Here is a 288,358-nt window from a genome sequence, read left to right as displayed (position 1 = left end):
CTGCTTAATCCATTCACTTTTGTGCCTCTGTTAGGTATAAGGAGACACTTCTCCAGAATGCTGAGAAAAGAAAATCATTAATGTACCATGTTCTATGAATATTCAAGACTGCCCTGTGTCTACTTTTGGACTTAAAGTTGTGGTCTGGATTGGACTTTTAAGTTGCTCAAGTAAAGATTTGTCTCCTTTAGATAAACCACGTTGATTATGTTTTCACTAACATGTTGCAAAATTTTATCAGCATCCTTCTTAAAAAGACGTTAATTTTCTGAAATTTTCAACAGATTCTTCATATGAGCTCCAGCCTATAAGCCAAGAATGCTTCATACCCATTCATAACTTGGTTTTGGTGGGCTCTTTTCCCTGTTAATGAGAAACTAAAAGATTATTTTTACATGGTATATATGAATCAGACTCAACATAAAAAAAGGAAATCCTGTCTTTTGTTCATGCCCTCAAATACCCAGGAGACCACAGATAAATTCATTGCTGCCACATACACATCACACCCTGTAACAGCTAAAGCTGCAAGTGTTCCTTTTAGCTGAACATAGGCTCATCACCATGGTGTGCTTGGTTCCTATCTTCCTGATCTCTCTTGGGAGGTGGAAGTAAGGCTTTAGTAATCATGGGAGAGGTGGGGTGGCTTTTGCCCCACTCTTTGTCACATCCTCCAATAAATCCCAAAAACACCTCCTTTATATGAATTGGTTGTGTTTTAGAGTTAGGGCTAGATCAGGGTTTACCAGAACAAATCAGATAGCAGCTGAATTTGAACTGAAAAAGGAGAAAAACCCCCTCACTCTTGTTAGTATCCAGTAAAATAAAATTTGTTTAAAGGCTGCTTCCACAATAAAGGACTTGGCAATATTTCTACTAATAGAAGCTCCTAAGCTCCATCCTGTGCTCATTTGTCCCAGATTGTCTGGATTTTCTTTGCTCCCTGTGCTGTTACTTGAGAGGACTAGTCTGTAATTTGAGATTTAAATGCCTCTCAGCAAATTGCTTTTTTCCCACTTAAAGAAGCAAAAAATGTTAGCATCTCCAGACAACAAATTGACTGTATTGTTGATAACTTTGAAAGTGCCACTTAATACAATAATTAAGGACAGGACCTGGTACTGAAGAAAAAAAATGTAGCATGTAAAGAGCTGAGTTACATTTGCAGGTATCATGTGCTGTCACTTCATCTGAGTGCTTTGAGTTCAGAAAGGACAGGAATGTAACATTGCTGGTTTTTCTAATTCTGAATTTGACATGTGCTACCTTGACTTAAATTTGTATTTTTGTATTCTTAGTACAGGTGCTTATTGCTTCACTTACCTCTGAGGCTAATAATAGTAGGCTGAGTTCTGGGCTTAAAATGGAGAGAGAGAGACACTTTGTTTTGGAGTATTCACTTGATTATTGACATGTTGTAGGGAATCAAAACAAGCTTAGAACTAGAGGAAAAGTGTTGAAGATGAAGGACTAAGGAGATACTCCATGTTTACTGAAGATGAGTGGCAGTAGGACAGCATAATGATATATATAGAGATAATATTTGAAAATGTTATCATTTATCTACTTTCCTTATGTAAGATGAAGCTGTTGATGGAGTGCAACTTCAAGTCTTGATAAGATGGCAATTATATGAATGTTTTTCGGAACAATAACATGCTTTAAATAGTCTTTTCCTAATTTTTAATGTTGTGTATGCTTACACTAGTATATGTATAATGTGTATCTGTAGTGCATAAGCATAATGTGTACATGATATCTATCTGATATGTATAAATATCAAAATTAACAAACTACTCTAAAACTTGTGCTATTTGACATTAATTACAAGATATTTGAGCCTTGCAGCTTTTCTGATAGGAAAAAAATCCCCAACTAAGGCGAACCAGAGGAAAAGAACATAAACACTGTCTTAAATCTTCTTTTCAGTTTAAACACTAAGAATTTTATACATGAAAAACATATCTCAGTTGTTCTTACTAGAAGAGCTGTGACACCTTTGCAATATACTGAATGTCACTGTACTTGTAAATTACTGGCCCTTCCCTAGTTCCTGTATTTCTGTAGGAACTGTGGAGTTTTGATACATGTGTGTTGTGTTTTGGTGACTTTAAGTAATTTGGATACACTAAAAATAAACTCTGAAATTTTCTTAGGGGCAAGCAAAGGAAGTGGCAAGCATTTGGGTGTTGTGTTTTTTGGTTGGTTGGGTTTTTGTTTGGTTTTGGTATTTCATTTGGGGTTTTTTGTTGTGGGTTTTTTTTTTGTTTGTTTGTTTGTTTGTTTTGGGGGGTTTTGGGGTTTTTATTATTATTATTATTTATTTTATGCTATTCACGTGTTTTTAGGGATGCTCTTTCAGGGCATGGCTAAATAAACTGAGACTAGGCGAGTATTTGCAACACTCTGACAGATATAGACAAATCATTACCTCCATAACAGCAAAGTACTCTGTCTGCACAGCTCATGTTGTCAAAAGAGCCAGCTAATTAGAATAGCTGCACAAAGACTGAAATTGGACTGTGCTTTTTTTGTCAGAGTAGCAATACATAAATTTATGCTGCTTCAAGGATCAGTCAGTGTATAGGACATAAATAGCTGAGACACTTCAGTCTCACTTCCTCTTCCTTAGAGATACTACAAGTCAATTCAGCAATCAAACTACTCAGTCATTTTTGAACGAGTGAAGTCTTGACTATTTGTGTTCAGAGGTCCATATTCTCTTTCTCTATTTTTTAGTGGCACCTCTCAGTGTTATTCCCAACCCATTCTTTGTATGTTTCAGTGTCTCTCTAACATACTGTTTTTGAGAGTCATCTCTCTTCATGATTCAGGGATTAGATGATACTGAATTTTACGGAACGTGAATAATTCTCTGCCCTCACCATATCAGGGTAGGAGTGTCTGCATTGTCCTCTGGGTGAATGGAGCTTAAGGTCTCCTCTAATTTGCTTGAAAGATTGTCTCTCTCTCCTTACCTTGTTCATCCCTGTTAAACAACTTGTTTGGCTTCATCACTCACAAAACGAGCAGAAGTAAATAAATGGCTGGTTGAACTAGCAGGCATAGAAAGAGTAAATAAAGGAGGATAAGAAAGGATAACTTCTGGCCTTTCCTAGGGAAGGTGCTTGGAAGTGATTTATCCTGTTTCAGCTCCTAAGACCTAGGTGATATTTTAATGAAGGGAAGTCATAGTTTAACAAAGCTCCAGCTGCTTTTGTGTCAAACAAGGAATATTTCTGGATCTTCTCTAATTTCCTTTTCAATATGCCTGCTGCTTTTAAGGAGTAGGAGGAGAAAGTGTGTAGCAAAGAACTGAAGTTTATATTTCTTTAGCCCACAGAACATTTTGGTGCTGGTTCTATTCTCGGGCCTCTTGCCCTAAATATAAAGTGGGGGGTGATGCTAATTTTCCTTGAGCCTTATTTGGAACATAAATAAGACTGAAGATAGTTGCTCACTGTGGAGCTATTTTGTTGTGTTAGAGTTTGTAAATATTTTTGGTTTCTTAGTTACAGGGGAATAGTTAGCCTTCCCATAAGCTTTCATTTTCTTCTAAAAATACAATCATCCTAGTGAGTTTTCATAAGACTGCAAGTCATTTGTCTTTTCTACCTGATAGAGATTGACAATGCCTACAAACACTGATTTCCTAAAAGGTGATGCAGTGCCTAAAAAATCCTGTAGAAATTATGGGGTATGACAATGTCAGATTCCCACAGACTTTCTTGATCCAGATTGGTTAATAAATCCTAAGGTTTGTTTCCCTGTTGTCAAACTGTAGGTCTGATAGGGCTGCCATGTTCTATATTGGTAGATCTTTGGTTAATCCTCTTGTTTATGTGCTTCTACTTGAATAACACAATGGAAACACCCAGGCTGTGCTAGTAATGGACAGTAGGAGAGGTTTCCCTCCCACAGATTAGGTCAGTCAATCTTTCTTAATTTCAGTGAGGGGGAGTGTGGAGTGACTACTTGACACTCTTGCCACTGTTCTGTCACAGCTTCTGGGAATGATGAGACATTCATTTAGTGGAACAGTACCATGGTCATTATCCATTTGCCAAGATGTTTGAGACCCATTTCGGGGCCAGGGGTGAAGGGATGGAGGATCTCAGGAGAGCTGTTCCAAGGCACCCTCAGGATGTGGCTGCATTTATCCAGGCACTCAGAAGGAAAAGTTGCACCTTGAACTACAGTTGAAGTGTTCATTTGATGTACATTTTCTGGATGTTTTCCTTGCTGCTCTCTTAAAAGAGCCTTTTGGCTATCATGATTTAGAGGAGTTGATTATCCTTGAGGAGACATAGTGTTGCCGTTTATGCCTGTGTGAAAGGGGAAGGGTTGAGCTACTCCCAAAGTACTGCTGAATAAAAAAAAAAGCTTAAACTCTGTATCTGTGCTATCTATATACATATCCTACTGAAGGTGGACTCCCAGGGCTGTGGTTATTGTATAGCAACATTTTTTTCTCTCCATCTTTTCACAGTATGTTTTGTGCTGCTCAGTATTTTTTAAGGTAGCTGATAGGGTTGTATTTTTTTCTCAGAATAGTTGATATGAGTCAAGCTACATTAATACAGGCTTGCCTCATAAGGAGTAAGTATCTTGCTTTTGTAAGGAGGCTGGACTTTTTTGTTTTGTTCTATTTTTGAGGGGGAACTGCAGCAAAAACTGAATTAATGACAGTGTCATGGGATTATGGAATATGTACCCTAATTTGCTAAATTCTATGATACTTACTTACTGTAGTTGAATTTAAACATTTTTTTAAAATTTTATTTACTCACCGTTTTGATTTATAGAATGCTTTTAGAAAGTGAGAAAGGTTCTTGAGTTATTGTGCAACTCAACTCTATTGACGGTTCCAGCTCTTTTCTTTGAAGAGAAGAATGCTATCATGTCTGCCATTCTTCAAAGAAATGTTTGTGCTCCCAACATTCTCATGATCTGATGCCCTTTTTAGTAATTTTAATAATAGTCACTACCTCTCTCTGAAGTTCTGTATTAAGCTGTTAGAAGCAAGGAGTTAGATGCGTTAAAATTATAGTGTTTTTATTTGCACCTTTGAAGCTAATTTGATGGAACACTCTGTTACAGCTCCTGGGTGTAAATAAACTGAAGTCTTTAATCTCAGTTTTCCTATCTGATGTTACCTGATGCTGTCTGTTATTTGTGTGGATGGGGAGGTTGGGAAACAACAAATGTTCCACACCCACTCCAAAATAAAAACTCACAACCCAAACAAACCCCAAACCAGTTCTTGACTTTTTCCTCCTTCAGTCTTTGTGTCAGAGAATATTTCATTCTGCAGAAGCAGTTACAATGCCTACTAAGAAATTGCAATCAACACAATTTAAAGAAGGCATTAAAGGAATTATGGCTACTTGTAAAAATACTTCTGAATTAAGATTTTTTGCCAGAATCCTTTTATAATTTTTAACATAATACAATTTATGAGAGACTGCTGAAATGGAGAAAGAGTCTTGAGCATGTGCTGATGTTGTCACATGTATTGCTTCTAAGATGGAAATCAATTTTGCTTTTCTCTTACTGTTGATTGTTTGCAATGCTTTAAAGTTTCTTACTTATAAAGTTCTTGTCTAAAAAACATTAACCCTTTATTTGACTGCTTTCTTTCAGAGATGTGGTACTGGGTTTTCCTCTGGGCACTCTTCTCCTCTCTCTTTGTCCATGGTGCTGTGGGAGTATTAATGTTTGTGATGCTGCAGAGGCATAGGCAGGGGAGGCTGATCTCTGTCATTGTGGTCAGCATTGGATTTCTGGGTTCTATAACTGGAGCAATGATAACCAGTAAGTCTGCCTTTTATTCTTGTTTGGGGTGGTTTTTTTGTTGTTGTTGTTGTTGTTTTGGGTTTTTTTCCTTACATATTTTACATCTAACTTCTAAAAAAACAAAACTAAACAAAACTGCTTTTCTTAGTTAATTGTGAATTTTTTATTAAGGATTTTGCAACGGTTATAAAGTGACTTCCCCTGCCCTTCCTCCCCGCCCGCCCCCCCCCCAAAATAAATAAAATTAGGCTTTGCTGATGTTCTAGGTGAAATACTGTTTGGCAAGGGCATCTGCTACAGTGTTTCTTATGGTGTTAGATGAATGGCTACCACTCAGGATACATTTTATATTTCTTGACATTGTATCTCAGATAGATGTGACCATTTTTCCTCTTAAAGCCGAAAGGTTCACAGAGCTGTCGTTAAAAACCACACTTGTGTTTAAAACATTGCAGAAATTAGGAGTGTGTTATGTAGTAAAGTGTGGAAGGGTTACACCTGATCAAATATGACACTAGTGGTGTTTTGAGGAGATGCTGCTCATCTCTCTCCATCTAGAGTTACTGGTATCAGATGCTGCTTGTCCATCTTTCCTGAGAAATTCCGTTGTCTATGTCAGCACTGAAATATGGGCCATAAAACCTGTAGGACATTTTATTCATTCTTTGGTTTTATCATATCCAGCTCTGTTTATCAAACCTATAAATAGACTACAGTAGCTTTCCCAAGCAAGTAGGAGCATGCTGAGTTTTCTGTTGTGGGGGGAAAAATAGTGAATGTTATTTTTTCAGGAAATTTTTTCAATGTTATTTTTTTGCTTGTCTAGAACAGTGCTGGTAAGGAGTTCTCAGCATTAAAATCCATGTGTTAAACAGTGCCTACGTTAACTGAGCAGTAGTTTCTGGCCCAAAATCTTCAGTGTTGCATAAAAAATTGCCTAACTTGAAAGATCTCTGAGGGTAAGGAACCACAAATCTAGCAACCACCATATAATCAGAAGGCAAAACTTCCCACCTTTTGTTTTGGTTTTCCTGTGTTCTGCCCAGGTTATCAGAATAGTGGTATCACTTTCAGCTTTGGACACATTCATAGAGGATTTGTGACAGATTATTTCTTACTGCTGCTGAAAGACCTTCCTGACTATTCTTTTACAAGGTTAAATAAAAATGCAGATGTCATGAGAAGTTTCACTAAGACTTTCCTCAAAACATTGTTTTAATTGCTACAGATTTCTCAGCTTAGAATTTCCACCATTTAATGCAGTATAGATCGCTATAACTATTTTTTGTTGGGTTTTTGAAGGAGAAGGTCAGGTTTTTTGGGGTTTTTTTTTGCTAAGATAAGTTAAAACTAATTGAGTGCCTTATGTTAAATGTTACACTGAATTTTGTCTTAGGATTAAAATGGCAGTGGCCTGTTACAAGGTCAGCCATGCATCAGCATTTCTGAAGAACTGAAGTTAAGAAATGTAGTGTTGAAAGATCCAAGCAGAGAACTTTCACAGCTTTCTGTGGGTGGGGAGGTTTCAGGATCAGTGTCTCTCAAATGAAATTACTTTGTGTCTTTTATCTTTGCATAAGAAGAGGAGCAACACAGTTGTATTTTTGGCACCCAGTTTTGCAGGTCAAATCATTTAGCACATAAGCAGTCCTGTTTGTGTGCATATTCATCTGAGAACTTCTCTAGAAGCTTAGACTGTAGACTTGTTATGCTGCTCCCAAAGGTTTTGCACAGAGTATTGCAACTTGCTTAGGCAAGTACTTTTACCTTGAAATATTTTTTGTTTCTGGCCAGAACTCAGTTGTTTCATCCTGAAAGAAATTCTATGGGGAGCTTTTGAAGGCAAATTATGGTGATCAAATATTAAAGAGGATTTTTAATAGCTATTGTGTTGCAAACTGAGAGATGCAAATTGAAATATCAGCTATTTGAGTATGCCTGGTCCAGTGCTTAAGAAATTGAAATAGCAAACTGACTTCAGTTTCCACTCTGTATTTCCAGTCTTCTGCACTGTTTGTGTAGGAGAATGAAGGCAGTATAGACTCTGGCACAATGTAAGTTTAATTTTGCTCAGGGAGATTTTTCAAACTTTCTGATGATCTGGACCTTTTTACCAAGCAGGAGACTCTTCCATTTCTAAGCTTTGACAAAATCATGGAAATTAGAGATTATTTAAAAAGGTATTGAAAAATACTAAAAATTACTAAAAATTATCAGGAGGGGATACAGAAAAAGAAAAACCAACAACCAAAAAATCTAAAACCAAAACCCAACAAAACCACAAAAAATAAACAAACACGCACAAAATAACAACCGAAAAGAAATCCCACCAAGACAAACAAGAATATATAAATACCAGGCAGCTTAAGGCAAGGACTTCAGCTGTATTTGATCCAGTAGGGTCTGTCCTTCCTCCTCTTCCCCAGCACACTCCTTTTTGGTGACATATTCTCATTTCCCTCGTTGGCAGCCTGTTGTACATACTTTTGGCTCTATACTAGCTGTTCTGGGTTATGCATTACAGGTTGTACTGCACACTGTTATTTGTATAATAATACATAATTAGCAAACTACAAAATTTTTATTGTTTTATTCTGGATACTTCCCAGAGTATCTCAGTGTTTTCTCAAAGCCCAAAATTTCTGTTATTGATCTACTAGTGACAATTCTGGTACACATTTTTGGCCAATCTGAATTTGCTTTGAGAGTTCAATCTGAAAAGTAATTTTAATGTCAGTAGTGGGCTCAGTCTAAAGGATCTCTTTCAGTTTTTGACAGCAGCTAGCCAAGGAACAAATGGAAAAGCTTATGAAAGGTAGCTGAGTGAAATACCGTAAGGCTAGCCTTCTGCTGTGATATTTTGCCTTGAATATTTCAGACAAAATATACTTACAGAATATGTGGGGGGTTTTTTGTTTGGGTTTTTTTGTTTGATTGTTTTTTAAACAATAAAAATAAATTAACCCTGAAATTGCCTAACAGTATGATTAATAGTGTTTTTAAGTACTGTTATGGCCAAAATCATTAGTGAATTCTACTCTTCCTAAAGCTATTGTAAAACTGAGGTGTTACTTTTTGAAGACATCAGGTGATTCAGATGCTGATTGTACTTTCAGAAAATCTGTTGGGACTCAGTGTATTTCTGTGTCACTAATGGATTTTTGATCACTCCAGCAGACTATTCCTGTTAGTTACTGTGCAAAACAAAACAAAAAAAAATCCCTTTTTTTAACTCTTGCATATTTAAAAAAATTGTGATGACTTTTCAGTTCTCCTTGAGCCTGAAAAAGCCTCTGTGATCTCTGAAGGCATTTAATTATGACTCCATTGCATCTGAGACAATGCATACTGAGGATGTACAATTAAGTGTTGGGTTTGGTTTTGGTTGATCCTGGCCTCTTGATATTATATTTCAAATGTGAATATGCACACAACTGTACAAGAAAAATGATCTGTTGAGTTTGTTGGTTTTTTTAATGTGCTATAGCTCAAAATCTAATTGTATTGGTTAGAAATTTCCTCTCATACACATTTATAGAAAAGACTGCAATACTTTGACCTTTTTCATGTTTTGCTGGATTTGCTAAACAATTGTTAACAATTCAGTAGTTTAAGTCAAAATAAACTCATGTCGTGTGACAAGTTTATTCAGCTGAAATATTAAATGAAGCTGGCAAATGTGTGTTTATAATTGTTTTGTTGACACTAGCTTTATTGTTCTTGTCTTCTCCCTTCCTATACAAAACCACTCTTCAGATTTGATAATTTTTTAGAGGACTGTCTTGCTACCTTTTCAAACTGGCACAAGGCAAAAAATGTTTTAAAAAAAATAAATTTGAAGGTGCATACAGGGAAACAAGAAGATTCAATTTTCTTAAGTCAAACTGATAATGGAAAAGTTGATCTAGTTCAATTGGGAAATCATTCCTGAAGGTTATATATAGCTATAAAAATAAAAGCAAGGCTGGTAATTGTGTAATGCCATGAAGTAATAGAATGTTTGGTAATGTTCTATAAATAGCTGACACGTAGACAGAGAAGATAATTTGTCACATATTTCAACCTTGGCTTTTTCTGTGGTTGATCTTTGTTTTCCTTTTGATTCTTAGGTGCTGCAGTAGCTGGAATTTACAGAGTAGCAGGAAAGAACATGGCTCCCCTAGAAGCTCTTGTCTTTGGCGTTGGACAGACAGTACTGACATTAATTATCTCCTTTTCAAGAATTCTTGCAACACTTTGAAACTAATGTAGAAAGGGGGGAGATAAACGTCTTTAATCTGGAGAGAGGCTTCCTGAGAGTGGATTCGTCAGCTTATGAACTCGAATTCTAGTGCAAGAGGAAGAAGCTATGTGGAAATTGCACTACAAATCTCGAGGCTCAGTCAAATGAGCAGGCTGTCCTCTAGCGTTGGAACTGCTGCACTCCTGCACTGCGCCTTAATGTGCCTCCGACACGGGCCAGGGGGGATCCCTGTGTGCCCAGCAGACACGGAGCACCTCCAGCAGCTGCCAGGCAGGGCCATACTTGGTGATGGGATCACTGTCCTTGACACCTTGGAATGAAATAGAGAGGGGCTGTCCTGAAAAGTTGCTCCATGTGCCAAAGTTGGGGTTTAGTTCTGAGCGGGTGGCTGGGTAAGCTCTGGAATGTAGAAGAATTCTGTGAATGTGCACAATTCTCCTTGAATTCAGGTGAAATAGCAAGATAACTGAATTTGTGTATTAGAAGAATCTCTTTGAATGCTGAATATTCTTGTTCAGCATTCAAAACAACTGTTGGATCTGTTTCAAAATGTAGATTAATTTTAATGGGGTTTAAAAACCACAGCTTTAACAACCCTGATATAATTAGCACGGTGTGAAGAATGGTCCATGGCAGTTTTCTTCTTTGGCACATTTATTTGTGATTTTAACCTGTCAGAAATCAGGAGTTTAAGGAGACTGTATGAAGGTTACTAAGTACAAGCTGTTGTGTATGCACAAACAAATCTTAAACTGATGTTTTCCTCAGAATTACTTTGTCTTAAGCATACAGATGGTTACCAGCCCTTCTGCAAACCTCAGAAAAAGGGTACTCTTTGCAAATAAACTCCCTATATTTAATTAAGCACTGGTAGGACCCTTACCCCTACATGGATTCTGTAAGGAGCACACAAATATAAAAAAAAACTCTCAGAGAATACACCTATGAGGAAAATGGAGTGGGGTAACAATACGATATGTTGGTTTTCTAAGGAACAAAAATATCAAGTGTAATAAAATAGTTACCATACTCCAAAAATTTAAGTGGGGCAGCACTAATGTATTTACTACCTTGTTTCTGAACACTTTATATCTTTGGAAAGGTTAAGATACCTGGAACTTTCAAATACTTAGCTTTCAGTAGGTTGTGCTTTTCTAGTTTAAAAGGGACTGAGTGGTGTTGTGCATGTGAAATGTCATAAATGTGAATGTTTGGAGTAAAGAGAAATTTTAAGTATAATGACTAATTATTTATGAAATACAAAATTTAAAGGGCATAAAGTTCTGTGAAGAATAAGGAGTCTTTTACACCTTTTCTCAACTAAATGCTTTTCAGCAGTAGTCTCTTAATGATGACGAGGAGTAAATGACTCAAAGGTTTTGCTGTTATGATGTCAAAAAGAACTTTCAGGACTGTCACAAACACTGGCACCTACTGCACACCTAAAAGAATATGTTTAAAATACAACTTGCAATCCAGTCATTGCTTAGTACTTCAAAATAAAATGAATTAACTTGTCTGCCTTTATCTTACTCCACATACATTTCTGTAAAGTTCTAGGAATGCTAGTGTTATTTGTTTTCTTTAAAAGCATCAAAGTCTTGTTTGGAAAGCATCCCAAGTTATGGGCCTTACAGGGAACAAGTTAAAATATAGGTTTATAAACATTTTCAGTGTTATTTTTACTTTTAATCACTTTAAAAATGTGGCTGAGTACATATGCTCTCACTGTGTTTGAATGTCTTCAAAATTTTTTTTTTTATTATTTTTTATTTTTTTATTTTTTTGTCTTTTTTACTTTCTGCGTATACTTTTTGGCACACAACCATTGCACTTTAGTAGACAATGAAATTACGACATCTGTAACAAGCAATTGAAACTTCTCCCCATTGTCTTAAATTGTGAGTATTAAGGTATTTAAGTCAAATTGAATAATAAAGTAATTGAAGATATTTCTCCTAATGTGCCTTGTTACATATATGTTTAAGGGAGAGGATTTTAAAAATTGTCACATCTTAATTCTTGTTCTATTTTGATTATTTTTAATCAATTTGGTTACTTGATACGGTGTCTTGTTCAACAGACTTTAAGACATTTTATTTGACAATGTAGAAATGCTTGTCTGGATCAAAACCAATTGTATCATGAAGCACTGTGTTCAGTAATTTAGATTATATCACACTGAAACTTATTCACAAGTTCCAAATTTCCTTGAACATCTCAATTCTTATTTCTTGTAGGAGGCTGTTGTGCTGCCACTGGTCAATGGCTTGCTGTCTTTCACTAAGTTACACTACAGCAGACTGCTGCTAACTGATGAGATACATATGCTTGTATTGATGAACTTCATTCTTCATTTTAATTACTGTGCCAATGAAATTGTTGCTATTGTAACTTTCCCCCTTGGACAAGGAGGCATCTTTGCAGGTTTTAAGCCACCTTTCTCTAAATAATTTTTGTTGCATAGGTTGTTGTACTCACTTTTAAAATGTTGTCATGTGCTTAGTTGTTTTTTGCATTATATGGCATTATTGCCTGGCAACAAGGGACAAGCAGATAATATAATGCTTAAGTGGCCTAACAGGGACAAGGCTTTATTTGACAAAAGTTTGTTTTCAACTGTTTCTTGTGAGGAGTTTATAATGAAAAAAAATTGTCTGTGAAGTATTCTTTGATCACAGCATGAACGTACTGCTTAATAATTCCAGCAGTGAAAGAAAGTGTAAGTGGCCTTATGTCTGCAAAACTTGGAACTTTCATTCCATTTCCCTAGACACAGCATTGTTAAGCATAAGGTGCTTTAGTCAGTATGTGTGTATATATATATTTATATATATATATGAATGAATAGTGGCTTTGTGGGGTATCTCTTAGCTGACACAGACTAACAACTGAAATAGCTTTTCCAAGAAAAATAAAATTACTTCAGATAGCCTCCCCTCCCCCTGCCCCTCTTAATTAAGCTACAAAGATATCTTGTGTGTGAATGGCACTGATGGTACCCTTGCTCCTCTTGGACAATACAGTGTTGTCCACACAGGATATTTTAGCACTATCTTCAATCAGCTCTGCCTGTCTCTGCATTGTATCACTGGGCACATTCTGCATTGTGCAGAACAAATAACGCATCAGCACAGTTTAATATTTGGAAGAAGGGGAAGTATTGAATATATTGTTTAATATAGAAAAGCTACTGTTTTTTAAGAAGCTGCTGCTATCAAAGATTTAAACATTCCACACACTTTCAGTTTCTCAGTATGAACATAGAAGTATAGAATACTAGGTTGGAGGGGACCTCAATGATGGTGTGGTCCAACCTTTTCTGTCAATAGCATGGTCTAGACAAGGTAGCCCAGCACCCTGACCAGCCAAGTCTTTATAGTGTTCAATGCTGGGGAGTCCAACACTTCCCTGTGGATTTTGTTCTAATGGTATTATTTTAGTGTCCAGTTGGAATGTCACAATGTGATTTGTACACATGACCCCTCATCTTTTCCATGTGATTGCTTGTAAAAAGGGAGTCTCTTCTTTGTAACCACACTTGGAAAATTGGAATATAGTGATAAAGGCTCCCTTAAGCCTTCTTTCTTCAAAGCTGAATGAACCCAGTTCTCTGCCTTTACTCATACATCAGGCTTCTCAGACCTTTGATTATCACTGTGGCCTTTCCCTGGACCCTTTCTAGACTGTCCATGATATTTTGGGTTTTTTGAATATCAGGGACCAAAGCTGAACCCAGAGGACCCAGTATTGCAGGTGTGGCCTGACAAGTGCTGAGTGAGATAATGGTGATTTTATCTCTGCTAGTGATGCCCCTGTTGAGGTAGTTCCATCATGTCAATGGTCCCATTGGCTTTCTTTGCCATAACAGCACACTGCTCACTCGCAGGGAGCTGCTTGTTCACCAGGGCCTCCAGATCCCTTTCCACAGAGCTGCTCCTCACACAGGTCCATCCCAGCCTGTGCTTCACTCCTGGATTATGTTTTGCCAAGTGCAAGATCATTCCCTTGTCCTTGTTGAACTTCTTAAGGTTCTCCATACATCCTATCAATGTCCTTTTAGTTCTCAATGTGTATTTTTCTGCTTTTCCATCTCTAGTACACTTCTGGCTCTGAGTAGATTCAGAGGTTCGCAGTTAAGCCAAGGAGGTCTCTTGCTCTGCCTCTTTCCTGACCTTAAAGGTGATGAACTGGTTTAGTGTTTGCAGGAGACTGTTGGTGAAAAACTCCCAGCATTAACTAACTTCTTTATCAACCATGGCATCCCTTCCCATGGGCTCTGAGCATAGTGAAGTTTGCTTTTCTAAATCTAAAATGTTTGTTTTAACATTGACCTTCAGCATGCTCAGCAGGATCCCACTACTGTGATCATGGCAGCCAAGGCTATCACTGACTGGAATTTTACAAAGCGGGTTTCCTTGGCTTCTGAGTAGCAAGTCCAGCAGGGCCTCACCCTTGATTGGCATATCTAACCATCTGTACTCCAAATATGTCCTCTATATGCTCCAGGAACTTGATGGATAACATGTGGGCTGCTGTATTGTTCTTCCGACAAGTTTCAAGGCAGCCAAAATCACCCATAGAACCAGTTCTGTTGACCCAAAGCTGTCTTGAGTGACCCAAATACTGATAAATTGATATTATTTCCTTGGTTTGGAGGTCAGTAGCAGATGCCTACTTGGAGATTCCCCTTGGAGATGACCTCTCTGGCCTTGACTTGGACATATAATAGAGCATCCACACAATTTCTGTGCATTGGTATGCATATACTGGAGGTGGTTGCTCTTTTGGTTCTCATCTTGGGAGGCAGCTAAAGAACATTTGGCACTGATCTGGTTGGCTTGACTTATTCCCCAAATCAAAAAAAAAAAAATGTTTTGATTAAAAACCTGCAGCTATGTTTCAGGAAAAAAAATCTTCCAAATAATTATTGTCTTTATTTTTTCTGAGTAAATTTGAGTTTATGAAATTAAGCTATGTGCTGTGGCTAGCCATGATTTGCTGTCGCCTTTTTTTTTTTTTTTTTAAAGAAACCAATAATTTAATCAGCCATCCATTATCATGATCATCCATCAAAAATTATCTAAGGAAGTATTTTCTTTCAGGAACACACTTTCTGTCACTTCTAATTGTTCATCTTGTAGTTGCTGAAGATGTTAGGAAGCTACTGCATGAATCCTAGCAGGATTTGACAGCTGTTGAAAGGAATGGATAGTATGTCTTTTTGTGCTTCTGTGGACTGGAAAACACCAACTGTAAGGCAAAGTAAATACTGAAGAGACTTTTTCAGTAAAATAAACAATAGTTGATTGATACAAATGGCATTCCTTTTAATTTGAGACCTAACACTCTTGGTTTACTTGAGATACCAACACTGTAAAATCCATTCTGGATTATACATCAATATAAAGTATATGGGGGCTAAAACCTTTTAAAATTGCTTGGCTAGAGGTTTTACTTGTTTGAAATGTGCCTAAATTTTATACAGATAATGAACTTCTGAAGGTCCTTAATATTTTGGCTGTTTTAGAGGATAATCAAGTATCTGTAGAACTTAACTTTTGACTGTGACAATATATAGAATAGCACACAACTCTTCAGAAGTGCTTACAGAAACCACTAAGAATAAATACCTATTTTGCAGTTAGAAAAAGTATTTAGGATCTGTACTGATAGCATTAACAGTTGTAGTATAAGCTTTACAAATACAAATATTATAACCATTTGGATATGGCTGAACAAATAGGAGGAGAGGAAAATAGGAATTTGAAAATTTTTTAAAATAACAAAGATAAAAAATATCCATTAGTCCTCTGACAGACTTGTGCTGCTTAAAACAGCTTTTCATCAAGCATGACTTAAACAGTAGAACATTGTTGGTATCTCACCATAAACTGTCTTGTTGAGAGAATGCATTCATCAAACTTGTATTAGAAATAGGTGTTCATATCTTCACTTTATGGAGTTACCTAAGCTAAAGTGTTGTGATCTAGGCATTGTTACAAAGCTCAAAGATAGCAACAACTGTGATGGAGAAGAGTGATTTAACATTTAGTTGATTTATACTTTGTACAGGACTCTATTAGAGTGTGCAAAAGGTACTTGTTTTGAGTTGTAGATGTACTGCATGCTCATGTAATAGTTTAGCTCCAGGTAAAAAATGATGGCATTTAAGCTGTAAATACTGTATACTACTATATTTTGGGTTTTTTAAGCAACTTTTTTATTTCCCTGTTTGTGTACAGTTCTCTATGTACATATTTAAAAGACCTAAAACAAACAAACCACAATATTTTGAGAAACTTTTGTAGTTATCTTTTGCATTTTAATTGTGTTAACAACCTAAATATGTGCATTCAGCTGTCTGTTTAGTTTGAAGTTTTCATTGCATGCTTTCAGGTTCTTTGAAAAACAGCAATAACAGTTGGACAATTACTTAAAGTAAAACATTCTTCTGCACAATTTCCACTTCCATTCTTTAGAATGTAGACACAGTGGAACAGTTGTCCAATTGTAAGATTTAAAGAATCCTTAAATAGTTATTTATTTTTCTTTTATTTTCTTTTTGGTGGTAGGGAATATCTCATAGTAGCTTGTAAACAGAATTTGCAAGTTAAATATGATTTCTCATGCTCATTTATTTAACTAAAATTTTCTATTAAAATATTTTCATAAACTTTCTGCAGCTTACTGCATGTTCTTCTAAGTAATCATAAACTGTGTGTCAACCTCTGTATGAAATACTCTGATAACACAAGTTTTACATTTTGTGAATCTGGTTGAAATGTACAGGTGTACACATAAAATAAAGCTAAAATTAATAATTAAATGATGTACCTTCTTGTAGACCACAGTGGTCTGTTCCTGCAATTGTCTTAATTGTGATTTATAGATAGAAAAACCCCTCACTGGTACCTGTGTTAGCACAAGACTGAAGTGGGTTGTGGGCAATACCTTCATTTCTCCATTTCCACACACAGCTTTGTAACTTGTGGCCTCTGTTTCTTATAGTTAAACTTTGCATTTGGAGGAAAAAGTGCCTGAGCAAATGAAACATCTGTAAATGGCTAGTTACAGCAGAAACTGAGGCAGCTGCTTCTGTGGTTATAGTAAGGATTTGTTTATGCAACTGGGTGTATGTAGTTTAGAAAACAAATTGCTTGCAGAAATGAGAACCAGATTGATATAGTTCATCAAGTTAAACCAGCTCACAATGGAAAGCTATTTAGGAAAAAAATGCTTAGTCAACATGATGTAAATGTTTTTTATAGTTTTCTTTTGTTTTTCTTTTCTGTTTTGTTTTGATTTTTGGGTTTGTTTTTTTTTTTTAGTCCTGCTGAGGTATATAGCTGCTAGTTATTCCTGCTTTAGTCCCATGTACTTAATTTTTAAGGAAGAGTAATTCACCGTGATTAGTCATTATCTCTTGGAGATGCCATTTTGACAGACTGTCGGGTAAGCTTTGTATTGCTTACTTTAAAGGAAAAAAGAGTTTGATTTGCTTTATATTTTCTTAAATAATCTGTCTGAGAACATTCACTAGTAAATCTGTGTGTCTTCTGTGGAGACTGAAAGTACTGCTTTTAGAGATGGCATCACAGGACCTGACTTAGGAAGTGCTTAAGTGGCTTCAGAAAGTATAAAACCAGATTGCTCTGTATCAAAGTAGTGATGGGTTGTGGGATTTTTTTTTTTTTTTTTTTTTTTTTTTTTTTTTTTTTTTTTTTTTTTTTTTTTTTTTTCTGGTGCATTCGAAGTTTTGGTTTTGGGTTTTTTTAATTTGTAAGTTAAAGTTGCTTTCAAGATGAGCTTTTACTCTGAGTGATGGAGGCACAAAAAGGGAAATCTATCTAGAGGAAAGGATTAAAAATACCTGAATCTTCTGATTATAAAGTCTGGAGGAACTTGTGTAAGGCACAATGAAATGCTGTGTAAAAGTATCAGCTTTCAGTGAGGTACCTGCCTCTGCAGAACAGCTGGGTACCCTCTGGATCTGCCTCTGCGCACAGCAGGGATGTTTCACTGCCACCCTGCTCCTGGCTGCCTGCCCTGGACCTCTGCGGGAACGTGTGAAATCTGAGCTGTGTCCCCAGCGAGAGCCAGGGGACAGCATGAGCTGAGAGCACGAGAGCTGCTCCAAGGTAAGTCATCTTTGTGCCCAAACTGGAGGCCTCACTCTGGGAAGAGCCATGTCCAAATGCTATTTCCAGTACCCCAGAACGGCTCATTCACAACTGATTTTTTTTCCTTCTTAAAAAATAAGATGTGCTTATTTTTAAGACACATATTCTCCCAAAGAACAGATTTTCTTGTTTTCTGAGAAGCCTAGTTTCAGGCAATGTTGTAAAGCATTGCATCTTACATTGCTTCATAGAAAGGTTTTTAAATCAGTTTCACTCTTCGTGACACACAAGAGAAATAATATGTCAACTTTAGAATGCCAAAAGGAAGTAGCCTGGTGGGTTGGCTGCTACCAGAATAAAACTGTGTTAAAGTGTTCTACATTTTCTAACATATATAATATGTCTACAAACATATATGTAAATATAGACATGTAAATACTATCCATATTTACTTGGGCTTCTCTTCCTGGCTGTACTTTTTAAATGGTGGTGGGGTCTATCTTTTCTTTTACAAGTATTTGTTATTTTTTAAGTATTCCTAGTAAGCTTGGGCACAGAAGTACAGTGTAGGTGAAGCTTGTTCAACTGTAAAATAGGATACAAGTTTAAATTATTCAGGGAGCACGAGGACATGATTTTTATTTCAAGTATGTTCCTTTTGTCCAAATAAATTATGGCATGTGTCAGCCCAACTCTGTTGATGGATAATGGAACAACATTGTTTACTGACATTCCAGGCATGATAGATACTGGCACTATCAGGGGGTTTTAAAATCGTTAAAAGCTGACTGAAAATATTATTGTAGAATAACAGCTTGAAATATTATCAGTGGAAGGGGAGCCAGAGTAATCAGTAGTCTGAGCATATAGCTTCCTATTTAACATGGAATTTGTCCCAACAAAACTGTTTCAGAATCAGACAAAGCTGTCCCTTTGCACAGTGCCTGACTATCAGCTGAGCAGCACCTTTGTACTGTGGTTGCATTTTATTTTAGAGCTCCATAAACTGTCCCTGGTGCTATCTAAAAGAATAATTAAATAAAGGTGCCTTAAAAAGGATGTTTCTAATGCCAGCACTATTTGTTCTCTCTTTAGTGTTGGAGCAGTTACAGCTAATAGATGCCTTTTCATATTCAAGCCTTGCCAGGCACAGCTTTTAGGACAATTCCAAGTACCTTCCATCATTAGAGGCTATTTGTTGTTCCCTGACTACCCTGGGAGAGGTGTGCAGCTCTGCTCCTAGCACTGGACAGCCTAGAGCCTTAGTCCCTCTAAGTTCTCCTTTTGTGCTGGCATGCATGCCCAGGACCTACCCTAAAGATGCTGTAACTAAGTGTGAGACTGTAGAAAACAGGCATCCAAAGGCAGGATGGGAAGTACGAGGCAATAGCATTGTTCAGCATGCTAAAATGATAGGGTTTAGAAAATTGGTTTTTAAAAAGTCAAAATTGAGGCTGTTATGACATAGCTAAGTAACTTGAGTGGTTAGGGATAAAGGATAACAGTGCTTGAGAAGCCAGTCACTGCCAGACAGTGACATGACAGGCTCATTGGATGTGGGTGAAAATTCCCTGATAGTGCATTAGGTGGCTTGAGTGGCACACACTTTGGAACACCTTGAAATAAAAGCATGGAACTTAGCTAGGATGGGGAAGCAGAGCAAGAGATGGAGTGGGCAAGACTAAGATGCACTGAATTATGGTGAGAGTCTTTGTAGAGTGTGAAAGGGAGCAAGGAAAGGTGTATTTCTCAGAATGGGGGAAAAGGATGATGCAATAACAAGAAGGGAGGCAGTATGAGTTCATCTGGAAGGCTAGGAGAGCTTTGTTATTCTGAATATAAAAAGGTAGACATACACATCAAAGATCATGCCTCAAGTGTAGTATTTTTTTTTTTTTAATTTTGACAGTTTTGTGCAGGAAGGGAAAGAAAACATTGAGGTATGAAAGAAAAGACTATATTGCGTTGGAAGAATTAAAGACACATTGCAGACAATCTTCATACTTCAGCCAGCTCTCCTTCAGAGTCAGGTACTGCACAAAGGTGCACACCCAAGGCTGTTTCCCTCAAGCAGAAGGAACACTTGCTCTTCCATATAGTACTCATTCTATGTTTTTTTGGGATCCCACCAGTTTAGAAAACAAATGCCTCTATTAACTAATGACAAAATAAATAATTAAAAACCTGTTCAGGTTAAAACAATATTTAAGTTATTTTTACTTAAATTGTTACTTTGGGGAATGTTAGAACAGGTGCTTTACCACAGTGGTTTTCCACAAATACAAGAAAATATTTTTCTTGATAACTTTTTAACAAGCAAACAAAAAGAACCAATGAAGTACTACGTACTTCACTGTGCCAGATCATATGTTATGGATTTTTTCGTAATCCTGAAGCAATATACAATCTTTCCTTCAGAGGACTGTTGTTGTATAAGGGATTAGATGATTTGTTTCTCCGGCACCAAGAGTTTGTCTGATACTTATGCAAATGCCTTGCAAAGCAGAGGTTCTGTCGCTAGGTGGTAATCTTTGCCTGTCCATGATTTCTCTTCCTTCTTTCTCTCCTCTTTCCTCCCACGCTGCACTTGTAGATAATGACCAAAGCAACAATCCTGTTTTAATGCTTCTTCTGAATATTATGTCTACAAAGGTAAATAGTCTTAAAAGCTTAGGACAGAATGAAACTATTCATTTTCACATTTCTCTTCTTGACTTTATCTTTGTTTATGATGTCTGGCACTCAAGGTATTATTTATTCCTGGTCACATGTTTAACATAATGAATATTTCTAAAATTCAGACTAAAAACTACAGGACCCAATGAGAAAATCCAGATCTTGAATACTTAAATATTAAATTACTCTTTACCTGACTCAGAAAAGAAATGTGGTGGTGGTGGTGGTAGTGTGTGTTTTTCCAAATGAAGGAACAGAGCAGTAGTGTGTTGGGTCAGGAATTCAGGGCACAAAATTTTGCTAGAGAGAGGTAGTAAGGAAACAGTAAAAGTGGGAGTGTGCAACAAACTGGGACAGAAGGGAATCTCTTCTTGAGGCTATACTTCTATTTGACTGGCCACAGCAGGTGCTTTCTTTGGAACAACTCCTTTCTTTCCATGCCGTGCAGCTCTAGCTCCACAACTTTTGCAGGCTGACCTATAAAACTGGGAGTTTTTCAGGAACTGAATGTGATGGATTTGCCATCTGTGTTTACTCGTGCAAGCTGGGACTCAGAATCCCATAGGCCAGCTTTAGGCTTGCCTCGCTCAGTCCACAGCCACTGCATTAAGGGGTCTCATTTCACTGCATGTTTTGGAAAGCGAAGTCCTCCTTGGCTTTCTAATTGGTCAGATTGAGACATGAGATACTTCAGGAAGCAGCACTTCAGTGCCAAGGCAATGTCTTGCATTTAAATCTTTGCAAAGCACTTCCCAAGGATTTGGCAGTCAGAGTAATTACTTTGCAGACAGAAAGGATCTTGGTCAACTAATGCTTTGACTGGTATGTCTAAGGAAGATCAGCCTGAAAACAGCCAGATCCTCAAAGTCCCATTAAAATCTCAGTTAACTGCAAGAGAAACTGACCAGTTCCCACTGGAAGTAGAGCTATTTCACAGGATTTTGTGCCCCGTGGGAAAGACTCCAAACAGTTCTATAGTGAACTTCAACTCCAATGGCTTTACAGTAGAGAGAGAAAGTGCCTGAAATTCCTCATATAAAAGCATCAAACTGCCCATACTTCCACTTATCTGGCTAACCAGTCCCATAATGATTGTGATTGCATATGCCCAGAGCTGAGCTCCCCGTTTTCATACTGAAAATTTATGACTTTTTTATTTCTTTTATGCTGGTGTGTTATCCTGGAACAAACCAAGGGGGAAATAAGAACTTTGGCCTATGACAATCCTTTTAATTTCAAATTAACTCCTTTTTGGATCAGTAAGATAGTCAGCTCTTTATATTTAACTTTGGCAGGTTCTGAGTACAGATTTCAAGTTAATAAGACAAAGAAGAATTCAAATCCCCAACTTCAAAAGTTGTGGGGAATTGTTTATTGGGGTTATTTCCCCCCTTTTCCTCTTTCAAATAGGTTAAATGGCCTTTGGATTGCTTCTTCCAACTGAAGTCATCCAACTAATTCTTTCAACATGGTGAAATCTGTTAAATCTAAGCTATAAACATCTTTTAGATATCCCATGGAAACTTCCAGTTGAAAAAATAAATGGTGAGTCCCTGTTGTAAACTTTCAACAATGCCAATAACAGCAATATTCTGCCTTTTACCATAAGTCTGAGGAGTGAGTTTTCTAGTAAGTTTACAATTCAATAGTTGAATGCTCTTGCTTTTGCTGAGGGACCTCTAAGCACAAACAACATAGTGTGTGGATCATGTGCTTGGAAGGTACTTTAAATAAACTGTAAAGGAGAGATTTATTACTCCAGTAATTAAAGAGTAAAGCAAGCAGGTATTTAATGCCAGAGATTGCATGAGGGATCATTGTTCCATGTCAAAACACGAACTTACAAGTGGTAGAAGAGCCTTTGAATAAGTTGACACAGTTCCAGTTTTGAACCTGAAACTTGTAGAGCTATGAGTTTTGAAGACATCACACTTTAATTTAAAAACAAAACAAACAAAAGGCTAAATAGCCTGACCCATTGCAAAACAAGTCCATACTCAAAGGTCAGACTGAGTTCAGGAAGCACAGGAGGAACGAGCATGAATATCCATGTTCTGAGAGCTAAGAGTCCAGCCAAACCCTCTGAACACCCAGTGCTCCTCAGCAGGGCAGTCAGGGTGAACATGTGCAGCTATGGCTGGTCAAGAGCTTGTGTCCCTGATTTTCCTCACCATGTGAGAGAAGGTGACAACCTCCTTTAGTGAAGTCTCAGTGTTAGCTAGACAATGAACCCTATTCACCTGTAAAAATGTGCATCTGAGGCTTTTAAAAGTATATCTGCTCTCTGATAAAATGCCTATTAAAATCTTATACCACAGATCTGCAAGGCACAGCCTAGTCTCAGGCTTCTTAAGTGTTCTCTGCTCTGATCTTCCTTCAAGTGTTTGACGTTGGTCTCCCTTGGTTTGCAAAGGTTCAGCCTACCAATTTCATCCCATATCTAAATCAGGGAGTTAGGACTGAACATCTAATAGCTCCATGCCAGAAAGAGCAGAAGCAGATGGTGCTGCACCTGTGTGAAAGTATTAGTGATTGCAACACTGTCTGCCCAATTGCTTCCTATGAATAACAGATGGGTTGCAAACAGGTTATATCAATTGATCTTTTCAACTTCTCTTCTGTATTTGCCAGGAAATTTCCCTTTCCAGGCTGAGTTTCACAAACATGTAATTTATTGGGGGCATGGTTGAATTGCTTGGCTCTTATGGTTATATAAAAAATAAAGGCTGAGAGCTCAACACAAGAGCATGCACAGTTTGGGGGGACAGGATGGAATGTCACAACATTTATTATTCTGTAGTGAAAAAGAGCCCTACAAAAACCAAATATGCTGTAAGTTTTGGGTGCTCCTTTCTGTGGTAGTGAATATTCTGTGAAATCTCCCCACTGCCTGCACAGTCTCTGCTTTTGTGTAAACAGCACAGGGAGTGGTGTGTAGGTAGTGGTCAGTGGTAGACTGACCTAAGTTCCAAGTGTGAATATCTGTAAGACTAGCTTCTTTCCCAATAGTTCCTACTCACTAACAGCTGCTACTCTGTTGCCTTCTCTTTCACAGGTTCTTGATGTGGTTTTTGCAGCCTTCTAAAAAGGCTGCCAACCTACCTGCACTGGTTCCTGAAAGCTACTGGTCCCCCTGGCCTACAGTAGCTCACCCCTTACAGTGAGCATGAGATTAAATAAAAATATGGGATGCATTTTTTTCATTGCCATAGTCAGCTGTGATGTTTTGATACAAAGCAATAATCCTCTGGGTGTGCCTTGTCTCATATGTACATATATTTATTAGAGTAACACAAGCTGGGGTGAAGGAGTAATTCCAGTATGTATCAGTCCTGCATCACACACAACGATATTCAGTTGCTCTTAACAGAGCACTTAAAGGGTTTTAGGTTTCAGTAGTGTGCCAGGTCATATACATGTTGTATTTTTGCTGACACCCATGCTGACTATATATCTCTTTTTCAGTGAGAATAATTTTCTTTCAAACAGCTTCTAATACTTCCTGGAGGTTTCTCTCAGACTTGATGTTTTTTATTTAAGATGACCCTTTTTTTAATGTTTTCATCGAGGTTCTGATGTGAAATTACAGCTGCTTTTGCATGCCCCTGCATTATTCTCCCCTCCATCCCCAGCTCCAATAAAGCTTGCTGCAAAATATCCGGAATTATTTGTCTTAAACTGCCTGGGATAATTGATATTACAAATATGATGTTATGCATAAGTACTGTCAGATATTCCTTTACTCCTAGGTTTACTTCTGGCTGGATTTCTTAAATGAGCTGTGGAAAAGAGAACTATATGTTCATGCAGCTTGAGGCAGAAATTATGCAGCCCATAACTACTTTTTAAAAATCAATTAAAAAATAATTAAAAGAAAAAAACCCACCATTATATTAGGGGCAAGGAAAAACACTCTTTTCTCCCTATCCCTGGGTATCTTGTTCCAGGAGCTTTAAGGCCATGCAGTACCTGTCTGACTCTACGCATTTATGACTCATTTTAGTTATATAAGAGAAAAGAAATAACTGACTTGTGTCAGACGAAAGGACACCAGTACAGAGAATGTGCCTCTTGGATTTTAGAGTGAGGGGAAACATATGGGTGTACAACAGTAAAATCTCCTCTCCTTCTTGTTCCATGGCACTCTAGGAAAGACAATCTGCCAGGGAGCAGTAAGGAATTTCAAGGTGAAGATGTGCAATATTCTTGCAAATGTGCCTATCTTACAGGATATTGTTGTTCATTTGCTTTCCTGCCATGAGGACTTTGTGTTGCAACTGGAGTGGAGAAAGGGGGAGACATGTACTGGTGTAGTCTCATATTTTATTCTGAGACTTGGGGTTATTTTAGAAAATGGTATCCTACAATAGGATACTAGCTTAAGTTAACAGTATTCCTTAGCTAGATGAGCACTACCACAGCTTTAGTTAGCACATTACAGGGTTTTAAATTTACTTTTGCCAATAGGCATATCTTAAAATCTCTGGTACGTTTTTCCTAAGCCAAAAGACACTTAGAATAAAAAGAAAGCAAACCAAAGAAAAGCAAAAAAAGAAACAAACCCCCCAAGCCCAGACATGGCCATTTCAAAACTTTTCAACTATGCAGGATATATTTAGAGGTATATTGATGACTTCAGGCTTTGCAGATGGCTGTTCATATTGCAAATGCCACCAGAACAAGCTATTAGTACAATCTGAAGGATGGCGTGTATTGAACAGGCTTGGCAGTAGAACAATTTTCTTCCTGTAAATGTTCATCATTTTCCTGGGGCAATGATATCACAAGAAAAGGGGTGAAGGTGTAGGAAAGGAGAATATGAAGAAGCCCTGTTGCTTTTTTCTGTGGCATCTTGATTTACAGATAGAGTGTTCCTTGTCTCAGTACCAAGTAGTATTTGTCAGCCCTTCAGGAGAATTACTGTTATTTTAAGCATGCTCTGATTTATTTTCAGAGAAAAACTTTTGATAGATGTTTCATGCCACTGACCTTTGTAAGTAAGCACTCCATGTTTCACTGAAGCAGCAGTAAAAGCAAACCATACATTAGGAAATGCATTTCACTCATGATTCCTCATTGCAGCACACTTTGCAGGGGCATCGATCCAATGTCAAAAGAAGGGGTCTATTTAATTTTAAATCCTTAGCCTTGTGACAGCAGTTTGGGATCTGAAGAAGGATAAGGTGTACCAGGTGCAATGGCTACAGAAACAATTTGTCTCTGAACAGGCATAATCTCAAACACTTCAAAAACCACAGGGGCTTGCAAGGCAAGATTTGTAGGGCCTGGCTTCCTATGGATGACTTCCATAACATGAAGTGAAGGTGGAAGAGTAATTAATTCTGAAGTAAGAAGGTCTACAGAAAGTTACATGAGAGTGGTTAGCCTAGATCAAGTGTAGACGAGTGTTGTTAAAACAGGCCTCTAAAACTCGTGTCATGTGAAAGACTTAATTGATGGGTCCTATATGGTGCTGAGATATATCTAATGACTCTTACGACTTATAAAAAGTAATCTCACTAATTACTGGCTAAAGCAGCAATGGCAAAGCCCTAAAAGTTTCCCCCTTTTCCTTGTTCCCCCATAATCACAATATTTAAATAATACAGTGAACATGAAGTAGTTCAGCATCCTGCCTACCCATGCCTGCAGTGCAGTGGCCTGTTGCACACCCCTACTCCTCCTCTGCTACATGAAGCAGCAGCCTCTATTCTTGCAGAAGTGTCTTCTGCTGTCAACAGCAGTGTGCTATGTCATATCTAGGAAGAAAAATGCTCAATATGCCTATTAGGATATGTTTTGTTATAGGCAAATGAACAACTGGTGAGAGGAATGTCCTGTGGAAAAAGTTGCTGAGTGATGTAGGACGGTGAAAGGAAGCAAATGAGAGGTTTGTGATTTAGAGAAAGAGCAACAAAGATGTTACAGGTCAGTTCTGGAAGTAGCAAAGTATTTCAAGCTAATTAGCTGAAAAAATATTGGCAGTTTTAATTTCCTGAGCAATTAGGACAAATAGAAATGTCTTCTTCTTGCTCTGAAAAACATCTTTTAAAGAACATTATGTTACAAAAAGAATTAAGGATCTACAATAACAGAAATGGGAAGTGTATTAATCAGCTAATTACACCTGGACAAAAGATCCAGACCTCATAAATAAGATCACTGTATGTCTTCTGGCTGGCACTGAATGAAATCAAACCTTTTACAAAACATGTTTTGAATGAAGGCTAATTCACTTCCATATAGTGTCTGCTTATTTTCTCAGGAAAAAAAGACTATAATAAAACAAAGTACCAGGGAGTTGATCTTGTAAATTGGAAAGAGAAGTGTGAAATTTCAACAGTGAAATTCTACGGAATGCCAGTAATCCTTGGGGGAGCAGGTCTCCAGCTGGTACGAATATTCAGAACTTCATTATTCAGCTTCATTTTGTAGGTAGCTTTGCAGAAGCTGTAGGTTGCCCCTGGGCAGCCCAGACTCTAAGTCAAATTGTTCCACAAATGGTATAAGTGGATAAAATCATTAGCTGTGTGTTGAGACTACGTGGGAGGGAAGCACTGCTTCTCTTCACAACTAAATGGCTCACTCCCCCATTTCATTCTCAAACCCCAGGGCATCCTCATGGCAACCTCATTATTACTTTGCTGGGAAGTTAATCCTAATTGTAACTTTTGGCCTCCTTGAGTGTGATCAGCTTTGTGCCCTTGCAGGGCTATCCCCTCTGTCGCTGTGGAGCAAGTGGAAAGCAGAGCAATCCATGGCTCTCTGTGCTGTACCAGCACTACCAGCCCTGCCCAGAGGCCCCTGCACTGCGCTGTTTCTCTCTTCTTAAATTAATCATTTTGGGTTAAGCTTTGCCAGAGTGAGTTCCTGGGATAGGTCTTGTTTTTCACCTTTGAACAATAACAGAACTGGCACGCTACCAGAAAGGGCAGTGGCTGGGGTGGGTAGGAAGGAAAGACTCATATAGGAAATAATTGTGTAGGAAGTTTTTTTTAAGTATGAGGAAACAGAAAATAAGAGCCAGGACTTCTATAGATCTGTGATGAATACATATGTTCAGCTGTAACTGATATCTGCATAGAAAATTGATCTATTTTTAGTTGGCAGCTTAGAATCACTGTTCTAATTTGCTATTCTTGTTTTGCCCAAATGTATTAATCCCTGCAGGTAAGTCTAAACTGGAAGATTAAATGTGAGCAATTTAGAGTGATGTGGAAAATTCAGGCTGCAAATCCCAACCCAGGATTCATACTCATCTCTGGTATGTGTGAGACTCTGAGAGATAAAATCACCTGGAAATTTGAACTTTGTTGGAAAATTGGATCACTGCCCAGAATAGGGATAGAATGGAGGAAAGGAGACCTGTGATTCCTGCACAACTCAGGTACTCATAAAGACTGCATTTTCTCTAGCTGCAGAAACAACAAAATGTCCTTGCTTCCCAAACCCCTGTAATGCTCTGGCCAGTTGATGGATAACTTTTTCTGTCTATCCAGAGTGGGCAGACTACTGCCAGCAGACATTATTTGGGAAGAAGGGGAAAGTCTGTGAAAGTGAATGACTGACATTGCAACTTTCCTTTATTTCTAAGGTTCTGTGTTTCCTCAGAAGCACAGATGGGGGCAGAGGAGAAAGGGGAAGCTTTTTCACTATGTGGAATACCAGTGAAGCAAAGGGCTGATTGTCTTAAATGCACTTATGAGAAGAGAAAGTAAAATTAATGGCAACATTTGGATTTTTCTTCAGGAGACAGTTATGAAGGCAAACTGCACTTGTTAAAGAGCTTATTAGCACTTTCTGTGATCCAATTGACACTTTCTCTCTTCTTAGTTAGAAGTTGCTGGAGTGCTCGAGGATAATTTTTGGTCATTGCAAGATGAGAATGACTGGTAACTTACAGCCTTCATTTAATATTTTAAAATATGGTGGTCCAAACAGTTCCTTCTGAGGGCTGTGAGGGGTTGTCATGTAATTGTAGTCAGAACTAGAGCACTACATAAACGACAGGACAGGCGGAAATATGCCTTAAGAAACAATGCCAGAAATGGAAGTTATTATACAGGATATCTACCTGTTTTTGAACACTGTTGGTTTCCTGGTTGTATGGTGTCACACTCTAGTACAGCAGATCCTATTCTAGAGGCTCTGTTTGTAGCTGTTTTCTGATGTGGATGTGTGTTTCATATTCACCTACGAATAAATCCTGTGTGCCTTTGAGAATAAGCAGTTACTGCCTTCCTTAGCCTGATTTAACAGCTCTTGGGGATCCACGTGAAAAACAGGCCTTGCTTCAGACAGCTCAGCTGTGATCTTGTCAGTCTTTCCAGCCTTCAGTTTTGCTATTTTTTTTCTCTTTTTTTCTTCCAGCTTTTTTACCTTTTTTTTTTTTTTTTTTTTTTTCTTTGCAATTCAGCTAATCATCTCTGGCTCTAGAGCTTGGCACAAAGGCCTTTATCCCACTGCAGAAGTGATGTGTTGTGAGGTGCACTGTGATACTCTGCTAGGCAGAAGGGATCTTTGATGATATCAAAGAATTTTTATGAAGCAACACCACAAAGATCTGTGTTGTTTGTACTGCTATTGGCAGGAATATCTGGAACAAAGGAGCATATGAGCTCAGATATCCTTCAGATCTGAAAGAGGAGCAGCAAACCTCAAAGTTGAAAGCAGGGTGAGCAATAAGCTTGATCTGATTCACAAAAGAACAGTGTAGTTACTTTCTAAATTCTTGGGAACACTTGATCTTTCCTTCCTTGATTCTCAGGAAGTTATGCTCTAACTGTGGAATCTTGTGCTTCATACACACATCAGGATTTTGTCTGTAACCTTAGCAAGGGTGATTTATTTGGTCTCCCATTCCTTCTCCCCCTCTCCTGCAGACGATGGGACTTGTCCAGTCAGCCAACATCAGTAATTAATAGTAAATAACATCTCAGTGCAGTTATTTCATGATCTGTTTGCACAGACTAGTCCCTTAAACATGGCAAACAGAAGGAGTACATATCTTGAACTGTTTACACTCAATTTATGAGCAGCAATGAAGTGACTACTTATTTATGAAAGTAGTGAAATATGCAAATGAAAAAGGTAAGAAAGCAATTAAAGAAACGGCTTTGTCTAGCTGGTGGGTAACACTACATTAAAAGAGGTAATTATCTGTAATGTACTATGGAAATACATGTTTACCACCTCCTTATTGTGGCATTTACTTTATTTTCAGTACATGACTGCATATGCATATCAATTTTTTAACCTGTTAAAGGTTAGAGATTCTTACAGCTCTTTTCTGCTGTCACTTACATAGAGGCTTCAAGACAGACTGACCCTAAAGTGTTCGGTGTTGTTTTCAGAAAATAGCCAGAAGTGATAGAACATGCCAAATCTTTCCTTTTCCTTGAAAGCACAGTTGTCTTGAGGGAGTGCTGCTTTGCAAGGACTTTTGCAACCTTTGTTTTTGACTCCTCTGGAATGTGACACATTGTTATCGCACTTGCCTAAGAAGGCTTTGGTTGCAGGTTTATCATATTCTCCAGGCTCATGAACTATTTCCCTGGGGACCACGCTGCATTCTTGATTTGCATGGCGTCTAGTGGCCAGCCAGCACCATTCAATTCCTGTCCTCTTGGCATCCTGTCTTAGAAAATGACCTTCTATTCTCCCTCAGTATCTCCAAGTTGCTATTGAAAAAGTGCCTGCTGCTCAGGAAGACCCACAGGCGAGTCTGGCAAGAGAAAACAGCATTTGAGTTTAGGAAGTTTCAGTGATGCATATACACACACATACACACACAGACAGAGTCATCTCAGGAAAAGCTGAGCTGTTTATGTTCCTGTCTTTGAAATGATGAAGAATACAGAAAAATTCCAAATATGTACAGTATGAAACAGGTGCCGAGCAGCCCAGTGACAAACAAAGGGAAACGCAGAAAACCCTTCCAAAACAGGGGCTGAGTCTGTGCTTTACAATGTGCTAATTCATACGTTATTTCCAACATACAGCTGGGCAGATGCCAGGTTTTCTTTGATTCTGCCTTTTTATTTTTTTTATTTTTATTTTTTTAAGAACTCAGTTTTGAGAGGAAAACAATAATCCCTTTTTAGGAATTCATTGCCAAACCATCTTGCAGCTCTCATATGGTAATACCGTAGACATTAAGGTGTTTGTACAGTTGGCAGGATTCCTCTGGAACACCATTTTTAATCCAATAGGCACTTAATCAATTATCTTAGTTGAGGGCACAGTGAAGCTGTCACATTTTTGGAAACAGGTGCCCACTACCTCCTCTCCACCAAGAAATGACCTTCTAAAAATCACATGAAAGGCTCTTCTTTCCTTAACCACCTCAGAAAAAAAATGTAAATTGTAATATATTTATTGTTAATCAATGAGAATTTTCATAACAATATGGAAAAAGACATTTCTTTAATCTTACATACATTAAACTGTCATTCCAAATTTTAATAGCACATTCCTAATTGAGAAAGTGGAGCAATATGTGCCTGATTTATATTGTAGCAGTCCCTTGTAGATCTTACCCTTTCCAATCTAGCAAGATGGTTAAATGCATATTCAGCTGCACACAGGTTATTTGCAATGAGTTAAAGGTGGGGCACACACTCAGCTTCCTTGCTGATATGTATCTGTCATGGGCACTCCAATCAGTTTGAAATTTTTAACAAACACAGCCGAACTACATTCTAGAAGAGCATTGCTATTATGGAAAGCCAGAGTGTAGGGTGGAAAGGAGCAGTTTTTTCCATCTATTGCAGTCCTAGCTGGGCTCCACATCTCGGGTTAGAGGCCCTACTAAATAGTGACCCTAAAAGAGCATGGTTGGGTAAGTTTCTGACTGCAGCCCTTTCACCCACCTGGAGGATAAAAGGGATTTCTGAGCACAGAAACAGGTGCCCCTGGCATGGCTGTGTCTTTCCTGAGTGCCCCAAAGGTGAGCAGCTCCCAGTACTGGAGCAGGGGGTGTCCTGCCTGCCTTCAGCTGCAATCGAGCATCTCCAGGTCTGGTTTAGACTTAGCAAGGAGCATTGTACTGTGTATATGACTTTAAAAAAAGTTTAAAACAATAAACTTTTTGAAGTGTTTTCTACATTGTTTAAAAACCCAGCTAAGGAACAGTGCCCTAGGAAACCTTGGCTCAGTACCCAAGAATTTTTCACCCATGTTTCAGTTTCAAAAATAGCTCTTGTTTTTAAGGCTAATCTCAAGACAATAACAAAGTGATGATGATGATGATGATGATGATGATGATAAAAAGATCTCCATTTCCCTCAGAGATTGGGCTCATGCCTCTTTCAAACCTTTCTTTTAAATGTAGCCTTTTCCCATCATAGCCCTTAAGGCAATTTGAAAGCTATTAGTGACCAAACAAAGTTACATCACTGTGGAGAAAGAAGCAGGAGCTTTCCCCCTTACTATTTTAACAAAGAAAAATAAAAAAATGTAATTTTTTCTCTTCAAATATTTATCTTCAGCACTGCCAAAATTGGTATCAAGAGCCAGAGGCATATATCCACAGGTATGTGCTTTTCCAATCCTCTCAGTCTCAGCAAGTTTTAAGCTAGTGCTACACTACATTGGTTGTGGTAGGCAGGTTTTGAGGTGGGAGAGACCCTAAAACTACATATTTCCCTGATTTCAGACTTAGAGGGCACCCTAATGCTGCTCCATGTGAAGCTGAGGCCTCCCAAACTTTCTCAATAGTTCCATTCTCAATGTTATTCCCAGGTCTTTGCCTCAGACCCTGAAAGCCAGGGATGAAGTGTGCCTAGGTGTGCCATGGTTATATGCTCCTCTACTGATTTTTATGTTAATCTTTTGATCTGGTTTAACCACGTAGGTTCACACTGATTATGCAATGAGCTCTTCTGGGAATGCTGAATCTAATTGCAGTCAACTATCACCACTTTAGTCATTAGTAATATTTGTTCTGACAATTTCTCAGGACTTGCTATCAAAACAGACCAGCTGTGCTTCTTATTAAAATAAAACAATAATAAAATGCCAGTAATTCATTTTCCCTCTCAGGAAATAGATGGATATGATTGAAGAGTGTTGTTGTTTTTTTAAATCTCTTATGACACTTTAATGTACCTATTGAATAGAAAGATGTAAATTAAAAACTTACATATGATGTTGCTGAAAAATTTTGTGACAATTTTAAAGAAAATCTTTGTTATTTAAAACCTAAACAAAAACAGAAATATTTTTTTTCTAAAATCTGGAGGGGGGGGGGTTTAGCTAAAAACTTTCCAGCATAGAAATATTTATAAAGTTTCCTGAAAAGTTTTTTTTTCATTCAAGTAGGGTGAGCAATAACAGTACAATCATTTCTAGTTATTACTACAGTCAGTGATTTTTAGAGGGGAGGCATACTCAATGAAGACACTATCTGAAACATGCTGCAATTTCTTCCAAAACAAAATTTTGCCTGATAATAATACAATAAAAATTATTATAAAATACCACTGAATTAAACTGTTAATCTGAAGTTTAAAAATATTGCCAATCAGGGAGATTCTTTGCTAAGTGGGATAGAAAGCCTAGTTGAAATGGATCACACTGGGAGACTGTTGATGATAAAGAAAAAAAAGAAAAGACAAGAAATTGCTCAACTGCATTAATACTGGCTTAGTGTACAATAACTCTTCATTCCTGACTAGTTAGATGATGTTTCTTTGCTGGAGCAGTTACACATTCACCTCCCCTGGGGCCCATGTCCTCATGGAAGTGTTAACACACATTCCTTTCTAAAAGTTTTTGGGCATGTCCAGCTGAGGTCATTGTAATTAGAGATAGAAAAGACCCTTTGGATCACCACATCTTTCTCCCTGCCAATACAATTCTGTTTCTTTAGGAGGTGTATTTACAATTGACTTGACAAAGCCTTGGAAAAATGAACTCAAGATGAGGCTATGGAGACTGTTACACAACCAAGAGATCATAAGAATACTCTTTTTTTTTTTTCTTTTTTTCTTTTTTTTTTTTTTTTAATATTTTCTTGCATTTTCCTTGTTGCAATTATGTTTTCATCTGATAGGCACCTGGGAATCCCCAGGAACAATCCAGTTTGGAGCTTGTCTCTCATTAGCAGCTTCCTACTTCGTCACATTGCACATTAACTCACTCCTTGAGCAGACATTCAGAACTCAGCACATGATGTGGACTTCCTTACCTTTTTATTACTCTGTTGTTGAGCCACTTTCTTTCCTGGAAACCCTTAAGCTGTCCTGGGCTTAAACTCAAGTTTGCTACATGTCAACACCAGCATCAAAGTCAGACCTGGAAGTAAAAATTTCATTTTGAGGGAGGTTTGTATGGGGGAAGCAGTATTTTTTTTCTGACTTCTTCTGCTATTTCTTGTTCATGATACTGCCTCAGTTATACTTTAGTTACTTGTCAACATTTCCTCTCCCCAACACCTCCTTTGACTAGATTGAAAAGCTTGATTATGAGCTCACTTAGTCTGGGCTTCCATCACTGTGATTCCGTATGGCAAAGCCATAACTATAGATGTTGAAAGCAATTGTATTTTTTACCTCTTTTCTCTGGAGGTAACTGGTACAAGCCAGATGTCCACATTTCCATTGTCTCCACAAATCCTTGCTTGTATGTGCTGATGTATTTATTTACCAAGAGAAGCTTTTCTTTCCCTGCCGTGTTCCCTGCACGATGGCAAAGGCTTCATGTTCTGTCATATTAAAATAAATACCCTTGCACTTAAAGAAGAAAAAGAAATTCATATGTAATTGTTTTCAAAAGCTTGATGAGGACAAGGCTGCCTTCTAGTCCTAAGTGGTGCCTTGGATATAATAAAAAAGAATGGGGTGATTTGTGTTTTAAAAGCCCAATGTTCACAGCTGACTCTGCTTTGTTAGGAGCCTGGACTGCATGATCTCCTTAGGCTCCTTCTAACCTGGCTTTATCATGATCCTATGAACCTGTTTGAGATGACAGCAGGTAATCTAAATGTATAGCTTGAGGAAATTTCAGTAAAAAATTATTTAATAGAAGCTCTTTTTATGCTTTTCCCTTGCACAGCTGTTTTTTCACAAAGAGACACAGTATTTTAGAAGTAGGTCTTTTAAAATTATTTTCAGAATTTATCTCCATGTTTCATTTGTTCTATTCTGATATCAGACACTATATGAGACCAGAGTTTTGTTACTTGAGAGCTAAATTGCCTGCCAAACTCTGCTTTAATGTCAAACTGTTGCTTTTATGGAGAAGATAAAAGCTCAAAACAAACAAAATTTTGTTCAAAAAATCACACAAGTCCACAGCAACTTTTGAATACCATGCAGACAGCAGGGTGCCTTATAAACATCCCTGCTTACAAAGTCACCTTTTGAAATACCAGCAATTATATTGCATGAAGGACAGTTGCCACTCATGTGCCAGTTGTCACTTTTTAAAACATGACTATTAGTTATATTTCCTCCCTATGAGACATTGTGAAGCTGCTTAGCATTTTGAGGGAGTAAGCATGTTTTCCAAAATGTATATATCTCAGAAAACCAAAACCCATACCCACAACCAGAGAACTTGGCATTTATAAATGGCATAGGATATTCATGGCATAAATAGAAGCTCATTTTCTGCTGCAGGTGAGAGCTGCTGTCTGCATTCTCACTGCAACCTCACCACTGGAAGACTGTCATGAATATGTACAACATGTAGAAGACCAAAAAGGAAGAAAGCAGGAGCAAGTTGTGGAATAGAAAGGAAGTCTATAACACCAGCTCTGGTGTTAAAATATTTTTGTATCCATTATACAGAGTTCCAACTCCTGTCTTTGCACCACTGCGGGTTTTTAAGCACTTAAAAATTTTCTAATAAAAATGCTTTTTTTAGATTCATTTAACACTTTCACACAAAAAGAAAGAAAATAATTGAAAACCTGGCTTAAAGCCTGTGAAGTAACATGGGGCTTTTAGATGCCTCTTCAACCCCATGTTGGTCTCAACCAGTACTCACAGAAATTAGAATGAAGAGACAGATTTAGCAAAAGGGCTTGGTTTGTAGTAGCTTCCAAATCTCTCTGTTATGCTTCGTTCTTACTCTGTGTCTGACATTAAAGATGCCATTAGAGATGGAGAACTGGCAGAGACAAAAATAGAAATACTATTCTTGGGGTGAGGCAAGGGGAACAAACCCAACCAAAGACCTTTCCAAAATGCCAACCAAGGGTTTACATTGCTGCTCCTTTCTGCTCTCTACGTATGCAACAGCAGGTCAGCTGAACAGACATGGAGCAGGACTTCAGGTCATTGCCAGAAGGGGCAGAAGATGGGCATGATCTTTCATCACCTTTATTTCAGCAGTAGAGTGCCCTTGCACAAGCTGTCTGGCACAGAGATGGCATCCTACCTCCTGTGTCACCTGTTGTGTCCTGCTCAGCCATCAGTGACTGGATGCCTCACATGAGGACAGCCTGAACTAAGTTAATTAAACAAATGGTGCTTGTGCAAAAACATGTTCTTGCCACTGTTCCTTGAGAAGCAACAGAGGCCTGGGATGGGAGTGTCGACTGTTCTGGCCTTTCTTAGGAGCTCTGTGTTGTGTGAGCCCAATGTTATGTAATTTCTTGTGTCTGCCAGATTTAATTGCAAGCCTTTTCAGACCTTGGGAATGGCTAGCAAAAAGTCTCCAGTGCACAACTAATCTATGCTGCTCATTTTTCATTGCAATATGAATTTCATGCAGGGACAGATGAATTGCATTAGAAATCACTGTATTAGAAAGCTTTCATTTATTTCCATAAGTGGCACTAGTTTTAACAAAATGCAAACTGTTCTTTGTTCCTAAAAACCACAGAAAGTTGCTTGGGAAAGGCAAACTAAGTGTTTCTCTTACATGGAGTCAAATGGAATATAGCTGCTATTTACCACTCTAACCTGGTTCTGAAGGTACTTTATGTTTCCATTAGCTTCCAAGACTTTGTTATAGCTACAGCCTTTATTAATGTGAACATTAGGAAGGGAAATAAAAAAGTAGACATAATAAAGGAAGTATTTAAATTTTGTTTTATTAAGAATGAACAGTATTTTTTATTTTAATTTCTGAACTGTTATATTCCAGGTATAAGCCACGATGGGGTTTGATATTTACTGCTCTGCAATGTTATTGCTTCTTACTTCCATTTAGGGAGGAAAAATCTTCATTGTTATAGGTAAGTAGTCACAGGAGAAGCTGCATTAAATCAAAGCTAATCAATACTGTGCTTAACAATGCATTACCTGGGAAAGTAAAACAGATGCTTAAGAAGAGCAGAATTGCCATTCAGAATTACCATGTTTTGTTTAAGTCAGTTCTTGCACAAATTTTTTGAGGAATCCTGACCAGATGCACCGCCCCCCCCCCCTCCCGCCCCCCCTTATCTTTTGAGAGAGAATAAAATTTTCTGCTTGCTATATCAGATCTGACCTCTAGACTCTTATCAAAGAATTGCCTGCATCTTTTCCCTTAATGTTCATTTTGGGGTATTCCAAGAATAGTTGTCTTCAAGGACTTGGTTTCATTTGCTCTGAGATCTCAAAAAGTTTGTTTTCACCACCATATGTGAAACACCTTTAATTCTTGAGAAAAGGATAAATCTTACCATTTAACTAAACTGAGTGTGATTTTTCTGTGATTGCATTTATGAAAAAGTAGGTAACCACTCCATGACAGGCACAAAGTATTTGGCTAACAACAGACCTGTGTGCCCCACAAATAACCCTTCCTTTAAACAAGTTTTGGTGGAGGGATCACTGCTTGATTCGAGGATAGGTGGCAACCTTTTCTCTCAAGGTAGACAGCTCAAGAAGGGCTATATAAGGCTCCTATACATGGAGAAGCCGTTGAGGAATAAACTAGTGGGAGAAGTTAAAGAACAAAAAGTGTTCTCTGGGAAGAGGCTGCAGTACCAGACTATTTCTATGGAGTGCAATAGCCATGTTGCAAGCCCCTAATTTTTCTTCCCTGAATAGGGTTGGCATCTTGGTTTAGAGTCCACTGTTCTAGTGTCACTTTATTATGAGGAAATCTGATTTTTCAGAAATAGAGCACAAAAGGCAGAAAAAGAGATTCTAGACATCATTTTGCTTCTGAGAACTGCATAGGGCTTAAGGGGTCTCCAGGCAGAATACAAACAAAAAGAACCCCAGGCTGAAGGATTCTTAGTGTCACAGTTTTTCAACATGGCATTTAAAGTCAGTGAAAAGCAGAGTGTGTTGGCAGACCACACTTATCAGTAACCTGAATCTCTAAGAGGCACAATTAAACTGAACCAAGCATGGCTTAAACAGGTAACACTATGCATAGAATAGCTTCCAGGTACTGAACTAATTGGATTAATAAGCTATTTTAAGCTAAGCTTTTGCAAATTTTGAATATCAATATTCACTGCTGTGATCCAAGCATAACTGCCTCATGCTAGCTCTTTAGAACAAAAATATCACAGGCTGAATATAAAAGTAAAATGGTCTCATTCAACAACACAGTCCAAGATGAGTGAAATGTAAATAAGAAAACAGCCATATAGAGAGATCACTTGATGTAACTTATCAGGCATAAACCTTTTGATCAGAAGAAGATGAAAGTTCTTTTGAATTGCAGGGGCCAAAGTTTTGATGTAGTTTACACAACTACTGACAGTGATGCTAAGAACAGAGTATGTTCCACAATTACAATATTCGGTGTGCACTTTTGTTTCAAAATACCTGGCTGTGTGCATGTGTGATGCTTGTTTCTTTGGATTCTGGCTGAGAGTGAAAGGGGAACAATGTCCAAATCCCTTTTTATCTCTCACTATTGCTTTGACACAGGGAGAACTCTCAGTCAATCATTTGCATCCACTTGCTATGAATAGCTGGCTTGAGGTTTAACTCAATGTGCTTTGTCCTTTCCAGTGGTGTGTCTTTGCTGTAGTATCATTTACTGCCATGGGGCTTCCAAGGCACACCCATGTCACCCTTGTCACAATGTCACCTTAGATGGGTACAGCGATAGGATTTAATTCAGCTGCCTACGTGGTGCAGGGTCACTGCTCACAGCAAACCTGCAGCCCTGCTCCAACTGGTATGCTGGCAGTATGGCCAGGGAGAAGGGAAGGCAGGACAAGAAGGTAAGTGTGTGGGAATAAAACAAATAAGGAGCTGTAATTGCAAGTAATGTGCTTAGCTTGATTGCTTGATAACCTCTATTTTCAGCTCAGTATGATCATGTGAACTTTGTGGCCAAAACTTTGCTGAAACAATAGATATAGCTGTGTAACCTTTGGTAATTAGAACCGCAACAACCGCACATGGCTGTACAGGAGTGCATAGTTGGGTGAATGGCCAAAGTTAAAGCCCAGTGGAAATATTTTTTGCATGCATTGATCCAAATCTCAATGAAGAAGAAGGGAATGAAGTCTTGTGCCAGAAGTGAGAAGACCTAGATCCTCTTCTGATTAAGTCTGGAATGTTCTGTCCAGACCTTTTAGTTTCAGGTGTTTTGAAGGCAGTTTTTGCTTTAAGTGCTCTTCTATTTCTGGGAAATCCAGTTTGATTATTTGAACACCTTCATGTACGGGCAGAGCAATATGCTGAATGATAGAGTTGAAGTTGTAGCAGTGGCCTGTCCTTGGATATCAGCAGCCCCTGTCATGGAAGCTATTGTGAAGTTTCTTTTGTAGAAAGGTTGGGGAAATAGAATGGAGAAAAACAAAGTGGGAGAGTTGGAAGCAGATGGTAATACTAATGGGTGATTATTCTGAGTTATATGAAATTTTGAGATCATCTAGTAAGGTACAGGGAGTTTAGCAGGGCATAGACTGGTACAAAAAATGAGGGGGAAAACAGATGGAAAGGCTTGAGAACTACCTGCAAGCATGGCAAAGCATTTGAGAGCTGCACCATGGGAAAGGACAATGCATTTCAGACTTGAATTTGCCATAATAAAAGACTTTTCCTAAAGCTTGGGTCAAAATGACACCAACAAATTTCTTCCACAAGCAAATACAAGCTGGGTGAAGAAACGTATCCTTTGAGTAGTTTTCTCTCCCCTTTAGCAGTCGCTGCTTGTGGGACACACCTGAGGTGCACAGACCTGCTCCCCCACTGGACAATGGACAGGCTGTTTTTCCTCAAAGCCACGTGCCAATCCTGGAGTCCAGCATGCAGCAGGACACTGGTATTGCTTGGGCAGGGGTAGAGAAAGCTGCTCTTCTTCCATTTCCACCCCCTCCTTCTTTTCATCTAACAGGAATACCCTAATCAGGGAAGTATGCACAGGCTGTTTAGCAAGGGGTCAAATCCATTTGGATGAAATTCCAGGGCTTCAAGGATAACAATGGCAGGAAGAGAGGTTTTTAAGCTGGCCCACACAGCGCCTTGTCGACAGATATGGCCCGTTGCCTCATGCTGCCCGCCCTTGGAAAGCCCTGGCTGCTCCCGACACCAAGGGGAACCAAAAGCTCACTGCAACTGGAGTTAAATGAAAGAGCTCCTCCATTAATTATGAAATTATTCTCTGACCATACTTTTTGCCCAAACCTAAATCTCCCCTTCAATAATTTGGACATTTTAGGTGTTTTATGGGATAGTATGTCAACAAAAAGGAAATTCCACTTTACCCCTTGCCTCATTCCCATAGGAAAACCCTCCTATACAAACCCCAGCATAAGCATGGTTTTCATTACAAGCTCAAGTCTCAGATATTTTCAGTCTGCATGAGGGAAATCAGGCTTTACTAATTGCTCCTCAAAGCATATGGGGTAACACACAAGTAAGATGCAGCACATAGATTTTGTGTGCTTGCTGCCAATGTTGGATACAGTGGCTGGTTTTTCATTCCTTCAGCTGCTGTTTTTCCTGCTTCCTTGAAATTCCCCAAGAGTTAACATAGATGGGCAAATGGACCAAACCCAGGGCACAGAACTGCATCTGGCATTTGCTTTAGGAATGTGAGTGCTGTAGACTGGGAGATGTTTCTCTATCTGGCTCTCACCCTGGGATGAGGAAGGGGGAAGAACTGGAGGGCTAGTCTGAGTTAGAGCTCATTTTTTCATTCCTAACAAGCCATGCAGTGCTCTGATTGCCTGATAGTGACTGTATGGGAAAATTCTGTCTTATCAATTTGTTAAAAATGCCTTTCTCATTGGGGAATAGGAGACAGCACTCACATGCACAGACAGAGAGTGTAGGAGTGCTTTGGGAGAGCTCTGATAATCAAGAAACTCCAAACTCCAGCAATTCAGCAAAACAAACCAGAAATTCCAAAAAGGCACCACAACATCTAAAAGGAAAGGCATTTTTTCTGTCAGTGTAACGACCAGATCAACCTAATTTCTGTCACGACTCTTTCGTTTGTTGGTTTGGGTTTTTTTTTTTTCCCCAGCTGACCACAAGAGTGCACTCACGGAATGATGTCCTGCATTGTTTCCTCCGGGTCATTTCCTTTCCCTCAGCTCTGGAAGCAGCTTGCAGCATGTGGAGGTCGGGGAGGTCAGACCTGGGCCCACGTGTTGTTTCTCTGGACATATAGATGACGTGTCCCCCGGGGAGGAAGATGCTGCAGCTGTACATTGAGTGGAGCATACTTCCATGATGAGTACAAGGACACGTCACCAGGGACACACGCCGGGGGTACAGCTGAGTGGCACAGGCTTTGCCTGCAGGCTGCGCTTTACGTTGGTAATTATTTTCTTCCTTATAAGGCACGGCTATACTTAAAGAGCATATCTGAGATTCTCCCACACTCTCGTCTTGCTGTATCGTTGGGGTTTGGGGTTTTTTCCTCCCCTTTTTTCCCCTTCCCAGTGTTGTTCTACTACTCTTCTGTGACCTTGTAACACCGCAGATCATTTGTCAAGTTGCCAGTAATGGCTAAACAGAGACTCATTGTAGCAGGCACTTGCAACAATTTGTTAACAATAAATATGATGTGATTAGTAAATACCTCATAACTAAGTTACATTATGTAGAAACATCAGCTTTGGTATTTGCCAGAATGTTGTTGTTTGGGTTTTTTTTTTAATTAGCTTTCCTCTGAAATAGTTGTGATTACTCTTTTTCACTTGCTCAGTTTTTTCTACACCTCTGATTCAGGACTGCAGACAAAGTTCAGCTCTGAATTTGTATCAGAGTCTAGGACTGAGACTTAGGATGACTAAGATCGATGATTGGAAGCAGAAATGTGAAGGAAAATTTGAAAGTCAATTTTCACACCACACACAGTGTGCATGTGGATTTGACCTGCCTTTCAGGGCCTTCTTTATTGATAAATGTGTTGCTGATGGAGGATAAATTATCTTTATATCCGGAGATGTACAACACAGAGAACAACAGTATGAAGTTCCACTGGCTCATGAAGGAGCCTCTTTCGTGACCTGGACTACCAACAGCAGAAAAGCTAAACTGATCTTTCACTGGTATTTAATGAACTACACATAACAAATAAATTCAATTTTTAGGATGGCAGTTCTAAGTAACTCAAATTTTTAAATTTTTTTTCCCCCCGCCTCAATGTTAAGTTTTGAATTCAATACAGACCAGACTGTCCATAAGCTACAGACTATATATATATATATATATATATATATATATATATAGCTAGGAGTCTGTGACCCCTATGATTTCCAGATATTTCTTCTTCAGATAATGTATTTCTCCAACCAGGAAGGGCAGCCATTTTATATTCCCTCCCAGATCCTCATTCAAAGTGATCATTTCCAAAATCAGAGCTGCATAAAACCATAATTTAAGGCGCAATTGCACAACCACCAAACTCACAAATGATATTCAAGTTGTAGTGATATAAGTACTCAAATATTTGTGGTTTCACTTCTTCAACACCAGGAAAACAGCTGCATAACTAAACACTTCACTATCATTTAATATAAACTCTTTCTCATAAAGCTTTTCTTTCTTCCATCCCCTACAACTTTCTTATTTCTACTCCACCCACTTCCAATGTTTCCTACAAGCTCTTCAAATTGTTCTGCTTCTTTAGGGTTTATTTGTGCTGTACACCATCCGTAAAGGCATCTCTGGAACTTTTAAGTAGTTTTGCAAAGACAACAGTGGGAAGGCGGTTGCACATCATATTATTTTTGGCCAGACCCTTCAGGAACAATGGCCATTGTTTGGCAAGCTAGCAACAAGGAGGCTGCATTAGTGATATAAGGATTTAGAGCCCTGGGGGTTGTTCCACAAATGATCCTGAGGTATTTTGGAATATGTGCGATTCAAAAACATTTGGCAACATGTGTTTTTAAAAAAGATTTTTTTAAAAAGGGGAGGGGAAGGTAGTAAAGGGAGGGAGGGAAGAAGAAAGTGCAGAACATCCAGAAACCTGAACCCATGGATAAAAATAATATGCTCTATCGACTTTTGGGTTTTTCCTCTTGCACAAAACTGTTACATGTGCTGATCAAAATGACTTTCCATTTGTTCTCCCTCTTCTGTGATTTTGACTGAAGCAGGCGGTGCTGGCGGACTGAGGGGCGCCTCAGGGGGACCCCGCGGGATCCGCTTTAGGCTGGGGCTGCTTTGGGCTCACAGAAGTGCGAGTGCAACAACTGTGCCAAAGGACTGCCCCCGCCCCTGAGAGGCAAACGCTGGTGCATCTCTGGGAATCCATCCGGCGTGTCTGCTAATGGATCAGTGATTAGCGCCGTGTGGGACGCTGAGGCGACCCCCGGCTGCTGCACCCCATCGGCACGCCATCGGCAACGCCGAAATCGCCCACCAGTGCCCGTGACGCTGCAAGGAGCTGCTGTGGGGAGGACGAGGCAGCTTTCCGGGGTGGGGAAGGGCCCTTCCCGGCGCCGGGGGCCGGCAGAGCCGGGCCGGGAGTCGCCCCGGGATCTCCCGCCAGTTCCCTGAGGCGCTGAGGGCGGGCGGGCTGTGGCGCGGCGCCGCCGGCAGGTGGCGCTGTGGCGCCTCGGGAGCGGGCCTGCGCTCCCGCCCCGCCGCGCTTCCCCCGGGAATTGCCCCTCACGGGGCGGCCACGGTGCCGGCCCCTTCGCCGGAGCGGGGCTGCCGCGCTCTGCCGCCGTGCTTCTGGAACGGGGAGCATGGGCGGCGGCAGCGGCGGTCCCGTTTCTGTGCTCAGTGCGGCGAGGCCTCGGCACCGGCGCGGCCGCGATCCCGAGCCCCGCGGCACAAGGACACGGGGGGCTGTCGGGCCCTGGAACGGGCCGCCCACACAAGTCGTGCAACCGCCGTCCCTGGAAGTGTTGGAAAGACGCGTGGATATGGCATTTTGGGACATGGTTTAGTGGTGGACTTGGCAGTGCTGCGTTAATGTTTGAATTCAATGATCTTTTCCAACCTGAACAACTCCATGATCGAAAGTGCGGTTCTTCCCTGTTTGAAGCACTCTTCCACAACTGTGCTCTCCGTCCACAGCTGAAGAAAAGAAAAGCCTGATGGAAAGAAATGCTTAACCATGGGGCTCCTTTTATACACGTCCTCATTTCCCACTTGGGCACTGATGCTTGGGCACACTCACTGAGGTTTCTATATCAAAAACTTGAATTAACATCTCAAAAAGCAGTCTTGTGTTGGTATATATTGGTTTCCTTCTCCTCTCCCTAAGGACCATAGTCCATACCAGCAATGAAACCATATTGTCCTGTATACTTGGAGGAGGCAATTCTGCCTTGTCTTGGGTGTAAAATAAAGCATTATTCTCTTATATATGTGCTGTTCTCCAGGTAGTGAGGGGAATTACCCACTCAAGGTGAATGGAACCTGAAGCTTTGGTTAAATGCTTTGAGAACATTTGATAGAAAGTGACAATTGAAGCACCAAGTATTACCATTAAATTTTATAGCTCAGAACTATTATTGGGCTGTATCCTAGAGGTTTAACTCAAGTCCTTGTTTTTACTCACCAGTGTCTGGAATCTATACTGAAAGGTACTGACATCAAACACTAAGGGAATTTGGTTTGCTTTTCAGGAGCATCAAACTCCTTCCAGTGCAGGGTCTCTGGAGACCTTAAAAGGCAAAAATTCTCCTTTGGGGCTTTTGACCACTTGTTCTGAGCTCTGGCCTATTGTAATTGTGTTTGGTTTTTACCTGATGCTTCTTCCCAAGTGGTTAATTCAAGGACAAACAGTTTTTAGCTGTAAGCAGCAGCTTTAGTTCAAGAGTAGTTCTTGATATTTGGGTTATTTATCTGAATCCTCACTGCTTATAACCTCTTCCTCTGAGGTAAGAGGTTACTACAGATAATCAGCAAGATTAAATACTAACAAAAATTGTTATGAACCCATCTATGGCTGCAATGATTTTTTTTTCCCCAATATTTACGGAATAACTTGCCTGGGAAGTGGGTCTTAGTTTGGCTCTCATGGTTGACTGTAAGCCTTCTCTTACCCATACCCCTGAGACGCTGGTTACATTTGTGGCACAAAATATTTAATTATGTACTCTGCCAAGTGAATACAAAGTCTCAAATTGAATTTCAGCGTCCCTGGGCAACTATTTTAGACACTTTGGTGGAATGTAAATGCATATTTTCTGCATGCCAGATCCTGGCTCCATATCCATCAAAGTAAATCCTCAGTAGTTCCACTGAAGGCTTGGAACAATCTTAAATTATGTTGTTGAGGTCACATTGTGACCCTGAAGCTCTGGCAGAGACCCAAACCAAGAAATTTGTGTGGGAAACTGGGGAGGGAATAAATTAGCACTTGCCTATGCTTTTTGTGGAAGTAAACTGTTACAAAGGTGTGAGTTAAGATGAAAGCTCCTCTTGGTGGTGGATATTGCTTTCCAGCTGTTTCTGCTGGAAACAGCTCTGTGTGTGTGTATGGGATGGGTCTTTATTTTCTGATGGTGCTCTGCCTCAAATAGCAACCAATTTTGCATTTCCATCCCCCCACTGTCCCTTCCCCCTTACCTCCTCTAAACAAATATCGTTTAATCTTACAAAATGAAAGTCCAGGGGTAGGTTCTAGTCTGGGTGGGGTTTTTTTTCCTCTGGTGAATTTAATCCTTCATTTTCTCTCTCTGCCAAATGCAAGTGGCAGGTCTAAACAGTATTAGGTAATTGTGGTTGTCATGCTGCAGATTGCACTGTGGAAAAAATTAATTGCTGTTTTTTCGCCCAGGGGTTTGAGCCGTGGTCCCTTCGTCTGCCTGGAACAGCGTCGTTTCCCTCCCCGCTGGGGCTGCGTTCCGTGGAGCAGCATGAAAGGGCTCCTGTGCAGCTGCTCTGGGCGAGTGGGCGGGCACCTCATTCAGTAATAACAGCTAATTTATACAGCCGTGAACATCGACGGCTATAAATAAACAGCTCTGACTGGCTTTGCATGCTTAAAATGAAATGAGAGAGACTGATGGGCTGGAAAGAGAAATCTGGTGTAAATGTCGTCAAGGCCAGATCCTTACACAGGGTGTCTCAGTAAAGCCTTTTGAAAAATCACAGGGAAGAAAATGTTGGTTTGTGAGCAATGACACATTTTCCTTCTTTCAGGGCTTTGTGGACATGAGGGAAAGGAACGAAGGAAATTCAAGATCCCAGCAGTTGTGTTTTGGGGACAGGCATTCCTCATTGCTTTCCCAAAGTGCATGACTGGAATCCAGCTTCCCTCCATACAGGATGTAGCAGAGAGAAGTGCCTCTTCTGAGCCCTTTTCAAAGAAATAAACAGCCTCCCCCATGATTTTCCTCAAAGCCCTGTAGTCCAGAAGCTCAGCCACCACATCAGATCCCAAAGGTACCCCTGGAGCAGGAGCTCCTGGAGCAGGAGCTGAGGGTGAGGTCTGCTCACCCTGCTGCTCTGGTCAGAAGTGGAAAGATCTATCCCTCCGTGCTGAGGCCCAGGCTTCATTTTGAGTTTCTGACAGTTAAACTGTTTGTACTGGAGTATCAGTACAAAATAAAAGAATTTTAAAAGAAGAGAGGTAGAGACAAAAATACCCAACAAACCTGTACAGGGAGTTGCCATAACTTTCTCTTCTTCCTTAATTCCCTCCCTGTTTTTTCTTCTGTCTGTCTCTCCAATATATTTCCTTTGACCAGCATCTTTCAGCTTCAACAATAAAGGAGGGAGAAGCGTGTTTGTGTGTGGGCATGTGTTATTGCTTACATTCCCCTTACAAAGATAGCTGGAGCGAGTTATCTAGATAAACTGGGAATTACTGAATGCATGCACGTCTCTCATTGAGTTCACTTAGTTTACAGTCTAGGCCTAGCATGTTAACTTCCCAGATTAGAATTTTTATCAGGTGCTTAACACATGAGAAGAACAATCTTATGTATACACATTATCTTTTTATTGCTCACAGGCAGCTTACGATGTGCTTCGGTTTTACTAAGCTCCAGCGGCATTTGAAAGGTGAAAATAACACCCCAGTGAACTGCTGCACAGTAGCTCCAAGCCAGGGGTTTTGGCAGTGAGGATGGAGTTAGACATTTAAGTACTGCAACTAGTTTCAAATCCTCTTTGAATGCAGGAATAATAAGAGCGATTTTTCTTTTTCACATTGACCATTAAGGAACACTTACGCTACTCTCAGTCTTGCATGTTTATTGGAGTTTGCAAAGCAGATCTCCAGTGTTTTGGATGTTAACAAAATGTTGAGGCTAATAACAGAAATCAACTATATTGAGGAAAATTAGTAAACATGTGAATGGAGTGTAATTATATGGCAGGCAGCTTTATGTTAAACAGTGCTTTAAATTAACATGCTTTCTGTCAAAGCAATCATACAGTCAGTATAATTAGGTTACTTTTGCTGAGAGATTAACGGAAACCAAGAAAAAGGAAGAAACTGTTGCCTTCAGATTTCCTGTTAAAATGGAAGGGAGATATTAGGCATATTAATATTACAGAAAGTTTCTCGTTAGAAGAACTCAGCTTCGTGGTGAACTTTCTGAGCAGACATTTCTAATTACAGTGCTTGTTAGCCCAATTTGTTATCTAGCTAGCTTGGAAGTCACAGCACTGTTAAAATTATCTCTCCTCTTAATTTTTTCCAGACTTGATGAAGGGCAATCCAAACAAGAGCTGGCTTGCATTCACAGGTCTTTTACAGAGTGGTGTGAGGCTCATGAGGGAGTGCATTTACCAGTGACAGCTTTTGACCGTGGACACATCCTCACGTACGTTGTGCAAGAGATGAAAAATCTGTGTAAACAGATGAACACAATTTTCTTATTCATAGCAGTTGCAGAGTTATCATGAAAGAGGCAAACATTTCATATTTTCCACCAGTTTTCCATATGTCTGATGTCATAATGGCTTCACCAGAAGCTTCAATGCATTGGAGAAAGGATTTATCACAGCTGCATTTATTTTCCTCTACTTCATGGCTTCAGCATTCATGGAGAGGTTGTTTGTCTTCAAGAGGAGGATTCACTTGCCTTTCCATTTGTGGTCCAGTATTACTATTGAATCTCCTGTTTGGAGACAGAGGAGAAGACGTTATTTTGAATGTGAGGGGGAAGGCACAACAGAGAAGTCCTTTCACACATCAGGCGTGAGGAGGATGTGAAACTGGCCCCAGCTTCCCAACATCCCCAGGGAACTCTACCCATCTGGGAGAGGGAGTAAACTGCAAGTGCATGTCTTGGACCAGCTGCTAATGCTAAAGTGCTGCAGAAGTCATATGAGCCTGGGATGTCCCCAGCAAGTAACAGATTACTCAGCAACTGAAGAATGATTTGAAATCTGCCATGGGCCACACCCATCGAGAATAATTGTGCTTTGCCAGTGGGAGAAAGTATCTGCCACCAAACCTAGCTTGTTGTAAGAGTATGTGAAAAGCTTTAGAAATAAAACTTGTCTGGAAGGACAGAAGATGAGTAATCCCTGCACTTGGGATATCTGAAGGATCCACATGGCTGGTCAGGACAGCACAGGATTTACTGAAATCCCACAGCTTTCTTAAACACCAGTTATCGTGCTACTGTGAGGCACCCAGTGTGACAATAATCAACTGTTTATGGATACCTTTCCTAACACACTGTCTCAGCCTCTCTTCTTCCCCTTCAACGATCATTCATTCACAGGAAACTCCTTTAAATGATTTTTTCTTGTCCATAGTCTTCAGAGGCTCTGAAACATTAATTGCTGTATTGTATTGGTGTGTCTTCACCAAATAGATATTTATGGGTGAGGAAAAAAATCCAAACCACAAAGAAAAAAAATAGCCTGGCAGGCCAGGACCAGCACGTTAACCAGCACTTGTTAATGTCTGGCCTCCACTGATGAATTTGTAAGCCCTGGTAAACCCAGTGGATCACCAGATAAACTTATCACCAAAAATAGGACCTGTGATAAATAGTGCAGGTTTCCTTTACACAGTCAGTCATCTCTGCCTGAGGGATAAACTGCAGCTTTGGAGAGTGACAAATATGAAGGACATAAATGTGCTGTCACAGGTTTGTGGTACAACTAGGACAAATGGATGAGTCAAAAGTAAATATTCATATTTAGTTTGCAAACTCTGGGATTTAAATAGTGTAAAATCTGAGTTCCATTCATCATCGGCAATATAGTGAAATTATGGACATAAACATTATTTGGTCACTGGAAGGAATAGATGGACTCTGGACTCATTCTTTGTTTTTAAAGGCATGATACAACAAATCCTCTGGAAAAGAATCTCAGTTAAAAAATCCCTCCTGGATACTGTAATAACAAAGGGTGGAACCTGTGGAGTAATAACTACATGCAGAACATCAGCATTTTAACATTTACACAAAAAGTGCTGTTGATAAGCCTGTACCAGTGCAATGGTAGCACGGCTTCATACCCCACACAGTTGCCCTTCACATCCCTTTATTTGCCATTCGGGTTTCTGCAATCTCAACAGCTGCTCAGAATAATGACAGCATCAAGAATTCAATCTTATTAGAGTATTGCTTTGTATTGCACAGATTTGTGAGCTGCCACAGAGGCCGGATTTCCCAAGGCTACAGGGTATTAAGGGAGTTTGGTTTCAAAAGCCCATAAATACAAAAATAAAACTCAGGGAAAATAATCAGTTGTGAAAATATGTTATATGATTCTGGAAAATGCATTGAATGCTAAAGTACTTCCAAAAAAACTGGAAAAACAGGATAAAGAGAAGATTGTTGTTTAACTTTATTTTAGCCTTAGGTAAATAGGCTTCAGCAATGTCTTCCCAAGATATTTAAGAGCTCATAGAAGACCTGGAAGAGTGCATCCATCTCTGCTCTAAGCATGAGAAAGTTATTCCACCATAAGGTTTCTCTTTTTCCTCAGAGCAATGGCTCTTATTCTTGTTGTGCTGCCTTATCCCTTGCATTATAATATCCTTAATTTTTGTTTTGCCCCGACAGTGTTCTTCAGCCAGCTGCTGGCCAAAGCTTTCCCTTCTGGAGGACAACAAGCATCCAGGTGGGTCTGTTGGAGCTGCTGCCCACTCCAACAATCAGCCTCCTTTCCTCCCTTTTCTCTCCCAAAGGACAGTTCCACCACCTGAGGATAAGCCTTCCTCTGGGAGAGGCCTTGGGCCTGCAAAATCTTACAAGTGGTTTGCCAGGTGTCCCTCAGGAGGCTTTTCAATCACTGGTGGAGCAAAGAGCTGTTGCTAGCTATAGCTCCTCTCCAGCTGCATTTCAGAGTATTGAAATGAAGCGGCTGATTAATGTTATTTTGGGTTTTTTTTCAGAGGTGTTAGATGGAAGACAAATGAATGTGCTACATCTTCAAATGCTGGTTCTAGATAAGAGATCTCACTTGAAAGGTTGCTTTGTCTGATGTGGGGAACTCTGATCCAAATTTCTCCCAAGGATCTGACTGTCCCAACAAGAGCAAACCTCAAGCGAGCACTGCTTTGCTTTATTTTTGAGGATTCTAGTTTGACTGGTCAAAGAAACATGAGGTCAGTTGCCTGTGTGATGTTTTCCACCCATCAGGAACGGGGGAAACTATCACACGGTTCGTCTTTGGTACTCAGACCCTGCAGCCAAGTTCTTGGCTGAGGTAAATTTATGGCAGTAAAAGAATCAGCTCATTGTTTCAAATTATCCTCTTTGGAGTTTCTCTATTGCTCAACATTGTCTTGTACTCTAGAAACTCTGGGATTTAAAACAAAAAGAAGTCATTACTGGTACTATTTTCTGTGCCTTTCAGGCTATGCAGCTGGGTTGCCTTAGTTACCACCAATCCAACTGTGCGAGGGGAGGGAGAGGAGAGGCACATGAGAGATAATACATTTTTAAAACCTCCAAGACTGTATGAAACAGTTTGTCTATAAATAATGAAATGAATTTAGGGTCTGGCATCCTGAAAAGGAAAAAAAGGTTATATTATTCTACAGCCTAGATTTTCCAGCTCTTAGCAATGATACTGCATCTTTTCGGTCAAGCACAGGATGTAGATTTAACACTTACTTGCTTGAAGCTGGAATCTGTCATCTATAGACATTGGAATAAGTTGAAACTAAATATATCTTTAATGTGAAAAAGAGTAAATATTAATGTAGCTGATTTTAGGAAAAAATAATAATGGTCTAGTGTTATAAGGGAGTGTGGAAAAGCCCATGTGAATCATGGTGTGCTGTGGAACAAGCTTCATTAGCAGCCTAGGCTTGCCACAGGATACAAGTCCAGAAGGGAGCCAGGCTTGCCATTCTGGTGGAGCTGTTTGTTAATCGCTTCTTGCACCTTTGAATAAACACATCTGGGCAAGCGTTCTTCATTCAAGTGGGAAAGAAATAAAAAGTAGTAGCAGCCCTGGATTTTTTTCCTTTGGGAAGAATCCTGGTGCCAGCAGCCCAGTCAGAGAGCTCTGCCTTGTCAGATCCCACCAGCATCAGGGCTAGTTGTTTGGTGGCTGCAGGTGTTATTAGTCAAGGTGTTTTCAGATGTGCCTATAGGAACCTAGTAGATAACTGCATTAGCCTGTAACCCAAACTGCCTTTGGGGAATGAGGAGGAAGCAAAAGAGAAATCAAAAGTGCCCTTCCATATATTTTGTCTTTTTGAAGAGGGAGGGTGGAGAGTATGGAAAGATGAAGAAGTCTGTCCTCTACCCCTGATGACTGTTTTGCCTTGTGTGGGGAGTTGGTTTTGGGTTTGTTTTCTTTTGTTTTTTGTTTTCTGCAGGATCATTTTTACTGTATCCTCTGCCTTACTGTGATGGGAAGGAGAGACGGGAAGGGGTAGGATGACAAAAAGTACATGGAGCTGTTTTTGCTGTGGGAACAAAGGTATCTTGGAATTGGGTCTTTGTCCTCTTTATTCAGTTTGCAGCTCTTTTTTCTCTGGCAATGCTGAACCAAAAAATTGTCTCAGTCAGGAATATATTAAAACTCTGGCACACTGTAATTTGGAATAGCTTCCCTGTGGCTATGTTTCAAGGCTGATTGGGCCTTCATTATTGATACCAGCTTAAGGAAGTTCTACTCTTCTCTCGGGTGGACACAGCTGGGAAGGGGATCAAGAAAAACACTTGGCACCAACATGGGGAACTGTAACTCAAGGAGAGTGTCTTGCACGTGGATGAAAACACCATGTAATTGTTAAGGCCAGGATTTTGTGGCTCCTCTGAAAAATACCAACTGTGCATGGAGAGGCAGACCCACCACACAGATGAGGCCTCCAGGGATTGCAAGAGCACACCAGATATCAATGGAGAATATTGTGTATTGTTTATTACATACTCTGAGGTTACATTCATGCTACCACAACTGGGTTGCTTTTCAGCCTCTCTGTGTGCACCATGAAGTTGAGTGCTTGCTCCAGTTTCTTTAGTCAGCTGTTGAATATGCATCTAATTTTTGCAGTTAATTTGATCTCTGCTTGGCACAACACTTTGTCCAATCAGTTAACACTTTGGAAATCAAATTATTTTAGTTCTGATTATCTCCAGCTTATGCAGCAGGCATACTCTAGGCCTAAAATTACTAATATGTACTCAGTGATGAAAAAAATCTGATACATAGATGTATCAGATATCTCATATAGAGACTTATGCCATCATGTAGTGATGGTGCAGTCTTTGATTAGTAACAGTTACTATTTATGTGATGCATCCTAAACCAGAGCTAGTGCAGAAAGGCTACAGATCTGTTTTCATTTACCAGCAATCCTCATCTCATATTAGGTTTATGCAGAATAGAATGTGGCCAAAATCTCCAAACATGGACATGTAGAGCAAGCATCTTGTTTGCAAAGGTAGCAAGTGGTGAAGTTGGTTATTCAGCACATTTGAAAGCCAATCTGCTGCTTTTAGGTAGCTGAGTACGGATGGTGAGAGACTAGCTACAGACACTCTACTTTGGCTTGACAGGCATGTGAGACTTTGCAAAATGGATCAGGCATCAAATGTTCACTGAGAACAGAGGGAGGTTGTCTTATTTATTTTCAGAGGTGTTTTTGCAGTGTTTTTTCTTTCATCAGAAAGCTAGTTTAAGAAATTGCAAATGTTCACACATTTGTCCTAAATAAAATACACACATTTTCCTGACAAACACTTTCATCCTCAAAGATTCAATCTTGAATGAAAAAGGAGAGGAAACCAGAAGGAATAATAAGGACAGAAACAACATCAAATAATAATAGTATCCCATGCCAAACCCCCAAAGGTGCTTCCTCAGTTCTCTCTTTCTCTCTTTCTTCCACTTGTTAAAAATGCTTTCCTAAATGACTTTTTTTTTTTCTCTCCCCTGCAGCTGCCCATTATGTCCAAGGAAGCTTCTTTTCTTTTTTTTTTTTTTTTTTTTTTTTTGGTCACTATTGGTTATACGTAGAAGGGAAAAATCTCAACAGTTTGTAAAACTTTCCAAAGTGCTCTTTTAGTCATGGAGCTGCTGCCGCAGTGCTTTTGCTTGGACACACTCATGCATTCCTGTAAATTTGCAGTAAACACCACTATTCCCTAGTCTGACAAACAACATGTGATGCAGGTGTAAGAGTTTTAACCCAAGACATGTGGCTTCTCTGGACTCTTCTTTGAGCACTAATTCAAAATCCAGTGATTTTGCTGGTAAGAGGTGCTTCTTGAGCCAAATTAGAGGAAGCTGGTCCAACCTTTGTCTGGTAGGGTTGAGATCCTTGCTCAAATTTGTTCTCTATTTGTTAGCACGTGGGTGGGACCCAACAATCACTGTCAGACACCCAAATGCCACCACCCCAGCACCTTCCCCAGTGTACTTATGCCCTCTTCCTCTCCTTGCCTGCCTAGGCAATCACAGCAATTCATTTTAGGGGTATTTTTTTCATATGCATATAAGTAATGAGGATAACTTGGACTGACCCCATATCATGCGATTGAGGAACTCTCCGAAGTTGTAGAAGGAGACGATGATGGCAAGGCTGGCGGCAAAAAAGGCTGCTAGCCCCGGAGGGCTGAACAAAGCAAAGAGAGGATATACCCACTCTCCTGTTACGGAATAAATCCACAGGACCCTAGGCAAGGAAGGAGAGAAATTACCTTTGGTTAGGACTGTTCAGTTAGAAGAACCACTTCAAAATTTCCAGCCCCTGAGGGGCTGAGTTATCAAAACAGGCTCGATACTGAGAAAATTAGTGTGGCTGTCAATACATCTCCTCAGCACTTGGGCTATTTGCTGTGAAGTACACTTGAGCCACTACTAAACTGGATGGGTTTCAGTGCAGGTTGAAATGCACACAATATTCTGCTGTCACCTTGGTGGCATTGGCTATTAACAGCAGTAAAAGCACAGTAAAATAGCAAAATGTTCAGGAACAAGGATGTACACTTGGCTATGCTACATGAAGCTTAATCAAATAAGCTCTGACATGTTTGCTCTTTAGATACAACAGCTTTCCAGCCCCTATCCAGAGCCCTAGAGTCTGTGAAGACACAGAGCTGTTCCTCCCTGTCTCAATCCTTCTGCTGTTGACCACTGTTTTGAGGAGTGGAAAGAAGTTTTCAGGAGGTGAGAGGGCAAGGGGAATTCTCCAGCACCTTTTGTTTTGTAAGAGAAGGAAAAGAAGAGGAATAATTGGGTGGGAAACAGATGTGGCTGCTTCACCCTTTTGTGGCAGAACTGTTTGCAAAGCATGGTTTGGAAAAGAAGAAAAATGAAGAGGATTAATATGCCTGCTTTGTGGGGTTTCTTTTCTTCTAATTGTGCCTCTTTTATTCTCTCAGAAAATATCTTGTGTATGTCAGTTCGCTGGCATTATGTTCATTGTTTATAGCTCACAAGAGTAGTTGGTAGAGAATACCTGAACTTAAGAATATGAAAATTATCTTTATATATTAATATAGGAAAAATACTTTTCTGTGAATATTTTTGTGATTCAATTATTTGTATTGATTATGTAAAGAATTTAAGAAATAGGGTAAGTCCTAATCGATCATTATCAAGATGTGCCATTTTAACAAGGACAGTACTTCCCTAAAACCAACTTTTGGGTTCAAATGGTAATAAAAGGTTTAATTCTTTATTAAAAACCATATCTGAGGATTATGCCATGCTTTCCACCACCAGTGCTAACACTGGAATGCAATCACAATTTTTTCTGATGGCACCAAGCCTGCTATCTTACACTGAACATCATGACTCAAAGAGAAGTGACAAATGAGCTGCCACACTATCCTGAAACTGTGTCATGACACTGAGGAATGGGAGAATGCTAAGGAGGAAAAAAAAGGCTAAAAAGATGCTTCTTCCTTTCTCTAGTAAAAGAAGGAAGGAGTGGAGCATAAAAAGGTGAGGTTTTGTCTTGCCTGTAAATTAAGATTTAGTGTCCTCACCTAAGGGATAGAGTGGAGAAATGGAGGAGATTGATAGTAGATCTATCTGGATCGAGCATGGAAATATTTAGATGTAGGGACTCATTTTCATGATTCAAGATTTTTTCATCTAACAGAGCTGTGAAACACCAAAGTAATAATAATAAAAAAAAAAAAAAAAAAAAAGTAAGCCTGCAGGAAAGGCCCCTGAGAGGCTGAGCAGAAACACTGAAGTCCAGGTGCTAAGTGGAGCCTGTGCAAATGTCAGCACATGTTCTTCACTGCACAGGACTCCTCTTTTCATATTGTGTCTCCAACAGAGAATGACAACCACCTTTCTTCTGTATAACGAGGAACTAGATCTTCATGCAATTTGGCCAGCTGGTGTGTCCCATATGAAGCACTACAACCTGTATTTTCAAACCCAGATAAATGACTGTGCAGGGTGTTCAAAGCCACAGTGCCACCCTGCTCAGAGGCAGGTATCTGGTGTGAGATGTAACTGGCTGCCCAGTTTCTCTGCTGCCTCAGAGGGACCAGTCACATCTCAGCCCATCAGCACTGTAACGATGGCAGTGACAGTCCAAGGAGAGGCTTGGAGGAAGGACTCTGTTGTTTGTGAAACATATGGTGCCCAAATGGGGTTATTAAATCACTAAGTTGTAGCACCAACAGTAAAATATGTTCATGTGTTGAGATTTCGGTGCACAGGCCAGAAAACTCTTCTGTTGGTTGAAAGCTGTTGTCTGTGGTTTGCAGGGAACTACAAAGCGGAAGCAAAAAAAAAGCAGGCAGAGGGTTCCTTGCTGATTTGAAAATGGTATTGATATCCTAAAATCTTTTATCCAGTCATCAGGGCTCTAGCATACATGGGACAAGCACTCTAAAGGACCACCTTCCACTCAGGACCCTGGCAACACAACGTAGCACCAACTCACAGGAGATACTGGGAGGACTCAATGTGTTGATGCTTGTGTTGATCTTTATCCTTTGGTGTGGATTCAGGTCCTGATAGGAGCCATCTCTCCTGAGGGATGAAATTGCTCAACTGATAGGGATTTTAGGGGAAAGCACAGCTCACATGGCTGTAAGAGCAGTTTGGTCTCAAAGACCGTAAAACCCAAATGTTGTCATAAGACAAGTAAAACAAAGCTGGTGTTAAGCAACTGGGTGAATCAGAACATAGAAAAGGAATTTAGGAAGCCATGGTCGTAATCTTATTAGGCTCTGGGCTGGATTAGAATAAATGGCTCCTAATTTGCTTATGCAATGTATCAGTGAAGTCCCCTGTTTCCACAGGCACTCTGACGGGTTTCAAGTCACTCCAGTGTTTCATCTGAGCAATTTATTTTCTATTTCAGATTTTCACTCCCTGGGCTGAAGATGGTCTCTAGCTGAGAGTAAGAACTGGTGAGTAGGAATGGGAAGGCAGGGTTTCCTCATAGTTCCAGTGACTCCTCAGAAGTCTGCATTAAGGCAAGTCACTTCCCTGCTGACCAGTATAGTATCCTCTTGTTGTTATACAGGTGTTCTATATCTTCCACCCTAGCGATGTTGCCTCAGCTCTGGAAAGTTGTATCACAGCATCCCCTGAAATTATTCAGCCCCCTTCCTGAGCTGGCATCCTCCAAGTGAGAGCTTTGAAGTGTTGGCAGGTGCCCATGGTTACATGGGGTGGTGGTGCCTCCATATCACGGCACTGCAGCAAGGATTTAATGAGCAAACCCTCTCCAGGGGTACATGACACACACAGCAGGTGGACAGATGGCTATGAGCTGTGGGATGTGCTGGTCAGATATAGTTTATTCTCTCAGGATCATTCTCCAACAGGTTGGGGATCAACTGGTGCATTGCTGGAAATGTGGGCAGTGCCCACTGGTGGAGTGGGAGGTGGTGGTGGGGCAGATGCCTCCTCACTACCCACCAGTTTGCTCCAAGTATCCTTTTCTGTCTCAAGTTTCTAAAACAAGCCATGTGTCCCTGCCAAACACTAACCTGAGTTTTACTCCTCTCCTGCTCCCATGAACTCCAGACCTTTGGGGATTTGGTGGTTTTGCAGTGAGCAGGACAGCAAGTGGAGGTAAATTTTATGGCACTGGTAGAAATAAAAACTCTAGCCCAGAAGAAATTACTCAAATTATCCCTGAGTGGGGCAATTTATTACTTTCCTATAAGAGGCCTTACAAGAGCAGGAGACACTATGTAAGGTCTCAGGACCTGTATTGTGTTTGAAGAAACCTGCCTTGCTTACATTGGAAAATAGTTTTCATGGGTCTCAGCTGAAGTCTAAACAATTTCTCCACAGAAAAGACTGCTGTCCTCCATGTGTCTGGGTGGGAACTTTAGACCTAAAATACAGCATTTGACCTTATTTTAAGAAGTAGATTATTTGAAGAAAAAATACTTAAATTCTTACCAACTGATATACAGAAAAGCAACAAATCCCAGTAGGATCAATCCCTTCTTCTTTGCTGGGTAACGATGCGGCAAGGCAAAGATTTCCAGGAGAGCAAATGGCAATACAGCCGTGTGCTGAGGGAAGAAGAGAGTCTGTCACTGACAGATCACAGTGCCTTGCCTTCAGTCATTGCTGATCACAAAGTTCAGGCACCTGCTCAGAAGCAAAGAATTATTTAACAATATTGAGTATAATTGTATACAAATGTGCATGCTTTATTTTTTACAATGAAAAGTACCCCTAGAGTAATAAGTACAAAACTTTGCTTGTTAATATGATGTAAAAATTAGGTTTACCTGTAGCATGGTCTATGTTTTTAATAGGTGAGCTCTCCTTTTGCATTTTGTAATGCAATAATTTTTGTATCATTCCCATTAGAGTACAAAAGTTATTGAACTCTAACATTATGTGCAGCTGAGTATGTCAGAAGAGTGCTCCTTGAACTCACTAAGCAATTGCTGAATTGCCTTCATGTTCTCTTCTAGTCATTATTGTATTTTATATAGTGTAATTTATTACTTGCTCCAGTGCAATACCAATGTGTAGTGCTTCCCTTTGTAAATGGAAAAATGGGGTTGTAAACATACAGGAAGCTTCAGTTAGCTGTGATTGAGGGTGATGAAGGAACTTCAAACAAGCTTATCCCAGAATCAGAAAGGAGATAATTTGATGGAGAAATGTGTTTTTCTACTATCTTTTTCTTTTTTTTTTTTTTTTCTTGTTGAAGAGTTTGAATTGTAGCTTCAGTTTCAAGGACTTTAATGATAACTTTAATGTCTGAGCATGGAGGATTTTGAGCTCTGGGCAGATTGTTTGGTGGAACTGACTGTTTTGTGGTGAGGAGCTGCCTCCAAGAGGGATGTTCCTCACCATGGGGATGTTTGGAGCACAGCAGAAAGCCTTCTGGGCTCAGATGTTAAATGGCCAATGCAGGGATTCATGGGATGCTAATGCCTCAAATTTTTGACTGATTTCTAACAATTTCAGAAAATAATTCACCTGGGTGAAATTTCCCCACTGAAAATGTTGTATTCCCTGTGCGAGCAAACAACAACTTTGAATTGCAATACCTAGGACAGATGGCTTAAACAATGTTAGGGAGCAACAAAGCAAAACTAGTCAATGAAATGCAGCAGGAGAAAACTCTGGCTGGAAGAGGGCAACAGAGAAAGATCGATAGACTTTTAAGTAAAAGAAAAAGCCAAACTAAGGAATTTTTTTTGTTTTTCTCCCTAAAGGCATAGATGTAACCTGCTGGGTGTATGGTATGAAGATTAGTCTTGTCCCAAGGAAATGGTTCTACCATTTTTAATGTAAGTGTTTTTCAGAAAGCGTGGTCAGTATCTGATATGGTAATACCGTGTCAAAGTTTTATCACCATATATTTATGCTATATGTTGTGAAAAATATACATTAAATTCTTTAAATGCACACTGATCTCTAAACAGCATGCATGTATTTAATTATTTGTTTAAGAGATGGACATGCACTTTTGTCTGCTGCTTCCAAGTGACCACTCCCTGGAAGCTGAGTGTCCTCCCTCAGCCCTCCTACCGCACTCAGGAGCTGCTATTCATACGTGGCTCTCCTTCTATCAAAATAACCATTCCACCTCAGTTATCCTTTCTCAGGAAAAAGAAATAGAAAATATTTCTTTGATGTTCCAGTTCCTCTCAGTTATTGGCACTGGGATTTTCTTCTGTTCTGTTTCACAAAGATATTCTTCAGCTCTACAACCTGCTTGGTTGATTGCAGAGGTCTTATATCAGTACAAGTGATTCCTGGATTCATTTAACCAGAAAAATATCTTCAGTGCACACAGTTTTCATATATAATCCCTGTAACTTCTTTTAGTCAGAAATCTACGTGTTAAGCTGCTTTCAAAAAGATTTAAGGGTTTATTTTCCATAGTTGAACAATAGTTTGTCCTTGAACAAAACCCAAAATGCCCATGGCAAGGCAGCAGTGATGGAAAACCTGCACCTTGTCCTCATTTTTAGGCTTTAGCCTAAGCCTTTGGCTGGCACGCTGATTTAGAGCACCTCATTTTGACAGGTATTTTGGAGCATGCCCAGGAAAGAGCAGCACAAAAAGCCAGAAAATATGAACAGTGAAGCAGCCCAAAGGCAGGCATAGCAATTGTGAATGCATTGAATGTGTTGTTAGAGAGGAGAGGAGAATGAGGTGTTTCAAAGGCTTAAGAGATTGATGAAGTGATGACTGTGATGGGCAAGGATTCCTGTCCATTGTGTCCATGACCAAGGGTGAGTGGCTCAGTGTTCCACAGGAGAGATATTGCTCCATGCTGGGAAGCACATACGTTCCAGCAGCACACAGACAGCGTGTGGACAGCTGGGTAAGGTCACAGGGAGAGGCTGGGGGTGGTGAGGGGCAGCCTGCTGCTCCAAAACACCATGCATTGGCATTGCTGCTGGGCAGCAGGCTGATAGTGCCTGCAAAAGATTGCTGGGAGATCTGCTTTTTAGTCTGTACTGCTTTAGAAAAGGCTGATAAGCTTTACTACTCATTTTTGCCAGGCTCCTCCACTTACGTAGGAGTTAGAGAAAACACTCAGGGGCCTATAAATCAATAGAAGCTTGAAAGTTACTGGCAAAACTGGAAAATTTGGCTGTTTTTGGGAATAGCCAGGAGTTTAGTGGAAGGGGTAGGTTGAAATTTTTGCTCTTCCTGATTCGATGAGCTTTCTTCTGCTTGTAAGAGTGTTTCCATGTCCAAGGACAGCAAAAGCAACCAGGAGCAGGCCTGTCTGCCTCTTGTTTTGCAGTTTCTTAATGGTCTTGGAGCTATCCTGATTTGGAAAAACAAACTCAAAAAAAAAAAAAAAAAAAAGGAAGAATTTTGTTGTGGCATAGGAAAGCTGCAAGTTGCTCTCTTCCCAAGTCCAGTGATGTCATTGGCCCATGACTGTGTGCTGTTTCCGTTCAAATAATTGCATCTTTTAAAATATATTTTTTGCCATGTATATTAACTAGATGTGTTTTTTTTTGTAGAGTCATTTAAATTTGCTGTGAAAATGCCCTCTTGGGACATTTTCTACAACAGTTCTCAGCTTCTCAAGCACCCCCAGGATGATTTTTTAAAATTGTGTTATTTTTCTTTGTGGATACAAAGGGTTTGAGTTTTTTTTCATTTTTCCTCTTTGGCCCCCAATTCCTTCTCACATACACATACACCCCAGGCTTGTAAACATGTGGGAAAATCTTCCCTTGCACCTCTGCTATCCCAGAGTCTCCTTCTGCCAAGCTGAATTTGTGCATTAACAGTAAAATCACAGAGGAATTTCTTTCGCATACCCCAGCAAGTTTCTGACAGCAGATGCGTATTTGTAGAGCAGACACCAGGGGAATGTGTGGATGGCTACAGGGCGCAGAGCCTGCCCTTTGCCTACGACACACTGTTGGCTTTCCACTTGATTTCCCTCTCACAGCCCAGAGACGTTGACTTTGGCAACATCATTAGTGATAGACCATGTATCATGGTTAATCAGATCTGCTGAAAGGCTATAAAGGCTTCTCATATCCTTCTCTAAAAAAAAACAACCCAAAACCCAAAACAACAAAAAGATGAAAAAAAGAGATGTATTTTCTCATCCACATTATTTTTAACCATAAGTCTCTGGTGCATAGTCATTAAATATATTTTTAATCCTACTTAGCAGCATTTTCACATTCTTAAACTGATGTATGTCTGAGGAGCACAGTATTTGTATGGGGCCAAAATAAAATATACAGTTTTGCCTCTTCCTTTAAAGAAAACTTAATAATTAAGCTCAGATTGACACAGATCAAAACATTGGCAAAACTTGCTGGAAACAGTGACTCATTTTTTATTTCAATTAGCAGTTTCTCAGTTTCATATATAAACAGTGAAACTGTCAAAAATAATTATCACAGAGGGAGGGGGAAAAAAAAAGCCTATTTCACTCCAAGGTAAGGAAAAGAGGCTAAAACAATAGCTGTGTGTACTGATCAGGCTATCAATGAACCAAGCTGAATCAGAGAGCTTTTTCCTACTCTTGGCAGGGATCCTGTTGGTACTTATTTTTATGTTCTTTGAAATATTAATGTATTTCTTTGTCTAACAACCTCTGTTTTTTGAGGAAAGCTTTCAGCTTACAAATTTTGCAAGAGCAAATTTTTTTTATTATTTCTTTCTATAGTGAAGAGGTAAAAATGACAGGACTTTCAAAATTATCAGAGACATTTAGTTAACCAATCATACTTTTAGCCTGAATTCTGCTTCCAAACATTCAATTTTAAAATCCTTTGTGTCTCTTTTTTGGCAGTCATTAAGATTTTCCAGTTGATTTTAGTTTCTTTGCTTCTTTCCTAAAAAACTCAGCTGAATCTAAACTAGTTATAAAATTACAAATTTCTTTTTGTTGCTCATACAAACTCTGGCATATGAATACAGGGGAAAGTTTCTTAAACATATTCTGAACTTTATGTCAAATATTGGAGTGTTAAGTTATCTCCTGCAGACAAGAACATTCCCCTGCTTCTTTACTTTTTGTTTCCTACCCTGTGTTGTATGTTTCCCAGGATACGTTTCAGGTTCATGAGTTTAAGCTGAGATAAATAATCCTCTCTGAATATTATTTCCAGCATTTGCTAACACACTAAGACCATATGGAATTTTTACTTTCCATATTTTGAGTAATTTATATATTTATTTAATGCCATATCCTCATTTTGCCGTTGAGAATTCCAGTAAGAGTGAGTTTCCTGGGGCTGAGAAGACAGGGTTGGGTAGAGTTTGTGCTCAGCTGCAGGCTCCAGCCTAGGCTGAGCTTTGAGCCCATGAATAATCTCCCCAGAGCTGCTGAGATCACTGGTGCTCCTGACGCGTGTGTCGCGGTTGACTCGGTGTGACCTTGTTTGACTCCAGAGCGAAGGAAATGATGCCTCGGTTGACCAGAGCTGTTTGTTTCTAATTCGTCTGCATTTACATACACTCCATGTCTGCTTTCCATTAACGTGTGAGACTTTAGGGAGGGATCTTTTCACAAACAGTTACCACTGGCCAAACTAAACTCCACTGGGCACAGTTGGAGACCATCAAGTGCTTTTGAAAAACTGCCTGCGTTTCTCCTTTCAGACCAATTCCCCGCAGAGCCTGTGTGCTGACAACCAGTCGTGGCCAATACTCATGCCTCTCTCTTCCCTATCAGTGTGTTACTGCAAGAGAAAAGGAAAAACCCACTTTGGTGTTGCCTTGTGAGGCTCAAAAGCCAGTTCATTGATTGTCCCTCAAAGTGGTTACCTCAGATACTTTGTTGGGAAACATCCTCTTGTCTATGGAAATTTCCTTCAGTCAGATGCTTTCATGAACAATTACAGCCTATGTTATCTGAGCATAATAAAACTAAACAGCTTCCTGTCACCATAACTTCTGTTTAGTTTTATACTCATAATTTTCCGAATCTCTGTATGGTCTCTCCTTTCTTGGCCTAATTTTGGAACTAATTCCCTCTTTCGATTTATTTTGCTAATATTTTGCCTGTGCTCAAATGCCTCCTCCAAAATTTTCTTTTGCAATCTCTTCCTATACACTTTTCTTCTTCTCTTAACCTCTCTTTATTTTTCAGGGTGGAAAGGGCTTAAGCATTATTGTTCATTTTATTTCTTTAACTTGCCAAGCTTAGTTGAAGAAATAATTCTCTCTTATGGTTGCTACATGTCTTTTGTGTTTCCAACCATCAGTACATTTTCTGGGAACCACAGATTTATTTTATGGATAGAGCAGGAGGCACAGGGGAGCCCTGTTACTGAGCAAGTGTGTAGCAGATTAGTGAGGAAGCTATTGCTCAATTTAATTCCAGCAGCACTCCTCTCTGAACCATCAGCTACTCTGTATTTCTGCCCTTTCCAGATCTATTCATGCTCACCTTTAAAGCAACATTATTTTTTTTTTTCTTAGATACATTGGTAGTTTGGGAGTGTTACCATGAAAAATGGATGAAACATTAGACCAGTTGTATGATCAAAGGTAAAAGAGCTTCAGAGATAAAGTTTCTTTCCTGCACACATGCATTTTTGGGAATAAGGCCCTGGCTGAATATCCTATTGCTTACTAGCAAATGTTTTGTCTCAATGTCAATGCCAGAATTTTAATTGCCTTTCTCCTTGACACTAGATATGTAGTCTAAGAAATTGATGTTGCACTGCATCTGGAGGCTGACATGAGACTGAAGTGACACATCCTTTGCCATGGAATATTTTTCTCCAGCTGTTCCTTTGTGGGGAGAGTTGTGGAGACTGCACCTGTGCACGCTGGGGTAGTAGCAGCCCAGGAAGATTCCCTGCCATAACATTTGTCTGTGAAACACATACTTTCTCCCTGAGGAAATGGGCTTATGTCAACAAAAATGGAAACTTCAAAAAAATCTGCATAGTGCTGGGAAAAGCTAAGCATCTTTGCTCTTAAATGTGTGGGGTGATTAATTTTGTGTGCCATATTCCTCACACACACATTCTTCTTCTTTTGCCAAAAGCTGAATATAATTGGCAGCCTGTGAATGTCCATAGTTGCCAGACAGCTTAAAATTGAGATACTGTGAAATGCAAACAAATGGAAATGTTTCTCCCTTGTGTAAATATGCAAGAATTATTAAGCATTAAATAACACTTGCAAAGAGAATCATTTGAGATGGTCAAAGATGAACTTGAGGTTGTTCCTGTGTACATACCTGGAGTAGGAGTTGAGTTTGAGTGGCCTGGACATGAGAGTTCTGCTCTACAAACTGAATTTGCACCCTCTTTTTTGGTTAGTGATGCAGCAGCTTCCTAAAATAGCTGTAGTAAGATGTAATCCTTCACACAGATATCCTCACATGAGAGTAACTTATATTCACATAATTTACATTTTTTCCAGATGAAAGTGAATCACACTGATCCAAAATACTATTTCTGTTGATGTAGCTGTGTCTACACTGGGGAAGGTGAGGTTTAGCTAGGTAGGCAGAACACAAGCAGCTTGTATATACCAAGAAGCTCCAAGATGAGAGGGGACATAGTGAGTCCTGCTGGTATTCCTACTGTCAGGACATCAGTGGCCTGCTTCAGTGAAGGAAAATTACTTGTATGTGCCTTGCTTGTTCTCTCACTCCCTTGCATTTTCTCTTTTTATTTTCAGATACAGCTTAGCCACAACAGGGCAAAGTGCAGAGGAGCTTCAGAAGCTCAGGTAATGGGGGATATATTGTCATCTTTGCTGAAAGTCTGCCAGGTAAGAGATGTTTTTTCTTAGCCTACATTTACCTTCCTTCCTTGTCTGTTCTCAGCTTTTTAGATTACAAAATCTTCTGAACATGCACAATTCACAACCATGTGTCAGTAGAGTGCCCGGGGAACTAAATTGCTGGTTTTTGTAAAGGTGAAAGGGTAACATATCTACAGGGTAAATTAGAAAAAGGGGTGGCCAAACTCAACTTATCTGTACTCTGAAAAGAAAAAAAATTGTGCTTTTGAGAAGAACTGTGCCAACAGACTGAAAATATAAATCTTCTTTTACAAAAACACAACTGTATCATTACAGTTTTTGTGAACACATCTGCTCAACATTTAGATGTATCTTTTGTTATAGATCAAAATATTTTTGAGTCATCTCTTCTGACCCACCAATGGCCCACTTTATTTAGCATTCAATTCTGTCAGACCCTTCAAAGTGTAGTGTTCCCCAATACTGTCATTAAGTTGAATAATATATGCATATGGTTTAATCCAAGCTGTCTCCAGCAGTTAGTCTCCTTCTGGACAGTATCCAGATGTTGCTTGAAAAGGGATGACTGGGAAAGAAATAAACAAATTCACTTGACAAATTGGCCAGCGTATCTTTTGTCTCAGCCATCTTCCACTTCAAAAATCTTGTTCAAATAAAATAATAGTGCTTGAGACATAAGTAGAGCAGACTTTTTTCATCCCCAAAGGTCAAGGTTTTGTATAAAGATGGTAAAATTATCCCAGGCAAATGGAAGTGGAAACTGAGGCCTATTCTTTGGGATAAACTCAGTAGAAAAGCAAAGAGAGAAACCTAAATAGTCCAGAATATCTGGACTTCAAATAAGAGCAAAATACCTTTCTACATTAACCATCCTGTCTGCAAAACAAAGTGTTTCTGCTCAGAATGCAAAAATATGGCTAAACTGTAATGCTCACTCTGCAGCTCTGGGCTACCAAGTGGGCAACAACAATTCTTTCCCACTGTAAAAGCAGGCCATGTGAGGAAAAAAATGGTTATTCCTTTCTGCAAGGAAGGTACTGCAGCATCACCACAAAGCCAAAGAGCTCAGTATTCCTGAAGTGGTTTTGCAGGGTTATTTTTTAGGTTCACTCTCCAGTTACATAACAACATATGCTTTCTCTATTTACAACATTAAAATAGACCGAGATTAAAAAAAAAAAAAAAAAGAAGTGCCACTGCAAATGGTATGGTACTGATGGTTACTATTGATACACCCATGTCTTTCTCCTCCAAAGCCAGCTACATGCTGCCTCAATCTGTCATGAAATGCCTGTAATCTCAGAGCCATAATGTAACAGCAATATGCAGGGAAATTAACCCAAAGAAGAAGTGTCTGCTTGGCAATCAGAACTTGGAGATAGTCCCTTAAAGTGTTGGTATGTCCCTGGATCTCCCTAGTGTTTTCAGTGGATATTTTGTGTTGGAAGAAAGAAATGTCTCAGCTAAGCCTGAAGGCACCTGTTGGAAGGTGTTCTAAAACACAAGGATTGTCGATAGCAGGGATCAGGCTATGCTGGTGGCAGATGTTTTATGCTTAATAGTAACTGGAAGGAAAATTTCCTACCAGGAACTGTCAAGCACAAGATGTCTGCAGTGTATTAAGAGCTTTAGAAATAAAATACCAGGTTGTGATAGAGGTTTGCTTTATGTGTGAAGTTTCTCTCTCGTCAAAATAATTTTCAGGAAGAATTGTTTTTCCTTTTCTAACACATGTTTTTGACATTTCTGATACAGAAAAGACTTTTGTCGTAGTCAAAATAACTCTGTTATGAATTGTAGATGTAGGTAGGGTAAGAAGAAGTTATAACAGATATGTTTGAGGGGTTCCTGCAAAGAGTTCTCACACATGAAATAAAAATGTATGCCCTAACACTTCTCAACCTTCCTATGTCGTAAACAAATGTGGAAATGGAAAGGGCAAATTCTCAGCTGTGAGCCTGGATTAAAACAAGCAGCAAAGCCTATCTTCTCTGAGCTTCACTTTGTGCAACCCCCCCTCCCCCCTTGCCCAGCACCTCCACCACTGTGAGGATTTTAAACCAGTTGCCCATACTAAATCCTGGATCTGAGACTAGCATGATGCTGAGGATATGGAGAATCTTTCCTTTTGGTGGATGATGGTTTTCAGAAAGAGCAGTGCCCTTTTACACCTGTGCAGAGGTTTGGACAGCCACAGAAAGGTCTTGGTAGAACTGAATTGTTGGACAGAGAGCAGGTGATGAGGTTAAAAGTGCATGATGGCTGTGGTTCACCACTCGGGTGTCAGCAATGCGGACATGCCTCTGTGTGTTTGGATTCCAGTCACACGACTCTGAATGCACCTGTCTAAATCAAGGGGCTGCTCAAACCTCGAGCTGTCCTCAGCCAGACACCCCAAACCCTCCCAGATTTGCCTTCAAAACTTACTGGGGACTGCTGCAGTGGATGGCAAGGCACTGTGCTTAAGAAATGAAGTCTGAAGAGAAATGAATCTTCTACAAGATTATTTCATACTTTTTGGCTTCTCTGATTCAGCCTAGTGCTGAACCTCTCCCTTCTCTCCCACTTCCCATTCGCCCCACTAGGCCTCCCTGACCTTGCAATCCACCCACAGTTTCCATGTTACTGTCAGCCTCCTTTCACTTGACTGATGAGAAATATGTGATTATTCAACACATCATAAAATCGGCCAGAGCAAATGAAGGAGAAATCTGGAAAGTATTTATAGAAAATCTGTAAACAATCATTGCAATCCAGCTATTCAAAACTGTGCACACATTAGCTTATTAGCTATAGAGCTGTCACATTCTCTTTTGTTATTTCACCTTTTTTAAAAATTAAGGTCTGCTTTGTTACACTCATAGCCATTTTGTATTTCAGAGACTTCTGTTAGCAGACACAATTTCTTTTTTGAGCTCACAATAAGTGAGATTTTCTTTCCTTATGACTACATATCATTTCATTGACTTCAGAGGTTTGACAAGCACTGATTCACTGATGTTCCTTGTGTGCTAAAAGGCTTCTTGAGGCAGCTTCAAGCACATGCATCTGATTGCTGTGTACAGCTCAACATCAGATTCAGATAAGCAGGAAGGAGGAGGTGAGAAAGGAAAAGCTGTGAAGCTCTTCTGGAAAACAGCACAATGCAGTGGTGTGGTGGGGGGCACACGTTGCAAAGTCTCCCTTTTCTCTGCAAGAGAGGCTGAGGTGTTTCTTACTCACCATAGCGTGATTTAACCAGAACGGGATGACTCCATCAAGGCTTTTGGGGTAAACCAGCTCTCGGTTGTAGGTATACAGCGTCCAAAAGGATATACACACAAACTGGAACCAAAGTGCAAAATGAAAGAAATTTGAAAATAGAAGAAAAACATAACTGATAGGATTTGGTTAGTGCTTTCATTTCTGAGAAGGCACAATGTCTCCATGTTTTTTTACATGAAAAATTATGACATTGCTAGATAAACTCATGTTATCTCACATTTACTCAGAGATGCAGTGTTCTGTGTTGATACTGAGAGAAAAAAAACCTGCTTTATAAACTGCCAACACTGACATTTTCTGTGGAATCTGAGATTAGCTGCTGCTTTTTTTTTTCCTCTTTCCCTTTCCCTTTGCAGAAGGGATCTTTTGATGGTCAAGTAGCTCTCCTCAAGGGACTGTCTGTCAAGCCTTTGTTTTGCTCAGTAACAGAGTAAAAACAGATTTTGATAAGGCAGTTCACATAAACTTACCCTTTACCTTCACAATCCACAAGCCTAATTCCTAAACTGCAGGTGAAAGCTCCACACTGCAGACATCCTTTTTTTTTTCCCAATAGAGCAGGAATTACAGTGGGATGACTTAACTGGAAGAAGTGATCCCTGGTATCAGTTACTGATACCTGAAAGCTGATTTGCAATTTTTGGCCCGGCTTTGTATTTGAGCACATTTTGTGCTTGGGGTTAGAAATCAGGAGTGTGAAATGCTGGAAGAGTGAGACTATTGCACAGTCCTGAGGGCATGGTGAGGATGCCTGGGGGGATATGAGAGCAGCATAGTGAGCACTGCTGTGCAGGGAAGATAATTATCCAGTCTCTCTGACTCCATTACTGGCAGGGCTTTTTCACGGAGCCAGCTAGCTGAGCTGCTTGTGGACCATGTTTAAGCAGTGTTTCTCAGCCCTCTGAGATTCAGCAGTGACTGCAGGCATCACTCTCACAGAGCGTACCTGCATGTATAAATAACCCATCAGTTCCTGTCCAACCCACGGCATTTTGATAAACAGCATTGTCTGTGAGGGAGTAGGTGATCCGTGATGAATCTGACGTAGGCTGTGACTATAATTATTTTTCTGTGAATCTGTTTCTCTCCAGTGCTTATTTAAAGCTACTTTGGCATCAAAGAAGGAGATGTGAGGTTTTGCTGCCTCTTAGGTACCCTCTCGTGTCCTCCTGACCTGTGCTGCCCTTTAGAGAAAAGCCCTAAGTTGATAAATCCACAGCTATTTGGACCATGAGATTAACAGAGAGGTTACACCTTATTCACCCTTTGGGGTCAATCTGTGTCCACTTGAGGACAGCAACCCTAATGTTTGTGCAAGAGGCTTTGCTCTCAACCATGACATTGTTTCTTCTTCTAAATGGTCCAAATCCATTCCAAATCCATTCCAAATTCAATGGTAAAAAAAGCCCTTAGTTCTTATCTATTTCATATACATACTTCTGATACTATACACCCCTAACCATTTATGTAAACGTTATTTTCATGTAGAGAGAACAAAGAGTACTTACTGTGGACACTGGGAAAGCCAGGACACTGAAAAGAAGGTCTCTGCTGGAAATTACAGGCTTAGCACATCGCAGTTTCTTAATTAGTCTCAACACATCAGCCAGGAAGGACACCCCATAGAAGACAGCCTGCAAAACCTAAAGTAATTACACCTAATGAGGGAAACTCATCCAGCTTTCATTAGCATGTTCCTCAATGAAATCTGTTCTTGCTCTTCAGGGAGCTGTTTTTGTTTGTGAGTTGCAAGTCTGTGTGAGGAAAATAGCTGTTGGCTAAATCTCTTTTACTAACCCAAACTGATTAAATAAAGTTGATCAGGAGATAACTTTAACAGTATCACAGTTAATAGACTAAACAGAGATGTGTTGTGATGTGATTCAGATGAGTGAAGGAACATGTTGAAAGGCAGCTTTGTCAAGCTTCCTATGTTAATGGTTGACCACTGGATGTATCTGAGCAAGAGAGAACAAATTATGCCAATTTATTTCCTGTAAAGCAACTACTAGATAGCTTTTCCACTATTTAGCCAACACAGGTTCTTCTTTCTAGAGACTCATAGTGCAGTTGTTCTCTGTGCCAAGTAGCTCAAAATGATCTAAGGTGAGAATTAAGTGCGAAAGTTACAAAAACAGAACCTCTTTTGCTGAACTCAAAGGGATTCAAGAAAGGATTTCAAGTGCTTAGAAGCAAAGATGCAGACGTCACCAACTAAAAATGAAGCTTTACTTAAATTTAAATGAAACAATTTATAACTAATGAATTTTAGGATTGGGAGGTTGTGTTTTGGTTTGAAGTTTTATTCCTTCTTTCTTTAAATCATTTATAGGTAGTGAGGGTGAGATTTTTTGGGGAGGATACTTGGAGAATTTGGTAAAGAATTAGATATGTGCACAAATTATATGTAAGGTTGTCATATTATTGTGGTTTCAACCAATATTGTTTTTCTAATTACTTCATTTTCTCTCCTAATACTACACAGCAGATCAAGATGAACCAGATTTGTCAGACACGCAACAGCAGAATAGAACCTTGCAGAAAAATACTTCTCCTACTGTCTTGCATTTAGCACCAAGTCAGTTCAGTTCACTTATTAAGGCTAAGCTGTCCCAGAGTGATGGAATATGGGAAAAGCAGCCTACTGCAAACTCTGGATCAGCTAGTCATGCTTAAATGGAAAGAGGGCTACAGCTTTCAGGATGACATCTCTTTTGCCATGATCTTACTCTGAATCAGATATTTATTTAGAGCAAAGTCTCTGAAATTGTGGCTGGTTACTTCATCAGTTTCTGAAGAAGCTAAAAAGGGTGGTGCTTGGGAGGGGACAGGATTAGTGCAATGTTTTTCCATCAGAAATTCCTTTATTATCAAAATATACGAGGGGAGGAGGAGACTATGATTTCACCATGCCTGTTGTCAAACAAGGGCTTCTGCAAGCTTTAGTTTCCAGAGACTGAGTCTTCCTGGGCAACAAAATGACCATAGTTTGCAGTTTTCTGCAACCACCCCCAAACATTTTGCTTCTTCCCAGCACAAGGAAAAAATACACTCTTCCTTCCCTATCATTTCCACACCCCTGAGAGCCACAACAGTAAGTACCACTGTTGAATTGTCACTCTCCCTGTGCAGACCCACAGCAGTGGAGGTAGGGGGGTGCTGACACAGGCTGGGTAACTGGCCCAGGGTCACCCAGGACCTGGTATCACCCAGTTCAGCTGCAAAGCCCCTTGTTTCCTATCAAGGCCTAGGGTCAACAGATGTATCTTTACATTAAAAACAAAACAAAACAAAACCCCCAAAACAAACACAAACAAAACCCCCAAAACAAACACAAACAAGCAAACAAATACAAACAAACAAACAAAAAAACCACAACCAAGCAGCTTCCTCAGAACCCACATGGGTTTTTGTTCAATTCTGAGGCACTCAAAGCAGTTCTTATAACTGTGATGTTTCCCTCCCTATTATCACAATTAGCAGGCATCATTTCAGTCAGTAGGGATTCAGCCCTCCAAGTCATGGGTCTGGTTCAGTAAAGTCCATGCTGGGGTGCAGTGTACTTAGACACAAACACATACTCAGCCCAAATGTCTGTCCCAATCTTTGGCCTCACCAGGACTCCAATACCAAGTCCTCGAAGAGCTAAGAAAAGCCTGGTAATAAACAGAAGCTCTTGTTACACCCTGTAGAGTCAGCAGTAACTTTCTGTAAAAGGCATGAAAAATGAACATGAGGGTGGTGACAGTCCAGTGACACAGAGTGACTAATTGCCAATAAAGCAATTAGGGAGAAGCCTGGTTCCCAGAGGATGGGGCTATTATTATCTTGTTCATGGTCAGCCTTACATTAATCATGGGACAGGGATAGGCTGCTTCTTTCCCTGCTTCGAAATTAACTAAAATAAACATTACTGAAAAGAAACAGTCCCAAAACAGCCACATTCTCAGCCTGGTAAATATTCTGTTATACACAGGGGAGGACAATGTTATCTTGTGTATGGAAAATTCTTATCTGAATGTGTAACCTGACCCATATCTCTGGCTAAACATGGAGAAGAACAACTCCTGAAGAAGTTTGAACTCAGCCTCAGGAGTTTGGATTTGTGCTGCTGTAGCTCTACCCTTGTTCATCACCATAGTTTGAAAGGTCTTTCAGACACATTAGTAATCACCCTGCAGTGGAAGGTTATACAAGTAGTTTTCAAATCAGAAAACTGAACTGAGCTAGGATCATCCCTAGTACTGTGCAGTCTGGCATTGTACACCTCCAGCAGATTAAAATCCGAGCTCCAAACCCACTGGGGTTATTGTTGTAAGAAAGGCATATCCAAATCTTGTAGTTCTCCACTAAAGGGAAAATGTTGACATTAAAAAAAAAAAAATAAAAAATGAAAACATCAAATTATTCCAGATGTCCTGTGAATTTCCCAGGCAGCAATGCTGGCACTCACAAATCCATTGCAGGCGCTCATGGAATATAAATCCACTGGCTGTAAATAGAAAGGATTCCCTAAATTGTTCCCACATGAACAGAAGGAAGACTGGAAGCATTCAGAAAGCTAATGATTAACCCAAAGAAGACAATATGGATATGATTATCCCTGCTGGAGAGAGGCTGCTTTCCCCTCTAGACCCTACAGAGTTCCATGGTGCTGGGTGCTGTAGAAACATTTAATTTGGCCAGATCAATTTTCCAAACTGAGACTCACAGTGACAAAGACAAAGCTCAATTTTTATCTGGTGCAGTGATCAAAAGGGTGTTTCTGTTTAACTAACCTGACATGATTTACTTTTGTGTATAAGATCTTGCCATATGTGTATATTGAAATCTACAACTAGTACAAATAAATTTGGCTCCAAGCTCTACCCTTTAGGGAAGGATAAATCCAATATTGTGAGCAAGTTATTAGACATGAAAGTCAACATTTAGTGTAGACACACATCCATTCACATGACAGTGTCCTGGAAAATATCTTTACTAAATACTGGGCCTATTCTGAAATAAATATAAAGCAGCTTTCAGGACAATTGAAAAGTATTTCCATTATGAAAGACAAAAGCATAAGGAATAAATCAGGGCAGGAACGCAATTAATAGTTTTTAAAGGTGCAGTGTGCTCATTATGCAGTGATTTACTAATGGATTTACAGCAGTGAGCTGATTTTTATGAGCTCAGATATTTCAGGCAATGGATGATTCCTCTTGCACTGTTCTGTGTCACAGATGAATGAAATGAATACAAAACTGTTTTTTATCTGTCATTTCTGCTTCTTCAATAATGGGTCAATGAACTTCCTTGATACAAAGCCCAGTTATCCTTTTTTTCCCCCGCTACAAAAATATTTCCTCTCTGAATCTTGATGGCTATGATCATTAAGAAAATGAATCTGAACAAATGTCAGAGCTCTAGCTCTCTTGGGAGAGCCACATGACTAGCAAGGAATTGAATGAGGTGCTAAAAGAGGGTCATATCTAGAAGGGATTCTTCCAGCATCTCTCCAGCATAACTAGGAGACAAGCAGCATTTCCATTCCTAGAAAATGTTACTTTTCCCAGTATTTCCATTTCAGATCACAGTGAGGCAGCCAGAGCAGTTTTCCACAGAAAGAAATTTTTAAATGCTATTCCAAAGAGATAAGAGAAATTTTGGAGGGATAATTTCCAAGTGATTCAGACAGCCAGTGCCAGAAGCCAGACAATCCCAGTCTGGCAGGACACAGGCAGAAGAGCTGGACAAAGGCTGTCTCTGTGTTCCTGGCTCTGGGGAAGCCTCCAAGGTACTCTCCAGGCCTGCCCAGCACAGCAGATCCACTGAACCAGGACAGCCCAGTGTGCAGCTTTTGCCTGCTCTTCTTCCCCACGACCAGAACTCCCAACATCCCCAGGTGTTTTCTAGGACTGTGTCCAGACTGAGAGAAGTTCAAGGCATTGGATGTCCACCCATTGGACAAGTGTGGTTGACAAGCACTTCTTGCTCCTCGATGTTCCTCAGCAACCACAAGGAGTGGCTTAATGCCAGACAGTGGGATGAGTCCTTTAGGTCCAGTGGAGCCCCACAGAGAGCGCCACAGCACGTGGGACATGTTGTCTTCTCACCCTCTACCTCTCTTATACAGCAGCTCAAGAACCTTTCGCCACTTTTGCTGCTGCTTTACCAAGAAATGCTACCCAGTTCAGCAGGAGAAAGGGGGTGACAGCATTTCTTTCCCTAATCTCTCTTCATTTTTTTGGCAATCCTTTCTTGAAATAAATAAATCTCTGAAGAAGAAGGACTACTATCCATGAAGGAGTAATTTTGCACACCCTGTTCCATTGCCACATTTTCTACATTGAGAGAGAGGAAATATCTTCAGCCCAAACCATTTCCCTGTTGGCTGGTAGCTCCATTTTAGCATTGGGATCAGATCAATGAGTGGTTAAAAGTTGGGAGTTAAAAGACTGGGAAAGTGGAGCAAGAGCCCTCATTCATGAAGATTGAATAAGACCTGAGCTGATCAGCAGATCTGTAAATGAGCTGGCAAAGGGAGCAAATACTGAGGTGGTACACTTTTGTGAACTTGATGGGTTTTCTCCCTTTCAAAGCAACCTGACTGAGAAATTGCCAAAGAACCACAGGATACTGAGTGTCTGAGCTATCTAATAGTAGTAAAAATCAATGTTGATAAGTGCAATGTAAAGCATTTCAGAAAAAAATTAAAAAGCAGCTTCAATTATATATATTTTTGACAGTGGGTTCTATTTAGCTATCACCATCCAGTAAAGAATTGTTGGACTCAGTGTAGATAGCTCGCCCAACTTGCTGTCTTCTTGCCTACCAGTGATCAAAAAAGACAAATAGAAAGTTAAGAGTAGCCAAGAAGAATTAAACTACAAACAAGGAAACACCTTTAGGCCACTGTATAAACCCATATATGCTCATAACTTGACCACTGCAGCCCACCCCACCTATCGTCTCCTGAAACTTGAAAAACTGCTGCAAAGGGTGACATGGATGCTTTAGTGAAAGAAGCAACCCTTTGTGAAGAGAAATGAAAAAGGCTTGGACTTCCATCTTGCAGAAAAGAGTAACTGAGAGGATAATCTAATGCCACACTAATGAGTGATGAAAAAAACGTGAGCAGGGATGGATGATTAGATCACAACAGAAATAATGAGGCATCCAGTTCAGTTGTCAAGGAAGTAGGTTTACACCAACAAAATGAACTGCTCTTTCACGCAAGGCACACTTGCCTCATGGCACAGCTGATAGGGAAAGTACCAGAAGTACAAACAGGCATGTTTTTCCTTTAGATGGATGAAAGGAAGTTTTTGAATGGGTATTAGCTACCTTAGCCTGGACTTCTTTTTTTTTGGCTGTGTTACTCAGTGTGCTAGTGGGACAGTAAAGCCATGGAAACTTCATCTCATGCTTGTACACGGTCTTGCCTTGTGCAGCCTTTCCCTGACCATCCACTGCTGGTCACTAAAGGAAGTTGGATGATAATTTCAGTGAGTATTTTTTCATCCCAAAATACTGGGAGATTGGTTACTTGCTTTGTCCTTTTGATCTCATGCTTTAGAGCTGGGTGGTAAATCTCATTATAATGGTGCCAGGGGATGGGGGTGGAGATGCTGTTTTGCCTGAAATTATGGATGGTCTTTTAGTGGGGTCAGCTATGCCCCCAAAATGGCTATACTGATAAACAGACAACATTTCAATTAGCAGTACAAATGCCACCCAGCTGCAGTGATATATATGTGTCCTCATCCTACCACAGCTGGCTTGGCCAGAGCACTGAGCACTGGGCTCTCAGAACCCCCGGGGTTGTTGTGGCCACTTCACTTGCCATTCACTGCCTCTTGGTTGTAAATCTCTGGCAGAGTCATGGAATGGTTGAGGATGGAAGAGAACCGAATTCCCCACCTCACTGAAAGTCTCCAAAAGCCCCCACTTGGAGCTGGGGAGCCTTTAGGTTTCCACTGAACTTCAGCATAGGTTGTCTCCTTCTGAAGGGTAAAAGCAGAGACAAACATGCCCCAGACCAGACCTCCCACTGATATTTAACTCTGATGGTCACACAGGATGGATGAAAGAATACATAGGTCCCTGCAGTCATACTTCAAATTAGCAAGTGTGCCTGAAATTTTTCCCTTGTAGGAAACCTCTCCACAAGCCTGGTCTTTCCACCCCACCAGCACTTCTTCCCCAAGCTGCTGATGAACGCCTTGGACTTTGAACAAGCCTTCTCCCCTGGGTATCTCATGCACTTTCACTTTTATTTCTATCCTGTGAAATGTTAGCACATTAGAAGAACCAGAACACATTACAGTCTCTCTTTTTCTGTGTGCTTTTAGGAAATGTACGACCAGTTGATAGCACTGCTGAAACTCATGTAATAATATCACAAGCACCTCTCTCCACAGGCTGGAATTTCTTTCCCTTGTGTTCTCTACTGATTGTCAAATGAAGCATGTACTCTTAATGGCTAAATTAGCACGGTGCTCTGCTTTGTTTCACTTTTCCTGCAATTTAGAGGACATAAAAGCCTTTTAAAAAATTGAAGTAGTGTTGAACTGTTTTGAATCAAAGGTTAGAAAACAGGCACCAAACTTGTATGTATCCCAGCTACACATACACCCACTTTTCTGTCCTTCTCCTCACTGACAATGTCTTTTACAAGGAGGCAGCTAGCTTCAAAGTACTTTCCAAAAACCAAGCATCTCACCAGTCAATATCATTTCTGCATGAAACCTGTGAATACATTTCACAGCACAAGCACACATGCCTCCTTAGTTTCCTTTGGGATAAAAACCACCAAAGGAAGCAGTTTAACAGCAGCAAATACACCAGCTGCATATGTCTTGAGGCACAGATGGCAGACAAACAAATAGACATATTGGTATCACTGTACAACACGATTTGCTTACCAGATTGAGGACTGTCAAATATTTCCACTGCCCACCGTAAAGGAACACTTCAGATGGCCTCTCCTCTGTCTTTATGTGTGTGATGGAATAGGCAACAAAAAAATACCAGACAAAAGCAAGGCAGTGGTACGTGGCGAGAGTAGAGATTTCCATGCTTCAGCCAAGAGCCACTGACAACTGCTCCAAAAGCAGCTTTTCTCTTAAGGTGCTCAGTGCATGGGATAAGGCAAGGCAGGAAGGTTTCCTTCAGAGCACGATGCCACTTTGCTCTTGTCAAAAGGAAAAATCACAAGGCTGTGAACTTTGCTTTTTTTCGTTTCCCTTTTCACTGTACAGATAGGCTGGGGGGTGGGGGGGATGAGAAGAATAGGCTTATTCCCTGGATTTAAATGCCTTGCTCAAGATTAACAAAGATTAGTTGCAGAGTTACATAAGTTTTGGGTTGGGTTATTTTTTTGCAAAAGTGGGGGGGAGTTTTGCTGCTGATTTTGTGTAACAGGCTGTCATGTGTTGGGTAGAGAGTGAAAATAAGCGGCATTTTCCTCACTTGTAGCTCTGTGTGCAGCCATGTCTTCAGCTCAGCTTGGGAAGCCTCTGTGACTGGTTTTGCCTTGTGCCAAAGAAAGAAGTGGGAAATGTAATGGCCTGTGAAAGAAAAACCTAGTTGATTTGTTGATAGGCTACGGAGGTGGCAAGGAAGCTGACAGGATTCATAGGCAGAGGTCCTTGGGGCTGAAAATCTCTGTGGCTGTTAACATCACTTTGTGGGAAAAGGCTCTGCCACCTCTTTGCTGCTCCCAGCAGCTGGGATTCATCATAGCTGTGCATGGCAGGTTGGACAAAGCCTGAGTCACCCTGAAGCTCTGGCGGGGATGGAGACACAGGGCAAAGGCCCTGGGTGACAAACAGGACGTGCTGAGCAGGGTGTGTTGCTTCTCTGCTTCTTTATTTGTGGCCATTCACCTTCAGACAGCCCCCCTTCCCTGGCACAACATCATTGCATCATCAGGGCTGAGAAGAAAAGAACCAATACAAAATGACCCTAGAATGAAGCAAACAAACAAACAAAAAAAAAATCCCATGAGAATAGTTGCTTTTCCTTCTCCTCCTGCCTCACCAAGCAGCCACAACTAGCACTGGAAAACACACACAGCATTTCCTAGAGTCTTCATAATCGCTGAGCTCTCAGCAGTAATTGCCCCCTGAGTGTTTCATGGGGGCCTTGATGGGGGAGCAGGTATCATGCCCCAGCCCACAGCTGGACCTTCCCTATGCAGGATGGGGAGGCAGGATGCTCTTCCTGCCCCTGCAGAGGTTTCCCTGTGAGCAGGGCTCAGCTTTGGCTGAGCAGACTGCATTAAGAGATCTCTTTTTCCTCCCCTTTTAACTGGCCTACAGACAGCATTGAGCAATCTGCTGTGTTTTGGTTTGGTTTGTTTTTATCTGGCTTTTTTTTCTCCCCTCCTACTGGATGCAAGGCTCCATGTGGGATAATTTCCTATGAACTCAGACAGCAATGTGCACACATGTTGGGAAATAGACCTCGTGCTAAGGCACTTGAGTATTCTCCTGAGTTTCATTGACTTCTCTCCTAATTCAGATTGCCCACATCCAGATCCTCCAGGCGTTCCAGCCACCACAATCCCAGTAAATTATTGCTGCCTCACTTATGAAAAGTAAAGATACAGAGCCTTCTGTGGTTGTTTGAGGTTGAAAGAGAAAACTCCCTGCCAGGAAAAAAAAAAAAAAAATGAAAACAAGATGAGATTATGTTTTTTGTACTCTGACAACGTCACCAGTCTTTCCATAGAATCACAGAATCATAGAATTATTTGGGTAGGAAGGGACCTTAAAGGTCATCTAGTTCCAGCCTCTCTGTCATGGGAAGGGACGTCTTCCACTAGATCAGGCTGTTCAAAGCCTTGTCCAATCTGGCCTTAACACTTGAAGAGATGGGGCATCCATAGCTCCTCTGAGCAGCCTGTTCCAGTGCCTCACCACCAGCAGAGTTTCTTCCTAATACCTAAACTAAACCTATCCTCTGTCAGTTTAAAGCCATTCCTCCCTGTCCTGTCACTACATGCCCTTGCAAGAGCCCTCTCCAGCTCTCTTGCAGAACCCCCTTTAGGCACTGTAAGGCTGCTCTAAGGTCTCCCTGGAGCCTTCTCTTCTCCAAGCTAAACAACTCCAGCTCTCTCAGCCTGTCTTCATAGAAAAGGTGCTCCAGCACTTTCAATCTCTTTGTGGCTTTCTCTGGACTTGCTAGAACAGGTCCTTCTTATGAACAGAGCTGAAAGGAATTCCTACAGGTGAAGTATCATGAGGGTGGCATACGGGAGCAGAATCACTTTCTTTGACCTGATGGCCACACTACTTTTTATGCAGCCAAGGATACATTTGGCTTTCTGGGCTGTAAATGAACATTTCCAGGGCATGCAGAGCTTCTTGTTAACAACCCTCAGACCTTCTTTCAGGGCTGCTCTAAATCCATTCTCCTCCAGCCTGTATTTGTACTTGGGATTGCCCTGACCTACATGTAAGACCTTGCACTTGGTCTTGTTGAACTCCATGAAGTTCACACATGAGGTTCCCCCATCTCCAGCCTGTCCAGGTCCCCCTGGATGACATCCCTTCCCTCCAGCATGCTGACTGCAGCACACAGCTCAGTATCACCAGCAAACTTGCTGAGGGTGCCCTCAATCCCACTGTCTATGTCACTGACAAAAGATGCTAGGTAGCACTGGTCTTGATATCAGCCCTTTAGGAATGCCACTTTCACTGCTTTCCACTTGTACATTGAGCTGTTACCACAGCTCTTTCAGGGCAACTATTCAGTCAATTCCCTATCCACTGAGTGGAGCATCTGTCAAATTTGTGTCTCTCCAGTTTAGCGACAAGGATGATGTCATGTGGGACAGTGTCAAAGGCTTTGCTCATGTCCCAGAAAATCTTGCAGAAAAGGGTTTTCATTTGCCTTTACAGAATTTCTGGGTAGGGGTAGTGACATTACAAGCTGCTCTTCCTTGTCTAGACTCATCCCTGTAACAAAAGGTGGGAAGAGAATAGTACTATGGCACGGGAGGGTCCTTTTTATTAATAGTTGGCATACCAAAGTCACCAGCCAGTCAGCTCTTTTAACAAGTCATCTTCACACCAATCTTTCTGAGGTTGAGTGCAGCTTTAAAACTGGGAAGGCTGAGCATTCTGCTCAGTAGGTGCCTGAATGCATGCAAATGAATGTAAATGTATGCAAAATGGCAAGGTGTGTTTTTTCTTTTCTGGAGGATTTTGGCCAGTATGGCTGGGAAGGTGTCAAGTGCGGTGACAGTTTTCTGATGTGGACATCTGTCCCTCAGACTGAGACCATCTGCTTTGTTTTCCCATATACAAGAAGGAAGATACATTCCCTTCAGCCTAGCTAAGGGATAAAATTTGGATGCAGAAACATTGCAAAGAAAGCATGAGCACCAAACAGGATCTGAAATCCAACACTCCACACTTCATGGAGTCTTTCTTATTTCACAGCCAGTGTGATGTAGCAAGCAATTACACAGGAAAGGTCAAATCTTATGTCATCTCTCCATGGGTACGAACATCGACTGAAGGTTCAGTGGAATAGGATATTCAGCCCAAATCTTTTTGCAGTGAATGGAAAAAGGAAGAAGGAGCACACTGGGGTGCAGCAGATGTGCTGCTGTAGATCTAGTGGGACTGTTTAGGGAAACACTATTTTCCATCTGCTTGGTACCACACCCCAGCTTGCATCTGCTTCTCCTCTGGAGCTGAGCCACATTCACACACTCTGACAATGCTCCCAATCCACTTCAGGGGATTATCTGATTTGTGCAGCCATAGCTGACTTGGTGCTGAAGCAAACTGGGAGCTCCCAATTAGTTCATTAACCTGGTTCAGCTGAAGTATGGAACAAGTAACTGGAGCTGTAAATCACCTTGTGTCCACAAAATGTCCTCTGCTCATGCTCAATTCTATGAGAGTGACTCAGGCCAGCTTGCTTGGCTGCACTGAAATGTGTTTGACTCATTCACGCTATTAGTATGGTTCACGTACAAGGTGACAGCAAAAAGTGTGAAGTGGCAATATCTTAGATGATAGTATGTGTTCACTGATGGGCATGGTATTTCCAGGCCATCAAGCAGTCCCTAGTTAAGTCCATCATTACCATATAGTGTTTAATTAACCACCTCAATCTGTCACTAATGAAGCAGCTGATAGAAACAAATATTCTTGCTTCCTCACTTCTGACAATTCATTTAGAGACCAGATAGGTGCCTTTCAAATATTCTTCAATATTTTTCTACAGGCAAGGGTCCCTCCCTGCCAAGGCAGCATCCAGTGATGGCAAAATAAGTGAGAGCAAGGCAGGAAATCACTGGCAGGTGACAGCAGTTAGGATCAGTTGATAGGAACAGATTCAAAGCCATGCAAAAGCCCAGGAAAGGTTTGGGGACTTAAAAACCCCGTCTTTGTACTTAGCTCTCCTTTCTAGGCACCATCTAAGAATAAGAGACTGGTACAGAAGGGGGTCTTGCTTCTTCCAGGGTGATTTTATAAGGTGAAAAAAACCACGATGCATTGGGTAACTACATTTTCCTTCTATTTTTTTGATGCATGTTTCTGTCCTTGATGTCATTCTGCTATTTCACGCATAGATTTCCTACTTTGGTTGGTTTTAATTTACTGCTGTTGTCAGCTGGCTTGCATTAGGGGCAGCATCCCTGTAAAGGGGGGCCTAGGGCTGTTCTCATGCAGCATCCTCTGTGCAGAATGCGAATGTGTCTGGGGTCTCTGCTTCCCTTGCTCTGGCTCAGTGGCAGATGGTGCAGGGGTCTATGTGGAAGATGTGTTTTCTGACAAGCCCTATCTGAGAAAGCTTTTTAGCATGTAGTGTGAGGCTGCCTGAGCTCTATGTCCTCAGGGACATCTACGATAACAATTCATTCTATGACAGCCCCAATGCAGGAAATGAAACATAATTGACAAAATTGCAAGCTCGGCATAGTCTGCTCCAGGCATCCTCAAATCCTGAGGCAAAGTCATGTGGTTGGTGTAATTCGCAGGACTTAATCCTCTCTGGTTTTATTTGTTTTGGGTTTTGGTAGCTTCTGGGGGTTTGAGTTAACTTTTCTTCACAGCTGTGTGAGCAACAAGTGTTAAAACATTTTAACTTCTAATAAAAGCTGAGGGCTTTGCCCAGCAATGCAGCAGTGATAGCAGCAAGTAATGAAGATTGATTAAAAATATCCTGAATGATTTCACTACAAATCTGAGAACAAACAATGCTGCAATGTCTACCTAATGTGTGTGGCAAACAGGAAAATTTTACAGTTCTTAGACAGCTTATCTGCAAGCGCCTCTCCTCTCTCTCTTGTGTAAGATTAATATTTTTAATACATATTTTTAAGGAGAAGGCAGGAAGTGGCTTACCTCATCTCGATATCTTTGTTCTGAATTGAATTAAAAGGTTATTCCAAAAAGCCAAAATTCAGAGGCATTTCTCTGTCCCAAAGGGATGACTTGTGTACAAGCAGAAATTGGATTCAGTAGTTGGAATAATCTGCTTAGATTTCAGAGCTTCTCCTTCTCACTGATTTGGCTTTTAAACTGTGTGTTTATTCAGACTGCTAAATGAAATGTCACTTTGATCCAAGCCCAAAACTTCCTGTGTAACAATGATTTGACATTTCTGACTCTTTTAAATGAATGAAAATTATGACATTGATCAAAACAAAACCTTTTCAGCTAACAACTTGGTTTCTAAAAGTAGATATGTTGAAATTAAGAAACATTTTATCAGAAAAACGCTTGCCTATCTCATTATCTCCTACTCATAGGAGAAATTAGTAATTGTTTACCTTACTACCAAACTCCTAGCGTGTGTTCTCCCTTGGCAAGGTTAATATTGTTTAGAAATAAAAGGCATGTTTTTCACTTATTTTTAACAGCTTCCAAGAACTTATGTACTTTTTAAAGATATATTTAAGTTGCTTCCTAATTATACCATTTCTCTCTTGTGTCAGAGAGGCAAAATTAGTACTTGACTATTTAGAAATATTGTGCACAAACAACATTCAAAGTGAAAGAAAGACACCACACCACAGTGTATTAGGGACAAAATGCCGGGGTATTTATCCTGCATACACAAAGTATAACTGGTTCTCTGACTCTGTTCTTCTAGACAATTGTGTTGAGCAAGCTAAGATATGATTTTTCTTATTACTACTTTTTTTTCCTTTGCCCTTTCTAGGATCAGAGGGGAGATCCAGAACTGGTCTTCTAGATAGATGCGTGTTTGATAACATACTGCATATCAAAATTTTCAAATTTGTATGGGATTTCTTCATCTACTACTGAAACTCAGGAACTTCTAGGGCAACACAATAGAACCCTATGACAGAAGAGTTTCATAAAGACTTGTGATACAGAGAGCACCTTGCTGGACTGAAGGGATAAGAATTGCAGGTGGCAGAGTAAAAAAACCACAGAAGTCACTTTTTTGTGACTAAGGAGACACCACTAACAGCATTTTTTCCACTTCCTTTTCAGAAGATAGCAGATCTAGCACGTTACTCTTAATGTAGTCGATTTATAATCATAAGTAATTATTCCACGTACAGGGCAATAGAGATCCAGCATTGACTCCACTAAGTGCTTAGTGAATTGGTGTTATTTATGTGCAACTCTACCTTAGATAATATTAGATTATGTATTAGATAATAAGATAAAGTCCTATCTATAGTGTGTATGAGTATAGTACCTAAGTCTGTTGTCACAAGCTTTGGTACTTAGATTGCAATAAATGCAGAGCAGAACAAGTAACTGCTTATCCCTGCCATGTGTATGGAGAAGTGCAATCCAGAGCAGTGATCAGTGTTCTGTTTGGAAAGCTTCTGCTGAAATGTAAATTAATGATTTTTCCTATGAAGTCCTAATAACCTCTGAAGCATGTTGGAGGATAGGTCATAATTCTGCAAGAGATGTTGAAGAGGTGCTGGTTTGCTTCTCACCACTGGTATCATCTTGATGGATGTCTCAGTGGGTTATAAAACATGTGTAAATGCCAAGAATTTCCTAAACCCTGCTAGATGCTGGGGACCTTGCAAGTTGGCCAGAGTGGCAAATGCAAGGATCTCCTCTCCCTGGGAACACTAATATCCTTTGTACACCAAATCCGTGGCCAGCTCCTGCTCACTACCAGACACTGAAGAACAAAGTAATTTTTTCAGTCTGTCAAAGACAGGATAAAACAGGTTGCAATGTTTTAATGATGCTAACAACCTGTTAACAGAATAATGAGGTTTGAACCCATGGGTTGGTCTGACTGCTGTTCTAGCAATGGGTACAGAGAGTGGGATTCCTAGATTCCAAGATCCCTAGAGTGGGATTCCAAGAGCCACTGCTGTGGTTTTCACAAAAAATATCAGCAGTATCTGACACAGCCTGTGGCTCTGAACCCTGCTTGTGTCCTGAGCAGTCAGCTGCTAGTAGGCCCTTGCTGGAGCAGGGGTTACTCAGAGAGCTCAGGCACAGCCTAAACCCCCTGCTCAGCTCTCCAGGGAGGCATTGCCATGGCAATCAGACTCTAGCTGGGCACTGTCAGCAGGCAAATGTTGGGTTCACCAAGTCAGTGCTGCTCTTCATCTCCCCCTTCTCAAACAAAAAAAGTAAATCCTGCAGTGGAAGCTGTGTGTGATACCAGTGATATCTCAGTGTCGTGCCTGTTGATTTCACTGGCAATGTATGAGTACGCCTGCAACGTGAAGAGCTGGCAAATTGCCCCCTATTATTGAGACCCTTTACCCTGGGAAGTTTTCTGCATTTTCTTGTCTTTTTGGTGAAGATGAGATGGGGAAGGGGCAAGCCCTGCCCTGCTTCCCCAAGCTGAAGTGGCCCCCTGCCTCCTCTTCATGTCTTCTTATCCCGATCACCAGGACCAACCCCCACATAAAGATGTTTCCAAACCACCAGCACCTTCCTGAGGATGTCAATCCACTCCTTCCAGATTCCTCTTAGTTGTCACATATATCCACACTCACTGTAGTTCCTAAATTTTCACAGGTCTTCCTCTCGGGGTGGCTTTTCCTGCCTCCTCAAAGTGCAGTGGCAATGCGTATTGCCCAAAGAGCTGTGCCAAGTTCTGGCCCGCAGCACTACCTACAGTACGCCTGTGCTCTAGCAGTGCTACATGTGAGGGAAGGTGGCAGTACAAGCACTTTCTCTCTGCTTCTGAGCCTGTCTCCTGCTTTGCAGGCTGTGCTTGGGGCACAGCTTGAGCTTGCCCTCTGCAGGGCAGTGAGAGGTGATGGGGAGCCCTGTGCTTCCTGTACCAGCTGTGGATTACCTTTGCATTTGCAGCCAGGGCCTCTTTACTCGATTTAGCATGTCACAATTTCATGGACTGGGTTGATTAAGTGGTGGCTTCTCACAGAGCATTTTGCCACAGCTGTTCATAAGACTGGCTGTCTCCCATAACAAAATGTTATCCTTCAGGAGTTATCCTGTGTAGAAATGAACTTGAGCAAGGGGAAGAGGAGGGGGAGTGGGGGGAAGACAAAAAATATTTCCCACAAAAATCCACTTTTTCATCCACCTAAAGTTTTCTTCTGCCATTGTCTGTTCCATTACATTATGCACATTGGCATATTTCCTTTCCTTACAGCTATTTTCAGTGCTGAGGAGAAGTGCCTCCAGTTTTTGGAACACTTCATTTGATTACTGGTCAGATAATCAGATGTATTTGTGAGGAATCTGAGGTTGGAATAAGGCCATTTGGTATGAAACTCTCGTGCTGCCTCCTTTTCCCTGTCCTCTGAAATCATGCTGTGCTTCATTAACACTAAATGTTTTTGGAGGATCTGAACCTTCTCAGTCATGTGCTTTAGCTGCTTAGTGAAAACATAGGTAGTTTGTGCACTTTTATGTTTCTGGGATCAGCTGGTGAAGGGAGGCACTGTTTGCTGTTCACTTCCCTTTTCAAAGCCTTGGAGTTTTCAAGCGTTCTTGCTTCCTAAAGTTGGGGGTGGAAAAAAAGCGGGCCCTTGCCAAATTATAGATGCTGGTTATCAGCTAATTCTACTGTTTACTGTTCACACAGCAAGAGAACTGCTTGTGTTTGGCAGTGAGCTTGAGTTCATCTGCAGAGTGCAGGACAGAGCTGCCTGCTTGTTTTCTTCAGGAGCTTTTGGCTGGTGTTTAGTTGTAGCACTCAGTGGCGATGTGCTGTGCTGCTTTCTCTGCATGCATTTTAACACTCTTTAAAGAAGGAGGGTGTCATCTCCCTTGTTTGAAAAAGGAAAGTTGAGTTTCAAGCAGTGCAGGTGTGCTGGTTCCTATACATTAGATGGAAGCTGGTAAGAAGACAAAGAACAGTTAGGAGTTCAGAGAGTTTTGTTTCTTCCCAAATTTTGCCCCATGCTAACATGGACTGATGTGAAGTGGTGCTGCTGCAGGTGTCTGAGAACAAGAGTGAGACTTGTGTTGACTCCTTTCAGTGTTGGTGATCAAGGCAGGAAAATATTTGGGGTGAGGAAGGATAAGAGTATAAAAATAATCAAAGTACCCCAGATCTGCATGAGGTTTCCCTGAGTACCATCAGCACCGGCCTCATGCAAGCTGAACTGACATTTTCCTAGGATACCACCTAGGATATCTGGAGCTTTTCTTGCAGCCAAATGTCTATGCGCCGCCTTCCAGTGATGCTACGCTGACATGGAGAGCAGTACTGGTGTCACCTAAAGAGCTGCCAGAGCCAGCCCTCTCTGCACTCCGGGCTGCCAAGAGGAAATATCGGCCTCTGCGTCATTAGTGACAACTTCATGTTGTGGAACTAGTCTTTGATCCCTTCCTCCTCTGCAAAACTGCACAGTGGGTGGTAAATTAATCCCTGGAGTTTAGCCCAGCACGTATGCAGAAAGCACAGGGGGAAAAATAGGCGATGCTGTGCTGAGAGCCCAGAGCTTGCCTATGCCCTCGGTTTTAGCTCAGTGTTGTGCCACTGACTCGGGTGGCAGAAGGTCCCACACCCCTGTATGGTCAGCACAGCCTGTGCTTCTTTCCTCATGTCTGCTGGTGCACTCATACAATGAGAATGAATCCAGATGCCACTGCTCTCCTCACTAAATGCTGCAGTCACTGTGGGGTAAGAGAACCTGTTTCAGCCTACCCTGGCTGAAAGGAAAGGTGGTGGTGTCAGCTAAGTGAGCTCAGTGCTGGGAAACTGGGCAGTATTGCTTCATGATGAATCCAGGAGCAAAACAGAGGAGAATGGCAACTGAGGAATAACCAAATAGCAAATCTAGTTGGTTAAAGGAAGGGACTTGCAGTTCACACAACAATGGGAGGAACAGAGGCTGCCACATTAAAAGGATGAGCCTTCCCAGTTTCACATATTTTGCTCTTTTACCCTTTTCTTTGTATGTTTCTCCTCTCCATTGGGATGTAAATTTCCAAACTCAAAATCTAATGTGTTTTAGAACACTCAAAGGGGAAGGAGCTTTTGCTCTGTATGTGACTGGAAAATGGAAGAAATACACTCTTAACATGTAATAGGTTATAAGCTTTGTAATCTGCTAGCCAGCTTGGTGTGAGAGCTGAAGTAAACTGATGCTCTTCTAGAAGAAAGGCATTGCTGAGACCCCGGTGACTGGATCAAACTACTGTCTGCTGACAGTGTCTAGTTCAATCCCACTAGCTGTAGCTAGGATGTGGCACATGACTGCAGCACACGCTGAGGATGCTTTGAAGTGTCTTTTTTGCTTTTATTTTTGCTTCTTTTTTAAAAAAATCAAGCTGTAAAGTATGCAGTTCAGGAAGGTCAAGTATCACATGTGAATACTGCTGACTGCACAGCACAGTTGAAGGCCTGTGCTGAATGAAGTTGGGCCTCTGGTTCTTTGCAGATGTTTACTAACAACCTTGAGCAGAGCATCTTTGCTTTCCACAACAGTTCTTGTAATTCAGCAAATGCATATTCCCCTCAAACACAAATCTACATATCCTGGCAATTGCTATTTTTGTGTAAAGCTCTATTTTACTTACTATTGCATAAGAGTTAGCCTGTGTACATTTTCAGGGAGCTTGTCCAAGGCAGAATAGCTACTCTAAAGACAGCACCATGGGATAATGACTTCCAGACTGTCCAAATCTACATTCCTTCAAGCTTCTCCACCAGTGCAGTAATAAAAACTCTGAGCCACCTGGGCTGCATCTGTACTTTGTGGGAGGTAAAAACTCTGCAGCTCTGCTCCCCTGGCTATCCAGATGAGGCCTTCTGCTGAACTTCCCTCCTGCCACATGCCTGAATGTCCTTCCAGTTGAGCCCTGAAACACATCCTGATGGGGGGTGTGTGCACAGACAAAACAGGGCATCATCCATGGAGGTAGTAAAGGCTGGATCTTGCTGGAGGTGGTTTCCATGAGCACAGTGAAAGTCAATTAGGAAAGGTCCTGCAAAGGACCGGAGGGGCTCCTTCCCAGGACAGCTTTTGCAGATTTAGGACGCACAGCTGGCAAAGGGATTTGCTGGTGCAGCTTTGCATTGCTCTGCTGGAAGCCAGTTCCAGAGGAGATCTTGAGCAGAGTGAAATTGAAGTGTAAAATATTGAGCAGATCTGAGCCGCACCAAAGATGGCTTGTGCCTTCATGGAACAGAAACTTGTTTCCTGATAACACAAAAGTCAGGGCATGTGAGGGCTTTGCTACAGATTAGTGAAAATGTCATCTATGGGGAGTAATCTGATAATTTAAAAAAATAATAAATAAAAAGAAAGCTAAGCTGCCCCAAAGCTGCTTTTCCCACAAAACTAGTTTTTGTGACTTCCAAGCGACTCCACAAAATTCATGGCTATGCAGGACTTGCAGAAGCCACTCCAGTAGTGGCTCCAGCTTACAGGAGGGAGAAGATAACAGATTTTGCTAGCAAGCCTTGTACAGTGAGGAGAAGCAGAAAAGATTCACAAACAGAAGCCCTTCTTTCAATCTACAACAGGAGCCTTGCATTTCAACATTGGGACTTTGAATACATACAGTCGACAGCAAATGGATATCTTGTTTACTCTTTGGCATGTTTTCTAAATATATAGAAGAAAATATGAAATAATGCCAGAAATACTTATGGAAACATGTAGGAGAATGTAGATTTTAGTGGGCTCTGAACTGACTCAGTAGTGCAGTGGTCTGGGCATCTTTAAATGATTAGTTTGGGGATTGCTGTCGCAAATCTGAAGTTAGCCATGTAATTCTGTGGGACATGCATGGACTCTTAAAATTTTACTTTTTGCAGTAGAGAAATAAGGTGCCTGTTCTTTGTAATTGGCATCACTGAGTGCACCTTCTCTTTCAATGAGCCTCAATGTTTAGATTTGAATTTAGGCCACTGAGAAGTTTGGCTGGCAAGAAAAGGTGAAGTCAAGGATTCAAAAATATAATTAGAACTACAGGAAGAAAGTAGGAGGGCAAGAGAGAAAGCAGCCTAAAGGGATGGAAAGAGGAAACAGCAAACAATCTCCAGGAAGCTGGATCACAACTTTTTCCAGGGTATTTTGCTTTTCAAATGTAGATCACCTGTGCAAGTAGGTAGTTAGGTCAGGAGCAGCAGTTCAGAATGGCCTTGTTACCTTTGGGTATTGATTCCTTAAAGGAAGATGTATTGCTAAGGTATGGTGAAGCAGAGAGGGGGATTCTGTCTTCTGGAGTCCCTGTATGTATTTTAATATATAATGTCCATGCTTGTGGATGACACTCTAAATGGCCTTGCATGGGTTGCTCCACTTCTACCAGATGCCATGATGGAAAGAAGAGTCTGTCTGCATTGGACTTCTGTATGAGACCCTCGTGATTGATGACCACCCTTCAGTCAGAACTCACATTTCACCTGTAGGTTGCTTTTTCTTTGGCTAAACCCCTACCTAAAACAGAGTGAATTGAAAGCCTGAGTAAATCTGATATATTTCCAGTGTGCTGCTAAGGATCTGGAGTTGTAGCTGGAATTTATTAGACTTTAATGAAAAAGACAACGCATGCACGTATCAGCCTTGTCCCCAAACCCAGGACCTGACCTGCCCCCAAAATTAGGTAATCCTAGCAGCTGCCTGTGTGGATGCTTGCTCTGCACTAAAGAGTTAATTCCTTTTCCGTCACTTGCCTTTTTTTTTTTTTTTTTTCTCCCAAGAATTTCAGGAAAAGCTCCCTTGATCCTACTACCTGGAACCTGCTGAGATCTGTGTGTCCCCAGTGTCAAAACTAACTCATTTCCCTTGTTTCTCATCTGTTGAGAAGAAACAATCTTTTCCTCTTTCTCAGTAGCACCACCCCCCCGCCCCCCAAATGTGGAAGACTCCATGTAAACCCATCTTTCCTCTGTTTCTGGTGGAACCTTCCAGGACAAAACTGTTTTATTTGGGAGGTAGGGATACAGAAAGGAGGTGTCATGTTTCACTTTTGTTTCTGTTTTGGTAAACCTTGTTTGAAAGTCACTTGAAGCTCACTGGCCCAGAGTGTTTATTTTGGAGAGAATACAATTCCTATTAAGCTACAGCGGTAATTGTATGTAATGTGTATTTTTTTTAAGTGGATAAGTTATCCACAAATCCCAGATGATGATATGTCTTTCAGAGAAGATGCTGAGAGGGCCAAGATTCCAAGAGTACTGTACAAAGGAGACAGTGTCATCAGAGGGTGAACAAAATGGAAATGTTTTCTAGGGGAAAAGAACCAACCATCCAACCTTGTGTTTGCAGGCCCCTCTTTTTACTGCTGCTTTGAGCCCTTGTCCAGCGCCTCTCCCAGACTTTCCCCCGAGACTTGAATACATTTGTTTTGCTCACTGTTTGTCGTGGGTACAGTGTGGAAAGATGATGTGACCTGTGTGTGGTAGTGCCAGTGCCTCACCTGCAACCTCAGGCCCCTGTTCTGAGCTTCCCACCACAGGTACCTCTTGGTCCCCTCTGGAATGGTTGAATTTGGGACACTGGAATGATGGTGTAAATTGAAAAGGAGGAGGAGTTGTGCTAGGACACATTACTGGGGTGTGATGTTAAGTGCTTGCTCCACAGGGCTGTGCAGCCCTGAAGGCAACGACTGCTGCTGCCACACTGGGAAAGAGATCTTTAAAACAGAGAGCATTCGGTGGGACTTCTTCTCTTTTCTTTCCTTTTTGTTTTTTTTGTTTGGATTTTTTTGTGTGGGTTTGTTTTTTTTGGGTTTTTTTTGTTGTTTTTTTTTTTTTTTTTTTTTGTTGTTTTTTTTTTTGTTTTTTTTTTTTTTTTTTTGTTTTGTTTTTTGTTGTTGTTGTTTTGTTTGTTTGTGTTTGTTTGTTTGGGTTTTTTTGCTTTTGTTTGGGGTTTTTTTGTTGTTGTTTGTTTGGGGGTTTTTTTTGGTTTTTTTGTGGTTTTTTTGGGGGGTTTTTTTGTTTTTGTTTTTTTGTTTTTTGTTTTTTTTTTTTTTTTTTTGGTTGGTTGGTTGGTTGTTGTTGTTTCTTTATTAAAAAAAAATTACAAAGCTTTGAGACTCTCCATCTCCCTGGAGACTTTCTAAGCCATCTTTTCTCAGGAGTGGCCATTTTCTACCCTGGAAGTGATTGTTGTTGTTTCAATCCTGCTTCTTGTCCCTCACAGCCTCGTTGCTTTTTTGGGCTCTGCTCCATCCCTCCCCACCGCCTTCTCTTTACCCCTTTTGGATAAACTGCAGCAGCGTTTGCCTCGGTTAAGAAAAATGGGGCTAAACAGGGATGGGCAAGGCTCCTGGCTGGTCAGAGAAAGGGCGGTGAGGAGGAAATGTGGCCGCAGCTGAGTTTATTTTGGAGCCCGCCCACGGGTGCCCTGCCCTTTGCCCGGGGCCCTGCACGGCTCCAGCTGTGCCGGGCAGAGCGGCCCGTCCTCCTGGAGGGAGGAACATCCTGGAAATCCCCAGTGCAAAAGAGCAAACGCTGCATTATTTTACTTCAACCTGGGACATGGAAGCTATGTGGGTTTTTTTTCTTTTCCTCCTCCCCTGCCTTTTTTTTTTTTTTTTTTTTTTTTTTTTTTAACAGAAGAGGATCTGCAGATCTGAGTTTTAAAAACCTGAACGCTCGCATTCCTTTCACTTTCACGCATGTGAAAAACGAGGTTCACTTTTTAGTAAATTTTAAGGAATATGTTTAATAAAATAATTAAGACAATTAGGAGATAAGAAAAAACCAAAAACGGCCGGCCGGGTGACTTGGCATTTAGCCAAGTCCACACCTTGCTTTCTCAGAGACACTTGTTAAATACCCTTCTCGTTATATCGATATATGAAATTCCATAAACTAGTTTCCATATTCCAGGAACTGCCCTGCATGATCCCTCCTTGGATTCGCCTTTTTAGAGCATGCGTGTTTCGTGGCTGTGTCCTTCTTATCGCGTCCAGCTTGGGCCTTGGTCCGTGCCTTCTGCGGGTGATAGATGCTGATAGTTGGTGTTATCAGTAGCAGAGTCTTCTTTACATGTTCACTGGATGTTATCCCAACCAAACAGACAGTTTAAGCAGCTGCTACATCAACTACTCCCTTTATATCTAGTCTTACCAATAGCAGAAATAAACTTATACCTTTATATCTTTACTATGTTATTAATCATATAGCACACATCTTGCGAAAAGCCAATTTTATAATACACACATATAACAAACCCCACCTCTTCTTTTTTATAATTCATTTGGCTTTGAGCCATATTCCTTGTTTTCTAGCTTCCATTATTTCCTCTTATAGACACTTACTTTCCAACCAGTCACCACTGGTCCTTAAGTTTTCCACAATTTAATATTTTCCCAATTATGAATACAACTATCTAATTTGGATGGGTTATAACAGTGACTGTCGATACGGGTATGTGCAATAAGAAAGGAACCTCAGTGTCTTTTCATATAGAACTTTCAATAGTATCTGTAGTATGATTTTGCCAATATCCTATAAGGCAAAAGACAAAGAATGAGTGAAGTGACAGAAAAAGGAATAACAGAGGTCTGGTATGGCTTATACCTCCACCCTCCATGCCTATGGGGTTGCTACCCACAGCAGGAGTATATGATCTTCTTGGTGGCAAGTACAGCGGCCAACCCAGTCTTGCCCTCTATTTCCTTGTTAATTCTTTTTGTTTGTTTGTTTGTTAGTTTTCAGACAAATTGCCTTTGACCTTTTTTTTTTTTTTTAAACCGTAATTCTCTCTACTGTTCCTCAGGTATTTCCCACTCAACAGGCACTGGTAATCCCCATTTACTGGGATATATGTACACATGCATCACTAAAAGGCAGTAAAGTCTTTTAATCCAAAGGCCAGCTGCAAAGCCTTTTTAGAACTGACAATTAATTATGCTGGCCATAGCTGCACTCCGAGTAAAACTGCATCTTTAGTTCAACTATTCTATGTCACTTCTGATACCATTTAATTTTTGAAAGCTTCCACCTTTTTAACTGTAACTAGGATTGAGGGACAGGTTAAAAAGAAATTGAAAGAGAGAAAAAAATTTACTCAACAAAAAATAACTTAAACTACAGAGTGAAAAGAAGAAAGAAGAGAAAAAAACCAACAAAAAACAACAGAAACTTCTTTTACCCCTTTTGATGTTCGAGTTTTATCATATTGAAGGTTTCTGTTGGGCCAATCCTCTGCTCAGCCTATTCTTAGGGCAGGAAGACAATGAATTCTTGCTATTCTAGAAGATTTTCCTTCACTATTTAGGAGAACTCAGAAAGATACATACACTATAAGATTTATTTCTATCTAAGGCAAACACACTCACTCAATTTGACATGCATTGATTTGAAAGATTAGATGCTCCTTAGAAACTTCGATAAGAACCCCCTTTGACAATCAACACCACCAGTTTTGTGAGCTAGGTCTTATCTGCAGCCAGCTGGAAAACTAAGAAAAAAACCAAAAAACAAACCCTTCCAAAACAGTTTCTGCAAAATTCATAGTAACTTATCAAGCAGGGAAATAAATGAAACTACTAGAAAAATTTTGCATATACCACAATAATATTTCTAAGCAGCAAGTATCTTGTCATTCATACTATCTCTCCTTATATTCCACAAGAAAATCTGACATCTTCTTATATAAAAAAAGAAAACTAAAACACCTTCAAAAGTTTCTTAACAAAGACACACAAAGAACTGCCCATAGAAAAAGAAAAAAAACAAACAAACAACAACAACAACAAAAAAAAACTTCTCAACCAATATCTACATCTCAACCTCTGTCTAAGAGGCGAATGACAAAGTTTTTCCACCTTATAAAGTTATATAATTAGTACCTTAAATTATTTTTGATCCACCCATTTGAAGAACAAATCTTTATATCCCTTCTCATGACTTCTAAATAGTAGAAGAAAAATTTGCTCTTGAGAATAAACTTGACAGAACTAGATTTCTATCAGTAATTATTTGTACCTTTTTGTGGGGACAACGCTGCCAGCGTAACTGAAGAATGTCCTGTATTGGTTACAAATGTTGTGTGTGTACACAAAGGAATCACAGCTCCTGTATTAACTTTGACACAGTACCAGTTTAGTTGAAAACTCTTTCTTTAGTTCCCACTCTGTCGGGTAGTAGTTCACCCTATATTTTGTGAGCACTAACATATCTTTTTGGTATTTCACATAGGCGCTCTTCTCTGCCCTCCTTCTTTAAACAAAACAGATTAATAAGTAATAAAATGCCTTTAAGTTAGTATGAAAGAAGTACCTTAAACACACACAAAAATAGAAAAAAGAAAAGAAGCAAAAACATATTGTTTGTTCTGTAAGATATAAAACCTAAAATAAATTAGCCAAAATGTTAGGGATATGGAGCCCGTCTTCTTCTTGTGATTTTCATGTACCTGCAATATTATACAGTGGAGTGACATAAACACTTTCAAAAAAAAACCAATATTACATATTTAAATTTCAACTCCCCACACTAGAATTACTTGAAAGTCCATTTCCTTTGTAGCTGTGAAGAAACAGAGGTAGCATTTGACAGACCGGACTGATTTTTAGGTGTTATGCAGAGAAGTAAAACAGAGAAAGTCCTTTGTCCATAACTTCCAAATTTACTTGAGTCTTTTCCAGTTCATGACCACTCAGCTCTGTTTAAAATTCAACTTTGTATCACCTGGTTTAGATGCTACAGTTCATTCTTGGGTTCTCACACCGGTCTCTTGATTTTGCTGACGTTGATTCAAAACTTGCAGCTTTAGTTTTTCAGCCATACCGCAGCTTCAGTTGCCTGCAATACCTGAAAAAGCATCTTCTCACTATGGGGTTAAAGAACTTCCTCTCCCATTTTTGCAATTGTAAAGCTATACCCTCTTAACATTAATTTCTCTTTATTTCATAATTTAAACATTATCTCAAAGGGTGTTACTTTCAGGTTCCAATCTGGGTTGCATCTGGACTCCCAACATACATTTTACTCATGGCATTTGAGCATAAATTTTGTTTAAAAAAAATCCCCAATAACAAAAGATCTAATTTCATCCATAATTTCTTCTTCTTCTAATTCCTTCTTATCGAACACCAGAACTCTCACAACTCTTTTGACTCCAATCTCCTGTTTCATTAAAACTATTTCTTCCTATTTCTGAGGTCACCCCCCAGCATTTGATGTCTTATAGCTATCTCTTTAGGCAATTTCAATGCACTCCCAAAAAAAAGCCAAAAACCAAACCAAACAAAAACAACTTCTAAGACCTCTAAGAATTTCCAAAATTCTCAAAAAACCTTTCAAGACCTCTAACATAAGACTCTCCAAGCTTCTGTCCTACCTTCAGGATTCCATCCAGTCACTGCCTGGTCTCCTCTCTGCCATCCAACAGCCCGAACATCACCCCCTCCTTTTTTCCCCCGCGGCACAGAAAACTCATCAGCTCAGCAGCACAGCACCATGTGCTGCATAGACCATCTTTCAAAACAAAAACTCCTATTTTACTTCAGCAGTCTATATTACACATACATTCACTCAAGAACAACAATAACAACAACAATAAAAACTCTTCAAAATGAATTTCCCCATTAATCTGCAAAACTGCACCAATCCTCTTTTTAGACAGCCCTCTTGAACCTGAATTCTTCATTAATTCCCTTGCAGTTCCCCCTTTTCTATTCAGACATTTTAACCGTTTCAACAATTCACTTCCTTAACACAAATAAACTCCACAACAAGCACACCTCTTCAGCTGCACTTACTTCCACTTACACAAAGACAACACAAAAAGATTGGTACCCTTTTTAAAAAAAAAATTGTTAGTTTTTACTCATAGGTATTTGACTAACCCCCAGATGTTCTTAGATTATCACACTTTTCAAGCCGTTAGTATTCCTCAACCTGGCAGCCTTTTCCAAAGCTCAGGTGTCTTGGACCTTACACCTGCAAGGCTTTTTTGTGTTTCTATCCTCAATCTGGCAAAAACCCAAAAATACCTATATTTGGCCAAACCCTAAATGCTCTTGGGTCTTACGTAACCCTTTTAATTCAACAGCAAGTCTAGGTGTCCTTTGCTTTCTTCCTTTAAGGGGTTGAACCCCTTTTCCTGGGACCCCGTCCCAGACTAGGGGGTTCAAACGTTTCCCCCCCCCAGTATCCCGTTTTCCCAGTGGGTTGTATAGGAAAACTATCGGCTCCCTTTCTGAGGGTCCAACCCCTCCCTGAGACCATCCCAGCCACCCGGGGTTTTTTACAACCCCTCTTTCTTCTGGGATCCCGTCCCAATCACCCGGGGTCACACTCACACTTTTTATCTTTTGCTTCACCTCTGTGCTAGTCGTTTCCCTTGCGAGATAACGAACAGCATGAGAAGCCACACCACACTCACTTCACCAGTCTGAGGTACCCAGCCAGTGTCCCATTCACACAGCACACAGACCCCCCTTTTAACCCGCTCCCCTGAGAATTACTCACAACCATTTTCTTCCTCAGGTTCTTCGTGCACGAGGTTTTTACGGAGCAAAAAATACTGCAGTTTTAGGGAGCCTTTTCCCTTTTCCTTACTTGCTTTTTTCTTTCTCCTTGCTTGTCTTTTTGGATGTTTACCTGCAATCCCCAATTCTCACCAGGAAAAACAAAGTTTTGGGCCGCCAAAAACCAGGCGGGGCGCCTCCCTCGCTCTGCTTTTTATGGGGTTTCAGGGTCGAGGTATATCCCGGACGAGCCCCCAAATTGTGAAAAACGAGGTTCACTTTTTAGTAAATTTTAAGGAATATGTTTAATAAAATAATTAAGACAATTAGGAGATAAGAAAAAACCAAAAACGGCCGGCCGGGTGACTTGGCATTTAGCCAAGTCCACACCTTGCTTTCTCAGAGACACTTGTTAAATACCCTTCTCGTTATATCGATATATGAAATTCCATAAACTAGTTTCCATATTCCAGGAACTGCCCTGCATGATCCCTCCTTGGATTCGCCTTTTTAGAGCATGCGTGTTTCGTGGCTGTGTCCTTCTTATCGCGTCCAGCTTGGGCCTTGGTCCGTGCCTTCTGCGGGTGATAGATGCTGATAGTTGGTGTTATCAGTAGCAGAGTCTTCTTTACATGTTCACTGGATGTTATCCCAACCAAACAGACAGTTTAAGCAGCTGCTACATCAACTACTCCCTTTATATCTAGTCTTACCAATAGCAGAAATAAACTTATACCTTTATATCTTTACTATGTTATTAATCATATAGCACACATCTTGCGAAAAGCCAATTTTATAATACACACATATAACACGCATATGTCATGATTTGGATAAATCCTGCCATTCTAAAAGGGTGGGTTTGAATGCGCCCAAGCTGAGGAAAGCCAGTATCCCCTGGGATAGCCCCGCGGGAGGAATGGCTTTCCCAGAGCCGTGCTCTCCTCGGGGCTTTGCTTTTCCCTTCCCTCCCGTCCCCTCGGCGCTGAGAAGGGGCTGATGCAGCCGAAAGTTGACAGTTCCGTGCAACAACAGCTGCAAATCATTCCAAACCCATCCCTGGGTGGGAGCGGGCCGGGGGAGCGTGTGGCGTGTTTTTGTTTTGCTTTCCCCGAGCATTGCGCAGGCTGCGGTCTCCGGCCCGGGCAGGCTGTGGCTCAGGGTGATGCTGGAGGTGCTCCAGGGCTGCAGGAGGGCTGCCCTCAGCCCAGCCTGCCTGGGGAACCACCAGCCTACGTAGGCGCTGAGCTCAGGGATGGGGATGTTCCTCGCCCCGCCAGGAAGATCCCTGTCACCACCGACAGCGGTTCCGCATTTACAGAGGTCTTTGGGAGTACAGCTGAAAAACAAACTGCCTTTCCCTTTTTTTTTTTTTTTTTTTTTTTTTTTTTTTTTTTTTTTTCTTTCTTCCCTGCCATACTTAAAAGTCCCCTGGTGCTTCACCCTCCCTCGTAACACTCCCACAGCTCCTCTGCCGGCATCTCCCCTGCCACCGCAGCTGAGCGATTACCACCGCCGCTCCCAGGGCGCTGGCTCCCAGAGGGATGGATGAGTGAGGGGTTCCCGGGAGATCTCCCCGCCTGCCTGCCAGTTAGCTTTACCAAGGATGTTACATCGGGGAAATCCCCTGTGCCTCCCGCAGGAGTAAACCAACCGAGCGCGCTGTACGCTCCATGTCTGTGTATATATGTGTGTGTTGTGTGCATGTACAGCAAGATATTATTTAGTGGCATAAGCCCTCATTAATGGCAATGGGATTTGTGTGGTTTACAGCCCCTAGGAAGCTATTTGATGGCTTACTCCTAATTTGCAAATCTTTGAGGCCAATCGCCGTACCTGGTGATTAAGGGGTTTTTTTTGCAATAATCCGGTGCAGAGAAAAACAGAGGCCTCTCAGTGGTTTGCATGAAAAGGCTGCTGAGCGGGTCCTGTGATTCACGGGCCAAAAATAATGTGTTCTGTTTAAACAACGTTCGCTCTGTGATACAAACTGACAAAAGCCAGTGAAATTTAAAGGGACCCTGTCAAATCGGGTCTAAAAATAACCCCAGCCAGCTGTGTTTTGGTGAGTAGGCGTGTGTGCTCATGTGCTGTGCTCCCTCTGCTCTGCTAGTCTTGTCCTGGGATGTGGAGTTTTTTCAGCAACAAGCTAATATGACATTTGAGCTTTGCCATCTGGTCGCTCGGTGTATGAAATTACTCTGCTCTGGGAGAAAGGGTCTGGCTTTGGCGTGGGAAACAGCACCCTCATCCTTGGCCACAGCATAGCCCCATCTCCCTGAAGGAGGTGAAAAGTTGTTGGTGTGGGATTTAACATCCCAAAAAGGATGTTGCAGGAACAGTGCTGGGTATCATCCTTTAATTCAGTAGGAATGGTGGCAGCACAGGGTCCCATCCATGCCATGTTTAGTAGGAACCCTCAAGATGCAGCAGGACTCCTGCTTCTCCTCATACCTCTCTGGCCTTTGGAGGCACCTCTTTCCTGAGGAGTGCTGTGACTCTCACTTCCCTACAAGCACCTGTGAGATGGGGTCCTCCTCATGAGATAGCTCCTATTTGTAGGATAAGGCTCACTTTGAAACTGGGATTCCCCTTCTGCCAAAAATACCCTGTAGCATAAATAGTCATAGCTCTGCAAATTTTGCTCATTCCAGGAAACAAATCTAGGCTTCCTACCTTTGTAAATGTAATCATTCCCCATGGCCTGTCCTCCTCCTGGGCATGTAAAAAGATGTATATAAAAAAAAATGCACGTAAAGCCTGTGCATGTGTGTGGGGCAGCTGCTTAGAGGAACAGAAGCAGGTTTCAGTTGGTTTCCTCATCTAAAGAAGAAATGGGAGATGGAGAGATGGGTATTTCTCAGTACCATCTACCCCTGTGCTGTATTTCCCCATGTCTTTTTAAGTCAGAAATGGCAATAAGTAGCTGCTGGGGAATTCCCTCCTACAGAAACCTCAGGAAAACACCTTTGCCCCATACCCAGGAGCAGCTTCCTTGTTTGCTCTTCCCTTTCCCATGCACCCACCAAATTTCTTGCTACTTTTTCTGCCCTCTTGAGGTTTCATTGCAGAAGTCTCTACCCTGTGGTTGCTCCGTCACTGGCTGTAGGATGTTGAGCATCCCCTTCCCCCTTGAACAGAGACTGCAAACCCCAAAAGATTCCTAGATCAACCCTGCCAGGCAAAGGAAAGAGGCTGGACATGTGCAGCATCTGGACAACTTTCCCTTTGCTGCCACACCAGGGGCTGAGTGCAGGATCGAGGTTCTCTTTAACTGTCTCTTCTGATTTTTTCCCCCAGGGGTCATTTTATGTTAATTCAAACTAACATTCCCAAATTGCACTATTCTTGCCCAAAATATTTACAATTATAAAACTCAAATCTTCCTCTCAGCATGCTTCAGTGTGCCTGGAGCATTTCCATCCCATTCTTTTTCTTGAGGGTTTAGGTATTAAGTCAGGTATGATGACTGACTGAAATCTGAAGCAGAGGTGGCTTTAGAATTAAGTTAAACAACTTTATTTTAGCACACTGAAACTGTAAATACTGCTATCAGATTCCTTTTTGGTATTGACAACATTTACTTTTTGATGTTATTTCCAAAACAGAATGTCAGCAAAACTTGACATCTTGGCAGGATTTTGTGCTTTTCTGATTTTGCTCTAAGGCTGTCTTCCAAGGGAAGTTGTGCTCTTCCAATGGTGGTTTTGCTTTGCTGTATACTTATTGCTTCGGTCATTTCCCACGTGGGGGTGAAATGTGTGTTTTGCTGTAACAATATAAAAAACTGATTACAAATGAGGCTGAATATAGGGTATTTATAGTGATTTTTTTTTTTTTTTTTTTTTTTTTTTTCTAGAGCATTCTTCCTTGACTCTGAGCTTCTAAGTGTAGTACAGGACAGAAGTGTCCAAGGAGGAAGAGAACATCTGCTACCAGGAGAAAAGTGGCAGATACTCAGAATATCAGACAGCCTCTGGTGTTTTTCCAGGTGTTCATTGAGGGGGAGAAATAAGAAACCCTTCATTTTGATCTCATTGCTGGCACTGAAGTGCCAATGAAGTTCAAAAGAACTTTTCATCTTAAGAAGGAGAAACAAAACTTTCAAGATGTTCCTCTGAAAATAGTTAAATGGAAGACATCCAGATTATGCTCTTTCACATCCACTGATCTGATCCTAGGAAAGAAAGATGGACCAGGGAGAAAAAAAAATAATTCTAAAGCTCTTTTGACTTGGTATCATCAAATTGCACTCTGTTGGTCAGCATGAATTCATTATTTGCCTGAAAAATCAGAGGTCAGAGCAAGTGTTGCAGAAAGCTTTTACAAAAAGTCATTTCCAAATTTCTACCAGAATGCATCCTGGAATACATTTCTGGAATACATCCTCCTTTTCTGTTTACTGTCTGCAAATGGATTTAATGATGAGTTATAGAATTAAAACCCCAGAAAGGGAGGGGTGGCAGAATCACAAGCAAATATCAGAATAGTCCCAAAAAAGCAGATTTTGAATTCATCATAATCATAAGTGTAGAGTTTTTTTGCAAAAACTATGGAGTTAATCATTCAAATACAGTAAGACACTGACTGATTTGTGTGTTCAATCAAGACTAATCACCACAGCTTGAATTTTGAATATTAAATGTTTGTGGAGTCTGCTCACAAATTATGTGCATAATTTTTGTCATGTAGATTAAGTTATTTGATGAATTATGTCAGATGACATGTCTAAAAGTTAGGAAATGCTGGGGAACAAAATGCACGCAGAGGAAGAGAAAGGTTGTTTCCTATGAATAGTTTATTCATTTCTGAGTTTGATTCCAAGATCTTCAGGTCTTAATTTTCCATCAATAGCAATTGATGAGTGTGACTGAGTTTTTGCTGGATAGCATTTTATGGGGAAGTTGTCTCCCTTCAAAGTTAAGGTATTGGGAGCTGCTGCCTGCTGATACACTGCAGACCTTCTTCCTCAGAGCTGTATAGCCACAGGCTGTTTGGTCTGCCTGTGTCCTGCATCTCCTCCTCCTGTTGCTGCCAACTGCAGCCCAGGGAGGTAGGCAGAGCAAGTGAAAATTGAAATTGCAGGAATAAAACAAACAGCCTTTGGTATATGAAGCTGATGGTTAGTCAAGTGGAACTAGGAATTAGTAACTGGCTTGCTGAATCAGAGAGAAGCAATGGCCTGATTAAAGAAACTGAAGTGAGTTGGTAGGTGAGAGACAATAAAATGCAGGAGTTCATCAATGTGTGAAACCAAATCAAGCAGTGAATGACGGAGCAAGAAAGAATATGAAAACACTGTGTAAGACCTAGAATAACAGAATAGTTTATGTTGGACAGGGACCTTAAAGATAACCTAGTTTCACTCCCCTGTCACAGTCAGAAGCACTTCCACAAGACAGATTACTCCAAAGCCTATGCAACCTGGACTTGAATACTCAGGGGTAAGTGATGGATGCAGCTGTAGATGGGTATCCACAGCTTCTTTGTTGACTTCAGGAAAAAGATGCAAATACTACAGTGCTGCCCCAGGGCTATGTGAGCTGGGTTAAAAGGTGTGTTTTTTAAAGTATGGCTGAGGTGCTCTCACTGCCTTGTGTTGATGGGATGGTTTATCAGTGTCTGGCTGACTGCTTTCCTGGGATGTCCAGGCCTTTCCTTAGAGTGAAGAATTTTAGTACCCCTGAGGTTTGTGTGTAGATAGTATTTGTTGCCAGTAGAGGCACGCAAATTCTGTGCCTGTGCCTTACTCTGATTCCCTCCTAGCTTTACTGGGCGTCTGAGTGTGGCTGTTGTCTCGTGCCCCCTTGGCTGGGTAGCATCATGCAGGAGGGATATTTTATATGTGATATCAATGTGTCACAGCTGAAGCCCATCTCTAGGGTATCAGCTTTTTGAAACAGCATGATTCAGATTCTCTAATGCATTTTGTAGGGTTAAGGACAAGAGTAATGCTGTGATTTGGACTCTGCTTACAGGAGAGATTGCACAGTTAATTGAGAATTTCATGTTTTGGCGCATCTTGTGTTTGTGGAAAAAGTCTGAAAAAACCCTGACAAAACAATCAGATGTATATGGTAGAAATTAAAATGTATGCAGTATCTTTTCCAAAGCATTGATTTTAAAACAGTTTTGTCAACTTAAATTTCACCTTGTTATGGACAAATACAAAAAACACCAGAAGTATCTCTATAGGGGAACCCTGGGTCCTCTGATTGCCACTGACTTCCTGTGACCTCTGAAACAATGAGTCTTCTGACACTGTCATCATCTGCATCCTTAGGAATGTGTCTGCGATTTGCCACAAATTAGGCAATGATAGGCAAAGAAATGCAGATGTTTCTCTCTCTCCCCCCCTTTTTTTTCCCCCTAAATTCCAATGTCAACAGCTGGTTTTCATACAGGATTCTGTCCCCTCCCTATTTTACCCTTTGCAATTGAATCTGCCAGTGACACTTAAGTGTAGATAAAAATGAAATCAACTTGATTACCAAAGCTGAGATACAGGGCAAATGAAAAATATAAGCTGATATGGGCCAAATGGATCATGCTGATTTTTTTTTTTTTTCATTAATAGGATATTTTCAATTCTCAGTCTAGGCAACAACATTAATTATTCACCCATTTATTTGGGCTGTTTAAGCCACACCATCCTTCTAATGAAGAATTAAGTAGGGTAGCAACTGGGATAAGCAAACTTGTAATACAAGACAAGATTGTTTTAAAAGAGCAGTCAGTCACTGCAGTGAAACAGTACTATAGATCTCCCTGCTAGTGATAAGGGAAGGAGGCCTCAGCCTTTCAAGAAAAGCTCATAATTTCAGTCCCCAGCTTCCCCAGACAACTTCTTGAGTAAGACCTGAGTTACGTGAGGGTAACTCATTGTGGTATGCTCTTACAAAAAGTCTCAGAGACCAAATTGGAGGCTTTGTTCTCAGGCTGCTGAAGCCCAGAGAGATGGCTTCTAATTATTTCCACTCATGCTGGAGCAGGGATATTATTACACCTAGCAGGAAAACTGGAAGGTTCTGGGGAATCTGTGCCAGGTTCCAAAGAGTACTTTGTTGAGCATATGGTGAAAAAAGTTTCCCAAATAAGGAACAATTATTTGAAAGGTTTGTTACCACCAAAAGTCAGTAAAATCCACAAGTTAGCAAGCTGCAATTATTAAAAAACCCCAACAACAACAACAACAAAACTCACCAAAAGCAAACAAAAAATCAGGCCAAGAAAAACACAAAACAAAGAAAAAACCCCCCAAGAACAACAAAACCCAACCAAAACCCCCACCATCACTCCCAAACAAAGAGTCCCAAGGTTAACAAGAATATGCTGAACTACACTAGTACATGTTATCAAAATTCAGAAATGTATGTACTGGTGGCTGAAGGAATCCCCAAGTGTGGAAGATTGGTGAGAGATCTGGTCAGATAACCCCATATTTAACCACTTCTTCGTTCTTACATGGGCTTGTATTTCCCCAGGGGAAGAGCAGGAAGGTGGCTGAGCTGAAACTTGCTTAGTAACCCCTTTGTTCACAGAACCACCCAGCTGACCCACTTAAAATTTCCAGGCCTGTCACCCCTACTGCCCCTCATGATGGGACAAGATGATTGTAAAGTTGTCTGTGTGGTTATTGGACATCTTGGTAAAGGGCTTCCCCCCATCTCGGTAATTCCCTTTGATGGCCCAGTGCCACAGGCAAAGCCTGGGTGTTTGGAGAGGCAAAAAAAGTAAAAGAGGAAGTGGATTTGTTTCTCTCATAAATGAAAGGATTGATTGGTGTTCATGGGTGAAATTGATGCCCACCCCAACCATGCAGTATCTTCAGTCTTGCTTTATTTTCTTTTACATGGGAACCTATTCATGATCTGTGGGATTTATTTCTGGTGGAAGGACAGTTTGGGTAAGATAAGGCACTTTTGGGCATTTACATGAGGTAAACAAATGCTTCTAGGTGCACAGATATCCATCTTCAGAGATACTCAGAAGTCTTCTGGACATGGTTCTGAGCAATCACCTTGAGTGACCTCACTTGAGCAGGGGAGTTTGGCCAGATGATCCCCACAGGTCTCTTCTCACCCCAGCCAGGCTGATGTGATCCCCCTCCAGAGTTCTCATTTAAACCTTGCAAACTTCCCGTGTCTTCATGGGGAAAGGATGGGTGCCAGTTCCCAATAACTTAATACTGGAAAGAGAGAGGGAATACTAAGAATGGCAGAGCCTTTTCAATGCCTCAGGGTAAGGAAAAGTGAACTCCCTTTGGTTTAGACCATGTTGTAGTAATTGTGCGTATGCTTTCTCTATTGATAAATGTCTCCCAAACTCTGGCTGCGACTGTTCATAACAGGAATATCAGGGAAAAATATTAAATATATGTCTAGCAGCACAACTAAACTAACAAAAAACCCCACCCTCAATGCAGCCTTTTCCAACCCAAAGCTTGGAATACAAAAGGGGAAACATGCCAGAATCCACTTTGTGCCTAAAAGCTTTTCTTTCTCTACAACTTCACCCACTCTGGAGAAAATACAGGAAGAACAGGATTCTGACTTTTTATTGTTGTTGTTTTAAAAATCTCTTTTTCAACATCAGGTGATGTTTGTCTAAGCTTTCTCTGACCCTTGCAGGGCAGGCAGTGTTCATTAAGTTACAGAAACCTGTGATGTCACCCCCCCTTAGGTCTGACAATAGGAATGGCTGAGGCAGGCAATTAATGAGTACCTGCTGCTGCTCCTGTGTTTGCTATACATTAAAGTATAGGCTATGCCAAAGACAGTGCAGGACAGGCGCTTTAGTTTGGAGACAAGTGACATGATAAGCTGAGAACTAGTTGGAGAAAATATATGAAGCATGGTGTATTGAAACCCACTAAAGCAGAGCCTTCTTGGTTCTCACAGTTTTGTCAATGAATAGTTTTGTGGAAATTTAGATCTGCAATGTTTCAAACTCTTCCCTAAATGCATGGTCCATTTCTCGTCTTCCTAAAAGACAAAAAAAAAAAAAAAAAAAAAAAAAAAAGGAAATGTTTTCAATCAATTACTTAAGGATAGCAGGGAGTCTGGTGGCCCTCTTTGCTTTCTTGCTGAGGAAGTGCAAGATGTGGCAACTGGGAACAATATTGTGGAATGACTAATGGAAAGGGAGGTACTGTAATTTGGCATCTTCCATGGCACATGAGCAGTCATTTTAGAGATGCTTTTTCTGTACGGACAAATGTCAGCATTGCTAGCAGTTTTTTCTTTTCTGGTTGTAATCAGCTTTGTGAACAAGACCCAAAACTGTATTCACAACTGACTTATACATATAAGCATGGCATACAATAGATGTGCAGGCTTCAAAATAAATTCAAAGAACAAATTGTCTTTGTGATTGTTCTTGTTATAAAACAATTTTATGATTCCAGAATTTTACTGAACGGATAATATGTTGTTTCTCAAGCTGACAAAAACCCCCAAATCCTGGAAATGAAAATGAAATGTAGAGTTTTCCACCTGGCAGATCAATAGCTTTTCAACATTTTCCTTTTCTTGTGTTTCCCAAGTGAATGCCTGTTATTTGGAAGCATAACAAAAATAAGACAGAAAATGACCGTAGGAAAATTTGAAGCAAAGTCTTTCATTTAAACAACTGTAACACACAAAGAAGCGATGAAATCTGATTTCTTTTTTTTTTCTTTGAGAAAAGAAAGTGAACAATGCTGTGTTACTGCATAACACTCTTGATTTGTGGGTGTTGGACTGAGCAGGCCCTTTTCTAATGGCAAGCAAATACTTGGAGTCAGTATCTGGAGAAGCATGCTCCATGGTGGCATTTCCAAAGCATCTAACATAGATGTCCACAGCTTTGCTACGTGCTTGGCACTGGAGACTTTGATGGTGTTTTTACATGGATAGCTGAGTGCATGAAAAGAGATCCCCAGTAATGCTTAAATACTGCCAAAAAAATAGGATTTACCCATGGCTGCAGAGATGTCTCCAGGAAAGTCTGAGTACTGCTCAGAGGGAGGAAGATCTGGCCAAATTGTTCAAGCAATAATGCAAGAGCATTGTTAGCTTTCAAACTTCTAAATCTGCCAGTAAGCTTGATCCTTTTGAGGGAGCAGAGTTACCTCTGTGGTAGTTTGGGGTTTTTTTCCTTCTTTCTACTAATCTATGATGTTGCACTTTTAACCTGAAATATTCATTTGCCTTCTGCACCTCCTGGTTTGTGTGCAGCTGTGCTTTGCTGGTGATGCTCAGGAAAGCACCAATGTCAGCAGAATAGTCTTGCACACAAGTGCATCTGCCAGTGGCACTGAGCAGGGCCTTTGGAGTGACTCGGTGTTTCCAGTGAGTTAGGAAAGCAATGCTCGAAACAGCAGCTGTCAGGGGGCTAACACAGCAGTGGAAACAAACTTGAAAGTTGGCCAAGCCCAATATTTCTGCCCTACCAGAGTGGCCAGAGCAGGATGGTTGCTTTGCTGAGCTGATGAGTGCTAGGGAGGGAGGTCGCTGAACGCTCGGAGAGGAGATCTTGGAGCAGGGATGTGACTCTTCCCCACGTCTCCTCAGCCACCAGGTGAGTCCAAGTGGTCTCAGGCATAATGGGTCACCACTACCCACTGGGCCCTCAATAGGGGAGCTTTGGACGAGAACAGGGGCAACACCTCAGCATCACTTATTTCCTGGGAAAAGCTGTTCATTTCCATATGCAAGCAGGCAACAGTGCCTAAGACAAGGGTGAAAACAAGCTGCCAGCTGCCTGGAAATCCCTGAGATCATCAAGAAGGCTGGATCTGTCCTGACACCACAAGATAAAGTCTGGCCATTACACTGTTTACTCTCAGCCTTTCTCTTTGGGAGAAGGGAATTTCTACTCCGAAGTTCCACAGGCTGCCTTAATGCTCATGGCATGAGCACTGAGATAGGACCCGAGGAGAAGACCTGAACAGGTGAACAAGCACCAACTATAGCAGGCAACTGCAGGTCTCCCTGTCCTAATGCAGCAGAGCCACTGCAGAAACACGCTGGATCTGGAGAGCATCCTTGGTGCAGGAGCAAAAGGAGCGTGGCTTTCTGGGACAGTTTGCTTAGGGAAACTGCTTGGGAATGCCAGGGGCATGTTTACGTCACCTTTCCCCAGCACTTGCTCTGTGCTCACCCAGAGGGGGAATGAGAGCACAAGAGCCAAGGGCAGGGTGTGGAATGCATGACAAAGGAATGAAAATCTGGGGAGAATGAGGAGGGGTTTTGGGTGATAATTGTGAAACATCCGTGGGCTGTGGCAGCATCCTCTTCTGCATGGGAACCTCTCACAAGCAGAACTGCTTCATGCAGACCCTACTGACCCTTCAGGCTCTTTCTATAAACTCTTCCACTTAACTGTCCCTGAAGGTTCTGTGGTACCTGGTCGACCCTGCTGAGGAGGAGGGCTCAGGTTGTCCATCAGTGTGCCTGTCCTCAGCTTATGGCCGCAGCCAGCAATTGTATTTGGTATTGCACATCCCTTTGATTTGATTTTAAGACCTCTGAGGAGCAACAAGTTTTGCCTGATGGGTGCACTCCCAAAGCCATAAAAAAGGGTAAAGAGACTGTCATGGGTGAAAGCAATAAATCTGGATTTCTCAAGCATCTGGTGGGAGATGCTGAGGACTCAAAAGGAAGCTGATTTAAGGAGAGATGCTTTTCAACAGGCTGTAGGCCACTTTGGCTATATAAGGGTCCTTAGGCAAGACTTGATGCATTCCAAATCTCTAAAGCTTGTATTTCCAGTCTTGGCTATGTTTTATCCTAACCATCACCCTGAATGCTACCTTTTATTCAGGACAAGTTGTCTTTTCAGCAGTGTTTAAATGCATTCTTAATGTGAATTATCATGTTTTATGGTGAAGCATCTGAAAAAGAAAGAGGCTTGTAGAAAGCTTTTTGCTGGCAATAAATTAGATCCAAGTTTCTGTGATAAGCTGTAATAGCTCTTCAGAGCAGATGTATTTTATCAATTTAAGAACACAGATGGAGAAAACATGTACTGTGTTCAGACTTTTAAAAAAGTATTTTCACGTTAGTGTGTTCACAGTCAACAATAAATCCAGAGAAGCTGATTGTCTTCCAGTTAGACATGATGCAGCTTGTGCTGTGTCTGTTACTTATATATAGGATGACAGAGGCAGTTTTCAAGGCACAAGTTGCTCCTTAATGCAAAGCTGGGTACTGTTGGAAATGATGGTGTCTTGGCCCAGGTTTGGTCAAGGGCCAAGGCGTGCTCCCAGGCAGATAACTCATCCACATGCAGGTTTATGGACCCACAGAACACAAGAGAAACTTCTCTCAATTATCTGCAATCCAGTTTCCTGGCTCAGGAGCCTTCTCAGCTGCTGTGGTTGCTGCCCCACATGTGACATATGTCACTGACACCAACTTCCTCCTCCTCCTCTTCTTCCTACTCCTCCCAAATATCTATGTTCCCAGCCCCCAGGGAGAGAGGCTGGCAATATCTGCCAGCTTGGGCTGTTCTGGACTTGCAGCCATGTCCTTTGTGCCAAGCAGCACATGTGCATCTCACCTGACTCTGAGGGGTAGTCCTGAGGGTGATAAGGCTGTAGCAGGTGTGGGAAATTCCAGCCAGGCTATCCAACCCTGGAGTGCTGATCCGCTGAGAAATCTACACAATCTCACTCTCTCAGCTCTTTCTGTGGCATTTGTCTCAGCTTCTTCAGAGGAAGCAGGTCCACGTGCCCTGGGTTTTATACAGTGGGCGTGGAACATAGTCTTTTCCCTTGCCTTGTCATCTTCCTCTTTTTTACAGTGCCAGTCTGTAAGTGAAGTGGTTTTGCTCACCTCTCAGCTATACAGGTTGATGAACAACACCAATCACTATTTTTCTTGCTTTTTAATTTTTTTTTTTTTTTCTTGAGAAGTGAGTATTTTGAAGAGAAGTCTGCTCAGTTTTGGACAGATTTGTATCTGTTTTTCAACTGGGCTGTGAAACTAGTCAACAGAATTTTCATTACTTATTCTCATCAAAGGACACTGACAAACAAGGGAATATTTTGCTAAACACAAATACAGGTGTGATTTTCACACCTCTTTGGGGGATTGGGCACCCACAAATTTAGGCAAATCTCTAGGACCTTACAGATACAGACTGTGTGACTTCTGTGAATGAAAAATTTTCCAGTCCTACTGGCAGACTTGTTTGTTAGAATTAGAGAATTAAGAGAACAGAAAAACAGCTACTTTGAATTTCATTGTTTTCTAGCATGGCTTTTCTCAGGAAGCAAGTCTTCTGCAATCATGTTGGCTGCCTCGTTTGAACCTCTCAATATTTGAATCCTTTGGTCATTCTTAGGGACATTTTTCAGAGGGGAAATATCTGAGATGTCATTAAATTCCATCAGTCATGTGAAAATTAGAGTCTCCATAAAATATTTTTTAAAAAGGCAAAATGTGTGCTCCAGCAATGTCTGCAACATGATTGCAGATGGTGTTAACTGCTGGAACACCCACGAGAGAGAGAGAGACTTTATGAATGTCCCAACCACAGGAAAAGCTTCCTTGGGACTTTGAAATCAACCACAAGACACAGATCTTCAAGAAGCCAGATTATGTTAAACTGGGATACGTGAGGGAGTAGCCCTCAAGCATCTACGTTTTCCCCTTGCCAAGGCCATCTCTGTATTGTTTAATTTGCTCTGCATCCCTGAGAAATTTGCTCAGATCTCAAACATCTAAGAAAGTTTTCCCTGAGCAAGGTAATGAATGCCAACAGATGTGCACATCCAGAGCACACAAGGAATTTTTCAGAGACCCTGCTGAGCTGAGGTCAAGCAGAGTGAAGAGACGTTTTCTGTCTTCATTGCCTCACTCTTCTCCCACCCACGGTCAGGCAGACCTGGGTGAGGAGGTTTCCAGAGGAGCAGTACTGATGTGACACTCTGCTGGTCACATCGCTTCCTCCTTTAATTGTGTTTGTTTCTGTTTCACTCTGCGGTTGGACCAGCAGGGGTTGTCCAGGGTTTGCACTTTCCACTTCAGTTCCCTCTTTCTGTGTGGAGGAAATTTGCAACTTCCCCTCATGACATGATGTGACGTAGATCATGACTGTCTTTATGAAAACCCTCTGCTAGTCCTATTTCCCTTTAAGCTTAACAAGAGTGCCTGAACCAGGTTTGTTCACACTTAATTATTTGGCACAGAGTGGAACAGCTCCAACAGGAAATAAGCAGAGTAGCCAGCAGCCTTGTGGTTCAGAAATCAGTGGGGAAGGCCCATGTTAAAATCCCCAATCTGCCTGATTTGGAGAGGGAACTTGAAGCAAGACTGTCTGCTGGAGTGCCCCTTTCTGCCAGGGTGAGAGCTGCTGTCCTTTGCGTTGAGAATGATAAGCTTTAAACCAGGTCTAGATTTGAAAATCAAATAAATGCCCATATAATGTGTAGGAGAACAGGCCTGCTAAAGAAAACCAGAGAAAACAGAGCTTCACTTTACCTTGCCCCTACCCTGTCCATTTCAGTGTTGTTTGTAGATGGTCACAAATAGATCCAGGATAAAGTGTAAAAAACACACAAACATCACTGAACTGAGAGATGGTTTAGCAATGGAGTTGTCAGTGTTAGGCTTATGGTTGGACTCTACGATCTTAAAGGTGTTTATGAAACTAAATGACTCTATGATTCTCTGTCTGATCTATCTGCTCTTCAGCTCTTTGACCACTGGGCTGAGGCATTGCAGGCATATTTCCCCACTGAGATGAGCTTCTCTTCTCTTCTCTCTAGGCTCTGGTGCTCCTCAGGACAAGTTCTGCCTCTTATGATGGGTTTCTGTAAGGTCTGTCACCATGGGCAATGATGTGAGACCTCTTACCATGACTCTAAAATGCCCCTGTAGAGTCTGTTCATTGCCTGTACACGCCTGGTTTGTGTCTAAACAGGGTTGGGAGGAGACATTATAGAAGCTGCATAAAAAAACTGCTTGCTTCTCTCTGGGCTGAATAGCCTTCTGGGTGGTCAGGAACTTTGCTGGCAGGGAAATGTGACATTTGCCTTTTTCTCTTTACTGGATTTGGCCCCAAGGGGCAAGGGCCGGAGGCTGTGGTTTCTGCAGTTGAAGATTAGTTTTCTAAGTCACTGTCCCTGGCAGATAGGCATATCTACATATTTACTCTGGAATGTGATGATGGAGGTTCTATGCTGTCAAGGTGCTCTCAAGGAATAAACATTACGTGTTTTAATTTGACATTAAGATTGGAGCAGGAATTAAATTTCCCTTTAGATGCAATCCCTGTTTAAAACAAAATCTCCATGTACCAAACAAAATCCTGGCTTTGGGTCCAGAAGGAAAAAAAAAGAAGTCATAGTTGTACACCACTATTCACTTCATTTTCTGTAACAGCTGAAACTTTCCAAGAGACAGCAGTCAAGGTACTGAGCCAGATAAACTCTCTCATCCTCAGGCATCAGATGTCTTCTAGACACGTTCAGCTGAATGACATATTCTAGAGTTGAGAGGAAGAGAATTAAAAGACTTTTTTGGAAGGGCTAAACTTCCTACATCTATCCTTTCCCACCAAAGGAAGCTTCCTTATTAAATACTTCCAGTGCCAAGGGTGTTACTAAAGGATAAGACTTGCATGAGAGTTTGTATATTGAGCAAGTGCTTGATTAGAGCAAGTGAAGTGGTGAATTTGAAATGGCCAGAAAAAATTCTTAGCAAAGCCACAGGACATTACTTTGTTTGGGAAAATTCAAGGACATGCGACCTCAGGGTGCAAGGAACCTGAATTTTTTCTTAGAGAATTGGACAAACCTCTAAAAGCTCCTATTACAAATACAACAGCAGATGCCTGAGCCTCAGACAGCAGAAATAGTTTTCTGGATATATTTCTGTTCACAAATTCTCTCATGATCATTTTTTTTCTTTTTAATTGAATATATCCTGGAAAAAAAAAAAAAAAAAAGATTACTTTCTAGTGCTTAGCCTAAAGCTGCTCTGCAAGTCTATATACAACACACTGGGCTTTGCAAAGCCACAGCTTGGTGCACACAGGGTCTGTCTCCCGCCATCACCCTGCAAATGGGGAGATGGAGCAGCCCCAGCCACTCTGAGTCACTGCTGCGGCACAAACAGGTTCTCTGTTCTCACGGGTGGGAACATACTTGTCCAGTAGTGTTTGGACTTTCCATAGCTCCAAGGGTGCTTGTGGTGTTATAAATAGCAGCGGTGGGGCTCTGGAGGGATGCAGGGCTGTGAGTAACACTGTTTGAATAGTGCACTCTCTGCGGTAGATTCATGTTTTTATTTCCAGCGCTTGCCCAGCATTTATAATCCTCCCTTGCTGGAGTTCATGATGCATCTGGAAGGGAGAGGCTTCGCTTTCTCATTTTGTGAACTGGAACAATCCTGTACATTGGGACTCTTTAAAGATCTCCATCCAAAGGCACCTCACAGTATAAAGTGATGTATCCTCCTCCTCCTTTTTTCTTGGTTGCTTTAAAATATGCGTTTCACCAGATTAGCCTGAGTGGTAATTCTCTGCCAGCTCGCTCTGAATCTCGCCCTCCCACATGTCATCTCTGACAGTGTAGAGTCTCCCCCTTCCTCAGCGTTGGGAAAGAAGGAAGACAAAGGCAAGAAAGCCACTGCCGGAGGCTGTAGGAATGGCTGAAGTTAAAGCAGGCGGTGCCTGTGGCAGGGGAAGGTCTGAGCCCGGCACAGGATGTAGTGGAGCTGCGTGGTGTTTCCACAGCTGGCAGGGAGCAGTCACAGATGCCACTGCCCATGGCTGGGAGACCTCCCTGTGTGTGGCTGCTGTGTGAGAGGCAGCAGAGGATAATGCAGTGAAACCCAGGATGCCTGCAGCACAGCCAGGCATGCCAGGGGAGGCTGGGATCTGACAGCAGGTAACACCAGCACAAGGCTCACACTGAAGAGGTAAAGCACCAGGGACACCCCAGCTCTCTCCCTTGACACACAGCTAATGCCAGAGATATCCCTTCTAACAATGAGCTCTCTTGACAAGCAAAAGTGGAAAAAAACCCCCACAAAACCCATTGCAGAGGAGCTGACACAGATTAGATGTCAGCATTAGGTAAAATATTCAGCAAGAATACCTCCTGCTGGGTTAGCTTGGGGAAAAAAAAAAAAGCATGGAACAAAAATTCAGTGCAAGGGAAGAGTGCAGATTTTTAGATACAGATGCTTGAATTTGAAAAGCCTATTTCTTAAAATAAAGAAGGCTCAAGAGTGCTATGCATGGGCTAAAATATAATGTGGAATATAACTCAGATATGCAGATATAAGAGTATCTTTCAGGATTGGATATTTTGTAAAAGCTTACCTTTTTTTTTGTAAATAAATGGAGCTAAGAAGCTCTACTGGCACAGACCTCATCTAACAAGACAGAGTCTAATTATTCCTCAAGATTTAATGGCTTTTAATGAAGATCTCAAACCTCAGTAACAGGAGTGGAAATATCCATTGGAAAACGTATTCTTAATTTTCTCAAAATAATGTAGAAATCCTAGCTTTTTAGTGGGATTGAAGTTGGTCTTTGAGGAACAATTGGAAGCAAATAGGAGTATTAGAAACATCTTTGTAGAAGCCAACAATGACATTTTTCCCCAGCTTTTCTTCTGTGTTTCAGGTCGGCGCAGATTTATTAATGCAGACAAGTGTTACCAATTGCACCCTGAGAGAGCAGGTCCAGTCAGGCAGAAATCAGTCTACATACCTTGCTTTCACCCCTCTGTGATTATTTTGCTCTCTATCAAATGGTTGGTTGGATTACTAATTAAAAAGGAAAAAAAAAGGCTTTTCATTTGCAATCGTTTCGAGGCCCTAATTTCCTTGGAGGTCTGACAGCGTGTGCTGTTGACACAGCTCAAACATTCACATCTCAGTTACCCTGAAAAAGTGCTGCAAACAGGATAATGAACTTAACACGTGTGCCAGCGTGGGAAGTCAGAGAGGCCAACTCTGACCTGCTGCACTCCTCCAGCAGCAAGGAGTGGAGGATCATCCCTGCATGGGAACATCTGTGCAAACATACACTGCCATGCCTGTCGAGACATCCTGCCCTGCTCTGGTGCTGCCCTTTGTCGCATGGGGCTGTCACCAACTTACACTGTGGCCCTCAGCCTTGCAGGGGGCTGAGTTCTGGGGACATCGTGTAAGGTGGCAGTTGTTTTTCCACAGATGCAATGGGATGGGGGAGGAAAAGAAAGCTTTGTGGTTACCCCAGTGAAAACAGAAGAAGATACGGGCAGGTGTGAGACCATCTGGTGAACGTGGCACAGAGGCTTCCCGTTGTGTTCGCCTTATTTTAAAGCACATTGGCAGGTCTGTGCACGTGTGTGAGCTCTTACCTGCTCAGCCCATCTGAGCAGTCTCTGCCCAGCACACACCACTGCTACTGGGGCACATTTCATTTCCTCCTGCAGAGGACATGACCTAGTGGCTGTGGCTGCTCTTCAGAAAAATACAAGTTAAGGACTTGTACAGCCTGACAGAACAGAGCTTTCTACAGACATGAGAAGTGAAAGAAGCTGTAGGGGCAGGAAAGTGGAAGCTACTCTCTAGTGAAAAAACAGCATTCTTAACTTTGCTCTTACTGTAGTTCAGGGCTGGGGTCCTCTGCCACTGCATGAGAGGTTCTCAGCAAGGTACACCTGAGCTGTTGACCCCTGAACCAGTGGGATGCCCCACAGGAAGGGGCTCAGTGGAGAAAAAACAGCTGCCATTTAAAGCTCTTGGCTACTCTGCCAGGTCCAAGCACAAGCTGCAAGATGTGTGACAGTAACTCTGGGGGCAGAACTCAGTGCTGGGAGATTTCAGGTAGGCAGCCAGTGGCCTCTGCACTCCTTGTGTTCTTAGATCTTCTGAAGGGTTCCTGGAGGGGATACACATCTTTGCCAGTTACTGATCACAATCCTCCAGCCTCTCCACATGTCTGACCCTGAGTCTGAGGGCAAAAGGAGTGTGGCCTCATGAGGCAGGAGGATAGGTGAAATCATTGCTTGGGGATTGCCAGAGAGTGCTGTGCAAGAGCCTCATGTGCTCATCCTCTAAATGTGCCAGTTTTGCTAAAACTTCAGGAGACAACCTCATTGCCACCTCTAAGGCAGTTTCTTTCCAGAGAAGCTGTTACAAATGCCAATAAAATTTGCCTTCTGCTCTCTGCTTTCAAGATTTCTTGGGTCAGGGCAGCACCCTACAGGCAGTCAAGAGCTGCAATGCAAGACTGTGATTTCTGACTTGAGGGCTGCCTGCCCCTGACACCAGCTCTGCCCAAGGAGGGCTATGTAGCCCTTAAATAACCTATCTGCAATCAGAAAACAACCCAAATCTAAGCTGCTCACATGCCTTCCCCATTCTCCAGCTTGGCAGGAGAAATAGAGGTGGATCATAATCAGAAAGGGAACACATTCTGCCTATCAAGCTGCCAGAGCTTGAGTACAGAGTCATCATAATACATGGGATAGTTATTTGCTGGCCTAGGAGTAACTATGCTGTGTATTCAGTTTTTGTGGAGAAAAATGGACTTGTAGTCAGTATTTCAGGTAATGTCCCAGTATCCAAGCTTCTGAGGGGAAGGCAGAAAGAATCCAGTGGTCATATGGTCACCCCCTAGGCTGGTGGCTGTGGCTCGTGGGTGGTACTTCCTCAGGTCCCCAAGGGCAGTGCAGCTGGCCTAGATAGTGGCCAGATGCTCCAAGTCCCCATGCAAACAGGGAGCGACAGCGCTCCTTCTCTCTATGCAGTGTTTGAGGTATGGGAAGGAGTGGGAGGGAGGATGGTGTTTGCTGGAAGGGGATGATGTCTGCTGATGAACAGATGTCATGAGGGACCACAGTGCTGGTGTGGCCAAGCTCAGCCCTGTGGCTGGGCACCAGAAATGACAGATGCTCATTTGTGAGTCCAGCACGTGTGGCATGTGCTTTTATAGTTATACATATTGCTCCCAGGTAGTGGTAGTGATTTCACCCAAGTTAACCTCAAATTGCTCTAGTTCTGTTTACTGTAATAATTTCTTTCACTAGATCACTTCTGCTTTCACAAAAGGTGAGAACATTTTAACCAGATTATACATTAGTGGGCAAATACTCTAGGTTTTGTTATGTATTCTTTTTTACCAGTTTTTTTCCATTCTGTTCAACCAGAACAGCAAACAGTAAATCCAAAATTTACATTGGGCAAAATAATTTCAAGAGCTTTTATTCTGCCTACCTTTGTGCTGTTGAATGCCAATACAATGGCAGATTTGTTTCATAAAAACAGATTAAAGGCCATGTGGAGTGTAACCTCCTTTTTGCCCAGCTGAAAGTTAATGGAATTCCATTGTTTCACTCTCCCATGATTACAAAAATGCTGCTTTATATTGCAGTCTGCAAAAGCATAAATAAATCTGTGTTTTTATATACATAGATGGTCACTTAACTGTTTCAGAGAAACTAATCTTTCCAGATTGCTCTGTCTGGGTATAGGAAAAATGTAATGAGTAATGCAAGTTAAAGAAGCAGAAAAATGGCAACACCCTACTGTAAAATATCAAATGTGGGCAAGAAAACGGGGTTTAATCAGTACTTTCTCCAGTGTCTCTCAAAATAGGATTCCTTTTTGTTCCGTTGGGACACAGTTTATCATGACACAAGTGCAAGTAAATAGTGCACTACAGGTCATTCCTTACTTTGGAGTGTGAGTGACCAGCTTTACTGGGTACTTGGATGTATGTGACTCCTGCTGCTCCCTGGTAAGGCAGAGGGTAATTGTGAGAGTAACTCTGGAGTACTTCTGTCTGAGCTGATTTACTGCACAAATAAGTCTACCACTAATAATCGAGCAACTGAAGCCAAGGAGCACTGCAAAGCAAAGCAGGGATTTACAGCAACCAGAAAGCACAGATTTAAACAGTCAGGAAGAGAAATAATTGCAAATTGCAGCATAATTTAGTCTTAATGTCAGGTGCAAAGCATTAAAGAGCTAATCTAACAGCATGTGTTAGAGCATGTGCAGACTCACACAAAATGCTTGCCTATGTCTTAAGGGTTTTGCTGGCATCCACCTCAATGATCCTCAAATGCAGGCAGAGCAGAGACCTGACCCAACAAGGCTCTGGGCATCCCCAAGGATATAGCTGGAGGTTGAGAGCTCTCAGCATCCTACAGCACCAGAATCCCATTTAGGATTGATTTGACTATTCAAAGTTCTGTTAAAAACACTTTGTAATTAAATCCATTTGGAGAGATGAGCTGTATTTACTTGGCAGACACTCCTCCCATCATATGCATTGTCTTATTTCATGCACATAAGCTGTACTGACACTGGAGGAGACCACATTTTGTGGAGGATTTTAGAAAAGTTATTAGTAGCTTGAAAAACAGCCATTTCAACAGCCATTTGTCTTTCAGGACCCCATTGTCACCACTCCCTGTTACTTAGAGTTAGGAGAGGACTCTCTCAGTAGCTTCTATTCTGTTTTATGAGAGCTGAATGCTGGTTTTGGATCTCTGGTATGGCACTGCTTGATGCTGCTTTTCTGCTTTGGATCATCCATGTTTCAATTTGCCACTGTGCTTGTAAAGAAAGATCCTTTAAACGTGTCCCCTTTTCTCCAACTATCTTTGGTTTTTCTCTGTTGATTAACTATAGATGTATAAAAGCAGTGGTTTTAGCTTAATCTTGTATTCAGATACAAAAAGTGTTGAGTTACTGTGGTTATGCAGGACAAATTTAAACAATATATGTGGCAGCCTGGCTTGGAGAAATATTCAGAGTTAGAGATAGAATAAAGACAGCAGAATAACAATGCATGGGCTTAAAAGCACAGATTCTGTCTCCTTAAAAAATATTCACTACTTTTAACTAGTAGTAGCACTTTAAAGGTTGTTAAAATAACAACCTGATGGCTGTGCCACCGCTGGCCTCAGAGGACAGGATGGAGAACAATGAGCTTCTGCTGTTTTGTGTCCACTTGCTATAAACCACTGAGTAGGTCAGAAAAATGTTCCTGTTGGAAAAAGATACTCGGTTGCCCTTAGTCTTGATGGGAGCTGTGACCTAACCTCTGATTCAGCACAGTCTTGTTTTCCAGGTCCAGTCATCATAGCTGCTGAACTGATGCTCTTTTTGCTCAGATGTGTCAGGCCATGCATCAGCTGGTGATGCCCTAACCAAAATGTATTTATGCAATTGTCTCTATGTCACAGAAATTATTAATATTGCTAAATTATCCCCTTGGGCAGCACACCCTGTCAGTGATTCTGGCTACACAGCCTTTATCTAAACACCTTGACAAGCTTAAATCAGTGTTTCTATGGCAAATCTTCACTCAGTTTAAACAGACATGATTTTATCTATTTTAAAGCTGTGCTATTTTACACCAGCCAACATAATGGCTCTTTCTTTCCAAAAAACAATATTGAAAACTTTATAGATAGAATTTACCTGAGATGTACACCACAGATGATTTTGCAAAATCATCTATGCTATGTTAATGCAGAAAAAAGGAGTTCTACTGTTATTGTATTAAATGGTTTTGTTTTTATCTTCTTAGAGCAATTATTTCACTTGATTATCATAGAAGAATTTCATCTGACATTGAGTTTAGGTGCACCTGAATTCATTATACTGTCTAATTTATATCTGATATAAAATGACAATAGCTTGAAACTGTATTGACAGATCTTTATTGAAGATAATTACTCAACAGGAATCATTCTGAATGAATTACATTGAAAATTCACTTCAATTTTACAGCACTCCAGTGATAAGAAACATAACTATACACATTTCCTTTGCTAAATTGTAGCTATAATTTTGTTTAAAACTCTTTGAATTCTTTCAGGTAAATTTGAGCTCCCCAGAGAAGCTTGTAACACCTAAGCTCAACTTCTGAGACTTGATTAATTCACAATTCAAGATGATATTACTACAGGCAGATGTCTCACTCTTTTCCCTGGGATGGCAGGTTGTCAGCTGTTTCAGGGAGACAGTTTTGTGGAAAGGGTGGGAAAAGTGGCCACCTTCCCTGCTCTTAACCAGAAGAGAGTTTGTTCCCCATTTGCAGAGCAAGTAGGAAACTGGTCACTGCATGTGTGTCTGGTGATGTCTCTCCCCACACCCAACTCCAGGAAGGAACTGAAGGACTCAGGTTGCACCCCATCCCTCTCCTCTGGCTGACATGATGCATGGTCCCAGAAGGGAGGTTGTAGCTAAGTGAGGGGCCCACGTTAGCCCAGGGAAGAAACAATATGACCAGAGGAAAAGACCTCAAACTGCATCACAGGAGGCTTAGATTGTATGTTTTGGAGCTATTCCTTCAACAAAAAGGACATCAAGCTTGGGAACAGGCTGCCTAGGGCAATGGCTGAGTCACCACCCTCAGAGAAGTTTGAAAGTCATGTGCACATGGCATAAGTTTGCAACTGTGTGATCTTCAGGGACTTTTTCAACCTGGATGATGCAGAGATTTAGGTGTAGCTCAAGCAGTGTGGAGTCAAGGCTGAGACTCAACCACCCCAAGGGTCCTGTCCAACATGGAAATCTATGAGATTGCCAATGGAGGCAGCTGATAAGAAAGAAAGACAAAAGAAAGACCAAGGGAAGTTCTTTGAAGATGATTCACTCAAAAGCAGCCTTAACAAGTACACCAGGGCCACTCTGAGTGGCTGAGCTGGGGAGGGGACAAAGAGTGGAGTTAGTTGGGTTGTGATGCACTGTGGCACCTGTGACATCATGGGGGACATGTCACAATGGGGACAGCTAGAAAAGGCCCCAGTAGGTAACACTGGCCCTGTGTTGCTTGGGCAAGTGGTGAGTGCACATGTGGGGGGCAGGCTGTGCTGGGGACAAGGGCTAGGGGGCAGAAATGCTTCTCCCTGGGCATGCAGGGACAGCCCCTCATGGCAGAGCCTTGGCCAGGGTACAGTGCTGATCCTGCTGCTGCTGGGGCAGTGGGACATGCTTTCCTGCCCCCCCCACCCCCCCCACCCCAGCTGTCTGAGGCCCTCTCCTTCCTGCCCCCAGAACCCCTGGGATTCCCGTCCCTGCTGCCCCCACTGCCAGCTGCCTCCTCCCCGCCCCCCTCAAGGCCTTCTCTCCATCCTCCTGCAGACCATGGATTCCTGGGTGTCGTGGTTCTTGTTCTTGCAAAACATATTCCAGTACCCGAAGCCCGTGGGTGATGGTTTAGATGAGGAGACGCGTCTGCACATGGAGCTGCGTGCAAAGCTCCAGGAAGAAGAGAGGATTCAGCTGGAGCAGGAGGTGGAGCAGCTGGGGCTGGTGCAGAGTGGCGCATCCTGGGGAGACCTGCACTGGTCTGCCTTGCAGCCCTGGCAGGTCGGGGCGTTTGCTGGGTTCTTAGTTCTTCTCTTGGTCACATGGTTTATGTGGAGGAAAAGAACCCATGAGGCAGAGATCAATGGTGAAGAGGAGAAGGAAAAAGAGAAGGAGGAAGAGCAAGAAGATGAGGAAGAGGACGAGGACAAGATATGGGCATATGATCTGAGATGGCTTCTAGAGGAGCGCATACAGTGGCCTGTCCAGGACCTGCAGGCAGGCTGCAACAGGACAATGGCCCTGGTGGACAACTTCATATCTGTCCTTAGGCGTGCCTTGAGTCGGACTTTCTTCCCGGTGCTGCAACGAGCCATTGGTTTTGGCAGTGCCTTTGAAGGTTGGAGTGCCAGTGAGGAGGAAGTTGTGTACCGTGTGCTGGTACCCCTGACTCCTCCCTTAGGACATATCTTCTACCTGGAGCCTGACACTGACCAGCAGAGGCCCGGCAGGAATTTCCGTGTTCTTGTGGCCCTGGAGTGCCGCTGCCCAAGGGACCAGCAGGGTGTGCACCTGCTGTGCTTCCTGCACCACCCTGATGTGGTTAGGAGAGTGACGGGGCAAGCCAACCTCCTAGACACGCTGTGCACGGGCTCCTACCTTGACGTGAAGAAAACCGTCCGCTGGTTCTGTGCACTGGTGAGAGCAAGCTGGCGGCGTTTGCCCCAGTCGCGCAGTTGGGATTTAACCCTGCTGCCCTCCAAACGCACCTGCAACCTGAGGCTGACCAACAGCCAAGAAAGCTTCCAGGTCAGGGTGCTGTTTGGGGTGCGGCGACACGGCTCAGACGTCTTTATCACCGGCCGGTCTCGAGGGGCCCACACCCCAAGCACAATGTGGCCTGAGACCTACACCATGGCCGAGACCAAGTTCTTCAGGCACGTGGCTGGGCAGGTCCCCCAGGACAGTTCACATCTCAAATGCCTGCAGCTCCTTACTGGTGTTCTTGCGCGCAAAGACTTTTCTGCCCATGCCATCAAGACTGTTGTCATGCGCCTGCTGAGCACCCTACCAGCGTCACAGTGGCACAGGAGATACTTCCTGCTTCAGCTGTCAGACATCCTGGAGCAGCTGCGCTTATCTCTGGAAGAGAAACATCTGGAGCATTTTATTGTGGGCAACCAGAGGCTTCCACGAGAGATAAGGTTGCCCCCCGATATACAAAGGGCTAGGCCACCCAACCTCTTCTACAGCCTGGCACAAGATCCGGACGCCCACTCCCAGGCAATGCAAGCCTACTGGGATCTGCGCCAACGCCTGGCAAGAGTGCTGGCCTATGGCCACTGCTAGCAGGGCTCAGAGGATCACAGAATCACTAGGTAGGAAATGACCTTCCAGATCATCGAGCCCTAACACCACCTCAACTAAACCATCCAGGGATGGTGACTTCACCACCTCCCCCGAGCAGATGATTCCAGTATTTTATTACTCTTTCAATCCTAACATCCAACCTAAATTTCCTTTGGCACAACTTAAGACTATGACCTCTCGCTCCGCCAGTTGCTGCTTGCAAAAAGAGACCAATCCCCACCTGACTACAGCCACCTTTCAGGACCAACCTCCACCATATGACTACAGCCATATTTCAGGAAGCTGTGGAGAGTGGTAAGGTCACCTCTGAGTCTCCAGTTTCTCCAGGCTAAACAACCCCAGCTCCATCACTCATTCTTCATAGGACTTGTGCTCCAAGCCCCTCACCAGCCCTCCTTTGGATGCACGTCCCCACTCGTGGGGCTTGCAGCTGTGGCAGAAAAACAGCTTTTAGTACCATGGCAAAGACAGGAATGAATGGTATACATAGACCGATAGATATATGTATATGTAACTATAGTGTGTGTATATATAACTATAGTGTGTATATATATAACTACAGAGGTTTTTATGAACAGATGTGGTTTTAGTAGATACATAGTATAACAATAGTTTATCAACTATCATTTTATAAAAAGATATAGTACATATATAATGTCACTACCTATTGTGAAACATAGTAATACTCTGCAGTTACTGCACTTATGAGAGGCAAGAGTTTTATTATGTTGATATATTTATGAAATATATATTATACACATATTGTGTTTAATACAAAACAATAATTTAATAACTAAAATGGAAATTAAATAAAAACAAACTGTATATAATTTCTTTATAATTACACAGAATAATATATATTAATAATTTAATATTTACTGAATACTTAAGATGTTCTATAATGAAAAATCATGATAATAAGTATGATAACAAAACATCGTAAATTTAGTATGTATATCATGCCACTATATTCAGTGACAATATTAACGCTCTGTAGTTACTGTGTTTATGGCAGGAAAGTTTTCTATTACATAAATATATATTTCAAATATATATAATGCCTATCACATATATAGCATTTTCATACAGAACTATGGCCATATACAGTATCACTATCTGTTTGGATGTATATTAATGCTCCATAGTTAGTGTATGTCTGAGTGGCGAGCATGAAACTGTTTTGCTGTTTTTTTCAATAAAATGCAGTCTTATGGAATCTGGAGTGTGCAAGACTTTCTTGATCTCAGCCAGACCTAGAGTACTGGTGAATGTCACATGCTGGGAATGTGGGCTTGTGAACAGTCTCCTTGAACTCGACCAAACTCACAGTGCTGAACTGGTTCTAATCAGAAATTACGCCCAGCTGCCCCCAGCCCCTCTGGTCCCAGAATCACAGAATGGTTGGGCTTGGAAGGGTCCTTAGAAATTGTCTTGTTGCAACCCTGCTCCCAAGGGCAGGCACCCCTTTCACCAGGCCAGGTTGCTCCAAGCCCCATCCATCTGGACCTGGAACACTGCCAGGGACAGGGCAGCCACAGCATCTGCGGGCAGCGTGGCCCAGGGCCTCAGCAGCCTCAGAGGCCAGAACTTCTCCCACATCTCCAGCCTATAATGGTTGTCATCCATCTTGTATTCTTTGGCTACAAACTGGCATGCGTGGAACTGGCTTTCCAATAATTATCTTTTAGAGATATTTTCTAAAAATCATACTCAATCAGGATATAAAACAGCAAAAAGGAAAAAAGAAAAAAACAGCTAACCATAGGAGGGCAGAGGGAGGAAGAAAGGTAAAATATCATCAGTACCTCTGAAACACAATTGTGGTGTGTTCACACAGAGAAGGCATTCAGCATCCACAATGGCTTGACCTAGTAAGTAGTGTAATTGTCATTCAGACATATTGTAGTAGTATTTATTTCATGTCACGTTTAAAAATTAGTTGAGTCACAGAAGTTGAAAAATAAGAATAGTGAAGGCAGGAATACAGAGGTAGACAAGAGAAGAATAGGGAATGGTCACACTGAGAAATCATACTGAGTGTGAGTGTGCTACAGATAAGTTAATTTCTTCATAGACTATTAATTAAAGGTTTATTTCCTTGTGCTGAAGTATCATTGTTCTAACAGAGTTAGACAGAGAGGAAGAAAAGGAAAGAATGGGGTGGATGTAATTCACCATCAGAAGAGGAAAACCACTGCATGTAACACAGTCCTTCCATCCACATTGTCTGTCTCTCCCAGTAAAACACTTCTGGATTTTCCTCAGCATCTTAGAAATAATTTATATTATTGTGCTTCAGCTGGTTTATTAGTATTCATTTTCCTCTTAGCCAAATGGGATTGTTTATTGAGAAACATTACTGCACATCACTGAGTATCCAAGCTATTTTAGTTTGGCTGTGCTTGCTTCCTTCAAGTCTCAAAGGTTGCCAGCTGATTTTTACTAAGGATCTGAGCCAGCAAATTGTTGGTACCCACCTAAACATTGACAGCTAGGGGCTTATATGGCTCGGCACAGGAACGTGTACCAAAGGCTGCTGTCACTTTCTGGTCACTATTCCCATCTGTTCTACCAGCCCTGCAACTCTTCATGAGGGATGCTGTGTATAAGGCACTATGTGTGTGGGGAAGAGGAGGCGGTCATTGCCTTAGAGGCCATGCACATGCTCTTTTCTCCTTCTTCACCCCTAATGGGACAGCTTCTCCTCTCTACTTTTGCTCTTCTGGCTCCAGTGTGGTTCTCCTTATTCATTCCATTGTCAGAAACTAGAGAAACAGTTGCCTTTTGAATCCTCCTCTCGCTAGCACCACTTTGATTGCTGTGTAATTCTATTAATTTCAGCTGAAAAAGTTAATTGATGCAAATTTGGTAAGAATTGAATCCATTTCAATATTGCAAAAGTTGCTGTACCTTTTTTGTGTTACCTTATATCTCATGTATTTTCCTGTCTCTATTATAATACACCTTTCCAGACTTAATAAGAGTTTGCCGCATTTCCAAAAGACCTTGGTTAAACAACTTGCAAACTTGCTCAGCCTTTCTAGGAAAAGAAATAAAACTATTGTGTAGGACAATGCAAAGGATTTTTCCATACCCTTAGGCTATGCACAGAAAGCAAAAGCAAAGTCTTATGTGGGAAGATTTTGCTCATTTTCACAACCCTAATTACAGACCTGTGAATTGGATGCAGGAATAGCATTGATAAATTCTCCGTCACGTTTTACTGCCAGTCAAGTATTTTCACACATGAGTTATTATATAAAACCTATAAACCACCTGAAGGAGAAAGCAGAAACCTCACTGGAAAAAGATGCATGTGTGTTGGCCAGCTGTTGTTCCACCAATTTTATCCAGTACTTCCCACTGTAGAAGCTAATTTGGAAGCTGCTGAACTTTCCATCCATGTAGATTTTGCAAATAGAAGATGAGGGGCAAGGGCATACAGTTCAGCAGGTAGACTTAGTCTGCCCTGTGGAAGACAGGAGCTCATGGAGGATGCTTAGATGTCTTAAAGAATAAAAATAGTAGTCATAGTTCAAATATGTTATATTACACTGCTAAACTATAAATCTGGTTTCAAACAGAACTGCTGACCCTTAAACTAATTGTCTTCCTCCTCTGGGCAAGGAAATGTATCCTGGTGTAGTTCAATAACACAGTATTTTAGAAGAATTATTTTTAAAAATAAAAGGAAAGAAATATTCAAAAATTTTAGATCCTACAGAAGGGAAAAAAATGGAAAACTCCCACTGGGATGAAAAGCCTGAAAATAAGGCTTTTCAGAGTATTTTTATTTGGCCCTCAGTCTTTGAACCTTTGCTGATCTACACTTGCCAACCTCAACTTGTCTGGGGCAGAAAAGGCAGAAGGGGAGCATGGAACTGTAGTGAGTGAGAGAATGTTTGCAGAAAGGCTGCAGAAAATTAGAACAGACTTAAGGTAGCAACTTCCTCTGGGTTTGGTGTTTGAAAGGAAGCCCAAGAGAACCTAGAGTATGTCAAAAGGTGGATAGAATATCTTTGTTTTTAAAACAAATCTGTACTTGGAAGAGAACATAGAGTAGTAGATGACTCTGGATTTCATTTTCCCTGTGTCTTACATTTTTGTAATAGCCTTTTGTAAATAATGAATAATTAAAAAAATTAAAGTCATGTTAGAACAGTGTGAGTGACAAATATGACTTCGCCTGGGACATGAAATGGAATAGGAGCTGTCCCTTGTTTAAAAATATACAGCACATAGATTTCTGGGAGAGAAGAAAAGAGCTGAGTTTGGGCAAGAACACAGATTCTCCTTCTTCAGGAGGTGAGGGAACATTGATTGGACTAGAGCACTAGAAAGAAATTCCCCTAGCAGGAAGACATGCCTTAGTTACCTACTACAAAAATTCTTGTGTGTCCTGTAACACTACTTGTATGGTGGCTGTACAGCTTCCAGCAAAGGAATTTTAGTGCAAACTTTTAATACTGCACATTCTCACTAAACCATAGTTTATGCTTTGAAGAAAACTCCATGAGACAAAAAGTAGACATTCTGACTATACCTCTTATTTTTATTGCTCAATCTGTTCTAAGTCAAATTTGCAAGACTCAGTTTCAAGTTACTTACACTTCATGATAAATCTGAGAGTAGCTCCAAGGTTTAGGGCTTTTATCCTTTCGGTAATGTTCTTATCTTTCAAGGTCTGCTATAAAAAGTTGGACTTACCCAGGTTCCCTTGCATCACTATCTGTGTTTGAGGAAAGTTGGTTTTTGGAGTGTGGATACAATTCTGCTTGATTTTAGTGTAGGGGGGCGGGGGGGGAGGGGGGGGGAGGGGTGTTCTTGCTTTTATTGGAAAAAGCATTGGATTTGGCTTATATTCTGAAACATTTTATCTCATGGTTGAAAACCAAACTTTTGAGTTGCATATATAATTTTGCTTAAACTCACATCACAATGTACATGGACTTTCTGAACTATTTTTATGGCAATTAAAACTTACCACTTGAAACAACTAAGAAGGTAGTTGAGAATCAAAATTATTTCAAGTGTTGTCTCATAGGTAAGGAAACTCATAGTGAAAGAATTAAAGGTAATATTAGTGGTTTAATTCTAGAAAACCATAACTGGCAATTAAGTCCCTGTCATTGATAATACAATGTACTGCACTTGAATTACTTCTCCAGACTGTTGTGGAGATATTCTTTCTTTCTTTCACTTATAATAAAGATATGCCAGGGATTGGAAGCCTGAAGGCCGGATCCTGAGATCAGATAATATGAAGGATGTGTAACTCCTGCACAGTAATGGCTGTCATATAAAATAAAAATTTATTAAGAGAGTGAAGAACATCTATGCTTGAAATTTCCTATGATCTGATCTTGGCTTATGGTACAGTTAACTTGTTAACCTGCAGTTTATTTCCAATGCAATTATGCCAAGTTATCAAACTGAAGTACACTGTTTAGTAGTAGTAGTGAGACAATGTACTAAAGATGTTCCAACACTGAGGACTGTAGTCCATTAAAACAACAAAAAACCCCAACAACAAAACCTCTAATGCGCCATCCCCTATGTTCCTAAAAGAGGTAAAATCCTTTATTTGCCCTCCCTGGAGCAAGGGCAAACTGCCTAAGTAAGAAATATGGGACTGGTTTATGTACGTGTTATCATTCTCCCCCCAGCTTCACTGAAATGACTCAGTATCTCAGCCCAGCCTGTCTGGTAGCAGAAACTCATGAGCCATTTTTCCACTACTTGACCCTGGCACCAACAAATAAATCCCAGGGGCTGGAAAGGACAGTTAGAGTGAGAAGAATAAGAAAACATATGGCAAGATCAAGAGATGTGTCTGGTTTGTAATCTGAAGAAATACACCTTCGGATTTTCCCTCTTGCTCTGAGAATGCAACTCTTAATCTTCTTGCTGCCACAGAAAAGCTTGGTCACCCTTCTCAGATAAAGCAGTCTACTTATCTCATAAATTCCCACTCACCCATTACTTATTTCACAAGTTAGAAAGCTGTCAGCATTGCATAAGAACCATCAGCATGAATATTTGATGACCACAGCTGCCATAAGCATAACAAATCTGATCTACTGCTAGCAGCCATTAAATATTCTGTTTACTCCATAAATGTACACTTTTAGAAATCTATGGAGAGACACTGTCCAAGGAGATTTGAAGCTGGGTATTTAATATGAATGTTAGTTTTGAATATAAATTATAAACTTCCCTGAGAATCTATACAGCATTTACATCCTCAGTGCATATTTCTGCATTTAATGAATGCTTAGAATGCGACATCATTTTTTGCTTCTGACTATTGTGTGATGAAATGCAGTGACTTGTCAGTTTACACTCTACTGGAATGCATTTGAAAGCCACATGAATATGTCTGTGTTTTAATAGGCAGCGGTATTTTTAAAGAGTGGAATAATTTAAAAGTGTTTTTTATAAAGTACTATGTTGTAATTGCATATTTTTTCCAATTTTTAATCCTATTAGAACTTCAGCAGCTTTGCTTTTATGCACAAAAATCTCCCTGGATTTGTAAGCAGACTTCTTTTTGTTTTGCTATCTATGTTTAATGCAGCAGAGATTTCATTTATCTGTGCTGGAATGTGCTTCAGTGGCTTATACAGTGAATAACAACAAATCTTTCTCTCAAGTTTAAGAGTTACTTTTACATATCAAAAATCACTTAAATTTTCAGCCTGATTTGTATGATATTTATTTTTTTATTAGAGAACTCAAAAAATGTTAACGCTTTCAATTAGAAAGCCAGTCAATAGTGTTTGTTATGAACCAGTACTCAGCTTGTGAGACATTCAAGTGAAGATGCCAAACTGAGGCAATGATGAGAAGAAAGTTTGGCACTCAGTAATTCCCCCATAGAGAAGCTGTTGAGCTTTCTTGAGAAAAAAACCCAAAACTATTCATTTCAGTAAAGATACTGAGTACTGAGTCTTTCTTAAATTATTCTCATTCTAGTCTTAAAATGAAAAATATTTGCACAGGAGTCTTGGAAAGCAGGAAATAAAAATGGACAGTGTTCAGGAGACAGAGATGGTTTTCCTGGGGGTGCCAGAATGAGCACCACAAACAAAGGGGCAATTTGCTCTCCCTCACACCTGTGCCCGTGGAAAGGGCAGCAGTATTCTTCCATCTTCTACACTATTCTTCCCAAAGGCTACAAGACAGAATGGAAAATCTGCCTGGTATTCGAGATGAAACCTGCTTCAACCAATGTTTTTGTATTTACAGATTCCAAAACTTGGCACATTTGTCAGCAACCTCTGAAAACCTTTAAGCTATACTAACTGCTTTGTGTACTTTTACAGATTTTTGTGGCCATATTTATGATGTACATTCTTTATCTAATATCAGATTATTTTGCACAAATTTTATATGAAGTCCAGTTTAGATAGCTTGCAATTAGATGCATATAGTTTAAAAACCATAAACAGTGAGCAGAAAAACCTCAATGAGAGGATTTTTACACTCATCAAAAGAAATAAAAATATTCTCTAGTTCAGCTGTGTCTGTCAAAAAGCAGGGCAGTGGTAGCAGTCTGAATTCATCATGCTGTGTCACCTCTCAGGAACACTGGCCTTTTCTTCTTTGCAAACAAAGACTATGGATCTAATTGAGCTGGATATTTTAAATCTGCATATTTAAAAAATTGTTTACACCATTTTAGTAGACAAGGAAAATAATGCAAAACATTCAGAATGAACATGAAGTAACAGCTGTACCTTTTAAAATTATTTTTCTCCTCCTTGCCAGTGTTTCTAGTATCTCTCTAGGAGCCTGAAATTAAACCATTTCCCTGTTGATTTGTGTTGACTTTTTCCTATTGGAAAGAAAGAAAAGAATATACTTTCCTTTTTTTCTTCTTTTCCTAGCGTTGCAAAAGCCCCACAAGGATTGTCTTCAAAGAAATCCGATCAGTGATTTAACACAATATAAAATGTTATGTAAAAGCACTAAGAAATATTCTCATAAAAGCCATTTGGGAACAGAAAAAAAGAGACAAAAACAAATGTTGCAGCCAACATTTCCAAAGGAAGATCTATCATTTTTATTATTATTATTTTTAGACTCAATCTTTTTCTTTGTTCAAGCACATGAAGAATTGGCTTTTTGTATGCATCTTATGCCAGAGCCCAAGCTGGGAACAAGGTGCTTGTCAGCTCTTCAGCATTTGATATGCTGGAGTTGAGAATCCTGAGGGGAGGGAACAAGGCTCAAAGCAACATTACAACCCTGGTCTTCAGGAGAGCAGGCTTTGGACTTGGATATGCTTGGAAGAATCCTACAGGAAACACCCCTGGAGAGAAGAGTGGTCCAGGAGAGCTGATTGATGTTCAAAGGTCATCTGTTCCCAGCACCAGAATGGTCTATCACAATGAGCAGGATACCAAGCAAAGGTAGCAGGAGATCTGCATGGATGAAAAAGGAGCTACCTACCAAATTAAAATGTAAAAAAGGAAGTATGCACAAAGTGGGAGCAGGTGATCCAGGAGGAATACAGAGACACTGAGAGTGCATGATTAGAGTAAGAAAAGTCAGCCCATGCGGAGTTGAATCTCTAAGGGGAGGTAAAGGGTAACAAGAATAGCTTCCATGGGGACATTAATAGGAAAAGGAAAACTAGGGAAAATATGGGCTTGGTGCTGTATGGGGCAGAAGGGCTGGGCATGGAAAAGGTCAATGCCTTCCTCCCATTGGTTTTTACTGTAAGACTGGACTTCAGTAATCCAAGGGCCCTGAGACCAGAGGGAAAGCCCAGAGCAAGGGAGATGTGCTCTTGGTGCAAGACGACTGGGTTAGGGAGCATTTAGACAAACTGGACATACTTGAGCCCATGGGAGCTGGTAGGGTGCACTCACAGGCACTGAGAGGTGATAAATTGTGAGACTGTTTCTGATAAACTTTAAAAGGTCCTGGCATGTGGGAGAGGTACCTTAGGAGTGGAAGAAAAAAAAGTCACTCCTTATCTTCAGGAAGGAGGATCTGGGGAGCTACAGGCCAGTCAGCCTCACTTAGATCCCCAGGAAGATGATGAAAAAACTTACACAGGAGATAGTTTCCAAACATACAAAAAACAAGTAGATGACTAGGAGTCAGCATGGACTTCAGAAGGGCAAACAGTGCTTAACCAATCTGATAGCCTTCTATAATATTAGTGTGTTACGTTATGTGACAGGCAGTAAAAGGGAGGGGGTTAGATGATTTTAGCAGGAACAAAAGTGGGAAAATAGCAGGGCAAAGATATAAAAAGGGATGGTTGTCCATAAGCTGTTGACTGGTCAGTATGGTTATATGGCTGTACCCTGCAGCTGCATTCTGTCCTGAAGAAGCTGAGACTGTTTCATGCAGAGAAGGCTAGAGATGAGCCTTGTGTGTAAAAGTATCAGAAGGAAAGATGTAAAGTAACAGCTCTTTTCAGTGGTGCCCAATGACAGGAGAAGGGAGAATGGGCACACACTGAAATACAGGAATATACATTTAAGCCTTCACTCCAAAAGTGGAACACTGGGAGAGGTGTCCAGGGAGATTGTGAAATCTCCATCCTTCAAAACCCAGGTAAAAAAGGCTCTCAAGAACTGCTCCTTTGAGAAGGGAGGTTGGACTGGATGATCTCCAGAAGTCCCTGCCCACTTCATCAGTTTTGTAGTTTGATTGCATCAGTGTAGCTGAGGTACAGCCTAGCAGAAGTTGGGAGCACAAGACATCCTCTCCTGTATTGGCATCTCCAGCAGCTCCACAACTGCCAAAGGAATCAGTGAGCACATTGCTTGCCTCTGGAGGAGGGAGCAGAAGAGGTGACCAGGAAGAGCTACAGTCTGTCCCTCATAAGTGCCTGTGGGGCAGCTTCAGCTGTGCTCCCAACGCTGGTGTTGCCCTGCAAGTGCTATTGACATATTCCTGCTGCTGCCCAGCTCTGCCCCTCTCCCTGCCCCAGCGAGGCACAGCTGCCTCTTGGCACCCGCCTGGTGTGAAGCCTCTTCACAGCATCACAGACTCTTTGGGCTGGAGGGGACCTTAAGGACCACCTAGGTCAAACCTCCTGCCATGGGCAGGGACACCATCCACTACATAAGGTTGCTCAGAGCCCCATTCAGCCCATCCTTGGATGGGTTAGGGTGTCCAGGGATGCTGCTACAGAAATAAGACACAGGCACGAGCACCTTCCCCACTTTGCAGGAAGGGAGCATGGCAGCTGCCCTTGCCTGACCACACTGCTTGATCCAGAGAGAGATGTCACTTGTGAGGGTCCAGATGCCCTTCACACCCCCTTCACTGCCACAAGCCAGGCTCCTCTCAAGAGGCATCCCACTTTAGCATAGGGTAAATATTATTTAATCTAGTAAAATTCCTTCAGATTGCTCTAGACTCTTTAAGGAAAAAAAAAAAAAGGCTGCCTGCTAATTTTGGGCAGTTGTTACTGAGACAGTTAAATCCAAGGGGAATTTTATTGGCCTTCTGTAATGCAAGTTAAATATAGGGGCAGCAGGAATTTCCCTCCAGGCCAGATAGGTCTCACATAAAATATTTGAACTTTGCAGGCATGCACACCCCATAAGGCAATGCCGAGTATTTCACCCAAGTAACAACATACTCTCCAGTATTGCTGCAGCCCTGTGTGTGAGTGAGGGTGGCTGATTCCCTTTGTCTGTGTTTCATTCTTATGCTACTATGACAAAGTCTGTGTACCATCATCCTTACTCCTACCTGATCATTCCTCTTCTTTGATCTTTTCTAGCACTGTGAATGAGTTTCTAATTCATACTCCTTTTTATGGAATTCAATAATTTCATCTCAGCTACTCCACATTTCCACCTGAGAGAATACTCAGTTTATTTACCTATTTTGTAAAGTTCTGGAATTTACTCTCATTCATTAAAATTTTGTGGGAGATGTTTATTTTGCCCAGCACTTAGTGTAAAGTTAATTTGAAACAAAATAATAGAAAAGGGGGGAAAAAAGGGAAAGAGAATGGTAGCTGCATTTCCTTCTCCTTGATTAAAGCAACTACTTGGTCTGTCCTGGAGGAGCTCCTCTTTGGACAAACCAAAGACTTTCACACCTTGTGCATACACCTAAAAGTCCCCAGAGAAATGTTACTGTTCCAGTGTAAACTACTACTCACATGTAAGTACTCACAGACAGCTTGCAGCCTAAAGAGGAGGGGAACAAAAGATGTCTGGTATGAAAGAGCAGGTCAGTGGAAATGCTCCTAGAAACTTTTCAGATGTTTTTCAAATGAGCTCACTGTGTTAATCACTGTGCTTTTTTTTTTTTTTTTTTTTTTTTTTTTTTTTTTTTTTTTTTTTTGCAATGGTTGTGTATTCTGGTAGAGTAGAAGAGTGTGCTACAACCTGGATTTTGCATGCCTTACAACCCTGGCCAAAGAGAAACACTCCCTTTAAGTTTTTTTTGTAGTTTATTTACTGGTAAACTGAGATCCCAGACTGCAAAGAAAAGGTAAGTATTGCTCCAAAGAGTACCTGTCTTGGTAGCAAGATACTAAGTGGATTAAATATGTAATGTTTCCCGAAGGAAAGAGTGTGCCTGTAACAAATACAACTCTTAAACCTGACATTTCTGCAGGATAAAGGAAGACAAACAGTTCCCATTAGCTTTCATCCCTTCAACACTACATGTCACTGTGAATGGAAGCTCAGAAGTAATTAGATACCTTAAGGACGAGGTGAAGTTCCCAGAGAATATTGATTTTTAAGGAGTGAAAATACTTTCTTGCTTACTTTGTTCAATAAAGATTTCTCCTTTTCTGTCTGCAGAAAACCTTGCTGGGAGCATATTTTCACCTGCCTTGGCCACACTGATGCAAGCTGGGTGCCACAGTAGAGAGGTCCATATCTAATGTAAGTGCTTGCTTTAAGTGTGGGCTGCAGAGCTGGGGCTCTCCTTGTAAAACTGCATCCAGAAAATCAGAATTTGGAGGGGAATGGAGAACAGGGCTGCCATACTAATAAGCACCTACAGACTGACAGATTTTAGACAGTCTAGAGCACCTTGTCATTGCGTGTCTCAAGAATAATATTATTAATTCATTTTATTACTTAAACAATTTAAGTGGTTTAAATAAAACCCATGGGAAACCTGTGCTCCCTGTGTTTGAGTAGCTTGAAGGAACATGTTGTGCCTCAGTTTCCTTAGGTGGGGAATTCCTTCGAGCAGGATCCATTTCTGCTCTTCTTTTGGGGAGGAAGACTGTCCACTTTGCTGTAACTGCTGGAGGTAAATGAATTAATAATATTAAAAAAAAACAGCAAGAAAGCAACACCTACCACCAAAAGGACAACATATACATGTAGTTAAACATAGGATTTGTTTCAGAGGTGAAGAGATGAAAAAAGTCATACAAGTCTGTTTCTTTGTTTTGTAAGCTGTATTTTCTGATAAGCATCATTTAAAGTCTGTGCTTATTCTGTTCTAATCTTCGTCCAGTAGAATAAATAGTGAAAATAAATATTATAACCCATCTTTGTGCCACCAGCTTTTTTGATATTTAAAGAGAAGTGAGTTTAAAGTAATCATCTTGTACAAAGGAGTTGTTTTATTGTCTCAATCATGTCTTAGAGCCTTTACTTCAGAAATACTACTCTGCAGCATTCTCCTGCGCCTCCTGCAGATATTAATAACACTGTGTCGCTCAGACCAGACTATCAAACGAATTTACCAAACTAACTGCAGAGTAGAATTAATTGAATCTTCCTCACAGTCGAGTATCTTATCATCCATACACAGCAGGTATGTTGGGAAACTGCTGTAAAAACTGGAGCCATGTGCATGTGCTAAATGGTGATAAACAGAAGTAATTTCTGTGCAAAAACATTTAATGTGATGTTCCTTCATCTATAGAGCTCCTCCATCCTCAGTTTATTTTCCTGTCCACCTTAAATCAGACACTTTTACTGGTGAGCTCAGCTAACCCCAATTGTTGTAGCTTTGCTACCTGCAGTGTGAACACCTCTAAACCAAGAGAGCCAGGAAACTGTGCCTGTGTCCACAAGGAAAAGACTCCCACCATGGCCTAGGCATGTCAGCAGCACCAAAAAGGGAAGGTGGAGCGTGCAGACAGACCTGTCACATCAGCAGCAGCACCCAGACCCTGTGTGGCATTGTGCCAATGCTGTGCCTGATCTGCTTTCCCACCGTCTTCCTAAGAAACTGCAGCCATCAGCTTTGCACTGAATTGTCTTCTTGGAAGTGACAGACCAGGAAATTCTGATTGAAACACCCACTTAGCAGGCTCTTCTCTGTTACACACGGTCTGCATCAATCAGTAAAGCTGTGCTATGAAAAGTCATTTCATTTTGTGGAGGATTTTGATATTGCAAAATCTGGTTTCATTTCAAATTGGAACGAAACCCAAATTTCAACATTTTTCCATGAAAGGGAAAACCCTTGGGTCACTGCATTTCTGGGAGGCTGCTGAACAAGGGAGGGTGCTGGAAACCCTCAGTCTCTCATCCCAGGGCTTTCCATGGGACTAGCAGGACTGGGACCAGTGAGCTTGAAAACCATAGTGTCTCCCATTTTCCCAGGCAGCTGCAAGGTGACAAATTGGTGATTCAATTCATCATTCTCCAGCAGTCCACAAGGTGATCTCTGGAGAGCCTGGTGTTGTAGCCCTTCTCTCCCTCCTCCTTGTGTGTCCTGGTCCAGTCTGCTGCATCTCTTTGCTTCATGTCTTTGGATTTCTCGATGCATTCCCAAAGTGCAGACCCTCTCTGAGCACCCCCTTATGAGAACTGGGACCTTGGTATTCAGTTGGCCTTGGTATTCAGTAGGAGTTTTGGAGCTGAATGCCAAGATTATGAGCAAAAACTTTGTAGCTGATTTGGCTTTGGTGCCAACTCAGATGTTTAGTCAGAGTGAACTTGACCTCTGTGTAGTGGTTTGCTCCTGCTGATGCAGATCCTGAAACTGGTCTCAGGTCTCAGAGACTCCCTGATGGCTTAATCAAACTCTTTCCCAGAGCACCAGCTCTGTGGATATTCTGGCAGGCTGCCTCCTCAGGGACACATGATAGCTGAAGTGAATACTGCAGCCTTTGCATGAGGTTTCCAACCACATCCCAATCCTCCCCCTTACAGCTCCCTCAACACTATTTTAGGCAGCACAAGAGAAATACAGATCTAGGCAAAACAATAACATGTCTGTGTGCCATACCATGCCTCAGTTTTCTCATCATGCTGAACATTTTTGAGAGCTTTCTGGGGTCTTGCTCTCAGAAATGCAGAGCATTTATCTCTGGACCTGACCCTACAATATGGACCAATAGTTTTCCTCTCCCTTTTGTGTGCCCTAACCCCTCCTTTCTTCCAACATTAATAGCAAACAGTCAAAATTATGCCTCTTTGCACTATTTTCTTTACATATCTATTGCATACCTTCATAATATCTATTGCACTATTTAAATCTGTTGAAAGTGTCAGTGACCCATCTAATCCCTTACCAAAGACAGAGCTTCACCTCTCTTTCACCTATAGCATGCACATTTCATCCATCCATCCATTACCCAAGCACAAGTCTGAGGAAAGGTCTCTGAAAACAAGAGACGCACACAGCATTAACAACTGGACATCTTCTGCAATCAATCTCTTCAGAGTATTTAGTGTGGGTGAGTCAGATTTCTCCAATGGGCAGAAAACTCTTCCTTCAGACAGTTTCTGACCACTCATGATTCACTCGGAGAATGAGAGTGCCAAGTTCCAAGAAGCAACTGGAAGAGCAAAAAGGGTTTCTAAGGATGGGAGAGCTTGCCACCCTTCTCAACTATAAATGTACCTGAGGATGAGATGCTGCATCAGACCATTGTGTGAGCACAGACTCATTCTACACCTCAAGAGCCAAACCATGTTTTTGTAAGAGCCTTGTCTGAGCATCTTCAACTCTACATGAAGTAAAGGAGGGTCAAGGCTGTTTAACATTTTTGAACAACAGGCCTAACATGCACTGGGTTATGTTGATATTCAGCCAGGGGCTTAAACAATACAGTCCTTTCCCTCCTTCTGGAGCATTGGGCCAGTCTGTTTTCTTGTAACAACACAGAACAGTACTAAGAATTTATATATTGCAAGGTGAGAGACATTTGATGAAAACCTCCATAGGTAGATCTGTATACAGGTTTGCTTTTGTGATTTTTCTTTTGTTTGGTTGGTTGTTTTGTTTGTTTTGGTTTTGTTCAGGTTGGGTGGTTTGTTTGTTTGTTTGTTTGTTGGACAATTTAGAAACTTTCTATGTTGGACTATCTAGAAACTTCCTGGAGAGTACCAGGAGAGTTTAGTTTGTTTACCTTGTCAAAGCCAATGCTGCAAGAGAATATGGAAGTGGTGTATAAGCACTGGGTAAACAGTGGAAAGATCACTGACATGAAAAGACTAGGTTAGCTCAGAAAAGTTCAAGCTGGAAATGAGATGTTTCTGAACAGACAGTATCTTTTTAGAGGAAATAGAAATAATTGCCTTACTCCTTCCTTCCTTGGCCCTTCCCTTTAGAGACAGGGCTTTGTCATTTATACAAATTCAGATGCAGTGTGCCTGCAAGCCACAGCAGGGAACAATAATCAGACATACTGAAAATCTTCCCAGCTCTAAAGTCCTGGAAGTATCCTTTCCACAAGGGTCTGGGCCATTGAACTGACAGAAAGCTGCTGGAAAAGGAATGTTATTTGAACTTAAGCCTGCTCATGGTGAATTCGTTTGAAAATTCAAGCAGATGACTTCAGGGAAATTATTATTATGTTGCTTGCTTAGCTGCAGCTGTGATTTCCTTTCTGCATAGTGTAGACAGAGTTTACAGAATGTTTCCCAGCACCTTCTGTGGTAATTGACAGCTACGTGTAAACCCAGCCTATTGTTTCAGATAGCACAACATCTTAATTGCAGGTTTCAGATTAGAAATGTATTCAAAAATGAATAGACAACTAAAGCAGTAAAGTATTTAAAATTTGTTTAACTCACTCATTTTTTATATATACTCTTGGGTATATCCTCCTTCTGCCACATGCTTGTGAACTCAATTGGTGCTTAATGGAAGCTTTTTGAAAATGCTGAGGAAAAATCATACTTCTCTGAAATTCAAGTAGTATACTTTGATATCAGGTTGTATCATATGAGCATATGAGAGACTTTCTGTCCAAAGCAATATTGTCTGTCTTATTTCCTTTGCCCTGTTATCTTTGGAGATTATTTATTTTTAATAAGGCAATGGCATCAAAAAATTGCAGAGCTAGATTGTGCTGCCTACGCAGAATGGTGTGTAGGAGTCTAATGACTGTTTTTCCTCAAAAAAAGTCCCACAAGTATGCAGACTGCCCCCAGATGACCTTGCTAGGATGAAGGCTGAATCATAGAATCATTTAAATTGGAAAAAGACCTTTAAGATCACTGAGCTTGACCATTTACCCATTACTAGTCAGTCCACCACTAAACCATGTCCTCAGGTGCCACATCTACACTTCCTTTAAATATCTCCAGGGATGGTGACTCAACCACTTCCCTGGGCAATGTCCTAATGTCCAATCTAAACCTCCTCTGACACAACTTGGGGCTGCTTCCTATTGTTCTATTGCTTGCTATTTGTGACACAACTGACTGCCATGCACTACAACCTCCTTTCAGGTTGTGAAGACACACAAAACCTCTGCAGAAACTTTGCTGTAGGAACGAGGAGGTGGAGGAGACAGAAAAAAATATTTGGATATTAAGTCCCTTCGTCCATTAAGAGGATTCTTACAAAACAGGCTTGAATGAAGGATTGAGGGACTTACATTTTTTAAATTGTAAAACAAAACCTGAAGTACCATCACTAATCCAGTAGACCAGCAATAATCAGAGAGCAAGAGCATACTGTATGACACTGGAAAGGATTTTATGCAGATGATGTCATTCTTTCTTTGAATGAGTGCTATTAATCTGCATCTGAGGCATAAAACCATGAGGTAATGGAATACATTAATTACTGCAAGCTGCCAGTGTCTCTAGGCCAGTGGTTACCAATGTTTTTGGAGCCAGCGTCTTAGCACTTTTCCTCCTAGCCCTTGTCCCCAGCAGATAGCTTCCATCTTTGCCCATATCAGCTGAAACTTCCCATTTAATCTTGCCAGACAGAGCCTTTGTTGCTCTCCTGTGTTCCAGCTCCCCATGCTCCTGCTGCTTTTTCTTACTGCCATCTCCCAAGAACAAAGCCATAGATCCCAGCAGAGCTTATTCACTTGGCCCCTTGCACTGTGCTGAGCCTCACCTTCAATGTGGACATCACTGGCTGGGAAGGGAAGTCCTAAGTTACCTGAATTGTTCTGCTAGCTCAGCAGGAGTGGTGAAGGGAATGTGAATGCAGAGAATCAGTGTGGCATGTTTTCCATCACAAATTATGGAAGGGCGTGAGAGCTCTCTGGTAGAGCTCATTATTGCGTACTTCCAGGTCCTTGGCACTTGCTCAGGAGGGAACCTCAGGGAATTTTCAGAGCACTGTGTAAATGGCCCTCCAGAGCAAGCTATCAGCATTCCCAGAGTATGTCAGAACCAGTAAATTATCCTAAGGCAATTGCACTTACATCTGTGTTTGGAGGGGGTTTTTTTCTGGTTGGTTTCTTGGGGTGGGTTTTTTGGTCTAATTAGATTGTGCATCTTTTGAAGCATATTTTGTGATGTCTAATATAAGTACAGGCAGATAACTGATCCTGATACTCAATACAGGTTTTATAGTAATGTATTAGAAGGATAAAGATAGTCCTGGCTATTTTTATAGTGGTGTAAGTGCCAGGTCTTTGACCCCAAGGTCTGGTCTGCCATTCCCTGAGGACCGGAGCTTAAGCTCTCAAGTTGTAAGCAATCAAGAGACTTTATTTGTGCAGCTGACATATTAAGGTACTTAAGGTGTCCAAGATCAGGTCAAGGTGTCTGTAAGGACAGAGCCAGCAGCAGCTCCAACTCAGGCCTTGGGCTGAAGGAACAAAACTGGACTGAGTCCCCTTCTTTCCATCTTTGATAATCCATCCACATGCTACCAGCCAAGCAGCTGGTAGTTCCAAGAGAGAAGAGAAGTTGCGAAAGAGGAGTCTGGGAACCAGGGTTTAAAGGATAACAGACAGAGGAACCTGAAAGAAAGGTGACAAGCTTGATAAGGAAATGGAAAAGGAGGATGAGTATGGAGGCTGGGAGAGTAGAGTCAGAACTGGTTCAACAATGTGAGACTGTTTCGAAAATCAGAATGATGGGGGGACAGGGGAAAGTAGTCAGGGTAAGAAAAGGCAGAAAACTGGAGCTGGATGAAGGATCTACAGAGGCACCCTGGTGGGCTGAGAGACTTTTTAGGAGGAAACTTTGGGGTAGAGCTGAGACTGTCTGGGCAAGGAGGCAAAGGCAGAGCATTCATCAGGGACAGGAAGACTGTACAGCAAGGGGATGCTTGTGAAGCAGAAGGACTGATGGGAGGAAGAAACTCAGGTAGGGGAAAGTATAGTTTGGCAAAGAGCCTTAGATTGGCATTCACAGCCTAAAGGAAGGAAGGGTGGAAGGAAGGGATTCAGCTGACAAGGAGAAATGGATAGGGCTGAGGAGTGCCAAAGGAAAAGAATCAAAGAAGAAGCATCACAGTGGGGTGGGACAGAGTCAGTCAAGCTCGGGAAGGAAAAGCAGAAGAGCATGTATCCTACTGGGCATCAGTGATAAATGGTGCCCCTCAGGGGTCTGTACTGGGACCAGTGGTATTTCATAACTTCATTAAAGACAGACAAAGGGATTGAGTGCATACTCAGCAAATTTGCAGATGACACCAAGCTGACTGGTGCAGCTGACACACTTGGAGGACAGGATGCCATCCAGAGGAACCTGGACATGCTCAAGAAGTGGCCCATGGGAATCTCATGAGGCTTAACAAGATAAAGAGCAAAGTCTCTTTGGAACAACCCCTGATATGATGAACAGGTCAAGAGCAGCCCTGCTGAGAAGGACTTGGGGGTGCAGGTGGATAAGAGGCTGCAGATGACCCAGCAATTTTCCAACCCAGAAAGCCAAATGTGTCCTGGGCTACATACAAAACAGCATAGGCAGCAGGCTGAGAGAGGGGATTCTGCCCCTCTGCTCTGCTCTGGTGAAACCTCACCAGGAGCACTGAATCCAGCTCTGGGGTCCCCAGCATAGGAAGGACATGGACCTGCAGGAGCAAGTCCAGAGGAGGCCACAAGGATTAGAGGGTTGGAGTACCTCTCCTTTGAGGAAAGGCTGAGAAAATTGTGTTTATTAAGCCTGGAAAAGAGAAGGGTTCAGGATGACTTCATTGTGGCCTTCCAGTACTTGAAGGGAACGTACAAGAAAGATGGAGAGGGACTTTTTACAAGGGCATGTAGTGACAGGAGAGGGGAGAATGGATTCAAATTGAAAGAGGGTAGGCTTAGGTCTGATATTAGGGGAAAATTCTTGACTGTGAGGGTGGTGGGGCACTGGAACAGGCTACCCAGAGAAGTAATGGCTGCTCCATCCCTGCAAGTGTTCAAGGCCAGGCTGCATGGGGCTCTGATCAACCTGGTCCAGTGAAAGGTGTCCCTGCCCTTAGCAATGGGACTAGAAGCAGATAATCTGTAAGGTCCTGTTCATACCAAACAATTCTATGATTCTATGACTCTGTATGCCTCTTGCAGTATATATTTCTTTGGATCATACAGTGTCAGCAAATAGCATTGAAACCCACTGGCAAAGTGTGTGTGTGTCTGTGTGTGTGTGTTTGCGGTATGGACACTCATACACAAACATGCATACCAGGTGAGAGCCTGTGAGATACACCAGGCAATGGTCAAACACTAATGAAAATTGTCCTTTAGTTGAAGCAGGTGATGTCCTCAAGAACAGTGTGTAGGCTCCTGTGTGCTGGGGTACTGAGAGAAAACAGAAGCACAGTTCTGGGCTTTTGGTGTTTCTATAAACTTAGGAAATAATGGCTTTTTTTTTTTTTTTCATTGTCAATGTTAAAAAATATCAAGTCCTTACTTTTTAGGCAATGCTAGAATTAAGGTTGCAAAATGCTCTCAGCCCTGAGACCTATAATTTTAACTGCATCATCATACATACTTTTTCCCTCAGGACATGGGATGGATCTGCTCTGGGACATATCCAGAGTCCCCTTCCTTGTTCTACATAGAAATTGGCAAATGGGTATTGCATGAGACAAAAGAACTGAGGATTGAGACTAGAGATTGTCAGAGTTGTATCTTGGTTGTGCTCTAACTCCTATATGCTGTTAATCAAGCTTTGACAGCTTATTTAAGCAACTCTGTTTCTTATATGCTGTATTCCCAGATTTCAGGTGCTGATGCTTATGTTTGCAGCAAAAGTTAACGTAAGTTGTTCCCTTGTCAAGTAAAGTGCTGTATAATGCTAAAGCTTCTGAAAAAAAAAATCAAACTGGGCATTTAAAATTAATGAACAAATGGGTATTTGTGATACTCGAGTGGCGGGTGTTACGGATATTAGTAATTCTGTCTCCACCACAGGGTTTGAGTGGCACCATTACTAAGGCTTTGGTACCATGCCTTGAGCAATATGGCAAAAAGGAATATTGAACAGGAGCTCATTAATGGTGCAATCACACACAATTTTCTGGCTGCAGCAGATCCTGTCTCACGGGGTGCTGACCTCTCAGGTCTGCTGGTAAAAGAGCACATCTCACTGTTCCTCGGCTTTGCAAGAATTATCTGCATTAGCGTGGGCATTGCTTTGACTGCCATTTAAAAGCACACACACCCCCGTGCTGCCCCCCTAAAAAACTGGATCATTTGACAGAAGTTGAGTTAGGAAACGACTACAGATGGAGCTGTGCTGGCAGATCAGAAAGTGTGATTATGTCCCTGGTAGAGAAGGGGTGATGAGCAGCTGGTGGTAGCACCAGGGCAGTGACTCTTTCTTGGGATGAGCTGTGATCAAAACACATCTGATCCTGTTTCACTGGGGTCCCACCCTCAGCAACACACACAGCATGGGTTGGCCTTCATGCACAGCAAAGGAGCACAACACAATGTTGGGCTCCAGTACTCACTACACAGAATGCAACTATGCTGCACAGGTGACATTTCTTGTGGTGTTTCCCAACTGCTAAGTGGTGAATTTTACAGTGTGAAATGTATTCTGAGCACATTTTTATATGTCAGTACACATGGAAATGTATGTTACATAAGGTATATGTGTGCCATGCATATGTATGGAAATATATTTTTGCTACCTTTTCTTTGCTATGCACTAGGAAATACTCAAGGGGCAGATGAATCAGTCCCATGGCCCAGTCAAAATTACAATGAGTCTATCAAGTAGACCTCACAGAGAACATTTAAATCCCATAGGCATTTCAGAGACACTTACTAACTTCTGGTGCTCCTTAAATATTAACAGCTGCTCTGGACTGTTGGACAAAAGATCATTTGGAAAGTGTTTTGTACAGCTCCATGATATAACGGTGTCTGAGTTGAAGAGGAATGATTCCTTTAATCAAATCATTGAGTAACATGTTTGATTCACCATGGAGTTGCGAAGTAGTGTGTCCCAAGTCTCTGCAGCAGATACAAGGCATAATTATATGGGGGGGGGGGGGGGGGGGATGGTGGTGGTGGTCAGAGTAGAAAAAGGAAATGTTTTTTAAACTACTCCCATAACCTGAATCTTAGGCCAGAAGTGGTCAAGACAAGTTTCCTACCTGTAGGTGGAGTCTGAAAGCTTTGATTTGTGCCGGCTGGTGGTCCCAAGAGCAGTTCGAGAGGAGAAGAAAATAGGCTGAGGGCAGCAAACAAGCATCAACTAGTGGTGAGGGTACCCTAGTCTTAACCTTTATGTCATCCTCAGAGAAGATAAAAGCATGTAAAGGTGCTCTGCTAACTTCATATTAGCAAGTTAGGCAACTCCCCCAGAGTGAAGCCAGATGGCTTTCAGGACATTTTGGTTTGTCTCTGCTGTTCCAAAAGACTGTAGTGAAGATATGTGGGCTGAGCTGGGAAACCTGCCCCTCTGCTCTGGTGTACCTTGAGTGATATTCACGTATGAAATTCATCTGTTTTGATTGAGAAGGATTTACCAATGGCAAGGAGGCTTGACATTGGCAGAACTATCATTCCCACCACCTGGTACAGTCTTCTGCACTGAAAGAAGGATCGATAGGTAGTTAGTGCTCAAGACCCATTTTCTAGAAATTTAAAACACAAGAAGTGCACCACTACAGTGACATGGGTGTTGTGCATGAGTCTTGAAATGCTTTACAAGACTTTACTACTTTACCACACAAACACCCTCTCTGAGGGAATTAATTTTGCCCGTTGGGAGAAAAATAATCGGTTCTTCTTTGAATGAAAAAAACTGAGTTTAAAAATGGAAATCATCTTCTGACAAACTACATCACAAAGGTGCAGAAAGCTTCCTGCGGCACTCTTGATGTGATAACCTAGAATAAATGCCAGTTGGTTGAAGAGGCTGTCCACATGGTAACTATTCATGCTATGTACAAGTGATGCAATTGATTTTTGTAATCCCAGACAAAAGTAGACTCTTCTGAAGCATTGTCAGCCTGGGAAAAGCTTCCAAAGACCAAAGCTGCTGCTGAAAAGCCAATGGTGTGGCCAGCTTCCAGCTTGGCATCTGCTGCTAATGTTCCATCTACCTAAAATTGCCATTATAACATAGTTAGAAAAGGCGTTTTTCATTTCCTGCTCTGCGCTGATGTGTAGAGTTACTGTGTGCTGTTAGCAAAATAAGTGCTGGTTTTCACTTCAGGAACAGATGCCTTTTATTGAAGGCTGGATCCTGGCAGCCCCTCCATAATTACAGAGATGGAAAAGGGTGCAAGAAGCTGCCTGGACTCAAATGTGCATGTGCGATGCTCTTTCTATCAAGTTGGGTTTTCTCTTTTCACTGTCCTCATCTTTGGTTTCTCAGATGTGAGGCTTCTCTTCTGATAAGAACATGCTCATTAAGTGGAAGAGGAGCCCTTGCCGCATCTCTCCAGCACATGAGAGTGCTCCTGGATGCAGGTAGCTGCAGTCCCTGCCCAAATCTTCCCTGTGTGAAATTGCTGGTTCAAGCCTTATGGGCTGCTCTATAGTTTCTCAAATATTTCAGACCTCCTCCATTAGAACGTGCTAAGCAGCTTCCAGTTTCTAAAGACCAGGGCATGATGGACACTCATGATGGCCAGAGTTTAGTGTGAATCAGATTCATTTTCTCTGAAGCAATTTGGGACTGATGAAACTGTCCTTGTCCTCTCCCTGGATAAACTCCTGACGGTGGTCATGAATCATCTTTGAATAACTCTTCCATAGAGATGGTTTTGACATTCTTCATCTGTGCAGCCTGGGAGGGTTTGCTGTATGCTGGCTCCACACCTGCATTTTCCAGAACAACCCAGTGGGAAATGCCCCGCACAGTCACTCGCGGCGTCCTGCACGCAGCACCACGCACCATTCTTGGTCACCCCCACCTCTTTTCAAAGGTAATGTAGCTTTTGCAGCATTCTTCCTTTCCAGGTCTTAGCTAAGCTAGGTCATAAGCACACGTTTGCTGTGAGGCTATCTCTGCTGGTTGAAGATAATGCCCCTGTGAGGTACTGGTGACTATTCAGGTGCAGAGGTCTCCATTCCCACTGATCAGCCAGCAGGTGGAAATGTGTTTACATACACCATTTGATTCTTTACAGAATGAGCTCAGTTATTTCAAACTACTGAAGAAGGCAGTCTGAACTAGCCCACGTGCAGTGGAGAAGCTCAAGGAGTGTCCACACAATCCCTTCTGCTGGCAAAGAAGGAGCTGTGAATTTCAGGTGGGACTTGGACACACAGAGTCACAGCTAAAAAAATAATGTGAGTAGAAAACATTTATCCATAACCTGGAAATCCATCTGACTTCAGCCTGGTCCATTTGAGGTAATGGTAGCCCATGGACAGGATTTTAAATATTTAAAGATTCCAACATAAACTAAATTAAAAACTAATTACACAAACTTGCAATGAAGAGGGAAGAATAAACATAATAACTAAACTCTATTAAGAGATTTGCATTTGTAGGGGAACATTTGCAAAATTAAATGTTTTAAAAATTGTTTCAGATAATTTGGCCAGGAATAATTATCACATAAAATCAGACTGTAAACACAAAGAAAACCAAATTAAGCTGAGAGATGAGGTAAAGTAAGTTATTAATAAGAATCATTGTTTCATATTCTGTATACTTCTTTCAATAGCCCTGAAATGTCTTAGTGCAGGATAATTAGAATATAACCTTGTTCCAGGAAATCCAGCACTTGCAAGCCCAGCCCTGTGTGTGTTTGCATTCAAGTCTGTCTGCACACTGCTTGGAACAAGCAGTGACTGATGTGCCAGATACTGACTAGTATCTACTAGAGAGCAAGGGGAAGACAAACAGCACTAATTTATCAGTTGATTTTTAACTTAGGAAGGAGTACAGGTACCACTAAAGACCATAAAAAATAGAGAGCATCTTGGAAAAGTTATCCTCGTGGAATGGAAAGATCAAAGGGAGAACCAATTTGGGGAAAACAGCCTAAAACTGAGCACAACAGGTAGTGATCGAAGTATGGAGCAGTAATGCAAATTTAAAAATAAAAGGAAGAAATAAAGGCTGTGGAAGGATGTTGGAAGTGCAGAACCATTCTTTCCAGATTTATAATGATTTGTAGACAAGCAAACTAGAAAGTTCTTGAATAGATTTTAAAGTAGCCTGGATGCAAATTAGAATGCAGGCCATATTATTTGCAGCTTGAAACTTTTGCCTAAAAGCACTTGCAATCCCTTTATTGCAGCTGTGTTTTTCTTTAACTTCCTAATCTTTTGCTTGCTGTGTGACATCAGATAGATTTTTAGAGTTGAGGTCTATTCCAAGCCTTAGAGACTCTAAAATCATAAGCCAGATGTTTGGAAATGGAGAGTGGGGCTTAAGAAACAGAAAAATACATAGTGTCGTATAGGTTGTGTGCATATATATGTGTGTGTATGTTTTGCAGTTTATTTTGCTCATTCTCTCCATCAGGGTCCTTAACAAAACACCTAACAGCTCTCAATAAACCTGGTCAGCATCATCTGGGAACTCCACCCAACCACCTTAAAAGGGAGCAGAGCCCCTTTTTAGTTCAGCTAGGGACTGTCAGCCTCTTCTTGAGCTGTTGTGGGGTATTTTGGTTTCCAGCTCAGCCTGGCTAGGGCTTGCTATGGAGACCTTTTCTCTGAACTCATTGTCTGGACTGGCTTCCCAGCCTAAACTGGGCAGTGTCTTATCATCATGGCCCTACTTGGACGTCACTGGACCTGACTTATGAACTGGCTTCCTGGTTCTGCCTTCCTGGTTTGATCTTGGATCTGCCCTGTCAGCATGCTTTTGCCTTATGGTCTGGATTCTTGGCTGCTTTCTCTGAGCCCATCCTGCCTGGCTCACTTGAGGCTGCAGGGCAGGCTATGGGGTCACCTCAGTTCCTGGCTTGCCATCCCTTGGAGAAAAGACCTGCTTTTGCTGCTCTCTCCTTTCTTCAAGTGTGTGTGTGAGTGCACAGAGGTGAGGTACTGTGCTGTCACAATGACAGAAGATGATGGCTCCTACCCATTTTAAAGAAGTGCTGTTACTGAAATCATCTCTTTGCCTAAGGAGGAAGGAGCTGTTGTTAACTGTCTACTCTTCCCCTGGAAGCAGGAAAGCAGCAGCAGAAGGCAGCGATAAGGAATAGAAGTCTCTGGCAGTGTTGCTATATTATCTGCACCACAGGAGGAAAATCTAGATAATGGTTTTATTTTCAGATGTGAAGATCTGTGGTTCAGATTTAGCTAGAGGACTTTGCCCACAAATACAGATAATCCTCTATTCAATGTTTCACTTCACTGCAAAGCCTTGCTTGTCTAGGTAAGAAACATGCACTGACATGCCTCATGTATTTCCAGAGCTCAGTGTTTAGGTCACACTCAGTACTTCTTATCAGTCAGACTGATCCACTTGTTTTTATAGGTCAAGGGGACTGAGATTCTGCAGTAAGCTTCCAGAATCACCTTTTGATCACTTTTTGTCACTGCATCCAACCAAGTCCACAACATCCAGGAATGTTTTTGGCCTTGTTAATAACAGGGCTGGGCAGCAGCTCCCAAATTTGGAAACAAGAAGCAGCTATTTGTATTTCCATGTCTTCTCTGTGCTTCCACTGGGAGCTGCTTAAGAGGTATCCACCAAATGGTCAGCCCAGAGGGAGGATGATAGAGAAACGAGTGAAGGAAGCTTCAATCCTTCCTTTCCTAACGTGCAACTTCTCAAGATACATCCAGATTGGGAAAAATGAGATGGAACACAGTGTGTCCTCATGCAACCTGGGTAGGGAAAAGGTGCTTTGAAATTAGGAGAGAAGTAGTGTGGAGAACAACTGGATAAAGAGACAAAATACAGCAGGAAGACAGACCCTGGGAATGGGAGTAGGGAATGAAGAATTAGTTTAAAAGAATGTGTAAGTGGAAGGGGTATATTAAAAGGAAACTTCATATGCAGCCTGTGGGGAAAAAGGGGAGATACTAAGGTAGGTACCATGAGTTTGGCCTCCATAAACCAGACTGAATTATCCTACTTATTTTATCCTGCAGTCCATAGCAGTGGAGTGAAATGTTTCTGCATCTCTTGGTTTGTGTGAATAATATGTTCTTGGCATCAGCTTTGGTTTTAATGTGATTGATTTTTAAACATAATTAGAAGTGTTTTTACAGCTTTGTGTATTTTTGTTTAAGAGACAACAAAAAGTAATGCACGGTTATGTTTTATTACCAGAGACAGATCTCTAAAACATTACACCAGAATGGCACTACTGTCTTGATAATGAGAACATGCATGGTGGATCATTGCAGAATTGGCTCTGAATGTTTGCCAGCAAAGCCTCTGACTCAACAGAAAGCACAACCTGTGGTTTGTTAGCCCCACTGACCTTGGTGCCTCGTTGTGCAAGCTGTTCACAGGATCAGATACCCCAAAATGGAGCATTAGATGGGGGAGGAAGTGTTCAGTAATGTTTCAGTCATGAACTTTCTTGATTTAGGAATATTCACTTTCCTTTTTTATTTGGAGTTTACCATGGAGGCTACAGTAAGATCATCAGAGGCTCCAGGAATGCATGGTCCCACTAAGCCAAGGGGATAATTCACAGGCTCAAATTATGCCTATAGAACTTGATACAAGAACCCCTTAAGCACATACTCTGGTTTTCTGAGAGTGCATTAGTGGGACTTAACAGACACACAAATTCTTTCCTGAAGATAGGCACAGGAAAAATTAATCCACAAAGGAAATGCCTCTCCATAGAGGGATTCACAGCTGTGCTATGTTCTCTTCCCCCTCACTGCATTCTGGTGCCTGAAACCTCTGGGGAGCTGGGCTGTTCTTCACAAGCTTGTCTTCTATCTGTGTCCAGCATCTGCCTCATGTGGCTTGGTTCTCTTTATCTCAGCTGGCCTGGCCTTCATGCTGGATTTCTTCTGGTCAAGCAGACAAACCCAGTATTTTTAAGAAGTGAGTGCACACCAGTTTTGGGTTTTATGGGCTGACTGGCTGCTCCTCCTGTAGCATTTCTATGGCAATAGTCTAATCTAAATATCTTGAAAGATCTTTGACAATTTAAGCCAGTGGAGGATTCAATGTCTTAATTTCTGCTTTTTCTTGTGTTTCCATGAGCTTATCTGCCAGCCTAACAGTGCATTAATGTCACATTCTACTTTTCACAAATGTACACACATTTAATTCATCAGAATGTCTGTCCCACAATAATAATATTATTATAATATATAACAGGTCAAAATAATAAGTAAATCATATATTTGTGACTTTAAAAAGGCCTTAACACTTGCTATAAAGACAGGGCTGTGAAATGATTCACCTCTGAAGGAAATGGTGTGCTGTTTCTGTTGTACCACTTCTTAAGCCAACAGACAAACAGCTTTGAGACCTGCTGCTGCGCCCTAGAGCATGTTTTGATGTTGCCTTTCAAGTTTTTAAACAGAATATAGTCAGTTGTGAAATGTCTTACTCCTTTTTGGTGAAAAGGAACTTCAACTGGAATGTGACAAAACCATGGCACAACTTTCTGGAAGGGGTGTAATGTGCAGCTGGAGCTGAAGAAGTCTGTGGGGAGGCTGCCAAGCCAGACTGGAGCAACAGCTTGGGTCAGGGGGAAACAGGGCTGGATGTTGCAGCAGCCATGGAAAACCAAACCCCGATTATTTCTCTCCTTACTGCAGTGAGAAGCCAGCCTTGACCCATGTTCCTTATTCATATCACTGTAGTTCATCTGTCTTTCCTCTATCTTGTATGCTACGTGGGTAATTGTTTATCAGTGTGTGAAAATGGGTAAAGGATGCAGTCATACTGCTGTGATAGGATTTTTGAAAAATGAGATCCATGGCTTTTACAGTATAGGCCTTGTGAAATTTTGGGACAGCTACAAGACTGCAAGTACTGTTTTAAACTTGCATTTTTTTCCTGCAGCATGTTTTTAAATTTTTCTGCACTCCTCAGCATTGGAGCTTGACCTTGTTAGCCTTAGGCTAAAAAAATTATAAAATCACTGGCCACAACTAGAGAAAATGATTTTTCAGGAGACACCATAAACATGGAAATTACATAGAACCATGATAATTCAAAGCAAAGCCATATGCTTAATTATTGCTGTAGCCATTTGGATTTAAGGATCACTGAACATCTTTAAATGACAGAGCATGGCTTACTAAAGGTGAGCTGTGCGGTTTGTGATGCACCTCTGCAAATACTCTGTCTACTATTTGAATGCCACTTCATAGTTCTGAGGAACAAAGGCTAAAGGAACTTGAAGTTTTGTTGTTGATCTGTGCCTAGTGATCTGCAATATGCCTACAAAGTAAACATTCCAGTAATGAAATAAATTTTAACATATTTGAGAATTTTCAATAGAATGGGGATTATTTTCCCCTTTGTGGATTTCTTCTATTCATATCTTTACTGGGAAGGAGACAAGGGAAAACATTTCCATAGAAAATAACTACATTTTGCTTATTTCCTTTTAATCCAGCAACCTCTGAGCTGCTAAGCTAACTTAACGTACTCAAAAAGTAATATTTTAAAGATCTCTCCCATACATGTCTGTGGCAAACAATACTAGAGGGCCACTGAATGGCAAAAATACTTGGGGAAGAAAGCATGGGTTGGAATGCTTTTTAATCATTCAGATATGTTAAAATGTTTGTGGTTGAACCTAAAGAAAAAGCATACCACTGAAGGCATCTTGGCAAGGTGCACTTGTGTTAAGTGCCTCATGTGTCTCCAGTTTCTTTAACTGATAAAATAAAAGGCTTAGGAAAAAATGCTGGCAAACCACACCATATTTAAATGAACAGTTCAGAACCTAGAGCTACTGAGAAAGAAAGATCAGAGTGAACTGGTGGGGTGAGGTAAAAAGGAGATGCAGTGGAAAATATGAGAAACTTCATGAAAAAGTTCAGAAACCTGTCTAACTCAGAAGTAAAAATACCAGGGTGTAAGGGAGTAAAAAGGCTGTGAAAGTGCAGAGCCTGCTGACCTACAGAGAAGCAGCTCTTTCTGAAAAGACAAAAGCAATTTTCAGTGGAAAGCCAAAGTTCTGGGACTTGCTTTTCATGGGTACATCTACACTAACTTCAGAGCACCGGCCCAAGCTCAAACTTGCCTCATGTTTGGACACAAGACTCTGCTCAAGGCCTTGGGTGAGCTCCATCTCTGGAGGAGGTGGGGACTTTGTGCTGGCTCAGCTCTTTAATATAACCCAAATGGTATCATACCATGCACTTCAGATGAGCCTTTGCCTTCTCCCAAATCCTCCATTCCAGATCTCATAATTCTGTGTGGCAATTATCTCCCTCCCAGAAGAGCTTAATGTCACATCCCACAAAACCCTGCTGGATGAGTGGTGTGCTGAGTACAAGGCATTCATAGCATGCCAGTGGTCCAGCCTGCTCCTTATCCTGGTAAGGGCAGGTCAGCAGCAGCAGGGCCACACCATCTGCCTGCTGCTGGGGCTTCCTCTTGGACAAAAGGGCAACAACGATTTAACCAGTACAATTTTAATTATTTTTTGTTTTTCTCCTTAGACTTCGACATGCTGTCATAAATGGTTTGTCCAGACAGAGAGTTGGGCCAGCCTGGGAAGTGCTGAGGGTGACTCCCTGTCTCTTGGCCTCATCAAGTATCTCTGCAGGGAGGATGCTGCATGAGGTGTAGGCTCAGCACAGGGCTTGCTGTAATGAAGGACACCTCACCGGGACTTTGTTAGAAAGTATTCTTCTTATTGGCTGCTTTGCTCTGTGGCTGGTCTCTTGTCTGATCTCTGTCCTGTGACCAGCCACATGAGGCTGCATGTGCTGGGAGGAAGGAAGGAAGGCTGATGTCGGGCTGTGGTAGTTAAAATAGGGTTGAAGTAGGATTTCTTCCCCTGCCTCCATGAGCTGTCCTGTGATTACCCTTGGGGAAGCACCCAGCAGCTGGGACTCTTCCAAAGACAGAGAAGGACAAAAACTCGCCAAAAGAGATTTTAGCATGGCCTCTTAAACACAGGTATTCTTGTCTGAGATGCCCTGATATCATTAAGATGGACATGATGTGAATAAGTAGGTATAGTATCAGTGATGTTGAAGTTCATTGAAATATTTGCTTAATAATATCTGAAAAACAGGTGAAGCACTGTCAGTGAACTGTGCCCTATATCACACGATTAACCTGAAACTGGACAGATTGGTACCCTTTCTTGGCCACGGGAGTTCATACCAAGTACCCCCACACAAAGCTGCAGCGTACACACATACATGAAAAGGAAGGTTGTGCCAAAATTATTCGATGAAACAGTTTGCGTTATTTAATGCCGGTTTCTCCAAATCAGAAAGAACTGAGCCAACTTATGGGACAATGAAAAGCAATCCACCTTCAGGACATCCTGAGAAGGGTGGAGATGAAGGATATTGCCATGCAGAGTGTCCCAATGAAGACCAGCTTGTTTGGAGCTGCAGGCTGTGAGGAGTGGTGCATGACCAGGTTCCTGCTGTTGCCTTTGCCGACCTCCAGGAAAGCGTCTGGGTGTTACTGACAAGGGAGAGTTGTGAGTATCTGGGGTGACAGCTACTGCTACAGAAAAGTGGGAAATGGCCTCCCCTCACATCAGCAGTTGCTGCCCTATCTCTCCAGCCCCGCTGCAGGAGTGGTAAGCCCTAAAAAGGCTCTAAGCACTCTCTGGTGCCAGGTAAGCAGAGATCCTTTGACTTTTATGTGAGTAGTGCTCAATGAGAAGCCTCAGAGCATAAGCTAATAGACAGCAGCTCTTTTAGTGAAACCTTTATGTTAATACAATACAGATTACTTATGGAATTTCCCTTCTCTGAGAAAATCTCAACTTCTATAAAGAACAGCACTCAGTCTTGTTCTTTTTCTTTTCAGAACTTCAGAAGTTCCCTCAAAAATTCCCCGAAGCCTTAATAATAATGATTTTCAGTTGCATGTCAGGATGTAATGTACAATGTAAAGTTTTCACATTTGACGCTCAGCATAGTTAAATTTACCACAGTGCTTCACATTCAATTTATCCCAAGAATTCTAGCAAAATCACATACTGTTCAACTAGAGATTTATCATGGGGTGCTTAACAATGAATTATTCAAGACTACCTAATGTATCGTGGTTTCTTGAGAGCCTAATGTGTGTATGTGTATATATTTATACATAAAATACCTGTGAGCCATTACAGAAAACCAGTTTCTGAGTGAGGTTTCAAGAGTAAAACTAGAGGATGTTTAAAAATAGGTGTCCTCCTGAAAATACAGCAGAGTTTTAGAGAGAAGAAAACCTCAATAATCTTCCCTGTTCAGCTATACACACAGTCATTTAAAGAGCATATATATCCTGTAGGACTCCTTTTAGGTGAAATTTTAAAAGTATCTAAATTCTGCAATAAGGGTGTTGTTGCAGGGTTGTTTTTCTTTTTTTTCTATGTGCATATTGATGTAGCATTTTAGATCTCACTGAAAAGTTTTAAAGAATTTCCCTCATTTGCAGGTTTGAGAAGATTACTCTGTGCCTCCTACTAGCAATCATCCACAGTACTTTACCCAAAGTACTTTACTGAGTGGGTATGCACTTCCTTTTTACTAAGGGAAAAACAGACAGAAGAATATGAAGTAGTCTGCCTGGGATAAGCAGCTTGGTATGCTGCCTTTTGAAAGCCCTTGGGTTTGCAATTTTTACCTGGCCAGGGGGCAGTCTGCTGGAAGGACACTGAACTGGGCTCAAGGCAGCTCTTCAGCCCTTAGTTCTGCTTGCTGGAGGGGAACAGGCTGAGGAGATTCCCCAGCTCACAGCTGCCTCTTTGGCCGCTTTTTCAGATGCCTATGGAAATAACCGCAAGGGGCAAGACTTTCAGTTCTTCCTTTTGTCCTCTGACCCAAACTGACTTTGAGATGACTGGTTTTATGTTCAAGGGCAGATCAGCTGCCAGCATCTGATATGCATCTCTGGGGACCTGTCTCCTCTTTGACACCTCATTGAGTCTTTCTTTTTGCGGCAGTTGTGCTTGTTCGCAGAGGAAGGGCACCTATTATATTCCTGTGCACACAGGTGTGGTGAGAGGGCTGGATTTTCACACTGATGGGTGGGAGGCAGTTTGACTATTTCTAGTAGATGAAACTTTTCCTGCTGGCTGAAGGGGGTTTGCTATGGTCTTATTTCAGCTTGCAGGCTGGAACATCTATTTTGACCTTACTTAGGTCCTTGTGAAGAGATGAGTGACCTAGAACTCCCTTTGGCACCAGCAGCAGCTGTGATGGCTCCTTTTTCCTGAGGCATCTTTTGAGGAAAGGGCCAGTATCCGATGCTTTCTCCCTGATGATTCTGCTGATGACAATATGAGGCTTTCAGACAATGAGTAGCAAAGAAGGAGCTAGATGCTGTGTGTCCCAGAGGCCTGCAGGACAGCCTTTAAGGGACAGCTGAGCAGAACAAGTAGAGGTTCAGACCTAGCTTCAGAGGTCACTTGGTCTTGGGCTTGTGGCTGGTCAGACTTGGTACTCTAGTTTAAGCTTACGGCACCTGTAGGATCATATTCATGCTGATGTGTTTAAGATAACACCAACTCCATTCTTTAGTACGTCAGAGGCCCAGGTCTAAAAGCCAGACAAAGGAATAACAAGGGGCAAAAGTGGTGTGGGCAGACAAGGGGGAAGACAAGCACTGTCTCTAACAATAAAGAATCATCATTTTCTTGTCCGATAGGAGTAGTAGAACACATTTCTCCTGAAGATACTCTTTGAGGGTCTGATTTTCCTATGAATCTTCAGTTCAGCGTTGAATACCATCTCTTGTCCTAACCACCAGTTGCAAAGTAGCCAGGGATTTCACTTACATTTGCCTCCCGTGTTGCCTCTGGGCAGGACGTAGGGCAGGTTACCCACAGCAGAGAACCTGCCACCATTGTAAGCTGCAAGTGTTCTCAAGGTATAATTTAAGTGAACTCAAGAGGAAAAATAGCCCAGAGACAGTGCCTGTGGCCAAAAGCTCAGGCAGAAGCGGTGTCATGTCAGTCCACAGCTATGCAGGGTGCTACTCTGCACCTTCCTGCCTTGGTTTCTCCCCTATGAAATGGGGATTAAAATACTCCTCTGTCTTACAAACATAATTAAAAATAAGTTGAAAGAAGGCCCTGTAAAACCCTTGAAAACTCTGAGAATGGTGGTCCTGTTCGCTTAAGGCGGGATCTGATCTGGACACCGAACTCCAAGGGAAGGATGTAGCAGGGCCAAGGCCCTCCCAGCTGAGCACACAGGCTGTCAGGGGAGTGCAGGCACGGCAGGAGGGAGAACACGGAGGTGATGCAAGAAATATTTAACTGGCTTTATTTGCTAAAGACATCACGTGCCGGCTTCAAAAGAAAACCCGATGGAAAACCCGAGTGGCAATGAAAAGCTGCCAACACCGCTTTGTCAAGGAGTTTGAGTGACAAAATTAAAAAAAAAAAAAAAAAAAAAAAAAAAAAAAAAGAGAGAGAGAGAGAGAAACGCCAAATCCCCCTGCTCAGTACCCAAGCCCAGCCCGGGCCCCCTGGCCTTTTGGAGGCGGGGGAGAAGGAGGGCAGCCCTGGGCCGGGCAGGGTGACCCGGCAGGGAGAGCACACACACACACACAGAGACACGTGTGGGCCCAGCACACACACCCCCGCGGCTGATGCAGGAAACCAACCGCGGCGGCACAGCCCCCACCGGCAAAACCCGCATCCCGGGCCAAAAAAGGGGCGCCGCGGCGGAGAGCACGACGCGCCTCCTCCTCGTATTTCCTCCCCCGCCCACTTCCAGCGGCGGAGGGGCTCGCTGCCGCCGCCGGCTGCCGCCCGGGATGGAAAGTTGTAGCGGCGGCGGGATGCGCGGCGCGGCGGTGAGTTTCCCCGGGGCGCGGCGGGCCGGGCGGGCGGGGGCGCGGGGAAGCCCGTCCGGGAGGAACCTCCGGGATCTCCGCGTCAGCCCGGTGGCTCTGCGTGTCCGTCCGTGTGTGTGTGTGAGCGCGCCCGGCCGTGCCGGTGCCCCGGGGGCCGGGCCCCGCCAGGGGGGAGCGCGACGGGCAGCGCCCCGAGCGGCGGAGGCGGCCCGGCCCGGCCCGGCCCGGCCGTCGGGGGGAGGCGCTGCCTCGGGCCGCGCCGGGCGGGGACCCCCCTGAGGAGACCCCCGGGAGCCCCGTGCCCCCCCCCGCCCCGGGGCAGGAGCAGGGCCGGGGCGGCGTGGCCGGAGGGGTCCTGCCGGTGAGAAGGAGGGGGGAAAGAAGAAAAAGAGGAGGAGGAGGAGGAGGCGGCGGGGCAGCAGCGGCCCCCGGCGCGCCGGGCGGGCCTCCCCCAGCGGGCCGCGAGGAAACCCCCTCGGTGACCCCTCCCCCGACCCGGGGGGGCGGGGCCGGGAGACCCGGTGACGTCACTGCTCCGGCCGCGCTTCCTGCAATAGAAAGTGAGGGAAGGTAAAACACCCCCCGCCCCCCCGCGCTCCCCCCGACGGTGACCGGGGCGCCGGGGGGAGGGGCGGGGCGGGGCGGGCCCGGCGGGGAGCACGGCTCTCCCCGAGGGGACCCCGGCGGATGCGCCGAGCCCGCCCGTCCTCCCTCCTCCCTCCCTCCCTCCCCCGCCGGGCCCGCCCCGCCTCTCCCGCCTGCCAGGGGAGGCTCCCACTCCCCCGCCCCCCGTGCCCCCGCATTGTGTCCCCCCCCGTGCACCGCCCCAGGGCCGAGGGGCAGGGCCGGCATGGGGGCTCCCGGCTGGGACGTGGGGGATGGGGCTCCCGGAGGAGGGCTCTGGTGCCGCGGGGGGCGGGCGCGGCCGGGGGCCGGGGGGCTGCGGAGCGGGGCCGTGCCGGGGGGCGGCGCCTTGGCCGGCCCGGGGGGACGGTGCATGGAGGAGGAGGGGTGGGTGCCGGGCTCCGTGTGTGCCTGTGTGTGCGGGCGCGGTGGCGGCGGCGCTGGGTCATGTTTGTGTTTGAGGTTGTCAAGTGAAGGAGGCTCCCGGCCCCCCCGCTCCCCCCGCTCTCTCTCTCTCCCTCCCTCCCTCCCTCCCTCTCTCTGCCTCCCGCCGCCGCCGCCGCCGCCGCGCAGGGGTCGCCGCGCTCCCGCCGCCATCAGCCGCCGCCGGGCCGGCCCCTCCGCCAGGTTTGCAGCGGGCCCCGCGGGGGGCGGGAGGGGGCTCGGAGGGCGCTCCGGGGACCGGGTTACGGGGCGGGACGGCCGCCCCCCGCCGCCCCCCTCGGCGCGGAGCTGCGGCAGCCACAACACAATGTGTCCTCCGCCGGCGGCGGGGGGAACGGGCGGGCGGGCGGGGACGGGGAGCACCGCAGGCCCCGATCCCCCTCAGCCCCTGCGGGACGCGCGGGGACTCCGCGCTCCGGCTGCGCCCGCCCGCCCGCGCTGCCCCCGGGGCGCCCCGGCTCCGGGGGGTTTGTCCGGGTGCCCCCCCCGCCCCGGGGCTGCAGCCGGGGTTTGGGGGCGCGGGAGGCGCGGAGCTCGGCCCGGCTCCCCTGGGCCCCGGCGCCGTCCCCGCTGGGTGCCGGGCCGCGGCCGCCCCCCGGCCCTCTCCCCCCCCCCCGCGGCATGTGTGCAGCGCTTTGTTCGGTGCGGCGTTGCAGAGGGGTTTTCCCAGGCTCCTCCCTCTTTATTCATTCATGGATTTTTTTTTTTTTTTTTTTTTTTTTTGCCTGCCTCCCTCCCTTTCCCTTCCTCTCGCAGTCCCGCTCGCACATACCGGCGGCTCCCCGGATCCCCCGCCCGCTCCCCCATTTTTGGGTGGATACGGGGGGATATGACCGCAGCCATCGCAAAGGCCCGTTTCCTCCACCACCACCACCCCCCCCTCCTTTTTTTTTTTTTTTCCTTTTTTTTAGAGTAGCCGGGAGGGAATGACTTTTGGCGTGGGTCCTGCCCGGTGTTTCCGCCGTGTCTCTCAGCACACGGCCATCTCTGCCCCAAAGAGAGGGTCCTGCTGGCATTAAAGCGTCTGTAGGATGTCATCTGTGCTGCAGGGAAGCGTCGGGAAGGGCTCCCCATTTACTGAGACAGTGGGGGATTTCAAACTCTCGCTCCAAATAACTTGTGTGAAGAAGTGACGGTGTTTATTAGCGTCTTTAAAAGCCTCAGCCCAGCCCCAGGGACTTCCCCAGTCCAGCCGGAGGAAAGGGGGACCGGGTCTCAGGGAGTGCTGGTCGTTTCAAGCCATCCAGCCACTTTTCTCCATTTCCAGTTCGTGCCTAAGACCTGGAAAATGGACCTGTTAGCATAAGGTTTTATTTAATTTCTAAATATTTCTGTTATGCTTGCAGATAAAGTGGTATGAGTTAACAGCTTGACAGGCACTGTGCTCTGTTTCGGATTTTTTCCATCTTTTTCCTTCAACGTGCAGTAATACCCTAGTGAAGAATCATTTAGTCAGAATAACATTTTCCAGCTTTCCTTTGTGTCAGTTGCAGTAATTTTTTTTTTTCTCATGTTTGGGTCTTTTTATGCAGCAACAGACAAAAGAAACATTAAAAATTGATGATTATATTCCTCAACAGTGTGTAGACTGAAGGGGAGGTTGGAAGTAGTCTATTTTAATTGGGTTTGAATTAAATGTTCGCAAAAACATGGTTGCCTTGAAAATCAATGTAAGTTCCCCTAAACTAATGCTTTCAGCAAATGCTAAAAATTCTACATCCTTCCTCCTTCAAGTAGCTGTCCTTAATCAATTTGCCTACATTTGGGGCGTTCTGAAGTTCATATAGTTTAAAAAAAAAATTCTTCCTAGTATTTACTAACAAGAAAAATCTGTTAACATGAAGTGGTATTACTATGAAAAGAAGCAGAAACGTGTTGGTTTTTAATTTTGTTTAGATGGAAGAGTGTAATTATACCAGTCATTTTCTTCTTTAAGTTCTTGTGCGTAAGTAGTTTTCCATAGGTATTTGAGAGATTTCACGTCCTGTATCAGAAACTGAACAAAACGCTCATTGAACTGTTAGCAACTCCTAAGAACGTTCGAAAAGTAAGAAAGTGCAGGTAGGTCAAGAGCTAGTGTGATCCTCTGCTGTACACTGATATTTTGGCAGAAATATCCCGTAGGGAATTCTTCCAAACTTACATGCTCCGAGTAAGGATTCTGTAGGTAATGTTACAAATAGGTTGATGCTCTGTGTGTTTGCCCTCCCCTCTGTACTTCCCCCACCCGAAGCTGAAGATCTGTATCTGAAAGCCTGATGCCAGATTTTGTTTAATTTTTTTTTATATATTTGCATGAGACAATGGCTTTTGGAAGATGTTTTCTGGCTAGAAAACAGCTGACAAATGTGGAAAAGTTTTAGTTTTCTCATGCTTCCTGAGTAATCTTAAAAAGAGTTTCAGCCTCACGTGGTTTTCTTAAGATACTGGAACACTTTACTCCACAAAACTTGTTGAGGAGTCCATTCAGTACAGGTTGTGCAGCCGCAGTGGGAGCCGCGGGTTGAGCTCTGGGTTGAGCTCTGGGTGGCGGGAGCCCGGGGCAAGAAGCCGGGAAGTGGTGCCGACCCTTTGCACAACAAAGGGCACAAAAGTCTGTGGCCCTGCCAGAGGATCTGGGACACAGCAGGAGCCCAGGACTCGGCTGGAAGACCCCAGACTATGGCACGAATAAGACTATGAGGGCTTAAAAGCCCGGGGGATCCTTGAGGATCCCTCCTCTTAGGCACCAGCTTGGGCTGTTACTCTGTTGGTTGCACCATGAAAAAGTTACTTAAAGGGAGCAGAGGTCTGAGACTGCTGTGGGAAACCTGGGTCGAGCAGGCAAGGAAATCTTGTCTGACTGTGGGAGAGTGGAGGGAGTCAAGCCCACTGTGAGGAGACTTTGGTCCCAGCAGTGTAACTCTGGTGGTCGGAGTGTGACTGTCAGGGTGGCTCCTGGGCTGTCAGACAGGAAAGGTTTCTTAGCAAATCATAGGTGCAAAAATATTTCTTGCTAATTTCCTTAGTAATTTGAGGATGAAAGAGATCAGATAGGTATCTTTGTTTTTATTATTGATGCCTACATCTCATAACTTTCTCTCTCTGTTTTTTTAGCATACGGATTAACTGAGCCCTTTGACAAGTTTATGGAGCTGCCATCTCTCTGCTTACTGTACTTTCCGTTTCTGAGAGGAGAAAGTGGTGCATGAGATTAGAGGAAAATGCCTCGGACAAAGCAGATACATCCCAGAAATCTGAGAGGTATGTAGCTCTCAGTTGAGAAGAAAAAGCTCTTGGGAAACTCAGTTGCAGTTTCAATTATGAGGTTAAAGTAATATGTATTTAAGAAGCTGGTTTTGTTCCAAAAGTAGTTTGTAAGCAAGTTTTAGGAGTTGTCTGTAAGACCGCTCCAATTTTCACAAGAAATAACTGGAATATGTCCTTATTCTTGCAGTCTGTATACTTGACAGCATTCTTGATATTCTCCAGCTTACAGCAATAGCCAGCATGAACTTCAGAAATGCAAAGGAAGAAGCAGTTTCCTTATCAGAGAGTTTACAGTTGAAATAAAGGGGGAGGTGGGAAATGGGTGTGACGTGGCAGAACTTGACATCTGGCAGCCGGTAGTTGTTTTTCTTTAATAGTTGTCAGTTTGGCTTGCTTCTGAGGGGATCAAAATCTCCTCCCATGCATGGCTTCTCACTATTTATCTATCACCTATCACCTGTGCTACCTTGAGCATTGCTAGGTTTGACCTTGGTCTCCTGGCTCTCCTGCCTTTGCACAGCCACATGGTAGCTTGGCTATAAGGGGCAAGCAGGCGAGAAACCTGCTCTGCAAACTGGTAAGCTTACATGTCCTGGCATTTCCTTGAACAAAATCCCAGTGCACTTCACCAAGCCTGTATGAATGTGAGGAATCTGATCCTATGGATATTTGTTACTGCCTTGGTAGAAGTGGCCCTAGAGGAATTAAATGAGAGGAAAAATGCAGGTCAGTTGACAAGCAGCCATTCATGTTGAGGGAGAGCATGCTTCCATCCCCACCCTTTTACCCGGCTTTTGAGAGAACATGCTTCCACCTGCACCCTTACATGTAGCTGTCATCAGCTTTTTTTTCAGGTTAATTTTACAATTGCAATATGGAAGCATCCCTTCAGAGTAAAAAAAAAGCCATTACAAAACCACAAACACCAACATAAGGCTTTAGGGGCAGGAACAGCATTTGATTCTGGTTTTAACTTTTTTTATGTCAAAACACAGCAAACATCCTCATGTGTCTCAGTTAGTTTACAGTTGAGAGTCTCTCGAGGGCTTGTGCATACAGTTTATCTGAGACCTCGTGTTTGCAGACTGTTGTCATTGCTACCACTAACAATCTCTGCTGGAGAAGACATTTTTGCAGTGTCTCTATTCAGGAAGTGCTGAGTAGCATTTTGGTATGATGGATATACCTCTCGCACAGATCAGGAATTTTACATTTCTCCTTCTTACTGGATGTGAAATAATAAAGCAGAGCAGAGTTGTTAATATTGCTGCTTACCAAGTTGCTGACATAACTGAGCTTATGTTTTCTGATCCAATATGAGAATGATTTAATTTTAGTACTCTGACTGATATCTACTCTTGTATTGCTTGAAACTTAATAGGAGCTAAATCTATTGTAAAGCTCTCTATTCACTTAAATAAATAATCTAATTAAACTCTTAATTGTGTAAGAAATTAGTTGCCTTTTTTTCCTTGCCTAATTTCTCCAGTCATTTAGCTTTTATCAACCCTGTTACAGCAGTTTTCATCAGTTCCTATTTTTCTACAACTAATGGAGTTCTTGAATGAATTGAGATGGGTTAAATGTTGAGAAGGGAAATAGCAGTATACAGCAAACCCATAGTTGGAAATTACGTTGGAACAGCTCACTGATTGTCAAAACTATACAGGTTGCTACCAACTTCAATACCTAGTGAGCATATATGGCTACTGTCATGGGTTGTTGGAGGTGGAGTGATTTAAAAACTCAATTTATTTCTCATTAGTTATACACTATTTCCATTTCTAGTCTAGATAATGAAGAAAACTGGATATCACTTTCTTAAGTCGTCTTACCAGTCCCCGAGAGCATTGCAGAAAATATTTGCTTGAACCCTCAGTTTTTGCTGGAACTTGGGGAAACTGAAAGGTCCCACTGGTCTGTGGGTATGCAAAGTTAGACACATCTTAAATTGGTACTATTAATTAACCATTAAAACTTGAAAAAATGGGTGATTTAGCACATGATTTAATCCATGGTAATTAGTATTGATGACAACTAAGTGTGCAAAAAAGCATAAATGTATATGGTCAAAGGTGAAATTCAGCGAACTTGGCAACCAAAAAAGTATGTTCTATAACATTTGAAAGACGAAGATGTAAGATTAAGTAACCTGTGTTTTTTACAGGTTTCTAGGTTAAAAGCTATTTTTAAGTTGTCTAAACCTGATTGTCACCTTTTGTACTATGTACAAAGAACACTCCATGGCCTTACCTGGCTTCTCCTTCCCTGCTGCCAGCTTCTCTCATTGCCCCATAGCAATCAAATTGCCAACAGCTTTAACTAGACTCGCTCAGAGCCCATCAATGTTTAACTTTTTTGGAGATCACTGTTGAACAACCCTTGAGACTCTCTATGCTATTGTGCATTAGATGAGTTATTTGGGTTGCACTTGCAGTCCAAATCAGCCTGGAGAATAAATAACCAAGTCTAAGAACCTAAAATATTTTCCCTTAAAACAGCCCCAACACAATCCCTCTCTCCCTTCCTGCCAAGAAAACACACAGGAGAAAAACCACCGTAGAGATCCCCCCACACACACTCTCATTAATTAATTTGAGGTTTGCTGTAGTGTAGGAATAAGTTTTGGAGGTTTTAATGTTGGCCGTGTTTACTGTAAGCAACCTTATTGTCTGGGGAAAATAAAGAAATGTTTAATATAGAGAGAGAAATTCAAGATTTTGTTGGGAAACCTTAAGGCTCTTTGTTTTGTGTCATGGCTTGATTTTGCTCATTTTGTATATTCTGTGAGATCTGACAGCCTTTGGCAGAAAAGCAGTGGCCCTAAAGTGTTAGGATCAGAAGATCCTAATATTATGAAGATTTCACTGTCTTTTATCCTGAAAATTTCAGTCTCCTTATAGATGAGTTAATATAGTGCTGTACTGACCTGATTTTACAGCAGGAAAAGAAACCTATATAAGTAAGATGGGATATGGGAAACATGATTTTGCAAATAAAACCTAATCTAATTAGTTGGCCGTTTGTTTTCATGGATGTGTTAGTGACATGGCTTTGATGTGCATGTTGAATCTGAAGGTACTGATAAGGCATGTGCTGTGCTGCCCTTGTTTCATCAGGTTGTTTTGTCACATCAGCCTTCCTTGCTTCTCACTGCAAATCCCTCCCTAACATGAAACATGTTGCCATCACCAGTGGGCTGCTTTGGTAAGGGGGAGTCATGCACTTACAGAGATGTCAGGCTCATGCACTGACAGAGGCTGTCAGGCTTAGTCTCCTAACCAACTTAACAGCAATGGGGCTGAGTGGCTAAAATTTGAGAGAAATTACAGTTTTCTAGGTCTCAAAGAAAAATATGGATTGGATGCATGGAAGCTCTGGAGAGTGTTTAGTAGTTTCAGAGGTGGAGACCAAAGGTATGCCTGGGAAAAGCCTGGTGTGGGTTGTCCATCAGTGATGTGACTGAAGCTGAGTTTATAAGCAGGTGCTCCTGATGTTGTCTTAGTCTTTTAAATATTAAGGGTGTGTATTGTGTTGCTAAACATCATTCCTCCTTCAGAAAACAAAGAGGAAAATATTAGCAAAAGAGGAAAATGCCCATCTTGCTCAGACACCCAGAGATCTCATTTTCTTATTTTTCTTTACTGTTTTAGCTCACTAAAACTAACAAAAATACTCCTTTGCATGTGGCTGCGCCCTGTATTTACAAAGCCGATTGATCCACATGTGTAGCAAAACATTTCACAGAATCTGTAACATATTCTCAGAAGTACAGTTACATTAGAAAATCATGCTTTTAGCAGGGCTGAGTGGGCTTGGTTTGTTGTTAGATGGTTGTGAGGATATAAAAGGAAAAACGACTCATGTTTTTGTTTACTTAGAAATACGCAATTGCAGAATGTAAAATGAAAAGTTTTGTTGTGTGCACACTGTTTAGCACAGTGCTGTGATTTACCAAAACAAAACTGTAACAAGTATTTTGAATTTTGTCTCTTCCTAGATAAGCTTTCTGGTATTTTTCAGAAGACCAGTTGTTGCTGTTTTTCCTTCTCAATCAATTATTTCTCTTTGGAAACAATGGCAGGCAGGCCCATAATGTTAAACGGCCGCTTCAAAATCTTTTAGTGTTTTGTATTTGATAAGGAAATGCAAGTATAATATGAGTAATTTGCTGAATAGGTTGATAGCTTTGTGGTAATCTGAAAAGCATGCTTAAGTGTGCTGGAAAGCTGTGTATGTTATGGCCTTAAAATGTCCAGAAAAGCTGGGCATCTTCTGTTTCTCAAGTGTGAGCTAGCAAAGTCTCTTTGTGTTGTTTTAAGATTGTAATGTGCTTTTAGTGCTGAAATAGGTCTGTCTATGTTGAAAGCTGACAGATTGATATTCCTTATTAGTGTTGGTTGTGTAGTCTGTATAAGTTATGAATAGATTGGTGTGCTGTGCTTTATTAATGATCTTCATCAAACGACTTAATAAAAATACTGAGCTTTCTCAAGGCTTGCTTCTAGAATTTGTGCTTGCTTGAGTCAAAAGAAGTGTAAAAGCACATTTGACTTTTGGGTCTTGGTGTTGTTTCTGAGATAAAAATGATGCTCTAATTTAGGATGTTCCAGAGGGGCTGCTGTTACAGTATTAGTACATCAGAAGTACTGGCGGCCTGCACTCTGTAGCTTCCTTGTGGGAATCTTCAAAGATGTTGCTTATGTGTCTTGCTTAAGTTTCTAGAGCAAGAATGAGACACAGGTGAAACAGGAAGTGAGAGTTTTGACTTGGTGACTTTGCTACAGAAGTATCCTGTGATTTGGCAGCAGTTTTTGTTTCTGTATATCAGATAGTTTCATATAATTTCTTCTACAAATCGAATCTGAACGTGACAATTTCTCATGAAGGTAGAGAGACTGCATGGCTCTGATGGTCCAACACCAGCTGGAGTACCAGCAGATCCAACTGTTATTCAGTGAATAGACAGATCTCTTGTTGACCACAGAAGTATGCTCTGTGTCTGTCTTGAGATACTCATTTGGGATGTGGAAGGATAAGGGGGGTTTTTTTGGCATTTTTTGTTTTACTGGTTAAAGGTGTAAGATCTTTGGTCTGTGTCTTACAGTGTGTATGATCCAATGTCTTGCAAATTAGATATCAATGTGCCTGCAGACCTTAAATTTTATTGTAATGTGAATGATGTCTAAATGCAAAAAACTGTCTCATGTTCTTGATGGTGTAAGAAAGGCTATGTTTAAAGCTGCAGTTTTCTACCTTTTCCAATCACCTCTATTGCTCCTGTTTCCTTGTGCCATGTTCCTAAATTTGATCATGTGTTTTCAGCAGGGTGTAGACCTAATTCACTGCACTGGATGGCTGGGGTCTTGTGTCGGTCACTACAGTTGATGGACAAAAGTCTGTTGAGAGTGGATTGCAAGAGGGGAAGGAACTGTAGGGTGGGTAACACTGGTTACTGTTGCCTTGAGACACCTGTGTTGAATTTCTGCCTCTACCACTGAGTTTCTTGTGTTGAGACTGAGAGATTCTGTTACACCAAACCTTTGCAGCCACCCTCTAATGGTGAGTGCTGCACTTTGCCTGACTTGATCCAGGCACAAGTTCTGAGTTTATGCAACCACAATTGTTCCACTGTGGTGACAGTTTGGTGGAAAATACTGCAAAAGTGCAAGGTACATTAAAAAAAAAAAAAAAAAAAAAAAAAAAAAAAAAAAAAAAAAGTCAAGGTCTGGGTGATGTAAGCTGAAGATCCAAAATTAGCTAAGACTTTTGGCACATATTTTTTATCTCTCTCTGTCTCTTAATCTCTCTATGCCTCTGTTTTCTGCTGTAAACTGAAGATACCAATACCACATCAGCTTCTAATGACTCAGAAGATGAAGTTGTTAGTGTTGTGAAGCAGACACTCGGTGGCTAAATAACGGAAAAGATGATGAAGAAACTGGTAGTAAACAGAGCCAAGCAGTGAGCACAGCTCAGTTTGTGCACTGGCTTCGTTTACATAAACACCCTTGCTTTTGGCATCCTCTGACTTCTTGCTGCTTCACCTCACAATCTTAACATTTAAAAGGTATTCTTAAAGCTTACTTCCTAGCTTGTAAAACACCAAACTAAAAACCCAGGAAATCCCACCATATCGAACCACAAACTTCTCCTGTGAGTCACCAACGTGTTGGGACCTCATGTTTTAGTGCAGGTTTCTGTTGTGTGAGCTGGGCAGGGTGTGCTGGTGTTCCCTGCCTGGACCTGGCACAGGGCTCTGGAGAAAGGAATCTCTCCCATCAGTGAATGTTCATCAGGTGTCAGAGTTTCAGGCTGTTTAAGAGAAAGCCCCTGAAGGCAGGAGGGGAATACTCACTGGTGGGAAAGGTCTCTAGAGAGGAATGCCTTTAATGTCTTTTCCCAGTTGGTTTTGAGACTGTTTTAAGCCATTGCTGCTGGAAGAGGAGGAGGTGTAGTGGTCCTGCCTCTTGTCCACCTCAGATGCTTGTCCCCATGCACGTTGCTCTTCCCACTTGTCCGTTTGCTGGCCCCATCATGGAAGAAGTTGTGGCACCCAGAGCAAGTTATGCCAGTGTCATCTAGGTTGGCTTTTCTGGGCTGGGTTGGTTGTTTCCCGTTGCTGTACACCCTTGCTGGAGCTGGAGCTGGTGGCAGACAGGGAGAGACAGCGCAGAGGCAGGGACTGCCTTGAGCCTCTTGCTCGAACTCATGGTGAAACTATGTTGTAAGGCTCTATTAGCCATCTGTGAGCAGCAGGCTTTTTTGAGCTTCTTTAATTGCCCAAAAGCAGGTCTAGATTTTCATGAGGATAACAAAAGGTGTGTTTCGTGTTTCTGCTTTCTTTGCTTTGCTTTCCAGAACCCTCCTCCTCCTGACAAATTTCCACACTTCACGAGTGATGTAGGTTCTTAATGGATGACTTTAGGATTTTTACGGTACTGGTAAGCCAGCAGGAAACTGAACTGGTCTCAGCTGACACCTTAATGAAAAATAAAATAAAACACTCCCTCTAAAATTTAGCATAGACCTTTCATTCAGAATGAAAAGAAATTGGTTAAGATTTAAGGAATTAAAAAGGAGATCTGGAAAACAAAACTTAATTGTAGCTGGCACTGACAGCTCTGAATATTTATTTATAGATTTTTGTTTATGCATGCTAAATATTGGGAAAAGAAAATTGGGATAATACAAAGAGAATCTGTTGGATATAGACCATGGTGAAAATAGGTGCTTTCAGAGGGTGTTAAAACAACATGAAGGAGGAAGGTGTAAGAATGGTATTCCAGCTAACAGGATTGCAAAGAAATACCTGCAAGAATGTTGATGAAAATAAAATAATGGAGGAAGGAGCTTAGTTCTGCTCTTTTGATTTCAGAAAAAAAAACAAATTGTATTTTTATGGAATAGAAAACCATTATAATTGCAGTTAGATATCAGGCTTGAGCTGGAAAGGAATGGTCAAGGGTAATGTCAAAAAAATTGAATTCCTATGGAAACAAAAAAAAAGTAGCAGTGAACTGGGAGTTGAAAGCTATGTATAAGCCAGTTTAGATTTCTTTCAGAATACAGTGAAGTGGAAACAGTGCACGTCTTTAATGCTGCCTCACCTTTACATCTGTATCTTGTTTACTGCTAATTGAGCATGGAGTAAGAAATGCTACAGAATTTGACATTTACTGAAGCATGAACTCCAGCGTATTAGGAAGGTCATGAAGAAAATGGTAGTTGTTAAAAGAGAAACAAAAAGTAAGATTTCAGCAGTTGTTCTTTCAAGTATTTCTATTACAGCAGGCAGTTGACTTTGGGATGAAACTAAGACCAGTTTTTTGAGGCCAAGAACAATTACATTTTCTAAGAACCAAGCTTTCTTATGAGCATTTAGAAGAATATGGCTTTTTGTTTAATTTTCTGGGGCTTTTAAAATCGTTGGATCTCAGAATTGGTATTTGAATTGCAGTGAGTGTGTATGTAAGGTAACTTTAAATGGGGGAGAGTGTGTGTGTGTGTGTGTGTGTGTGTGTGTGTGTGTGTGTGTGTAAAAAACCAAAGCAACAATTGAAAAACCCAACAGCCACCATTAATATGTAACCATCTGAAATAAACATGTAAATAGCAAAATTCCAGAGAACCTTGGTTAAGAGAGTCTCCTTGCTCTCTTTACAGATTTATAGTCAACTCCATCTTTAATGGCTGCTTTGAAAAAGGCAAAGGCTTGTGGTCTCGTGTTCTCACAATTGACTTTGTAGGGCTTCAGAACTATGCAACTTTGTCTGTTGACTCCTTTCAGTATTTCCAAACTGAAGTTTTCAGTCTACTGAGCTTTGCAGTTGTGGTAGTGCTACTGCTGTGTCTTATATCCAGCCCAATAAACTGTCCAAGAACATTGTTACCATTTAAAAACACCTCATTCCAATTAATTCTCCTTAATAAGAAAGATACCAGAAGAATTTGCAAGCACAGTAACTGTTTCCTTAAAACTTGCATCTGCCAGTGTTACTATGTTTGAAAGGGCTTGTGTCTCCAACACTTGCCTTCTACTCCAGGTGGGGATTCCTGCCTGTGGAAAGAATTCCTAGTCCTTAGCTGGGCGGACAGGCATGCAGGACCTTGGGCAGGGAGCTCAGTAACAGCACAGCTGTCTGTATGTTAGGTGGGAGCATGAGCATCTGGGAGCACCTTTGCAAAATTGTTGAAAAGATGAGAACTGCTTTTTTTCTAACCACAGTCAGTTGCTACCTTCAAAATACTCACTCATAGCCCACTTTAATGTAGTCATGAAACTTTGCAAGAGAGTCTGTTTTGAGAGTTACGTTGTTCTGTTTTGGTTTTTAATTCAGGAATTATTCCCTTTCATGGTGTGTGTTCTGAATTTCTTCTTGCAATCAGATATTTTGATTTCAAATTGCAACTGCTGTAAATATTTCTGCTGGAAAACATAAAAGAGACTTTCTAGAGCGACACATTTTCAGAGAGCTGGTTATACCAGTACAAAGTTCCCAGGCTGGTTCATTCTTTGGTATGTTGGACTTCTGTGTTAAGCATTTTAGTTCAGTAATGGTTTATGAGATTATGGAGAGAGAAACTGGGGCTCTTAGTTGGAAAAATAAGATTTTCCTTGCTATGTTAAAACAGATGAATAAACTGGACTTTCCAAATCACATGTGTTGGGCAAAGTGCAATCTTTCCCACCACTTGTTTAAATGTATCATAACTCAGAATATTTATGTTAAGAGGAAGGAGGGGGAAATTAAAACACCACAGCAGATTTTTGGAGCCTTCAGTAAAGCGTTTATGGGGGAAGTAGGGAAGCTGTAATTCAGTAGGTGAGGCAATGCTATTTGTTTTTAAATAAAACTTTTTAAAGCCATTAAAGCTTCTCTCAGAATGCGGCTGCTCAGAGACTGTGCTGGCTTAGCAATTCCTGTATTACCTTTGGTGGCAGGCTGAAGAAGAAATCTCTTTGTAAGGATCCACAGGTTGTGAAAAGCAGAAGGAGCTAAGGCAAAATTGAAAGTCTTTGTACTCCAAAATTTAGTCTTTGTCATATGCATGTGGCCAATTCAGTAAACTGGATTTAATGTCTTTGATTTACCAACAGAAGCAGTAAGTAGAGAATGCATGTTCATATTTTAAATACCCCATGAACTTTCTTCCCTCGAATTCCTGTATGTTTAAAAGATAAGTTCCCAGCAAGTGTCATTTGTAAATCCCAGGACAGACCTCCTGAGCTGAAACTGGGAAAGGTTTGGAATGAGCTGCAGGGAGGAAAAGCAGCGGTTCAGCAGGAGCCCGTGGTGTAGTGTCGCTACAAAACAACTGTGTGTGTGTTCCTAGTTACCTATGAAATATGTGGCTTACTCCCTGCCAGCAGTGGTAGTCATGGAATATCCAAAGCACACTGCATGATTTCCTCTGATTTTTGGCCTAATTTTGGGAGCTGGGAAGTAGGGTAAGTTAATATTAAATGGCATTGGTTTTAACTACTGAGCTCTGTTAAGTCAGATGGGAGATTGCAGGCCTGTTCTTACTCTGAAAGTTGCAATGCAGACAGAATACAGAGCCAGGAGGAAGGAAAAAAGTGTATGGAAGTGGTACTTAAAATATAGTTGCTGTGGTGGTTTTGCTGTTCCATTACCTGCAAGGAATCTCTAACCACTGTGCTTTTTGAAGAGAAGTGCATGTCTCATACTCAGTAGATGCATGGATTTTACCTTTCTCCCTGCTTTAGGATTTCTTACAGAAAGAAGTATTTCTGTCACAGGACCATGAAGAAAACACAATGGTGTATGTATTAGTAGTGTTTAAAATACTGTATTCTATAATTTTTATTAGCAGAACACCTAATATGGCCAAGTGTTCCTGTAATTCTCCACTGTCAAGAGGCAGAGCAAAATATGTACATTGCATAGTCTAATGCCTTGAATTGTAAAAGAGCATTGCCTCCTTCAGTGTAAGGGCAGTGCTTTTGTGGCCAAGAGCCAGATAGAAACTGGGAAAATACTAATCTTTATTGCAGGAATGATTTAGTAATTTTCAAACATATCTTTGTGTAGTTTATAATGAGGACTTGCTGCATTTGTCTCAAGTATTGTGTGTATTTGTTAGGAAGTGTGATAGTGCCCTTTTTTGTGTTAACAGTTTATGGAACATTTAATTTTGTTTTCCCTTGGTGTTTTTTTCTTTATTTTAAACAACATACATTTCTGTGACAATAAAATATTACATTTATTTTAAAACACTGCCTACGTGTGCTACATCCAGATAAATGTGTTCGTTAGTATGTTCAGAATAGTGTTTTCCTTACATGCTTTTTTTCCTTTTCTTTCTCAAAATTCTGAAATGGTGATGTAACTTTTGGAGATACCAGGAGAAATTGCTGCTCTCATACCAGATGGTTTTCCTTTTGTCAGATTTATGAAATGCAATTGGTCCTTAGTGCCCTTTCAGCAAGGTCTGGTACCAGAATTGCTGCAGAACCTGGCTGCCATCCTTGTCCATGTACATGAAATCCATTGCTGCAGTGGAAGAAAGCAAACCAGTTTGTCTTGTTTGGCTGCTAAAATGTGGGTCTGCTTCTCTGTTGAAAGGGTCAATCTTCTCTCTCTCAGACTCACTAATTAGGCTAGAATCCTATCCTAGATTGAGAGGGCATCATACACAGATGGGGGGGCACATCCCAGAGCTCGTGGGACATTTTCATAGGCACCCAGGTGTGGGATATGGGCTTGGCAAAAAACACATGTTAATTATTAATGTTTCCCCAGTATCTTATGACTGACTTACATCATGCCTTTTCAAAATTAAATAAATAGCATATTCTCCTTTAAGACTTTATTTTTTAACAGCTTTTTTTTTTTTTTTTTTTTTTTTTCATTTTCTACCATTCTGTCAGCTAATGCAAGTATGACAAACAGTCTAACGGGCATCTAGGAAACAGAAAAATTCATAGTGTCATCTTATTCCTGCCTGTTTTTCCTCCTGTTTTTAAACTGACAAACCTTTGATATTGAGAACATCTCACACATTTCAGTTTGCTCCTTGAACAAAGTTGTAGATACAAAACAATGCAGTTAAAGTGTGTTCTTCAGGAATAATGTCTGTATAGTGCTTTGAGAAAGCAGAACAAGAAGTTGGCTGTAGAGAAGCCAGGTCTGAAGGATGGGATACCTGTATGTAATGTGCCTGGGAAGCTAGGACAAGTAATGGATTTTCAGTATATTTGAAAACTGACCCCATTATTTTCGGTAGTGTTTCTACAAACAGTATGTTCAAGATAAAAGTAAAGTGTACATGTGGCTGCATTTCTCATAGGTCTGTATAAACACATTTAGGACTGCTTGAAAGTGCAAAAAAAGGGTTAATATTGGAATATTTTCCCAACTTTTACAGTGATTTTAGCACTTTTGCTCTTTTTTGGGGAAGGGGAGGAGAGGAGCACGGGCAAGAGCAGTTCGCAGTTTTCCCATTTGTAAGAGATTCATATTCTAGCAGCTTTTCCTTTGAATGTTCAACATCCATTCTTTAGCAAAATACTGATGAGATTTTCCAGTAGATCTCTTTCATCAAAGGAAACTTATGTGTGATAAGCCGGCTGATGTGCCCCACATGCCTTGCAGACTCATTTCTTGCATCACTTTGTAGCCTCAAGGGTAAAAGATAGATTGAAGGTATGAGAATATATATTCCTGTGGACCTTGGTATTGCCTGCAGTCAAGTAGTAAAATCTTATAAATGGTGCTTGTGAATTTCTGTTTTTCAGTTTGACTGCTAAACCACGATTTGCACAGCATGGCCAGTGACAGTCCTAGCTCACCAGCATTGGCCTTCCATAGTTGGATGTATTAATTTATAAAAACTGTTTAAAAAATACTTGGAAACATGTGAGAATCTGAATGTTAGTTTCTTACAAGTGGGAAATATTGGCCTGAAAAGGATGTAGTGGTCAGTGTTTTCCAGAGCTGAAAGTTTTTGGCTAACCATGTAGTTCTGTAAGGACATTCAGAAATATGAAATATTTTTAAATCTCCTGTTGCGAGGAAAGGGGAGAGAGGAGACAAAACCTGGTGTTAAGATTATGGAAAAGGGTTAACGCAGATGTGCATTTATGTAGTGGTTACCTGCAAGTAAATGGCAGTCTCACATTTCTAGGAAACACTGTCCTAAAATGTGTCTCTTGAGCCAATGTTGTAAGTAATCGGCTTTTTCTACAAGAAGCTTTAAAAACACAATTTTGGCAACAGTAACTAAGGCGGTACTTTACAGAAGAGCCCTCAGTAAATGGAAAGCAAGCTGGTAATCAGTTTTGATTAAGGGATCTGCATTCTGTTATTTAAATGTTTAGATCCTGATTAGCATTTAGGCTATATTTAAATATGCAATTTTATTTTAGCAAAATATGAGGCATGGAGAATGAGGATAATCTTTCAGATGCTAAATGCTGGGGATGTAAGGTAAAAAATATGCACCCACCTCCCTCAGCCTTGTAAAGTGATACTGATGTGACTGATATTTTCACTTCAGTTGTGGGATTATGGAGTTTTGTAATCAGATATGGCTAAAGGAAAAAGTGCTTTTGTCACTTAAGTTACAAAACTAAGTTTTACTTTAAGTATTAAGACTTTTGTTCATGAACTAAATGTCTCCTGCTCCTCATTTTGTTAAAGAAAAAGCAAGTTGAGCAGGTACAAAAGTTTGTAAATTTTTTTCTTGATTATTTTAAGAACTGCCAATCTATGATAGCATCTGATCATTTAAATCTGCATTTCTATTGCTTCATGTATGTGTGGAGAATAGTTACTATTTCTTATGTTGCTCATAATGTGTTTTTTTTTTCCATGTGAAAGCACTGATTCTGACGACAGTTGTTAGGTACCAGAGATAGTGATTTCCTTTGCCAACTCACTTCGGCTGCAAAGTTGATACTTCATAGCCAAAGGAGCATGCACATCTTTCTGGGTTGCAGATCCCAACTTTGTGAAAAACTGTCTGATTCAACAGAAAGGCTGGCCTGCCACGTAAGCATGCCATAAAAAATGAGCATCTGACAGCTCTGTGGCTTGAAATAGTGGATCTGACACAGGCATATGGAAAATTCATGCAACAGGGATACTGTATCAAAACAATTTCTGTAGAGAAGCAAAACGGAATCCTTTCCCTCCCTTCCTCCCCTCCTTTGCTTTCTCATGACTCTGTTTTTATGTTGTTTGCTTCTTATCCTTTGCCTTTTTAATAATGCCTCTTTAAAAACTGACATCTTGCACAAGGGTTGAGCTGTTCTCAAGGAATTTTTGGGTAGAGTGATTTAACTTTTTCAGGGGAATATTCACATAGGGATAACATCAGGAAGGTGGGACACTTCTGAAAAGCCATGGCTCCTCTTCCCCTTAATGTGACTTTCTGAAAGGAAAGACAATCTACTGTGCTCATGAGTTGGACAGGGAATTCCTGCACAGGATGACTTGACTCTTCCTTCTTCCAAAGCAAACTAAATGTCCTTTCTGTGCCTTCTGATGGCACAAACCTTTTCTTCTCTTCCCCTGTTGTATTTCTGTTGCATTAGGTTTGATATCCTCTGCGAGGTTTCTTATTAGTCTTTTACCTGGCCTTGTAGAGCCAAGACTTCTGTTTATACAGAAGGACTTCTGTTGTTGTTGAGCTGGCAGAGGTTTTGAGGACTGGGAAGGGATATAAAGCAAACATATGCAAGCAACAAATGGAACAATCACCCTCCTCTCATAGTGAGCAAGTCTATAACTGATATTACTGGCTTATTTTTTTCATAATTTTCTTTTTTTTTTCCCTCCCCTTCTGCTTTTCACATTTTTCACCAACTGTCATTGGGGTTTCCATATTTTTAGCTGCACTTCTTTCAACAGACCTTTGAAAATAAGATATTGCTGTTACAACTACCACGAAGTAAAGAAGCGGAGGCACAGGAGGATTAAGAGACAGCTTAACCAAGGTGTGTAGGCACCCACTCTACTAAAGCCTGAGGAGCTGTTGTGCCCAAAGTCCTTGCTGGATCATGCCTTGGAATGATCAGTAAGGGTCATGCTGGGAAATGAAGCTGAGTTTTTCCTGGTTGGCCTGGGTAACAGTGGTTACTGCTGACCCAGTGTTTTCCAACAGAACTCTTCCCTAAAATGTTTCAGCTCTATTTCCCTTTACAAGAGCCACCCACTCATGTATTTGTGCCTACCACTACAGGGTATAGATTAATGAAATACAGATATTTCTTTTGTCGGGAGACCCATGCCTTACACTGCCAGTGGAACACGACTGAACAGCATCACCAGCTGCCCAGTCTGCACTTTCCTCTTATGAGTTTTATCTGAGGGAAGCTCTCTGGTGAATGAATTACTGAAATGAAGCGCCTGAAGACACAGTTAGACTTCCATTCATCCTGAGAAGTAATTAACATCTGGATATCTTGCCGCTGAGAATTAATTTCCTTCAGTAGTGGCCAAGTCCTTTTCTGTGTCCCTGCAACTGTGTTTGTGAATTCCATTCGGCTGGGCTGTTGCTGTGAATATGGCAGGTATACTGCTGAATGTGAAGAACTGTGTGTGGAGCGAGCCTGTGCAATGCACTAGGGCACATGCTGTTGATTTTGAATCACCAGCAGGTTCAGTGGAGCCTGGCCCCCGTTGTGTACAGGCTGTGGAATTCTCATCTGTATGCAACCTCTGTGAAGCAGCTGACTTCATGCCTGTGGCACTGCACTAGCCTAGGAACCATAAAACATGAATCACGGGAATGAGATCCTCATGGGGAAGATAGAGAGAATAGACTTTTGGCTGTCCAGAGGGGGAAAACTTATTCTCCACCACTGTTGCCATCTGTGTGTCCAGGAGTGCTGAGGACCTTGGTGTGATGCCACATTGGTGAAAATCGACATGGGTTTATCCTTTGTGTGTGAACATGTGAGAAAAATGTGTTTGGTAAACGAATTTTAAAAAGCCTGGTTTGTTCCTTCTGCTTCATATGTAAATCCCAACGTGAGAACTGCAGATCTGCTTACTTAGTGTTTAGAAGTTATAGAGGGCTAATGATGCTGCAGCGTTCGTGAAGCCACACTGCTGCTTTTTGTTGTGTCAATTTTTTTGTCGTGTGCAAATCATCCAAGAGTCTGGCAACACGTGGAGAAAGGAATGTCTCACTCCTGGTAAGTTGCTTTTTTGCTCCCTTGGTAAAACTGCTGGATCCACACATTGCTTAGCTTCTTTTGGTGCTCTTCCTAGCTATTCTAAATATTCATTAAAATAACAATGCAGCTTTCTAAGTAAAAAGCTGATTGGAAAAAAATATTAACTTTTTCCAGAAGCAAATCCAATCACCCCACCCATTTTCTTCAGAAACTGGAGCTGAGGAATTGCTACAGGAATGCTCTTCCAAGTCATAGTGGTTGCTTCATCCCCTTCCTAGTAACTGCACTCCTGTGGTGATGAAGTACAGAAATGCTTCCAGGCTCAGTGTCAAAATCCTCCATACAGTCACCAAAAAAAGTAGTTTGCAGTTAAGTGGATAAATATATTTTCAAAGAAAAGCTTTGTCCATAAGTGTCCTTATCTGACACTAATGTTGGAGCATGCAGCTGAGAGAAGGATGGGGGTAAGTATTCCAGTATTCCAGCTGAGTCATCTTTGCTTCTTCCTGATTATCCTTTTCTTTTCATGATTAATGCCCATGGAAATATTTTTAGACATTATCTTATTTATTTTTCTTTTCCCTTTTCTCAATAAAAATTATAGAGCGAGTATCTTACCTTAAAAATTAGATTAAAAGAACACATTTGAGCAACTAAGACAAGAACTGGAAATCAGAAAAGCAGATTTGTGGGTTTTCATTCAATATTGATTCATTTTACACTCATTTTACACATATACTCCTGTCCTGTATCAGGCTGAGTCTTTTTCTCTGCAGTAAATGAGAAGCATGTGCTCATGTCAAGAGCATAATACATAGTTATTTTCAGCAGGTGCTTAAAAACATTTGTAAATTCCAGCTTATAACTGAGCATTTCACCCTCCACCCCCTTTATGTAAATTTGTAACAGAGGATTCAATAAGGAGTTTGAATGTATAAATGATACCTTTATTTTCAGTGTGGAATTCCCATTGAGAGGCCAGGCCTAAAAATACCAAATGTTTCCACAAACAATTCCTGCACACTGCATGTTGAATAATACAGCAACAACCAAGGGAAGAGCTTCTGCTGAGTTTCCCAAATGAATGCAGGAGTCCAAACTGAGTTAGGGTTTTATTAGTGGTCATAAGCGCTTACCAGAAATACAGATGTGCTTGAATCATGCAGCAGATTAATGACACAAAATGACTGCAGGTGCAGGATGAAGGCTCCTTTTGTGTACCAGAGAGGATACTGTAACTTCCAGTTAACCACTTCAGAATATCTGACAGAATGCAAAGGAGCAAGTTAAGGCCATGTAAACAGAAGTTGCCAGACTTCTTATCAAGGTAATTACATGATATTGAAATGTGTGACTTGATTTAAAGAAGTAATTTTGTATCAGTGCTGCCCTTTTCTAAAGAAGTGTTTCAATAAATAAATATTTTAAAAGGAAGTCCCCCCTCCCCAAAAAAAAAAAAAAAAACCAAAAACCCACCTAAAAACAGTAAGTAAAAGGGAAATTCAAAAGGGAAAAGCCAAAGGGAATAGAGGAACTTTACAGGTCAGGAAATGTGTCTTCTAAAATAGTAGAAAATCTTGTATAAAGGAACCCAAAATGCTTTGGTTTTGGAATGTTTAAACGTGGCATATTTTTGAGTGGTTCCTAATTTGAAATGTTAAGTTCCGCATGGAAGTTACTAAACTTACGAGTCTGGGTATTTCTCAGTGCTCATATCCAATAGGTAAATAGGCATGTTTGTGCAACGTCAAAACCCTTGATTTTTCTTTTTCCTGCTTCTGATATACTCTGTGTCCCTTGGGGAAAATCCTGGTTCAGTGATTGTGGATTTTCATGTCAATTAAATCCCTGCAGAAGCAGGTGAGTGCCATAGGGAACCTGTCTGTTGTGACTGCATCCAGTAGGTACAGGTTTTCTTGTTACTCAGGGTTTACTCACAGGGACCATTTACTCATTTATTTGCCAAAGAAGTTGATTAGGGTCAGGCTGTCACTGGATTGGTTTCACCAGTATCACTGTAAGAATGGTTTAAAGCACAATATGTAGTTGGAAGCAATGTGGGAGAGGTCAGCAGCCCATGTGAAGTTTTTATCTTGATTTTTGCAAGTTGATACAGTTTCACCCCTGAAAGTGAGCAAAAGATCCTTGTAGACCTGTCAGCACTGGCCTTTGGCACTTAAGTCAGTCGCTGTGTCATAGAGTTCACTCAGGACTGTAATTTCCACTCCAACAAATCCAGTTTAAAGCTATCATTGGGCACTACTTCCACTAGCAGCTGTTTTGGCCCAACATGTGCTCATGAGTAGCTGTATTTTTCACTCTGTGTATTTAAAGTCTAAGCTGTTAATAATGGTTGAACTCTTCCTAAGCTTATTTTCAGGAGCTTTTTTGCAGAGTATTTTAATTATTGTCATAGATTCGGATGGACTGCATGTTTCTTCTGTGTTGTGAAGCTTTCACATAGTGACTTTTTGCTTGCCTTAACTTCTGTAGAAATCCACCTTTGAGAAAAGGGTAACATTTACACCAAATTCTCTGCTTCCTTTGAAAACACAGAAAAAGGAAAACATGTTTCCTCTTAGTGACTGTTTTAACTTGTATTTCTGTTTGCATGAGAATATATCCCAAATGTACAGAGAGGGATTTGTTTCAGGGCACTGTTAACCTGAGAACTTGCAGGGGTTTGTTTTGATTTGTTTTATTTTTATTCCTGGCAGTAGAATTATGTTCACTGTTTCTCCAATTTTGAATCTAGTTTCTAAACATTATGGGAATTGTAATGTAGTCATCTCCATGAAATGTCATATTGTGAACACTTACAGGGTTTTTTGGGATTTTTTTAAACCAGTGGCTTGTCTAGGCTGGGCATGAGTGGGGCTGTTTAGCCAGAGGCGCTGGTGGCTGTGTTGGGCATGGTCAGGTACCCTTTAGTCTTTGATCTCTGTAGTTGTTAATGGTACTGGGTGTATTCTGATAGGGCTTCCTGAAAATAGCCAAACGTTTGTACTTTCGGTTTTGTTTTGGTTTTTTGTGGAGTTTTTTATGTTTGAGATAGTAAGGATGCTGATGGGCATTTCCTTGTTCATAAGACAAGCACAGTATTGATACAGAAGTGTTTTCTCTTGGGACATCAGAACTGAGTCTGGTTTTTCTCTGTGCATACTTAATCCTTCTAAGCTTGTAATATTTTATGAAATTCCCACAGTTTTCTGCAAGCAGCTTTATTATTAGATATTCATTTGCTGAAGTCTCCATTTAGGTTAGCTTCAATATCCTGATGATACTGAGCCCACACCCAGCAGCCATACAGCCCAGGTCATATATATATATATATGTGTGTGTGGGGGAAAGGAGAAGTGGACAGGGAACTGGGGTAGTACAAGGGGTTATGGAGGAATCAGAACTGTAATTTACATACTTCTATGGGAAATGTCTACATCTAGTTATGAAAGAAACTTTCTTAGATGTTTCCTCAAACTTATTTTTTTCTATTTGCCTGAAGTAAAGATATTGGAGAGAGATATGACATTACAAGAGGCTGTGGTGGAGATTCTCATAGGAGTATAGATTTTCCTGTTCCAGAGAAGATTGTTTTTTAAATTACCGATATGCTCTGAAAATATGTAGAAGAAAAGCTAAGAATGAGGATAGATGGTTGGTGCAAAAAGCACCCAACAAAATTAGATCCAGATGGAGGAAGTGGGATCTATGTTCTTGAGCTGTACAAAAGCTGTCCCACACTATTCCCGTTTCCCATTATTTTCAGCACAATGTGAGGAACTCTATGCTATATTTATGTATTGGAGCTGAGAGTAAGAAGGTAGTAATGAGTCTGTTGTCAGCATGTTGTGCTTTCTTTAATTTACAGCATCATCACTGTGCTGTGCTGCCATAAAGGAGAGAATATAGCCTTTGTCCCCGCTCGGCGCTAGCGGAACCGAGAGCGATGCACGCGCTTGGCAAGGGCTGCAACAACAGAGTCCCCATTCATCGCTGCCATCAGGATAGTTTGGTTTAGCTGTGTTACGTAAGCCATTTGTGGTATAACTCAGGACGCTGCACAGAATAATATTGGGCATGGATATCCAGCTGTTGTGCGAGATATTGAGCAGGGAATAAAGGTAGCTTATTGCAGTCAGGGGCTGGGGCATGCCTTCAGAAGCTCATTGAATTGAAGTATTGCAACCCATTCCCTCAGCAACCATCACATGACAAGTGCTAGAAGCAGTATTGAGCTGCTGCACTAGACATCTTTCTTGCACAAAAAATACTCAGTTTTACCCTTTATGAACCTAATGCCAATCCATGTGATTCTGTGACCAGACTGGTAAGGGAAAGCTTTTTCTAAAAATACTGCATGAGTTACCAACTTCATGCGGTAAGGGTGATATAGGGCTGTAGGAACTATAAAACACATAAGTTTTTGTCATTGAGCTCTGAAAAGTTACTGCCATTAGCGATTGGGCTTCCTGAAGGTAAATCCACCTGCCTTTTGTAGTTAGTATTCTGCCCAAGATCATGCAAAATAATATTATTAAGTAGAATGTTTTGGCTTATCATGGAAAGAAGGAAAAAAGCTGCTGAAATACATCAGAAGTTGGCGATGGTGAGAATACTGCCTTGCCATCCCAAATATTATCTGATGAAGTTAGATGCTGTATAAAATTTGCTTCAATTAAAGTGATGGATCCCAGTGTTTTGGAGGGCTAAATAAGTGAAATCAGATGTTTCTCAGAGTCAGGGATTGTCTTTGCCTTTGTTTTGTCTGCCCTGTGCCAGGGAGGCACTGGACATTGCCTCATTGGCAAAAAGTCTTACTTTTCCTGGCATTTGATAGCACTACTCCTCAGTATGACCTTGCAAAGTGACCAGATATACTGGAGAAACTTCAGGCAAAAACTAGTTTTGTTTCAGCCAGGTGGTGGTTTAAATCCTTCATTACTGAGTTAGCACAAACAAAAAATGTAAAGCATAAACTGAGTTGCACAAAGAATGTTGCTATATATTCTATTCAATCTATTTCTCTACGATTTTGGCCAAGGTGTTTTATAGCTACAAAATCTGAGAATCCAGCTCTGCAGAGGTGTCTTTTACCTTTATAATGTCCCTTTCTAAGGGGAAATCTTTCCTAGAATTAAAGAAAGAAATTTTCCAATAATGTTTCTGTTGCGTTTTTTTAAAGCTCCTTTTTCCCTGTTTGTCTTCAGTTATGTGCCGACCAAGATGCTGATCCTGTCATATCCTTAAATTTTATTTGGGAACGGGTCTTGATGCTGAAGAGCATCCTTAAAATTCCTGTCTTTTACCTTATATTAATTCATTTACATCACGCACTAGAAGCACTTTATTGAATTGTGTAGCACTTTGTCTTCTAGAACAGTAACACTTTATTGTGATTATGTATGACATTAAAATTAATTGTTACTTTTACTTAGGGACCAAACCTGATGTATTAAATCAGTGACGGACTTGGGCTTGCGGGGTGATACTTCTAAATAGTCTTCAGATGCTGAGGCCTGTTTTACAGTTAGTAATTTTTGGGGGTTCTGGTCATCATAGTGATGAATTACTGAAAATAATTGGAGAGTCTATTATAACTACAGATTTTGGTGTTCCTAAATATATATGGGTAGGAAGTACTGATAAAAATTCTAGATAATTTTTCATGGTTTTGGGGCCTTCTTTCACTTGACTGTAAAATTGAAAATAACCAGCTGAATCTTTTTATTAGAAGGCAGTATCCATTCCTTACATGTATAACCACATCTTATGTAGTTTGGCCATGCAAAAAAATAATAAAAATAAAAGTTTTGTTTTGTTTGTTTGTTTTTTTGCATTTGAAATTAAATTGAATTTAAAGGATGTATAAATGTAAAGTTAGGGAATGTTCCAGTTCTGGAACAAACCCAAGTGCTCTGTGTGTTCAAATTTACCTATTTTTTAAAATGGAATACTTAATTGAGAATAGCTCCTAGCTGTGCTTAGCTAGGCTTTGAGTGTACAAATGCTCTCTGTGTCTTATTTGGGTTCCTAAGGAGGCAATGCCCAAGTATTATCTAAGTATTGGGTTTCAGGCTGAATGTTTCTCTCTGTGTGTTTTGCAAGCACCTAAAATTACTGTAACTGAGAGAAGGAGAAAAAGTGTAGTTTGTGCTTTTGATAACAATATGTATGTAATCAGCACCTCCTGGTTAATGAATTAGTTGGCTGTTTCTTTCATACAGCAGTAGCAGGGAAAACTGCTGGGATAATCAGCAAGTATTGGCAGAGGGATTCAGCAATGTATATATCAGCTAATATTTCCTTTAAATAGTTTTCAAGTAAACTAGATGAAAATTCTGGATGGGCCCCCTATGTGTCTAAATATTTTTCAGGAGCTGAGGCAAATAAAAGTATTATAAACATGCAGTATTTAATTACTGTCTTAAACCTCAAGGAACTACACAGAATGGTTTTATTCCCCTTTCACAGTGCAATCACAGTTTGCAGAATAAACTCCTAATTTTGAATTTAAAACATTGAACATAATTGAAGGTTTTGCTTGTTTCTTTCTTGTAACCCAAAAAGACCTCCTTTTAATGTCAATATAAAATAGCTTTTTCTTCTTAAATGGTGATAAAAATATATTCTTTCTACTGATACCTGTTGCAATTGCAATGTATTAAATACCTTAGGCTCAACCACACTTGCAGAAGCCCTGTTAAAATTTAGAGTTCACTGCTTAGAGCCATCACAGAACACAAGTATTAAGAAGTGGATGCATCAGCAGAGAATAAATTTACCTTTGGTGATGGCTACCAAACCTGTGCCCTCAACAGTGCTATGTTCCATCACCCAGACTTGTCTTTAAACATCATCTCTTACCAAGTGGCCAAAGTGGGCATAGGACCATTCCCTGAGAAAAAAAAAAGAGGGCAGTGCATGGATGACCACCAAGTTAAGTGATGGCCATCTCTTCCTCACAGTGAGAGGTTGTGGTTGAGGGGAGGCTCTGGATTCAGCCTCACTTCAGTGCCTGTCTCCCCAGCCCCGTGATGTTCGAGGAAGGGAGCCAGACAGCTCCTAGGTCAGGCTGGAAATGAGTGCTGCAGGGGGAACAGCCCTCTGGACAGAGGGTTTGCAGGGGATGTTTGACATGAGCTTCCTCTTGTTATCTGCACTTAGGCAGATACTTCAGCTGATGGTGGGGATTTGGAGGCTTTTTGAGGGTGTTCTTTCGTTGTTTGGTTTTTTTATGTTGCTTTTGTTTCTTTTGTTTAGGCTTATTTAACAGAACCAACAGTATCTTTTTGTTTAAAAGAAAAATGCTGTAGGGTTAAGATAAGATTCTTTCATCTTGGCAATAATGAAACAGCCAAACAGACGGCTTGGAATGGGTGTGTTTTTCCTAATTAGTGAGCCTCATTGCTAGCACAGTGGTTTTGTAGAGGTTATTGCTGTACATGAATGTAAGGAACAGATTCCTTGCTCAGTGATGGCAGCTGCAGCCCACGGACACCAGTGCTGGGGACCAGAGACTTCTTCTGGGCTTGCACCTAAGCCAGGTGCCATGTAGAGAGTCTGATCCCTGTCAAAGCAGGGAGCCAGGCTTCATGAAGTGCAGAAGGCTTTGCTAACTGTGTCTTCTGGGAGGATCCAAGACTTCTGTTGCTTCATGTGTGAAGGTAATTTAAATAATTTCAGCCTCACCTTGGAGATCGCTGTGCCACTTACTGCTGAGTGGTAGTGACCAGGTCTCAGTGTGTTCTGGTGATCTAGTGTGACCACTTTCTTTCTCTACTTTATTGGTGAGCCAGTGAAACCTCACTACTTTCTGTTTAACTACCCTACTGTCCTTCTGTAAGAGGTTTGGTAGCAACATAGTAAATTACAACAGTATTTACATCAAATGTCCAGCAAAAATAAATTTCTGGAAGGACTCATAACTGTGGGAAAGTGTTTTGCAAATGCCATTTTCTAGTACAATACAACAGAAGGAAACTATGGTATGCATTTTGTGTTGAGAAATAAGACCAATTTAAGCTACAAATAACTGTAGAAGTTGGGATCACCAAGATAGAAAAAATGGTCCACACAAATGACTTAAAATTTTGCATCTGACTGTGTTTGTACTTTTCTCATGTCTAAAGGCTGCCAAATTCTAGATGCTGTCTTTCCTGGGAACTAACCAATGCTCTCTGGCATGATTTTCGCTTCCCCTTATGTCTATATTTGAAAAAGCATATGTGTAGTCCCTAAATGAATATAGCGGTTAACAAGCTATGGATGACAACCCACAAAACATATTTCCTAAAGCAAGTTTCATACTGCTTAATGGAAAACAAATACCAGAACGACTAGACCAAGGATATTGCTGTACATGCATATATTTCATGTATGAGAAAAGTTAAAGGGAAAAAGCCCCTTCTGAGTTTTTCTTGGGCACACTTCATCCCACTGGAGTTAAGTTACTGTAACTCTGGGGGCAGAACTTGGTTCTTCTGTACACATTTAAGTTTTCCCTGGTAGGACAGGACATGCTATATGGCAGAAACAACTAGTTATTGTCATTACATGAGTAACAGCTTTGTCCTTCTTAGCACCTAGGGAAGGAATCATCCTTTACATCCTAAGGAAGTAAAGCCAGCAGTGTCTGGCAGTACTGTTTAAGTCATTCTGTAGCAAACAGTGTCTCTGTTGTTCCTAAAAGAAAAGAGGCCATGCAGAATTTTCAAGCTGTCTATGATGTGTCTTGTGTGCAAGTGATGGGATGTACGTGATGCTGGAGAGGCTGGGGGAAGGACTGTGGTGAGTGGGGAAAACCCCTCCTTGCATCACCCCCAGCTGAGGGGTGACCTTGGGGGCAGGTGGGGAACAGCCCATGGCTGGGATAGAGCAGATTTCTGTGCATTTTTCAACAGCAGATTGCCACAGGTACATGGATCCCTTGCCACCCAATCCAGGTAGCACTGAATTTGGAAGTTCATTCAGGTAGTAACTGCTGGCTTGAACACAGCATAAAATTAGAGGTTGTATTACAAAACACTAAAGCTTAGTAGTGTTCTTAACCTTGGATGCTCAGTCTTCAGCCAGAGCATCCTGAAGCTTCCTTATTCTATTAGATTTTTTTTTTTAATTTAAAAGTAACTTAAAGTGTATTTACTTGCCTTCTTTCATCTGGTGACTCACATTAGTTTCTTCCACATGACTGCTCTGCTGAGAAGGTTAGGAACCTAAGAAGTAAAACTGAGATTTCTGTAACTTTCTGCTTCCTCTATCAAATCCCTTAAGAAATTATCAAACACTGGCAAGGTTTATGATGTCATTAGAGCCTTTTATAACTGTCTAATGCTCCAAGTAGAAAAAGAAACTTGGTTATAACATGTTGTGTAACCAGCACACTGGTCTTTAAAAACAGAATTTAAAGCCCATTTTTTTTCAAATTACCTTTCAGATGCCTATATAAATGCAGTAAGTTTGTAAGTTCTGGTGAAACCAGTGGAAGCTTTTAAATGGGCAGCACTTTCTCTGATATGAACCGGACTTTGGTCTTTAATTTCCAAATAGTTAGCTGATTCTAGTGTACTTGGTATTAAGGTAGAAGGAGGTAACTTCCACATTAGTTACCTAGTTTTGGTAAAGCAGCTGTTGTAGAATATCAACCCTTCTTCCAGGGTTTAGTCCATGAAGTGTTTAAGAAAACAGCCTTGCACATGCATGACCATCTAAGTTTCTTTTTTTTGTTAACTGCTGTGGGAAACAGTGGTTTTCTGATGAACTTTATACAAACCAAGAAGTGACCTTTCTCATTTGCTATAGGTGAACCTGCTGTAGCAGGGGTGTTGGACTAGTCCCTTCCAATCCCAACCATTCTGTGATTTCAAAATGAGTTGAGGAGCGGCTGCTGGGTACTTTCCAAATGAGTGCAGTATGACATCTGTGGCCCACACAAACCTCACTCAGGCCAGCTGTGGGTACCCTGTCAGTGAAGTCAGATCTGCCATGCCCTTGCATGAGGCTTTGGCTTCTTCAGAAAAAAAGGAGGATGAATAGAAGTATAAAATAAATTTTCTTTTTATTTTCCTTGAAGTTCAGAGAACATATGTGCATGTTTGATATATATGTATATATAAACAGAGAAACAAACTCCAATATTCCAGCAATCCTAATGCATGTGCAGGTGAGAGAAATACACTTCCCACATAAGCACCCTTGGTCCTGGCTGTACCACACAAGTGTCTGACCAGTAATGGTTCTGATAAATTGTTTGTTAAAAGCTGCTGTAGTTAACAGTTTCTTTGCATGAGATGTGACTCCAAAACAAATTGTTGAAACTTAGTTGTGCATGTGCTGAACTGTGCAGGACTGAACTGTGTGCCCAAGGAATGATCTAACCTGCTTATCCTAAGACAGAGTAGGCAAGGTCATTTCTGACAGCAACCAGCATCTCTCTACAGAACATATAGATACATGTTCTCATCCTAATAAAAAGATACAATATGTATCGTATATGATGTGTGTGTGTGTGTATATATAAAAAAACATATATATATATAAACATACATATGTATAAAATCTATTCATGTGCTTTTCTTTCTGTCAGAAAGCTTTTTCTCACTGTCTTGGTAAAATCTTTCCTCTTTAAATTTGAAAATACATTCATTTCCTCTTTTCATCTTCCTTCTGAACAATTGAAGACTTTTACCTTCTCTGCCTTTAGTTTCCTTTTGTTTAGATTAGATACTTAATTTATCCTTTCTACTCTTCTCTGAATATCTTCCAACTTGTCCATGTATCTCAGGAAGAGCAGCAGTGAAACTTGACCAAAATGTTCCTATTGATATCTAGTAATGGTGAGTACAGCAGAAGGCTTTCTTCACAGACCTCTCTTGCTGTCTGTTTCAGCACAACATTTGCTTCTTTGCAAAAGTGTGATATTATTGATGCTAATCTCGCTTATTGTGTGCTGTAACCTCTAGTTCTCTTCCACAGAACTCCTGCCTAACTGGGAGAGTGCAGGTTGGGTGGTCGATGAAAGATAGGAACCTGGTTGTGAGGCTGGTCTGGCATAGTGAAATAGAAAAAGGGGTAACAATGGCTTAGAGGAAAACTACCTGATTAAATACCTGAGTGAACATTTCACTGAAAAAAAAAAGGACAAAACATGGCATATTTTTTCAACAGTTACTAAAGCAGATGCCAAAGGGATTTTGGCATAAAATGTGCTGAAGTTCAGTTTGGGGTATCAAGGTTATAAAGTGTTTGAGGCTAGAAGATTGCCAAAGAAATGTTTTGCTTGTATATGCAAGACAGTGTTCTTAATGGTATTAACACTAACATTTGCCTGTTTGCTCTGGTTCCTGCTGAAGTCTGTCAGTTTGCAGCCCAAGCTGCTTCTCTGTGTTACCTTTTCATCTTCCTTGTGGAAAAAAATTCAGCTCAAGTGATTTTGGTATTAGATAAATTCAGTTGGGTTTGTGTGTATGCATTTTCTTGTAACAGTAGTAATTTTGTATGTTTCAAGAAGTGGTACTTTAGATTTTTGTGTGATCTTTTTACACCACATATGGAAGAGCAGTGTTGCCTTGCAGTGTCTGGAGTGGAGACCTATGCAGAGCAAGTCCCATGAAGGTTTTGGTTATTTAGAGTGTTCTACACATGCACAGTGAGTTCTTTCTTTCTGAAAAGAGGGGAAATCCTCACTCATTGAAACAATTTGTCTTCCAGATTGGACAAAAAAACCATGGGTTTTTGTAGTGGGCTAAAATCCTGCAAAATTTCAGCACTGTATTTTTCCCAGTAATCCCAAGATTGTTTGTTCAGCTGCTTTCATTCAGTGTAGCACTTAATGAGAGTATTTTTTAAAAAGAGACATGGTTAGAGCACAGAACTTCCTTTTTTTTTTTTAAGTTCTTTCATACTTATTCTTTCATAGTCCTTTCCACATTCACACTGTATGTGTGTGTAAAGGAGCGTGTGAGAGGCACTCCTGGGAGGGATGTCAGCAATCTGTGCTCCTGAGTCAGCAGAAGTTGCTGGAAACGGGACAGAAGTGCAGTAATTGCTGCGGCGAATGCCGTGCTTCGCGTTGTGTTGCCTGATCCCGATTATGGGTCTTAAGCCCCTACTGACAGCCGCAATCCCCTTGTTTATGAATCTGTTTCTAAATGCTTTCTTTCGGAGAGTCACACAGCTATGACTGCACCCTGATTGGTTTCGACATTTCCTCATTAGCCTGAAGGGAACTCTCTAAAACCTGCTACCCCACGCCGCTTCCATCCTCAGCAGGAAAGGGGATGGTTTCACAGAACTGTGCAAGGACCAGAGGCTGGGGTGGATTTGGGAGCCAGGAGGGAATGGTGCTCCATGGTGGCTGCAAAACCATGTTGTCAAATATCAGCTATATTCTTTTATCATTTCTGATCCAGCTATTACTGACTTGGCCAATGACTGGGTTGAAATAATACGGGACTCTGGGAACTTTACATCCCTTTAGGTCTTTCAGCTTGGACTACTTTCAACCAGAAGAGCAAAAGTTGAATTGAAATATATTGTTCAATTTACTGTATCTTCCACTCATGATCTGGTCTGGGTTAGGGGGTTGGGGTTACTTTTTGGCTTTGTTTTGTGCTTTTAAGTAGCTAGCCACCTGAATCCACAAAGCAGTGCACTTAATAATCCTACTTTGCTTCTGTCCTTGAGCATGTGCACTGCTATAAATGGGACAATCACTTGTAGAATTGACCTGTGCTTCATCTTTCAAGGCCCGCACATTGGTGACTACATTATTTGTTGTTTAGCATATTCTGTGGTCAGTGCTAAAATTTAAGTTGCACAGTTTGCAGAAATGCTGAGTAACTACTGTTTCCATGTTATTTTGTTCTAAATAATTCAAAAAGATGTTTATACAAAGCTGTGGGTGCTCTCCTACATAATTAATACTACAACAAAACCATGGCAGCATTAAAATGAATAGTCAAAAAGGAGCCTGCCTATCTTCTACCTACAGAGAAAATTCTGCCCAACCTTTTTATTGCTCTGGAAAGGTTTCTACTCCACCAGTTTAAAATAGATAGCTTTTGCTTAAGTCCCTCAGTTGAAATTTAAGGAAGGGTAGAAAGAACAGGAACTAAGAGCTGGCATGCACCTAGAGAGCTCAAAGGAAAGAGCAGTGGATGCAAAGTGAAATCAAATCTGTGCTCTCAGGAAGGCAGGATCTATGTCCGTTGGTTTTCATAAAGGTACAGTAAGGTTTGAGCTGTGTGTGGAGCTGGGTGCAATGAGGCAAGTTTTGGGGTCACCCTAGCAAGTAAGCCACAAACTTTTCCTGGTTTTTTTTTGTAGAAGAACCCAACATGAGCTCCCAAATATGGCTGAATTGTGATATTTTTTTTTTTTTGATTGGCACATGAAATATTTTGATGCAGAAAGTGAAGTTGAAAGTTAACAATGATTCCTTTGTAGTAGTCCCTTTTGAAGTAGACAGTCCTATAGCTACAAGAGAACACTATGCAGAGGGATAAATTCTGCTTTCAAGTCTGTATTTTATATATAAATGTCTTATGAATCTTTTCAAAACAATATATGTTAACAGGAATATCTATCTAAGAACAGGAAATAGCATTTTAAACTATTCCATTGACTATGTAAGCATCCCTGTCCTTACTTGATTTCTTTTTCTTCAAATAATCAGCAGCCTTTGGCATTTCACACTCTTCTTACGGTAATTTTCAGTAATTTCTTCCTGAGTGCTGATACTTAAGTTTCTCAGAACGCTTTTACATCCATATTCACTTGTCAGAAGCTGTTTGGCTGCTTTTTTGAAGTCCCTATCTTAATTCCTATCACAACATTTCCTAAACTATGTCACTTTTTCCTTTTTTTTTTTTTTTTTATAGAATACCACTGGTGTTCTCAGCTGTGGCTGTGCTGCCATACCCAGAAGTCTGATGGCAGGGCTGTGACCTGATGGGAAGCTGTTTCCCAGGCTGGTCTGAGAACTCCAGTAATGGTGCTGGTTGCCTCTCCTGAACCAAGTTTAGCACTAAGCACAAGGGAAACACCCAGGCCTTGCAAATGCAGCCGCCCTGGGCCCATCAAAGGCTGCATTGCCTCATGTCATGCAGTGCTCTTGTTGGTTATTAAAGGCAGCCATGCTCTCATGTTGGCAGCCTACCAGACCTATCTTCTTCCAGCTGAGCCTCAAGGCTTCTTATTGTATCAGAGCTCAAGAGAGACGTGCCTGCCCTCACTGTGTGCTGATGGTGTCAGTCAGAGGGGTGATATGGGGTAACTGGCCACTCTTGATCATGTATTTTGTGCCTGGTTTAAGGGCCCCAGTAGATCCTAGCTCAGAGGAGCAATGCATGTGGCTGCCACTGGGCAATGGGATTGAAACCTCAGCCTGATGGCAGTCAGAAGAGGTACTGTTTGCTGAGTCCCCACAGTTGGACCCCATGACAGTGATACACCAAGAACTTGTAATCAATCCTGTGAGTCATTCCATCGCTGCTTGACATCTCCATTTCCTATACCTTAGTGCTGAGAGGGAGCCCAATCACTACCCCCAGTGGCTCCTTCCTTCTTCACCTTAATTTTCCTTGCCTGTGGTCTGGGCAGGCAAGACACTTGTTGTAGGGAAGCACCTTGATTTGGACCACCACAGTAAAATCCGTTCTGGAAAACCAGCATTAGCATTGAGTGAGAGCCATTCTGTCGTCATCTTCCATGAAGTAACTGCAAAGTTGTGTCATAGAGAATGTGCACTTCTGATCATCACTGCAGAATATGCTGTGTGACAGACAGCCTTGCTTAGAGGTCTGTCTCTTAGCAATGGTGTTGAGTCATACAGTTGATAATCTAAATGTAAATAATAGTTGATGCATGTTAAATTTGAATTTCATTAGGTGGAGGTTTTTAGACTTGAACAAATGAATTATTTTTTTTCATGTAATGCTGTAACATGCTTACTAGCTTTGACAAAGAGTGTTTCCCCTGATACAGAGATAGCAGATAATAATAAGCAAGCAGACGAGGTTATGCAGCAAGGGGGTATTTTAATCATTTGTTTTGGAGAAGACAGGCCAGAGTGAGGTACCTCTTAGAGACAATCTACTTCACTGAAACTTTGCTTCAACAGATTGACATCATCTCAGGAAAGAAAATAACTGTTTGCTATTCCTGTCATAGACTTCTTTCAATCATTGCGACAGATGTTCCAAGCATGTTGTTCCTCTGTTAGGTTTCTTTAGTAGTAAAAATACTGCGGTCTAAATATAGTTTAAATTGGTTGAGGTACCTTGTTTGAATATGATTCAAAATTGCATTACACCCAGTTTAAATTAGAGTGTAACAGGACAAAACCATTGGAAAGTCTGGTTAAGATAACTTCAAGCCCAGGTAGGAATTTTTATTCAGTCATATTTAAAGTGAAATGCTATCTTTATCTAATATATCTTGCAATCCGATTTAGGATGAACCTGGATAACACAGTGAACTTCCCTCCTCCCATTCATTATTTGGAATTACTTGGACAAAAAATGGGAAAAATACTTATTTAAATAGTTCTCTTTTCCTGTATCTGCAGTGTTGTCTTATGTGGCAGTTGGATGTTCTACACCAGGAATACGCAGATTTTGTTACCCTTTTTCTTCAATGAAACAGAGTTGTGCGTTCAGGAACAATTGAGGTGGCTAAGGTTAGAGAGAGAACCAGTACACATGCACAAGGTACCCATTATTCCTTTGGGGACTTCAGAAGCTGAGAAGGCTACAATCCTTACAACCCCACCTTTTCCTCTGCCAGTGAGTTCCAGTTCAAAGCTCTTCTCTGTCATCTTTCCTGCTCACTTGCTTCTGGGAGACCTACCAGGATGATGCAGGCTGAGTTCTGCTGAACCTGTTGGTGGTAAATAGCTCCTCCTTTTCATTCTTCCACTCATTTTGTACCTAGATGATTGGTTGCTGTTCATGTGGCCCACTTTTTGAGACCACTGGGTTGGGAGCACAGCTTCCTGCCTGGAACTGGGTCATGGTGGTGTAACAGTAACTGCACTGGTGTGCATCCCTTCCAAGCGCGATTCCAGTCAGTGATGTCAGTTGGGGGAATGCTCTTGTTTGGATACTGGCTGGCTGGAGCTTTCTGCTCCCTCTTTCTGACACGTATACTGATGAGGTTGCTAAACTGCAGTGTCTGGGACAAGGTGCTCTTTTGTTTCCAAAAATGATGAGTAAAGCAACAAAGTTCAAGGTATATTTCATCATTTGGACTTTTACTCCAGTGATAGAGACTGGGAGTTCAGCTTTAGAAAATTGAGATCCTCAGTTTGTAATATGTTCTTGTTTCATTGCTAGTTAACTTTATTTAACAGATTGTTAAAATAATCCTCCAAGAAGGAAGTAAATGTAGGGAGTTACAGGTGCAATGATCTCCAGTGCCTGATGACACTGACAGTTAGCATCCTTCATTTTGTTCTTGTTTTTGGGGGAGGATAGAGAAGCTTATGTGGTAATCACACGCTGCCAGGTCATTGCAGAGTATGTGGTGCCAGCAGTAACTCTCTTCAAGGTCCTTTTTCTGTGGGAAAACTCACAGGTGGTTAACTTGAGCATCCAATTTTGAGCCTTCACAGAGGAGGGTGGTTCAAGTATGCTTTGTCTTGAAGCCACTTGGGCCCCGCTATGATCTCACATAAGGAGACATTTTCTTCTAGATTTGGTTTACAAATTTGGAGTTGGGATTATTCATATTGATCTTTCTTTGGTTTCAGGCTTCTTTGTGCAACAGTGAAGGTTGTAGATGTTTACTTACTAATTTCATCATCATACCTGTTTTGATATAGTGCCCATAGGTACTTAAGCTGTGAGAACCATGAGAAAAACTTTTAACATCTAATTTTTCCCCTTTTTATTCTTACAATTAAAAAGAAATCCTACAGCATTCACCCAAGGAGTCACTTTGTAAAGTTCATGGGTAATTTCACTATCCATGGACAGCTGAAAGCACTTTCGGGGTTTTTTTGCAGTATGATCGTGGCCTTCTCTTAATTGTTTCTATGACAATTTTATATTCGGTTGGGTTTAGAATGAAAGAACAAAAGGATTCTTCAGCATTCAAACAGGCTGCCTAGGGAAGTGGGTTGAGTCACCATCGCTGGACGTATTTAAAAGACGTGTTATACAAGGCACTTAGGGACATAGTTCAGTGGTGGACTTGTCAGCACCGTGTTAGCGGTTGGACTCAGTGATCTTAGAGGTATTTCTAACCTAAACGACTAAATGGTTCTAAGATCCAACCTATTTATTTAGGGACAGATATTTGAGATTATTCTTTATTTCTTTGTCCTTATTTGTTTATAATAACAAGCTTTCCAGGAAGAAGATACTGACTTTAGCTCAGGATTTAGCAGGGCAAATTACTACTTAAGTGAGAAGTTTCTTGGAGGTGAATGTAACAGAAGTGTTCCTGCCTGCCTGTAGCATTTGGATAGAACTCATGTGGATGGGAAACACCCTGACCTTAAAGTAACCTTCTGCCCTCCTATTTTGCCATCTGTCTCAAGACCTGCAAAAGATTTGACTGCTTCTCACAAGCTCTTCTACCAAGAAGAATTATATAACAGCATTTTCCTCCAAAACTGTGTTATGGAATTCAACCAAGACCCTGATTTTAGCTCCAGAAGTCTAAAACTGGCACAAATGTTTTCCAAGGTCCCTTTTTCTGTGTGTATAAAGAAAGTAAATGAACCAATAGTTTAGTATGTGGGGTAGAATATTCCTAAATAGCAGCAAAGGAGAATGGTTCTTGGGAAGAGCCACAACCACCAATTGACTAGTTAGTGGGCTTTCCTTCTCCCTTTTCATCAGGGCATACAATTGCTCTGTCAGAAATCACCAGTGGAGAGCTTGGAGGAGAGGAAATGCAGAAATGTGAAACAGAAATGGAATCCGTTTCAGATACGATACCTTCCTGTTGAACATTAATGAACTGCACCAGTTGTATGTAAGGTTTCTGGCTTGTTACATATGCTTAGCTTGTCAAAAGTTTCTCGGGGCATTAAGGGCAGGCAGTGTCATTTGTGCAACAGGCAGAGCTCTCTGCCTGTGGATGTAACACTGACCTTGCTTGAACTGATAAATAGCTGTGTTATCCATGACCTTTAATAGCTGAAATGTGTACACCATCTACAGCCCTTTTCAGGTTTGCTTCAAAAGAGATCACTGGATAAAGTATATGAATGTTTGTATCTAGTGCTCTGTGTGATCTTTTCTGGCTTGTAACAGCACATCAAGAGAATTCCAGAGTTTAGGAGTAGCAGAGCAATCACTTTTGCATGTGCTCTTTCTTCCTCATGAAAGGTGCGCATTCATAGGGATGCATGGTGTTGTGCAGCCAGCTGATCTTAAAGAAAAAAAAAAAAAAAACACGACAGAATGTAATGTTGGGCTTTATCCTCTTAATGTAAAATAAGACTTACCTTCTGTTTGCATTCTCTAGTTTAATTTGAAAGAAGACAGAGACAATATTAAAATATAATGAGGGCAATTCATTTTGTGGTTCACAGTGGCTCAGATTTAGAAAGGAAAAAACTCACCTTAATCGCACACTGCTTAAGGGCTCCCTGTAAGAAGGTTGTGCTTAACCTTCAGCAAACGCTTATGGGCTGCCCTGAATAGTAATGGATTTAAGCACATGCTTAAATGTTTTCCTGAAGGAAGACCTAAGCATCTTCTCAAGTGTTAGATTATTACCTTATTCATAAATCCCAGCATCAGAGGCAAACTTTTCTTTCATCTCTTGGCAGATATCGGGATGTATAGATTTTTCCACCTCCGTTTGCCCTGCTTTCTGTGGCTCTCTTGCTGCAATCTGATCAGCCTGGGCTGACCTTCAGGGGTGCTCTGCATGGTTCGGGAGCCTGCCCGCATGGCTCCGATTGCACGATCAAAGTCCCTACCTTGCCTTTCATCTGCCGGCTCTCTGCCCTTCCCAGGGTTATTAATTTGAAGAACTCAAAGGCGCAACCCCTTTCCTGCTGCGCCTGTTCCCGGGGAAGCAGGAATGGGAATTGGCGGGTTGTCCAACGGCTTGGCTGTGGTCAGTTTTCCATGGTGGGAGATGGGATTGGAGCGGGTTAAATCTGTACCAGCTGCTTCTTGGTTGGCTGTCGGAAATGCAAGGAAAAAAAAAACCCAAAACAACAAAACAGGAGGAAAAAAAAAAAAAAAAAAAAAAAAAAAAAAAAAAAACAAAAAAAAAACTACAAAAGTATGGGGGGAGGGGAAAGAAGAAATAAAAAAGTGTGTGGGAAGGAGGAAACAAGAAGAGGGAAAAACAAAGGCAGAAAATGGGAAGAAAAAAGGGGGAAAGAAAAGAGTAAATAGGGGTATAAAGGATAAAAAAAAGTAAATAAGAAAAAGGGAAAAAAGAAAATAAAAATGGGGAAGTAAAACAAAAAAAAAAAGGAAAAAAGGGAAGAAGAAAGAGAAAAGGTGAGAAAGAAAAAAATATCACGGGAGAAAGGGAGAAAAAAGAAGAGAGGAAAAAATAAGAGGGGAAAAAAAAGGGGGAGGAAAAAAAAAAGGGGAGGGGGGGGAAGGGAAAGGAAAGGGAAAAAAAGGGTTAGGGAACCCAAAGCCGCGGTCCGTGTCCCGCAGGCCGGGGCCGGGCCGGGCCCTGCGCGCCTCTTGCGTAAGCGCTGTCCCCGCCGCCCCCCGGCGGTGCCGTTGCCATGGCGAGATAGCGGGGGAGGATTCCTGGGAGCCGGGAGCCGGGGGAGAGGGACAGATTACGTCTTAACCCGTCACTCCGCGGCGCCTAACGTGATGTGGCAGGGTCGCCCAGGTGTCCCGGGGGGGTGACCCGGCGGGCAGCTCCGGGTTGTTGCGGGCATCGTTTTAAATAAAATAAAGCTGGGAGGGAGGGAGGGAGGGGGGAGGGGGGTGGCTCTCGGGGTAAGAGGATTAGATGCGTTCGCATGGGGGCCAGGATGAGAAAAATGCTGCAAGGCTTGAGGGAGGTGGGCTTGAGGAATTGGCCTCGATGGAAACGGGAGGCATCCTTCTTTATGAACATTCCTAGTTCCTGCTGAGAACTGCCTGGCAGGTGCTGGAAGGGGATTTTCTTTTAATCTTCATCTGCGTATTTTATTATCACATTTAGTTGTCAGTGTTTTAATCGTAAGATGTGCACATAAACACACCCTGAGAATCTAAGCAGCGAGTCCAATACCAGCCCTGTGCTGATACCGAGCCTAGATCAAATGATTGACAGATGTCTTTTTATATGAATGGAAGGAATGACGGGAGAAGGCATCAGTGTCTGCTTGGGTAAGTTTCCTTTCCGTTACCTTTAATCACTGTTAGTGTTTTACACTGTCCCTTTCTCAGAGTCAGAATGGGAGCAGTCAACTCTGGTGGGGTCTTCTTGTGCTTTTGATCTTCTCACTACTCTTTGCCTGCTAGAATTCCTAGAAGCAGGTGAAAATTTATTGAACTCTTTTGCTGTGGTCTCTTCTTTGTAACTGCAAGGATGTCATTAGTGCAGGCAAAAACTTCATAAATTCTGATGTTCTGTTTTAAGTTTGGAAAAGATGATGTCTGGTCTAGAATTGAGTATGAAAAATACTGGTCTCCAAATTTACTGTGTTGTAAACATGTTTCTTAAGAGAGCAGCCCCTACCTGTGTTAATAATAATATTCATTGCCAGAAAACAGATATGTGTGGGGAAAAAGTCTTAAGTGAATTTAACATTCTTAAACAGTTTTACAGCAGTGGGGTAAGAAATGTAAGCGAGAATACTACTGGGAAATGAGCTTGCGTTACACCCACAGAGCATATACTGTACATTAGTTATAACCCTGTTGTTTTTGTTGCCTGCAATTAATTGAGTAATTTCTTCCATGACTGAAACTGCAGGTGAAGCATGTTTGCTTTGAAAGCCAGTCTTCTGAATTGAGACAGCTTTTGCACTTACCATATATTAGCAAGCTCTCGCAAAGTACGTTTTGAGCGCCTTGGCTCTGAATTCCTGAAAGGTGTCAGTGGGGGTTAATTCACTGTTACATAAACAGCAAATAACAGCTTCTGACTGTACTGGAATTGCTCTAAAACAGTTATTAGCTTCAAGGCCATTATGGAGGAAAAAGCATTTCACTTTTGCAGATATTATTTCTATGAAAAAAACAGAAATGGACTGCAAGAACTCTGAAGCATTGAAGTGAGGACACTGCTGTATAAATAGGCAAAGCTGTAGTGTAGCTTTACCCCACTGGGTTTTACAACTCTGACAAGGCCTTTACCTCCCAATTGTACTTGGAAACCAACAAAATCTTAACCAAACCAGTCTTCCAGAAGCTGAGCATTTATTGTATGAAGACATTTGAGTAGAGCATCATTGCTTTAGTTAGCAAAGCCTGCCTGCTACCTGCGTGCACACTTGCTGATAGTCTAAAAAAGTAGAAGTCAGCTGCATCGCAAAAAGCCAAATCTTAGAGCTGTACTGAACTGTGGGAGCACAGGGGCAGCATGGGGAGCCAGAAGCTGGGATCTATTGCAGCAGGGTTATGCAGCAGTTCAGCTCATTCCAGGTGGTGCAGGAAGGATCTGAAAATCAGTTTTTGAATTCCCTGGCTGGAAAACAGGGGTGCCTGGAGGGTGGAAGGTATGCCTGCAGCCATTTCTGGTGCCTTCTGGTTTTGAAACTTCCCACGGGGAATTTGGTAGATAGTTTTGTTGCTGGAGTGTTTATTTAGCAAAGCAGGCCTGGTACCTGTTGAAGGAGCCTGCAAAATTGTCTCTGTGCTCTCTGGGCATGAACAATTGTTGTTTGTTCAGAGAACTGGAAGTGTTTGGATATGAGAACTTTGCCTCCATTTAGACATCTTTGATTGCCCCCAAACTTGACTTTTCAGGAACTGGAAATACTGCTTCTACTGCATTTCTAGAAGTAAAAGAGTACAGGAAAGGGTTTTATGCATAATTCAGCTGTTTTTTGCAAATGACTGTTCATACTAGCAGCTACTTTCCAAGAGATAAAGTAACATCATGTTTTGGTTGTTTCAGCTATAGGATTTGACCCCTGTTTATTTTAAATGCAGTGTTGTTCTGCATCACCAGCAATTATTTATTTAGGTGTCTGAGGGAAACACATGACTTGGCATTAGCCTTTCTTTTCCTCCCATCTCCCCTGACCCCTAAGTAGTTCAGGCTGAAATTTGATAAGTTAATCACAGTTACCTTGGCAAAACAAATTAAGATGGATGGAGCCTGGCCATAAAATTATTTCAGATAGGCTGGGCAAATGCAGCCGAGAGTGTTAATTGCTGGTGCTTTCGCTGCTACCTTTGACAGTGTAGGGTTTCAGTAAGTAATTCCTCCTTGAAGGAAGTGAGACATGCCATGTCATCTGTTTCACTTCTGAAGCCTTTGTGAAATTCCCTGGATTTATGACTTGTGTTAATCAATGTTGTGTAGGTAAGTCTTTCAGGTATTTTCACTTCCCTGACACAGAACTAATCCATCTCTGTATCTTTATTTTGGTATAAGTGTGCTTGTCACAGGGAATTACATGTTTGTGCACTGTTTAAAAATGGCAGACCTGTACTACAGTCAATATAGCTTTAATGAAATTAATGACATTTTAAATTAAGAAGAATTTTTGCTCGTTTGTCTGTTATGGACTATGATTTGATTACAAACCCCTGCAGTGCTGACGGCCCTGGAGATGAGGGATGACAGGACACGGCACATACTGGAGGATCAGCTGTTACTGTTGCTTCATCCAGTCTTTCTTATGTTGTGAAAAGACATTTAGGAGATGCCTATAGCTCAACCATGGAATTTCGAGGGAGATTTCAGAAGAACACCAAGCATAAATCATCCCACATTTGCAAGTTTTTTTGTGATATTAAATCTGATAGTGCACATTTTTGTAGTATTTTACCAGAAGTGATCCTAAACATTTGCAAGTTTTCTTTCATCCAGAAAGTGGGTAGTACAGTGAGATTGAGAAGCAGGAATAAGGCTTTTGAATCTTAATGAAGCTATCTCAGCTAGAGGGGAAGTGTCAGGTGGGAGGCAGAGCTGTCTTTAAAGAACCACATGGGTTTCTTTTGGTGTGGTCTAAGTGTCCATTTGAGACCCTCTCAGTTTACCATACTGTTTGGTCTTTACTTGTTTGGATTTTGTATATTATAAAGTATATGGCTGTAGACCACTTCATACTGAACACAGTATTCATTCTGGTTGAATATCTGTGTTTTATTTTATGTCTTTCTCATCACTGCAAGATAAATATCAGGACTTTATGACTTAATAATAAGTTTTATCTTTAAAGATCGTTTTCTAAAAGATTGAAATGGGTTGTTACCTCACCTAGGAGTTATGAGTGTGATTGTCGGGAACACCTGAGAGTTGAGTTAGATGAATGCTGTTTTAATTGGCAGGAGATTGCCAGTTTCTGTGGGAAAATGAATTAGTTAAAACCTGTCACAAAGGCCTTTTGAAAATTCTCATCTGTATTATGAAGGTTGTTGATTTTGAAAATAATACTACAAGATGGAAGAAGAGTCTACTTTCTAAGTACCCCAATTTTGGATTGTCTGTACAATAATTGGTTTACACTGTATTTAGAAAACACATACAAAAGCCAGCTGTGTTTTTGCAAAAGTGTTTTAGGAGTATGGGGGGTTTGTGTGGGCTCACTCTGAGACAATTTAATAGGGTCTGATTTTCAGAAAGCCCCTTGCATAAAAGCAGGCTGGTTTAAGAGAACTGTGGTTCAGCACTTTGACTCATTAGCTCTTTTGGGAGTCTCTGGTCTCGCTAGTTAGTATTACTTGTCAGAATGTGTAAGGGCAGGAGGAGTTTGTGGCTGCCCTTGGGTGGAATAATAATATGTGATGAGACACTGGCACAGGTTGCCCAGAGAAGCTGTGAGTGCCCCATCTCTGGAAGTGTTCAAGGCCAGGTTGGATGAGGCTTTGAGCAGCCTAGTCTAGTGGAAGGTGTCACTGCCTATTGCAGGGGTGTTGGAATTAGATGATCTTTGAGGTCCCTTCCAACCCAAAACATTCCATAATTCTATAAAGTAGCAAAAAAAGTTGCTGTTAAATTTTTGTGCATCACTGGAAGGGCACTGGTAAATGAGAAGATGTGCTCAGGAGAGCAGGCAAGAGGTTCACTCTAGAGTAGCTCTGTGTAAGTAGTTGGCAATAAAGTATCTAAGTATCTCTGTAAGACTTCTTGTGTGCAGCCTCTATGTTCTTTAGGAATATAATTATTTTTCCAATAAATTCTTAAAGTGTGGAAATGGACTGGAGCTATAAAGTACACAGGAAGGTTGTGTTGGGCGTTGGCACCAAGGTCACTTATCCCATGACAAGTTCCTAAACCCAGAGACCAGACTTCCCCTCACTAAGAAATTCCCTCACCTCTCCATCATCGTCCCACACATTCTCTTCTGCCTTCCCATCATTGAGCTATGTGGTCAAAAACAAGAGTCCTCTTCCCTTTTCCCTCTTGCCTTAAAAGAGGGAATTTTGAGCTTCTGGTAGGTGACTTGCTGCCTGCTGGTTTTACTGCTCTGTGCCTGGACATTTTCCAAGGCAGTCAGTCCTCAGTCTTTCATCTACACCCTGGGATTCCACAGGTGCGATGGAGAAGTGAACCTTTGTGTGAGTTTTGGCTGCTTTGCAGCCTCTTGCCACAGGGGAATGGAAGTAATAACAAGGGAGTTCCCACAGATAGGTGGATGTTGTGGGATTGTGCCAGGAAGTTTTGGTTTCCTAATAAAATTGAGAGATGAATTTCTGCTTCTCTTAAAATCCTTGGGAACTTTGTAGTCAGCCTGAGCACTGTCTGAATTTTGGTGAAGAGTCAAATGCTCACCTGAGACTGTAGCATGGGGTTGGAGAAGGCATTTTGGCTTAATCTAATTTATTCCATGTGAGATATTCACCTCTGTGTGCCTGCATACTGCTGGCAAGGGACAGACAGATACATAGCTAAGTAAAAGTCCTGCATTTTGACATCCATAAATATCGCTTTACATTGGCTAGAATGTTGTTAGTGCAAAAAGCAAAACATATCCCTGTTGAAATTGCTTAAAACAGGTGTATTTTCAGGAGTTCCCAGAACAATAATAAATTTGTTCACAGATTGGAATAAGCAATAGATATTGAATCCACTCATACTAAGTATGTTCCAAGCCATTCCTCATGGGTTTGTCAGATGACCTTCAGAGTAGATTTGTACTGTACTCAAACATCTACAATTAAAGCTCATTGAAATTACATTCACAGGACAGTGTTGACATTATTTTTGGAAGTGTGATTTTGTTTTCCTTTATAACTTGAATTTAATGGGAGAAAAACAACAAAAACAAAAATGTTAGAAAACTCAAAACTTGTCATATTTCTATAGTTTTTCACTTTTTCTGAAATTATGAGAGATTTATTGTTACAAATTTTAAAGACTTTCTACTGAATTTGTATTTTCAAAGTCTGCATGGCTTCTGGTTTAAGTTAATAAAAAACGTGTAAGAAAGGTTGGCCAAATGTTTTTTGAGGTTTGTTGTGGCGTTTGTTTAGGAAAGATGAAACTGTGAAACTGTTCATTCCAGAAAATATTTTGTGGTGTAAAACTTTCTGAAGCTCATCCTTTCCACAAATACCTTAGATTTTGGTAGTGACTTTGTGTCAGATTTTTTTTTTTTTTTTTTCTTTTTTTTTTTTTTTTTTTAATCAGATACCCTCTGGCAGCATCTTTTTGTCATCTGCATGGTAGCTTGCAGATTTAGGGAAAGATAGGTGTCAGCCACCATATACTATAGCCAAACAATATATCCCTTGGTAGTATTAGGACATGAGAAATGGCCAGTACATCATTAAAGGAAATTGAATTTAGGATTTCAAAATGCTGGAATATCTTAATAAGAGTCCCAGTATTGACTCTGGATTTAGGAAGTCTCCCAGTGCCTTAACAGTGCATTTCCCAACCCTGTTGTGTTTCAATTTATTTTGCTCTGATTTTATGGATATACACTACTTTACATTACTTGTTTTGGAGATAAATGTGAGGATAATGTGCCATATAATGCATTTTAGTCTCCAGTTGACATTTATTGTCAACCTGTTTTCTTAAAACCTAGTTTTTATAGGGGGAATTTTATATGAGTGCATATGGATTGATATGTTTGATCTGCTTCTTGTTACACAGGATTTGCAATATATTACTTAAAGCCCCTTTGATAATACAGCACAGAGTTTCTTATTGGCCTGTACAAGATATTCTCAAAATGTGTTTGCTAGCATGGTTTAGTGCAGCCTTCAGGTTTTCCTTGGCATTATGCCTTGAGGAAGCTTTACCATTGTATTGTTTGTTTTCAAATTTTAGTTAAATCTAAATTAAATGTGATATAAAGCAAAAATTTGTAAATTAACATGGCCAGCCATCTCAAATCTGAGCTAGAAATGAAATATTGCAAGTAAAATTTTGGTTTGCTCTAAGTCTTGTTGAACTGTATGAGACAGAAGGTATCATTTCCTGCTGTGTATCTTCAGCAATCAGCAGTGTAACAGCAGACTGATTGGTTATTTACTTTTTATATTCTCTCCCATAGATCTTATGTCAACAGCATTCAAGCAGAGTGCAGCATGGTTATTTTTACTGTATCTTTATTGGTTGCATAGATTAAAACATGAACAGTTTTATGGAGGTTGCCTTTTTACATCCTGACAACTTCATATTTGTCCTTGTCTCTATTAAAACATTTAATTTCTCTCAGACAGCTTAACCTTTTCCTTCTACTTCAAATAGAGGAAAAGGACATATAGAAGGACAAATATTTGTCAACATCCTTTCAACTTGATGCATTCATGGCTCTGTCAGTATCTTGGGAGGCTGGAAGAACGTTTCTGACCCTTCCTGTAGCCAAGGTAGTGGTATGATGTGGAAATGGCCATCTCTGCTTCCGTCTCTGCAGCAGTTCTGGTGGTGATGTGCAGCTGCCCAAGCATCACCACCACCCCTGAGGGCCACGTAGGGAGCTCTCCTTACTAATGCACTCTCCCAAAGCCCTGTGTCACTGTGGGAGCATGGCAGAGAGCAGGCTGCAGGTTGGGTATGTTTCACATCTTCCTTTCTCCTAAGGTATTGTTCCAGACCTCTGAGCTGTCATCAGGTGTAACATACAACAAAGCAAGAAAATTCTACAGTACCTCCAAACCTGGTATAGTTGTGGAGTTCCACCATTTTGCTTTGGATAAAATGATTGAAAGTACTGTTTAGGGGAAACAATGAACATCACGTGAACAGTCACAGTGACTTTGTTAGGGTGTACAGGGCCTTGAGCAGAGATACAGGTTTTGGGAATCTGTAATGCTTGTGAAATAGAAACAGTATTTTTCAAGAGTATGGATAAGTTAAACTTCTTGAGAGAAAGGGACTAGGTATTTTTTTCCCCCTTTTATATGTTGAGTACACTGCTCAGTAAATATGGTCCTAATCCTTCACTAGCAGACTGTGATATGAACACCAGTGATTTCCCTGTGTCTCCTTCAGACCTGTGTGATTAAAAACCTTACATGTGTGATTAAAATCTCACATCAGCATTGGAATGATTCGGATTCCTTCATGCTTTCAACTATTCAGGTTGTCAGTAAAAAAGGCTATTTCTACCAACATGTGATAAGAGATTTCTGTCGCACTCTGCCTGGCACAGATCTAGTGATGATGGATGTGACTGGTACCTACACAGAATGTTCCTGCTGTGTCTTTTCCTGAATGTGTGCCCAAAAGGAAGCTTTCCACGGTTTTTGAATGGGCTTTAGCTGAAGACCTGTTCGGGAGGGAGAAGGTATTTTAGGGAAACTGTGGTAGGTATGAATCCTGTTAATAATGCTCTTGTGGTCTGTGCGGTGCTCCCTGGCAGATCTGTATTTGATTTCACTGACGACCTTTCACATGCAGAGTTAGATTTCCTACATGTTACTGCGGCTGAACAATTGCAGGTGTCTCCCCACAGAAGGCCTCATTGCCTTTTCCTGGGCAAATACTCCCTTATTTGTTCATACCCTGCTCTTTCTGTTTCTGTTTCAAAATGAGTTGAAGTGTTTCATTTAGGAAGAACACAGTTAAATATTTTTTGCTGTGAGATGGCAGAAGGGGTGTTTGTTCCTGGTGGTGGGGCTTGCTGGCATAGGTGTTTTCTGTGGCTTTGGAAGGAACGTTCAGCAGATACTTCATGACCTTCTGTAGGAGGCAAAAAGGTGCACAGGTGAAAATGGAGGAGGTTCTTGTGAATGTGGAGGTCTCTTGCAAGTCTGGAGTTCAGCCTACATTCTAGTACATAGAGTGAGTTGTGCTGCCAAGAAATTAATGTCTCCTTTACTGGGATACTGAGGGTCTCAGTGCACCACATGCAAAGTGCTTCTGTGGCTTTGCTTACAGACCTGGGTTTGAAAAAACCAAAAATGTTCCAGCTGGAAAGGAACTGATTTTTCTTAAAAAAAAAAAAAAAAAAAAAAAAAAAAAAAAAAAAAGCCTTGGAGTGCCTTGGGTGTGTTGGGTAATTGTGTACTCAAGAAACGCACTTACATAAGTGAAGACACTCCTGTAACCCTCGCCTGCCAGGAAGGCAGGCGCTGCAGAAAATCCACTCATCGCAGAGGAACTCCAGTAGGTGCAGAAGGGGAGGAGAACCTTTGTTCTTTGTGCTGTATTTATTCACAGAGAAGTTGTCTTTGGCACGTGTGCTTGGCACCAGAGGATTCCCGTTTTTTATCCTGTGGAGCTGCTTTTTCTTGTCGGTGTTGCGGGTAGGTTTCCTTTCCTAACGCGGAAGGGGAGAGGTGGGTATTTTCCATAGTTCATCACAAGGCTTCGCCCCCACTGCTTGAAAGAGTCCAGCAAAGCACCTTCTGGAGGCAGAGTAGGAGTCGGAAGCAAAGTCCTGGGCAGCAGCTGTGGTGGATTCCCTTCCAGTGCTGTTTGATGAGAGAGGGGAAAGATACGGGAGGATGTAGAGATGGCATGCAGCAGGGCACAGTGTGCAAGATGTCATTCTGGGTTCCCTGGTTTGGTAAGGAAAGCCCACACAGATGGGGAGGGATTTTATACAGGGGCATTAGTGATAAGACAAAGGGTAATGACTCTGAACTGAAAGAAGGGTGGATTTAGATTAGATATAAGGAAGAAATTCTTTACTGTGAGGGTGGTGAGACACTGGAACAGGTTACCCATAGACATGTTAGATGCCCCATCCTGGAAACAGTCAAGATCTGGATGGGGCTCTGAGCAAGCTGATCTCATTAAGATGTCCCTGCTCCATTGCAGGGGATTGGATTAGATGACCTTTGAAGGTCCCTTCCAACACAAACTATTTTATGATTTTGGCAACATGCTCAGTAAATATGGTCCTAATCCTTCACTAGCAGACTGTGGTGTGAACAGCAGTGATTTCCAGGTCTACCTCTCATGCTTAACAGTGTGCATTTAGGGGAGTTCTAAAACAAGGACACTTTCTGGACAAAACTAGACTATACTATATTTACCAAGTAAGCACATTTTCCATTCATGTAGTTTATAAAATGTACAAACAGGCCTTACTGTTTGCTTGCATTGCTTACGGTACAATTGTCAAATTTAAATGCATGTGAAACTTTATTTTGTATGTTTATTTCAAATGTAATTTGATTTTACTGAGAAAACATTTCAGGAGTTAAGTTTGAGATGTGTGACAGAACAGCAAAGATATTTAATACTTAGCTTAATTTAGAAAAATGACCTTTCAGAGAAAAAAACTGTGCTTGTCAAAAATATACTGATGAATTAATTTCTTGTGATGCCAGTGTGATGGTTGACTTTTGAGAGCAACCTTATAGATAATGAGTTTTATTTTTATCTTAGATCTGTCTGATTGTAGTGCCTCTCACAAATCAAGTCACTTTACTGACTCCTGTGGTTATAAATACATAGCAAAATTTGGAAGCAAAAAAGAGTAACCAGAAAAAAACCCCAAACAAAACCAAAACCAACGAAAAAAAAAAAAAAAAAAAAAAAAAAAAAAAAAAAAAAAAAAAAAAACCACCACCCAAAACAACTCCAACAAAATTAAACCAAATCACAACAATGCAAATTGACTGACCAGTTTGGATGGCTACTTGGGATTTTAAATGGCATTGCAGTTGTAAGATCAGTATTCCCTTTCATCATCACCACCTCCCCACTCCCCATCCATAAACCCAACCTTGCAATACTGTATAGAAATACCAGCATTGTAATCAGTTTTTAAATGTCCCTATTAGAAACGTGGTAGCAATGCTGTCTTAGAATATACTAACTTTGTTTCCAGAGACTATGTCAGTGACTTTTCTTTTGTAAAAATCTGCAAGGAATTTGAAAGCAATTTCAGTACTTCTTGTAGGTTTCTGACTGCTTAAATTGATTTATGTTTAGAAGCTAATCTTGCTCACTTTGACAAAGCTGGCAACTTCAGTGGGTTTATTTGTGCAGATAGAGTGAGAAAGATTCAGCTTTTGATATAAATACTTTAGCTTTCTGGTTTCTGAGAACTATTTTCTTACAGTTAATTATGCATTCTTAAAAATGTGTACATTCATAGGCATATGTAGAGGAAGAGATGGCAGCTTAGTTTGCAAAATATTGAACTTCGTTTTGCCTGTCAATGTTTTTAATTTTAGTCAGAACAATCTCCAAAATCTTAAGACAGATCAAGACTTAGAAGTCATGTCACATATTTTGTCACATGTAGCATCGTAAACTGTATGAGCATAGCTATCAGTGGAACATCAGTATGTTTCAGAACATTGTTTTAAAAGTTTTTTGCTGGGTTGGTTCAAAGTGATCCTTTGAGGTTCATTTGGGGAGGGACGGATGTCAAAACAGGAGGTTTGTGTTCTTGTGGGCCATGGGTGGCTGTCAGGTGGAGGGGAGAGTGGGAGATGACTCAGCATGGATGGGCCTGAGAACGGGTTTGTGAAAAACAAAAACAAAAATTCCTTTCCATGCTTGAATTATATTAATTGAGTTGGTTTGAAAGAAAGTGGTACCAACTTGAAACAGCTTACAAGTTTTAAAGTCTGTATTATTGAGAAGAAATCCTGAAGGGTCAGTAATCTATGTTCTTCTGACTAAAACTGAAGTGTTTGTATCAGCAAAAAAGATAATGTGAATTCATCAATCTAAAAGTTTTCAATTTGTGTGAGATGAAACCATAAAATGCATGGTAAAACCACTTGGGTTTACTTTAATCATTAAATTTTAGCAGTATTTTAATTTTCTTGTGTAGAAATGTCATCTTAGTTATTTGGGTAAAGTTTCAAGTTTGCTGAAAATACCTTTAGCTGCAAGCTGCTGTTGAAAATAGAAACGCTCCTCTTGCTGTTTGATCACTGTGGTTATGATGGAGTCAGTGAGCAGCAGTCACTGTCGTGTTTTGGTGGTTACACTGAGGTCACTCCCAGCTAGGCTTGGCTGAGCATTTTTGGTAATGTTGCAAGTATACTCCAGCTTTGCAGCGGCAAACTTACTGTAATTCTGTGGTGATCTCCTTTTGGGTGGTAGTTTCTTAGAATAGCTTTAGTTATTGTTGGAACAGTGGCAAGTTAAAAGGGTACTGCATGCATGTAATGGTATTTCTTCTCAAGCAAAACAAAGGATTTCAGTTTCTAAAGCAACCAGAATTATTTTTAACTCTTTCCTCAGTTCTTTAAAACAAATTCAGAGTGATTCATCAGGATCCTGTCTCAAAGTTGCTCCTGCAAAATGTTTCTGAGGGAGAATAACAAGGAGTTCAGTGGGCAATTTTGCAAGAACCAGCTATGGACTGTGGTATTTCGTTTTGTGGATTTTTTAATCTTTAGGCAGTGCAATTAGTAGCTGGATGGTGATCTGAAAGTCATATTTGATCTTCGTCGAGAGTGTTATCTGTTTGCCCTTACCTAGGGTGTGCTTTTCTTAGCAAAGAAAGTGGTGAGATTCCCCAGCACACAGCTTCAGTATTCCAGGACAGAAACCCAGGAACTCATATGTCATTGTGTTTAAAAGCTGTCAGCTTCAAACAGAATTGATCAATTAATTCATTTGCAGTGGGAAAGCTAAATCTCAAACATATATATTTTAAATATATGCCTGAAAGCAGGGAGGAAATGGGAGCTGAGATAAATTGATAACACAAAATTGGTGAGAAGTTTAACTCCTAAGACCTACAACTTGGCATAAGAGGTAAGAGTTACAAAGCTTCCTTTTGGTCTTCTATTCCACTAATGCTCAGTTTGACCTTCCCTGTATCATGTATTGTTTAAGATACCCTTATTTTAAATATTCCTCACCTCTCTGTAAATTAAACTGCTGTAAACTTTTAGACTCTTCTCACTGGGAATCATCTGCAGGCTCGTATTTGTTTTGCTCTTTGAACCTTTTTTATTTCTAATATAGTTGTATTGTCTGTATTTTTCCTGAAGCAGCCTAATATTTTATCTGCAAAGACTGACCTTCCCACAAATAATTAAAAAAATAAACCAGCAAAGTGCTCAGGAGTGAACTTTAGTGCTAAGTGGTTATTTTCAGAGAGGCATCAAGACCTGCAGGTCAGTTCTTCAGTGCCACAGACCAAAAGGTCATAAATTGAATGTTATGAGTAATTTAAAAGATACAGGGATTTGACCTATTTCTTCTTTATGTATTTCAGTGTTTTGATTGTGGCTTTTTACCCTAGCATTCTTGTTGTAACACAGCATTTCAGGTACAAACACTTTCCCACAGTCCAAAATTTAGGCTGCTGATGTGCTGGTTGGGTTGGATTGCTCCAGCTGTCCTGTAAGGAGGTGACTTGAAAGGTGCCATATGACAGCCTGTAGTTCAGCTGGGAATTAAGCCAGGAACTTAAACTATATGCATGCTCAGAACTATATCCTGGTAATAATTTTAAAATTATGTTTGCTTTTTTAAATCCTAATTTTTCAAGGGGTATTTAATGAGTGACACTGGGTTTGTCCCTACTTTTGCACTAAATTTGGAGCGATAATTTCCAAATCTTTTGTTTACTGTAGCACATGAGGTAATGAAATTAGAGCCACCAAAATCTTAAAGATTTGTGTGTGAAAATTTTATCTAATCAATAATTGGTAATTAGGGTCAGATTCTATTACTGAATCTTAGCTTGAATTGTTAATGAATACTGGTTGAGTATTCAATTTGAATAAAGCATAATTTCTGAAAGTTCTTAAAAATAGAACTGTCTCAGTTTAATATGGTTGGAAGTAACTACTAAAATGGTTAAATGAAAACTTAAGCATTTAAACACCAAACTGTAAACTTGATGTGAACAGAAAGGGTGTGGGGTGTGTTGTTGACTTCTGGATGTGGTTGGTTGATTTATTCTTTTATTTCTTTCTCTGAAAGTATTCTATGCTTAAAATTATTCTTCAGCATGAAACCAAAAGCTAAATACTTTACAATCTATAAGAAATCGGTTAGTCTTGTCTCAGGATTAACCTGAGGTTATTTAGTTTGTATTTATAAATTGTAGCTATAGAAAATATAAAGCTGTACAGAAGGACTGCCAAAGACATGTAAGCATCAGGTCATCTGCTGTAAGATTATTTATTTTAATTAAATTTAGTCACTGAGAGAATATTGTGCAGTGTTTTGTAAAAGGGAAAAGAAATAGGAAATTGTATGTTTAGTATTTTCCTACTTGCTGTGATTTCTTCTAAGTAGATTCCTCAACATATGAACTGATCTATCATTTTCTCAGGAAAAAAGGAAGTGAAATAAGCAAATCATTTCACTGCATCATTTCTACAGTGTAGCCACTTTTTATATGCCTTTATATGCCTTCTTCTTTTTTTCCCTGTACTGTCTTTTATGCTGCCTTTGTTCTCCTGTGTCCTTTCCTTCTCTCATCAGTTTCCACATGGAGCAAACTATTTCAATTTTTAAGAACCATAAAGAAAGAGAAGAAAATGTGGTGTCCCTCAAGTCAGAGCCATCAGGAGCCTTTGACCTGATGCAGTTTACATGGACAATAACAGATCTGTGCATTTGGTGGATGCCCATGACTCACAGCCCTAAATATCAGCACCAGGTGAATCTGGTGGCAGTAGAACGGAGGAACTTGGTCTTGCTGATGTGATTCTTGGTTAAGGAGGGGTTGGCAAGAGAAAAAACCTGAGAGGCTGAGGAGTGCTGAGCCCAGCCTTTCTCCTGTTCCTTCTGTGCTAGAAAATCCAGTCATTACAGCAGTTTAGTGTGATGATTTGTAATAATAAACAAAGTCAATTTGGAGAAGATGTAAGTAGAGAAGCAGTAAGTCTTAGGGAAGCAACATTTATTCCTTGGCAAGTCATCACTATGATTTCTTAGCTTGGTTGAAATGTTCAAGGTGTAAGCTTTAGTAAGAAGTTGGCCAAGCCTTTTCCCTCAACACAACTCCAGGTGCTCAGGCCTGGGAGACTTAGTGGTGTACTAGTCACTGTGAACCTCCTCAGGGAAGAGAAATCAGAGAGCAAGAGAGGTCATCTAGTTGGTCTTGTTCTCTGTTCTCCTTCTCTTCTTCATGCCTGTGAAGTTTCCAAGGTTACTTTTCTTCCTATTAACCATGCAAATTTTTTGTCTCAGTTAGCCTTTCCCTGCCAGGAATCATGAAAACTTCAAGCAAGAATTTATTTTAGCTGAGCTGTCGAAAAAAAAAAAGAGACAAATATTTCTGTAAATAGGTATGACATTTAAAACTGAAATCAACAAATTAGAGTATACATAGGGGTAGGGAGGACATGCCCTTTTAAAATCTCAGTAGTTCAGGAAATTTGAAGCTGTTTCTTAAATCACTAATTTCAGTGCTACCAAGGAAATGTCCAAACAAACTTACTAAAAACAGAACCAAAAAAAGCAGTTTCAAGACATTCTACTGGGCTTTCATTTTTATTTAGTCAAGTGTCACCTTCTGATAATCTCTTCTCCCACCCACCATATTTTCCAGAAGTCATTGTTTCAACAAAACAAAATCTTACTGTAAATTAGTTAATAAAGTTGGGTGTAGTTCTTTCTACTTTGTTGCAGCATGGAGTTGATTAATGTAAAATCTGTATGTTAAAGACCAAAAAATAAATTTCTTTGAGGGCTGGAAATCCTTGGATGCTCATTTTGGTGCATGGTTGCTGAAGTAAGCTCCCTCCAGGTTGAATTGTTCACTTCCAAATGCAGCATAAGAATGGTGTGTGTGGCAGCTTGCTGTGGCTTTCTCCCCCACGTTCCTCACCACCCCCTCATCTTCAATCAGACAGCACAAAATTGAGCATGAATTCTAAATAAAACTGAGAAAAAACACTTGGGTGATGTTCGCATTGCAGAGTGCCATCATGTTGTAGGTGTTTAAAAAGTAGCTCATTAATTATCTTCCTAAGCTTGTAAGTACAGAAAGAAAACTTCACCACTAAGCCTAGCAAAAGAAAGGCAGAGGGCTGGGGTTTGGATTAGTGTAGATTTTACTTACTGAATTTTCTTTTAAAGAATTCATAGTAGTTTGCTGTTCCATAGCAATAGGAACTGTACTTGTTGTGGGATGAGGTGAATGTGAATCGATCTATAAAATCTTTTCTTCATCTTTCAAAACGCTTCATAGCATATTAATAATGCACTTAACTATCTGCATACTGCCATATTTATTTTCTATTCTTTATTTACTGAACAAAACCTTCTCAGCTACTTGTAATAACTTGAGGTTTTTGTATAAAAGTCAATGAGCTGAATTTGCAGTGTCAATATTCCAGGATTTTTTTTTCAAGAGCTGATTTCTTATCCAAAGGTATCTTGGAGATAATCAAAAAAGGAATGCCAGATACTTCAGCCTCCTTTCTTTTATTTCCTGGGAGAGAATGTATTTTCTTTTTTGGAGGAGGAGAGAAACAGCATTTCAGGTTTTTTCCTTCAGATTTGATGCTGATTACCATCTAAGGCAAATATTTTAAAATCTCCCAGCCCTCCTTGAGGAGAGAGAAAGAAAAACAATTTTGGTTGGGCCTATGTTTTGAATCTTTGATTAAAGATTTCACTATTCTCTTCCCTTTCTGCATAAATTCAGTTCTTTGTCTCTGCTCCCTTTTACTAGATTTCTGTGACCTGGACAATTTTGACTTCTTGCAGTAGTCAGGGACGAGGGCAGTGCTGTCCATACGGGTGAGCCAGGGTGGGCAGAGTGCCTGTGGGTGGCACCAGGAGCAGGAAGGCTGCAGCAGTGGTGGCCCTGGGGCCAGCCTCCCCTCTTGGCTCCCGGGACCAGCTGGAGCAGGCATGGAGGAGGAGATAGACAGAGCTGGCTGTGCTGGAGATAGGTTTTAACAAGTACTTTGAGACCCAGCACAATCCTGCTCCAAGCAGAAATCTTCTTGGAGAGGAGAAGCAGAGGGGAGCTCGAAAATGGCTCGTGTGGTTTGTAGGGTAACCAGGTTGGTGCTTAAAGCTGAGCACAGCCCTCAGCAGGCTGGTATGTGGTTGTGACCAGAAGTTATCCCTTCATAATAATGTGAACTGTCCTTTCAGTACCAAACATCTCCCTGGCATGCCAGATTTCCTCACTGAAAGCCTGCTGATTGGTCCTCTCCTTCCCAAGTCATTCCTTGGGATGTGTCTGGGAAAATCTGGATGATGTAGGATGATCACTGCACAACTAACTTGCTCTTCCTGGGGTCTGCCTAAACACAGACAGAACATGATCAGTTTCTGGAGAGATGGTTTATCCTCATTCCTGCTGTCTTTGTCAGGAACATCACATCAGTTGGAAAAGACCCAAGTGCTCACTGGGATACTCTAGATCTAGTTTTTGACTCAGGTCTTGAAAGAGGATGGGAACGGGTAGAGGAAAACAATAAAATGAGTCACCGAAATGAGGTATTGGCTTAGTATGTATATTTATCACCATCAGTTTCTAATTTGCCCAGAGAAAAGAACATGAACTCCCCTAGGGTAGTTTTGGTTTGTAAGCCTCTTAAAGTGGCTAAGCCCCTGTTGGTGGCTGCAGTACACCGTTAACATGAAAAATGTCATATCTTTGTGTCTTTGCTAAAGTTTCCTGTTTCAGGTACACATAGTTCTACATCAGCTTGTATTAACTAGCTTTTCAAAGATGGTTTTCATTTTATGAATCCAGTTTCTGATCTTGTTCTTTCATTTTAAAGCTGCAGCTAGTAACATTTCATTTGGTATGTAAAAATCAGGGCAAAACCAGAAAAATCACTATAGAAAAATAACCTTTCAAAGTCTGTAGAGTAAGGTCTAGTATAGCAAGTGAATTGTGGGTTTTTAGGAGGGTTTGGGTTTTTTTTTTTTAGCACTAAGACTCACTCATGCCATTGTGATGGTTCATATGTTAGACTGACATTAAGACTTACTAAGTTCTTGGAAAAACAAGCAAAAAAATAAGATAGCTTAGTCAAGTTAATGAAAAACTTTGACTTTGCATTTAATGTTTAGTCATACTAAAAGAGTGATTTTGAATTTTAAGGTATGATTTTGCAACTCTGTTGGAAGGGGATTTACCTAACAGCATAAAAAGGCACCTGCCCTTCAGTGTGGAAAAGCCCCAAGCTGTGTGTTAGAGTTGGTCCAGTTATTGCAGTATTACATGGAGATGCTCCAGCACAGGCAGGAGCTGATGAGGAGGGAGTGGGCAGGGTGGCTGGAGGTGGTGACCCAGAGGCACTTTGTACTTTGGATTGTACATGGTGAAGGGGTGACAGCATTTGGGCAGGCTGAGTTTTAAAGACAAGGGAAAGGAAATAAAGAAATAAGGGAAAGGTTTTAAAGACACAGAGTCTCAAGTGAACTTCCCCAACATACCCCAGCAGAAAAATTTCTTGTGTGTAAATTTACTGAGAGGCTGATATTTACACATTTTGCAGTCAATACCTGCTCCTTAGCAGACAAACATTGCCTGCTGTTTTACAGTTAATAGAAATGTGCCACTGTCGATTCCCGTTCACTTGAGTGATCCGGGAAAAGAGGAGGAATAGTGAAGTGACAGTGTTGCTGATTTGATGGAAGTTATCAAGGGAGGTGAAGATGAAGATGCAAATGAAATTGCAGAGGATTTCAAAATGACATTAGGTTGCTGTGCAACCAAATTGCAAAAATGACAAATGAAATTCGGTGCAGATAAATGTGAAGTGATGTCCACAGGAAAATTATTCAAACTTTTCATTTAAATTGAGTTGCTTGTTAACACTTGGTCATGAGATCTGGGGGTCATGTATTTGTGTGGCATAGTCAACTGTATACTCGTTAGCTGTCAAAAAGCAAATAAAGCATTAGGAATATTTATGGCAGTAGTACAGAAAAACATCTGTCATGGTAGCATCTGTGGTGTGCCTTCATCTCTAACAGTGGGATCAGTTCTGATGTCTTTCCCTTCACTTCCACCTCCAAAGAGGATAAACTAGCACTGCAAAAACTGCAGAGGTCATAAGTCTATTGGACAGCTTTAAGGAATGACTTAAGTAGATGAGGCCGTTTGAAGAAATATGTGAAAAGCTTATATGGATTCAGTATGAAAAGCTCCCATGGATTCAAATGATACTTGGAGAAACTAATGTTAGGGATAATATATGGGACCCGTGTAGTTCAAGAACAGCTCCTGGGGCTCACTTGGTTTCAGAATCTGCAGCTTGCTCTTCTGCTTTTCTCTCAACTCACGGTGTCTGCTGCTGTTGGCGGCAAGATGTTGGGCTGGACTTTTGGCTTGACTTGTGGGCTTTTGATTTGCTTTTGTTCTCTGTTAGTCGTCAAAAACTTTCTTTTTCCTTAGCTAGCAGTACTGTTTATTGTCCATCTTAATATCAAGTAATTATAATAACTTCAGTATTCAAAGTTCTACTAAAGATCTCATATTTTAAACCATTTCTGTAGACACTTTATCTCAATAAAGTGATAATTTTTAGGGTATATGCCAAGCCTAAGAAAATTAATCTCTGCTTAAACAGTATTGTTGGTGTGGTAATTTCCTCTTGCTGGATGCATTTACTTACCTGATGTCTGCTTTGTAAACTCAATAGTGTTTGAGGAAGTCCAGGAATAAAAGAAGACACTACAGAGAATTTGACCTCTCAGAGAACTTGCAGAAGGTCTCTACGCTGTTGTCTCAGGTGATGAAACACCAACTCTTGGTGTTGTTCTACCTGTTGAACCAGTTCTGTGCCTTTATGTGTTGGGCAAGCCCTCCCTCACCAGCCATGGGGCTGAGAACAAGTGCTTTTGGAGTACCAGAAAGATGCATGGAAACTTTTTCCCATTTGGCTGGGGAGTGGCTGGCTCCACTGTTTGTTGCTTTGGTTTAGGATCTGTATTTAAGAAAATACCGAATTCAATGAAATCTTTTGGGCTCCACATATATATTATGCTGACATGTTTCCAGTGAGTGGAAAAGCTGTCAGTTTGGTTTGATGCCTTTTTTTAAAAAGTGGTTTCAATTATTTCACTGGCATTTATTTAATTTCTGTGTTAGAATTAAAAATATTTGTCATTGAAAACCACACCTTTTTCCAGTTTGGGGACAACAGATCATGGGCCAGTAAACCTGCCAAGGGGGGGTCTGCACCAACCTGTCTCGGTGCAGAAGGTGTGAACGTGCTCCTAGCTGCAGCTTGGAGAAGGTGGTGAGCTAGAGCAACACATGGCTTTAATATTTTAACTTCCAACACTGATATTGGGTTAGATATAGAAAAAACACCCAGAAAGCCAAAACCACGCCTGGAACAGTGAATACCCTAGAGGCTGTTAAGTAATTATTATGCAGATTTTAGTGATAATAATCACCATGTCCTAGGTAGGCAGCTGAAATTTGGCAGTGGGGCAGAACAATGCCGTAGGATCAGCATAGCGATGGGGTAATTACTGTGCTAGATGGCTAATTAGGAGCATTGCAAATGGGATGCAATCAGTACCTGTGTTTGTAATTCGGTACCGGAGGGAGACAATGTGTGAAGGAATTATCAATGCGTAAAGGAATTATCTCTGGGGACTCAGCTGGGTGCTCTCAGAAGCACACACAGGATGCAGGATCACCTGGCTTTGTGGGGCAGGTGAAAAAGGAAGGAGCCCTGGCAAGTGCCGCCCTTGCGTGTTGGCTTACGCAGGATGAGAAGGTGCCAGGCAGGAGGTATTGCTGAAGATACTTCACCTACACTTCTGAAATTTTATGCTTGGCAGCTACTGTGCCTCTCCCCACAGGTGCCTCACTGTTTGCTATATCCTTCTGTAAGACAACAGTCATCCAAAAATTCTCTTCCTCCCCACCTCCTCCTGTGCTCACTTTTTAATGAGTTTACAAGCCTCATAATAAAAATTTAAATCCTGTAAATAAACAAACAAACAAACACAAGATTGAAAGCTCCCCAATCACAAATAAATGACACAGGGACAGAGTTTAGGTTCATATGTAAAGTGCTTGTGTAATTTATGCACATACACCTTAGCAGCCTTATCAGGAGCCCTTACCATATTTGAGTAATATATGTGATGGCAAAGATAAAGCCATTATATATTTAATTTATAAACAGCCTTTCCATTGACTGTTTTATTTTATATACGGTACAGCAGATCATTGCTGATACAAATTTAAACTGTAGATTACAGATTGTATTTTCAAATATACAAGCCTCTAAGCCTCTTTTTTTCTTAAAATGACGAATAATAAAAGGAGAATTTTTGTTTTCTGTTTTCAACAGGATTATATAAAGTATCTGTCATGCGTTCTTCATTTTTAAATGCAAATAATTATATATGGCAGGGAGTATGATGAATATTCAAAGTATGAACATTCAAAGTTGACATTAAAATAAAAATGCATCACATTCTTCTGAAAAACTGATCAAACAGGTCATTAGTCAAGGTTATAATAGCTAGTAGAACATTTTAAATTGTTTAAGTCTCGTTTTAGATGTTTAAAAAAGTTGTTTATAATTCTTAATAAGATGACTGCTGCTGTGTCACCCTACTAGTTGTTAAGAGTTTTGAATTTACATAATTTTTAAGAGGTCTTTTTTTACCCCCTTTCTTACAGCGATACAAACAGTCTTCAGACCTGGTAGTCCTGGACAAACTTGAGATTTTATCTGTTTTATCTTGCATTTTTGATAGGCTGGGGGCATCCATGCTATCAGTTAATCAGGCTCAGCATTTGGTAGCTCACTAAGCCATGGTGCTGTGATTCTCTAAGCCCCAGCTGGAGAGGAGAAACCACAAAACAAACCATATGCCAAAAAGTGTCAAGTTCCCACAGTATGAAATTACAAAGATGGAGAGACTGTCTTTCCTCATCTGATCTCTTCCTTTTAATCTTGAGGGTTCCTTATTAAACTGGAAAAAGGAAATGTATGGGGACATAAGAGTGGTTTCTAATTAAAAGTAGATTTAAATCGGAGTGAGTGTCTCGTCCAGTGGGTTTTGTGAAATGCCTTTTTGCTGCTCTCTGCCAGCTTTGAAGGTGTTTGCTTTGTGGCAGGAGGGCGGTGGTGGAAACTTGGGGGCATCAAAGGCACCCTTTGCTGCCTGTGTCTGCCAGCCCTTGCACCCCTGGGTGCAGGGTCCCCTCCTTCAACACAGAGGGACAGTGCTGCCATGCCCAGGGTGCAGTCAGGACTCTGGCTTGGCTGGTTGGGTTTCAGGTTTGGAGGCTCTCCTGCGGTGTGGGGACATGCAGGGGCCTGCTGAGCCTCCGCGCTCCCCGAGGAACAGCAAGAGGCACCATCCCACTGCACTGCCTCCCAATTAACCTAATGGGCTCCTTGTACAGACAAGACTCTGGGGTTTTGGGTTAGCGTTTTTTTCTTTCTTTTTTCCCTTAATTAGCTGGTTAAAGGAAGTCTTGGGATTCATCTCAGTTAACCAAAACACATTAGGACTACAGCGTTCTTGTTTTAGCAGGTTGTAAAGAGCCTTTTCCTCCTCCTAGCAAAAGGGAAAGAGAAGCATCACAGCCCCCTTGCAGTGGAGCGTGGGCGCTTCTCCATGCTCCCCAGTCCCAGGTGAGTACCCACAGCTGCAGGCAGGGTGCCTTGGGATTAAACACTGCCTCCCGTGCCAAGGGAACCTGCCATCTGGGAAATGCTCCAAGCTTGCATCATCTTTGCGTCATTAGTTGGCTTCATGTGGCTGCCCTGCCTGCACTGTATGGGTACTGCTGCTTGGAGCACGGGCCTTCCCTCTGGGGAGGAGTGAAATGACTCCAGTGGGATATAGGGCTGGGCTCAGGTCCTGCAAGAGTCAAGTCTGAGCCCTGGAGATGTTCAAGGCTCGGCTGGATGGGGCTTTGAGTGGTCTAGTGGAAAGTGTCCTTGCCCATGGCTGGGGGGCTGGAATTAAATGATCTCTAAGGGCTCTTTTCAACCCAAACCATTCTATGATTCGTAAGATGTGCCACTCTGCACCACCCCTCTGGTGCTCAGAGTATTGTTTTAATTTGTTTGTTTAATTTATTTAACAATAAATGATTTCAGGCACACTTCTCATCCAATGAAATGTGAAGCACTTTGTTATTTGCACATTAGTGGGTTTCAATAGTCTGAAGATGGAAATTTCCATGGAGGGACTCGGCTTCTTTTCACTTGCTCTCTGAAGTGGTGGAAAATGCAGCATTTTGTACTTTCAACAATGTTTTTCTTAAGCTGTGCACAGCCCTCTCCCCTCCAAATAAAAACCCACTGACAATTGTTTTCATACTACTGCCAGTGCATACAGACTGATTGCATTAATGTACTTCAGCTGAAGAATATTTTGTCATTTTGATTTTCTTTTCTGTTCCTGATCTAGATGATCAATGCAAGAAAAAATAATTGAAGTGACATTTTTCTTTGTGTCCATCTTAAAACCAATGCAAAGTGATTTTCTAAATTACTTTTCAAATGTCTTCTGATGCAGTAAGGTAAGAGAGAGTGCAATTTATGAGAAAGCAAGAAGAAAACCTACTGCCATCTGAAGCTCTTTTGCAGGAGGTATTTTTAGGATGACTCAGGCCTAAGGCCCAAGAATTGTTCTTGTCTTTGACTGAAGGGAAAAAATATGCTGATACTTTTCTCTCTGTTGTTTTGGTTAAATATTTGAAGATATAACTCTAACCTTTCAGGCAAGATACAAGCTTGTATTTTAAAAAGTTTAGGTGTCATAGCCTGTTCTCAGCATCCAAAATGGTTGGAATCTGCTAATTTTCCACTTACCCATAAACGGAATATTTCTGATTAAAAAACAGTTTATTGTTTTAGAGCAGCAATTGTACATCTTAAACAAGAAGCCCTAAAAAATTCCCCTATTTACAGTGATACAGGCACATGCAAATATGTGCAATGAAAACTACTCATGTTTGGGTGTTTTGCAAAAGCTTAATGAACTTTTCGCACTGACCACTCCCCTGTAAGCTTTCCTGGAGGCTTAAAAGTAGGTCTTCCTCAGTGGCTTCATTCCTCTGTGTGTTGTCATTGCGTGAGGTGGGGTGACTTGTTCAACAGGACAAAGTCACCTCATTATGCTGCTCTAGGGACACTTGAGACAAACAGAGAGATGAAAAAAAAAGAGCAAAACCCACAAACAAACAACTAACTAGAAAATACATTGTGCTCCAGCTTAAATTGCTGTCAGAAGTTACTGGTTTTATATTTTGCCAACCTCACACTTTTCAGTACTTCTGCTTTCCCGGCTGAAATTCCTAAACCTTTGTTTTGCTTAACCCACTCTATAAGTAAGGCCTTTAAAATCTTTCTGAAAATTTGTAATACATATCTAACACATAGAATACTAAACATATTCAAGGGTTTATACATTAATGGGATCATCTGTTTGGAAAAAAACCCTGTAAGTTATATTTTATTTGTGAATTAATTAAAATCTGTGAGGTTATATCTTTCAGTGAAGATCAAAAATAGAGACAGTAAAGCTGTTGAAAAATCTGGTTTATTTTTTCATTTAAAACCCCACCACAGCACCACCATATCTAATTCAGACTGTTGATATCCTTGTAATGATCTATCACAGCGGGAGGTGTGTAAAACAAGAAGCATATTTTTTACTGCATGCCAGTCTCCTTCCTTGTATTCCTAAAAAGCACAGTTACATTATATATTTAAAACCTCAAGGAATTTGGTGATAGTTCCACACAGCAGATACCTGCTGGGAGAGCTATACTGGAGAATAACGTGAAAAGGTTTCATGCTGGAGTGAGAAAAGCCATTGTGCACATGTTGTTTCATTTTCTTTTACACATATGCAGGTATGTGTGTGTATATATAATTTATATATATAATATATAAATAACACTATTACATGATGCTACTTGTGATTTGCATTTTTGTGGCATACACCTGCCTGGGATAACCAAGAGCTGCCTCTGTGGCTCATTGCACTGCTGTCAATGGAATCTCCATTCTCTACAGCGATGCGTATGGTGGTTTCCTCTTTCATTGCACCTCCACATTTTCCCCTCTAGTAAGTGCTTGGTGAGAAGTGTCCCATCTTCAGTGAAAGTGTGTCTGTCACTGTCATTTGCTTCTAGATGTGTGCTACTCCAGGAGCCTGTCTGCTGAAGATTGGGGCCATTAGGGTAGGTCTTAAAGTACTCAAGATGTGTACTACTCTGGCACTTAGTGGAAATTAAGTGGGTGTCATATCTACCACGTATGAGAAATTTCCTTTAGTTGAATGGCTTTCTCTTATCCTAGTAGAAGTAGATAATATTCCAGTGATAAGGAAATGTTTCCTTTGTAAAATGTTCAGATTACACAGTATCACAGGTTTAATTCTGAAATAATATTAAACTAAACAATTATTGGATTGGATAACATTATTTGCAATTAATAGAGGATTTCTTGGTTTTCAGTTCCACCTGGGCTTTACAAATGATTTTTTGTGTGGTGTATTTTTGCTTATAAAGCGTTTTCAAAGGCATGTACCATTAGAATATCTATAATATAATTATGACAGAATATGGTATGTTGTCTGAAATAATTTTCCTTAAGATGTTTGACATACAGCTAATTTAATGGCACACAAGAGAAGGAGATGACTGGATATTATAAATTTGATGTAGTTAGCAAGTTATTGCTGGTGTACGTGCGAGTTGGCAGAAGACCTGGAGAGGCTGCCTTTTGGTGTTGCTGGGGTACTTGGCTCTAAGCCTGCTCTTGCCACCTGCTCCACGACCCTTAGGGATAACCCAGTTCTTCCCTCCAGCCTGAAACGCAGCAGTTTGTCAGGCAGTTGCCTGTGTAGGCTCTGTAGCTGTATAATGCAGCAGGATGGGAAGCAGCTGCCACAGGTTTTGTGCAATGGTTTGGACATGCCCTGGTGCAATAGCCAGAGCAGGGGTAGCGTGTGCTACTGACCATTAGGAGGATGTAGGCCCTAACAAAACATTTAGTCTCCAACTGATGTTAATTCTCATGCCTCATTTACAGTCCAGATTACTGCTTTTGGTTCCAGCACCAACACCAAGATATTTCAGTGTGCACAATGTTCAAAACTGTTCTGCACAAAGATACTGCCCTAGGTATAAAAAAATATACACAGCAAATATAACTCCTTGGGGAAAACGTATCAGGAGAGGCAGGAAGTGTAGGAGACTTTCTGGCTGTGCATCAAGCACCTGTTTACCTAGCTATTATTTCTTTATCTGTGGTTCTTTGTTTGGGTTTACAAAGAACAAAGATGACAAAGAAATGGTTGGGAATTACTGATAGGAACTGATTTTTTTTTTTTTTTTTTTTTAATAAGAGAGACAGAGTATTCAGTTAAGGAGATCAAAGCCTTTAATCTATCTGGCAATCTCATGTAGCATGATTCCAAAATACTTAAGTAATTTTTCTTTAAAAAGTAGTATTGAATTTAAGTGCATTTAAGTAGTTTGAATTTAAGTGCATGTATTTCTTGTAGTATTTATATGAAATATGCAGATAATTATTTTAATAATAAAACTACAGTTTTCTGTGTACTTAGGTGTAAGTTTTGTTGACAAAACATTTACTCTGAGAGCAGAAAGACCATATATTGTGCATTAAATATATCTCTAAACATAGGGGAAGTGAGTTTGAGAGCCAAACTATAGGTTTGATTTCATGTTGTCTTTTGGTAAAACTTACAGCTCCATTTATGTGGGTAATTTGTTGATACTTATTTCTTTCCTGTGTATTCATGTATTTTATTGGCTGTCCTGCAGCTTTGTAAATTGCTTATTCCGTCATCTTTCTGTAAAGCAACAGTCTGTGGAAAAACCATGTAAGATTGCTAGATACATTTTCCTCTGATAGTACTAGTGGCACACGTATACAAAAGATGCTTTGTTTACGTTTCCTCTTATTTTTGTTGGAAATGGTTATTTACATCCCTTTATATACAAAAAAAAATTGTATTAACACATTTAGTATTTCAGCTGTAGTATTTAATCCAGGAAAGCATTAAATATCAAGTCTTTTGTGTTTAGAGTAAGCCTGCATAACTGGCTTGTAAAGAGATGGTGAAGTATTGTGCTCTTTTTGAGGTGTATTAGTCTTCAGCAGCCAGTAAGTCAGTACAAAAGAAAATGTGATAAAACTTTCCATTAAATATGTATGTATGTCTCACTAACCCCAGGGGAAGCAGGAAGAGATTTAGCTTTTAAAATTGCAGTGGTAGTCTTTCTTGTGAGAAGCTCTGGGAGTCTGCTCAGTTAGCACCCTTGTGAGATGTTCTGGTTCATTCTCTGGGACAATCTACAACGGAGAAATTACTGAATTTTAATGAGAAAGGAAACCTGGTACTTGTTCTGAAAAACAGAAATGCAGATCCAGAGTGACCTCAACAAAACTCAGTCTTAAGTGCTGCAAGAAGGGTTTGATTCAGTTATAATTATTTAGTTCTATTGAGGAAATAATCAAGAAACAGTATCAGACTTCAGCTGTGAACAAATGGTTCCAACATGCTTGAGTGATTCAGCTGATAAATAATAGAGAAGTTATTTAAACACACTTATTAAGAATTGTGTTGAAGAAAGAGCCATTTTTTGAAATCTTGTGTTGTATAGCAAGGCTGAGTAAAAGGCAGACTGAGTAAAGCCTCCATGCTTGTAAAGAAAGAGGTGAGGACTTTGCAGAGCTGTTGTCCCTCTTCTGTGTATGGTAGCCATGAAGTCTGGCATTTCTTGAGTTGTGCCTATAGAGTCTGAGATTTTGGATTAATCCAGTTACATTCTGTTCTTTCAATTTAGTTTGATAAAACCTGACCCCAGCAGGGGAAAAGAAGCAAAAAATAATACAAGGAAAAAAGGTTTTGACAGATATTTTAGAAAATCATTGTTTACATCTGAAAGCCACATTCCAAGCTCAGATCTTAGTCAGTCAGGACATAGCTTGATGCTCAGAACATCAAGAGAGAGTGCTCGGCCTCTCCCTGTGCTGCTGCTTCTTACCAACACAACCTTTTATCTTGAACCCACTCAGAGAACTGTTTGCTACCAAAAGAAAATCTGTCTCGAATTTTTATTCACTCTAGTTGCACCTTTTCTTGCTTCTTGCTCTTGCACATGCAAACATGCACACATGCAGAACAAGGATGCCCTTTTCATGGAACCTTCTGTGCAACAGCAGGCAAAAAACAGATCTCTCCTAACACCAGTGTGTCTGAGGGGCAGCAGGTCAACTGCAAAGACAGACTGGGAGTAAAGACTCAGGGCCTCCTTTTGCTCCTGCTCTGTGTGTGTGGGAATTTCTTGTTGTTTCACAGAGGAATAAGGTGGGGGCTACCATTCAACCCCTGCTGCTCCCATGTGAGACTCTTGGCTCCATTGCTTCACTTAGCAAATCCCCTTTGCTGTTCTTATCACTCTGTTTAATGCAACATTGACTTGCTCTAACAGCGTTTTTCAAAAATGTATTAAAATACTCTGTAATGCACCATAATACCTATTCCAAAGAGTCCCCTGACTGCACACATTATTATAGATGGTAGGAAGCTACAGTGGGATTAGCTGTTGACTTGCATATCTGATGTCAGTGCTTTTCTTTCTGTGGTTCCATGTAATTTAACATGTCAATAGACTCCTGGGTAAAACATGATAAAATTTTATGTGGTTATATTACTCATAATGTACCACATAGTTACACATGAATGATATCACTGCTAAAAATAAACAGATATTTCACGACTGATCTCAGTAAATGACTTACTACAATCTTGCCTTTTTATATATGTATTTTAATAGTGATCTCTCTTTCTTGCAGACAAAATTGAAGAAGCACAAAAACAACTTAATGGAACAGAAGACCAACAGAGAGGTAATAACAACCCCTCCAAAAATAAAATACAAAATAAATAAAGTATTGTGATCCTAGAGATTGGTCCAAAGCCTTCCTGTGTCAATGAAAAGAATTGTCTGAGCTGGGCACTGGATGAGGCCCCAGGCATGTCTGTCTGCAGATCAGGGGCTGTGTTTGTAATGTCCCACTTCAGCTGAGACACAAAGGCTTTGTTTTAATCACTCCAGTAGCTGCCTTGACCTTGATGAGATCTCTGAAGCTGATAGCATCAGGGACATGGACATTGCTGACCACAGCCTGCGCTAACCCTTGGTTCATTATGTGATTTACATAATCATTAATAATCGTACTTGGTTTATGGTGAGCAATATGTGATGATTTCCAGCATATGCTGAGGAAGGGGACTGATCATCGCAGCTTATTTTAAGAAACAGACAACCTGTGGCAGATTTAATCTGTGTGTTAGAGCTTAGAAAGCTGGTGCTAAGTTGATGCATTTCAGGAATAGCTGACTGCAGTGATAGGTGTTTGGTTGTGTGATAAATCTCATCTGCGTACCATGGGGATGCCCAGAGACAGAGTGGGGAGCCCAAACAGAGCTTTTCCAGGTTACTACTGGGCCCATCATGGGAGAGGCATGAGAGGTCATCTCCACAGCTTAGAGAAGCACAGGGGCAGGAAGAAACCCAAATTAAGAGCTCAGAGAAAGAGTGATCCTGCCCAGTCTCCTCTCAGGCCTGTGCTTGCAGAGCCCCAGCCCGTGTCCAGGAGTGAAGCTGTCACCATGCACAGTTGGGGAACAGCTCTGCAACTCACTTTTTGGACTAACAGTGTTGGTAGCTGGAGGTGTGGGACACATTGGAGGATGCAAGGAAAAAGCTTTTGGGGATTGTGTAATGCTCTGTACCAGCAGCTGGAGTGGGGCTCCAACTCTGAGGGCTGATATGTCCAGGTGTGGCAACTGAGGAGTCTGGGATCCCGGAGTGGCTACTGGGCAGACTGAATTTCTAAGCTAAGCTGCTGGGGAGATCCACCTTGGATTCATAGATACATTTCAATTAGTGAACCTTTGCCCTGCTTAGCCAGATCAAGGAGCAGGATGAGGTAGGAGTGCTCAGAGTGTCTGTCCAGGATCTGTGTGTCCAGCCATGTATATACATACGTATGTATGGGGTGTGTGTGTTTGATCTGTATATATGCCCTTCTTGGGAAAACATTGTCAGCCTTGCTGCTGGTTGGAGCTGGGGCAATGGAGCAGCAGCAGCCTCCATTATCACTTGGAGCTGAGAGAACGGAGCAGCAGCAGCAGCTTCCCACTTCTCTTGGGCTGCTGGATTTGGCAGATGAGATATTTTCTAGTATCTGGTGTCAGTGCTTTGGCTTTTTCTGGGTAGGCGTTCACCTTTCAGTGGTAGTGAGCTGCCCATCTGGCCTGTGACACATCTGTGAACAGTGTCGTAAATTGTTGATGCTCTGTCCTGGAAGGTTTATTATCTTTCAAAACAATGAACTTCAAAACTTTTTAAAGAGTAGAGGGCAGAAGACATACCCAAGTGGATCTTGGCAGGATCTCTCTGGTGCAGCATTTGGCCTCCAATGAAGGGAGTAGGACGTACTGTTTAGGGACACCACGTAAGCCTGGCCACTGTCTTTAGCCTCTTCCTCTTATGAAGTCCATACACAGATTAAGTTTAGGGATGTCTGCCTCATGCTTTTATTATCTAGACATTCATGGAGCTGTTATCTATGAGTACAGTTGATTAAATGCTATTTGCACCCAACATTTTCTGGCAGCAAACTGCAGTAGTTCACTTGCAATGACATTAAAAATACATTTTTTTATCTTTTCTCCTCAATTTCCAATTTTTCTTCCATTTTCAGCTGGTGTGTCCTAGCTCAAGCACTGTGAATTGTTAAATAGCAGTTCTAAACTCACCTTATTCACTGCCTTCATGATTTTATAAATCTTGTCCATATTTTGCTCAGCTTTCTTCTCTCCAAACTTGTACCTGGTTTCGTATTTCAAGATGTTTAATATAAATGGTCTTATATGAGTACCAGGACTGTGATGTTGATTTATGTAAAAGAGCTATTTGTATGCTATTTGTAGCATACAAAAGCATATAAGCATATAAGCTCTTATATAGCATATAAGAGCTAAATGCATGCTATTTGTAAAAGATGGAAGAGATAAAATGTAAGTGGCTAGATAGCAGACCTTCAGATATTTGTAGAGACTTCTAAACAAACTAGACCTTCTATTAAATCTTTCTTACGTAATTCTATTTAGTGTGTCATAGATAAGCAGTATTGTCATCCAAATGTGAAAACTTGGCACATAAAGTATAGCTGTCTGTTCTTGTTCCTGCTGGTCTCAAAAAAGTAATACTGTTCTGGATGATTTTTTGTGATGGACGTGTTCAAACTAAAGACAAGCTAACCTCTGCTTTCAGGCATTTGTTCTCACGTGTGGCCCAGTAACCTCTTTGCATAGAGGAAGATAAATTCCCTAGGGTAAACTGAGCAATGTACTCTGAAAAGGATGGGGTTACAAAGGTTTATGTGGTGGTAGCACTCAGCTTTCAGGCATCTCAGAATCAAAGAGAGATTTGACTTAATTTTTGGCTTCTAGCCTAAATTCTTACAGCTGGAAATTGAAAAATAAATTTTTACATTGAAAACTGATATAGAAATAACTGAGGTAATAAAGTTATTATTTTCAAATTAAAACTGTCCTCTGCCACTCTAGGGCTTTTTTGGTTTCTTAAATGCCTGAATAGATCACATTCTTGGTAATATGAAGTAAACAAAATTATTTATTTGAAGCTTTAGACTCTAAAGGCTGCTAAAAAAAGAAAATACATGTTTTGAGCTAAACGAGTAAACAAAAATATGCACATATTCCCATAAGTTATTGTAAATGACAATCCAATGAATACAGATTCATGTGAAGTATGATTGTATATTTTTCCCCTTGGTTAATTTATTTTGGTTTTCAGTTCATCTAGATCACTTTAGATTTGTTTATTTCCTATCTGAAATGATTAAGAAATGTAATTTTGTGGAGTTTATCATAAGTTAACTGCTGCTGTGTCAAAGGAGCTGTCAGTAGCACAATATATTTGTGGGGAGGAGTTTTTCATAAGTTTATTCATGCTGAGTTTCTGCTGAATGGCATTGTGCTCTGATCAGTCATAACTTTATACATGTGTGGGATTTAATTGAATTTAATTGACTACAGAAATACATGTATTTAACACCTCACTTTGCCATTAGCTATAGTAATCTAATTAAGTGCAAATTGGAGTAGGACTCAAGCACAGATGAGACAGCAAATGGGCAGACACAGTTTTCAAGTTTGCACTTTGACTATTTAGTATAAAGTTTCAGCTGCTTTTTTATTTTTTGAAGTGATAGTCCAAAAATTATTCAAATGGCCTCGAATCAGATAATTACTTGAGACCAGAAACATGTTCATTAGGGGCTGTGCTCAGCTGCCTGCTCAGTGAGTGTGCAAGGTGGCTAATTCTCATGTCTTTTCATTTTCCCTCTGCTGCCCAATTGCCATTCTGAATTTTCAGGAGGAGAATCTGTGCTTCTCACTTTTTGCTGCTATCTCCCAGTGCTCTCTCACATCCTGAATGTGCCCCTACTTGGAGCTGAATTTTGACTTCTGACACATGTACAGGGTTTAAATAGTGTGATAGAGAAGGTCTTGCTACACATGGTATTTTTTAAAATCTGGAAGGGATGATGAGCTTGAACTACACAAAATCTCTCCTTGAGAATGCAGTGAAAGTTTTCTGTGGTTCAGGACTCAGTGGATATTGTGGGCTGGAAAGCTTTCAGGTGAATGCAACTGCTTTATCTTTGATCTGTCAGTGGCCATCCTCCTAAGAAAGCCAAGGATGTCTCTGTGTCTTCTTCCTTCCAGACAAGTTAAGTTCTCTCAGATTGTGATCACCACAGAGGCATCTGATTTGGTCATCCTCAGAAACAGTCCAGCCTCTGAAGTGCTGTAAGCATTTTGTTCCCTGCTTTATTTATTGCAGCAGTTCTTTGCCTGTCATGGCACTCTAGGTCCTTGGTACATCAGCACCACTGTCAACACTGTCATTGCATCCCTAAGGACTAGTGGAACTAACGTGGCTGGCTCCATACTTGGAGCCATACTTTTCTGCTTTTGAAAATGTCCGGGGAACTCAAGTTGGTGACAAACTTTAGCAGCACCAAGGTTTGGCAGAAATTGGATGAAATTTTTCCAAAAGGACCATCTCATGGCCCGGTGTATACTCTGTATTAACTACCAGTCCTGGGGTCTCTCAGGCTGTTAGGACTCCATCATTTCAGGTAACTGCTTCTTGCCGTGTCACAGCCAAAAGGATCAAGGGTAAATTTCTGGGTAAGATGGAAGATGGATTTCTTCATTCTCCTTCTCATTCATGGCTATTGCTGTGTCCTTAGACTATAGGGTGGTCTGGGGTGGACTGGAACATGCATGTGTTCATCAGCCTCATTGGAGTTTAGACTTGCAGGCTGTCCTGGTTTGTGTCAGGCGTGAATTCATCCCTCTGAATAAGCTGCTGTGCTTGTTTGATTGATTTTTTGTCTTGCTGCAGTATCAAGGTTTAACCCCAGCTGGCAGCCAAGCCCCACACAGCCACTCACTCACTCCCCCACAGTGGGATGGGGGAGAGAATCACTATAGTAAAAGTGAGAAAACTGGATGGAGATAAATACAGCTGAATAGGTCAAGCAAAAGGCACTCAAGCAGAGTAAAACTAATAACTCATTTACCACTTCCTGTCAGCAGGCAGGTGTTCTTCCATCTCCAGGAAAGCAGAGGTCCACTGGCATTTGTCCAGTGACAAATGACATCATTCCTCCTGTCCACCTCCTTTCCTCCTTCTTCCCCCAGCTTTATATGCTGAGCATGATGCCATATGGTCTGGAATATCCCCTGGGTCAGCTGGGATCAGCTGTCCTGGCTGTCACCTCCTTGAGCACCCCCAGCCCACTCACTGGTGGGGTGGTGTGAGGAGCAGAAAAGGCCCTGACAAAGTGCAAGCCCTGGTCAGGAGTAAGGAAAACATCCCTGTGTTACCAACCCTGTGCTCAGCACAGATCCAGAATATAGCTTGGTGTGACTGACCCTCTGTGAAAATTAGCTTTAGCCGTAATGAGCACATGCAGAAAAGGAGGAAATGGGTTTACTGTCTGTACCTATTCAATAGGTAAAATTTTAAACAGGTTACTGACTGTCTCTGCAGGCTGTATAACACCCTGAGCTCATGCTTCCAAGCCTTCTAAGGGTATGCGGGCATCTGCCAATCTCTTCTGATTTCTTCCCAGAAAGGTATTTCTCTGTCTAGCTTCAAGGAAAAGCCCTTTTTTTTTTTTTTTTTTCATTTGAGGCTTTGTATTGCATGCTACCTTAAAAATTGCAGCTGACTTTATTCAGACAAGGCGTGGGAATAGTTACATCTTGCATATCACCTTTTCTTCAAGGTCTGTGCTCCATAACATGAACAAGAATCCATGTTCTAGTGGCTCAGTTTGTTGCAGCACACCTAGTCTCACCCCTAGAAAAGGCAATGCCATAAATAGCAGAAAAGAATAAGCTGTTATTTAAGTTTCAGTTCGGTGCATTATGTTGGTCCCTTGCAGTTTGCCAGTTCTGATAGTGAGTACTCGTTTTGGAGTACCCACTTGAGTTAAAGGGTCTGTGCAAAGGTCTATTTTAGCACCTATTTGAGTCTGTCATTTGCCTATCACTCAAGTTGCTGTAGTTTCTCACTCCATCCTTTCCACATTCCTTAAAGAGCTTTTTCAGTTTCTTGCCTTCAGCTAGAGATGCAGGAATTTAAATACTGAGCTGTTCATTCTTCTGTGTCATCAGTTTTAGATCCTCACGTAGGTGTTCACTTTCTACTCTGTGAAGATGCATTTCTAAGTCACTCTCACTTATTCCAGAGGCCAGTTGTGGCAGATCTGTCTTGGTGATACCATTCCCTTTCAGAGGTGCCACAGGTTTGTCCTTAAGACAGTTCTAGAATTTCACCCAGATCAGCTCCCTTTCCAGAGTTTTGTGCTTTGATATTAGTAAGCCTCTTCACATTTATCTTGAAATACAGGAACATTGTTGGCAGGAGAGTTTTGTTTTTGTTCTAGAGTTTTGCTTGACTTGATTAGTGATTGTTCAAATGGCCAGAGGTTCTGTTAGTGGTCACTGAGAAACCACCTCAACAGAACCATTCAAAGCCCTAGTTTGGACTCCAGGAAGGTCCAAGCAACCTCTGGGGTGCTGTTGAAGTACACCTTTATTTCCAGCCTCTTCAGGCAGTCATGGAACTGCCTGAAGCCTCCATCATCTTTTTCAGTGGATGCTGATCTGTCTCTGAAACCTAAAGGTTAAAGCAGAGTTTGAGGAGTGGCTCTGTAGTCACTGCTTGCCTGCAGAACGTGACTTTCCATTTGTTTCCTTCAGTCCCAGTGTAGCTGTGTGGAACCACCCATGGAGTGAGCGGACCTTTGAGCTGCTGTGCAAAGAAAGAGAAAAGAGATTGTGTTCACCACCAGATACTCTCTGAGATGCACAATCCACATGCACATATGTTCCCCTCCCACACGTGCAGTCCCTTCAAAGCAGTGTGTTGGCATGGAAGAGAGGCAACCAAAATTAAATGCCCTTTACCTTGTTTGCCCATCTGCTGTTTTTTAAACTGGAATGTTATTTTTCTCATAAATCAAACAGCACTGAGATTTGAGTGAGAAAGTTTGTCTTTATAAATGTGAGCATGAGACTTTAGTTCACAAATATGTGTTCTGCTGCAGATTCATGGTAGATATATTTTGTACCTACAGAGTTCTTCCAAACCCTTCCCACTTCATTATCCCTCTTGTTAAATTACTGCATGTTGTTGGCAAAATTATAGAGAGAGTTTGAAATAAATTATTATAGATATACCAGCATTCTGCTTAGATAAACAAAGCATTGCATATGTCTTACCTTAAAGATTGCTGCTGTTTTCATGTTGTCATGTCCCAGCTTAAAGATGACTCACCAGCCCATCTGGCCCCAAAGGAGCAGCCAGGTCCCTTCCCTTCTCTCCCCTCCTCACAGGCACTCCCATTCCTGCCTTCTGCCACTACACCTCTCCAAAAAAAAGCTGGTGGGAGCACTGCATGCTGGTGATACGCCCTGCTCCCTAGGCCATTACAAAATCATAGAATGGTTTGGGTTGGAAGGGACCTTAAAGGTCATCTAGTTCTAGCCTCTTCTAAACCCCCTGCCATGGGCAGGGCCACTTTTCACTAGACTAGGTTGCTCAAAGGCTCATCAAACCTGGCATTGAACACAGCCAGACAGCTGCAGTCAATACTGTATTCTTTCACTTGGGGGAAATAAGAATTGGAATGAGAAGGGGAGATATCAAACAAAAATCTGGAAATGTGATGCTAGACAATTTATGTTTGATTTACTAACTTAGTGTGATATCATCCTCCACAGATGTTTCCCTGAATTTTTCCAGGAGGTTCAAAGGCACAAGAACTCTCTGGATTCTTTGCTGCTGTGTGGTACCAATGTACATTAGTCCAGAACATTTTCTTTCCATTTTGTATTTGTAGGAAACTGCCTTATTTTTTGGGCAAGGTACATAACCAAGATCCAAAGTTTCATTTGATTCTTTTCATCTTTTCGTCCTTATCTTCAGCAACCCTATGGGCTAGAAATATAGTCATTCTAAATGGAAGTACATAATCTTCAAAAATTTCAAGTTGCAGTAATGTTGTGCTTGTCACTTAATGCTGGTGAGAGGATTAGCTTTTTTCTTTTTACATACGCCAGAACTACCTAGCTTTTCCTTTCCAAGTGTTCAAAACTACCACTTAGCAGTGAGATTTCAAACAATTCACTTTTGCATTTTCCTGATACCTGATTTCATCAAGTATTTGTATCTGCATTTAAATATGTCAATACATCTATCTGAGAGGTAGTTCATTTAAATTGTGTGTCAATCTATAAGGCTTTAATTCAAGACTGAAATGTCTTCCTAAAATATTTACATCAGCTCAGACATCTATGATTGGCTTAATGCCGGAGATATTTGTGTCTATAGCTTATGTCATAGAACATCTCATGTTTTCATAAAGTCACATCTATTCTTATAATCTCTGATGTTTTCACATTGAAGGAACGTTGCATGCTGCTAATAACAGCAGTGACAACTTGAAAGGTCCTTTCTGTCTTCAGGCACACTGAATGCAGGGGTTTGTGCCCACAAAGAACAGTGAGAAAACTCTTCTGACTTGTGTGAGAACAGAAATAGTCTCTGATATCATTTAACCTCATTTTTCTTTGCTCGTCTTCAACAGTTAAGTACATTTTAATGTCCCCACTTAGCCAGTGGGGGCAAACTGATAAAAATGGAGATGTTTACGTGTTCTATGCTCAGAGAGACAGTGTTAGAATATGGGCTTAACCCGGGGAAGTTTTCTGGCTCCTGTAAACCTCCTGCATTGTGAGTCAATGTCTGTATCTGTTATTTCTATTTTAATTTTCTTCGGTTAGTACATTTAGTTTAGACTACTAGCAGATGAAATCTGCTTGGTATATCCACTGCTGGTGCTAGACATAGCAAGAGCTGGTGTTGTTTTGACAGGCAGACAAACAGATTTACAGTTTTAAATTGAAAATTTCATCCTTTGGAGCTATTATGAGAACTTGGTTAAAACATTAATGGGATATTAAAGTAATAGTATTTTGACTTCTCCTGACAAGTATGGCAAATTTTCTGAGTGACAGTTCAGCAAAAGAGATTCCAACCTGCAGGTATAATTTTCAAAGGGACATTTTACAAATTAACATTATAAAACAATCATTGGAAAAGCATCTTCCTGATAGTAAATGGAAAGTATCTATTCCAAATCCACTGTACAGTACATTGTTAAATCAGTGGCTATGTTTTCAGACAAGGCAACATTTTGAGCTTAGTCCTGCTTTAATGAATAGAAGGATTTCTTTCTACTTTATAGAATCCGAGGCCAGAACAAGCTGATTTTTGTGGTGGGAGGATGCTGAGCTAACAAACTGGCTAATTTGAGAGCATACCTACGCACACATGCATAGTAAATTCAATAGGGTGCTAATTTTAGCTGATGTGAGCTGGGAGCAAGCCAGTTGTGGAAATACAAGGTTTTTACTTGTTAGCTTCCTTGTAGTCTGCCTTGCATATGAGTAATGAGTAGTTTTTTTCATCCTTTCCTGATACTCCTTTAGCTCAGGGAGTTGTTAGTTTCTTTTAGTCTGCTTCGGAAGGGAAAATACAATATATAAATGGATAATGAGTGATGAGTTGGATAAAATGTACCACACTCTGGTAACTATATGCTTATGGGCTGACCTGGATGGAGCCTTTGCTTAGGAATCTCCTTGAATGTATGGATGTGTAGGAGGCCAAAAAGAGACACTGTGCACATTTGTGGATAAAAGGGTGGGTGAAGCTGGGGGAAGGACTCTGAGTAGCTCAGAGATTTCAGAGCTGGGGGCTTCCCACTGATGCTGAAGCAAACCTACCCTGGGGAGATCATCATTCCTGCCTGGAGCACAACAAAACCAGTTTCCACAGTCTGGATATTCCTTGGTTAGGACATCCCTTGCATCTAGATTTCAGTCAAATGGACCTTTACTTCTGTCGTGTTCGCAGCACCATTTAGTCCCAAAAGAAAGACCTGCTGTATGGGACTTTTCCTACTCTCTATGCCAAACCTCCTTTTCCTTTCTCTGTCTTTAAATAAGGTTGTTAGGTGTGAGCTCTTTTCTACTCTTCATTCCTAATGAGTTGCTACAGCAGTATGGAAATTGCTCCATTTGATCCCTGCTTTTCAAATGGAAGATTATGTTAAAGAAATGCAGAGAATGTGACTAAGGAGCTTGTTCTGTTTGAACATCATTATGTCAAGGATGGTTTAGTTAACATCTTGTTCCTTTCATTTCTGTTTTTTCTCCCCAGACTCATGTTTGGATATTTTGTATTCAGTGTCTCATCTGACCATGTAGCAGTTGCTCTCTGCTGAAAACCCTTAAACTGGCTGCTGTGTCATGAGCCTGTCTATCATTCTGTTTTCATGTTTCACCATAATACTTCAGCAGTGTTAGACGTGGAAATTGTTCTAATGATCTACTAGCCAAATCCTAACTTTCCAGTAACAACTGGACATCCTTAAGTTACAAACAGGTACTTTAATTGTGAAACTGTTGACAACATTGCCTGACACTCAAGGAAAATTTCAGGATGTCCCTGAACTATTTTAGTTAATTTCTGGCAATGTACTTTCTTTAACTATATTTAAGCAGCTTTTATTTTTACATGGATAATTAGATAGAACTGGTTCCTGCTTTGGCTTTGACTGGGAGCTCATTAATATGCCTTTTGGGAAGCATCCTGTCTTTTTGCTTGTCTTTGGAGTGCCCAGCAAGGAACAGCTTCTCAGGCTGTGATTGCTGGTGATGCGAGTTCTCATAGCATCGTTTTGCTGTTTTCTCATAGTCAATATGCTTTATCTTAACAGCACTTAAGATGTGATTACTTTTCTTAGATTAGTATGAAGGGTTCTCTGTAGATTAGGAATACAGAGCTGTTAAAGGGCTATAATGCAGAGCCAGTACATGAATGCCATAGAGCTACTTAATAAGGCAACATTTTTTTTTTCATTATGTGTAAAATGCTGTAGTATATGACTTTGCTAAGTGTTCATGCGTTGCCATTTCGTGTGTGTAGTTAGACATTAACCATAGCCTGTGCAGTCAGTGTCTGCTGGTTTTGCATTGCTTTTCTTTTGTCTTCCAATGTCAAGTCCTATGAAACTTCACAGTGGTTCAGCCTCTACTGGTTTCTTACTCCATAATAGTGGGAAATCTCGATCAGTATCGAATGTCATGTTTCATTTAATGTATGTCATGCTGGGCAGGAAATTAATTCTTTTGGAGGAAAACAGAAATCCTGTTTCCCTTTGGTCAGAGATTTTCAGATGTATTGAAGTGTTGCATTTGATTCCTGTTTGCATATGGATGTTGGAATTTCTCAGTTGAGGCTCTTGTGTTACCTCAGTTGTCAGATGTTTATTGCTGTTTGATCTTCAGGGTCTTCTCATCAAGCATGCTGATTTTATGGTTAAAAATCTGTTGGTTATTACTTTCTTCACTTGAGATGCAAGATGCACTAAATGAGACCAAACTGTTCTAAAGAAGGTATTTCTTGGTCTTGTTAGCAATCATGTCCTTTACACCTCATCAGAAGGTATTTTAATGTGAGTAGCCATGACTTGAAAAGGTGCTCCAGGAAGACAGCCCCAGACTGCAGCTTATCATTTACTCTTTTACCTGTCCCAAGGCCAAACAAGGGTTGGCAGGCTCTCACTTCTGAGGTGAAACTGTATCATGGGAGAGCTTCCTGATAAGTCCAAGCCTTGTGCCTGGGGGCGAAGGTGTCTCCCTTTCCTTATGCTAAAACGTTATTGCACAATTTATAATGCTAATCCACTCTGCTCTCTGCCCTTGAAATGGTATTTCACCATATGAGAGGACTAGCCCAGAGGACACCTTTGTGGCTGGAGCCTTTTAACCAGTCAGGTGCTGTATTTTTCTTAGGAGGTTATGTGTGTTCCTGTTTCTTGTTGAGGAACCTTTTATGGTTTGAATTAAGAACTGGATCATATCTGTATCTCTTCACTGTAGCTTCAGTCGGTCCAGAACATTATTCTCTTCCAGCTTCAGTGTAACTTTGCAACTTAAACACTGGTGAGGGGCATCCTGAAACCTGGGAGCTGAGGAGCCCCTTGCTCACTCTCACATCAACATCTCTCTCCCTCACAGGAGGAGTATAGACAGGCCTATTATTTCAGAGAAACATTACTCAAAGGCAAGAAATATTTCTTCCTTTCCTTATGTTATATTCATAAGTAACATACCTTCACAATTCACTCCTGTAAATGTGGAATCCATGGAAACAGTAGATTGTGTCGTTTAGACTTTACCATTATTAAATAATATTTGCCAGTTCTTAGCAATTGCTTGATTTTGGTAACCATAAATATGGGTATTTCTTGAAATGTCTGTTAGTTGAAAACACCAAAATTCTGTATGAGCAGAATGTTCTTATATTGTGTTGTTTTTGTTGAAGTGCCTGTTAGTTTTGCCATTAGTAAGATGAAATGTGAACAGAATTTTGTGGTGGGATTTGTTTCACGATGGAAGTTGCAAATGGGGAAAGGAATTGAGCAAAAAGGGAAAGAGAAAAGCATGATTCCTAGGGATGCTGTTTCTGGTGTAGTGAGAGACTGTATCATTGGTGTGTATTCTGATGGTGATGACTTAACAAGATGAAGATCTGTGGAAGCATGCAAGCAGTATCTTGGGTATGAACGTAAGCAGAAGTACTTTGCAGACATTCAGCTTTATCTATTTCAGTCTCATAACAACGGAATTTGATGCAAGCTCTGATAAAATGATGAAATGGCTTCTATTTTAGAGCTGGGGACAAGGGGACACTGTTTAGGTAACAGTATTGGTGTATCCAGGTGAGGTTAGTAAGGTCTGGCTAGGTGAACAGCCAGAGGAGTAGTTCAACAGGTAGAAATGCAAAGCTGTGCACCCAGGCAGGAGAAGCACCAGGCTGGGGACTGACAGGCCAAGAGCAGCTCTGTGGAAAGGTACTGGGGATGTGGTCCTGGGCACCCACCAGCATCACATCTGGCTGTAGGGGAGACCACAGCATCCTGGGCTGCATGGATGAAAGCATGAACAGATCAGGGGAAGGAATTACCTGCCTCTACTAAGCGATCCTTGGACCACTCTTAGATACTCCAGTTACACCAGCAGCACCCCACTCCCCCCAGTGCAGGAGAACATCAGAAACCTGGAGTGAGTTCTGTTGAGGCACCACAGCCATCAGGGCTGGAGCGTTTGCCCTCTGAAAAGAAGCTTAGGGCTCATTCAGGCTTGAGAAAAGGTGGTTTTGGAGTCAGATTCTTCACAGTGGAGAATGGTGAGAGGATAAGAGGCAATAGGAACAAGTTAAGACAAGAGTGATGCAGACTGGTTTGTTCCCCGTGAGGACAGTCAAGGAGTGGAAGGTGTTGCTCACAGGAGCTCTGTAGACTCTCTCCTTGGAGGTTTCCAATACTTTGCAGTCCAAAGCCCTATGGACTCAGGTCTGATCTCATAGCTGGCCCTGATTTGAGCAGGAGGCTGTACTAGCGATTTTATGAGGTCCCTTCTCACCCGAATTGTTTTGTGATGGTATGAAATACCAGTTTTCAGTTTGGAAAATTCACTCAGTGGCAGAGGTACTGGATGTGATTTCTTGGTATGTATAGATCAATGTATATTTTTCTCTACAATTACTTTTAGTATATGAACTTGAGAAACGCTGATTTTATGGGCTTGCCAGAATGTGATGGTAGGGGGCATTAAAATGCAATTTGACTTTACAAAAATGTGTGCTGTCATCCAAGTTAGTGGCACTACTCAAATGGGTGCAGGTACTGCATATTAACACAGTTTTCTGGAGCTTTTGTTAGTAGGATATTTGGTATTTTGGTTAAGAATGAGAAGATATGCTGATAAAATAATCATTCCAGTACAAAAATCTGGTGTGAAATGACCCTTGAAAGAGGATTGGGCAACCTCTGCCTGACAGCCAGTACAATACCTTTGATAGGTCACATATCAACATTGTCTGTTATAAACACCAAGAAAAATAATCACATGGTTACAGACACTGTGATATCCTGAAGCCATACTCACTGTATCCATGCCCTGTGGAATCATCTGCTGTTTGCTGGTATGAACAAAACTACAGACATTGGCACAGATGAACACTTGATCCAATCCCTGTCATACTGCTTTAGCCTTTGAATGTCAAAGCTCCTCCCTACTTTTCTTTTCAACAAATCCATGTTAAAATGTGCTTTACGTACAAATCTGGTGTTTTTAAGGGTCTGCTCTAGGTATGTTTGGACTGGTGTTCTCAGTAATAAAAGTACATAAACATGCATTAATCCTGCTTACAGGGGTTTTCAAGTATCACTGCTGACTTGGAGTGCCCCAAGTTCTGTCACTTGCCTCCTGACCTCTGAGACAGGGAGCAACCACTCTCTGGCCACTTAATGACATCTGAAATTAGGCACCTGAAATAAGACTGTTAAAATTGTTGGTGATTTGCTTTAAAATGCTATTCTATTTGTACTTAAAATTAAGCATGGCACTTGTGTTAATCATGTTCAAATCTCTGTGTTAACTTATTGGCTGTGAACATTTTAATAGTTGTATAGGTTGATTATGTAATCAAGGTTTTGTTGTTTGGAAAAAAATGTAATTTTAGGGAAAAATATTTATGGCTGTACTTAGCTTGTAGGAAGCAGTATGAAGCTAAAAAGGTAATTTATTAAAAAAATTTAACATTTAGTTATTCCTTGCTGCATTTAATGTGAGTTCTGGTGGCCTTATACTTACCAGCAAGACTTACTTCTTTATTTCATAATCATGTTCTTTATTTATTCATGGAAACAGATCCAGCAAGGTGATTCATGAGTGCTTTTGATAGTTTTGGTGAAATCAAAATTAAGGAGTATGTAAAGCTTAGCTTCAATCAGAACGAGATCCTTAGTAACTGTCTCTCTCTTTTGGGAATTCTTCCATCTTTGGATCACTAGCTTTGTTGGGTGTCAGAGTAACCTCTTAGCCATTCATTTAAGACATCAATGAGTAGTTGAAGACTTTCAGAAGAGACTTTATCTTACTTGCAGTGCCCTGAGAGCCAAAGTACACATTACAATTACAGATTACAGATAGGAGCTAAAGATCAGGTACTTGGATTTGAAAGTCTGGTCTTCATATGAGAGCCAACAGTGATTTTTTAAATTCTGCAACATGAAGTGAGTGCATGAGATGAAAATTATGGTGCTCATTGGACTGCAGGGATAGATGATGGTTGCTTGCTCCATGTTCACAGGATGGCCCTGAGGGAGAAGGGAGTGGTGCCCTTCCCTCTTCTCTTTTCTTTAAGTTCAAGCCTGTAGCTCTATTAGAAGGAAGAGAAAGAGAGTGGGTGTTATAATAACATGTAGGCTTTGAGACAGGCAGTTCTGGGAGTTACTTAAACAAAATCATTGAGATCATTTTGTCAAGACACTGTGTGGTTCACCAGTAAATGCTTTGGAAGAAAAAATCAGATCACTTCTAACTTCCCTTACTTGCTGTATGAGTTACTCTGCAGACTGCTATCTGCACCGTCACACCTGTTCTTTTGTTCTATTTCCTGTGCATAGAGCGAAGTGCATCAGAGAAATTGTAGGTGAACATAATCATGTTTAGAAACATCAGCTTCTTCTTGTCATGTTTTGAGTGCAGAATTCATGCTGAGGTAAAGGAATTAAGTGGAGAATCTTGAGAGCAGGCAGAACAAAGCCAACCAGGCAAAGCACAGAAGAGATGCTCTGGTGTCCCTGGAATGTGAAAAGTCAGGTACTGAGCCCAGTGGCATTGTCCCCTCTTCTCCTGGACTGGGTAACTTAATCCTATTTCATGTAATACAGCTTATGAGAAAGATTCTTTTTTGACATCTGATTGAGGTGACAGCAATTCTCAAAAATACCACTTCATCATCAGAGGAAAAGGGGAATTACCACTGAATGATGAGAATAGCTGGGTGACTATGGAGGGGGTAAGCAGACCACATGGTATGGCAGGGAGAGAAAGAAAAACAGATCAAATTCATACTTTTCTCCCACATGAGGATGTTTTTATATTCTTTTTGTTCAGTGTTAGTTCGTGGATGTGGGTACACGGATGGCCCTGGCAAGTCATCACACTCCTGAAAGTTGCAAGGCAGAGGAGTCTTTAGTATTTGGGGACTGATGCTTTCTGCCAGTTTTGTTGATTCCTCTGGAAGTACTAATACAGTTGACCTTTGTGCAATCATGTAGCTGTCGATGAAGAAACGTGCCGTAGAATATCTTCAACATAAACTGGAATACGAAGCAAAGACTTATACAAAAAAAAAATTACAAGCTAAAAATAAGTGAAGCAAAGTTGTTGGTAGTTCTTTTTTTTTCTCTAGATACACTAGAAATTTGGTTGTTAGCAAACATAATAAGGTGAATATTTCCATTAAGAGTAATAATAAAGATTTCTAAATTATCCAGGAGTAGGGTAGAACACAGGACTTAAAAATGTTTTAAGCCATGTTAAGTCATTGTCAAGTAAGTACATTTACAGGATTTTATAGACAGATACACTGAAGCAATTCTCTGACTCCATCCCTGGGATCAGAAAACATGTAGAGGCAGAAATACAAATAAGAAATTAGTTCTCATGATTTCTTCAGACTGGAATTTTATTTGTATGGAAGCAGCACAATTATAGTAAAGACTGAAAAAAAATACTTCTTCTGTATGTAATGCAATGCATAACTTGCCTTTGTTTATTCTTTTTTCTTTTCTTTTCAACTTCCCAAACAATTTTTATACTTTGGCATGTGTTGAACATAATTTTTAAAAGTCAAGCATTGAAGAGATTATGGAAAATTCTGATTTTGTTATTCAAAGTGAATTAATCTTTTGAATTGCTTGATTGATAGATTAGAGATACATTTTTACTTCCTTTAAGGCTTTTGTAAGCCACATTTTATCTTTCAGCTGTGTTGGTTTGCAGTTCACTGGTACATTGTGCAGGTTGAATATTCTTGTTCTTTGACTCTTGTGTGGTTGAAACCCAGAAACAGTAGCTTAGAATATTCCGATATTTCAGGAAGCACCACATCATTTGATTGCTCAATTGCTGCAGCATGAAACAACTTTTTTTGTGTACATTTGCTTGGATGTTTGCATTTTCATGGTGCTCTTACTTTCCTAGCGATGTAATCTGCCCAGCTCTTCCCTTAGTGCTCCGGTACAAACATCGACAGTATGATCGGTGTGGAGGCGTGATTGTGACAGCACAAAAGCTACAATGTGTGCATAAAAGGAACCAAATCACTTATGTGCAATTAACGTGGCCACCTTTCAGAGAGATCACCAAACCATGGCTAAAAGCACACTTTTATATAATTACCTTGTTATTTTCTCTTTGATTCGTGTAAAACTGGTTTTTCTTGTTATTGAAGTAAAAACAGTTGCAGTCAACTATGAATTGTAAAGAATTCACCCTTAATAATATGAATGATAACTTATTACTGTAAGTCACTATTAAATTGTGAACCAATGGGAAGTAATGGAAGGCTGCTTGGCTTTGAATATATTAAATACAGCCTGATAGGAATAGGTTTTGATGATACAGCAATAAATCCAAAGTTTAAAAGTTAAGTGAACAATTACTGCAGAAATTTCTTTCTGGATGCCCAAGAGGAGCGCAAAGTTACTAGAACTAGGATTTGGAGCCAATAGTTCTGGCAAGGGATTCAAGCATCTCTTTCATGGGACTGCTGAATGTGGCAAAACAGACTCTTACTCTTCATAGGTAAGCTTTCTCTAGTAGGGCTGAGAGAGGAATGGGTCAGGTTCTGCAGAGCTTCCACATTTGCAATGAATTATGTGTGCTGTGGTTTCAGCCCAGCCAGCAGCCAAATCTCTGTAATTCCCATTCTAGCCACGGTAAAGAAAGTTAACTCTGCCCCAGCCAAAACCAGCACATTGTGTGATATGTAGTCTTTAATCTTTCAGTTTTCAGGGTAATCTGAATATCCATTCACCCTAACTGATTATATGTGTATAATTTAATTGGCATCAAGGCAGAAATTAGGTTTTGAAATTCCAAGTGTCTGGCATTACCACACATCCCAGCTGGGTTGTGCTCTGGCATGGAGAAAACATAATATCTTTACTTTTTTTCCCATACTGGTCACTTCGCATTCTCTTCTGCTAGAAAAGCTTTAGGCATTGCCTGGATTTCCTCTACACAGAGCAGGAATTTCGCTCAGGAATTCATCAGCTACCGTATTTCTTGTCAGATGCACACAATGGATTGGCTTTCCTCCCACTACAGTATGTACCCCAGCTGGTGTTTCTGCAGGACAGTCCTTGTGCCAGTCCAAGGGGCCATAGGGTTGATGGGTACTGGAAAGTCTGAGATTCCTCCACTTGCCTCCATGTGAAGTTGATGTGAGAATTTCGTCCCTTTATATGTTGTTGTAGGGCTGTTCTTTACCTAGAAGTGCACATAAACCTCCGTTCCTGAGTTCTCATGCAGGAAAAAGTGCAAGGGGTTACTCGATGCTGCTTCCCAAAATATGTGTGTCTGAGCCTCCCCAGAGGCATCAGCCCTCCAGTCATGTTGGATTCCTCCTTTGCTTTTAATATTGGCAGTCAGACGAGTAGGGGTTTTGCTAACAGCATGATGATGGAGTTGTTAAAGCCTGAAAAAAATTAATTTACATCCATTTAATATTTAGCTTTCTCTGTCCTACCAGTGATGCTAGTGGAGGCAGTGGCTGTGACTGTGTCTATGTTAGGATAAAAGTAAAAAAAAAATAATTAGCTGACAGATTATCATACATGTGAGGTAGACAAAGGTGTGTAACTTGGGTATCCACTAAAAAAAAAGGCTTCTGTGTATCAACACTGAAATTCAGTCTATTTGTGATTTTCGTTGTAGAGAGAATTGGACTGTCTACAAATACAAGTGCTTCCTATAAAATTATTCTGCTGAATAATGCTCCAATTCATTTGCTATTCCCTGCCCCCCCTGAAACTCTGCGTGCGTATCTGCTTAAAATCAGCAACAAGTGTAGCTAGTAATGAAATAATTCAAATTTAGTTTATTTTGTTTCATGGTGCACAAATAGGAAGTCATTTAAGTGTGACTGATTTTATTCATCCACAGTAGTTGCTCATCTGAAATGCTATTGAAATTCAGTAATTGGAGCTTTGAAATACACTATTTGACAGATGGTGTGGGTGGTTGTGCCATTTCCATGATAAATCTACTTACAAATATAACCATGGGGAAGTTGTGTTCATTCCTTGACTATGGGAACATATAGATGGAAAAAATGACAAACATGACATATGTGTCTAGGTTCTTCATTTTCCCCCTATATTGATTTGAATCCTTAAAGCAGTGCAAGAGAGAGGCTTCTTTTACTTGTCTGAAAAGGAGCTGCTAAAATATTCCTTCAGTAGCCTTCCTTTTCTTACATTTCCTTTGAAGCTTTTCCTATAGTGAATTACTTTTGTGATGTCTTTGAGCTTCAGTTAGAAAGCATTGCTCATTTTAGATGAAAACAAAGTAGGAGCTTCTCTAAAATACATTTACTGTTAACTGAAAGTATTTGGAGTCTGGAGAGACAGACAGTCCTGTTGCCCCAGGGCTTACTGTTGAAACTTAGAGATGGTAAAATGGTATAAATAAAAACTATACTGCATTATCCAGTTTGAATATTCTTTTTTATTCTCTTTGTGTTTTAACAGAAATCACCGATGCTGGTACTAGAGGAACCCAAGATACAATTAAGGGTGTGAAAAGAAAAAAGATTGTGTCTGAAAACCATCTTAAAAAAATACCAAAATCGCCTTTGAGAAGCCCTGCTGAAGCCAAGGTTAAGCAAAATGTAGACCCTTCACCGCTCAAAGCTCTTCCGGATGCCTCCGAACATGCCAAGGCACAGGATCACCTGCCCGTGCAAAATGGAAATCAATGTACCAAACAAAATGGGGGAGCACTTAGTGGTGAGATAAGTGTTGAAACAGCCAAATCTGAGACATCAATGCAGACAAAGCTTTCACTGACGCATCAGTCCTTAGATTTGTGTAAACAGGCAGCAGGGGATACTGATGCAAACCAACTGAACTCAGCAGAAAGGAAGCCTCCCTCAAACTCATCATCAAGTAATACAAAGACTGACAGTAATGAATGTATTAACTTTGTTGACTGCAGTACGTCATCCCCATGTACGCGTACTGCATTCGATGTCTTACTAAAAGCTATGGAGCCTGAACTGAACACCTTAGCACAAGAGTGCCCCCCTCATGGGATGCAGATAGAGAAACTGAGACCAAATAAAACTGTAAGCACCTCTTCTAGTCTCACGTCCAATACAATAAGCGTCCAGAATCAGTCTGCTTTGTCACAGCAGGAGTTTGCAGCTGGACCTCCCTATTACACGTGTACGTTGAACAGTGTGCATGTAGCAACAACAGCCAAGACTGGACAAGCACAAGGCCAATCAGTTTCTCATTCACAAGACCTTATTACTAAAACCAGTCAGCAAAATCACCAGGTTGTTATGTGTCCAAGTTTAACTAGGTCGCTGGTGCAACAGCAGAGTCAAGAAAACCCCAAGCTCCAGCAGATCTACAGCATAGCAGTAACTTCATCTGTCGTTCACACCTCATCTTCCACTGTAACTCAGGTTTTTTCTCAAAACCCGCTAGTAGCTAGTTCGTCTTCACCATTGTCAATTAACACATCAAGTTCAACACACTTATCTATAGGTCCCGTGTATAATTCAGCCCAGATAGCATCAGTTGTAAACCATGGTGTAGAACAAATATGTAACCTCTTGAAAGACCAGAAGCCTAAAAAGCTAGGGAAGTACGTCTGTGAGTATTGCAATCGGGCCTGTGCCAAGCCCAGTGTTCTCCAAAAGCACATCCGATCCCATACTGGAGAGCGACCGTATCCTTGTGTGACGTGTGGGTTTTCATTTAAAACCAAAAGCAATCTCTACAAGCACAAAAAATCTCATGCACATGCTATCAAACTTGGACTTGTCCCACAACCAGATTCAGGTGGTCTCTTCTTATCTCATGACTCGGACAAAGCACTTAGCATTCATTCAGATGTGGAAGAAAGCGGTGAAAGTGAAGATGAAGGCACTGCGGATGAAAGACAAGATGATCAAGAACTGGAACCTGCACAATTAGTGAAAGTCATTTCGAGTGCAGAAACACTGCAGAAAGGAAGCCCTATTCCATTAAGCAACCCAGACTGTATACCAGGTGACTCTACATTACATGATGCAGAACCTCAAGTAAGGGCAGCTTTACCAAAAGTGGTAGTTCATCCTGTAAATGTTTCTCCATTGAGGGCCGATAGCCCAAAAGTGACAGAGCCAGCACCTGAGCTTGCTGCATCACAGAGAAAAGGAGATTCTAAAGTCACAACTCCTCAATCAAATTTAACACATACAGCCCCATTCAAGGAGAATGACATAAAGCAGCATCAGAAAGTAGAAGCAGGCCTGTTAGAGGAACAGCCAGGATCTACAGGAGGACCAGTGCATGCTCAACTCCAGAGACAACAGGCAACTGATGGTTCTCAAGATCAGCAAGGAAAATGTCTTTTGAGCCCTAGAAGTTTAGGTAGTACTGATTCCGGTTATTTCTCTCGTTCTGAAAGTGCCGATCAAACAATGAGCCCTCCAGCTCCTTTTGTAAGGGGGTTGTTGACCTCTGAGAAAGATCCAAATAAAAATCTGCCAGGTGTGCCACGAGCAAGTGGTGTGGTAGCATCAGTGGTACAAACTGTTTGTGCCGAAAAAAATCTGATTCTCTCTGGCCAAATGCGACCTCCCTTAGCAACAAAAACTCTTGAGGAGCGTATCTCAAAGTTAATTTCTGACAATGAAGCTGTTGTGGATGACAAACAGTTGGATAGTGTGAAACCAAGAAGAACATCTCTTTCGAGAAGAGGAAGCATAGATTCACCAAAATCCTACATATTTAAGGATTCTTTCCAGTTTGATTTAAAGCCCATGGGAAGAAGAACTAGCTCAAGCTCTGATATACCAAAGTCTCCTTTCACACCCACTGATAAATCCAAGCAAGTTTTTCTTCTTTCTGTACCATCCCTTGACTGTTTACCTATAACACGAAGTAATTCCATGCCTACCACCAGTTATTCAGCAGTACCTCCTAATGTTATACCTCCCTCTCATCCTCTTCGAGGAAGCCAGTCATTTGATGATAAAATTGGCTCTTTATACGATGATGTTTTTGTGTCGGGACCTGCTACGCCACTGAACCAAGGTGGACATCCTCGGACCCTGGTTAGACAGGCAGCAATAGAAGATTCTTCTACTGGTGAAAGCCAAGGTCTTGGACCAGTGCGATCTGTAGAAGAGAGTTATCTGGGGTGTAATTTATCAAATGAATCCTTATTGCAAAGGAGCAAATCCCTGGCACAGGGATCAAATTTAGAAAAAACAAAGAAGTCCCCTCAGGTGCGAGGAACAATGTTTGAATGTGAAACCTGCAGGAACAGATATAGAAAACTGGAAAATTTTGAAAACCACAAGAAATTTTATTGTTCAGAGTTGCATGGACCTAAAACTAAAGCAGCAATCCGAGAGCCTGAGCACAAAACTGCTCCAAACAGTACACAGCCTCAAATTCTACACTACAGAGTCACAACTTCAACTGGTGTCTGGGAGCAGACAACCCAGATAAGGAAAAGAAGGAAAATGAAAAGTGTTGGTGATGATGACGACCCACAGCAAAATGATACAAGCACATCATCAAAGAACACAGAGGGCCAAAGCAAGCCAGCAAATTCTTCCAGTCTGTCAAAACACAGTGCCACAACCGTGGTAGGACCACAACAACCAAGCAAACTTCTGCTTCAGAATTCCCAAATTCAGCTTGTGGCTCGTGGTGCAGATCAAACTACTGAGCCAAAGATAGCTCCACTCATTGAAAAGCAGGCAAGTTCAGCTGTGCAAGAAAAGGTGGAGTTGAAAAGACAAGGGACTGGCATTTCAGTAATACAGCACACAAACTCACTGAGCAGAAATAGCTCATTTGAGAAATCAGAGTCATTTGAAAGAGTATCACCAGTTTCTTCTCAAGAGCCCAACAAAGCTGCAAAGCACCGTTCTTTGAACACAGTTGTAATCCAAGAAGACAGACACTCTCATCTGAGCACTCCCCAGCGTCACCAACCCTTGTCATCAGAACCACCTAGAGCGGAAGTTCAGGGAAGCCAATTAGTTTCTAATGAGAGAAGTGTGCCACTTCAGCCATCAAGACTCGTTCGCCAGCATAACATCCAGGTTCCTGAAATACTGGTCACAGAAGAACCAGACAGAGAGCAAGAAAACCAATGCAGCGACCCAGAAAAGACAGAAAGGTTTAACTGGCCACAACGCAGTGAAACACTGTCAAAATTGCCAACAGAAAAGCTTCCACCAAAGAAGAAGAGGATTCGGTTGGCTGAAATAGAACATTCATCTGCTGAATCAAGTGTTGACTCCACACTTTCCAGAAGCCTAAGTCGGGAGAGTAGCTTGTCTCATGCCTCTAGTTTCTCAACTTCACTCGATAAAGATGAAACTTTAAAGGCTGAGAACCCTTCCAAAGCAGAGCCTGTTAGTAAGTCATCAGAATTCCTCATGATTCCTGCTGGCTCACATGCACTGGCAGTGCCTGGGCCTCATTACCGGGAAATGAGACGTGCTGCCTCAGAGCAAATCAGCTGCACGCAGCCCTCAATGGAGGTTGTGGACTACAGGAGTAAGTCTTTTGACTGTGGAAGCATGTCTCCATCAAAACCTGTCCCGCTTGTAGAGGTAGCCCCTCCAAAAGTGTCATCTGCAAATGGAGGTGCTGGACATGTACCTCTGCTAGAAAGGAGGAGGGGGCCATTTGTAAGACAAATATCTTTAAATATTGCTCCAGAAAATCAACAGCCTCAAGTGAAATCGACTTCATTGCAGGCAGCACATGCCACAGATGTGCCCACAGTGCCATTGCACAGGCTGCAGACCTCTGGCAAATCCTCAGTGGAGTTTCCTTCAAGTACTCAGCATTCACAGAGCAACTCCAGGCCTCATTCAGCGATTCAAAATTGTAATCCTGTTAGCCTGTCTTCAGCTCAACAGTCTCTAGATCACATGTTGAATAATCAAGGCCAACCATCCTTGACTCATCAGCCTTCCCAACCGTCTACTAAAACATCAGCCCAAGGGGAGCATGTAAGCACAAATTCTCTTTCTTGTCATCCTGATGAAAAACGGGACTGTTTTGCTCCAAAGTATCAACTTCAAGTTAAAACATTACATATAGGTCAGCCATACTCTTCGAAATTGCTAAAAAATACTTTATCAACTCAGACTGGTCCGAGTCAAGCTGGGGTAGACCAGAATGCATCTTCCTTTGAAGTGCAGACAAAACTTTCTGACATGTCAAATCCATACTCTGTGCCTCCTCTAAAGCCAATTGTTCATAATAACTGCAGCAGTCAGGTACATCAGGTTCCTCCTTTTGTGGTTCCCGTCCGTATTCAGAGTAGTATGCCATCCTATGGCTTTGCAACTGTTACACCCCTGCCTCACATTTTAGTGACGCAGGATCAGGGAAATCAGTCTGTCTGCAAAACAAATGTTATGACAGTGCCAACGCTTGAAGGCAAAACTCAGCTGCCAAAATCTCACAAAGATCATCAGAGGACTTTGCCAAATTCATTTGAGTTTGAAAATTCACCACCGGAAAGTGGAATCAGAAATTCACCTTTATCAAGCTCTTCGAATATCATTCAGAAAGTGCCAGTTAGCGGACTCTTCCCTCAACCAGAAGTTACAGCTTCAAGTAAACGAATGCTTTCCCCAGCAAACAGTTTAGATATTGCCATGGAAAAACAGCAAAAACGTGTTAAAGATGAGAGTGGAGCTGCTTGTATGACAGATGCTAGACCATTGCATTCAGTGAATGTTAGATCTAATGACCCTACTAGTAAGCAAAAGAAACCAGTTTTGGTAAGACAGGTTTGCACCACAGAGCCTCTTGAGAATCATCTCTTGGATCCTGATGTTGTTACACAGCATGAAAAAGGCAGCAAGGCCAGTACTTCAGACCTGCCTGACCATCAGTCATCTGACACTGGGGTTTCAGAAACCCTAAAGAAGTCACCAGAATCCGAAGACCTTAAATCTTTCACGTCTTCGGTGTTTGTAGTTAGGAAACCTTCTGAATTGTCTCCAGTGAATAGCCAGAGTTCTCTTCTCAAGACTGCCAGTAGCAGCCAAGAAAAAAGGGCCCCAAGTAACAGTGATGAGAGCACCCACATCAGCAGCCCAGGCCAAGCAAAGCCTGTAGCAACACTGGCTGTGATGAATGCAGAAGTGCAGAGGTTGTCATTTCCAAGCCTCAAGACCACAACGAATTTTACCTGGTGTTACCTCATGAAGAGAAAACCATTGCATCTGCTGCAAAATGATCAAAAAATCTCTGCCTATTCTACATGGACCATTAATCCCAACAACCCAAATCCACTCGGTTTGTCAACAAAGGTAGCTCTCTCCCTTCTCAATTCCAAACAAAAAGTTGAAAAACCACTGTACACTCTAGCAAGAACTACACACCCCAGATCTGATGTATTGGTCTATTCAAGCAAGTGGAAGAACAGCTTGACCAAGGTACTTAAGTTATATTTGATGTATACTGATCATTTACAGAGGATTTGCTTTGGAAATCATGCTTCTTCATATTTTAGAGAATGTAATATACCTGACACATACCATATATGTGCTTATTTATTCTAATTATACTGGACCAAACTACTAAAAAGATCTTAAGTAATTCAATTAAGAAACCTGTTCATAAGGATTTATCATTTTTTAATGGAAATTAGTTCCTGGGTTTAAATCTGCGTATTGAGTGTTTATTGTGGCAGGAATGTGTTTGGCTATTTTTTTGTCATGCAAAGGGTAGAACAAAATAAGTCGGATATAGTTATTATTTTAAACCCTTCTAACTTAAATTAATTTAAGATCATAATTGCGTATTTTGCCTTAAAAGCCAGCTTAGGAAATAACAATAAGAGTATTTTCTGCTTCAAAAGAGTGCTCAGCTTGAACAGGTGTCCATGGATACACCATAATAACAGTTTTCACCATCACTGATCCTCTAATTGTGAGAGGAAGAGTATACCATTTCCCTTTCTCCCACCTAGATTAATCACTGGTGTGAAATAATAACAAAAATAGTAAGGTTTGAACAAAATTGCCACTATCATAAAACCACTGATAACTTCTTGTATTGATATGGCTCCAAAAATAACATTAAATCTTGTGCCGAAGAATGTAATCTAGGAAAAGGTTGTGACCCACATAAAAAACCACATCATTCCAGAGTCCAGAGTGGCAGAGCAAAATAGTCTCTTGTTATGTCCCTAGCTGTTTTGGGGCTATGATCAAGATTTTACTTGCTGGACAGTTTTGCTATGGACAGGACCAAAGCTGTTTGGTTGAGACTGGATTTGGTGTTCCTTAGTGGTTGAACCACTGCTGTGTGTGGGCAAAGGTGGCTTAGTCCTGCATTATGGCAGCAGGTGTCAGTGTCTCTGTAATAGGCCCAGTAGTGGATTTTATTGTCCCATCTACTGAAGCTGTAAAGCTCACTGAAGTGTGCAGCACAGTTTTGTGCTTTTCTTTGCTCTGCACTGCATACGCCATGTCTTCGGTGCCAAACACATTGGAGCTGGCAAAAACAGGGCATCAATGAAGCCACAGACCTTCCTTTCTCCATGATCCTTCAGGGCATGGGAATGGTTTGGCAAGGGGGTAGAAGCAACTGTAGCTTGTCCTACTGCCATCAGCAAAATGTCCAGGCAATGGGACTCAGGGCCCACAGGGCAACAGTCACTCTAGAGGAGACAGTCCTCAGCCTTGGGAAAAGACTCCTATTTGTGTGGGTGTTGAGGGACAGAAACTGCTGCTGTCAGAGGTCTTCCTGGATTGTTTCTGTATCTGCTAAATGTTTTGCTAAGATACAACATTGTCAGTGGAGAGAAAAGCAATAGGAAGAGAAACAGTGTTGATAGGAAGAAGTAGTTTCAGAATTACAGAGTGAGTTGTGGAGATATGCTGGAACCTTTAAGGCCAAAAGGGCAGTGGAGTTAAACTTGGTCCTCCTGAAATCAGTGGGAGACTTGCTAACATTTATATTGGAGTTTAAAGCTTTATCTATAATATTTCCTGCATAAAATGCGTACAGGCTGCTGATTTTTAGTGCTGTAGTTGAACCAAATTGTTTGTTCCAAATTTTAGTGTGCTGCCTTGGTTTAAAATCCTACTATCTTTTTTTTTTTCAGTCTGCTTCCTCATACATTTCATGGGATGTTGCACTTAAATAGTGCTAAATTTTTTTTTAAAAAGGAAACAAATGTTTAGCTTTTTTCATTGTATGAAGTTGAACGAGTCTTTCTAAGGCAAGTCTCACATCCTTATGTCATTGAGTCATGTTTGTTTTATTTTTGAAGAACAGTCTATCACAGAAGAAATTCTGTGATAACAAAGCAATTGTATGCCTCTTGAAAAACAGATTTTCTGTACAAACAAATTCTGTTTAGAATACAAATAATGGATAATAACGTTTTGAAAAAATATTTTGACAGCACCGTTTTAAAACACTCCAGGAGTGCTTAAATGCTGTAATAGGCAGCTGTCAGGTACATTTACGGTGCTTCTGCCACAAAAGAAACACAGTTACTAATCTTTCTTCAGTCTTTCTTGCTGACATTTTGAATGAAGCACATGAGCATGATGGAAATGAAGAGGTTTTTAAGCTCTGCTTGGGCTGGTTTACCGGCTTTGCTCAGAGCCATTACTAAGGAAAAAAGTGCAGCAAATAGCACCAATTAAAGTTTAATTGGCACCTCAGATCGTATGAGCAAAGTGTACCATGGCAGAAGTTAAAAATTTCAAAGACCTGATAGGTTTTTCTATCTAATACTTCTAGAGTTTGTCTGTTATCCTTTCTGATGATTTAGGCAGCAGGATTTCAGCTGTTTTCCAGAATGATGCTGCTGCTGTTACAATATACCTCTGTGTTACCAGTCTCCAGTTAGACCTGGTAATGGAATAGCTGATGCCAACTTGGAAACTTCCTCACAGAAGCCATGTTTAAAAAAAGCAAAAACTGAAATTCCTCAGCATAAGTCCAGTAATTCCACTAGGGCTTTTTTTTGTTGGAGTCTGAGGATGGAAAACACTGGAGATAATTTTGGAAATTATTATTTCATTAAAAAAACAAACCAAAAACAACAACAAAAAGCTAACAAAAAAAACCAGCACAAACAAAGCTAACAAAGAAAATAGCAGGTAATTCTTAAAAAAACCAAAGGTGGTTGCTTTCCTGCTTAGAAGCTTTGCAGGGTCCTGAGTTCCTTGGGGAACCATGGTTTGGATGGCAAGTGTTGGGGGTTGTGTTTGCCCAAGTGGTTTGCACATTTTAACCCTGATCTGACAGAGTGCTTTAGGTGCTACCACAATCCAGTTTACAAATAATAATAAAAATGCAGTACTGTTATGTCTCACTTCCTCTCTCACAGCCGTAGCCCTCTCCAGACTCACTCGGCATATTCTGCTTGTGGGGCTATAACTGCTGATCTTCTCACTGAGATAAAGCAACTTGCTGAACTGTTCTGGGTTTGTCCCCAGAACTAAACCATGTTTACAGACACCTCGTGCTGCTGCATAACCGCTACTAATCACTGTCACAGAAAAAGGCAGGTCTTTCAACAATAGGTACCATGGGAAAGGAAGATACACGTGAACAAAATGCAAACAAAAAGGAACCCTGGGACTTTGTTTGCTCTTCACAATTCACTGCTCAGAGGCAATAGGTGAAGTTGCCACGTTCCAGTGATTCAGAAAACAAACCACAAAATGTTATTGTGAAAGAAGCTCCTGGAATGAGTGCAGCATGTTAAAATGTAATAGGAGGTTTCACCTGCATGGAAAAGGTTTATTTTATATCCCCCATCTTTTTATTTTATTGTTCCATTTATTACTACTTTTCACCAGTTTTCCTCACTTGAATTCACTGGTGTTATATCAGGAGTTATTTCTCAAGTCTCCACATTGATCTTGGCTCTTCTTGCTAAAGTGAATCAGTAGTGTGTGCAGTATTCCAGGGTGATGATTTTTGAGCAAGGATAGGCTGAAGAATGGAAAGTTTCTCCTAAATGTGGAAAGCTTTCCTTTCTTGGATGATATGCCACAACAGTCCAGCTCACCACTGGAAAGTAGTTAAATGCAGAAGATTTTTATGTGTAAACTAGGAAAAGTTTAAAGATATTAAAAAAATTTTCCCCAAGTGGCTATGTGCCAGTGGGAAAAATGTTTAATGAATATTTTAATCTGAAATTTATAACTTTGATGATTCAGGCTGCGAGCATGTTTTTTTTCCAAAGGATGTTGTAAAGTACCAGGAGTATCTGTTGAACTCTGGTCTCTAGGCAGCCCTAAGAGCAATTTTGTATTTTTTTTCAGTTTTATGCCAGTTATTGAGGACAGTGGAGTTAAATTGGAGCAAAATGAATAAAGTAGAAATGAATCATGGCCCTTGTCTCTACCAGAGTAGAAGGACAAGTTTCTCTGTTAGAAACAGAAGGCAGAAGTAATCGTAGAGGGGAACATTTTACAGCACTGCTGTTTTTATGCCCTTTCCACCAGTTTATGTGGGGCTTGGGAGGATGTCAGATGAGGTACATTAAATGATTTCCACACAAGAAACCTATGCTCCTTAGAGACTGGTTGCTTTTTTAAATGTACAGAAGGCCCAAGTAATTTTCATGATCAATTTGAAATTTTTCAGAAAAAAGCTAAACAGACTGTTTTTTTCATTGTCAGTGAGCATTTCTGTAGATTTCTGTGACAGAAACTGAATGTGTCTGTTACTCTGATATCAGCATTTTGCATGTCCAAGACGCTGAAACAATATCCTAAAGTAGCAAATAACCAATAAACTAAAGTACATCAGGGGAGGTAAATAATTTTAACGCATACGTTGGGCTCTCTTATATCTGTACATAGACACATGCTTAAAAAAAAGAATGAGTAGTGGGAGCATCAGAGGTATTTGGTTTCATGATAGTTTTTGCATTCTGAGTGCTTTTGTGAATATACAACTTACTGGAACAGTTTCATCATAGTTTGGCTAACAACGTGGGTCTAAGACTTCTGTAATCTTTTTCCTTTGTCTTTTTACTGCTTAGAATTAAATCTGGAAAAAAATTGGTATATACTATTGAAAGATAGGCACTTAAAGGTTGCATTATTTCAGCTGCTGGGAATATTTATGTGGTTGGTTTGTTGTGTGTATTCTGTATTTTCCACAGCTCCCTTCCTGTTAAGCTACAAATGTCACCTTGTTACTCTTTGTTTGCAGTGGAAACAAAAGCAGTTCATGTGCCAGGTAGTGTATAGGAACTGCAGAATGACTGAGTTGCAATTGTTGGAGCAGGCTTCACTTCTGATATTTCTCATCCAGAACATCCTCTCCTTTCACTTTGTATGAGTGCTGTTAAAACAGGCAGGGTGAAATTTCTTTCTTCCTACACACAGGCAAAGTTGTCATGAGTGCTTTGGTAGAAGTGCTCAGACATTTGAAACTGCAGCCTGAATCAATCCAGAGGGCTGTATGAGGGCATATGGATTGGGGTAGTGCTTGTGCATGTGCAGCTTCCTGGGGCTTTCAGTTGAATAGGAAGATGCTTTTCCTCTGATCTGTGTTAATTCTTTATCATGTGGGAATTAGAAGTGAAGGCAGTGTCTGAGGCTGTATGAAGGACAATGGGCAAGGACCAGGTGCCAGAATGATGTCACCCTTCAATGTATGTAGCAACCAGCATAACTGATCAGTCATTTTAAGCCAGCCAGTGAAGTCATTCCTCTTGCCAAGAATACACAAGCTTACAGCATTAAATTTTATAATGAGTGAAAAACATAAGGCCAGACTTTTTTTTCTCTCATCATTTTATTCACTTATCAATATGAGCAAATGAGGTAAATATGCCAGCTACGTGGGTAGAACAGTTTATAAATATAGCAGTAGTAATTGCTGGCTAATTGGATCATTCTTTTATTGTTGCCCATTTTGTAAATATCCTAGCATTGGAAGGAGTACATTTTAATTGGCAAATGTTGGAGGAACTCATCCTCCTTAAAACAAACAAAAAAAGAAGTTCCTTGACTAATAATCAAGGAAAATAAAGAAATATAATCTTGTTCTGCTGGACAAGTGTATGTTTTGTCTTGTAATTTGGTCTGGCAGTAGGATTTTAAGTGTGGAGTCTTGCTTTGCAAGGGTTCTGGAACCCCGTTAATAACGTTGCCAAATCAGAAATAGTCAGTCTCCAGAGTAAAAGAGCTGTAGTTCTTGAAAAATATTAGCACTCAGAAATGTTACCTGTTAATAACTTTCCTAGGTACACCCCTCCTTCCCACCCTTCTCCTCTCTGCTGTGCCGTGGGAAGGCAGCTCCTGCCAGTCATGGTGTTGTTGTGTCCTGGGTCAGCAGACAGGTTAGTCCAGTTGCTGCTGTTCAGGAATCACCTCAGTTTGATTGTACACATCTTTTTCTGAAGGCTATTTGTGAGCTAAAAACCATCACCTTCATCTTCCCAGAACAAGGAAAAAGGAATGTCCTGCTTCAGACTCAAAGCATTCCTGGTTTCCTACAGGGTAATAATGTGTATAGATTTAGCAGTCCACAAACAGGCAATGCATAGTAGAGAAAAAAGTTTAGCAAAAGATATTTTTTGGTTTATGTATCTTAACAGTTTTAGAAACCAATTATTAGAATTGTGGCTTTTACGATGCTTTTATTCACCATAACTTGAATGTTTGAATAGCATATGAAAGACACTAATTTTAATGATAAGCATATCTCATTTTCTTTCAGAGAGCATTAAATAGGAAAAAATTGACTCCAACTGAATTCAGCAACAAGGAAAACTCTGAATCAAGCACTGAGCATGATAAAGAAAACTCCTTTATCAAAACTGTACCAAGAAGAGTTAAAATATTTGATGGAGGGCAAGTATTCTGCTTTGTATGCTAGATAGTCATCGGGAAGATATTTTTTCCTAGATTCTAGACTTTGCAGAGATGTTGCTTCCTGATTGATTTATTTTAAACAACAGTTCCCATATTGTGGTCTGTGAATGTTGGTTTATGTTTCCAAGAAAAATGGAAAGTCATCAGTAGCATGGAGCCATGAGAGTTATGAGAGGGGGTAATAAAATAAAGAACAGTAGGCAGTGCGATTCATTTTTTTTTCCAGGGAATGAGCATTAATCAGCACTAAAGGCAGCTAGATACAGCCAGAGATGTAAATTCTTTTCCTATGTTTCTCTTACATGATAAATAATACCTATTCTGCAGCAAGGTTGTATAACTGTAGCTGGAGAGGAAATAGTCCAGGGGCTAAGCAGCAGCCTGCAGTGCTGTCTCTGTCTGGCACCTTGCTGTGGCATACACAGGCAGGAGAGCTCTGATTTGAAAAGTGCCATGGAAATATTTACTGAGAGCTCTCCTCCCTACACCATAATACTTTAACTCTGTTGCCTGATATAAATAACAGTTGCTCTACCCACAGTGTTGCGCTATGTACAACATCTTATAAAATTTTTAAATAGAAAAGTGCCAGTGACAGCTGTAAAATTTTGTAGCACAAATAGTGCATATTTGATTAGTCTTGATGGTCAGCTGTAGGGCTTTAGTTACTGGTTCCCAGTTTAAATCTAGTCTAGGCCAGCAGTTAAATCATTACCAGCTGCCCAGGTAAAATATTGCTGTGTCTCTGCTCAGAACCAGATGTTGCAAGGACCAGGACACAAAAGCTAAACACAACATTTGGCATCCTTGAATGGAAATACGAAGGGTGTAATTGAATCCGAATTACTTTTTCCATCTAGAGACAGTCCCCATAGGCTGAGTCCAGAGGACATTGACAGGGAATTTTAAAGACTTTCCCATCATTGTAACTAATGTTATTCCTTTTCTGCACAAGGCAGAGCCTCAAAGATGCTCTTTTAAAGCTCCCTCGTGGTGCTCAAACCTGCTTCCAAGAACTGACACCTTTAAAAGATATGTTCTTGTGTTGCTAAGAGAAAATTTGAAATCTTTAAATGCTTAGTATCAACAGTACCTTTATTAAAAAAGATTAACTGCTATTCCTAAACAAGTCTATGAATAGCTAGTGATAAATATAGTTATGAATATAACAAATACATGCAGGAGTGAGCAGAGAAAGAGCGTGATTAGTTTTGTCAGTCATTGATGTTCAGCTAATGTTCTGTAGATTAGTTTCTAGCTGGACTCATTTTCCCATTACACCTGATTGCTTTACTCTTATGGTACTGTTACTAGGTACAAGTCAAACGAAGACTATGTGTATGTGAGAGGGAGAGGGAGAGGGAAGTATATCTGTGAGGAATGTGGAATACGTTGCAAGAAGCCCAGCATGCTGAGGAAGCACATTCGCACACACACCGATGTCCGTCCTTACCACTGCAATTACTGCAACTTTTCCTTCAAAACTAAAGGTAAGGCTAACTTTACTGGGTATGTTTTTCCCTCTTTTTCTTTCTGCTTTAAAGTAGAATTCTTTTCTTCTCACAGTTGGCTTTTCATGAGCTAAAGAGGTTCCCTCTCTGTGGAGTTTTATTGTCTAATGCTTTGAATATTTGTAATTTCTTATTTCTTGCTTTTCCTTTGTCTTCTGTATATTTATTCATATGATCACATCTTCGTATGAATGATGTGTCTGGCATGCCACAGTGGGTGAGAAATGGAAGTGGAAGAGGGAAATCATAAGAGTATGATGAAAGTTAGATGAAGACAAGTGAGTTGGTTAGCTGCTCATCCTAGACAGAGATACAGAGATGGGACACAGAATTTTAAGTCCCTTAGAGTTTCTTTTGGAGGTAGGAGGTGGACTTATATATTATACTCATATTGGCACTCAATCAATTGCTCTAGGAAAGAAATTGGCCTCTAATACATTACTAAATTGAAATTCTTTTTTTATTATTATTATTATTATTTTACCCTTGAAGGACAAAGGTTCTCTTTCCACTTGACCTTCTAAGATCCAGAAATGGACATCTACTTTTTAGAGCCTGTTTATACCTTAGATACTTAAATGCACCCCAGTTTATGCAGGCAGTATATTAAACAGGACTCAAGTCAAACAGATAGGAGAAATTCACAGCCAAAGTAATTTCAGAAAAAGAATTCTAAGAAGTAAAATTTTTCTTGGCTTTGAACATCATTTAGCAACAATCCCTCCCCCCAGCTGTAACCTCAGGAACATTTATGTTTTAGTGGGTTTGAGACTACTCAGCGGTTGGGTGGAAAACTTACAAGAAATAACCCAGTGCTGCACCAAGTTGGATGAATAGGCTTCAGATGTGTCAAAACTCATCACTTGGGTGGGTCATCATATTGCCTTTACGATGAAATGCTGGAGTGCAAACCCAATAAATTCTCATTGTGGTTTATGCAGTGGAGGGGTGCTGGCCAAGTTCAAGTAATTAAGTTCTGCCTGTGTGAAGTTCTCCCTGGTTTCAGTTGTCAGGCAGATACTTGTATTCCCATGCTCTTCTGCATTGGCTGTGCCTGGCTCTTGTCATTACTGCTGACAGTCAGGTCACACGGATGGGTGTTTGTTGTTTGGTAAGCCACTCTTCATGACAGGACAGTGTAGCCAGCAGCTTCATGAAGTGTGCAAAAACTGGAAAATTTGCTATTTGTGAGTCAATATATTCACAACAGTTATTTCAACATTTGGGATCAGTTACCATCTTCATTTCCAATCAGAAATAAAGTATAACCATTCAAGAGTCAGCATTTCACTTTAATTTTTTCTATTTAAATACCTCAAAGAAATATTTTTTGTGAAGTTCAAGGTGGACAGTTACTTCTAGTAACATGCATTTCATAAATATCATAATTTACAGGTCTTAGCCATTTCTTGATGATATTTACCATATTTTCTTTTTAAAGGAGAGAGCAGCCTGTGGGGCCTCTCAGCTACACATTCACTTTTAAGATTCAGATCAAATATGGTTCATGGTAGGATTTTGAATAAAATTAACATGCTTGCTTAAGTTGGCATTGAAAATGTTTATACTAAAAATAGAATTCATCAAATACTGGAAGAGCTGCAAGATATGAACTTCAGTTTCATGGGATAGTTTTCTGTCACCATAACTTTGAAGACTGAATCACCCCTTTTTATACTTCTCCATAAACAAACCAGTATGAAATACACCTTAATTTAGAATTTCCATCCTCTTCTATTTTATCTTAACAAAAAGCTTCCTGAGAGCCAGTGAGCTGGTAGCATTCAGGATGGTGAATCTGCTGCAGCCCTTGACAGCTTGCATTGAGGGACAAGGTTCTAGCAAGTGTGAAATCAAATTATATGGTTGTTATAAATGTACCTGAAGAAGAGATGGACATGTTGAGCATTTATTTGTAGACATTTGTGTACTCACAGAGCAGGTAATTTTTTATTTTTTTTTTCTTAAGGAAATTTAACAAAGCATATGAAGTCAAAGGCACATAGCAAGAAATGCATGGATTTGGGAGTGTCAGTAGGATTAATAGATGACCAGGATGGAGAAGAAGAATTTGGTAAGAAATTAAGTCTTCTTTCTTTACTGAATTACTGTGTCTATTTTGTCATCTCAGCTACTTAACCTTTATTTTCCAAAGCTTTTTAATTCTTGTACAGGGAAAAAATACAGAGATAAAAATCTTAAGAGCTAGTCCAAGGGAGCCAGAAACACTGGAAAAACTTTCACTGGAAGAAATGACAAGCATATGCTAAGGATAAATTGCTGCTGAATTTTTCACGAAGTGTTATGCAGTTTAACTTTATCACTTTCACAGATAAATATGACAAGATTGAAAATACCAGCAAAACAGCTGTTTGCCTAGAAAAAATGCAGTCAAGTGTAGTGCTTCTTTGAAAATAGCTGTGCATGAAATGGTCCAAGTTTGGGGATGCATATTTCATAGAAATTAAATCACTAACGTGCCACACAAATCACAAATATGTTCCTGAGTGCTTTGCAAGGAGGTTAATCATCTTCCAGCCTAGAATTCTGTCCTCCTTCACAAATAATTAGGATAAATCTGCAGATAGAGGACATACAGAAATTAAAAATATTATTCATCTTGACCTGTTCTACTTCTTTATAAGTGATGAGAATGTTTTCAGAATGAATGTATTTGCCAAAAACTGGAATTCTGCACTTCCCACATCCCAAGGAGATTCTGCTGAAGAGGAGATCAAGGACAGTCAAAGAGGGCCAAACCAGGTTCATGAATGACTTGCTCAGCATGATAAAAAAGGTGTGCCTGCACCAGGGCCAGTGAGATGGAGAACAGGATTGTGCAATAGGACTGTTTAGGATCTTGGCACGTCTCAGTGCAGTGGTGGCATTTTTCCCTTCCTCACGTTCCTCTGTGGGGAGATGAGTCGTGTTGCCTTGCCTTGGTGTATTTTTCTCTCTCCAGTGGAATAGTTTATTAGATTGTTGATGAGGCTCAAAGAAAAGAAAGCAGTAGGGGTCTTTATTTAAGCTGTAACAGGAAAGAAGGATGAATGCACTTGCTCCCATATGACAACCACTGGCAGAATAAGCGAATCATCTTGAATCTAATTCTAAATAATGCTGGGAATATGACTCAGCTGCTGTGATTCAGTAGTGCACTAGGTAGAAAGAAACCTGCATTTTTCCCTTTTTTGGCCTTCCTCAATATAGTCCTTTTTCATCAGCAAAAACTATGTCTTCCCTTCACAATTTGAGGTACCAGATAAATAACACAGAAGATAAACAGCAGGACAAATTACTGTCTTTTTCTTACAGAGAAACAATTTTTATTAATATTTTCAATCTTCACATGACAGAAAAATGATCACTTTTTTTAAGCAGTGTTCTGTAGCATTTGACATTTTTGTGAGTTTCATAAACTACAGATGAACAGGTATTTCCATTTACTAGAGACTGAAAACATTTTATTGATTGGTAAATTGATATTCCAAATTGCATGCATTAAAAGTTGCATTTGTGGTTATAATGCAATGGGAAATGTTTCAAATGTTAACTGAATTTTCAGTAACATGGGGTCAAAGGAAGCCATGTCAAACATTTGTTGAAAGAATGCTTTCCTTTGACTTCAAGACTATTCGATCGAGAATAGTTCCCTTTTTACCTATCATGTACAGGCATGTTTGACCACAGTATAAATATATTATATATTCCCTGAAGTATGTTCTTTGCTCAGCACAGTAATTACTGAATAAGTAAAATACTCTATTTTGGAAAAAAATAGCACAGACATTCTACAGAATTTGCTACATAATCCTTGAAATTCTTCATGGAATTTAATTTTATGGCTACAATACTTATTTTTTTCCCCAAAAAATAGAGGATGTAGCACTTCTTTATTTAACTGGAACTCCAAACCAAAAAACAACTTGGTGATAAAACCCTGCCTTTTTCAAAGGATCTGGCTCAGGTACCCATAGCAAAACCAGCAGTGCAGCACAAAGTTCAGCACTAGACACTTATCCAAGAATCAGGGTAATTAAACCCCTGATAAAGGTGCATTTGCTGCAGCCAAACCAGTCTGGCCTCTCCAGTTGCTGCAGAGCACAGGGCATTTACAATTATCCACAGAAATTCAGTGAGCAACCCTACACTTCAAACATGATTTCATCTATGCTCGTCTGGCTAGCCATGAAGGTTGTTCTCATGATAATTCAGAATCTTTCTTGTCAGCCTGTTTTTTAAGGCAGAATCAGGAGGGGGAAAAAACGTGTGATGTATTTGTGTACGTGTTTTTTTAAGCGTGGTTCAGTTGCCCTCTCTGAAATCCTGAACATGCTAATTTTAGGCAGCATTTGAATCAGCTTCAACTACCTCTTTGGCTGCCCTTTCCCCAGGGCAGAGTAGCAGAGCGCACACTGGGGCCAGCACCCCTTGTGCCAGGTCTGGGCTCCAGGGACAGCCCTGGCAGCAGCATGTCACCCACAAAGGACAGTGTGATGGGCCATGGGTATTGAGCTGCACTTGCAGTGTCACATCTTTGGCCCTTCCACCCCTCCTCCCTCTGGCATGCATTGCTGGCATAGTTGTGCCACATATCCTTCAGATGTTTTAAAAAACAATATCTTCAAATGCCGAAATTTTTGGGGTTTGGTTGTTAAAAATGTTCTGTCTCTTAGACAGTGGTCTGTCTACTCCCATCGTTTTTCTCAGCTGGAAGGCAACGTGAGAAGCGGTAGAGGAAGGTGCAGAAAATCTGATAAGAAATAATTATGACCTCAGGAAAAAAAACTTCTTCCTGAAGACTGTGTGAAATTGGCCTGTTTCCTGACCTGTAGAATGTCTGTCTGTCTATCTGTCTGTCTCCACCTAATTCATTATGTGAACATTTGGAATACTGATTATTCTTATGGTAATAGAAATGTCTGCACCTTTGCTTAAAATAACTAAGCTGTATGTCTTCCACTAGAATTCCACTTAGAATTAGAGATTTTACCCAGAAATTTAAGAAACCCACCAACTTTTATTCAGGACGGAGTTTGGTGATTCCAGTCTTTTGTAGGTTTGTGGGATTCTTTTTAGTGGGTAGTCACAGTTATTTGAATATACAGGTTTTTAGATTCATATGAGAAGCCAGCTGTTACTGACAGCAATACAGATAAAATGGATGCAAACTGAACCAGTAGTGCGAACTCATGTACAATCATGAGGACAGGCAGACACACATGCAGAGAGAGTCTGTTTTTTCAGTAATCTGAGAAGCTGAAATTTTGTTGTGCTGTGGTGTCTCGGGGAAAAAAAGAAAGATGCTCTCTAGCTGTCTGAGACTGTATATGATCAGAGCTTTTAACATAGCATTCTTTGTATTTGGACTTGTCATCATTTGGGTATTAGTAAATACTTTCTGGCCTGGGTTTTTGTATTCAAAACTATTCCCTCATCCATTTATCTTTCATCTTCTGCTCTGTGGAATGTTCTTGTCACCAAAATACAGGGTTACAATGTGAGGAATGTTAATATCTGAATTAAATTGTCAGAGGAGGTGAACTGTTTAGTGTGACAGACTGCAACTGGCGATATCCTCTTTGGCCCTGCTCACACAACGTTTTGCTATCCAGTCTTAAAAACAACAATAATTTGTGTTCAAATTAAAACAGTTAAAAACTTTAAACTTGTAATAAGCTAATGTATGAATGGTATAGTATTTCTGAGTAAACTTGCACAAGAGAATTCCTTAGTAATGAATCAGTAGATGGGCAGAACATTTAAGGGGTTTCTGTGCAGAAAATCTATCCCAAAAAACATTACTTTACCAGTAAAAAACCTAATTGTAAGTTTCAGATATGTATTTATTGATATCTACACATACACATTAAAAAAATACTTTCATTTCTATACTATTACTACCACAGTTCTAAGTTAATTAGTTATATGTTACTTACAGTAGATTTTAAGTGAGTTTCAATGGCTCTTCATTAGCTTAATCATGACTCAGTCTGTGTTTTCACTAAATCTGCATTTACGAAGTGAAAATAAATGGAAATCCTTGCAACAATACCCTCCTTTTACAAAGAGAACAGAAGACTGATTCTGTGTCATTTGGAATAATTATTTTATTTTTTTTTTTATTAATATCAGTATCTATTCTTCAACTAGTTGTACATAAGGCATGCTGAAACCCTACACCCACAGCCTGACATTAGACTACCTAGTGCTAGGTTTGATTTACAATATATGAGTTACTTAAGAAAGTTCAGGTGTAAATAATCTCTTTAAGCAGAAGTTGCTCTTACTTTCTGGTGTAGTTTTACTTCATTACTTTCTGTGGACTTAGGAATGAAAGTTAAAAGCCCACAGGTTTTCTTCATCTCATTTCTGAGGAACCCTGGTGATCACCAGTCTGAATTTAACCCAGTAGATGTCACTGTGAGTCCTGTTAGAGGGTGATGAGCAGTGGACAGTAGCTGAAGCAAGACTGAAATCGGATAACTGAAGCCTATGAATAGGCTTAGAATGACAGGAGGACAGCAGGCTTGGGTACAGATGCTGGCATTGTTTAACAATATCTTGTTTACCCCTCTTTAAATTTGTGTGAATGGTTGCGGAATTATCTCTTGCAAGTCTAATACAATGGGTGAAAGGCAAGTCTAAGTTGTAATTGTTTAGAAGAATGGAGTGAATTGATGACGTACAGACCTCACTTTTGATTTATGATCATATAATGACATGCTGAAAAGTACTTCTGCCTTTCTTGCCATAGTCCGCATTTTTTCTTGAGTTTGGTGGAGAATACAGAATGGATATTCTAGAACATAGAATGGATGCTTAATTTTTAATTTTTTTTATGTAAATGCCAATCCATAACTGAAGATAGTTCAGAACTTGAGACAATAAACACTGCTTTGTATTACTCAGGTGCTAAAAGCTGATAAATGTAATAAATTTAGATTTAAATGCTAATAGATAGTGAGTAGATACTTAGTATCTATGTCTTTAATCTGCATAAGTAGAGCTAATGGCAGTCATATATTTATCTACATAACTGCACATTTCGTTAGGAATCTGTAAAACTGAGCAGTCCAGACTTGTATTTTCAAACCATTCTTGTCTTCCTGCCACTGAAAGAATGAAAATGAACATTTTGCTCTTTATGTGACAATCTATTTAAATATGGTTAAGCTATAACTAAATGTGACTAAGTTATTATGTTTTTAACTTCATCACTGGATTTGGTACAGAAATTGCTGAATCTGTAGCAGGTCCTCAGTAAGTCAGGTCATGTGGCAATGATACTGCAATTAAAAACTGTAAGTTGAGGTTCTGAAGAACCTTTATTTCAGTACTTTGCTGTATGATGATAATTAGATGGCTGTTGGTAACACCATATACAGTAAGGATTTCTATAGGAAAAACTTCTAATAAAATGAGAAACTTTGAAGTACATAAGGAGACATATTTCAATTACCTAATTCATAGCATTCCAGCTGGAAATAGCAGTATGTGGACTTACCAGCCCCAGGCACTTCACAAATGGACATATTAGCATGCTGATAATTCCAGCTAGTGCTACTGTGCTAAAGAACTTGGAGTTTTTTCTTTTCTGCTCTTGGGTAAAATGTCACTATAACAGAGCCTTGTCCAACAAGCTCAACCAACACCACAAACACAGCACAGAGCTGACCAACTTAGGACTAATAGCAAAATAAATGAAGGTGAAAAAATGAAATTTTTTTGCCTATGATTTGTATACACTTCAATGCATAGAATAAAAAAGTCAGTTTTCTTAAAAATAATTGTAGCTGGCATGTGAACAAAATCCCCAATCAAAAGTTTTGTCCACATTTCTATTAAGCCTTTATTTCCAGCTGTTCCTAATTTCTGTAGAGTTCAGGTCTGTAAAATTCACTTATTCCTGTGAAGTCCAGGAAGAAGAAAGAGTCTTTCTAAGGATTTAAAAGAAAAGATTGGAGCAGTTGACAGAGGATGAAAGGCATCACCTACTCTTCCAAAAAGACTCTTTGTAAAAAATTGAGGCTGTCTTGAACAGTTTGTCTGTTAAAATGGTGAGAGTTGAGTTACAAATTTGAAAGAGAAGTAGCTTTCATAAGCCTTCACTTAATAGTGTGAAACATTTTTCCTGTTTTCTTTTTTAAAAAAGAAACTGTGAACTTTCATGCCAAAAGCCAGTTCTCCGTATGTTAGGAGCCTTTAAATTTATGATACATCCTTCATTCGAAAATACTGTACACCATTTTACAACCTCATACAAAGTTAAACACAGAAGGAATTTTGTTCCCTCTGGAAATTGAGTCAGTTCTAGTTATATATATGGGGTTTTATATATATATATATTTATATATATATATGTATCAGCTACATAAGCATATGGTTATAATTGTGCATAGTTCAAGATAGGAAGCGAAGAATTAATTTTTCCCCAATTAAAACTGCCAGGGAACTTTAGTAGGCAGTGTACAATTACCAGAATGGATTGGTGCCGATACTACTTAGTTAAAAAGACACTGCTTGGAAGAGAATCTTCCACCACAAGGAGTGGTGACAGCCTCAACCTGATTACTCCTTCAAAGGAGACCCATAACCCTGCCTGGGTCTTCTACTGCTTAAAACTCCAGCATCAGATCCTCTTGTAACTCCACAGCGATGCTGAGTGGGATCACTGATTGGAAAAGACTGGGCACTTCTTGTTTCAGCAAACATGTATGCATGCAGGTATAAAAGCCAGAGCAAAGCATTCTTTTGTGCATTGCCAGAACAAGCAAGTCAGGAATCTTATTTTTTCTCATCTGATACTGCAAAGTGGTGTGGGAGTAAGGGAATCACATTCCTTGCTGTCACCTCGCCTACACTGCAGGCTCTGGCTCCAGGTAACACACTCAAATAGAACCTGGCAAATGCACAAAGGGTGGAGGTACACATGGAAACAATAGAGGGAAATGATATCCCATGGAGTCTTGCATGTAAGGAATTTGTGTTCCACATAGTTTCCCTTTCTCTTTCTATGGCTTTGTTGTAGAAAGCTGGGCTGTATGCAGAAAATACCTACGTAAGCAGCATTTGCTGGTAAATCCAGTAGCATTTTTAAATGTTGATTTGAAAGAAGATAGTTTCTTCTAAATCATTGTTTGCACATATGTTTTCCTTGCTTTACAAATGCAACAAGTCAGTCTAATCACTTCAGGTATTTCCTTCTGCCAGTAGAAACAGTCATTCATGATTGACATCAGCTTCCATAGAAAATGTGATTCATGTGGAGAGAGGGAGAAAAAAAAGACAAGAATCAGTAGAATTTCATAGAGAATAGTTATGTGACATTGGTAAAGAGACTGAATTTAAGTGGAGTCCAGAGTAAATTCCAATATTTTGCAATTCCCTCTGCATTATTTAAGGAGTTGCAGGAAACCTGTAGGGTCACACTTTAGATGTGACACATAGAGAAGTCTTCAGTATCTGTTACAGAGGCATTGAGGGAATCACAGTATTCTGAGTTCAAGTGGCCGACAAGAAACACTGGAGTCCAACTCTTGGCCCTGCACAGCACCATCCCCAAGAGTCACACCATGTGTTTGAGAGCACTGTCCAAATGCTTCTTGAAATCTGTCAGGCTTGGTACTGTGACCACTTTCCTGGGGAGCCTGTTCCAGTGCCCAACCACGCTCTGGGTGAAAAACCTTTTTCTAATATCCAACCTAACCCTCCCCTGACACAACCTCAGGTCATTCTCTTGGGTCCTGTCACAAGTCACCACAGGAAAGAGATCAATGTCTGCCCCTCCTCTTCCCCTCACAAGGAAGTTGTAGCCTGCAATGAGGTCTCTCAGTCTCTCCTTGTAAGGCTTCCCCTCAAGGCCCTTCACCATCTTTTTTACTCTCCTTTGGACCCTTTCAAACAGCTTGACATCTTTTTCATATTGTGGCACCCAAAACTGCCCCCAGCACTGGAGGTGAGGCTGCCCCAGACCAGAGCAGGACAATCCCCTCCCTTGCCCTCCTGGTCATGCTGTGCCTGATGCCTCCTAGGACAGAGTCAGCCCTCCTGGCTGCCAGGGCACTGCTGGCTCATGTTCAACTTGCCACTGACCAGGACCCCCAGGGCCCTTTCCATGGGGCTCCTTTCCAACCTCTCATTCCCCAGTCTGTCTGTACATCCAGGGCTGTCCTGTCTCAGGTGCAGAATCCAGCACTTTCCTTTATTGGTATTTCCTGCTGGTTATTGCCCAGCCCTCTGATTTGTCATGGTCCCTCTGCAGGGCCTCTCTGCCTTCGAGGGAGTCAACAACTCCTCTCAGTTTTGTATCATCTGTATCATTTACTCAGTGTCCCTTCCAGTCCTGCATCCAAGTAATTTATGAAGGTGTTGAAGAGCACAGGGCCAAGGATAGGGCCCGATAGAACCCCACTGGTGACAGATCCCCAGTCTGATGTCACCCCATTCACTGTAACCCTTTGTGCCTGACCTGTGAGCCATTTCTTCACCCATCACATGATGTGTTGTTTTTCCAGGAGGATCCTGTAGAGACACAGTATCAAAAAAATACTGAATTTTTACTGAATAATTTTTTTTTTTTTTTTTTTACTGAATAAAAATTTCAGTTTACTGAAATCCAGAAAGGTTACATCTCCTGGCTTCCCTTGGTCAACTGTATGAGTTAACTTATCATACAAGGAAATCAGGTTTGATAAGCAGGATTCTCTTCTCATGAAACCATGCTGGCTGTGACCAATGGCTGCATTGTCATCCAGATGTTTTTCAGTACCTCCTGGGATAATTCTCTCCATAACCTTACCAGGTACAGAAATTAGACTGACTGAGCTGTAGTTTCTGGGGTCCTCTTTCTTGCCCTTCTTGAAAACTGGGACATTCACCAGCTTCCAGTCAGCTAGGACCTCTCCAGATTCCCAAGACTGCTGAAAAATCATTGAGACAGGTCTTTAGATGACATCAGCAGCTCTTTAAGTATTGTCAGATGAATTCCATGAGGCCCCATAGACTTTAGGCATCCAGCTGGAGCAGCAGTTCCCACACAGCTTCAGAGTCAACTGAGAGCTTATCATTCTCACAGACATGGTCCTCCAGCTCAGGGTGCGGGGAACCTCCTAGCTTGTCATTGGTATTGAATGCAGAGGTCGTTGTTTCCATTCAGAAACATATGTAGATGTTCTAACATTTTAGATATGTTTGCTTTGCAAGTTACTGATAAAACACTGTTTATATGAAGAATAGGGATGACAGAATTATAGAGGAAAAAAAATCCAAAATCATTTTGTCAGTCCGCATGTTATTGTTAATAATATCTTTAACAATCGTACTTGCCATAATTTTGGAATGGAAGTTAACGAATTTATTTTTCCACTAAAACATATTTTCTATTTTGAACAGCCTTGTCGGTGGATGAGAATTATAAATTAAGACCATTTAAAATTCTGATAAATATTTTTGTTAGGATCATTCCAGTCACCTGGAGGATTTGGGGTATTTTTAATAACATGTCTGACACGTTCATGTCTGGTGTAGTAAGTGTAGGAAATCTAGTTTCCGTATTGAATGTACAAATTATTGTGTAGCAAAGAAGGGGGAAAGTCATTACAAAGGGATTTTTCAAAGAAGCTATTAGTTCCTAATTGCACTGCTCACTTGAAACCATAAAGGCTTATAATGGTGGGTAACTTACTGAAAGGTAGCTCAATTAAACTCATTTATTTTATCTGGAGTTCAAAATGTTTGTTTTGGTTTGGGTAACTTAGCAGCCTGAATATAGGCAGTATATTCAAATTCTTTTAAGGGTCTGATTTTTTTCAGAATTGTTCATTTTGATGGTGAGTTGCTGTGTAGATTTCCCTAGACCAGCATCTCTCAGATTTTGTCTAACCAGACATCTTTGGTTTTACAGTGCCAAATGAATTTCATGCTGATATGTTTTTTTGGACAGACCAAGAGACAGACTTTTAATCAAATACAAAATATTAATGTATTCAAAGCATTTTGTCTTTTATAAAATATGATCCCAGACAGTCTGGCTTGGAATCAGACAGAGCAGATGGGATTCGCTGTCGCTTTACTAAAGACAACTCTTTCTTTCCAAGTTAGATACAAAAGAAGGTGAAAAGCTGCAGTAGAACTGTATTTTGTAGAGAAATTTACCCCTAGACAGAGGCTTTAAGACTTGAAGTCAGGAGGGCTTCTTTATGCAAGGAAAAATTCATGGGTAAGTTTTGCTATGACTAATGCTTTGTTGGCTCCTAGGACATCCTGGGTAATTTTTTAATAAACCTTTCAAAACATTAGTGAAGTGAAGAAATCTAGTAAAGTCTAATTTTGGTCTCTTTTGCCTGTTAACGAGACAAATTCTTGACTAACAGCCTCCAGTCTTCCTGTTTGCATCCTTCAAAAACCTTTGCAGCCGTGATTCATATTAGGTACAAGGACACCCACTTATGAGTCAGAACCAGCTAGAGAATATCCCACCACTAGGGCTGACAGACCAGCCCCACAAGTCAGCACTGGGAACCTAATGAACCAGGAATCTGCTCACTGCTACCCCAGCAGAAGAGTGAAGGGTGACTTTGAGCAAATGGTTACAAATGGCATGAAGGAAAATGGCCAAATCCAGAAGGTTAAAAACAACATAGGAGCAGGAGACAAAAGATTATGTACCTGTATATTTAAAATATGTAAGCGAGAAAATAAAAACAATTTAAGTCTTTCCTGTTGCTTTGATGCAGTGGGGTGTGAGTGGAAAATACATATGTCATGTGGGTTTTTCGGTGGTTTTAGTTGTTCTCTCCTGCTTCCTTCCCAGTCAGTCCAAGGCCTTCATTGTCTTAACTTCTACTTCCACTTTTGCAGGTGAGAAGCAAAGATTTGGCTATGACCGGTCAGGATATGACGTGGAGGAGTCTGATGGTGGCGATGAAGATGAAAATGACAATGAGGATGACGATGAAGACAGCCAGGCTGAGTCAGTGCTCTCCACAACACCCTCGGTGACGGCCAGCCCCCAGCACCACCCCTCTCGCCATGGCCTGCAGGACGCCGCCAGCACCGACGACGACATCAGGCTTCCAGACTGCTTCACTGGGGCTCACACGGACTCGATGGATGGTCTCCCCAAAGCGCTGCTGACCAAGATGACTGTCCTTAGCACAGTGCAGTCGGTCAGCAGGAGCTCCAGGTCGCCAGCAGAGTCCACCCATCAGGAAGCACATGAGGACAAAGCCCAGGAGAGAGGAGTGGGTCCATGCGGTGCTGATGCGGCACTGACGGACATCGCTCCTGCATCTCCAGGTCGCCAGATGTCTGTGGATTACCCTGATCCAGATACAGCCTTGGGCAACTCCTTAATATCAACTGCAGCTCTTACAAAGGTAGGAGTGTCTAAAACCAGAGAGAGAGTGGGATTTTAAGTCCTCCTTCTAAAAAGATCTTTTTGGAGATTTTGCTTTTCCCTTCATTCTTAGAATTCTTGGTGATGAGTCTTTCAGGAGAGTTAAAATTAATCCAAGCACAAATCTGTAGGACTCTAGACACAAGGATGTTGTAGGAGCATTGCTTTTCGAATTCTTTAATTTGATTGTATTCTTCCTGAAAGGTTTAATTGTAATATGGTCATTTCAGCTGATGTTTGGAGCTGGTATTACATTGGATTGTATTACAAATCAGAAGAAAATACATGGAATGAACATATGGTGGTGGTTATGAGGTTTTCAGGAGAAGGCGGTAGAATTCAGCCATCATTTCACTCTGAAATATGATGATACAATCATTGGTAATTCCAAAGGGAAATTAATCTAGTCCCAAGTTTTTTGCCTTATCACTAAAAAAAAATGGTGCAATTGTTTATCTATCCTCCAAATATGCTTAATAGTAGAATTAGAAAGAGCACCAGATGTTCAAGGAAACTAGGAATTACCCTTGCACAATAATAAAAGGAGAAATGAACACAGGACCAAGACCTGAGTTCCCAGTGCTCTCAGCTTTTCTCCAAGCTGAAAGAAGATTTTAATCAGAAAAGGATGGATTTTGCCCATGCACATTAAACATGCAGCTTTTCAAAGCAGTTTGCAGGAAGATGAGGTCAGTCTGCGTGCAGGTCTGTGGGAGTGTTCAGTAATTTTGGCAACTTTTTTTTTTTAAACTGTGCCCATGAAATCACAGAGGGAATTGGCAGGTGCTGAGTCTTTTTCAGCAATGGATTTAATGTACTGTGATGGGGGCATACAAGTCACTTACCAGACTGATCCTAAAGATACCTTTTGGAAGTTTTGAATTCTTGCTACAGACCTTGAAAGCATTCGAGTTCTTCAGAGTAATGCTCAGAAAAATGAGATGCAAAATAGTTTAATTAAAGGGGTAATCAAAGTACTGCTTCTCCATGATGAATGCAGTATTTAGAAATATTATACAGGATCATATAATCATTTAGGTTGGAACAAAATCTTGAGATCACACAGTCCAAGCCTAAACCTAACTGTGCAGTTATTGAAAAAGAAAGTAGCAGAAAAATTTCATCTGTTTTAAGTACTTAGTGGCCTGTTTTTTTCTTTGAAAATTTACACTACTGGATTTATTTTTTTACACAGTTTAACATAGCAAACTGTTGACATGGAGAAACAGTAAAAATGATTGCTGCATTGTATTGTTTGACACAGATTCATCCCTGCTTGTAGAAACTGTGAGTACATGTGGCAAATGTAAATTGGAGCGAGTTTGTAGTGTGGCAGAATAAAATGAAGTGGTCTCTGATCACTGTGTATGCCTGCCTACAGGTCCTGGTATTTGGAGTTTAGGTTTCATTGTTGCCAATGGATACCAGAAGGACATTTAACTGAGTTTACTCCCTCATTAAATAGAACCACTGAAGCCTCAAGTAAATATTCATGCAATTAAAAATGTTGAATGGTGTTCATTTATATAGCTCTAATTGTCTACATTAATATATTAAAAAAAAAAAAAAGAAGGCATGTAAATAATATGAGGAAGTAATTCCTCTCCAGACTTTCTTTTCCTTTCTCAGACCAAAAGAAGCATCAGGCTTGTGTCTCTAGTGGTTCATCTACAGTCTGTTCCTATTGTGAATGGCTGTGGATCCCCATTCTTGCAACTGAGAAAAGGAGTCAACGCAGCTCAGGAAGGCTGTTGTACATTCCTTCAAAAGCATCCATACCAGTTTATCAGGATCTCTTGTGAGGTGTCAGTTCTGAGAAGGATGTTGGATTCTTTCTCAAAACCATCTTCTCATTTAAACAGGTTAGCACTACAGAGCCAGTTAATCATATTATCCTTTTGCCAATACATTTTCTACCAGCGGATTCCAAAAGCATTTCTGTCTTGTTTTGAGTTTTTTGCCTGCTCTAGAGAATTTCTGAGAGTTAATACTGTAAAAATTAAGTAAGTTGCACCAGTGTGTGATGAATGTGCCTAAAACGAAAAGATAACCGTGAGATTGCAATTGCACTTTCAGACTACTCGTTTCAGGAGGTTCTAGGAAAGGAGTTGTAAGCCTTGGTCAGTAGCAGGTTGTAGGAAAAGAAAAGGGAGGATAGAAATAGCATTATATATCGAGGTGTGTGCACCAAATAAATCACAGTGAGCTGAGGCAGCAGTGGGATGTGGGTCCCACATCTCACTCCAGTAGCCGCCCATCACCTCCACCTCAGCAGGAGCTGTAGTTGTCAGCCATCTCCTGTCATTGCATACCCCGTCTGCCACATTAGAAGCACCCGTGACAAATGTGCAGTGATGCTGCCTCTGCCTGCCAGAGGCTGTAATGCCTTCATGAGAGGAACCCAGTGCATCAAAAACGCCATCTTATGCTTATTTAACCTTCTTGCCTGGGGTGATTTCCACATGAAACAGTTCTGCAAAGCTTTTTCGCCACTTAAAACACACGTGCAAAAGATATTCAGCAATGTTTTTGAGTACTAGTGTTTGAGAGAAATTAAGCAAGAGTAATTAGGAGAGGAAAATGCAATTAGTGAGTGAGGGAGGAGGTGGAAAAAGAAAGGAAGGAAATCAGTTCATTGTTTAAGCTGAGCACTATATACTATGAACAATTTTGTTGTTGTTCTTTCTTAAAAGGGGGCATGGGAAGCACTCCCATCTCCCTTGTGTTTTCATGTCACTGAAGGACAGTGGTGATGCCACATTAACACGCCTGTGTTGTTCTCTCCCAGAGCACGCCCTCCATCAGCTCCCCGTCCTCTCCGGCAGACCGCAGCATGCCGACAACGGCGCCGTCACCCTACACGGAAATCCCGGAGGAGAAGCCGGCTGCCGAGTCGAGAGCTCCCCAGACTCACCTCTTCAGCCACCTGCCCCTGCACTCGCAGCGGCAAGCCAAGGCTCCCTACGGCATGGTGCCAGTCGGGGGCATCCAGGTGGTCCCTGCCGGCCTGGCCGCCTACTCCACCTTTGTTCCCATCCAGGCAGGGCCAGTGCAGCTCACTATCCCAGCTGTGAGCGTGATTCACAGAACTACCAGCGCCCTTGGCGAGGCAGGCGGCACGGCCACCGGCACCGCCACGAATCCCGTGGGAGTCGCCGAGGTGAACAGCATGGTGCCGTGCATTCCCATCGGCCAGGTGAGTGTGCCAGGCATTCAGGGGCTTGGCACGCCCAACCTGCAGCCTCTGCCGCCACTGGGCATGGAGACAGTGAACATCCTGGGCCTGGCAAACACCAACATTGCCCCGCAGATGCGCCCTCCGGGAATTACCCTCAACGCCGTGGGCCTCCAGGTGCTGACAGCCGGCGCAGCCCCGCAGAGCACCCCCAGCCCGCAGGGACACCTTCCTGGTCTGCAGATCCTGAACATCGCCCTGCCGACCCTCATCCCCTCCGTCAGCCCCGCCAGTGCCGAGGGGCACGGAGCCTCCGAGGCACCCACCGCAGGCTCCAAAGCCAGCGAGGTCCAGCTGGAACCAGCTCCTGTTGGCTTCCCCGCGGCCGAGGCCGGCCAGGCCTCCCGGGATGCTTCTCCTCAGGCAGTGGCTGGTGGCCAGCGGTACGGCGGGAAGAGCCATCCCGAGCCCACCCTGCTGACCAACCCCAGCGGTCCCAGGAAAGCTGATCCTGAAAAGACTGACCTCGTGAACCCCAGCAAGCCAAAGCGTGACCTCCCTGCCCTCCAGGTGAAGAGGGCTGCCCCGGCAGAGCCCCGCTCCAAGGTGAATCCCAACACGTTAAGCAAGTCCCCAGTCCACCGAACTGTCACCCCGGACAGACAGGTACCCAGGCCGGCCGCCCCACCTCAGCGGCAAAACACGGTGCAGTTTAGTGATGGCAGCAGTGACGATGAGGATAGACTTGTAATAGCAACCTAGTTTTTGTTTTTCATTGTGTTTTTATTTTTAGGGTTTTTTGGGTTTTTTTTATAACACTTGCAGGTTTCTTTGCAAACCTTCCTTTCCTTAAAGCACATTTTTCTGACACAAACCCATTACTAATCTTCGTGCAATCATGAACTCTTGACCAATAATTGTTGTTTCTTGTCAGCTCCAGCCATTTTTGTACATGTTGTATAGACGATTGTGCCTTTTTGGAGTTTTATGTTTAGAAACCTGTACAGCTTGTTGAATATATATATATAAAATATATATATATAAAATATGTATATTAAAACCAGGTAGTTGCTTGTGTTTAGTAAGTAAACATCCTATGTCAGATAAATAAAAAATTAAATTATATGTTGCACTGTTAAATGTAAATTTTTATGGCTGTGGGACAAAGTTTCTGTGTACAGATCTAGTATGTAAAACTCCATATTTATTGTATCCATATTAGTCTTGGAAAAGGGTCTGTCCATCTTTCTTGTGTAAGACGGTAGCTTTACACTTCAAAGAGAAATACAGTATCTGTGTTACAAAATATTACAGTAAAATTTTGTTTACTGACTTTACCATTGCTTATGTTGTGCCTTCTTGATGCAGCCCGGTAGCTAGAGAGGTGCGTAACTTGTTCCTTTCAGTGCCCTTCCAGCTGGTTCAGCTTGAAAGGATCTGGTGGTGGTGGTAAAAGCCTGTCATGGGAGAGAAAGTAACTCTCCAGGCTTTACTTGGAGTAAAATCTTCCATTTCAAAACATCCAGCAATTGCAGAGTGGGGAGGGAGTCCCTCAGCTTTCCATAGAGCAAGCATCCATCCACCTCTTGTTTTTTTTCTTAACTAAAATTTGAAGACTTGCCTGAGGGAAAATGGTAGAAGGGTTAAGATGAAATATTTTTTTATTTGTACTCTTGAACTATAAAACCACTTTTTACTGACATTAAAATGTTGTTACACAAGAAAGGAATAATTCTTTGTGTGTTAATTGCAAAATCTGCCATACAGTTGGTGAAAATGCCACTGCTGTAATGAGGATTTGGCATTACTGATTACCATCAACCTCTTACAAGACTGCGTTTCAGGAAATCTTCATTTACAGGTAGACAAAGCCATTTTCTTCCTAAATACAACTTCGTCTTATTCACGCAGGGAAAGAAGAAGGGACTAGAGGTTTTACACATACAGTTAATGTGCCGTGTTAACAACAAACTTGTCGTACTGGGCATACAAAACACGGATGGATCCTGGAATAATGAAATTTAACACTCCTCTGTTTGCACATAGTGAAAACAATGTAAAATTATCACTGAATTGTTGAGGCGTTCCAACTATGGCAGGAGACATGTCTGACAAGTTACAGGGCTACACATTCCTAGAAGTTTCAGATTGACTTGGGACTCATGCTGTAATTTTTAAGTAGAGTTGGTTTCCTGCTGTGTCCTTTTATCACATTGTTACAGAAGATTTTATAACCCCTTTAATAGCCAAATTCCAGTAGGAAAATGGAAGGTGTAAATTAAAAGCATGATCACCTTTATGGAATTAACAAGGATGAGCACACATTAAACAACTGGAAGAAAAGGACGGGAAGCAAATCTGGAACAAAAAAATAGGGAGTGAATTTGAACATGAGCTGGGCTGCATTGTTCACAGATTAACTCCTGTATCCATCTCAAGGAAGTAATTCATACCTTGCACTGCTCATATTCAAAAGCAGCACTATCCTAGATCCATTTTTAACTTTACACCGGCTTTTGTACAGTATTCACATTGTACTCATTACATTATTCCATTACGGCGTGTTGTAAAACTGTAGGCGATGCTGAATGAGCTTTATTAACTTTCAGAAAGAGCACTTCAGTACCAGAAAGCCATTTCTATTACCCGTGATTATCAGGCAATTGTACTAATCTAGCAATTAGAAACACACATACACTGGAAAGGGGAAATTACTCCCGTCTCTGACATGAATGTGCAGAGCCTCACTGAGGGCCCAAGCACCTGAACCACCAACTGAACTCTCAGCTCACACTGAATTTAATGAGAGTTCAGAGTCCTCGGCTCCCCACAGCGCTGGACTTCAAATTTGTGTCTCACGTGCAACCCCTGTGTGAAGTGTCACTGTGCATTTGTATGTTCTTTTTGTAAGTGTAGTAGTGGTGTCAACGTGTCTTGTACCATCATCATTTATACCTATGTGAAATTGCCTCAACCAGCCAAAACTAAAGCCAAGAACATTGCTGTGTTACCTGTGCTTTGAGAGCCTGAAGCTTTTTCTAATAGAATCAGGTGATGGTTTGCAGTTAATGGACTCAAGAAGTTTTGCATTAGTTTTCACTCATTTGAAATAGACACCTACCAGCAAACTAGAGCTATGATAATTAATTTGAGCATACTTGTCTAAAGCACGACCAAAAAAGGATGACAGAATCATATGGCTTTACTGCAAAGTAAAACTATCTCCAAAATTAGGAATGCCATCACAACATTACCATTTGCCTGAGTTTATAAGGCAGCAGTGGGTAAGAAATTGCTGTTGAACATGCCCCTAAGTCCTGATTTTACTAAACTCCAGAGATTTACTGTATACACATCTTAAATATTTACTTGACAAGCAATTTGTGGTGCACTCATATTCTGCTCAGGATTAATTCCAGGAAGTCTCCAATTTAACAGAAGATTCAGCCTGGTGAATCAGGTGATCTACAGCTGTCTTTTCTATTCTAGGTGTTTTGAAGACATCAAGGGCAAGAGATGGAAGCATATCTTGAAGAGTAAGAATGACATGACAACAGATATGTCATAAAGAGGAATGTTAAGATGTGTCATTTGGTAAGTTCACATCAGGACAATAGGAGAAAGGACCAAGAGAGTGGGCACTGATTCAGCCTTAAGGCCCAGAAGATGGGAGTTGCTTCTGGGGATGTAAAGCTGCAGGTCAGGAGATCTGAGGACAAATACTGAATCATCACTTACCCAGGCAAAGCAGATAAACCACATTTGAAGCAGGAACTCTACTATTAGCAGGTAGTTGCAGATATAGCTAATGTTCACATCAAGGGTGGAGGAAATCACAGTTTTCTAGAAGACTGTGGTCCTGAATATTACAGTTTCCCTTCTCTCTAGGATGTTTCCAAATGGATATTCCTTGAGTTGCCTCTACAGCTTGTGCAAGAAGAAGAAACAAACTAGGAGTGTGACCAAACCTGAGAGAACGTTAAACTCCATACCTCTCCTCTATTAGTGCCTGTAACTAACATCTATAAATATGTCAGCACACACAGGTGTCCTGGATGATCACAAGCCTGTGACTACTGCATTAGCAATTACATTTTCATTCTGAATTAATTCCTTTTGTTTTAAATTGTGTTATATCTTTTATTGTCTTGTCCAGAGTCATCAGTGATGGGGAAATCACATTCCCCTTTATGCAAGGATCTTCCTGTTCAAAGCAGTAGCAAACATCTCAGAGACCTGCCAGTGCAGGATTAGGCTGCTCTTCAGATGGTGTGAATTACCACAGCTGAATTGAAGTAAATAACACCATGCTGTTTACTCAGGGATCAGTTTTTAACGACTCTGTCAGACACCCTCTGGCAAATCCAGCACAGCTGTTTAAACATTAAAAGGCCAGAACAAGTGCTGCACCTCAGTGTACCCAGGCACACTCTGGCATCTTCGCACAACGTATATTCCATCAGAAGGGTGCAAGCAGGTGCCAGCTAAAGGCTGGGTACAAATACAGCCAGAGCACAGACACGGCACAGTCAGCTTCTATAGGATCTGTGCAGATGCTTCCCTGTGATCTGCCAAAAGCTCTCTCAAGAAGAATCGACTAGTGGCCTGTAGTTCTTTCAACTTGACTTACTTAGTTTCTCGTTGCAATACATGATGTTTGCTGGTGATGTAGGTACCTGATTTTGGAGGCAGCATGTCCATATAATAACAATAATAGTGGGTTTGGAACATGAACTCTATTAAATATGTCTGTGTTTCCTGTTAGGGCTTTAATAAGCTACAGCATGGCCTACCTCTCACTTCTTAGGTCAAGAACTAAACCAGAGACATGTTCAATGTACCTGGCCTCTTGACCTGTAGCATTACATCCTCAAATGCAACTCCCTACTTCTGGACCACAGCTGAAATAAAGCAAACTTTGTATGAGCAGGGATGCTCTGCCCTGCTTTGGTTACTGCTGCTGTACACACCTTTGTCCCTTTCTTTCTCAAGTAATTGGCTGAGCTTCAGCTTGCTGTAAATTATGCCCTGAGGCTAGAGCAGCCCACAGTTGGTCCATATCAGCCAGTCACCTGCCAGAAAGTCTGACAGCAGTTTTGCATACAAATTCAAGTGCCCATCACATGCATTTCATCTCAGACAACTTATGTAGGCTGAACACAATATGGCCCACCTCAAAGCCAGAGATGTACCACGAAACAGACATATCATACCTTACACTTAGCTAAACATACTGTATGGTTTCTTAACAGATTTATCTTGCCTTGAGTTTACTGACATGTGGTTGAACAGAATATAAAATTAATTTTTCACTATATAACTTACCCAGAAGCCTTCATTTTTTGCAAGATAATCCTCACTAAGCTTTCATAAACATTGTAGTTTAAACCTGTAAACTGCCTTTCAAACATGTGTTTAACATTGGGACAGTTTCATCAAAACAAAATGAAAAATCCTCAGTTTTAGCATGAGTGACTTGCCAAGAGCCATGGAAACCAAACAATCCAGAAGTGAGAGTGCTCACTCAGGATACCTTCAGCTGACTTATCTGATGGGCCACTGCTTCTGTTGCTTTCGAAAGATCCTCAGACCAGTATGACCATCTCATAGCAGGGAATCCTTTCCTTGTTTTTCATGCGAGCAGGAAGTGTCACCCGTCTTAGGTGACTTCTGGCTAGTTGCTAATTGTGATTGTTCCATTAAGAATGACTAAAAAAACCACAGCAAGAATTGTCTTCCCATGTCTTCGGGAAATTTCTGTTCCCTGTAAGGAATCTCAGACGGTCTTTTTAAATGATACCTAAAACACCAAAGACTTAACACAATTTCTGGCTTATATCTTTGAGGATAAGACCCCTGTCTTAGGTCTAGACACTGGACTGCTGAGTCTGTTACTGACTTCGTATGAAAACAAGCTACTTTAAAGTACTTCAAATTGATTATTAGGTAATTTTATATGGAATGTTCGTGGGTGGATGAGCATACAGCAACAAGGGTGTAACAGCCTGTAATTCATTGATTTGATGTTCATGTTTTGTTTCAGAAATGTTACATCAAAAAAAAAAAAAAAAAGGTGGTGTTGCCATTTATGTTTGTCTCTACATTTCTCTCCTATATACTGAACAGACTACTGAAAATGTTAGGAGGTGACTGGTGATTTTCAGATATTCCATGAGATCTAAGGAAACCATGCTAGCTGAAAGATGGCAAGGCTTTACATTCCTATGGTTCAGTCATGGAAACAAAACTTAGAGTTCTAAGATGAGTCAATTAGCTAGGCATGCTTAGTTTTCTTTGGTAATTGTAGGCTTGTTTTCCCCAATAAGGTCAAATGTTAAGGCTTGTTTGGTTTTGTGGCCCTGCTCTTTAGTGTATTTGAAATCCATTACCATGCGTGAGGCATTTGTGCTGGAAATGGGCCAACTGAAGGCTGTTTGTAAAGTCAAATGCCCCCAGCATTTCCTCTTTTTGTTGAATTTAGGCAGTTACAACATCCCCTTGGGCTTCAGAAGTTCCATTTGCAGGTCATTCAGGTCTAAGGTGTTTTGGTGTTGGTACCTAAATACCTTAGGGTTGGATTCCTCCTTCTGAGAAAGAGAGCATAAGACACAGGTGACAGTTCCATCTGTAAAATGAATAATAGGCTCTCCATTAAAATCACTGACTGCTAAGAGCTGTTTGCCACCCCATCATCTTCCTGCTCCAGATCCAGGTATGGAAGTGAGTTCAGAGCCCACTTGTTGGCATAGGACTTATCCCCATTGCAGCCCCGCTTTCATGAGGGCCTTTTCATGGAGTGCCTGTGGAAGGCAAGAGCGATCCCTGGACATGAACACACAGCGCAGAGGGAGCATCACTGAGAGCATCCACCCACCTCCCAGGAGCACAAAGACAAGGTGCACCAGGAGAGATTTTGCTCAATGCTAGGCCTCGTGCAGGAGCAGATTTTGAAAAAGGAGTTTGTCTTCATTGTGGGGAGGTTGGAATAGGTGATCTTTAAAAGGTCCCTTCCAACTTAAACATAATTCTATGAACAGGACCTACCCAGACCTGAAGCACGAGAGTGGAAAGCCATCATCTTGAGACTTAACCCTTCCCATCCCTTATGATCAAGGCAAATCAAGTCAAAATGAAGGATTAAAAGGCATCTTTTGACAGAAATTTTTTAACTAATCAGCAGGCATTTTGACAAGAGGCCAAAATTCTATTTGAATAGAAATTATTACATCCTCTGACTCTGCTAATGCTCAAGCATTTCCCAGCCTGAGCAGCTGCCCTTCTGGCACCCAGCTCTCTCCATAGGATCTAACAAGGTACTATCCTTCAGGAGCACTACGTCCAGAGTGATCATACCCTTTGTACAACCCAGTCACAAGGGCTTCCTCCTGAACACAGGAACATAAAGAGGAGGAGATGGTGCTGCCCATTCCTTCTACGCTCAGCTAGCAACACCACAGTGGTGGCAGTCTCTGCCAGGGAAGATGCAGTCACCATCCTCTAGTGCAGCACCAGCTGTCTCCTCATCAGCCAGGGACTACACAACAAAGGGAGATGATGTTCCTCAGGTCCCTGGGTGAAAGGGCACCTCCATTAGTTACACCTTCCCAGGAGGCTGCTCCAAGCTCCTGTGCTTTGGCCAGGCCAGCTGCAGGCACATGCTGGCAGAAATGAGGCCAGGAGAGAAGGAAGAGGGAAAGGTAAACCAAGCTGCAAGACAGAGCAAGCCAGGGAGAGCATGGCATTGTAACCAGGCTGTTGGGCTGTTTAGGCACAGGAAGGCAGCTCTTGTATTTCAGACCTGTTTTACTCAGTGTTAGGTGTGTCTCTGGTTTGCAAAAACACTCTAGGTGCCAGAACAGAAGCAAATGTTGAAACAGTGCCTCTTTGCAAAGCAGAAGTCATGTTTTCATCTGGACACCAGACAGTTTTGCTCCACCAAAAAATCAAGTGGGTGGTTCAGAAACCATTTTTGACACTTTAGAGGTTTAAATTGTGTTTCTCTCTTTGTTTATTCCCATACCTATAATGATCTGTGGCGCTTTTCTTATTTACAGTGTTTCAGAGCAAGAGCTCACACAGCTAATGCTGATTAATTCTGCTGGACTGGACAACTGGCTCCCCTGTGGATATCCTGTTTTCCTGTGAATCATCACTCCTTCTTGAGACATCCTCCAGCTCAGATCAAAGGTCTCGAATGTATTAGATATGAAGACATCAGACAGCTCAAACAGATTAGAAAAGACACAGACAAAGAAATGTGTCCCAGGTTCTCCCTCCTGTCCTGCTGAAAACTGGCACAGTGAACACAATCCTAAGCACTTGTCATAAAAAGTAGAAAGACAAAAAGAAGAAAAACTGATACTTTGGCAATGTAGTTTACCCAAAGACTTCTGCAAATTACCCTTTCTAGGTATTTGCATTTTTGTACTTACTTAGTTCTCCCTTACAGTTGGGAACTCCTCAGGCTAGATCCTCATCTGATGGAGAATGAAATCCGTGAGCTTCAGCAAGACCTGCACTAACTGCATCAGCAGAGGACTTGGAACTATCCTTTTAAGCACTGAGCCTTGCCTACAAACACAAAAATTAAAGGAACTTGAACACCTGTGGTCTGTTTTTTCAAGTTTATGTAGTCTGCTGTGGTTTAATTCAATTTTCCATATAGCTACATGAACAACTGAAAGGGTCCTGTACCAGTGAAATGCCAAAACCTGAGGTCATGAGGTCAAACTAGATTATCTTAATAGTCTCTTCTCCCCTTGCAGTCTTTGCACACAGGTTTTATCTGATAAAGGAGTAAAAGTCTTTATTTCAGCAACGTTTGATCTTGGAGATTACACAAATAACTGGTCTTTTAAGCTTCTGAGCTTTTTTTAAAATAGAATTTTAAACTCTCCTTTTAATGGATGCCTTTTAATCCTAATGTTTAAGTGTAAGAGCCATGCTTGATCTAAGACAACAGACAATGTGTTTGGATAGTCAGAAGGCCATTTTTATGGGAGTGTTTGAGCAATGCATTGTGTTTTTTCAAGAAGCTCTTCCTCCAATCAGTGGAAAGATCTGACTGAGGGACCAGAGGACAGTCTTTTGCTGTCATTAAGTTCATATCAAAGGAAGATAGGTTGTGCCACTCTTACATCTTAGAGTGGACTGTGCCAGGCTTTTTTTAGTCCTAGACTTCTAATTCTTCTTGTATCCTTCTGCACTTGGAGGGGAAAAGAAACCCTTTTAACCTTATGCACTGTGAATACTCACTTGAAGGCAGTGTAGGAAAGACTACCCAGCAGGAGTACACTCTGCAAACACTCAGCAAAATCATTAGATCTGCATATCCTTAATCAATGAGGTCTTGGCAAAATAAAGGGTGGTGGTTTTTATCCAGACTGTAGTTTGTCCAAGTCCCTGGGTGGGGTTCAGCTGTTTATGTTTTCTTTGAGGAAAAATGTCCTCAAGGTCTGGTGCTGAGTTGTTATTTGCCTCCAAGAAAAAACCCCAGTGTGGGAGTACCAGCATATGTCAGGGTTGTGAGAGGCATATGAACTGAGGCCAGAATTTGCCCCTCGATGCATCAGGGCCACTGCAACCACCCAAAGGAGGTGGGACTGACTGGGTTTGAAGGAATGAGGGCCAAATTACATGAAAAGCATTAACCTTCTGCATAGAAACAGAAACCTCACTGCCCATTCCTGAGGACAAATGGATAATCTTTTTTTATTTTCAGTATCAGTGGAATTTCTGTTGTTTTCATGACCTTCCCCCTTTAATTGGACCCATGTATGCAATACACATGTACTTAGAAATGCACTGGAAATAGTGATGGATAACATAGTTTTCCAGCATTTGAAAGAGGAGGAGGGCAATTGTTGGAATGTCCAATCTGGAAAGCAGTAGGAATACCACAGCATATGCTTTAAACTTTGCTAAGCATGTAGGACATTAAACCAGATGCTTCACCTCCCCCAGATTCCTCCCTGTCAGTTCATCTGGGGCAGTGATGAGGGGGCTGGGGACTGCTGGCTTTTTACCCAGTGCTACCTCGTTCCTCAAAAAGGTTCAGACTCTTACCTCCTCCTGCTAGGGATCATTTACTGAGCACACCTTGTGTTCTGTATGTGCACAGTAATGCAATTGTGTCAGGCCCATCAAACCATACAATGTCTTGGATTGGAAAGGACTTTAACAACCATCTCATCCCAACTCCCCCTGCCATGTGCAGTGTTTCCCCCCTTGTGGAATACTGACCAGACAGTAAAGCTGTCAGAGTAATGATGATGCCAAACCATCACTTCCCAGGGGGAAAGCAGAACTGGAGGTTGCGTGTGTCTCACTAGTCATTATCTTGTGACTTTCTGGCACAGCATAAAAAAGAGAGCTGTCTGAGAACGAGCTGGAATTTGATGCTTTGGAAGGTGATGTGAAATACTTTTCAAATATTTGTTTGGGCCAGAAAGTTAGGACAAAGAAGACAAAGCCTGGCCTCAGCATTGTCACAAGCAGTCTCCTACTGCATTTGGGAAGGCCAGGATTTCACTCAGGGATTTTTAAGGCTGGCACAGAGACAGGATCTTACAACAGAGCATGGGCATTTCTGGCAGTGCAGGGATTGCTGTTAATGACACCGGAAAGTGATTTATTTTTTTTTTTTCTTTTTGTTTTTAATCTGGCATTGCTCCTTCGAGCAAATTAAAGTCTGATACATTCACATTTCTATGTGTCATTAACCCAGACACCTACTGCAGGGCCTAAAGCTTGTGGCTGCTGGAGAGATTAAATCCTACTAATGCGCTTTTCCTAACACACTGAGGGAATCTGGAGTCTCTCCTTTTGAAGCTGACTTGCTATTTTGACTAATTGCTTCTGGTAACAGTTAATAGCATTTTGCAAAGGCACTTCATCTGCTGACAGCAGATTGATGTAAGGAAGGGACACAGTTCACATTTCCAAAGGGAGCATCGGGAAACCCATTACCAGCTTCATTAATCTGTTAATAATAAAATTAAACTACAAATAAAATGTGACAAATTGAGTTCTGTTGTGAAAGTCACTTTAACAAGAGGCTCTGAATAAAGGTCAAAACAGACTCTGATTTCTGCTGTGTTCTAATGGTAGAATCAGAGGAGAGCATTGTAGAAACACTGTAATTAATCTGGCAATACTATAATTGTCCCCAAATGATACAGAGTTTGAGGAGTGATTTTCTTCTTTCCTTTTTCCTTGAGAACATGTACAAAACCTAGAATATAAAGCTCTGTCACACAACATTTAAGTGCTAATCCAATTTCACAGGAAGCTTTCAACAATGTAGGTATGATACAGGCTGACTCTGGTAGGTAGATAGGTTTACTCTTACTGCCTGCCTTCTTGTGGCTGCTACATCACTCAAAACTCAAGTTTACCCAACACAAGGGCAAAAGAAGAAGAAAATCCCTGCAGGTGTAGATCTAACAGCAGTCAAAGAAGTGAGCCTAACATTGGAAACAGGCTTCACCAGAGCCAATAAGCCAGATCAGACATCCCTTTTCTGGCAAGGATGGCGTTGGCTTGCCAGCCTTATTTAAAATTAAAATGGATTTACTTTTAGGGTTATCCCCCAAACCTATTGGTACCCCCTGCATCAGTCTTTCTAGCCACATTCTAGGTTAGCAGGATATCTTAATCTAGACTCTACTCCTAAATAACCCTCCTGCTAGGACCTTCAGCTGATACTGCAGAAAAAAGCCCTGCTAGGAATGTGACTGATTCCAGTCCCTCCAAGGCACAGAGTGAATGGGTCCTGTAGAAAAATATCCAATTTATCAAATTCCTTCTTATTACTGTTGAGCAACTGCCCCAAAAGCAGTCGGTCACAGAGCATAATTATGAGACAGCTGCAGTGAATGGAGGGCTTCCTGCAGCCTGGCAGAGCAGCCTCTGCTGGGAGCACCTGAACCAAAGGCACACTATTAAAGAACCCAGCCAGGCAAGCAAATACATAAACATGTTAATGTGAAGTGTTTGAGGAGAATGGCTCATTAAGTCAGGCACAATAACAATACAGAAAACTAATAGCTCTATTTTAAAAATCGGCAGGAGGAAAAGGAGAAGGTTGTCCTTTTGTTTTTTTGCAAGTCAAAAGGAGTCTGTAGAGCCTTCTCTTCTCCAGTCATTTCAGGGATAATCCAGACACTGAAGAGACCCAATTTCCAGTTCGAGAAGCACCATATGGAGTCAGCTGTGTCAGGAAAGATGCAAGGGGTGGGGGAGGATAAAGAATAAGGGAAGGAGAACACCATTGTTACCTGATCTCATAGAAGATGTGAACAGCATGGTGAGGAATTGCCCCAAAGCTGATGGGTTGAGGGTCTAGGCAAGGCAAGAAGCCTGAAGCAGATGTCCATTACTATGAAAACACTCATAGATTGGAAATAGGATATAAACTGGGCTTAGCAGCCAGAAATTTGTGTGGGTTGTGAGAGGAGCTCTTAAGCAGAGAGACAGACTATGGAAGGGAGAGAGGGCAGAAAAAAGGCTGCTGGCTCTGGATGGATGAATTTTTCATTAGCACAGTGGTCTTGCAGGGGAAGGAGCAGGACAGAGGCTCACATGTGCAGATTTTTCTGCCACAACATGTAGCAAGAATTATTCTTATGCTCAGACTGATTTTAGCTGCTTGCTTTACACTCAGTCTTACTTTTTATATCTATTTGTGATAAGTCAGACTGCTAATTCTTGCAGTAGTGATTTGAGCACTAGGAGTGGAGCAATCCAGTTCAGTTTGGGTTCACAGAGAGATAAGTTTTCTGTGCATGGGGGAAGATTTTAGGAAAAGCAATGATGGGCAGGCCCAGGATTGCAGCTGCTTT

The 288,358-nt window shown here is 41.1% G+C and overlaps 4 protein-coding genes and 1 long non-coding RNA gene across 6 annotated transcripts in view; 4 read left to right on the top strand and 1 right to left on the bottom strand.

Annotated features, from left to right (window-relative positions):
* The window catches only part of TMEM170B (transmembrane protein 170B), a 14,020-nt gene extending 2,164 nt beyond the window's left edge, over nt 1-11,856 (top strand). Inside the window, exons 2-3 of the mRNA XM_083859433.1 lie at nt 5,644-5,814; nt 9,906-11,856. Of these exons, the coding sequence (XP_083715559.1) occupies nt 5,644-5,814; nt 9,906-10,036 (302 nt within the window). The 3' untranslated portion in view covers nt 10,037-11,856. The remainder of the gene's footprint in view (nt 1-5,643; nt 5,815-9,905) is intronic.
* Nucleotides 11,857-38,648: 26,792 nt separating this feature from the next.
* LOC310915869 lies at nt 38,649-43,460 on the top strand. The gene is made up of 4 exons (XR_014591231.1): nt 38,649-38,959; nt 39,887-40,025; nt 41,215-41,510; nt 43,298-43,460. It is a non-coding gene; the product is annotated as an uncharacterized lncRNA (long non-coding RNA).
* A 3,664-nt stretch (nt 43,461-47,124) lies between these two features.
* On the bottom strand, nt 47,125-77,718 carry ADTRP (androgen dependent TFPI regulating protein). Of its 2 annotated transcripts, XM_083876559.1 has the most exons (6): nt 77,384-77,718; nt 69,983-70,117; nt 68,433-68,534; nt 57,927-58,042; nt 54,062-54,213; nt 47,125-48,232 (listed from the first exon to the last, which is right to left on the bottom strand). In XM_083876559.1, exons 1-6 carry the CDS (start codon nt 77,534-77,536, stop codon nt 48,189-48,191), a joined length of 702 nt encoding a protein of 233 aa, XP_083732685.1. In that variant the 5' UTR covers nt 77,537-77,718; the 3' UTR covers nt 47,125-48,188. The 2 variants fall into 2 exon arrangements, with proteins under 2 accessions (XP_083732685.1, XP_083732686.1); XM_083876560.1 differs by lacking the exon at nt 54,062-54,213.
* A 44,130-nt stretch (nt 77,719-121,848) lies between these two features.
* Nucleotides 121,849-122,901, top strand: LOC310906126 (inositol 1,4,5-trisphosphate receptor-interacting protein-like 1; the record flags this gene model as incomplete). Its single annotated transcript, XM_083855173.1, has 1 exon — nt 121,849-122,901. The coding sequence occupies one exon, from the start codon at nt 121,849-121,851 to the stop codon at nt 122,899-122,901; it is 1,053 nt and encodes a 350-aa protein (XP_083711299.1).
* A 37,002-nt stretch (nt 122,902-159,903) lies between these two features.
* On the top strand, nt 159,904-276,853 carry HIVEP1 (HIVEP zinc finger 1). Its single transcript, XM_083856712.1, has 8 exons — nt 159,904-161,675; nt 225,561-225,614; nt 245,064-251,005; nt 257,277-257,410; nt 258,746-258,921; nt 260,912-261,016; nt 271,804-272,321; nt 275,130-276,853. The coding sequence occupies exons 1-8, from the start codon at nt 161,636-161,638 to the stop codon at nt 276,276-276,278; spliced, it is 8,118 nt and encodes a 2,705-aa protein (XP_083712838.1). The 5' UTR covers nt 159,904-161,635; the 3' UTR covers nt 276,279-276,853.
* The last annotated feature ends 11,505 nt before the right edge of the window (nt 276,854-288,358 follow it).

This window comes from Zosterops lateralis, assembly GCF_965231275.1.
Source record: "Zosterops lateralis genome assembly, chromosome: 1".
In the NCBI taxonomy this organism is placed as follows: Eukaryota; Metazoa; Chordata; class Aves; order Passeriformes; family Zosteropidae; genus Zosterops; species Zosterops lateralis.
The sequence above is the reverse complement of the archived record's forward strand: the minus strand, read 5'-3'. Positions and strand labels throughout refer to the sequence as shown.

Excerpts from the sequence above, each read along its gene's own strand:
- ADTRP (XM_083876559.1), bottom strand. The coding sequence starts at position 77,536 with ATGGAAATCTCTACTCTCGCCACGTACCACTGCCTTGCTTTTGTCTGG. Across the intron at positions 58,043-68,432 it reads TCTGGTTAAATCACGCTATG|CACACGGCTGTATTGCCATT; the intron begins GTGAGTAAGAAA and ends TTCTTCCCTCAG. Across the intron at positions 48,233-54,061 it reads CCTCAATCGCATGATATGGG|GAGATTCAATAGTAATACTG; the intron begins GTCAGTCCAAGT and ends GTCTCCAAACAG.
- HIVEP1 (XM_083856712.1), top strand. The coding sequence starts at position 161,636 with ATGCCTCGGACAAAGCAGATACATCCCAGAAATCTGAGAG. Across the intron at positions 258,922-260,911 it reads CTTTTCCTTCAAAACTAAAG|GAAATTTAACAAAGCATATG; the intron begins GTAAGGCTAACT and ends TTTTTTCTTAAG. Across the intron at positions 272,322-275,129 it reads CAACTGCAGCTCTTACAAAG|AGCACGCCCTCCATCAGCTC; the intron begins GTAGGAGTGTCT and ends GTTCTCTCCCAG.